The sequence below is a fragment of the Crotalus tigris genome, unplaced genomic scaffold (genome assembly GCF_016545835.1).
Source record: "Crotalus tigris isolate CLP2741 ecotype Arizona unplaced genomic scaffold, ASM1654583v1 scf7180000018183.1131761, whole genome shotgun sequence".
NCBI lineage: Eukaryota > Metazoa > Chordata > Lepidosauria > Squamata > Viperidae > Crotalus > Crotalus tigris.
In genome coordinates, this window is record NW_024096870.1 from 11,902 (window position 1) to 300,259 (window position 288,358).

The following is a 288,358-nucleotide window of genomic DNA, read 5'->3' on the forward strand; positions in this document are numbered from 1 at the left end:
GCAACTCCCAAATTGAATGTTCTGTCTAAGCACAAGCTTGTTGAAAAATTACTTGGATGACAGGAAAACAGGGCGTGTGTGTTACTGACTCATCCCAAAATACGACATTTTAATAGAGTACAAATTAATGTTCTTAGAGCAAATCAGAGAGGCGTGTTATTTGAAAAATTCAAAACTTGAGTAAGCATGTTCCATGGTTCAGTCATAACACTAACTAAAATTAGTGGTATCACTAAATTAAAGCAGCCAATGGCAAATTGGTTGGTAGCAGGCAATCCTTTAGCAGCAATGCGAAGAATAAAGGAAAGAAGAGACATAAAAGCAAGGACAGATGCTCTGATAGTTTCCTTTCCATCAGAAAGATGACCAGTCCTATGGCATTCTTGCTTTCAAACTTACATGAGAAAAACAAGGGAGGGCAAGTGATAAACATAAAATTTCACAATGCAAACTCTACCCCAATAGACTTATGTGCCTTGTTGCAATTCAAGTATAAAAGGGTGGAGTTTCTGTCATGATGTCCCTGGCATATTTTGTCATCAATGTGACTATCTATGTCCTTTACCAAGTATGTTGCATAGCTCTTTGGGAGAAAACAGGTATAGGGAGAAAACATGTGTTCCCTTGAAGAGTATCTATCTGAACATACACATACCCTTTTGGTCAGTAAAAATGTGATTTAAAAGAGGAAATGGGAAAAATGATTGGGCCCAAAATAAATGACAACCACTGAAAAATAATAATCTGGCATGTATATAGCATAAACATGTTTGTATAAAGTAGGCTAAGTACTCTGACTTCATACTATGGAAGCTGGTAAAAGACAGAATTGCCCTAACTGCCAGCCCATGGGCTGGATGGGTCACAGGGAAGCTGTGCCCACCCCATTGCCGGCAATGGCAAAACCGGCCCAATATGTTGCACGACGTCACGTGATGTCACAAGTTTGACATGCCTGGTCTACAGATTAAGATGGACAGTGATTAACATTTATATGTATTTATATGTAAAGGTGTAGATATATACATATGCTGTATATAGCATGTTTATACGTGTGTTATGTATGTGTACATTATTGAGGACAACAGAATTTCATTTTTAATGTGTGTCAGTGTGCCCACAGTAAAAAATGACAATAAAGGTTATCTTATCTTAATAAATTGCCAGAGCTATTGTAGAGCTAAGTGCAGAAAAGGACTATGTATCATGTAATTTATTATTATTACCTTACTACAGTCATACATGTACTCTATCAGGAGAACTCTTTGTGTTTCAAGATTTTTCTTCTATGTAAAATGAAGAAAATAGCATTTTATTCTCCACTCTTGACACTGAATTCATTAAGACTTACAGAACTTATTTCAGCTCTGCAAATGGAAGGCAGCATTGAAGTGCAAATTATATTATCTGAATAAAAGATGCCATCATTAGAATAATAGAAGCTAAAATGAAAACCAGACTTTTTTTTATTCCTCAGCATGTTGAAATTAGTCTAATGCCTATGTCAAAGCAAGAGAAACAATAATAAATAATGAAAGGTGGGTGATACTAATTGTTAGAGAGAAAGAATAGCAAAATCAGCAGCACAGAAAAACAGATTTAAAAGTTGGCAATTGCTCATTTGTGTTATATTAAAACAAATTAAATTCAGACTAATGCTACTATTGTAATATGCTATTTGCTAAATAATTTTGGGCAAAAAATCAAGAGAAAAGAAAGAAATATTGGCTTCAGAATTTTTCTATTCTGTTCTGAGCATTTTTGCTATTTACATCATTAGCATAAGATGCTTCATTCTGAGCCAGATAATGTTATTTATATCAATAAACAATGTTCTGGAAATATAGAGGTTTTCTTTTAGAGAATCAAACTATTGCCTCCTAGTCCAGCTTCTGATGGTTTGAGGATGGAGTAGACTTTGCACAGGATGTAAAAAGACATACTTCAAAAGTAGATGGGAGCAGGAGAATGATGGAAACTGTATATTTTAAGAGATGTTGATTTATTGGTTAAATACCATCAGGTTGTTGTCAACTTTAGCAAGCACGCATACAGATTTTCTCCATGGCGATTTGCCACTAACATTTCAAGTCTTCCAATGGTAGACTCATTGTTGCTGTAACTTAAGTCTATCAATCTTGCTGTTGGCCATCCACTTTCTTTCCTTTTATCTTTCCCAGCATTAAAGTCTTCTTGAGAGCTAGGTCTTTGCATAATATGTTCAAAGTAGGTTAATTTGAACCTGGTCATTTGTATATTGAATGAGAACTCTGGATTGATTTATTCTGTCATCATTTTCTTTTTCTTGGTATCCTCTTAAGTAACCCTGCTGTGAATACATACTCTTAGCATACACTCCTGAAGTTCTTCACTCATCCTTCCCAGGAACATACCTCTTCCACATAGAACACCACACAGGACTCGGAGAAGAGGAGGGGAGTTAAAGAATGAAATGGGCATCTTACATTTATGCAAAACTTTATTTTGTTCTTAAAACCTCACACAGATTTGCCCCAATATATAAAAATGGTGATGGTAAGGATGTAAGAGATTTTCAAAAACAGATGTATGCAGTGGTTTTTATACATCTGATCTAACCCATTAGCAGCAGTTCTCTATAGTAAGAGATGCCAGAATTCTGCATGCAATACATCTGTTCTCATCCCGGCACTTGTTATACTGATTACAATTGCATTCTCACAATATTATCAAACAGCGTCATGACTTGCAATTTCAGAAATCTTAATATTATTAGATATGGTTTTATGTGAAATAAATACACTTAAAATAAAAATACACAGAACAAGTGACTTAAGTAAAATGAATTCTAAAGAATAAACTAATTTACTGCAGAAAAAAAATTACCTCACTTGGGTTCATGAAATGATGAATTGGAAACACAGTTCCTATCTGGAAGAAAATGAAATTTTGGGGTAGGAAGAATGACTGTGTTCCAAAGCTAACCTTCATGTATTAAGTTAGTGAAGCATTATCTTGAAGCAATTATCTTAAGATTGAAAGGATGGGACTTCCGGTTCCAGTTCGCGGCATCTCTAGTCACACAGGGAGACTCGTCTCCTCGTTGGCTAGTCTTCCCTCCGCTGGTAGACCCTTATGCGGGTCGAAAGTTGCCCTGGAGGGTGAGACTTCTGTCAAGGAGGCTTTGCTCAGCTGCAAATGAACGGTGGCTCCTCCAGATGTCCGAGCTATCTCTGAGGGCTGATGGAGAAGAAGATTGGCCAGTAAAATGGCTGATCACCCTGCCGCTTCAAACCACAAGTCAAAGAACATCTAAGCTGTAAGAACCCCCATGGTGAATCCGGGTGAGACTTTTCCTTGCTACTCTCTCTACTCTACTTTGTTTTTTGTGCCTGTAAGAGCTTTGTTGGAATTATTTCTCTGGCTTGAAAAAGCAGCTTCTACATGTTTGGGAAGAAAGGCGTTGTATAAAAATAGAACAAAATTTTAAAGACTATATTTTATTTCCATATGTTTGGGGGGTACAGAAATTTTTTTTCTCTTTCTAAGAACTGTACTATCATGCTGGAAGATTAATACTTTTTCACATTATACTTTAAAAGATAGAAAAAAGGAAATGGTGTCTGGAAAAGATCTTTTTTTTTAACCTCCTGAGGACATCTAGTGGTAAAAACCTAATACTTCTGGTTACTCTTTGAAGATAGAATACACCTGATCTTTAAATTATTTTTGAAGAGAAAAGATAAGCTGTGCAGCTGTGAGAATTATGGGGGTGGACACTGCCTAACTTTTATTAAATATAGCCTCCACAAAAAAGAAAAAAGAGACTCTTTTTAATTACTATCAAAATGGAGAAACCTCAGTTACAATTAAACTGTAAACTTATATTGGAAAAGATTTATGAGGCTACTATAGAAATATGTGCTACAATGAAAGAGTTTATTACAGAATTAAGATCTAGAAATCTCACTTCAAAGATACAAACTGATGTCCAGACTACATCTGACTATTCTATAAATCAAAACATACTAGAGGAGGAATCAACAGAGATAAAAGAGGAACTTATTATATCTTATAAACTTTCCATCTGTAACTTTGAGGAACAGAAGAAGCAAAGACTGAGATTTGAAACTATAAAGCAACGATCCTTTAAGGATGAGAGAAATAGATGCCTAATGCAGAGGATGGAATTCCTATCCTTTCAAAGGCCATTGCAAGCAACAAAAATAGATCTACTGGCTGAAAGGGAAGCTTGGTTACAGAAACCTGCCTGTCACAGAAAAAAAGCCAGAATCAGACTGAAAAAAGAAATTTAAAATTGTGTAATGGATTAAAAGGCAATGTTGGATTTATGGACTGTTTTAACGATTAAGATTTAGAGTTAGAAGTAAGGAAAAAAATATAGGAGGGTGATTATTAAAATAGATATTTTAAATAGATTAAGAATGTATCTATTTTTGAATAATAGATTTATTTTGATGAAAATTATTATGTATTGGAATTGAAAAAATGTTGACTTTTAGATTTGGATAGTTTCAATAATTAACTGAGTGTTTTAAATTACTAAAATGACCTTTCTGTATGATAACATAGATGTGATAAGGCATGATAATCAATTGGATGAAATTTGAATTTTGTTTAATGAATTGAAATGATTTAAGGTTTAATATTATTTTGTTATCTTAAAGAGATTGATCGATTGTGGGATTATATATGTATAGGGTAGATTAATTTTTTATTTTAATTAGAATATCTATTGTGTAGTGGAAGAAGATATAAATGAGATTGGTGATAAAACGAGGGATGTGAGAGATTAAGAATTAGAAGATATCTGGAAGGGATACCTGAATTGATAACTTGTTGATTTAAAGTTAAATTTGATTATGGTAATTGTAAACTGACAAAGTTTTAAAACAGGTTTAGTAGTAATAGAAATTTAAACTAGAAATGGAATATTTTAAATGTATTATGCTATTTGAGAGAAATAGAGATAGGACAGTGAATGTATTGAATTGAGTTGTTTATATATTTCACTTTTGAATGTTTGATTACCCAAACAACACAGTGTGTCCTGAGTACCTTTTCTTAAGAATTAAAAAAAACGATAAAATGTGTTTCAAAAAAAAAAAAAAAGATTGAAAGGATAGATCTGCTCTATTGTTTAGATTCCAAATTCAAATATTACAGGTAGCAAGATGTACAGATGTAAATATATCCATGCATAAGTGCTCAGTTTGTGATCCTTTAACTATTAGTGAACCATAGCTCCAAGCAACACCAAACAGTCATGACCCATATTTCATTTTTTAAAACATAAACACACATACAATATTACAATTTCAATATTTGAATCTCTTTTTCAGAACATGTTTTGGGTAAGAGTCATCTATGTTTACCATGACTGTTGATTCACAATGGATTACTAGATCTTCTGTGGCTATCAATTTTATTAGCAACTGGAAATGACCATAACACCCCAACTAGGCAACAAAAAGTGTAAATATTTTAGTATAAAGTTTATGATTTAAGCAATTGTTTTTATAGTAGCAAGGACAAAAGAAACACAAGAGCTATTTTTTTCCTGCAATAAGTCATCTTTAAGTCTACATAAACCAGTCCAACTTGATATTCAACCAGTCTTTGTACCAATCTTGTCTAACATCAAATTTCTGTCTCATGGTTTGTATGATGTTTTGTGTCTCAATTTTCTGTTAAAAGTTAAACACCTATTGCAAACATTGAAGTGACATGGATACCCATGATGAAAATCTGATGTGAACTCAGATAATAATACTGTCTTCATGCAATGTGTTTTAAAAGGTTATGCTTAAGCCTTGCTGATTCATTGTTTGAATTAGGCTAATAGTTTCATTCAAGTTTACCTATTTTGTTTTAGTTACACGGTTCTTATATCCATACATGTATACCTGTAAAAGTATGTGGGAATGACCTTGGAACAAAGGGAGAAGAGACCAGTTCAAATTTTTAAATATTGAGAAATGATAATACTGTAGTTGTTCAAACAGGTAGCCAATGTGTCAGAGAATTAAGATTTTTAGTTTAGTATCTCTCTAATACAATGTAATAATTGTGGAAGCAATGCAGTTTAGAAGTTTTGGTGCTGAGAAACTGTGAATTTCCAAAGCAAAAGCATTTACAGAAACTAAAGCATCTAAAACAGTGGTTCTCAACCTTTCTAATGCTGCGACTCCATAATACAGTTCCCCATGATGTGATGACCCCCAACCACTTATACATCACCGGGTGCCAGGGACGTGGCCAAAGAAAAGGGGAAAAAAATGGCGGACAGCCTTGTTCGGCGACCCCCGTGAAATGGTCGTTCGACCCCAAATGAGGTCCCGACCCACAGGTTGAGAACCACTGATCTAAAATGTCTTCAGTAAATTAATCTGCTGCATATTTTCTACCTTCACAGCAGAATCTATATTACAAACCCCAGTAACAGCGCAAAACTACTAATAAGATATATGAATTCATCACTTCATTAATTTGTAATGCAAGTTTAAGTTTTATTTAGATTTTAAATAAAAATATATAAATAACAAAAAGATATAATATTGTATCTGCTCCTCAAAAGTTGTATGTGTGCTTCTGTACATAGTATTTCAAGAGATGAGGCCATAATTATATGCATATTCAACAGCTATGGGTTACAATCACAATTATAGTGTGAAAAACAGTATTAAAATAATTTTATATATAGTTTTTTATTAACATACATCTGATTTTAAGCAAGTTATATTAGTTTTCTTGGGTTTACATGATGGAAGAGTGCTTAAGATTATGGGTACCACCAGGCATTATCTTTGAATCGGGTCACAATAGAGATGTATAATTTTATTAAGTGCCTAGTAATTCTTTGTATTGTTAGTGAGATGCCATTTAGCTCAGCTCTTGAAAAACCTGTTGTACCTTTTTGCTTTATTTTATTTATTTATGGGCTTAATATGACTATCCAATTTGAGCATTGAGACTCAGGAAGCTAACAACAAAGCAAAAAATAAAATAAAATAAAATAAAAATCAATTCTAGCGAAGATATTTTATTTATGGAGAACTTTATAATCAGCGTGAACTTTTTATGAAGGTTATTCCGCATAGCATTTTTATACCCAGAAGAAACTGTCTATTTTGCTGACAAAGCTCAACAAGATGTACAGTTAGTCTTTGATTTATGACCATAATGCAGCCCCAAATTTCTGTTGCTAAACAAGACAATTGTTGAGTTTTGTTGCCAATATTCATGTAATTTTAATTTATGATACATATTGTTCTTTATCCTTTATTTTAGAGGTAGAATAAATTGTGTCAATATGAGATTTTCATTATCAAGTACATTGGATTTTTTGCAGCTTGTCCATTAGATCTTGCAGAAAAGGCATGCTCTAGATCATGTGCATTGCTGTGTGTTATTTGGTGTGACTCAAGAAGAGATCCTTTTCTATTGTGATGCCCATCCTCTGGAATATTATCCCCGAGATTAGATTTGCTGCAATCCTGAGGCATTTCATAAGGTCTTGAAGACATGGTCTTGTTAACAAGTTTGGGCCCCAAGTATATGATTGAACCCTTATCATGGTTAATTGTTAATTGTTGTTGGTTTTTATCTCAGTTGCTGAATATATTATTAGTTTGTGTCTTTATCTTATAAGTAAGCATTCTGGGTCTCCGATGTCATGTACTGGAAATAGATAACTGTTTAAATTGAATGAATAAATAAATGTTTGCTTGAAAGTAACTTGTTAGGTGGTTGCCTCTTATCCTTTTTTAAAGAAAAGCTCTCTAGTATTTAATTGGGATATGTAAAAAGGAACTGGTAGATTATAACAACTTTTTTATTTTTTAAAACCATCAAAAACAAATGTAAAGTCATTCGAGGCTCTCTGTTCTTCTGTATAGGATGGCTATGCCCTTGACACATATGAACTACTAAATAGATTATTACAGAAACATCCATGTTTTTAAAATAAAAGGCAAGGCAATGAATAATGTAACAAAAAGACAGAAAAGGCACTTTCAATAGCACATAACAATTATTCTAAGGCAGTGGTTCTCAACCTTTTTAATGCCACGACCCCCAACCGGTCGTAAGTCGAGGACTACTCAACCGGTCATAAGTCGAGGACTACTCAACTGGTGCGGCACCGTTTGAAGAATGGGACTTTTGGCAGGCTCAGCAGGGCAGAGACAGCCTGGACAATTCCTATTGGCTTTTGAAAGCCAATAGAATTAGACTCTATTCAAGAGAGTCTATTCTATTGGCTTTCAAAAGCCAATAGAATAAAAGGGAGTAGCACAGCTAAGGAAAAGGGGGAAAAAATGGCAGACTGTGTTGTTTGGCGACCTCCCGTGAAATGGTCGTTCGACCCCAAATGGGGTCCCGACCCACAGGTTGAGAACCACTGTTCTAAGGGCTTGCCAAAAAACATATCCAAGTCCAACAGCCTCCCAAAATGAGGGAAACAAAGAGGGGCAACTAATTTACCAGAATGTTCCTTGATACTTTTTAGTTCCAGATTTCACTCTTATTCTAAAAGGTCAGTGGGTCTAAGTAGATAGTTAAGATTCTGAAGATCAAACAACACTTTCTATTGCAGTCCTCCCCTCTCCTCAAGAAATGATCAACACAACAATTTACTTAATTTGGTCTTTCATTTTGCAGGCTTGAAAGACAACCTAGAATCCTGAGTTACCAGAGTAAAATCTGACCAAGAGAGGACAACTAGGACACTCATGTCCAGAAGTGATTACAATTCCTTTTAGAATTATCTTTTGGGGCTTATTTGTTTAAATAATTCCACACTCGGCATTTCGTTTTCTGAGGCAGAATGCCCTTGAGCTGCTACCCTAAGAACTACGGCTAACCATTAGCTGCTCCTTTCTTTCGGTAACATTCACTTTCCTCCCCTCATCCTTTACCCAAATAACCTCCTAGGGTATTATTTTTAACCTGTGTAGTAATGCTTGAGAACCACCGACATCAAGAATCCTTTTTATGATGTAGTTCTCGGGCACACCGTTTGTTTTTGATCGAATTGGCAAATGTGCTAATCCTTCTTCCCACCTCACCAAGAGCTGGGAGGAAGTCCGGTATTTACCCAACTTTTGTCAGGTTTACAGTTGCAAATCCACCTCCTTAAGGCGACGTGTCAAAGGAAAAAAAAGGGGGATAGAAGGCAACCTTGAGTTTTCTAGTGTCAATCCAAATCAAGCCCGCGGGCTCTAAAGAGCCACGTGGAGCCTTTGCTCTGGAGGTAACTTCCTGCTTAGCTTCAACAAGCTGGCCGAAAAATTAGCAAGGAAAGCAGAAAGAATGAGACATACAGAATATTCAAAGAGAACCGAGGGGTGTGTGTGAGGGGGGGGGGGAACAGGCACAGGGTATTAGGGAAGAAGAGCAAAAAAAAGTTTGTGATTTTACAGGGAGGGAGCGGGCGCACAACAAGAGGCCGAGAAGGAGAGGCGGTAACAATTGGAGAAAATTGAGGAAGGCCGAGGGAGGAGGAGGAGGAAGAAGAGGAGGAGGAGAAACGAAGCTGCAGGGGAGGCGAGCGAGAGCAAAGCGGGGCTCGGCGCCAGGCGCCTGCCTGTGAGGCAAAAGAGGCAGCAGCGAAAGGAGAAGGAAGGGGAACCACGCAAAGCTCGGCGCGCAAGTGAAGAGCAGCAACAGCAGTCGCCGGGAGGGGGGCGAGAGCGGGATCCCGGTGGTAGTGAAGATGCGGCTGAAGCTGGGCTTCCTCTTGCGCGCCGTCGTCCTGGTCGGTTCCTTCCTGGGGCTGCTGCTGCTCTGGTCTTCGCTTTCCCCCCGGGCCGAAGAGCCCAGCTCGGGGGAGAAGATTCGGGTAAGTGGCTACCGCGAAAGGGATGGGGGGGGTGCCTGCGCTGAGAAAGGTGGTATGCAGCTCCGCGCACCGGCCGACGGCCCACTCCCGCCGGTTACCTGGGTGCCGGGCCGAAGCTCTCTTTCGATATGGGTCCGGCCGAGAGGGGGCGGTAGCGGTGGCGGTTTTGGTTGGTGGTCGTTCTGTTGCCCAGGCTGCGGCCTGTAGCGTTGGCGAGGCCTGCGAAAGGACAGTGGTGGCTTTGGAGTGCTCTACTACGAGCTGGGAGCTCCCCTTTGCATGGGGCGGTGGTGGACAAGGAGCCGCCCAGCAGTGGCAGCAGGCGGGCGGCTTTCTTGAGGCAGCCGGATATTGCCAGTTAAATGCTTTTACTGATGTTGTATGAAGCGGGACTTTGCCCTTAGCAACCCTCTAATGTGTGCGGAAAAGGCTGTGGAAAAGCCATAATATTGTAGTTTGAAGGGCAGGTGTAGGATGCCTCTTACCCCAGATTGTGGGAATAAGCGGCATGCTTTAACACGGGATCTTCTGTCAGGTGCTTCTGTCTGAAACAATGACATATGGAGATTCATAAAAGATTTTCTTTTAGTATTTCTAAATATATCCCTATAGGAAGATATATGCAGTTTAATAATTGCTATCCTTTGGAGATTATTTTTGATCCGTGGGAATGTGGGAATGTGCTAGAAATATAATGGGATGCTTCTATTTTTAGCAGTTTGTTAAGGTGTTATGAATTTTAATATTTCCTCCCCTATTATCTCCACCCCAAATCATGTAGTTAGGTTGGGCTGTGAATTAGTGACTGCAAAATCATCACTTGATTTTCTGTGGCTAAAGATGGACTTGAATCTGAGCCTCCCATTTCAACACAGAATAAAAATTAAAATGTGGGCAGAAAAGAAAATCTTACCCAGAGGGCTTTGCATTGTATCTTACTTAAACCAGTCAACCTGCTTCCTTACCATGCATACCAGGAACTTGTAGTCCAGCAGGTGGTGCATTTGTGTGCTGCCTTGCACGCTTGTAGTCCAGTGCTATACTTTTGAGTTTATCAAAACTTATTTCTAAAAAAACTACATGGAGATATTTAAGCTTCAGAAATAAATTGTGTGAAACTAACAATCAATGTCAGAGTGTTTGCTTTTTTGTTTACTTAGTCCTGCTTCTTTGAGTCCTGCAAAAATTTTCAGGTGTATATTTGTAAAATATTTTTCCAAACCAAAACAACCTTACTAATAATATTTTTGATTGCTGGTAAAGGTAAAAGATAGGGCTTTTAATTTTGGTACCAGTTATATGGTACCAAGTCCATATGAAACCTGGCAAATTTGGTGATTTGTCCATGTATTGTAGTTGAATAAAATCTCACTTGTGCCTTTTTGAACTAAAATAGTGTATACTTACCTTTTTGCATTTCTTTAACAAAAAACTGTTTTTGTTTATTAGGTAGTCTTTTTTAATTATAATGGCAAAGCTTTGACTGAAATATATGCACCCAGCATAATTAACACATTTAATTTCTAATGGTACATATATTGATCTATGTTCCATCAATCTTAGGGTTGCTTTCAGCATTGATCTTAATTTAAAACATTTATATACCCATCCATCTTATATTGAACTTTGAATGCTTCCCAGTGAATAATTAAAACAATATCAATATCAATAATAAAACAATATATTAATAAATATATTAAAACCAGAAACATAAAAAAATCCCTGGCACCAAAGTTAAGCTTCCAACATACAATCCCTTATAAAATCCTCTTACCCATCTCGCCCTATCCCAGTGCTTGGGGGAAAAGCTAGTTTTTTAGTGCTCTTTGGAAGGCTAGGAGAGTGAAGAAGCCTGCTGAATTTAAAAGGGAAGATATTCCAAGGGTAAATTGATTATTTTCAGAATTCTATCTATAATGAATACAAAGATACAGGTTTGCAGTAGAATGGTATGGTAGGTAGTTGTTGTTTAATGATCATTCATTTAGCAACAATTGAAAGTATGGGTGATGTTCAACAAATGGTGCTTACGTGCAGTTGTTGCAGCAATCCCACTGTCCTGTGATCAAAATTTGGGGTTTTGTAACCCACACTTAAAACTGCAGAATACTTTAAGTCCCCTCACCCACCTATCTTCCCCATTTCTGTTTTGATTGCCCTGCACAGCTCCTCTGCAGCAGCCCTGGGGCTGAAGTAGGTGCACAGGGATGATTGGCTGACACTGCTGAAGGCCCAGTCCTCTACTTTAGTGCAAGTGTCACTGTGGCCAAGAGTTATATTGTACAGAGGAATCAAAAAGACAGAGATGGGGGAGATAGGTGGGTGGGTGGGGTTGAAAAGGAGGCAGTTCCTTACCTTAAGGAGGCTTGGGGTTGGAAGGGAGCAAGCTGGGAATGACATGGATCAGGTTGGGTCCTGGCCTAGTGACTGATGGGGTTTGATTAAGAACAAAAGGATTGCTATCGCTATGCAATGTAGTCACATGATGTCAGACTTGAGATCACCTGTAACAATTTATTTGTTTTTTTCCAGTTGAGTCCTTGGTAATTCTATTTAAGAAGTAATTAAAATTTATATATTCCCTTGCTTTAAATTAGTCTGATGTCAAAACTGTAACAAATATAGTATGGGTAAAATGTTTCTTACTGAGAACCTTCTAAAATGGTAGTGTTAGCCAAAATACTAAAGCAGTTTGTGTCTAAATTATGTACATATTAAAAAAAACATTTTAATGAAAATGCAGAATGATAACTTCAACACTATTATATATAAACCAGAATCCTTGATAATATTTTGTGAGGCATGTTATTTTTAGTCAGGAGTTGTACTTGAAATACCAGGAGCAATTAATTCCTTTTCACCAAACACTCTAGCTCAGTGGTTCTCAACCTTTTTAATGCCGCGACCCCCAACCGGTCGTAAGTCGAGGACTACTCAACTGATCGTAAGTCGAGGACTACTCAACTGGTGCAGCCCCGTTTGCAGAATGGGACTTTTGGCGGGCTTAGCAGGGCAGAGACAGCCTGGACAATTCCTATTGGCTTTTGAAAGCCAATAGAATTAGATTCTATTCAAGAGAGTCTATTCTATTGGCTTTCAAAAGCCAATAGAATAAAAGGGAGTAACACAGCTAAGGAAAAGGGGGAAAAAATGGCGGACTGCGTTGTTTGGCGACCCCCGTGAAATGGTCGTTCGACCCCAAATGGGGTCCCGACCCACAGGTTGAGAACCACTGCTCTAGCTGTTTAGGATGATAAAAATGTATAGATGTGCTCCCATATTATTATAAGGCAGCTTTGCTCTGAAATGAGATTCTAATAAGATTGAAAACAAGTTACAGCATATATTGGAATTCTTAAAGAATGCCCTTTGACTTTAAATAATTTTAAAGAGATTGAATTCATATTTAAACTTACAATAATGACACACAGTAATGACAATAATGTGCTCCACAAACTTACATTTTTAAAAATCTAAAATATTTGAATAGTAGATATTAATAACCTGCAAATTCCAAAGCCATGAGAAGAACATGTGTCAATACAATTTATCTCCAAATTAAAAACAAAAGGAAGGAGATAGGTGCATATAATAAATTATCTGTTGATATTAATTATGCATATACATTCTTATTTTGTTGTATGAATGCTGCTTGTGTAGGTACTGCTCCTAGAGTGTGTTTTATGAAAAGCTACTTCTTCAGTCACAAACAGCTTGGAGGACAGTGTTAAATATATTTTCATATCACACATCTTAAACACAAACTTAGAAAAAAAGGCTCAATTTGTATATGAAGACTATATAAATAAAAAACATTAATAACTTACTTTATACTAATTCAGGACATAAGTCTATCCAGCAAGTGCTGACTAACTTGCTTGTCCAAGTGTGTTTGTTTCTTGCTTTATTTTTAAATGTATCAAATTTATGGCAAGTGTACATTCATTCCTATCACCTGGTACTTGATCCTTTTTAATTTGAAGAACAAGTGACCTACTCTGAAATCTGCATGTAAAACATGCTGAATCTCAACAAAATCTCTTTAAAATAATCAAAATAATATCTTTCAATTGCCCCTAAATAAGCAATAGTCTGTACTCTTAATGTTTTGCTTGTAGCTTCATCTATGGTTTGTCACTGATGTTTTCTTTTCCTGAAGGATAGTATAAATGAGGTGTAAGTAGAACTTCATGAATTTTCAATCCCAAAATAGCATGTACATCAATTTCTAGAGAAGATCACAAATAGTGTTAGATATTCTAGGCCATTGTGCTTTTTGTCCTCTTTTGTACTATGGTAATTTGGCCAGTAAAAGTAATTGGAACATTTATCATTTGAAAAGTGTCACAACACTTTAATGGAACTAATGGTATAAAAGAAAAAGGTAAGATTCTGAGGAAAAAAATTACATCTGTTTTTATGAAAATCAAACATCGTGGGCTGGACCTCGTAGATATTACAGATAGTGTGATTTGGGGTGATATTTTATTCTGTCTTCATTATGCAATGAAACAAATAGTGGAGATCAAAGCTTGAATTGCTATAATGCACCATAGTCTTCTGCTTTGTCTAATTTATGGTGCTAACCCTCTCCTCCATTAATCATGAGCTTTCTAAAACACACTGTTTAATGATGCTACAGAAAAACGGATTTTTTTGGATTGTTTTTCGGTAATCACAGCTGTAGTACCAAGAAAAAGAATATAGCTAGACACTGTGTTTAAATAAGCATTCAGTACAATGCTGTTTTCTAAAAGTAATTATTTAACAGTGAACTATCTGCTTTTGGGGAAGTGTGCCATCACATTAGTTAATGAGTAGTTCACTGAAAAAGTAACATCCTCACCAACTGTGTTGAACATTGATTGTGATACATGAGAGGTTCAATTTCAGCTCTCTGGGGGATAATTTCTGTTGATATAAATAATATAAAGCAAGAGTAGTCTTCAAAAAGGTCACAAATCACAGCTTTTCAACACTAAAGAGCTTATGAAATTCTGGAACAATGAGTATTTTGATTGCAAAAGTCCTTCCTAAATTTGTGTTGGCAGAATCTCACTCTATGGAACCAGGCCAAGGAAACGTGCATGTTTAACAATTGTGTAAACTTTTATATTACATCTTTTAACTGTATTTAGAATCTGTATAAAACCATTCCAAATGAACTGTGTAACTGTCCATTATGACCAGTTTTTGTATGATCTGAATCATGAATATGCAATTCAAAAGAGTATTGTTAAGAAAGCAAACAAAAGTACTTTATCCATAAAGAAGTTGCTAATATATGATATGAGGAAATTTTGGGAGAGAAAAGATTGGTGGAAAAATAATCCCAGGCTATCCTACAGTAGTAGTAGTAGTAGTAGTAGTAGTAGTAATAATAATAATAATAATAATAATAATAATAATAATAATAATAACAACAACAACAACAACAACAACAACAACAACAACAACAACAAAGTAGCAACAATGGTGCATTGGAAGATCTGCAAAAAATATCATTTGCCTGTAAGCAAAAACTGGTGGGATCATAAAATAGAGAAAGTTATAGAAAATGATCAAATTAAACTGCTCGGGGATTCAAACAGACAAGCACTTGCAACATAACACCCCGGACTTAACAACTGTCGATAACAAAGACAAAAAAGTCTGGATAGTGGACGTGGTGGTGCCTGGAGACAGCAGAATAGATGAGAAACAACTGGAGAAGCTAACAAAATACAAAGACCTACAAATAGAAATAGAAAGACTGTGGCAAAAGCAAGCAAGGGTAGTACAAATAGTAATAGGCTTCTTGGGTGCAATCCCGAAACAACTGGAGCACCACTTGAACACCATTGGCATTGACAAATTCGCTATTAGTCAATTGCAAAAGGCAGCCTTACTAGGAACTGCTTCCATCTTGCGACGATATCTGTAATACCATCAAACATCCACATCTGCCTATCCCAGGTCTGGGGTAAGGACTTGATAGGTAGGCAAAATGCCAAATCCAGTCTGAACATCTGGCTGACTGTGCGATGATCCATAATAATAATAATAATAATAATAATAATAATAATAATAATAATAATAATTAATAAATAATAATAATAATAAAGTTGGAAGGGACCTTGAAGGTCATCGAGTCCAACCCCCTGCTCAGGCAGGAACCCTACACTATTTCAGACAAATGGCTTCCAGTCTCTTCTTAAAAACTTCCGGTGTTGGAGCATTCACCGCTTCTGGAGGCAGGTTGTTCCATTGGTTAATTGTTCTAACTGTCAGGAAGTTTCTCTTTAGTTCTAAGTTGCTTCTTTTCTTGATCAGTTTCCATCCGTTGCTTCTCGTCCTGCCTTCAGGCGCCTTGGAGAATAGCTTGACTCCCTCTTCTTTGTGGCAGCCCCTGAGATATTGGAACACTGCTATCATGTCCCCCCTCGTCCTTCTCTTCGTTAAACTAGGCATATCCAATTACAGCATATATAGCTGCCCATTTCACATACCTTATTTCCTTTGTGTAAAAATATATTTATGTACCACAGCCAGAAGTACTTTACAATACTTTACAGTAGTAAAATTGCATTTTGCATTAGCTAAAATATCATCTCAACTGAAGCTTATGAGATTTATTACATTTGTTCAGGCTTCCATGTAACAGAGAAAGATAATTTGTTTTTGGATTGGGGGCCAATCTAGCTTTGACAGATGTCTAGTTGATGCCTGTCTAGGCTGATAAATCCCTTTTCCCTCACAATTTCATATGTACATTATTCCTCCCAAAGTTGTGCACTCAGGGCAAGTCATAACTATCCCAGATAGAAAGAATGAATCTTCTTTGGTCAAGAATTTGCTCTTGTGACATTAAGTTAAGTATATATTTCTGAAGGACAGCTTTGATGAAGGCAGTAAAAGTAAGCCTGCATATTTATAGAAGAATTGTATTCTTATAATACCTTGCACCTTTTTCTAGTACAGAAACAGCTTTATAGATGCCTTTTTATCTTTGGTACATTAATCTTTTTGCCTCAACTTTTTCTTGTCTTCTCCATATTCTTTCAGCCTTCACTAACTGGGAGCAGGGCTTAGGAATATAATATTAACATAATTCTTCCTCACTTTTCTTTTACCATATTTGTTATTGAAAACTTGAAAGAAATTGGCTATTACCAAATCATTATTCCTAGTATATAGCATCTAGTTTTATCCTCATCTGACTGTGGCAATGAATCAAAACAGTGTTTTCTTGGCAACAATACATATAATATATTTTCTTCTATTGAGATGTTTATTTATTTATACTTTGAATATTAAACTCTTGCCTTTGCAGGTTATGTTTTAAGTATTAATTAGATTAACTCAAGATTAGCTTCTTTTGAGATCAGCCAGTTGCTTTTAGTTGCTATCACCTGCTACGCTGCCTAGGATTTAACTTGTACTAGGCAATCCATGCCTTCTTGGAACATCATTTCAGAGATATTTTTTTACCTAAACAGAGAAACAGAATGACCACAGGTGGGCAAAAAAGCAATGGCACTGGGAGTAATTTCCAACCTTCCTGCCATCTTCATATTGGGGTGCATATTAGGGAATGCATAAGAGGTGCCACATGAGTTGGGAATAGTAGTGGTGTGTACCAGAGATATCACATGGGTCAGGCAGGGCATACAGGTTGGTGGCATAAGTCGGGAATGGTGCATGAGAGGTGTTGTCTGGGCAATGCACAAATTAAGAAAGATCCATGAAAGCCAATGGAGTGTAATAAGTAGATGATGGTATGGGTCAAGAAGAATGCATGGGGATCTCAGGGCTGTGTGAGAGATGGGCCAGTCATGGGTGGCATGGGTTGGGAAAGATGCTGGCAGTGTGCAAGAGGTGCTATGCAGTTCAGGTTAAGTCTCTGAAGTTGAAGAGGGTTGGAATGATGTGTGGGAGTGCATAATGAGCCAGGAATATGGGTCAGGAAAGGTACATAGGGTATTGTAATGGCCCAATTGGTTTCTGACTCAGAGAAGGAGGATGAACCAGAACCAGGGCCATTAGACATGGAGATCCAGGGTCCCCAGGAATGCCCAGAGAGCCTGGGGTTGAAGGGGAACATAATCCTGGGTCCTTCAGGCATCAGGGGCACGATCAACCAGATTGTCGGCTGCCCATGTATGGTAAGAAGAGGAAGGAGAAGCACTACTGTTGCAGGTTAATTATATCAGTAACAGGGATGACCTCTGTATCTTCCACTGGGACTGGGTGGTCCTTCGATTGGATCTCACATTCATCCCCAAGGTCAACTCTCTTTTTCATAGGGCCCAGGAGATTGTTTTGCCAGACTTTTGTCCCAATCCTTCCCATGACTTGGAGTGGCAGTAGCACACACTGGACGTCCGCAGGGCACTATGCTGATACATCAAGCGAACGGTGTCTTTCCGCAGGTCCGAGGCCTTCTTCGTTTCCTTTTACCCAGCCTCTCTGGGACAGAAGGTGTCTGCCTCCACTATAGGCAGGTGCTTGCATTGCGGAGGCATACCAGTCATTTTCCCTGCCAGCTCCAAGTTGTATCATGGCTCATTCCACTTGCAGCGCTGCGACCTCTGCAGCATGGGCCACTCAGACGTCCATCGAGGAGATTTGCAGGGCTGCGACATGGTCTTCGCCCTCCCCATTTGTTTAGCATTACAAAATTGACCGTTTTGCTTCTGCAGATGCCTCCTTTGGTCGGAGGGTTCTTCAGCAGATGGTGTCTGGGGATGCGGACTCAGCCTTTTCTGTTTCCCTCCCATTGGGACTGTAAGGCTTTGGTATGTCCCATTGGTGGATTCTCCATCTCCTGTGCTGGAGAAGGGGTGTTGTCTTACCTGAACACCTTTTCTCAGCACGGAGATGATGAATCCACTCCCACCCTTATTAGATCCGCTAGGGCAGGATTAGGGTTGTGAGAGCCAACACCTCTTCAGCTGCTTTCGTCCTCGTCAGGACTGGGTCCCAGCCCAGCAAGCGGCGTGGCAAGTTTGGCTGACTTGGTCTCAAGAGCAGGAAGACAGAGCAAACCTATTGGTGGATTCTTCATCTCTGTGCTGAGAAAAGGCATTCAAGTAAGACAACACTCCTTCCAGTGTATTCAAGATCCTCCGCATATTGGACTTCCGATGGTTCCAGCGATGACGAATGGCGGCGTTTTACAAAGCCGCCCGTTCCTGGTGCGTGTAAAAGCCGCGGGACTTTGACAATCAGCTGTCCCGCGGCTTGAATCTCCTCCCTGGGAAAAAGGGAGGAGGAGAGCTCTCAGGTAGAGGTAAGAGCTCCCCTGGATCCCTGTTATTTTGGGGATCGGAGGGTAGAGCTCCCTCAGAGCCTGAGCAACTCCGCGTTCCAGGGAGACTTCATTCCGAAGCTTTTGGGATGAAGCAAGTTGCCGCTTCCACATCTGCTTTTTTTTCCAGCTGCTTGTGAGTATTTGAAAGCAGACGGAGCAGACCAGGAGAGACTGTGCTCAAGTTTGATGGTGCCTTTAACTTCAGCAAGTTTCCTCTTCCTTTTCTTTTGTTCACTTTCCCTTTAGAAGAAAGGGAAAGTGAAAAGTAAAATGGCGATCGTCTTTCTTGCCTGATTTGCATTACAGAGTAAAACCTGGATACAGATTAACTCTTTAAATACAGAAGTAAGAATTTGGCTTTTATTCTTTCGTCTTTTTTTTCTCTATTTTTTTTCTCTCTTTTTTTTAAGAATACTTAAAAGAACTGTGCCCTTTTTTTTTTTAATAAGAATCTTTCTTCTTAGAACTTAAGAAAATGGCTTCAAAACGTCTGCCTCCTGCCCCTAAGGTTCCTATTTCTTCTCCAATGCCTCAGCCTGCATCTCAGAAACCAAAATCACCTCCACCTTCTCCTCCTCCTCCTGCAATTTCTCTTAATGATTTACAAGATGCTTTAAAACAGCATGCCTTGGATATTAAGGAGGAGGTAAAAGATCTTATAATTGCAGAGAGGGCTAATACAGAAGAATTATTGGAGAAAAAGAATAAACAAGTAAGAGACCATATCCTTCTGGCCTTTCAGGGCTTAGCCCTGCACATAGAAAGGATTGATGACCAGATGGAAAAGATTACTGAAAATGCATCAAGGATGGAATTTAGAATGCAGGAGGTAGAGAACAAGATAGAAATTACACAGGATGAACAAATCATTTCACAATATAGGGAGATGGAACACGCATTGCGTATCAGAGGCCTGAGGGATAACCCTCAGGAAGACTTAAAGATGCTTATTGTGAAAGATATTGCTCCTAATATTGGCTGGCGGCCTGAAATAATTGAGAATGAGATAGAAAAATTTTTTAGAGTTAATTCACAGGTTGCTAGACAGAGAAATCTACCAAGAGATGTGGTTATTTATTTTTCTAGAAGATCTATCCGTAATGAAATTATACAGGCCTTTTACAAACAAAAGTTTCAAATTGCTGATCAAGACGTGATAATTTTAAAAGAGATACCTCCAAAAATTTTAAGAGCCAGAAAAGATTTTACTTTCTTGTCTGATGAGTTGAAACATCGTCAAATTCAGTTCAGATGGGAGATTCCAAGAGGAATAATAGTAAATTATGAAGGGATACGTCACAGATTAACTACTGTTTCCAAAGCAAGAGATTTTTATCAGTCTATCTTAAAAGCAAGATTGTCACCACCTCCACAAATAAGGATGACGGAAGAGTCTCATCAATGATGGTTATGGAACAAGCTGCACCGAATTCTGACATAAAAGAGCAAAGGATGACACGAGCTGCCCATAAACGTAAAGAAAAAGAGCAGTTGCAGAAGAGTGGTGAAAGTTTGGTTGTTACAGAGCCTGTGGGAGGGGCAAGACCAAAAAGATCTTCGACAGCAGATCTGCAGGCCATGCTCCAGAGGCTCCAGGCCGGTGGAGATGGTCAGGTTCCTGACCTGGAATGTTAATGGCTTAAACGTGCCCCAGAAACGAAGAAAGATTTTCCATTATTTGAAACAACATAATAATGATTTGATATGTTTGCAGGAGACTCATATAACTTTAAAGGATTCTAAATTCTTGATGAATTCCCGTCTGGGCACACATTTTACTGCTCCAGCCCCTGGGAAAAAAGGGGGAGTGGTAATTTATGTGAAGAAAACTTTTTCAGCTAAACTAATTGAGGCTGATTCTGAAGGAAGATATCTTTTTGTGGAATTATTATTACAAGGCCGAAAGGTTCTTATTGTTGGACTATATGCTCCCAATCAACAACAGAAACAATTTTATAAGTTGCTGCATGGCAAGATATCTCAGTTGGATTATAAATCGGTAATTTTGATGGGTGACTGGAATGGGGTTTTAGACCCAACTATAGACAAAAGAAGTTCCTCTAAAACTTTTATTCAAACTAAACTACCTAAGACTTTCTTTGATTTGAAGGAAGAACTGGAGCTTATTGATATTTGGCGAGAAAGGAATACAAGTGATAGAGACTTTACCTTTTATTCTGATAGACACCAGTCATTTTCAAGGATTGATTTTTTTTTGATTACTAGTGACTTCCTCCCTAGAGTGAGGAAGGTGAAAATTTTTCCTAGAACATTGTCAGATCATAGTCCCGTGTGGATGGAGTTATATTCGGAAGACGGGAATAGAAGATCCTGGAGATTGAATGAGAACTTATTTAATCGGGAGGAGTTCGTACAAAAGTGTAAAGAACATTTAAAGGACTTTTTTACTATAAATATGAATAAGGGAACATCGATGTCTATGGTGTGGGACGCTAGTAAAGCATATATGAGGGGAATTTTGATTCAATTGAATAAAGTTTTTAGGGAAAAAGGGTCACAAAGACGTAGAGAAATAGAAGAAGAGATCAAATCAAAAGAACAAGAGTTGGTTCTTAACCCTACTGATAATAATTTAAAGGTATCTATAAAGATGCTTAAGGAACAATTTAACATGTTGATGGCAGATCAGGTGGCTACCAATCTGTCGTATATGAGACATAATACTTTTTGCAATGCGAATAAGCCTGGGAGGTGGTTGGCTTATCAGTTACGAAAGAAACAGAAAGCTAGAATTATAGAGAAAGTAAAATATAAAGGTACTGAGGTTTTTCAGCAAGATTTGATTAGAAAAAGCTTTTTGGACTTTTACACAAAATTATATTCAAGTGATAATATAAGGGGTTTGGATATAGATAAATATTTACAATCAGTACATTTTCCTAGACTTTCAGAGGAACAACAAAATGGGATGAATAGTTTAATTACTGTGGAGGAAATTGGTTTAGCTATTAAGCAGTTAAAGGTTGGAAAGTCTCCTGGAACAGATGGACTGACTTCTAGGTATTATAAGATCTTATCTGAAGAAATGATAGAGCCATTAAAGGAACTCTTTAATAGTATTTTGTTGGGTATGCAAGTTCCTCCTTCTTGGAAAAGAGCCTTTATATCACTGATTCCGAAGGAAGATCAGGATCTTACAGAGCCTAAGAATTATAGGCCAATTTCATTATTGAATGTTGATTATAAGATCTTTACAAAAATTTTGGCAAATAGATTAATGCAGGTTATGAAAGACTTGATTCATAGTGATCAAGCAGGATTTATAACAGGGAGATATATGAAACATAATGTTAGACAAATTATTAACTTAATTGAGTACTTGGATAAGAATAATCAGATTCCTGTGGCTTTTATCTTTTTGGACGCTGAAAAAGCTTTTGATCAATTGGACTGGCAATTTTTATTTTCTTTGGTAGAGAAAATGAATTTTGGGGACAATTTTTTACATGCACTTAAAGCTATATATCAGCAGCAATCTGCACAAATTGTTGTAAATGGGGGATTGACTGAGAATTTTAATATTCAAAAAGGGACAAGACAAGGATGTCCATTATCCCCATTGTTATTTGTTTTAACATTGGAAATTTTACTGATTCAGATTCGGGAATCGAAGTTAATTAAGGGTGTAAAGATAAGGAAGAATGAGTATAAATTGCGGGCATTTGTGGATGATTTGGTTTTAATTTTGGAACAGCCGAATCAGACGATTGATGGTTTATTAGAACTTATAACACAGTATGGGAATGTTTCTGGTTTTAAAGTTAATAATTATAAGACTAAGATATTATCTAAGAATATGTCAGTTAAAGAAAGGGAAAGTTTGATTAAAGCCACAGGTTTTCAGATGGTAAAAAAGGTTAAATACTTGGGAGTATATCTAACTGCTTCAAATGGAAAATTGTATAAGAACAATTACGAACCACTATGGTCAAAAGTCCAAAAGGATTTAAGAGATTGGAAAAAATTGCAATTGTCATTGTTGGGGAGAATTTCAGCTGTAAAAATGAATGTTCTACCAAAGTTTCTTTTTTTGTTTCAGATGATACCTATTCTTAAAAAAGAGGCAAATTTGGAGGAATGGCAAAAGGGTATCAATAATTTTATATGGGCCGGGAAGAAACCAAGGGTTAAATTTAAGATATTACAGGATGCTCGAGAAAGAGGGGGACTTAAGGCACCTAATTTGAAATTATATTATGATGCAGCCGCCCTAACTTGGTTAAGTGATTGGCTTAACTTAACAAATATGGATATTCTTTTTTTGGAAGGTTGGGATTTAATATACGGTTGGCATGCATATTTAATTTTTAATAAGAAAGTTGATCGGACTTTTAAATCACATATTTTGAGGAATGCCTTACTTCGTGTTTGGAAGAAGTATTATTATAGATTAAATTATAAAATACCTATCTGGGGGATTCCCAGACATGCAATTGAGGGAACCTCTAAGGGGACAAATTTTGATAAAATTTCATACAAAGAATTGTTAATTTGTTCTGGTTCGAATTGGCATTTGAAATCCCTAGATGTATTAAGGCAGCAAAATATTCTACAGTCATGGTTTCAATATTTACAAATAATGGATAGATGGACTGTAGACAAGAAAGAGGGAATAACACTAGAAGATAGACAATTGGTTATTCAGATTAAAAACCAAGGTCCGGCTCATATAAAAAGAATATATAATGTTTTATTAGAGTTAGATTCGGAAACAGAATTGGTTAAAGATTGTATGATTAAATGGGCTCAGAATATACAGGAGCCGATCTCATTGGATTTATGGGAGATAATTTGGATAAGAAATGTTAAATTTACACAAGCTCAAAATTTGAGAGAAAATTTTTATAAAATGTTTTATAGATGGCATTTAGATCCTAAAAAATTATCTTGTATGTATTCCAACATACAGCCCAAATGTTGGAGATGTGGCAATAATGATGCGACATACTTTCATATTTGGTGGAATTGTAAAAAAGTAAAGGCTTTTTGGATTATGATTTGGTGGAACATTCAAAAGATTTTTAGAAAAAAGATAAAGTTTACTCCTCAACTATTTTTACTTGGTATTTTTGTTGACTTAAATGAAAAAGAAACTACTTTGATGTTGAATTTATTAACTGCAGCAAGGTTACTAGTAGGTTTATATTGGAAGAAAGATTCTTTGCCTACTTTAGAAGAATGGATATTTAAAGTATCTAGTTTTGCAGAAATGGCAAAAATTTCTGCTTATTTAAAGGATCATACACAAGAAAGATATATTACTGTATGGGGAAGGTGGATAGATTATATTCAGAAAAAGTATGGAATTAAAAAGTTTTATTTATTTTATGAATGAATATCAAATATTATAGAGAATTGTTTTATAGGTTATGGAGTTAAAGGTTAATTATGATATTTTTTTTTCTTTCTCTCTTTTTTTTTTCTTTTTTCTTAATCATTATAATTTTCTTTTTTTTTCTAACCCTGTATTCTGCTCTGGGAAGTGAAGGGAGGGGGGGTGGGGGTGGGAGGGAGGGTAAGGGGGGGTTCTCTATTCTAAAATTTTATTGTATTTTTATAAATGATTGTATGTTTTAAAAAATAAAAATTTTCAATTAAAAAAAAAAAGATCCTCCGCATATTATTTTTAATTTGCCTCTTAGGTAGAAATCCATTTTGATCTACGTGTATAAAGTCGTTTAAGAACCTTTTCAATTGCTCTGCTATTATTGAAGCATAGATTTTGTAATCTGCATTTAACAATGATACTGGCTTATAGTTTTTTATTTGTAGTGAATCAGTCTTCTTTAGGTATCAGTGTTATATTTGCTTACATCCATGTTTTAGGTATCTTTGCTTCTGACAATGCTTCATTATAGACTTCGAGCATAATGAGCCTAATGTATCTTGTAGATGTTTATAAAATTCTACCGGTAAACCATCTGGCCCAGGTGTTATTTTTTTGTCTCCTAATTGCTTCTGTTAGCTCCATCATTGTTATTCTTTCATTCAGCATGATCTTCACTTCTTCAGACACTTTTGGCAATTTAGCTTTTTCCAGATATTATTTTATTTTATCTTCTAATATTTCTTCTTAGCTATATAATTTTCCATAGAATTCCTTTATTATTTTTTTGTTAGCTTCATTTTGGTATTGAATAGTACCAATCTCATCTCTCAATCTTTGTATCAATTTTTTTTCTTTCTCTTTTTTAAGTCTGTATGTAAGCCATCTTCCTGGCTTGTGTGCATTTAAAAAAAAAATCTGTTTTGCTGCTTTGATTTTTTGTGCCAATTCCTCTTTCTCTAATATATTTAATTTATGTTTTACTAATTCCATTTGATTTTTAAGATTTAGTTTTTGTGGTTCTCTCTAGTTCTAGTTCTAATTTTCTATATTCTTCTTCCAACCCATTTTGTTTTTGCTTTTGTTTTTCCTCGCTATATAAGAGATGGCTAATCCTCTAAAATACGTTTTAGCAGTGTCCCATACATTTTGCAAGGATGTTTCTCCATTTTTATTCTCTTTAAAAAAGAAATCCATTTCTTTCTCTATTCTTTGTATAAACTCCTTGTCTTTTAATATTGACTGCTTTAATGTCCATCTTGGTTTTCTTATTTGTGTTTTCCATTTAAATTTTTTTGGGTTATGGTCTGCCCAGCTATTCGGCTCCAGTTCTACTTCTTGTATGGGGGGCGTGGCTAGTGCCAAGGCAACACAACAAGCCTTCACAGGGCTCCATGAAAATCGCCAAAATCCTCTTGCCCAGGGGTCCGGAGAGACCCTACCCGACCCTTTAGGGATGAAGAAAAGAGGACACTTTGTGGATCGCAGGGACATCACAATTTCCTGTGGGAGCAGAGAAGCTCTCAAACCGGCGAGGAGTGATAGACGGCCATTGTGTGCCTGTCAGAAGCCGTGGCAGCCTGACCGGAAAGATACAAGAAGATTGAAGAATGGGTGAGATTTTTCTGATCTCTGCTAAGAAAAGATTTTGTTCTCCCTTAACATTTGGACTTGGCTGAGAGTGGGACTAAAAAATAAAGAGGTGGGACTTTAAATCTTCCACCTCTAGACATAGCTGCGATTAGGCTGTAAAGTCATTAACAGGTTGGAAATATGTAGAAAGATTTATTCCTCCTCTTTAAGTAAAATCAGAAAACAGGGAGAAGAGACTAATTAATGGGATTGAATTTTTGTTTTTCTTTTTTCAGTAACAGTTGGAATAAGAATGGGAAGCTGGACAATTTATATTTTATAAAAGCTCAAAACTTTAAAGCTAAATAAGAAGAGACTAAAATAGAGGAAAATAGAACAAGTCCACCATCTACTGGCCCTTACTGGCAGAGAAAGATAATAAGAGGTGAAAGTGGCTGATCTTGAACATGAAATGTGGATTAGAGTGGAAGCTGTAAACCAGTGGTTCTCAACCTGTGGGTCGGGACCCCATTTGGGGTCGAACCACCATTTCCTGGGGGTCGCCAAACAACGCAGTCTGCCATTTTTTCCCCCTTTTCCTTAGCTATGCTACTCCCTTTTATTCTATTGGCTTTTGAAAGCCAATAGAATAGACTCTCTTGAATAGAGTCTAATTCTATTGGTTTTCAAAAGCCAATCGGAATTGTCCAGGCTGTCTCTGCCCTGCTGAGCCCACCAAAAGTCCCATTGTGCAAACGGTGCTGCATCAGTTGAGTAGTCCTCGACTTACGACTGGTTGGGGGTCGCGGCATTAAAAAGGTTGAGAACCACTGCTGTAAACAATAATTAACTTTGGCACCTGCAAATTGTTTAGTCTGGAAAACTGGAACAGAGGGTGGAAGTAGTATGATTGTGTAAACCTAGCAGTTCTCTGGCTTTAACAGATAATAAACAAGCAGGCTGAAGCTGAGAAACAGCAGGAATTTACCTTCAGTTTGAATGGAAGAATCCCCTTGCCAGATTTTGATGGATTATAAATAACTTTGATGGATTACAGGTAATTTTTGATGTGATGTTTGCTAAAGAGGAAGAGAAGAAGAAACTAGAACAGTCATAGAAAAACTCTTGGATTATTTTGTGAAATATTGTTGGGGATACAGCTGGGCCTTTGTGGATTAGAAATAAATTTTGATACAATATTCATCATGAAGGACACTTTGGTCTATTTTACAAAAGATATTCAGAGACATAGTTGGGACTTTGTGGACTACAAATAATTTCATATAATATTTTTACATAATATTATAAAGAAGAGAAGTGTGTAGAACTATATTGAACAGAATTTTTGGATTAATATACTATAGTTTCTCTGGACAGAGGTAGTAATAAGAGCGAAAGAGGGATCTGATAGTGAGATTGTGGATATAAGGAATTTAATTGAACCTATTGAATTTATTGAAGCTGGGAGGCAATTGGGTGGGGGACTAGCTGGGAATGTGTTGTGAAATTCAAAGATGAAGAAAACTACTTCAGCCCCCTCAGCAGTATAGGCAGCAGCTTCAAAGATCTTTGGATAGTATGTTGCAACAGGAAAGAATAAACGTGATGCAAGCGGAAAGAAAAATGATGTTCCAATCAATTCAGGAATCAATAACCAAACTATATGAAGAGATGAAGGAAAGAATACAAAAAGTGGATGACAAAGTAGAAAATATTCAACAAATAATGATTAAAAATGAGGAAAGAATCAAGAAGATAGAAGGAAAATCAGAACAAACTGAGAAAAGGATATAGGAAATGGATCAGAGACTGACTCAGGCAGATAGGAGCCTTTAGGGAATAGTAATATCCTTAGAAATGGAGAAGGCTGAATACTTCCTGAGAAAGGGGAAAATCTTGCCGACAAAATGGGAGGGTTGCTGGCTGAAGTGTTGGAGATGAGCAAACCGAAGGTATTATCTGAGATGGATGAAACTTTTTGAGTTCACACAAGTTATGCAAGAAGGAACAAAATTCCAAGAGAAGTACATGTTAGATTTTTGAAGAAGACAATTAGAATGGAAATACGTCAAAGAGTAAAAGGAAAGCCAATGGTTTACAAAGAGAAAGAAATAGTTATCTTAAAACAGATACCTAAAAGAATGAGAGATATAAGGAGACAATATCAATTTCTGACAAGAAAATTGATCAAATATGATATAAACTTTAGATGGTGATGTCTGAAGGATTATTGGTGACTTGGCATGAGAAAAGGTATAGGCTAGATTCAATAGACAAAGCAATAGAATTTTATGACCATTATTTTGGTATGGAGGAAGAAAGGAGAGAAAATGGATGATAAGGGACAAGAAGAACCGATTGGAGAGGGAACTTTACAGTTAAAAGAAAGTGAAGTAGAATCAAAAGAAAGAGCAGAATGGGAAGGAACCAGAGCAAAGGAACAGAGAGAAATAAGAACCACCAAGACCACTAGACCTATTTATAAGTGAAACGGTGGAAGAAGAAATTACTATTAGTGAAGGTTAATGGACTGAACTCCGCAGTGAAAAGGATTTTTTTAATAAATTGAATTTAGATTTGATTTGCCTTCAAGAAGCACATGTTAAAGATGAACAATACAAATTACTGGAAAACCCCCAAATTGGGAAATTATATGCTTCCCTAGCACAACTGAAAAAAAAGGTGGTTCTGTACATTAAAGAAACAATAAAATCAAAACAAATCTATAAAGATTTTGATGGTGGAAGCAAATGGACATTATTAATAGCAATATATGCACCAAACAGTAAACAAGAAGTCTTTTATGAGCAATTACACAAGAAAATTTTAGAAATGGAATATGATAATATTTGTATTGTGGGAGACTTCAGTGCAATTGATGATGTAAAATTGGACTATAAAAGTAAAGTAAATAAATCAAAAAGGAGAACTTTACCAAAGACCTTTTTTAAAATGGTGGAAGAAATAGGAATACAAGATGTATGGAGAGGATTAGAACCGGAGAAAAAAAGAGTATACCTTCTACTCTAATAGGCACAAATCATGGTCGAGAATTGACATGATATGGATGTCATCGGAGCTACAAGAAAATTGTATATTTATTAATAACAATAAGAATTGTATTTGTTTAATGTAGGAAAACAGGTACTATTGGAAGAAGAGAGGAAATATTTGATGGTGTAATATTGGATCTAGATTGAAGAAGTTAATATATACCACTGAATTTTTAATGGACCCAGACAACATGTTGTATATTAAGTATTTGACTATAACACTAGAAAATTAATAAAATATTTATTAAAAAAGACACCTGTCCACAGAAGCAATCAATCAATCAGATTCTAAACTCTCCACCATGACCAAGTTTAAAGAGCTGTCCAAGCTGTCCAAGACTGGAATGGGCTAAAAAACTATCGCCAAGCAGCTTAGTGAGAAGGTGACAACAATTGGTGCAATAATTTGCAAATGGAAGAAACACAAAATAACTGAGTCTCTCTCGGTCTGAGATCCATGCAAGATCTCACCTTGTAGAGTTTCAATGATCATGAGAAAGGTGAGGAATCAGCCCTGAACTACACGGGCAGCTGAGACCATAGTCACCAAGAAAACAATTGGTAACACACTATGCTGTGAAGGACTGAAATCTTGCAGTGCCCGCAAGGTCCCCCTGCTCAAGAAAGCACATGTACAGCCCCGTCTGAAGTTTTCCAATGAACATCTGAATTATTCAGAGGAGAACTGGGTGAAAGTGTTGTGATCAGATGAGACCAAAATCGAGCTCTTTGGCATAAACTCACCTTGCCGTATTTGGAGGAGGAGGAGGAATGCTGCCTATGACCCCTATGAACACCATCCCACCGTCAAGCATAGAGGTGGAAACATTATGCTTTGGGGGTGTTTTTCTGCTAAGGCAGCGTTTCTCAACGTTTGTGTGATGGCGACCCCGTCACACGAACGTGCCGCGCATGCGCGGCGCGAATGCGCAGCACCACCCCCATACGCGGTGCGCATGCACGGTGCCGCCCCCTGAGGGGGGGAAATGGCGGATCGCATTGTTTGGCGACCCCCGTAAAATGGTCGTTTGACCACAAATGGGGTTGCGACCCATAGGTTGAGAACCGCTGTGCTAAGGAGACAGGACAACTTCACCACATCAAAGGGACGATGGACAGAGCCATATACCGTCAAATTTTGGGTGAGAACCTCCTTCCCTCAGCCAGGGCATTGAAAATGGGTCATGAATAGGTATTCCAGCATGCCAATGAGCCAAAACACAGGGCCAAAGCAATAAAGGAGTGGCTCAAGAAGAAGCACATTAAGGTCCTGGAGTGGCCTAGCCTGTCTCCAGACTTTAACCCCATAGAAAATCTTTGGAGGGAGCTGAAGATTTGAACTGCCAAACATCAGCCTCAAAACTTTAATGACTTGGAGAAGATCTGCAAAGAGAAGTGGGACAAAATCCTTCCTGAGATGTGTGCAAACCTGGTGACCAACTATAAGAAACGTCTGACCTCTGAGTGCCAACAAGGGTTTTGCCACCAAGTACTAAGTAATGTTTTGCAAAGGGGTCAAATACTTATTTCACTCATTAAAATGCAAATCAATTTATAACTTTTTTGAAATGCGTTTTTCTGGATTTTTTTGTTGTTATTCTGTTTCTCACTGTTAAAGTAAACCTACCATTACAATTACAGACTGATCATTTCTTTGTCAGAGGGCAAACGTACAAAATCAGCAGGAGATCAGATAATTTTTTTCCTTACTGTACATGGTAAGTGCCTCATATAAAGTATTTTTTTATTAAATTAAAATTATTCAACAAATAATGACATTCCCTTTCATGGAAAAATAGCCCTTGGCTCCAAGCCTATACTGAAACAGCCACAATTTTGCCAACTTTTAACCTCATGAGAGTTATAATTTTTGAATTTTGAATACGTTCTGTCCATCTGTTGCCCTGTGATCCACCATTTTTGCCCAATTGAAGGTTACAAAATATCAAATAGACACTAGTTTTAACAGAACACAGATTTTATGATAGCAAGGTGGCCAGAGCCAGATGCCGCAAAGTAGCCTTATAACACGTCCACTACCATGCTTTACAGTTTGGATCAGTTTTGTTCTGGCAAAATGCTATCTTTCTTTTTCACAAAATCTATCTTCTAGTACCATGGCCAAATAGATCTATATTTTCCTTGTCCACAGGACATATTCAAAAAGTCCTGGTGTTTGCCTTGGTCGTCATGAGCAAACTGTAGCCTTGCCCTGGACATATTTCTTCCATGTAGATCAGTGGTTCTCAACCTTTCTAATGCTGCGACCCCTTAATACGGTTCTTCATGTTGTGGTGACCTCCAACCATAAAATTATTTTCGTTGCTACTTCATAACTGTAATTTTGCTACTGTTATGAATATTAATGTAAGTATCTGATATGCAGGGTGTATTTTCATTGTTACGAAGTGAACATAATTAAAGCATAGTGATTAATCACAAAAACAATATAGCAATGCTTGCTGGAGAAGCTTACTCTTCCTTGCTCAAAAATGTTGGGAGGGAGGGAAGGAAGGAAGATTGAAGGGGAAAGGAAGGAGATTGAAGGGGAAAGGAAGGAAGATTGAAGGGGAAAGGAAGGAGATGGAGAAGGAAGGAGATTGAAGGGGAAAGGAAGGAAGGAAGATTGGAGGGGAAAGGAAGGAGATTGAAGGGGAAAAGAAGGAAGGAAGATTGAAGGGGAAAGGAAGGAGATTGAAGAGGGAAGGAAGGAAGGAAGGAAGGAAGGAAGGAAGGAAGGAAGGAAGGAAGGAAGGAAGGAAGGAAGGAGAAAGATTGAAGGGGAAGGGATGGAGATGGAGATGGAAGGAAGATTGAAGGGGAAAGGAAGGAGATGGAGAAGGAAGGAGAGAGATTGAAGGGGAAGGGATGGAGATGGAGATGGAAGGAAGGAAGATTGAAGAGGAAGGAAGGAAGGAAGGAAGGAAGGAAGGAAGGAAGAAGATTGAAGGGAAAGGGATGGAGATGGAAGGAAGGAAGGAAGGAAGATTGAAGGGGAAAGGAAGGAAGGAAGGAGAGATTGAAGGAGAAGGGAAGGAAGGAAAGAATGAAGATTGAAGGGGAAAGGAAGGAGAGGGAGAAGGAAGGAGATTGAGGGAGGAAGGAAGGAAGGAAGGAAGGAAGGAAGGAAGGAAGGAAGGAAGGAAGGAAGGAAGGAGAGATTGAAGGGGAAGGGAAGGAGATGGATGGAAGGAAGGAAGGATTGATTGATCTTTGGAGAGTCATGTTTTTCCAGATGGTGATGAACTGCAACTCCCAGCATTCTCCACTCTTCCACAGTGCTTTTTAGGGCTGCTGGGGATGGTAGTCCAGTAAGGTCTGGAGACACATACAGATGCCCTCCGACGGCGAGGGAGGCAGCCTGGCGGCACAGGGGAGGCTCCGGCACGGCACGGAGGGCGGCCAGGGAGGAGAATGGCTGGGCAACCAGGAGACATGGGGATCAGCTCAGCGCCGCAGCTCAGCTCAGCCAGCAGCAGCAGCAGTGCATTGCCCAAGCAGGGCGGGAAGAGAGGAGGTGTTGGTGGCAAATCATGAAAGCAGCGTCCACACATTCAGAGTGCAAACGCCTTGGACTGTTTGGCTCCCCCACCCCTTTATTTACTGATCTGCCACAAGCTCGTGCAAACAAGCCCCAAGGAGTTCTGAACGAGCAGTCGTTTAAAAAAAAAGCTTTCAGCAACGAGGCAGAAAGGGGAACTCACTCACGGCTCTTTTTTTTCCCTTTCTCAGTGACTGGGAAGGCAGTCTCTTTCCTCTCTCTTTCTCTCTTTCCTCTTTCTTTTCCTCTGTTTCTCTTTCCTCTCTCTCTTTCTCTCTCTTACGGCAGTATTGTTGGGGGTCCCCACTGCCCCTGGCCTTTGCGCGTCCTCAGCCAAATGGGCGGGGAGGGAGAGCAGGACAGGAGGCAGCGGCTCCAATGGCAGCGACAGCGACAGGGCAGCATCGTCAGGGTCCCTGCCGCCCCCAGCCCGGCTGCTGCCCCCGCTGGGACTCTACGCTGCCCGGCCTCACCCTCCGCCCATCTATGGAGCTGCGGTGGAGGCAGCGTCCACCCAAGCCGCCTGGGGGGGCAGCAGGAGGAAGGAGAGGAGGAGGGCGAGGAAGCAGTCGCCCTAGCTAGGACTCCGCGCTGCCCTGCCTTGCCCTTTGCCCATCCAATGGAGCCGCGGTGGGGGCTGGTGCCGCACAGCCCCTGCCAGCCCCTTGTCCAGCCTGGCTGCTCCCCCCCAGATACCCCTCTTGCCCCGGTGCCTGCCCGAGCTGCCTTGGGGGCAGTAGGAGGAAGAAGGGGAGGAGGAAGAGGATGGCAAGGAAGCTGCCGCCAGGGCTGGGCCCCAGAAGGCGACTCTCCTACCTTTGCTGAATCTCCTTCTTCCTTCCCGGCAGCCTGGACTCTGGTGCGCCTTCCTGGCCAGCGGGGCCAATGGTCGGGATGGCTGGGGATCACAGGGGCCCGTCTCCCTTGGGCCGTGGCTTGCGGGAGGGCTGGCCCGCTCAGCAGAGCCTCCAGTGGGCCGCTCCCAGCAGGGATCCCGGGGCTTCTCCAAGCCACAAGGCCCTGGCTGCGCTTCTCCCAGTGGGTGGGGTACCCGGGTGCAGGGCCAATCAGGAGCCCTGCAGGAGGTAAGTCCGCATGAGAGAGACAGAGAGAGAGAAGGGAAGCGAAAGTGCCTCTCTGTCTCTCTGCAAATGTCGGAGGAGGCCATGCGGAGACAGATGCGGAGCGGTGTCTCTGTTCCTAAGACCATTGGAAATATGTGTTTTCCGATGGTCTTAGGCGATCCCTGTGAAACGGTTGTTCGACCCCAAAAGGGGTCGCGACCCACCGGTTGAGAACCGCTGATGTAGATCTACGGTCTGTAACTTGTTTTTTATGGTAGATTCATGCATTTTGAGATCAGTAATGGGGAGAGCTACCTGTTGGTCATGATGAAATTTTGGGCTTCTCAGAACTTCTTTCAGCATCCTGCATCTGCTGTTGGGCTGAATTTGCATGGAACAGCCTGGCCCAGGATGGGTGGCAGTGGTTTGAAATGTCCACTTGTAGATGGTCTTCTGGACAACGGTATGATGAATGTCTATCTGTTTAACTGTCTTTTAAAATCTCTTCCCAGTCTTTCAGAAGACCTTAGAAAGCTCTTTTGATTTAGGCATAGTGATACCACACTCTCAGCAACAAAGAATAAATCAAATTAAATGCCTGAGGCTTCTACGTGACAGGTTCCTTTCAGATGCTCTCTAACAATGCTCATAATTTTAATCTTATCTGGTGCACCTGATTTTAATTTTAGATTTGTGAGGTAGTGATAAATCTACTTATTTTTTCCAGATGCAAAATTTACACGTATGTTTATTTAAATTACACAATAAATTTCAAAATATAAATGTTATATTGCATTTGTTATATATCCTTTAACAGTTTTATTCAAATGAAGATCAAATATATCTATGTTGAAATATGCTAAAAGTTTTAAAAATGTCAGTAGTATTTATTTTTTAACATAACTGTACATGTTCCCTTCTTCCCACTCCATGTTTTTTATCTATTAACCTTGGCCCTATTATATAGTAAGTTAATGATATTGATCAATAAACAAATTATTTGATCTGCCCTGACAATGAGGAGGTCAATAGGGCTAAAGAAATAAATGAGAATAGGGCAAAAATTAAATTTGATATCAATATAGCAAATAGTAATCCCACTGACTTGTACAAACATTATGAACCACATTGTATGAGAAACTTCAAGAAATAACCCATAATTGTAAAACTTTTAATTAAAAAAAAAAGAAATAACCCATAATTGTGAAAATTTTGTCAGTTTTTTCAGGGTGGGAATTATTTTATACCAAGATCAAAACATTTCCCAAATAATCAAGATAATAATTTAGAGTTGAAATGGAATGTTCTGTACAAGATATACTTGAAACTGTTCAAAACCAAAGCAATCTGCACATCTATGTTCCCTATATATTTAATAAATACATCTTCTCTGACATAAAACGTTCATAGAGTCATTTGATCCAGATCTAAGTCTTTGTGGAATATATTCAACTCTGAGTTCTCAGGTTATATAAGTCCTCCTGGTGTATTGTATCTCTCATGCTTTGTTGCTGAACTTTGCATTGACAATATTTGATCCTTTTTATAAATTTAGTTGTTTCCAAACTATGAGAAAACTTTTTATTGAAAAGGTAACAAACGTGTCTTGTGGCACTTATATTCACTGTGTTCACTGAAGCATATGTCCTTGCAGTAAAGGCTAAGTTTAATTATTTTTTTATTTTCCTACACATCATCTATTTTTATATAGAATTAAAATCCTTAGGACATTTGGTTAAATACAGCACATCTAACATTACATTTTTGATATTGTCTATATACTTGAAGAAAAATGTTATTAAGTTCTTCAGTATATACCTGAAACTCTTCTCACCATATATTACCATTCCAAAAGACAGCTGTTAGAATCTGCACCTTAATATTTCCTTTCAACAGAACCATGTTTTCCAGTCCATGTTTTGCAATTTATTTCAGTGAATATCATCCATAACAATCCATTTGTTATCATGAGGCTGAAGAAAATTGTGCTGAATCTCAAAGTGGTATATATTCAAAAGGGTTACCATTTAGTAAATGTATTCATGCAGGTTTTAAAGCAGACTGAATGTCAACACCTTAGGTATGAAACTGAAAGCCACCAACTTTGTACATCAAAACCCATGTTGCCTCTTGCTTTCTATGGATTTCATTCCTTCTAATTTTGCTTTTCAGTGTAAGATGACAAATTAGATTTGTTCACTTCCTTTTTCCCTCAGCTTTCTCCTCTTCCTTCTCTCTTTTCTTTCTTTTCTCTCTTCTCTCACCTCTTCTCTTCTCCTTTGTCCTTTGTCCCTTGTCCCTTTTCTTCTCCCCTTCCCTTCCCATCCTCCCCTCTTCCTTCTTCCCATTCCTTCTTTTTTCTTCCCTTCCCTGATCCAGACAGGCCTGTCAAATGTAATGCATTTTCTAGAATTTTGGTAGACAGTGAAATGACCAGTCACCCCTGCTTTTCCCAGTGCATTTGTTAAACAAATGTACAGAACATTAAGTGGAGCTTGGGGATGGGGAAAACCCTGGAGGCCTAGTGCAGGCACAAGTGCACCTGCTTCAGACCTCTCAAGCCTCTCCCACTCCAAGATATGCCATACTCCGCTACCTACTCCTTGAGTGCCTCACATGCCAGCCCACCGCATAGCTGACTGTCTTGTGAGAAACAATGGGGAAGGATACACTAAGCATGCCTGCCTTTCCTAACTTTCCCCAGTCCTTCCTCCTGCCCAAGGTGTCCCAACTTTCTGGGCAAAAATAAAATGAGCTGGCCATCAGGAGACAAGAAAACTTACCTAACTCCTGCTACAAGCAAGCCCCTGCATAAATGGCAGCAGCTTCAGGTTGAGCGTCCCAAAACCTTTCCTTTGCTTAACCTCTCCCTCCCTCTCCCAGAAAACCACATTTATTTAATAAACAAAATAAAAGAAAAGCTGTGAGGAACAGACTTACTGATCTCTCACCCACCCCAATTATGTACTAAAACTAAACTTTGCTTTCCAGTCTCCATTCCTTTTAAAAACCTTATCTCTAGGCTGAAGAAGAGGGCAATGAAGCAAGCAAGGAAAGAATTTTTTTATGCAGCCTTTTCCCTTGAAGTGGAGAAAAAAATGTTAATCTCCTTGCAGGATGCTGGGTCTCTGCAAGCTTTAGATGTCCTTTTGACTGACTGCTAGGACTTAGAGGCTAGATTGTAACTTCCTCTATAGGCAGTCAAACAGCAAAACTTGCTAAGCTTTTATGCAGGGGGCAGCTTCCCAAAACCTAGCAAGCCTCCCAGTGGCCAGCTGATCAGCGCAGAAAACTGGAACTAACATTCCACAAGGTTTTGTTGGGATTCCAGAAATGGTGACTGCTTTCAGGAGGCATGGAAAGCAGGCCTGAGAACTGTGGGTCCTGCCAGGAGATGATGGGTGAGAAGAGAGGCAGGGACACTACTGCATCCCAGTGGTCTGTCGTAAGGATATGGCAGATATCTTAACTTTGAAACATGGTTGTAAGTATTTTTGGGGGTGTCAGTCGTAACATTTTACCATCGTTAAGTGGCCTGTCATTTCTCAAGGACTACCTTTATTGTAACATGATAACTTGAATGGGATACAGTTGGAGGAATGTTTAATTACCAAAGCCGTTATTTACATTACCAGGCATAGCCCCAGTTTGATTTCTATAACCTGAAGTTGAAGTGGTTCCCATCGTCAAAAAAAGAGGGAAAAAAAACAGACTCTGGAAACTACAGGCCAATCAGCCTAACATCAATACCTGAGAAGATACTGGAAACGATAATCAAAAAAACATATAGAAACAAATAAAGTTATAATTAAAAGCCAGCATGGTTTTGTTAAAAACAGATCATGCCAAACCAATCTTATTTCATTCTTTGATAAAGTAACTAAATTAGTAGACCAGCGAAATGCTCTGGACATAGTATACTTAGATTTCAGCAAGGCATTTGACAAAAGTAGACCACAACCTATTTCTTGGTAAGCTAGAAAAATGTGGGATAGACAGCATCACCACCAGATGGATTTGTAACTGGCTGATATACTCAACAAGTAGTAACCATACTCAACAAGTAGTCTTTAATGGTATTACATCTACATGCAGTAAAGTAAGCAGTAGGGTAACACGAGGTTCCGTCTTAGGCCCAATACTCTTCAATATCTCCATAAATGAATTAGATGAGGGAATAGAAGAGAAACTCATCAAATTTGCAGATGGCACTAAGCTGGCAGGAATAGCCAACACCCCAGAAGACAAGCTCGGGATCCAAAAAGATATTGACAGACTTCAACAATGAGTCCTATCCAATAATGTGAAATTTAATGTGGAGAAATGTAGTACTGCTTTATGTGGAGAAAAGTAGTACCACTTTATAAAACCTTAGTAAGGCATCTAGAATACTGCATCAAGTTTTGGTCACCACATTAAAAAAAAGATGTTGCGATTTTAGAGAAATGCAATGAAGAGCAACTAAGATGATTAAAGGCCTGGAGACTAAAACACATGAAGAATGGCTGCAGAATTTGGGTTTGGCTAGTTGAGGAAAAAAAGGACTGGGGGTGGGACATGATAGTAGTATTCCAGTATTTGAGAGGCTGCCAAAGCACTAGAGGGCAGGACAAGAAACAATGGATGGAAACTTATCAAGAAGAGAAGCAACCTGGAATTAGGGAGGAACTTCTTAACAGCAAGGACAATTAACCAGTAGAACAGCTTGCCTTCAGAAGTTGTGGGTGCTTCATCACTGGGGTTTTTAAAGAAGGGACTGGACAGTCACTTGTCTAAAATAGGCTCCTGACAAAGCTTCTCTTTAGTTTGGTGGGAGACTGAATTATGTCTGGAGAGCAGATACCTGCATTAACAATTCAGGCAGAATAGGTACTCACAAGCATTTGTTACAAGATGTCTGTGCAACATGATGGGGAGAGAAAGGAAGAAATAAGGTACAAAACCAATTACATGACACCCTGCCATACATCAAAAAATATTTCAGAAACAGGATGCAGCTTTCAAGATCTGCAAGTGGGCATCGCACACCACCTAGAGGCTACCATACAATGACCAATTATGCATTGCAAAGATTGCTTGGAGGTGGGAGAGATACTTCCAATATAATCTACTGGATCACCTGCATGGAGTGCCCCTGTGACTATGTAGGACAGATTGCAAAACACAAGCCAGCGGTAAGATGAGGAAATGTGAACTCATTAGTAGCCTCACAGTGCAGTGTACAAGGACAGACTTTCAATTTTGTAGCTACCAAGACTGTTGGATGTTCAGGCTGATCAGGCACAAAAACAGCCAGGGAAGTGATTGAAGCCTGGGAAAGAAGTCCCTCCTCAGTCAATAGGAGTGCTGATTTACCATCAGCTTATCAAGTACTTAAGAGGTGAGGGCTTGGCAGCACACGGAAATATCAACCAATGATGTAATAGCCTGCCATCAACATTCCAATCAGCTATTAAAAAGCCTGACACAACCAGGCCCCATATAACGGAATATTACACAGAATAGCACACAAAGAGAATAGCCCAAAGCATACACTCTGCTAGAGAGGAATTCCCGGAAGCATGAGTCTGAAAGATTGGAAGAAGTAAACCTCTGGTCTTGGTGACCGACCCAGACTGGTTTCTTTAACATTATCCTGGGACATGTATATTTGCCTTTATTTGTAATATAAACACGACTTTGAGAAAGTAATTTCTGTAATTGCTTGCCTGTAATATAGATTGATCTTAACAATTTGTATAAATATTCATATTGATAAATTGAAAATGAAAAGAATGTGGAAAAATGAAATTGGAGTTTCCATGTAACTATTCATTTTGTTTAATTTTTTTTTTTTTTTTTTTTGTGTGTGTGTAGGACTACAAAGAAGCCATCAATCTAATGCCAAACAACAGAGATAATGGTCTAATTCCTGGAAATGACAAATTTAAGCCAGTGTTACCCTGGCCTCATGTTGAAGGGGTGGAAGTAGACTTGGAATCAATTCGACGAAGGAATAAGGCCAAAAATGAGAGATTTCCTCATGCTGGTGGAAAGAATGATCAGCAAAATATTATGCAGAGACAGTATCTTACTTTTAAGCCACAGACACATATCCACCATGACCCTATATTGCGACCTGGAATTCTTGGTAATTTTGAACCCAAAGAACCTGAATCCCATGGAGTTGTAGGTGGTCCTGGTGAGGAAGCCAAGCCATTTGTTTTAGGACCAGAATATAAAGAATCTATTCAAGCCAGCATTAAAGAATTTGGATTCAACATGGTAGCAAGTGATATGATCTCATTAGATCGGAGCATTAATGATTTACGTCAAGAAGAGTAAGTTTTAGTTCTGTCTCTATTTTATACTTATTCAAGAGTAATATAATTTCAGTAAAATTGATGACACCATTCTTATATTTACTGTGATAAAAATGTAAGAGTTTTTGCAAGGCATCCTCCCCCCCCCCAAAAAAAAAAATTAGAAAAAAAATAGAGAACTAAATATTTGCTACCACTTCTACTAATAATAATGATGATTTTTAAAACTAGTACACTCCTGGCTCTTAACAAATCTGGTAATTTCACAGCCACCAAAGAAATAATAAAAGAAATAAAAGAAAAATATAAAAGATGGCAAGCATAGCTGAACAAAAGAAATGAAGTGAGGGCTCATTTTTCTTCATGAAAAGTCTGGTGAAGAGCCAGCTTTTCATGACTCTTTTAAACAATAGAAGTGGGGGCCATCTGGATCTTAAATAATACACGGTGCTACGTAGATGAGATAGGTGTCACATAAATTTAATAAAATGAAAGTGATAAAGAGAAATTATACAAAACATCTGTTTTTAGAATACTCACATTAAATTATAAAATAGACTTGTGAAAGAATTCAGAAACTTGCCTCAGTGTAGACAAAATTCAAAGTTCAGAAGCATATGCAGTAATAAAATGATAAAAGCATATAAGAAAAAAAATACTGTTAAATAGAACCTTCAGTTCAAAACCTGAAGTTGACTAGAAGCTGTATAATTTGAAAACACTTAAAAAAACTCAAACTATTTTCTGAATAAACTATATTTTACATTTTATACAAACATCCTTTTATAAGTAAACAAAGGAATATATAATGACAACATTCTTTGCAAAACCTACACAACCATATGTTTTGAGTGACTTTGAATTCCTACACTGAGCAGAGAGTAGGTCTAAATAATCCCTTCAAACTTTATGATTTTATGAAGTAACAAAGTGCATGTAAATAATATTTTAAAAATAAAGATGACCTGTACATTATTTTTTCCCAAATTTTCATTTTTTTATTGAAAAAAATAAAACAAAATCTTCAAAATCCCTGGACATTATAGAGTTTTAGTTAGAATTTCAGAATTTATCTTTTATCTCTTCTATGTAATATATTTCATGTCTTAAAACATATAATTTGATAATCTGTCTTTCACGAGATTTTGCTGTAATAATTTTTTTTCTTTATCTGATGTAGATATATGCCTAAGTTTTTATCATATTCAATACTTTTTTATGTTGCTTTATTTTTGGCTTAATAAGAAGCTAAAAATATAATTTGGTGATGGCAGGTATACAAAGTAGCCTCGCAAAAATACATTTCCAAAATGTTATTTAAAAGTCATGTGGGTCACAGTACTACATACAGTAATGGCAAAAATTGTGGAAACCTTTTGGGAAAAGTGTACAGTAGAAATGTCACCTCTGGTTAAGTTTCCACCAATTTTTCTTCTATTTTCTTTATAACTGTAGCCTTGTTCACTTAATAATACTATTTTACATCGCTTTCTGTCAACTCTTTGCACCATTACTTTAATTTTATTATGTTTTACAAGCTCACTAAATGAAAGAACACAAAAAACCCCAACCAACTTGATAGCAATCACATAACAAACTGACAAATATCCTCCTCTCAGCTTCAATACATGACATCAATAACTGAATCCTACTGTGATCTGATTGGCTCATTGCTAAAACAAGATGACACCTGATTGGCTCTCTAAACACTCATGCTCATTGGCTACAATCAGATGAAGGAAAACTGCCAGATATCAACCTAAGCAAGTTGTGCTTCCTTTTTTTGGTTATTTGGCTATAACTTTTCATAGAATATAGTACAGATAATTGAACAAACTTTGTTGCATTACATTCTTGATTAAATTATCTTTCCATTGATGTATAATTTTATGGTACTACTCCTCCCAAAAAGTGATGTTACTAGCCATCAAACCTTAAAAATACACTTTTCCCAAAAGGTTTCCACAATTTTGGCCACTACTGTACATAATTGTAGTTCTAATTTCGGTAAAAATAATAATCTATTCATAGTTCAATATTTACAAAGCTAGTATTTTATTAAAAAATGTATAATCATATGTTAAAATTACGCGATTTAAAATAGCAGTAGCCAGTTTGATCAGGTGGTTAAGGTGCTGACCTAGAAAACAGGAACATATGAGTTCTAATCGTGCCTTAGACATGAAAGCTGGCTGGGTGACTTTGGACAAGTTACTCTCTACCAGCCCAATCCACCATATTGTTATTGTGGAGAAAAGAGTATTAGGTATGTTTGCCACCTTAGGTTACTTATTAAGTAATAAAGGCAGGATAAAAATCTAATGAAGTAATACACATGCTAGCTTTCAAATGATGGTAAAGAGCATTAGATGGGTATAGAGGAGTACAACAAAGTTAATGTATGGACGATTATGACTATCAAGTTGCAAAGCATCCTAATATGGCGAACAGGATACTTGTTAAATTTGAGGGTCAGCCTTCAAGGGTCTTTGGGATCTGCTAATTTGTGTTGTATAAGGATCTTTAATAGCCATCTTGTTTTGGTATGTTTTCAGTCTGAAATAGTGGCTTCTTTTCATCTTAGTAGCTGTGTCAGAATCCAACTATATTTCATCTCTAGTTATCAATTATAAAAAACCCCATTTCTGCCTTCTATGGATTCTGCCATACGATGAAGGGGAGGGGGTGAACAAAGGGGCTTTATGGCCCTCACTTCCTTCGGTACACTTCAAAGGAACTGATTGTGTGTATTGCCAAAAGAGCTAACCATAAGAATGGAGCTGTTACCTTTCGTGTAGTTTTCTTTAAAGTCTCCATCCAGCCGGCAGAAAGGGAAAGGGGGTGGGATTGTAATCCCTGAAACTGTCGCTGGAAGAGGGGGGTGATTTGGTGGGACTACTGGGGAACCACTTAAAACCTTGAATGGGAGAGCTTGGACCTCAAGTCCTGTCTAGAACGCCTGCAACCATTTTCTCCAGCAGAATGTCTGTAGAATCCACCAGATGGGTTATTAACAGCCTTCCTGCTCAGCAGACTAGGTCAGAACTTTGGCCACGCCCCTCCTTTGGGAGTGACTCCAGTTTTGACTTAGTCTTGAGCTCGTAGCACATGATTATTTTTGCTCCGGATAGATAGGTTTCTTTAACATTGATTTCATTGACATAGTTTCAATTAGTTAGCATAAATTTGTTCTTTAATTGGCCTCATTTAAATTGAATACTCAAATTGATAAATTTAAATTTTTGGAGGCTGTAGGCATTCAGGCCAGCTGGCTGCATGCCCAGTTTTTCTGGCCGATCAGTCGGCTCGCCTTTGGAGCCTCGATCGGCTCCTTGCAGACTCAGAGCTTCAATCAGCCGGCTTTCCTTTGGAGCATTAGATCGGCTCCTTGCAGGATCAGAGCTTCAGTTAGCCGGCTTTTCCTTGGAGTTCGATCGTCTCCTTGCAGACTGGCTCCTTGCAGGATCAGAGCTTCAATCAGCCGGCTTTCCTTTGGAGCGTTCGATCTGCTCCTTGCAGGCTCAGAGCTTCAATTAGTCAGTTTTTTTCCTTGGAGCGTTGGATCGGCTCCGTTACAGGCTCAGCTTTGGCTCGTCAGTACCTTTCTTCAGGACACCTGATTCAGATTTGGATCTAAGGCGACCAGGAAACGCAAGTTGCTCAGGGTTTTCCCTGTTTACTGAGAATCTCTCTCTTTGTCTTTGTTCCTTTCCTGGTTTCTTATTATTGCTCCAACATTTTTTACTAACAGAGAGTGCGGCCGCCATCTTGGCCACATGTCTTCACTGGGGGCGGCCATATTGAAGGTGTGTTTTGTCTCCTTCAGGACGCCATCTTGAGTGTGTCCTTAGGCCCTCACCATATTGGGTGGACAATTTGCACGGAGATTTTTTCCTGGTATTATTAAGAGTTGATTAGCCCTCAGAGGGGGCTTATACTACTTTTTGGGAGTCTGATTTCAGCCCCATATTGGGGGGGGGAGAAGAAAAAAAACAAAAAAGACAAAAAACAAAAACAAGACAATCGCAGCTCCTAGAGGAGAAGCAATATCTGAGTACTGATACTCTACCTCACTAATACCTGGTGAAGGAGCGAGAAGAGTGAACTTTATCCCAACTGTTCTATTAGTGTGCATTGTCACAGGCTTATCAAGGTGTTTTAGCAAATCACTTGACTGTCCAGCCATTGCAGTTGTACAGAGCGAGGATTGAGTCTTTCCATCTCTGTCAATTGATCTGCGTACCTGGGTGCTCCCCCCCCCACAGGTATTTCCTACTCGGTATATCTGTGCGCAATGGCAGACAGTGTCTCGCCTTCAGCTTCGCAGGGCTCCTCTATGCCTCCCCCACAACAACAAAAACGCAGATCCACTGAATCAGAGTTGGGGGGGAAGAAAAAGGCCAAAACATTTAACACAGAAGGAGCCCTCAAAAACGGCTGAGCGAGAGGCCTCGAGGAGACATTTGGCATTAGAAAAACAATTTTCCAGAGCACAAAGACTTAGGGCCAATGAGGCTGACATGGTTTCCCCCGGCCCATTGGAATTACCCACACCCGAGTCTGCATTTGTTCCACATCAGGAAGTTCTCAGGACCTGGTCTCCTCGGGGGGAAACTGAGCATATTGGTTCTCCTCGCTCCTCATCATCTGCATCATCAGATCATGGTCCAGTCACAGTGGGCCATAGTAACAGGTCTCAGGAAGATATTTGGTCTGCTCAATTTCAGGCCTTTATGCAGAATGCATTTAACCAGTTTATGTCTTCCAAGAGTCAATTGCCTTGTCAATCTTCCTCCCATAGAGGGAGGGCTACAGTTTCCGCCACAGAGGTTTCAGAAACCTCCTCTCAGTTAGGTGAGGCTGAGTCGGTTGACCTTGACGTAGCTGATATTCCCTTGTTGGACGATGAGGAGACTGTCCCTGAACAGACTCAGACTGCAGGTGTCTTTGACCCTTCTCTTCTTAAATCTCTATTAATCAAGGCAATTTCCACTGTTAATCTCACTTCTGTACAGGAGGAGAGACCTTCTACCAGTCAGGAGTCCAATCCTCTGTTCGCAAAGAAGGTAACAGGGGACAAATATATTCCTTGCCCAGAAGCCTTCCGTACCTCCGTGGAGGAACAATGGTTCTCTTTCGCTGCTCCACCTGCGCCTAACAGCGTAGAGAAGAAACTGTTTAATGTCTCCCCATCATTTTCCTCTCTGTTAGAGGTTCCTACTGTGGATAGTCCTCTGATTTCTCTATTCTCTACATCCGCTATTCCAGGGGACATGGCAGAGGCTTTGAAGGCCGAGGATAAGAAATTTGAGCACTCTCTGTGTCGGGCTCACCAGGCTTCGGCATGGGCGGCCAAGGCGGCATCCTCTTTCTCCTTCGCCAGGGCCTGTATCATGTGGCTACGCGAACTGCAGACCAGCGTACCACCAGATCAGGTTAGAACACATCAAACTTTGGCTAAGATTTTGGCTGCTTCACAATACATAGCAGACGCCACATTGCACTCCACTAAATATTCCGCAAGATCAATAGATGCCACAGTTGCCTCTCATAGGCTCCTATGGCTGAAGCATTGGAGGACAGACTTGAAAGCCAAGTGGCGTCTGTCCACGTCCAAATACACTGGGACACATTTGTTTGGTTCCATTTTGGATCCACACGTTAGTAAGGGCAAGGACAAGCGCAAGGTCCTAGTGCATCCCTCTAAGAAAGTAGACAGAAGGATATCTCAGAACTTCCGAAAACAAGCCTTTCGTACCAGCGGTCCCTGGGAGTGGAGGCAGCCCTTTAGATCAGGGCAATCCTGGGACTGGTCGAGAGGCTCGCGATCCTTCTATCCCAGACAGGATCATTTCCAGGATCGCCAAAACACTGGAGCCAGAGGCCAGTTTCAGACTAAGCGTCCATTCAGGGGAGCAGGAGGCCGCGCTTACAGGCGGTCTAAGTGATGCCAGGGAGGACTCTCCCATTGGGGGCAGACTACAAAGGTTCAGCGACGTCTGGGAAAGCACTACCTCAGACGTTTGGGTGGTAGAGACCATCAAGTACGGTCTCACCTTAGAATTTTACTCCCTTCCTCCAAACCGCTTCATAAGTTGCCCTCTCTCCCGAAACAGGTCAAGACAGACCTGATGACTTCGGCCATATCTCATCTGCTCGAAATTCAGCCTATAGAACCAGTACCAAAGGAGCAGGAGAGAATGGGATTTTACTCCATTCTGTTTCTGGTTCCCAAGTCCTCAGGGGGATGGAGGGCGATACTGGATTTAAAGGAATTAAATTATTTTGTGACCTACAGAAGGTTCAAGATGCAGTCCCTAAAATCCATATTAGCCAGCATCAGGAAGGGAGATTATCTCTCTTCAATAAACCTCACAGAGGCGTATCTGCATATTCCCATCCATCCTCAGTATCGCAAGTTCCTCAGGTTTTGCTACGCGCACCGGCATTACCAATACAGGGCCCTACCATTCGGCCTGTCCTCAGCCCCAAGAGTCTTCACGAAGGTTTTAGTGGTCATAGCAGCCTGCCTCAGGCTGAGGCCGGTGCGCGTGCAATGTTACCTGGACGATATCCTAGTCCAGTCCAGCTCTTTTCAGGCAGCAAAACGGGATGTTCAAACTACAATACTCATTCTGCAGAATCACGGGTTCTCCGTGAACTTCAAGAAGAGCCACATCACTCCAACAAGGAGATTACAACACCTGGGAGCGATAATAGACGCGTCCCATTGCAGGGTATATCTTTCTCAGGAGAGGCGGACCAGCATCAGGAAACTTGTTCATCTGGTTCGCAAGGACAAGAGAGTGCCTCTGGCACAGCTGTCAAAGCTCCTCGGAAAGATGATCTCTTGCATGGGCGTTGTGCCATGGGTCAGGCTCCACTCCAGACTCCTACAGTGGTTTCTTCTTCCTTACCAAAAGCGAAATCTCAGTGCTTCCAACAGGAAGGTCACAGTCCCACACCACACATTGCGATCCCTTCTTTGGTGGACAACATCTGCGATGACCAAGGGAGTTATATTCAGGGAACCGAACCGGGTCATCCTCACAACAGACGCGAGTCTGTTCGGTTGGGGAGCTCACCTGGGCACCCACCTGACCCAGGGACAGTGGTCCCACTCGGATCTCGCCCAAAATATCAACTGGCTCGAACTTCGGGCCATTCACCTGGCACTCCTTCAGTTCTCTTCCCTAGTCAAGGGGAAGCATGTCCTCGTTAGGACAGACAACGTGGCGGCCAAAGCACACGTCAACAAAGAAGGAGGGACCAGGTCCTGGGACCTGATGCAAGAGGCATCGACCCTGGGCATCTGGGCAGAGTCAAACCTGGCCTCCATAAGGGCAGAACACATATCGGGGGAGGCAAATCAACAGGCAGACTCCCTGAGCACAGTCAAGTTAGACCATGCGGAGTGGCAACTGGATCCGGCTCTGTTTCAGAAGATCACATTGAGGTTTGGCCGACCCCACCTGGATCTGTTTGCCACCCCGACAAATGCACAGATTCCCAGGTTCTTCTCCAGATTTCAGACACAAGGAGCAGAGGGAATGGATGCCCTTCGCTGTTGGTGGCCGGCGCAACTATTGTATGCCTTCCCGCCTCTCCCCCTGATTCCGGTGACCATACACAAGTTGATCCTGGAAGGAGCAGAGGTAATCTTGATTGCTCCACATTGGCCACGGTGTCCGTGGTTTGCCGACCTGGTGGATCTTTCGGTATCTCCTCTGTGGAGGATTCCTCCGGACCGAGTGGTTCTCAGCCAGGGCAACCTTTTGCATCCAGATCCGCAGTGGCTCCAACTAGCCACTTGGCATTTGAGCGGGAAAGTTTAGCCAGGCAGTCTTATTCATCTGAGGTGATCTCGTTGATACGGGCCTCTAGACGCCCTTCAACAAACAGGATCTATGACGCCACATGGAGGGGTTTCTGCAAGTGGTGCCTTGTGCATGCATTGGACCCACTCTCGGTTTCTATACCAAACATTCTGGACTATCTATTGGAGGGTCTGAACAAAGGTCTATCGCCCAATACTATCCGCAGGCAACTAGCGGCCCTTTCCTCTATTCTTTCCTGCGACAATTCCAGCCCTTTGTCGAAACATCCGGCAGTCAGCGCTTTCTTAAAAGGGGAGGTCAATACCAGACCTCCCATTGTACATCGATATCCTTGGGACCTGACCAAAGTGTTGAAGGCCCTGACTTCAACTCCATTTGAACCTCTCAGTTCATGTTCTTTACATTTTTTGTCCTTGAAGGTAGCCTTTCTGGTGGCTATTACCTCAACCAGAAGGATATCGGAATTAGCGGCCCTTTCAGTGAGGGAGGAGTTATGCACCTTCTTCGATGACAGAGTGGTCCTTAGGCTGGATCCCACCTTCATCCCAAAGGTAAACACTATTTTTCACAGATCTCAGGAACTTATTCTTCCCAACTTCTGTCCTAATCCCAGGCACAGGTTGGAACGCGAGTGGCACAAGCTAGACGTATGCAGGGCTCTGCATTATTACGTGAAGCATACTTCTTCCTTCCGTAAATCGGAGGCTCTATTTGTATCTTTTCAACCTTCAGCAATGGGGAAGAAAGTTTCTTCTTCTATCATAGGTAGGTGGATTAGGGCCTGTATAACTCAGGCCTATTCTTCCTTGTCTCTTCCTGTTCCTTCACATGTCACGGCTCATTCGACACGCAATGCCGCTGCGTCAGCCGCGTGGTCCACGCAAGGAGGAGATTTGCAGAGATTTGCAGAGCCGCAACGTAGTCTTCTCCTTCGGCATTTGTCAGACATTACCGGGTGGATGCCTTTGCGGCGGCTGACGCTGCGTTTGGCAGGCGTGTACTTCAACAGGTTGTTTCTTCTCATGATTCTAGATCCTAGACTTTTCCCTCCCGAGGGGACATGAGGGCTTTGGTATGTCCCATCCGGTGGATTCTACAGACATCCTGCTGGAAAAGGGGCGTTGTCTTACCTGAACGCCTTTTCTCAGCAGGATGATGTAGAATTCACACCCTCCCGCACAAATAGTCTAGGCAGGTGTATCACAATTGGAGCTATTGAGTTGAGATTCATCAGAGCTGCTTCGCCTCGTCAAAACTGGAGTCACTCCCAAAGGAGGGGCGTGGCCAAAGTTCTGACCTAGTCTGCTGAGCAGGAAGGCTGTTAATAACCCATCCGGTGGATTCTACATCATCCTGCTGAGAAAAGGCGTTCAGGTAAGACAACGCCCCTTCTCTTAATAAAGGATGCCTGTTGGAAGAATTATTCCAAGAGTTCTGTCTTCTTAAGATGCAAAGTGGGGTGGGTCCTTACAAGCTGGGAGCTTTAATACAAGAGTTTCTTCATATATATCACGAAACCAAAGACAGATAGGCTGAACTTAGTATTGTCCTCTTGTAGTGGAAGTTCCTTATGTCCATATAAAGTTTTCAGTCCATTTGCTTTTCCACTGTCATAACAATAAAAGATTCTTTCACTATTCAGCCACCTGCAATTGGAATTGAAAACTGCAAAGGAAAAATGCAGTCAGCAGAACAGAGGAACTGGTAAAGCTCTGTTCCTTTCATGTTGGCCATAATTTTCAGACAATTGAAGAAGAGTATATTCTGGTGTTCATTGTCAGGGATAGAAAGTTGCATCTTTTTTCTCCTACAGAGATATTGTGGCATGAAGGAAACCAATTTGGTCATTTGCATTAACCAGAGAATGATCAGCTTAAAGCAGTGGTTCTTAACCCTTTTGAACGAATCGCCCCCTTGAGCCAATGAGGAAGTTGTCATCACCCCCCACCCCAACATAACCTCTCAATCACAACATAGGAAATAATTCTTCAATTTATGCAACTTTTTTTGTTTTCTTTAAAATTGTCATCAGGACATACGATGCAAATAATTTATTTCCAGTCTTTTTCCCATATCTCAACTGTGTGAAAAAGTTTGGTGCCATCCGTCACTTTATTCCCAAACTTTGTGATACATGTATTTCATTATTATTTTATTTATTCAAGACATTTAAATGTAATGACCACTGAAAACAAAACACTGAGAGCCGCAAAACCCTTTTGACATCTAAAATGAAGATAATACTGAAGATATCCTTTTTTACCTTTATTATATATATATATCTTCAGTGCTATCTTCATTTTAGATGTCAAAAGGGTCTCTCTCTCTTTCTCTCTCTCCCTCCCTCCCTCTCCCTCTTTCTGCCCTTGGTCTGCCAATCCTCTTCCTCCAATCAGTGTGTGTGTGTGTGTGAGTGTGTGTGAGAGAGGGAGAGGCACTTGCACTTCCTCTCTCTCTTTCCTCTCTCTTTTTCTCTTTCCCTTCTCCCTCTCTCTTTCTCTCTTTCCTCTCCCTCCCTCCCCCCATCTTTCTCCAGGTGAGGAGAGAGAGAACAAAAGGCAGAGGGCGCCGAAGGGGTGGGGAAGGGGGCAGGAGGCAGTGGAAGAACCCGTCACAGCTGAAGGCACCCATCTCTGCTGCCCGCCGGGCCTGCAGGGAGACCCCAGCTCACGGTCACATTGGCAGGCCATCCCATATGCCACTGGCATTCCCGGGCTCAATTCAGGGCCACAGGTCATCTGTGGAATGCCCGTCGGCTGCATCGCCAAGCCTCCCCTTGTGCCACCGGTGCCCCCGGGCTTAAGTCACCAGGCATCCACGGAACACCCCCCCCTCAGCTGCGTCGCCAAACCTTCTCCGGTGCCACCGGTGTCCTCGGTCGGAACTGCAGCAATGATCCGCCTACCGCCAGGACCAATGCTGGAGCCTCCCGTGCTGCCGGTAGTTCTGTCATGCTGGAGGAGTTGGGGCCACTCTGCACTGCGCAGCACTCACAGCAATACACGACCCACCAGCATTGCCCAGGGAGCAATGCCCCCACCAGCCACCGCCCCAGCCCGGACTGCCACCCGGGGGGGCAGTAGGAGGAAGAAGGGGAGGAGGAGGGCAAGGAAGTCGGCGCCGGGCCCCAGGCTCTCAGGGCCACAGCTTGCGGGAAGACTTCTCGTTCCATTGCCCCCTTTTCATTCCTTCGCCCCCGCATCGCCCTTTTTCGTTCCATTGCCCCCCTGAAAAATGAAATCGCCCCCTGAGAGGCAATATCGCCCAGGTTAAGAACCACTGAGCTAAAGGATCTTGCTTAAACTTTTCTATTAAGCACACTTGTTAGAAGTAAGTCAGAGTTACCAGCTAAATGTTTTTCATTTTCTCTATTTAACAGATTTATTTCTCTATAATACTTTATTTTTGCATTGTGACAATTGAATTGTGAAGGCCTATCTTGTCCTGTAGTTAAATTGTTAAAAATATTAGATAGTTCATTAGTATTGTAAATAAAAGTGGCTTTAGAGGATATTACTGCTGGGAGGAGAAAATAAGTAGAATTCATAGGACATATTAACAAAAAAAGGGTAAGACTATATATTGTTACTATATATGTTTTGTTGATGATAATTTTATGACATGTGCTATTTTATTACTTTGAGATTGTTTAGGAATAATCAGCTTAAATATTTAACAAATTTTTACAAACTTTTTCTATAAAGCTTTCATAGTTACAGTATTCATGCAACGTATTAATGCAAGAATGACATCAGCATTGCATTTTCATAGAGAAAATTGTATTGTCATTTTCTCTCTAAGTAGATAAAACAATATTTTTTATCCTTTCATCAAATATTTAATTAATATAAAGCATTTGTCAACTTCCTGATTATACTTTTGTTAGCAAGCTAAATTCTTTTCTGCAGTGTACTTTTTATTATGGCTCTGCAATGTTTTACATTCAAAGACAAAAATGTGCTTTTGAAGTGAGGAGCAGATAGTATAGTGCAGGGATGTCAAACTCAATTTCATTGAGGGCCGCATCAGCATTGCAGTTGCCCTCAGGGGGCTGGGTGGGTGTGGCCAGGGTGGGTGTGGCCTACTGGATGAGCGTGGATGGAGTGGGTGTGGCCTACTGTTTGGGTATGGCCAGCTCTACATCGTTCGCGTCAAGAGTGCCTTTGGGAGCCTGGGCAGGAGTGGAATAGATCTGAGGGTCTCTGGCAGAAGGGGTGGGACCAGGACAAGTGCCAAGACATGGTCCACTGGAGGGGCCTCACTGTTCCTCTCAGGCCATGCCGGGGGAGGGGCTTATGGAGCTAAGACTGAATGTGTTTCAGCATAGATGGCCACCACAAAATTGTACATTGGCTCCCAGCTGGCCTGGGCCAGGGCCAAGACAGAAGGGGCCATTCCCTCACTGTTTCCAGGATGGCTTCGTGGGCCACACGAAACCACTTTGCGGACTGCATCTGGCCCCCGGGCCTTGTGTTTGACATGTCTGATATAGTGCCTGTTTGTAGTTCCTTAAAGAAGCCAAATGATCTTGGCAAAAAATGTTCTACTGAGCATATAACAATGCTGTGTCTTATTTTGTTACAAGATTAACTTTACAAGTAACTTTTTTCTTTTTCCTCTTTCTTTTTCTTAGAATACAGTATAGAAGTCTTTAAAACTTGGCCTTTTTCTGGGATTCAGTCTGGTTTGGAATGCCATACCTGTTATAATACATACATCTAACATAATAAACATAAATAATGAGAAACATTTCAAATTTTTCTACTGCCCACAAATTCATAAATAGACATTCAGAGAACATGGATTCAATCCTGAAATAGACTTGTGAGAAATTCTGAAATTGCAGAGACCCATGATGGACAGTATTGTATTAGATAAGCAAATATTTTAATTCAATAAATGCTATCTAGGACAGAAATGTATTTTACTGTTATGCAAATTAGCTTCACTGTTGATGAGCTTGACAAATACTATAGTATAGAGCTTTTATCATCTGTCAGTAAAAAAACTATTTTTTTTTTTAAAAAAACCCTACATTAGGATTGAATATTGTATAGGTGAAAGCATTTGGAATTCTCCCTGTGGCAAGTCAGTGTGGTATGTAACAAAAAGGCACATAAATAGAGCATGTGATATACACAATTTTCTGGCTTAAAAATGCCTCCAAATATTCAAACATGGAATGAAGATAAGATTATTTGTAAAAAAGAGACAGAGACAGAGACATGATACAAACAAACTAACAAACAAACAAACAAATAAATAAATAAATAAAATTGAATAACACAGAAGTCTGCAACCTTCCTTGGTTGGCAGACCAGAGGGAAAGGGACAGGGAAGCATTTTATGTGCACACATGTGCGCACACAATCAGGGCGTTGCTAGCCGCCCACATGACACTTGCTAGCTCTGCCCAGTTTTTGCTGCGCTGGCGCTAACACTGCCCTGTTTTTGTCATGCAGCGCCCTGTTTTCACTACACAGCGCCCCGTTTGTGTTGCAGCAGAGGCACTAGCGTGAGTGAGGGTGAGCACATGCACACATGTGCACACAGTGGTCAGTCTATTCCGTGGCCAGTGGGCCATGGCCCAGTAGTGGGCCAGGGCCCACAGGTTGGGGATCCTTGGAATAACACACCCACTGCTTTTGTTGTAGTAACTAAAGTACTGTTAAAATAGAATCTTTGTTCTCATAAAATATTTAATACTAGGTGGCAGAATGATTCTAGGTTTAATACAAAACATGCACGGAAGTGCGATTTATATCATAACTACCAATATTAGTATTCAGTCTTAAATGTGAAATAGTTGCTATCTACCCTTGCTCATTTTAGTGTATTATTCATAAAATGATAATTGGCAATGACATTGTGGCTTTATATAAATATATTTGTAGATATGGTGATGGAAAGTACAATAACATGCTTTTTGATGGTAGTTTACTTGCCACTAGATGTCACTGTGAAATAGTAGTTGGGGTTTTTACTATATTAAACTCTAAACTGCTTGAGAACTTGTTTTAATAGTAGCAGACATCTCAGTTTATCAACCAGATTTTTTTTAGAAAGGTATGCTTATGATTTATTTAAAAGAAAATACTTGCCTGATATAGATGTTAATCTTAATTCTTTTGCTTTTAATACCTCATTTTTAAAATTCTGGATATTGTGAATAATGGAAAAGAGAAAAATCAGAATATAGAATAACAGAGTTTGAAGGGACCTTGAGATCTTCTAGTCCAACCTCGGCTGAAGTAGAAGACCCTATACCATTTCAGACAAATAGTTGTCCATTCCCTTCTTAAAAACCTCCAGGGATGATAATTAATTGTTCCCATTGTCAGGAAATTTCTCCTTAATTCTAGGTTAGATCTCTCTTTGATAAGTTTTCGTCAGTTACTTCTTGTCCTGGCCTCGGATGCTTTGGAGGATAGGCCGACTCTTCTCTATGCCCCTGAAATACTGGAAGACTGCTACCATCTCACCCATAGTTCTTTTCTTCGTTAGAGTATACATAACCAGTTTCAGTATTGCAATAAATATTTGTTTGCGTTGTGTTCAATATTAAAAATAAATACTTTGTTAATAGAATGTAAAAAATATATAAAACAGTAGAATATTCACCCTGAATAATAAGCTTGAACTTTCAGACTTTTGAATTTAAAATTCAGTCATCAGTTGAAAGGAAGAATGCATATTTCTTTGTTTATAAAAAGGGTATTCATAAAGAATATACAGACACAGCAAATTTGGGTTTCTGTAGCACATTTGCTTATGTTAAAACTACAGATTTTTTGAATAATAGCCTAGAAGTCAAGTCATTATTTGAATGTACCAATTTCATGTCAAGATGCAGAAGTTGATAGAATTGTTGTTTTTAGTAGCATTTCTGAATTGAATTAGAGATAGAAATATATTAGCATGGAACTAAAACAGTGATAGCTTTAGGTCAGTAAAACAAAAGCAAAGCTGAACTAATTTGAAGTCCTTGATAATATTTTTGGAAACTTCTGTTGGATCTTGTCTTGGCTTAGAACAGGGGTAGGCAACTTTGGCTCTTTTATGATTCGTGGACTTCAACTCCCAGGATTCCTGAGCCAGTCATGCTGGTTCAGGAATTCTGGGAGTTGGTCCACGAGTCATAAAAGAGCCAAAGTTGCCTATCCCTGGCTCAGAAGGTAATGTCAGACCTAATCAGTACTTAGTCACCAGAGAATACCATGGCTGCAGGACATACTGGAAAGGCAATTGCAAATCATTCTATATTATTGCCATATACTTACCAGTGGAAATTGGAAGAAGACATGGGCTGCTTTTTGAAATTTCAGTTGATTCACAATATGGTGGTTACATTAACTGGTGTATAATTTTATGCTGTAAATAAAAACAGATTTTTCTCTTAATGGATAACTGCTTCAAGGGGGAAAAATGGAGCTTTGATCTATTTAATAGATCATATGCAAGAAACATGAATAAGACTTCCAACTGATGGATGCTAATTTTTTTCTGAATTTGTATTTCTATTCATATATTCTTTATTGAAATTAGTTTTATTGAAATTAATATTGGAAACCTTGGTCATAAATATTCATAAAAAATAAGTAACAAAATTGTATGTTGCAGGTGCAAATACTGGCACTACGATGAAAACCTTCTCACCTCCAGCGTTATCATTGTCTTCCATAATGAAGGGTGGTCTACACTCATGCGGACAGTTCATAGTGTCATTAAAAGAACTCCAAGAAAATATCTGGCTGAAATTGTTTTAATTGATGATTTTAGTAATAAAGGTAAATGCATTTAACATCAGTATGAAACCAAGGTTGGATCTAGCAAACTTGAGGTAGCAGAAATACTGAGCTGATATCCAGCTCTTTCTGTTCCTATTTAGAAAGCAACTTGAGGAATATTGGGCTCTTAATCTATAGACATCATAGAATGCTTGTCACTGTAACTGTATGAATTTGTGTACTTTGTATTGCCCATAAATATCATTTAGATGAAATAAGTTAAATACTAGGTCTTTATAAATATATCATTATTCAGTTCATTTAGCACTGCATTATATGTTGCTACTATGTGAACTTTTAGATAAGGTTTTAATTTGATAAATAATGAGATAATTAGGTATTTTGAAATGTATTGTGTGACTGAATTGAATTGAAGACCTTGAATTGGATAAGGAGCATGGTTAATGGATTAGTAATAGTGGATTCAGTGGATAGCCTAAATCAAAGTTAATAAACTTTTCAGGAAGAGTTAATACAAGTAATCCTTGACTTACAACCACAATTGAACCCAAAATTTATGTTGCTAAGTGAAACAGTTGTTGTGAATTTTGCCCATTTGATGACCTGTCTTATCACAGTTGTTATGTGAATCACTGTAGTTTTTAAGTTAGTAACATAGTTGTTAAGTGAATCCACCTTTCCCATTGATCACATGACCCCAGCACCCTGTAATCCTCATAAATATGAACCAGTTGCCAAGTATGAAAATTTTGATCATGTGACAATGGGAATGCTGTAATGATCATAAGTATAAAAACCGGTCATAAGTGACTTTTTCAGTGCTTTTGTAACTTCAAACAGTCACTAAATGAATGATTGTAAATTGAGAACTACCTGTAGATAGCCGTATGTACAGACATATTTCATTAGATTTTTTAAAGCTATAGTATGAAGAATTTGGGAAGATTACTGCAATTAAACCATGTAGATAACTAAAGTAAATATGGCTGTAGCAATTTAAATAATACCATATATATTTCAGTCATTGCCTTTTCTTGCTGAAATAGTGCCTATTACATTTGGGAAGATATGCTTATCTTTTTCAAAATCACAATTCGTAATTCCTTGTAAGGAGTCTATGCAGAATTGTGAATGACTATTTTAATATAGTACAGGTAGTCCTCGAAGTATGAACCTAATGGAGTCTAGGTTCACAAGTCAAAAAATTCATCAAATGAATCAGATTCAACTTTACAAATTTTTAAAATCAAATTCATTGATTAAATCAAATGGATCGTTAAATGAACAAAGATCTGACTTATTATTTCCTCTGCTTTGTTAATTGATCTATGCTTGAACTGAGAGGCCTTCCTACTGCTGACGGCCACCCATCACCTGTTTGCTCAGGAACTAAATGCCTGCAAGCAGGCTTCATCTCCTTTTGCAAAGATTTTTGCAGTTGCCACTAATTAGCTTAAGTCTCCAGCCAGGCACTCAGAGGGAGATGACTTGCAACAGTAACAGAGATGGAAGGGACCTTGAGATCATCTAATCCAGGGGTCCCCAACCTGAGAGTCATGGCCCACTACCGGACTGTAACCTGCTAGCCAGCAGTATGCGGAACAGGCAGACCAGTGTGCGCATGTGTGTGCACACGCTCACCCCAACCTGTGCTAGAGCAGGGCTTTTCAACCGGTGGTACGTGTACCACGTGTGGTACATTAACAAGTGGCAGGTGAACGCAGCCCTGCCTAGCCAAGTGTAGTGGGGGAGGGAAAGAGCCAGCACAGGCAAGGACTTATTGTGAGAGAGTCCTCTGCAGCAGCAGAGTTGCTGGGGCAAGGCAAAGGCCCAGGCTCACTTCTTGCTCACCCTCCCCCATGAGAGAGGAGGAGGAGGAGGGGGATGGAGACAGGAGAGGCTATAAAAGGAGGCAGTTTGGGTGGGAGAGGGAGAGAAAAAAAGCAGCAGCCTTGGGAGGAGGCAGAATCAGCTCTAGCTGCACTGAAGGGAAAGAAGAAGAAGAAGGAGGAGGAGGAGGAGGAGGAGGAGGAGGAGGGTGGGGGGAGAGGAGAGGAGATCAAGCAGGCTGGCCATGAGCTGATCTACAACTGCTGTGGCAGCCACCTGTGCTGGCAGCAGCAAACAAGCAAGAAATGCAGTGCGGGAGGGGTTGCCCTCCAAGAGGAGTGAAAAAAAGGCAGCAATGGCTGGAGGTGAGGCAGGAAGATGGAGAGTGGAAGGATTCTTATGTGCTTTTGTGACTTTGAAGTGCTGGGATTTGTGCAATGTGGGCTTTCTGTTCTTAAGGAGTGTTTGGTGATTTCTATTTGGCTGATGGCTCCTGTTAGCTTCTATTGCTCTGCTATTGTTAGCTGTAAGTTTTGTTGCAAGGGATTTTGAAGTATTTTTCTCCTGAATGGATTTTGCCTGTAGCATTCCTTTACTTAAGAATGGAGCCATTTGGCAGGGCTGCCTTAGCCAGCTGCCAGTACTTACTACATTTTTTTTTCTTCCTTAAGTGCCAGCTGCTTAACTTTCCTTTCTAGCCAGTAGCTAATTCTTAAAGGGAAATGTGCCTTTTTAAGCATGTTCACTCAGCAGTTTGTCTTTTCTGTCTCTGAGGGCTTTTCCTTGTTTGATAAATATATGGAAGAGAGAAAATATGGGGGGGGTTCAAATTCTTCCTTCAGAAGGAGATGGGAATGAGAAAGAGGCAGAGAGGGAAGTCCTGCCTTAGCACTTGGCCACCTGACTGCTTGTCAAAAGGTTGCAAAAGGGGATCACATGACCCTGGAACACTGTGATCATCATAAATATGAATCAGTTGCCAAGCATACAAATATAAATGACATGACCCTGGGCATGCTGCAATGGTCATAAATGTGAAAAAATGGTCATAAGTCTTTTCACTGCAGTTGCAACTTTCAACAGGTTTTTTGGGGGGGGGGGTTGGTCATCAAGTTTTTGACACCTTGCTAGATGGTACTCAAATACTGCCATATCCTAAAAGTGATACAATTGGTGAAAAGGCTGAAAAGCCCTGCGTTAGAGCTGCTGCCACTACACAATCAGGGCGCCACATGGCAAAAACGGGGCAGTGCTAGTGCCCGCGCAGCAAAATCTGGGTGGTACTAGCAAGTCACGCAGGTGCTAGCACTGCCTCATTTGCATCATGCATACTCATGGCTCCATTTGTGCGTGCATACGCACATGCGTAAATGCTTCCCCCTTCCTTTCCTTCCAGTCCGCCAACTGAGAAAGGTTGGAGACCTCTGATCTAGTCTAACCCACTGCTCTCACATGAGAGTACTGTATTTCTGATAAATGCCTATCCAGTCTCTTCTTAAAAGTTTTCAGTAATGAGCCCCACAACTTCTGGAGGCAGTAATATATGCTAATCTCCAAAATAAAAGCAAGAAAACACAACCTTATAGAATGCTTTTTGAGGAGGCTGGTTAGCATTTCTACAAGTACTGTAATTACAAACACAATAGTAAGTACATAAAAAGAAGAGCAGTTTCCAAAGTGCTTGCAAACTGTTTCTTACTTACTTACTTTCTAGATTAACAACAACAAAATTTAAAATACTTATAGAAGCAGTTCTAATCCTGAAACCCAAGTAGCAGTAGATTCTCCACCTGCACCAACATAAAAAAACTCAGCGCCAGCTCAGCCCTGCCTTTGGTCCATGGTCACATAGCCAAACAAGAGCCAGTGCCAAGTTTTTTTGTTGGTGCTGGTGGAGAATCTGCTGCTGCTTGGGTTTCAGGACTAGAACTGCTTCTATAAGTATTTTAAATTTTTTTGTTGCCCAGGCAAGTCACAGAGTTCAAAATGGCCACAGCTGCAGAAGGGATTGAATTCAAGTCACATGGCTACACAGGCCTCTTTTTGCTCACAGTTTTGAATTTTCTAACGTAAGTACCCTTTCTGAATTAATTAAGAAACTTTCATACCTGGAGGATTACCTGTTTTTTAAACATAGCATTCCAGTAAAAGTAGTAATCAGTGCAAATATTTTCCTGTATTTTTGATTATCCTGTATTTTTGTATATCAAAGAGACATACCCTTGCGACCTTTACATCCCATGTAAAGTTTTGTTTTTCTTGTTTATTATATTTATTTAATAACAATAACAACAATAATAACAAAGTTGGAAGTGACCTTGGAGGTCATCTAGTCCAACCCCCTGCTCAGGCAGGAAACCCTATACCATTTCAGACAAATGGCTGTCCAGTTTCTTCTTAAAAACTTCCAGTGTTGGAGCATTCACTGCTTCTGGAGGCAGGTTGTTCCACTGGTTAATTGTCCTAACTGTCAGGAAGTTTCTCCTTAGTTCTAGGTTGCTTCTCTCTTTGATTAGTTTCCACCTGTTGCTTCTTGTCCTACCTTTAGGTGCTTTGGAGAATAGCTTGACTCCCTCTTTTTTGTGGCAACCCCTGAGATATTGGAACACTGCTATCATGTCCCCCCTCATCCTTCTCTTCGTTAAACTAGACATGTCCCCCCTTGTCCTTCTCTTCATTAGACTAGACATTCCCAATTCTAGCAACCGTTCCTTGTATGTTTTTGCCTCCAGTCCCCTAATCATCTTTGTTGCTCTTCTCTGTACTCTTTCTAGAATCTCAACACCTTTTTTACATTGTGGTGACCAAAACTGGATGCAGTATTCCAAGTGTGGCCTTACCAAGGCATTGTAAAGTGGTATTAACAATTCACATGAACTTGATTTTATCCCTCTGTTAATGCAGCCTAGCACTGTGTTAGCTTTTTTGGCAGCTGCAGCATACTGCTGGCTCATATTTAAATGATTGTCCACTAGAACTCCGAGATCCCTCTCACAGTTGCTACTGTTGAGCAAGATACCACCTATACTATACCTGTGCATTTGGTGTTTCTTGCCTAAATGTTGAACCTTACTTTTTTCACCATTGAATTTCATTTTGTTAGACAGCGCCCAATGTTCAAGTCTGTCAAGATCCTTCTGTATCTTAAGCCTATCTTCTGGAGTTTTGGCTATTCCTGCCAGCTTGGTATCATCTGCAAATTTGATGAGTTCCCCATCTATCCCCTCATCCAAATTGTTGATGAAGATCTTCAAGAGCACTGGGCCCAGAACAGAGCCCTGGGGCACCCCACTACACACTTCCCTCCATGTAGGTGCAGTTCCATTGAGGACCACACACTGAGTACGGCTGGTCAGCCAGCTATGAATCCATCTGGTGGTGATGCTGTCTAACCCACATTTTTCTATCTTATCAAGTAGTAGGTTGTGGTCTACTTTGTCAAATGCCTTACTGAAGTCCAAGTAAATTATATCCACAACATTCCTCTGGTCCACTAATTTTGTCACCTGGTCAAAGAATGCAATAAGATTTGTTTGGCATGATCTGTTTTTGACAAACCCATGTTGGCTTTTGATAATGACTTTGTTTGCCTCTAGGTGTTTGCTTGATTATCTTTTCTAGACTCTTCCCAGGTATTGAGGTCAGGCTGTAGTTTCCTGGATCCATTTTTTTTTTCCTTTTTTGAAGATGGGAACTACATCAGCTCATTTCCAGTCCTCTAGTAGTTCCCCAGTGCTCCAAGATCTTTGAAAGATATAGTTCAGAGGTTCTGAGATCACATCTGCCAGTTCCTTCAGAACCGTGCGGTGTAGTCCATCTGGTCCTGGTGATTTGAACTCATCTAGGGTAGACAGGTGCTCACTTACCATTTTCTTGCCTATCTTAACTTGTTTTTCTAATCTGTTTTTTACAGTACTGTTTTTGATAGGTTGGACTGTTTTTTCCCTTTGTGTAAATACGGATGCAAAAACCGAGATGAGTAGTTCTGCTTTCTCCCTGTTGCTTGTCACCTTCTTTCCACTTTCTCCCACTAATGGACCAATCATTTCCTTTACTTTTTTCTTGTTTTTTACATGTTGAAAGAAACTTTTTTGTTATTTTTTTTACTTTTGTTGCAAGTTCATTTTGAGCCTTAGCTTTCCTCACTTCATCTTTGCAGGCTCGGGCTATTTGGTGATATTCTGCCTTAGTTATGTGCCCCTCTTTCCACTTTTTATACTTGTCCTTTTTGTCTTTCAATTTATCAGAGAGTTCTTTATGCAACCATGCTGGTTTCTTTTGAGAGCTATTATTTTTCTTCTTTGTTGATATTGAGCTAGACTGGGCTTTTATTATCTCACTTTTCAAAATTTCCCAAGCTTCTTGAGTTGTTTTCCCTTTGAGGATTCTCATCCATTGAATCCTTCCCAAGCTCTAAGTTTGTTGAAATTAGCTCTCTTAAAGTCCAAGACTCTAGTTTGACTGATTTCTATTGCTTGTGCTTGCATAATGGTGAATTCCAATATTGCATGGTACTCACCCCCAAGGTCCTGTGGTTTCAACACCTTCTATCATTTCATCTCTGATAGTGAGAATTAAATCCAATATGGATGATCCCCTAGTTCCCTTTACTTTTGGGGAGACAAAGTTGTCTGCTAAGTTTGTCAGGTATCTGTTTGAGCTTCCACTTGGTGCAGAATTTGTCTCCCAGTTGATGTTAGGGTAATTAAAGTCCCCCATTACTATTGTGATGTGCTTCCTACATACCTTAGTTAACTGGCTAGCAAAAAGTTCATCTATTACCTCTGTTTGGTTTGGTGGCCTGTAGTATACACCTATGGCATTGTCATTTCCCTCCTTTTATAGTGACTCAAATGCATTCAAGACAGTTTTCATGATTGTTCTGCTCTATTTCTATAGAGATGTAGTTATTTCTTATATAGAGAGCAACTCCACCTCCTCTTTTATTTGGTCTGTTTCTTTTAAATAATTTAAATCCCTCTAACTGTGTGTTCCATTAGTAGGTTTCATCCCACCAAGTTTCCGTAATGGCAGCAATAGCATATCTGCCCTCATTTACTGAATTTCTAATTCACCCTGTTAGTTACACATGCTCTGTGTGTTGGTGTATAGACATTTGAGTCCTTTATGACTAACCCTGTGTTTACTTTCTACATAACCTTTGTGGTGCCTGAGTTCCCCTATTTTCTTACTGCCTGTTTGATTAGTGCACTTTGTGTGGCACTCGCTATTAAAAGCTTGATTTTGCTTCACAGCAAGGTTGATATTCTTGTCCACACACACATCTGTTACATGCACTGATAACCCTATAATTTTTAGATTGCAGGGGACAGGAATGTTCTGTATCAATTAACTCACTGTCCCCGTTCAGTTTAAATATTTCTCCAAAAAATCAGTGAATTTATTGCCAGGTAACTCAGTCCTTTTCTTTGATGGATGCAAATCATCTCTTTTTCATTGGATCAACTGGAGACATTGTGACTAATATAACCAAAGCCTTCCCCTTTACATCCTTTAGCCACATATTGAATTCTGCTATATGCTGACCTTTTCCATTTTGCTCCTTATACACTGGTAAAACCTCTGAAAAAGTAAGGCTACAGTCTATCCTGCTAAGTTCCTGCCCCAAGCTCTGGAAATCATTCTACACAGAGAGTGCATCTTTTTGGGACAGATCGTTAGTGCCGAGATGTGCAACAGCATCCACATCACACTCCTTGCTGGCATTTTTGACTATCTTATTTAACAAGTTTATATTGCTGCCCATCTCATAAAAAGTATTATGGGGGTTTTAAAGCAAAATACCAAATTATATCACAATGTAAAAAACCTCAGAAATAAAGAACAACAAAATTAAAAAACAACATAAAGGAGTAAAACATAAACGGATCTCAGGATAGCTGGAGAACAATCATAATTTAGCCTTATTGAAGCACTTTGCAAAAGCACCATGGGATTCTCAGGGTGATGGAAGAACCAGGTTTTCAAGGCTTTCTGGAAGGTGAACCTTATCACAGAGGAAATGATAGCTGAAACGTCCTGGGTCCCACCAGATAGAAATCCTTTGCACAGGATTCAGCTCTTCTGCTGATGGGTTGGATACTATTATCAAGTAAATACAAATAACCTAGCACTCAGAAGCAAACTGGCAATCAATGCAGCCCATGGAAGAGATACACATAACTGTTCACACAGCCATATTCATTGTTAGCTGAAGCTTCCAGATGCTCTTCAATGTCAGAGACTGGTAGACAGTTACAAGAAATACCTATTTTTGGTAGTTTCTGAGGAAGGAGAATACCAAGTATTAGAACCAATAATATGCTTACTTTTCCATAGAAATAGATTATCTGATTATTATTTGGAATATTTTTTTGCAAAATCAGTTTTCATAGTGCCTTTATTCAATTACAGTAAAACCTCCATAGTTGACCACCTCCCTACATTTACCACTCCCTAAGTTGTTTTCGTAGACCGGACATACACTATATGTACACAATAGAAAGCCAACCTCTCTATATTGACCACCTCTGTTAGTTGTATCTTGACCACCTGGACCTTGACACGTGTTAATTTATATAACTTGACCAGTTGAGTCCAGTCTGCACAATGGCCAGAAAAGTGAAATGAATTCCTTTCAAAAAGAATATAAAAGAATGCAATATTTTTGACTTTGATTCAGCAGTAAAGATGATATCTTTAACACTGACAAGTATTGACTCTTTTTCAAGGTGATACCTGGCAGTAGCCTCGTTATAAGGGGTGACAAATATAAGAATGGAAAACTTTCTAAAGAACATTTCACAGTTCTGTTGTGTGCTAGCTTAATCAGAGAGAAGCTAAAACTTTTGGTGATTGGTAAATCAGCAAAGCCATGCTTATTCAAGAACTTGCAGCACAAAGACCTTCCCATCACCTGGAAATCTAAGAAATCTGCATGGATGACTGGTACCCTATTTGAGGAGTGGGTAACAGGTATTGACTGAGAAATGAAGAAGAAGAAACAGTCCATTCTCCTTGTAGTGGACAATTGTGAATCATCTTACAAATGTGAAACCAATTTTTTTGCCTCCCAATATTACATAAAAAATTCAACCTCTCGATCAAGGCATAATCAAAACATTCAAAAGGCACTACTGAGCCCAGGTTCTGCAATTGGTCATTGCTAAAATGCAAAGCTATGGTCCATCTGGAGAAGAAAAAACCTAACCCTAACTATAACTTAAGTGAATTAAGTGAGGAGGACAGAGAAATTGCAGATATTCCAAAAGAGGATGTCAGTCATTTGATAATGCAGTTAGTCATTTGCCATGGAAAATGTCTAGATATACTGAGTGATATAGCCAGTATTGAGAGTAATTTCTCTGCTTACCTTCATAAAAAGAATAAGAAACAGACTAAAATTGACTCTTTTTTTCAGAAAGAATGATCAAACCAAGAAAAAACAGTACATAAATGTATTGATTTTGTATGATACAGTATTGTATGAATGATTTTCCTGTATATTCACTACATGGGTTTCTATATGACATTCTCTAATAAATGTACAATAAAATTAGGCACATGTACATATCAGTACAGTTGGTTCATATGTTGACCACTTTTGTTCAGTCCCTTGAGTGGTCAGCTTTCAGAGTTTTACTGTATGTCACTTTTATCTTTGAATTTAAAAATAATCTTCTGACAGATAGTCTGCCATTATGTTCAAGCATCCTCTGGTACAATGAAGAATTTATAGTTGATTCTGTGGTGTGAATGCCCAGGCTATGATGCAGCAAAGCAGCTCCAAAGCATAATATTTCCATCACCATGCTTTACAGTTGTATCAATTTCTTGTACTGGAGTATTGTCTTTGTTTTTCACCAATTGATGTCTAGTTGTTTGGTAATCTTTTAAAATCCTTTCCTAGACTCATAGGGATCTATAATCTTTTTGAAGATATTAGAGAAACTTCAGCAACAAAAAACAAATGAAACTAAATGTCTGAGGTTTTAGGTTCCTGCAAATCCTCTCTAACACTGTTCTAATCATTTATACCTCATCTGGTGCACTTGATTCTAATTTTAGGTATTTGAGGTAGTGATGAATATTTTTACTTTGTAAAGTATACTTTTCCTCATGCAAGGTGTACTTACTTTTTCCACATGCAAATAGTTAAGTGACACATACACATTATGTAAATGGTGCATTACATTTGTTATATCCCTTTATCAATATAATTGAAATAAGGATCAAATATCTATATGTTGAAAGAAGTGAAAATGTTAATGATGTCTTCTTAGTTTTTTACATGTCTCTATGTATTAAAGATATTTTAAAGATCTTAGAATCTTTTGTTTTCAGGGTCAGGTGTACTAATGAATACACATATCCTCTAATCACATCTTGATTGCTAGTAAATGAAGCATTTTATTTTGTGAGTTAAAGTCTTGATGATTTGAGAGGAGTGGTGTATGTCAAAGAGCAGCTGTAGTATTTTATCACTCTTCTGCTGTTGATTGAGTCTATTACACTGGTAAGAAGCCTAATTTAAAAAATGAAATCCCCTAAAATCATTGTTTTAAAATGGCATATATTCATTTGGGACATGGTTGGAGAATTGGTTAATATTTCTTTTGCCTTTCTGTTGGCAAAAGAGTTTAAAATATAAAGATATTATCTATGCCCATGATATATTACAGGTTAATTGTTGAATTGTTTCTGTTTTGTTTTATGCTTGTGAAATAATCAAGAAATAATTCTTAAGTGAGCTTGCAGCTATACCAAATTTATATAATGAATTTGACATCGATAACTTTGGAGAATAATCAAGAAATCTTAAATAAGTGTGCACTTATCAGTAAATATGCCTAAATTACACATTGAATCTAACATCCTTGATTTTTGGAGAATGTACATATTTAATCAAATATATGTCTGTTCTTAATATAGATTTAGTTTGTATTGTCAGCTCAACCTTAAATATTTATAACATACATGGATACCTCTTTTTATTATTTGATAGAACACTTAAAAGAAAGACTAGAGGATTATATTAAGCAGTGGAATGGCCTTGTAAAGATTTTTCGAAATGAAAGGAGAGAAGGTTTAATTCAAGCTAGAAGCATTGGAGCCCAGAAGGCTAAACTTGGAAAGGTAGAATACTGTTTGCTAAATAAAATCCTTCTTTCCATATAATCTCAATTTTATTTTTAATAGATCCTAAACCACATTATTGTAACCACGGTTCTTTAATTGCAAAATTACATTTTAAAAAATAAACTCAACATGTATTTTTATAAGAAAATAAAAACTAAATTGAAATCTCCTTTCCTCTTTGTTTTTTAAAGGTTTTAATTTACCTTGATGCCCACTGTGAGGTGGCAGTAAACTGGTATGCGCCACTAATAGCTCCTATATCTAAAGACAGGTAATAATTTGCTTATTTCTATCCCTCAGGAATCCTTTAAACATTGTAATTTTGTAGTATCCAAAATAGATAATCATTTTTTTAATAGGTAATTTTCTAACACATTTTTTCAGCTACCCAAATAGGAGTTTGCAGGTTGGCTGATAAAACTCTTGTTTTCTCTACAAAACCAATTTAGGAAAAAAATACTTACATTAACAGTTTTTATCTGAAGAATACCTAGCACTGTAAATAGTTGAAGTTCTGTTACTACCTAAAGACATTAATTGCATAATTGATTTCACTTGTGATGCAAACAGTTGGCAAGTTAATATCCATATTTACACAAATGAAAGCTACATTAAAATGAATAAAAATCTGAGAAAGTAGTCCTCAACGTGCAAAGCAGAATTGCATATGAATAGTCAGAAATAAAAGATATTATTTTAAATTGTTTCCCTTCTCCTTTCTTTTAAATAATGAGTTTGGGTAATTACATCAGAACACTAGTTTTGGTTTCAAAGTGTTCCAGTATTCATAAATGGACCTGTTAAAATAGTATATTTGCTAGGTTTAAATCAGACCTAAAGTTTAAAAAAAAATCTATGACATGTTTAAAAATGTATCTATTAAAATAATATATTTGCAAGCTTTACATTGTTTTTTTAAAAAATTGATGACATGTTTAAAAAACTGGCAAAACCACTTGACAGCCCCTCTGCCTCATGAAACCAAACAAGACAAATGCATTTAACAGCAGAATGCTACATTGTCCAAATGCAGAACATGCAATTTACATCATTCCCTTTCACAATTAATTTTCAAGAATCTATGCAGGAAAAGATAAATATATTTTCAACATTAATTTGAATTCATTCTATTAATTCATAATCTCTGTTCCTCAGTTTTATTTTATAGGAAAAGTAGTGTATATCTGTGTACTGTCTTTATTGAAACTATATTTGGATAAGGCATTAAAGATAGCGGGTAATCTATTAGATTAGACAGCTTAACCTTGTCTCTTCCCCTTCCATAAATATTTCAGAACTACATGCACTGTGCCTCTAATAGATTACATAGATGGAAATGACTATTCCATTGAACCACAGCAAGGCGGGGATGAAGATGGCTTTGCCAGAGGGGCCTGGGACTGGAGCTTGCTATGGAAACGTATTCCATTAAGCCACAAGGAAAAGGCAAAAAGAAAATATAAAACTGAGCCATATCGGTAAAGAACACTGTTTTGTAATACTGATCTTTATTAATTCATGCTTACCTAAATCCTTTCATTTTTTCCCACTCTTTTCCATGAACCATGGTTCGTTTAAATGTACCATATGCCTTCCTTCATCCTCACCATCATCATCCAAAATCCTGCAGAACCGCATGTACTGTGCCGCTTATAGATGTCATAGATGGCAACACTTATAATATTGTACCCCAAGGGGGTGGTGACGAAGATGGGTTTGCTAGAGGAGCATGGGATTGGAGCATGCTCTGGAAGAGGGTTCCCCTGACCAAACGTGAGAAGGCAATGAGAAAGACAAAAACTGAGCCGTATCGGTAATCACTAAGTGGCTTAAATGTTTTTCTTTTTCTTAATGATGTACTGACCTATTAAATACTTGCATGATATTCTGTTCTTAAAAATAATGCTTTAAAATAAGCCCTATCTTTTTTTCACTAACCTGTGATTAAGCGTTTCTTATATAACTAAATTAACTTTTGCAACTTGTCTATAGTATGCTTATTTACTCTATTTTCTAAGCAAAATATATAATAATTGCTGCTTTACAAATTGCTTTGAATGGATGTTGCAATTTGCACATCCTTCAGATTATTAATGTCTGCTATTTCAGTGCATGGTTATTCTTGTTCACTAGAAAAGTAATGATCAAAATGGGAAATAGCAGAGCATGTTGATATCAGTGTAAACTTGCTGCCCTTCTGGCATCTTGGGACCATTTCCAGTGTATTGAATTGCCTTATATATTATTTTATTTTGTGTTGTATCTTTTAACACACTTGAATGGCACTGAGATTAGCTTCAATTACTTAGTAGTGTGATAAAAAATATAATGTTATGCTATGCTGAAAGGGAAACATAACAGAAAATTTTAAATGCTTGCAGGTATTGCCCAGTTTTTCTATTCAGTGTTGGGCCTACCCCAAAAGAAAATAAACAAAACTTTCAGGGCCAAGAGTTTTGACAAAGTTAAAATTGACCTGACAAATTATTAACACTGTATTATTAACACTGATGACAACAAAATACATGATACATTAGGGGTAAATATTTTGATTTTATTGATTTTTACAATTCTCTTTAATTTGTTTTCACCAATAAAATGAATGTTCAAAAAGAAAATACACCTACCTGGAAAGGAATAAGGAATGTCCCTTTTTCCTGTCCTGTATTAATAGGCCTGTAGTTCTGCTTTAATTCAATTATTCTTCACTAACGGTGCAACCAGGCTTATTTTCAAAGATTCTTTTCCTTTAGCTAAATAATGTTTTTAAATCATTTCCGCAGTTTTAAAAAATGGATGTGTTTTTTTTACTTCGTGATTTATTAAGTTTGAAATATTTTATTGAAATTATGAAGCTTTGATAAATTAATTAAACATTTTTGTTCTCTAGCAGAAAAATGTTTTGGCCCATTCTCAAATCCCGGTATTTTCAATAGTTTATAGCAAAAACTTCAGTAGCTAAGCATTCTAGTCACTTGGCCTACTAAGAGCTTTTTTTAACCTTTACATGTTGCAATCTATTTTGAATTGATACAACTATTGGCATTGTGAATAATGCCTCCTTATGTAAAAAATAAAGCAAACTATAATACTTTTTTTCCTTTTAAACTTGGAAAAGGAACTTTTCCATTCTAGCATTTCCCCCATATGTTACTGTTTAAAATTCTTGAAAGAAAGAATTAAACATTTAATCTGTTTCAGTATTCCTAAATTCTAATGATCTTATTGTGACTTCATAATCAATGCTTTATAATTTCTGCATGTCTAAATTATTCCTTGTTTCTTAATAAAATAATCATTTATGCCATGCTGCATACAAACCATTTTTGTTTATCTTCTAGATCGCCTGCGATGGCTGGTGGATTATTTGCCATTGAACGTGATTTCTTTTTTGAGTTAGGTCTCTATGATCCAGGTCTACAAATCTGGGGTGGTGAAAATTTTGAAATATCCTACAAGGTAAATAGTCATTCCAGAGAGTCTATTACCATTGTTCAAGTAAATGTGTGGTCACTTTTCAGGCTACTTTTCATGTTCACCTTCATTGATAAAGGAAGTAAATGCCATCTCCTTTCTAGCAACTTGCTTCTAGTTAAGGTTATATAGACAGTTATGTAATACTCTTTCACTTATGTTATTCACACTTCATTGTGAATAATCTTAAATTTATTTTTGTTTTGTTTTATAGTGTCAAGCAAGTGTTTTGGGGGTTTTGGGGGGTCTCTAAGCCAAGTGTAGCTGTTTTTCTATAAGAGTTTTTAAAATAGTATATTTAGTGATCTTGAATTTGTGCCTTATTTGCCTAATATTTTGGGAGATTCACTTAAAAGGAAATTTGCATAAGTATCAGACCCTCAACCTATCTGTTTATTTCATTTTTTCGGGTACTGACATTCTGTTAGGAGGGGGGAGGTTTCGCTCTTTGGGGAGAGGAAAGCTCTGTGGGTTCTGGGATGTATATCCTTTGTTTTGTTCTTTTCACCTTTGATGCATCTCTCTGGGTGTGAAAGAGAGGAGGAATGTGCCTGGGTCCACCTGTCTTATCTCTACGCTGCTGGGAAGAGACCAGGAAGAAAATGAAACGCCTGTGAACTGCAGTTTATTACTCCGGTTCTCATAACAACTTCGCACCTGTGGATTGGCTAAAATGAAACTGGACAATTTGGTACTGGAGAGGAGTTTGAAAGGAGAGTTTTAATGTACCATTTTGCATGGGAATTATTCAGACCTTGCCTTACTATCCTGCTATCACTATCTCTCATTAAAAGTTCCTTTTGAAACAGTGCCAGTTTTAGGAGTTCTGCTTCCTTGGGAGTGCTAGCTGAGGCAGGACCTTACATTAGGCAATATCTGCAAAGTGGTCAACCCGGAGAGGCATCTGACTTACCATGGGGACTGTGCACACTATGTCCATGGCAGTGAGCAGGACAACACTGAATGGTGAGAAGAGTCCACACCAAGACTCACCCTGAAGAGATGGATGGAAGAGACAGCTGCCATGGAGGAATCTACAAGGCTGAGGTGGTCAGTTGGTTTGGGAAAAAGGGAAGACTGAGACAGAAGGACCCAATGGGTAACTTTCACCTGAGGTAGCCAAAAGCAGGGCTGGAGGTGCGAAATGGAACTGCTCTGTGACGACAAGGAGACCGAGGGAAAGCAGAACTGAACTGACCAGATCCTGAAACAAGCAATACACCTCATGGTGGAAGCTTTTCAGGACCTGAAAGTGAAATCTGGGCAGCGCAGAGGGAGAAGTGAGGAACAACTTGAAGAAGCAACGGGTGAGAAGAGCAGGTCTGTGGCTATTGAAACCGCAGTGGCTCTACCGAGACAGCAGTAACCACCCCAGCCACCCCGCAGCAAGCTGGCCCCTAGGGGTGAATGTCCCACAAGCAGCCAGGGAAAGAGCCCCGCACTCGTGAGCCAAAATTGATCCCCCTTGGTATGAAATTTGACGGGGATCCCCAGGTATTGGAATTCTTCCTTGCTCATGTTCTGGAGCCTTGGCCTGCCTACATGATAGGTACATCCTGGCCGAAGAAGTGGAGATCAATCAGAATCGCAACAAGTACAGGTCAGGCAGGGTTTGGAAGCGATCTCCACTGGCAGCTCAACTGCGTTTAATTCGTTGCTTCAAATGTGGCAAGGAAAGCCATTGCACTTCAGAGTGCCTCACGAAAACCCCTGCCAAGAGAGACCAACTATCTGGAGGGAAGCCGATGAAAACTACAAAAGGACATGGCCCTGAAGAGCGCGGAGTTCGTAGAGTTCTACCCAACCCCAAAATTAGGAGGGGGACTCTGAGCCTGCCAGAGGATGGACTGGGGACACTCGAAAGCAACTACAATGATGATCCCTTGGTAAGTGGGACAATGCCCATAGAACTGTTAATCCCGGATAAGGAAGAAAAGGTGGCCCTAAATGTCCTACTTGGATTGCACCAGGTGCCTAATCAGCCCAACCTTGGTAGGAAAATTACATTTGCCAACTTGATGGGTCCATCGCAGGGAGCATCCCAGTGAATTTTGCCACAACCCCCCTTGGACTAGTCATGGGAGGCCACTCAGAGACTCTAACCTTCATAGTGGCACCTGGCATGGAATGGCCTCTCATCTTGAGGTTGACCTGGCTGAAGAAATAGAACCCGCTAGTGGATTGGAGAGAAAGATGCTTGAAATTCCCTAAAGGGAAAAAATCCCTTACCAAATAAGCACAACCGCCCAAAGAAGGAACCAGCCTGAGAAGTAGTGGCTGCGTTGAGCGGTGAAACCTTAGAAAACATATCTAGAGTGTATACGAGCTAGTTGAGGTTTTCAGTGAGAGGAGTAGGGACGCGCCCCCCCCAACCCACAGACTGTGCCATTCAAATCATCCTAGAACTAAACTGCCAAAACCAAAGCTATATTCGATGACTCCCAGGGAATTAGATGAACTGCACCGGTTCATAGATAAAAATCTGGCCTGTGACTTCATCCAGCCAGCCAGATCCCAGATGGCTGCAACCATATTGTTTCAAGAGAAGAAAGATGGGTCTCTTCATCTCTGCATGGATTATAGGGGTTTAAACATGATGTGCATGGAAAATGTATATCCCTTACCCTTCATGAAAGATATGCTGGCCAACCTCTCTAAGGGAAGAATATTTTCTAAATTAGACCTGCAAGAAGCGTACTACTGGGTCAGAATCAAGGAAGGGGATGAGTGGAAAACTGCTTTCAACTGCCCTCTCGGTTGCTTCCAATTTAAGGTTCTCCTATTTGGTCTACAGCTCCTCTTCCCCGCTGTATTCATGCAACTGATTAATGAAGTGCTTCATGAGCACCTGTATAAGGGAGTTTTGATGTACCTGGATGATATATTAATTTGCACCGAAATGAAAACTGAGCATGTGAAACCAGTCAGGGTAGTCCTGAACAAACTTCCGTGTAGCTAAGTTATATGCAAAATTGTCAAAGTGCGGTTCCACAAGAAAAAAATCAACTACCTAGGCTACCAGATCTTACACAAGGGGGTAGAAATGGATCTGAAAGAAGTGCAGGCCGTCTTGGAGTGGGTTACCCCCTGCACCAGAAAGCAATTACAGAGCTTCCTGGGCTTTGTGAATTTCTATTGGCAATTTATCCCCTCCTTAACAGAGATTGTGCTCCCTATCACAAATCTATTAAAGACTAAGGGAGTGGATAAGCCAAAGCCCAGCCAACCGCTGAAATGTACTATGGAATGCCAAGCTGCCTTTGAAAAGCTAAAGTGGAGCCAGTGCTAAGACATCCAATCTAGAGAAACCATTCATAATTTAGACCAATGCCAGCGATGTAGCTGTGGGTGCAGTACTTATCCAAGAGAATGTAAAGGGCCAATTACAGCCCTGCACTTACACTTCAAAAAAGTTGTCAGAGACTGAACAATGCTGGGCGGTCTGGGAGAAGGAAGCTTACGCAGTGCAGTGGGCTTTCCTCACCTGGAGGCACTTCCTGGAAGGGAGCAAAATCCCTTTCCAAGTTTGAACTGATCATAAAAACTTAGAGGCTCCTAAGACCCCCAGAAAATTGTCTCCCAAACAAGCAAGGTGGGCCCAACAATTTTACTCTCCACTACTTGCTATTAGGAAAATACTTTCTGGCTGATGCTTTATCAAGGATGCCACAATATAACAGTATAAAAGCAGAGGTAATTAAGCCTCTACTCTCTCCACAATTAGCATCCCCAATAATTACAAGGGCACAGGCAAAAGACAGCCCATTGCTAGACAATGCCACTATGATGGCGCTTAAACAAGCCCTAGAAAAAGACGAGTGGTCCCTAAGCCATAAAAAACTTCTGCTCAATGCGGGATGGACTAGCATAGATAAGGGGGAAGCTGTACATTCCCACCGCCGAAAGACTGAAAACAATGCAAGTCTCCCATGGTTCAAAACTTGAGAGACACTTTGGATTTGTAAAACCCCTACATTTATTGAGGAGGCAATTCTGGTGGCCATCTTTTAAATAAGACATCGAAAGCTATGTGGCCAGCAGCAAAACAAAGACAACGAAAAACGCCTGGCCTTTTGCAGTCGGTAGCAAACCCTTCAGCACTCTGGAGAGAGATCTCTATAGATTTCATCGTAGAACTGCCAGAAAGAGCAGGAAACACTGTCATTTGGGTAGTGACTCACTTGTTTTCAAAGCAGGTCCACTTTATCCTGTACCAGAAGATCCCAACTTCCAAAACTCTAGTAAAACTGTTCCTCCAACATACCTATCGATTGCATGGGGCCCCTCACAATATAATTTCACATAGAGGGGTCCAATTCACCTCAGATTTCTGGAAGGCATTCTTGGACCTCTTAGGCATGGAACAGGGCTTGAGTTCTAGTCACCATCCTCGAATGGAGAGACAGAACGAACGAACTCAGTCCTGGAACAGTACTTAAGATGTTTCATTAACTACCATCAAGACAATTGGACTGACCTCTTGCCATTTGCTGAAGTGGCATATAACAGTGCTGTATACTTTAGCACGGGATACACCCTTTTTAAGTGGCCAATGCCTGAACTGCCAGGCAATGAACCCACCATCCCTTCCCTTAAGGAATGGATGAATCAACTGCAGAACAGGAAGGTCAGAAAGGCTCTCAGTGAGGCCAGAGAAGCCTATAAGGCTCAGGCAGATAAAAAGAGAATGGAACCTAAACCTTTCCACGCTGGGAACAGGGTATACTTGTCTACTAGATTCCTGCAGTCATTACAACCCTCCAAAAGGTTAGGATCAAAATTTATGAGTCCCTACCCCATCAAATGCATCATAAACCCAGTTACAGCAGAACTGGAACTTCCCAAGGCATTAAGGCAGTTTGCTAAAACCTGAGATAACTTTGCCTCTATGTGCCACCACCACAACCCATTATGGTAGAAGGTGAGCAACATTTTGAAAACACCATGGAGCCCTAGTATCTGGTGGCTTGGAAAGATCTCCTAGCACCCCAGAATGAGTAGGTCTATAAAAAGCATGTTAGAGCCCCAAGATTGCTCAAACACTTTCATGCGTGTTATCCGGGACAAGCCTGATTCACTTCTCATTTCTTTTTCTCCCCATTTTATTGTTTTCTATTTTTCCAGGTGGACCTCTCCTTTTAAGGAGGGTTATTTTTGGGGTACTGCCATTCTGTTGGGAGGAGGGAGGTTTCGCTCTTTGGGGAGGGGAAGCTCTGTGGGCTCTGGGATGTATTTCCTTTGTTTTGTTCTTTTCACCTTTGATGCATCTCTCTGGGTGTGAAAGAGAAGAGGAATGTGCCTGGGCCATCTGTCTTAACTCTATTCCGCTGGGAAGAGACCGGGAAGAAAATGAAACGCCTGTGAACTGCAGTTTATCACTCCGGTTCTCATAACAACTTTGTACCTGTGGATTGGCTGAAATCAAACTGGACAGTTGGGCACTGGAGAGGGGTTTGAAAGGAGAGTTTTAATGTATCATTTTGCACTGGAATTATTCAGATCTTGTCTTACTATTCTGCTATCATTACCTTAATAAAATCTTTTTGAAATGATGCCAGTTTCAGGAGTTCTGCTTCCTTGGGAGTGCTAGCTGAGGCAGGACCTTACAGTAGGTGAAGTTGGAAAACTCATATATAATAAGAAACTTAAAATATGACACTTTTTTCAATAACCACTTTGTAATTTTGAAGTTTGAACAAGGTCAGGTTGAATAATGTTGTGCATTGTATATATATTTGATTTAATCAAATCAGGAGTCAAATAGAACCACTTCTGTAGCCCTGGGGCTTGTATCTGGATTTTTACAAAGTGAATTACTGCAAATTGTTTGCTAGATAGAAGGCTTTCAATTTCAACACACCTGTTGTAGTTTGTTATTAGGTAATCTTTTTGATGAAATAATACAAAATGCATAAAAGCAGAAATCTATATATGAAGTGGAACAATTTCTGAGTAAGCCTACACAGATACAAAAATATTTAAAATATAAAATTTTCTATTCTATTAAGCTATTCAGAATAATATCAAGATTTTAGTAACAAAAACTGTATTGATATAGTATCTTCCAAGTCTCTAGCCACATCTGGGTTTATTTCAGTTAAAGAACGCAACAAAATCCTACTAATAAAATCACAAATTGTGGGTTGACTTCCGGTGGTCAGCGTCGATGATGGCGGCTACATTGTAGTCGTCCTCCTGGGAAGGCGTCAGAACCGCGGAGCACAGCGTATACCAGCTGTCCCGCGGCTCGAAATCCCCCTCCCGGGCGAAGGGAGAGGGTAGAGAAGTACACGAATAGAGGTAGAGCCTCTTAAACCCCCCAGGACTTTTCTTTTTGGGGGGTGAAAAGAGAGCTCCCTCGGAGTTCGTGTTATCTCCGCCTCCCAGCTGTTTTTGCTTCTTCGGAAGCAAAGCGAAACGCCGCTACCATCTCCGCACCTAAAACGATCGGGTGAGTGACTTTTAAAGCAGACAGAGCCGGATAAAGGATTTTACTTACTGAGTTTTATTTGCTTTTTAGTTTATGTTGATTTCTTTTTCTTTTGTTCTTTGTCGGTTTGGAGAGTGAAAGTAAAATGGCAATTTGAAAGTGCCCTTTTTTTTTTTTCCGGAAAGAAGCAAGTTAAACGGAATGTAATGGACTATATAGCTCTTTCTCTTTTAAACTTTCTAAACTTTTTTTTGAAAATGGTTTTGTGGTTTTAAAGTTTCTTTTGGACTCTCCTTTGCTCCTTTTTAATTTTTGAGGATTCTAGTATTTTTTTTTTCAAGAAGGAAGAAAGAGGGAATAAGATCCTTTTAAAAAAATGGCTTCAAAGAGGCAAGCAGTCCCTACAGTTCCTAAGGTGCCTTCTTCTCCTGCAATCTTACCAGTACAACAACCTAAAGCTACACCACCATCTTCTCCTCCTTTGCCAGTATTATCTGTACAAGATATGAAAGATATAATGGGAAATGCTGTATCCCAAATCAGAGAGGAAATGAAGGAGCTTCTAGATCAGAACAAATCTGAAACTAAAGGGGAAATGAAGGAGCTTTTTGATCAGAACAAAATTCAAATTAGAGGAGAAATGAAGAACCTCTTAGAGCAGAATAATACTATTTTGAGGCAAGATATAGTTACAGCTCTATCAGGATTGGCCTCTGTGGTTGAGAAGCTTGATTCTAGAGTGGAAGAGGTCGCAGACAAAGTTGATATCCTGGAAGATAAATTTGAAGGTATGGAAAAAAAGATGGAAATTTCACAAGATGATATTGTTATGTCTCAGTATAGGGAAATGGAATATGCCCTAAGAATCAGGGGTTTGAAAGAGGATATGAATCAAGATTTGATAGAGATTGTGGTTAATGACCTTGCCATCGTTTTGAATAGGGAGAAAGATGGACTACGTAGAGAAGTGGAAAAAATTTACAGAGTTAACTCCTGGGTCGCAAAACAGAAGAACTTACCAAGAGATGTTGTGATTTATTTTGCAAAGAGATCTCTGCGCAATGAAATCATACAAGCTTTTTATAATAAGAGGTTCCAGATTGCTGCTCAAGATGTTATCATTTTAAAGGAGATCCCATCTAAAATTTTAAGAAATAGAAAAGACTTTTCTTTTTTAGCCAATGAACTTAAAACAAGAATGATGCCATTCAGATGGGAGATTCCGATGGGTATTGTTTTGAGCCATGCGGGGACGCGTTACAGACTTAACACAGTCGCTAAAGCAAAGGAGTTTTATACTTCGGTCCTGGGAGCAGGCTCATCGTCATCTATGATGCAGAAAGTTCTGGATGCTAAAGAGGCGGAACAGCAGTCTGAAGGATTAGGTGTGATGGTTGCTGGAAAGTTACAGACGGAATGGTTGCGACAAACAGAGATCAAAGAGCAAAGAATGACCCGTGCAGCACATAGACGCAAGGAAAAGGAACAACAAAAGAAAGAAGTTAAAGAATCTCTCCAAGAAAGTGTTTTGTTGCCGGTGGGAGGAGCAAGACCCAAGAGTTCTGCAACACATTCTTCAATGGCAGACCTTCAGGCAGTCTTCTCCAGGCTTCTGGTTAAGGGAGATGGTAAAGCTCCTGACTTGGAATGCTAACGGCCTTAACTCCCCGAATAAGAGAAAGAAAATCTTTCACTACTTAAAGCAACATAATAATGATATTATTTGTTTGCAGGAAACACATATTTTACTTAAAGATCAAAAATATTTAGTCAATTCTCGTTTGGGATCTCATTTTGTATCTTCAGCTCCTGGGAAAAAAGCGGCTGTAGTTATTTATGTTAAGCAAAACTTATCAGCCTGTTTGGTAGAATCTGATCCTCAAGGGAGATATGTTATGATTGAAGTTGGTTTATATGGTAAGAAAATACTTATAGTGGGACTGTATGCACCAAACCAACAAGAGGAACAATTTTATAGATTGTTGCATCAGAAATTAACTTTGTTGGATTATAGATCTGTGATATTAATGGGAGACTGGAATGGTGTCTTAGATATACAAAGAGATAAAAAAGGATCTTCCACTTTTTTTAAACAGGCTAAACTACCCAAAGCTTTTTTTGACTTGAAAGAGGACTGGGAGCTGCGAGACTACTGGCGTGAACGCAACCAGGAGGAGAGAGACTTTACTTTCTTTTCAGATAGACATCAATCCTTTTCAAGAATTGACTTTTTTTTTATTACAACTGATTTATATTTTAGGGTAAAGAATGTAAAAAATTTTCCTAGGACGTTGACAGATCACAGTCCAGTCTGGATGGAGTTGGTTGATGAAAAAGAGGAGAGGAGATCGTGGAGGGTGAATGAGAATTTATTTAGACAAGAAAAGAGTATTCAAAAATTAAAAGAACATCTAAAGGACTATTTTGTTGTAAATATGCATAAAGGAACTTCAATGTCAATGGTATGGGATGCAGGTAAAGCCTTCATGCGTGGGATTTTGATACAAATGAATAGTGCTCAGAGACAAAAGCAGATTCAGAAACGTAAGGATTTGGAAGATGAGATTAAATTAAAAGAAAAATCTCTGATTCTAAATCCCACAGACGAAAAGGTTAAAGAATCTATAAAATTGCTCAAAACACAATTTAATATGTTGATGGCTGATCAAACCGCAACTAACTTATTGTATATGAAACAAAATACATTTTGTAATGCCAACAAACCAGGGAGATGGTTGGCTTATCAATTGAGAAAGAAACAGAGACAGAGAATTATAGATAAAATAAATTATAAAGGTAAATTGGTGTACCAGAAGGAGTTGATCAAGAAATCTTTTTTAGATTATTATCAAAAACTATATAAGAGTACTAATGTACAAATTTTAGATATAAATAATTATTTAAGTGAAGCCAACTTTCCCAAATTAACAGAAGATCAGAAACAAGAAATTAATGGTTTAATTACCACTGAGGAAATTGTGACAGTGATTAAGGAATTAAAATTAGGTAAAGCACCGGGTACGGATGGCTTGACATCTATTTATTACAAAACTTTGTTAGAAGAGATGATTCAACCTTTATGTGAGCTTTTTAATAATATATTACAGGGTTTAGAAATTCCTCCGTCATGGGGCAGAGCTTTCATATCTTTAATTCCAAAAGAAGATCAAGATCTTACTTTACCAAAGAATTATAGACCTATATCTCTTTTAAATGTAGATTATAAGATTTTTGCAAAAATCTTAGCCGATAGGCTTATGAGGGTTTTCCACCAGCTTATACATAAGGACCAAACGGGTTTTATAACTGGCAGGTATATGAAGAATAACGTTAGACAAATTATTAACTTACTAGAATATTTAGATAAGAATAACCAAGTTTCCGCAGGACTGATATTTTTAGACGCTGAAAAAGCCTTTGACCAATTGAATTGGCAGTTTATGTTAAGATTAATTGAGGATATGAATTTTGGAGAAAAAATTTTACAAGCTCTTGGTGCTATATATCAAAAACAAACGGCACAACTTATAGTTAACGGGGGCTTGTCAGAGGTTTTCACAATAGAAAAAGGGACAAGACAGGGATGTCCATTGTCACCACTACTGTTTGTTTTAACTTTGGAAATTCTGCTAATTAAAGTTCGAGAATCCCAGGAAATAAAAGGAATAGAAGTTAATAAAAAAGAATATAAACTAAGAGCTTTTGCAGATGACTTGGTGGTTACCTTGTCTCAACCTACCTATTCTGTAGTAGAGTTGTTACAATTGATTTACCAATATGGACGGGTTTCGTGATTTAAAATTAATAATAATAAGACTAAAATATTACCCAAAAATATGACTAATTTGGATAAGCAGACTTTGGTTAACTTGACAGATTTTGAAGTTGTTGATAAGATAAAATATTTGGGGGTCACTTTATCTGTTTCTAACGCAAAGTTGTATAAAAATAATTATGAAAGGTTGTGGGTCAGGGTACAAAGAGACTTGAAAAATTGGGAGAAGTTGCAATTATCCCTTATGGGAAGAATTGCGGTGATTAAAATGAATGTCCTGCCAAAGTTTCTCTTTTTATTTCAAATGATACCTATCCTAAAGAATGAGGTTAACTTAAATGAATGGCAGAAAGGTATCAATAAATTTATTTGGGCAGGGAAAAAACCAAGAGTAAAGCTTAAAATTATGCAAGATATTCGTGAGAGAGGTGGACTCAAGGTACCGAATTTGAAATTGTATTATGATGCTGTGGCTTTAACATTACTTAGTGACTGGGTTAATTTAACAAATGTAGAAATACTCCACTTGGAGGGTTGGGATTTACTTTTTGGATGGCATGCCTATTTAATTTTTAATAAAAAAGCTGACCGGGTTTTTAAATCTCATAAGGATTTCTTTACTTCGGGTTTGGAGGAAATATTATAAAAGTGATTTTAAAATACCATTATGGGCTATACCTTGGCATGCGATAGAAGGGATAAGGAGAGGAGTTAAGATGGATAGTGTTTCTTATGCACAATTACTCAGATGGGATGGTAAAAATTGGCACTTAAAATCTTTGGAAGATTTAGCACATGAAAATATTACATATTCATTGTCTATACTGTTTCAGTATAGACAAATAGTGGATAGATGGAAGATAGATCGTAATATGGGTTTGCTTAGAGAAAATGAAAATCTTTTTAAACAAGTAAAAGACCAAAGACGAACTCATATTAAGAGAATCTATGGGGTGCTAGTAGAACTGGATTCAGAACCAGAACTAATTAAAGAATGTATGATTAAATGGGCACAAAATTTTGGTGAACCAGTTCTACTAGACACTTGGGAAACCATCTGGGTGAGGAATGTTAAATTTACACAAGCCCAGAACTTAAGGGAGAATTTTTACAAAATGTTTTATAGATGGCACCTTGATCCACAAAAAATGTCTCGTATGTATCCTGACTTACAGCCTAAATGTTGGAGATGTGGTTGTTTGGATGCTACTTATTATCATATTTGGTGGTCGTGTAAAAATATAAAAGCTTTTTGGATTAAGATATGGTGGAATATTCAAAGAATTTTTAGAAGAAGGGTAAAATTTACCCCACAATTGTTTTTGTTGGGTATTGTTATAACCAGGAGGTTATACTGATGTTAAATTTAATCACAGCTGCAAGGTTGTTAGTAGGGCAATACTGGAAGAAGGAATCTTTGCCTACCTTGCAAGAATGGTTTTTTAAAGTTTCTTATTTGGCGGAAATGGCAAAGATTTTGGCTTTTTTAAAGGATCAATCGCAAGAGAAGTTTTTTGCGGTATGGGAAAAATGGATAGATTTTATACAACATAAGTTGGATATAAAAAAATATTACTTAGTTTTTCAATAACCTATATATAAATTTTAATATTTTATAGATTGTATTTTTTTTTCTTCTCTTTCCTTATATTTTTTATTTTTATCTCATCTTATTTTACTTCTTTTTATATATATATATATATATATCTTTTCTTCTTTCTTTTCTCTTTTATTCTCTTTCTTTTTAAGTAATTTTTTTCTCTTTTTTTTAATACCTATGTTTTGTTTTGTTTTTTACATATATATTATTGTTAATTATCTTATAAGCTTAGGTAATGTATTTAGATATATTAATGGTTTATATATTTTTAATTTTTTTAAAGATTTTTAGAAATTTTAATCAAGCCTATATTCAGCTCTGGGAAGGTGGGGGGGATGGACTGGGAGGGTTGGGGTGGTTGGGTAGGGTTGTTTTTTGTTTTTTATTTTTTTTCTCTCCTTATTTGTAAAAACTTTTAAAAATTTTCAATTAAAAAAAAATCACAAATTGTGTTTCTTTAGTATGCTAAAATTTAATACATCAATTTGGAACCTAATGAGCATTTTACTATGGTCTGAAAAAATAATATGGTTCAGATTTACATTACAGTTTTTGGTTTTAATATAAGACTACAAAATGAAATGAGTCTCTAAAATAACTTGCAGATATTACTTCATAATTTGGCATAAATCCTGTTGTTATAGTATTGACTATTTTATTAATATTGAACACTACTTATATTTTTTTCTTCCAGATAAAATGTAACTGCTTGTTAGATTTAACTAGGGAAGACATATTTCTTTGGTCATTTTGGTAGTAATGCTGAAAGTGCAGTTCAATTAAATTCTTTATATATAATGTTGACTTGGTAAAATCTCCTTGTATATTCAGATTTGGCAGTGTGGAGGACAGCTACTATTTGTGCCTTGTTCTCGTGTTGGGCACATATATCGTCTCCAGGGATGGCAAGGGAATCCACCTCCAGCTTATGTTGGATCATCTCCTACTTTAAAGGTAATGCTTATGTCCCTAAAATATTAATAAATGTAAATCTTTTATATCATTTCATATTAATGATTGAATTAAATTAAAGCTGTATAGGTTCCCATTAGATTTATTTACTTATTTAATGTATGGCATATAATGTCAGGGAAATTGACACATGCTAGACACACAGTGCAGTCCTGACAGTCTAGACTGCTAGTTGATTCTGTTTAGCACTTGCGGGTCTATCCTTGGTGTACCGCTGGGGGCTTTACACCAATTAGTTAGCAGTACATGGGTTGATAGCTTTTCCAGGCTCCTCTGCCAGTCTTGCCTCAGGTCGCAATGCCTTACATCTGGCCAGGTCCAGCACTGGCTTCCACTCTCTACACACATGAACTTGCCTAAGTTTTTCCCAAGTAGATAAATTCCCACCATTTATCTACTTGCAATATTGCATGTTTTGAACTGCTCGGTGGGCAGGAACTAGGGACCAAGTGACAGGAGCTCATTCCATCTCACAGAGCCGGGCTCAAACCACCAGAGTGGAGACCACGCACTGCATCCCCTCCACACCAGAAATGAATAGGAATGCAGAAATTCCTATTCAACTATTCAGATATATTGCTAACATATCTAGATTGACTAGACAGCCTCTGACCGTAAGATCAAATTAAATTAAACCTAATTTGAATCCTGCAATTGGACAATTTTGCACATCCTTATCAATGTTTTCTAATTATCTATCCCTATTTAGTTAATAGATGAGCATTCAGTGATCCCAGGCAATTTTTTTTTTTTTTTTTTTGCATTCTCTGGAAAGCCACCTAAATTTTACTGCTGACACTTGACAGTGAAGTTCTAAATGCAGTCTTTAAACTGTAAAAAACTTCGCCAACCCTAGTTTATTAAACAGAGATACATAAAAAGTTTTCAATATAATTCCTTACTAATCGTCCTGTAAATTGATAATAGGACAATATTTTTTTGGTCCCAACTTTTACATTGTTACAGTAGACGTGACTGGGATTAAACCTTCTTTATACCAGTCTTAAGTTTATAGAGTGAACTACTTTAAATCCACTTTGAGCCATTGAAGATGTAGATTGACATTCCTTTCATTCATAATATCTTTACCAGAATGAGAGAATAGAATAAAATCATTCAAGAAAGATACAACCACAATTGAGCCCAAAATTTCTGTTGCTAAGTTAGACATTTTTAAAGTGAATTTTCCTCCGTTTTACTACTTTTCTTGCCACAGTTAAATGAATCACTACAGAGTGTTAAATTAGTAACACGGTTGTTAAGAGAATCCAACTCCCCTATTGACTTTACTTGTCAGAAGTGGCAAAAGGGGATTTACATGAACCCAGGAGACACTGCAACTGTCATAAATATGAGTCAGTTGCCAAGTGTCTGAATTTTGATGACATGACCATGGGGATGCTGCAATGGTCATAAGTGTGAAAAATGGCCATAAGTCTTTTTTATCAGTGCTGTTGTAACTTCAAATGAACAGTTTGCTAAATGAACTGTTGTACGTTGAGGACTATCTGTAGTTGCTTTCCATTTTTTTAAATGTATGCATTAATTTTATATGTTTTACAGAACTATGTCCGTGTTGTTGAGGTCTGGTGGGATGAATTCAAAGATTATTTCTATGCTAGTCGTCCTGAAACAAAAGCACTAGCTTATGGAGACATATCAGACCTGAAGAATTTTCGTGAAGATCACAAATGCAAAAGCTTTAAATGGTTTATGGAAGAAATAGCCTATGATATAACTTCTCATTATCCTCTGCCACCTAGAAATGTGGAGTGGGGAGAGGTAACTGTTTTTTCATCTAAGTCAGTATTTGAATAATCTCCTGAGCTAATGCTAGCCTTGTCTATCTAAGAATGTATATTGGATTAGGAGCATAGGGGAATCTCTGAAGAAATAGGTGTCTTATATGTAAAAAGTATTTAAACTGTTGGAACCATTAGATCACATATTAAACCATATTTAATTAAATTCAGGCCTTCTGAACAAAACTAGTTTGTCACAAAATAGTGCTGATTTTCCAGGTAGTAGTTGCCAACCAACTAGCGATACATATGCCATATTGTTGTCTGAGCTGAAACTGAAAATTTAGATTTTTTTGTAAACCTTTGCAAAAAGTAGCAGATAATTCATATATTAACATCAGATTTTAGGCATTATGGCCTGAAAGAGAATCAAAATGTTAGTATTAATTATATGAATAGAAAATTGTTTCCTAGGGTTAGGCATTATAAAAATGAAAACTAATTGTGGATAGAATGGTCCTTGTGCTTTTTTCAAAGAAGAGTTTTGTGATCAACAAAATTGTAATAAATAAGCCAACGGGAGTTAAAATAAGTGTTGTCTTTATGAAATTGAATTTAGATGGCAAAGAGAAGGGTACGTAAAAAAGTGATTTATTCATAATGATATTCATTTATGAGATTGATAAAGATTGAGACAAATAGAGCAAAATGTTGTTTCTTAAAAAAGTAGGAAAAAACAAGATAAAAATCTGGAAGATTTTAAAATAAAGCTTGCAGTTATTGCCAAGGCTATTTTGCCATTCACTGCCATTCAAATAATTGGCCACTGACAACTGCCAAGTATAGAAAATTAAATAAAAGTAATAGTTACTGAAAATGATTCAGGGGAATTACATTTTTGTTTTACTTAAGTAGTATATCACACATCATTAACATATTGCCTGTACATTACTTATTTGAAAAAAAAAACTCCTTGTTCTTTGCCTCTAATAAAAAGAATTCTTATTCTCATGCAACAGATATTTTCAATATATTTCATTACATTTTATTCATTATTGTGGTTGCTGTTGTGAAATAATCTTTAATATATAATACAGTTTGTGGCAATGGTAGAGAATATTAGAACAGTTTCATTTATGTGTCCCATTTATTGGGAAATCATGCTTTAAACGAGCAGTGGAATTCATAAAGGGAAGGTTCTCTGTGCTGATAATTGAGTTGAAAACAAGATTAGGTATATGCACAAATTCTCTTGGTTTTTCATTTTAGTGTTCCACAATCCAGGGCTAAAGAACTTGTCATCTCTAGATGTTGGTGAACTACAGTTCAGCGGCTTCTACTGCCCCGCAAAGGAAAAATGTGGCTATAGTTCACCAATATCTGGAGATCCTTAAGTTCCTTATAGCTGAAGTTCCTTTGAGAGTGAACACAACATGCATTAATTATAAGAAGATTTATAGGGTTTACTTTGAATCTTTTGTTATTTGCTATGCTATTTACCTTTATATATGCATGAGTTATATGAAGCTGTTTTGTTGTGGATTACAAATAATAGTTTTCCATATTATTTCTATTATTAATTTACTATATTGTAATAGTAATACAAATCGTAAATGTGTTTCAGATTAGAGGTTTTGAAGCAGCATACTGCATAGATAGTATGGGTCATACCAATGGAGGCTTTGTGGAACTTGGTCCATGCCATAGAATGGGAGGAAATCAAGTAAGTAGACTCAGATAATGTTTTCAGTTGTGAGCTAAAATATTAAATAAATTGCTTACAATTTTTAGATTGGAAGCTGCCTTCCTTCCCAATCCAAGAGACATTTTTGTGATATATACATATCACACATTTATTTTCTTATTTTTGTGTGTATGTGTATATCATAAAAGTTATTACTCTCCCATATGCCTTGCCTCAATAAATACTATGTATACTGTAATCTCTTTTATTGATTTATTTGAAATTGTTTCTTTAAAAAAAAAATCTGCTTTGAATGTAATATATACAGGGGAGCTATCTATATGTACAGGGATTATGGCTGTAATTTTGCTTCAGTTTATATGATTTTGACAAATAAACTAAAGCAGTTGCTACTTTTATTTTCATGCCATGTAAACAGGAATAATATTCTCACTCTATATTTGGGTGCACTTAAGACTTAACAGTTCAGTTTCTATGTACCCTTCTCTTATTTTAGTCTTTCAAATAAATTTTCGTTCTGAAAGTTTCTGAATGCAGAAGCTGAAATGCAGAACTTGCAGTTTAATATTCAGAAGAATGCAAATATTAATAAAATGTTGATCCATAAAATATGTTGATCTATGCATATCCAAGTTATTTCAAGTGTGTGTGTCAAATTATAGATTCTAAGTATTGCAATTGTGCTTGTTTCATGCATTCTTAATAGATTTGGTATGTGTGGTATAGTAGTTAAGGTTCTTAGGTAGGAATAGATACATACACTTTCAAATCTATCCTCAAATGGTAATATTTAGCATATAGCTTTCTAAATTTTTTGTCATAATTATTTTTGCCAGTACATATTTAAGAATGCCTCTTTAATTATATTTATAAGCTGATTTCAGTCTTACTTGTATGCAACAATATGCTTTATATGGTAACATTTTTTAGTTATTAGAACAAAATATGCATTGTTTTTAATATTTATTTTTAGCTCTTCAGAATTAATGAAGCTAACCAACTCATGCAGTATGACCAATGCTTGATTAAAGGACCTGATGGATCAAAAGTTATGATTACACATTGCAATTTAAATGAATACAAGGAGTGGCAATACTTCAAGGTATCTGATTGGTGCTGAGAATCCCATTAGGATAACAATGATTAATTCTTTTTGAATTTTAGATAGATTTAAATAATAGCATAAAACAGGTTGAACTAGACATGAATATTATCTTCTTATGGTTTCTTCTGTGTAACTCCCTTTGTCTGTCATAGAAATCATTACTGTTTATGAACAAGATTTAATGAATTTATCCACCATATTTTAATATCTATGCATGTATATGCATGTATGTATTATTTTGTGATATAAAAGGCAAGTAGGAAGGGTAAAGAACTTGCAGGCACACTAGTAGTGTGATGTCTTCAATTACTTATTTACTTACTTTCTTACTTATTTCTTTATAAGATTTTTTACTACCTGAAATCTTAACTGCCCTCTACATGGCTTACTGAGCTTCCATTATACAATGCAATGCAAAATCACTATAATAATTAAATAATGCAATTAGCAATTAAGCAGTAGAAGTAATAATACCACATTCATAGTGGTTGCATTTAAGTCTCCAAAGGGATTGGAAAGCCTTGAAGGTTGGGATGATCCTCATTTCCAGGACCAGCTACTTCAGAGGAAGGAAACTGTGACAGAGGATGCTCACTCTGCTATATGTACTGGTAAATGGATCTTATGGATCTTTTAGCAAGGGCTTCCTAATTGGATAAGAGAGCAAAAATCCTGTTTTAATATCATTCCTGAGCTCAGCTGCCTATACTGCCAAGGCTCTAGATAATCTTCATCTTCTAGAATTTTTTACAATTTCACTTCAGTTCAGTAGCCTACCCAAAAAGAAAGGTTAAACATAGAGAGGAAGTTGTTTAAGTCTGAGGTACCAGACTTGGCCTCTTGAGTCAGCAAACTAGTGCCTTGTTAAGGACCTCTGCCATTTCCTCTCAAAAAGGTATTGATGACAACTCATAGTCCTTTCCATAGTCCAGTTCAGTCTGCAAGTGGTAGAATCAAGAATATAAAGGACTTTGTGCGCTTTCTCTTTTGAGTAGAGGGGAGAGTTGATCATGAGCCGAGGTGGCACAGCAGTTAGAGTGCAGTACTGCAGGCCACTTTAGCTGACTGTGTTCAGCAGGTCAGCGGTTCAAATCTCACCAGCTCAAGGTTGACTCAGCCTTCCATCCTTCTGAGGTAGGTAAAATGAGGACCCAGATTGTTGGGGGCAATGTAAATATATATATACATTGCTTACTGGTGTACACCGCTTAGAGAGTGCTTGTACTTAAAGCGGTATATAAGTCTCATAAATAAATAAATAAATCTCACAGGGTTGAATCAGTATGTGGATTGTGTGGATGAATAAAATGGGCAAGGTTGTTTTGTTAGTGTTTACTGCTTTGTTTATCTTGCTATATATGTTATGTATTGTGTATCTAGAATTAGGAAGAGGAGTAATTATTAATTAAAAATAATCTTCAACTTAATGACTGTTGGAAGTTTCAGTAGACTTCCCCAGTGTTACTTGCAACATGTAATGACCTTGTAATGACCCACACACACAGATAAAAACGCTGTGGTCATGTTTTGGGCTTTTGATAGCCAACTCACTTTTACTGTTTGTAATGTCCCACAGTCACATAACTGTCATTTGTGACATTTTTAGCTGGTTTCCGCATTTACTTCTGGTTTCTAGCAAAAAACCCTTTAGAGAAAATGAATTCACTTAACAATTGCTATGTTAGCTTATTGACTGCCACATTACATTAATGATGTCATAAAAAAACAGTCATGACTTTGAGTCCAGTCACATGATGCCTCAACTTACAATTATAATTTCAGGATTAATTGCAGTCATAAGACTACCTGTATTGGCTTGACTATGATTCACAGAGCCTCTCAGGGATGGGGGATTTGATTGCAGATGAGTAAAAATAGAGGGAGTAACAGTAGTGATGGGCAGCATAAAATTGGCACACGAGATACCAAAGGCTGTCCCAGCCACAGCCTTCACTTACTGATCTGGCAGAAACGTTGATTCCAAAAGCCCCAAATTATGAGCCAACTCCATTTGGTAAGTGTGACCTTCTAGAGTTAAAGATTAAATATTCCAGATTGAATAGGCTTTTGGAATTATAGAAGTTTTTCTTGCTAGGATTCATACTGAGCCTATTTTTCTTCAAGTTACTATGTCAGGACTTCCACTATATTACATATTTATTTATTAAATTTTATTTGCCACCCATCTCATTTTGCAATAACTCTAGGCGCCTTCTGTCATTCAATCAGAAGTGGACATGTATAATTGAGTATGACTTGCATATTGGTGATACATTACCTATGCCTACTTATGACCTTTCTGAAAATGTACATTTAGAAACTGAATAGTGGGACAAAAGGCTGGCTCCTGCAGGACTCACATTAGAGCTCCTACATACCTGATACCTCAGCCTCCACCATGGTCATTTGAGATCAGCCCCTATGGAAGGTAAAATACCATTATAAAATTGAGCTTTATGCTTCTAGCCTTCAGACCTGGTCCAGCTGTGGTAGATGGCATCAAAAGTCATTTGAGGACCAGGAGGGTCGCACTATTCCTAACCAAATCTTCCAACAGACAACTCTTACTTAGGTGCTCACATACACAGGTCCCAAAGTTTTAGTCACAGAATTTTATTTTGTTGCTCAAAAAGGAATATTTTTATTGAGTCTGTTTTTTCTTTTGTGTATATATTGCTACTACAATATATTCCTTTGTATATTTTTTCTTGTAAATCTAATAGTAAATAGCAGATGTCTGTGAAAAATTGAAGATCCTTAGAATTGTCAGACGTAGGCAGGTTGATCTAACAAATAGTTCCTAACCTATATTCCTACTCTGCTATTGAGAAGTTAAAGAAAAAATAAATTAGTTTTGTTGTTTTTAATTGGAAACTAATACGTTATTGCTTTTGCTTTTCAGAATCTTTATAGATTTACTCACATTTCATCAGGGAAATGTTTGGACCGTTCAGAGGTTCTACATCAAGTATTTATTTCAGATTGTGACTCAAATAAAGCATCACAAAAATGGGAAATGAACAATATCCTAAGTGTGTAAACAAAATAGCTGCATCTACCTACTGACAAATGTAATTTGTAAAGAACTGAAAATAACCTGAAAACTGCTGCAACTGTTAACTTGTATAGCTGGGAGCCTGGAATGTCCTGATCTGGATGAAGGATTTAGATGAACTGTGATAGATTTCTCATCTGCAGTTAATGTTTACAAAATCTGCTCTTACCTTAAATGTCAATAGATGTTTACATCTCTTTGCTTTCTTTTAGGGTGTTGTTTTAAGATGCTCTGGCTTATCATTTAAAGTGCTTTGACTTGTTTCACTGGAACAAAGTTAGAAGCACAAGCTTGGATCCAAAGTAGTAGGAGATTGTTTCTACATGGGTCATTCCTTTTCCTCTTATGGTGACAACCCTATCCCAAGAGCCCTCCTTAAGGATCTTCTGTAAACTTTCTGTATGGTGTAAAGGGCTGAAAATGGGCAACTTCCCAGGTGTGTATAAGTGCCTTTCACTTGGGCACAAGCGAAAGAATTGGATCTAAGTATTTGTTGTCTTCTTTGGGATTACACTCAGGGGTTTGCAGGCAGTTTTTTTTTTAAATTCCAACATTCACACTTGAAAAAACTTGGAGTATAATATGGGGATTATTGACTTGTAATATTTTGTTTTGTTTTTACATTTTACCAAGCACTGCCACAGGTTTATAGCCAAGGTGGCCTTCTTTCACAGTCATGCTGCTTTTTTGAAAAAGGAATCCTCAGTATATTTAGTGCCTCCTTAATTTTTCTTCCTTAACTAATCAGAGAAAATTTGTTATAGCATGAATATATTGAAGTCTTTCTTTTCTTGCTAGCAACAGGAAAAATTTGCAATGCACTCATTATGTTTAAATAATGTTCTAATTTTACTAGTATATTCTTCATTCCTAATTAGTACATTAAATAATTGGTGCATAAAGCATACCAATAATGCGACATGAGTGTCCAAAATAGTAATGTTAAAACATCTTGAACATTTTGAAGGATTAAATTGGTGTAAAGGGTAGCACTTAAATCTATGAAGCATTTGTATGAAATAGCATTATAACAGATTAAGTCTTCTCTAATTTGATGCCTCAAGTGGAATTTGTTGCACTGAATTGCATAAAGATACAAACACTGAATTTCCCTGCTATATTATCCCTTACATAACAAGATATGTCAGAAATGAAAAATGTGTCTACATCTGCCTAATATGGAATAGCAAAATTTACCTAGTTCAGTTTATAAAGTTGAATCCAATTTCTTAACAATTTCTGAATTATTTTATAGGAAGTATTTGGTAAGAAATCTATCCATGTATAGTAGAATTGGGGAGTGGGTCTTTGTTTCTTTGGTACGTAACTTGAGAATTTCATTCTTCCAAATAAATAGTTTAAGAGATGTTTTGAACAATTGGATTTGATATATCATGAAAACAAAATCAAACATAGAAAATTAAATATACAGCACATTAGGATTGTGCTGTGACTGTTTCAGTTTCAAAAATGTACTTGAGAGAATTCAGTGATATAAACATATCTGTCTTCATTTTTTTAAGGCATTTCTTTTCCTGAGGGAAAAAGTTGTAGAGGAAGCTGTGCTATCTAAAACTGCTTTAGAGTTGCATGTAGGTTCTATAACCACACTCCTGTACTTCCTGAATCACCTTTTCCAAACTATTTTGGAAGCACTGCTCAGCCCTAACTAAATAAAAAGTAAAGAATATTTTTTAAAAAATATGTGGTTAATAAAATGCATTTTTGGGGAAAATAAAAAAATGTCCAAATTAAATATTCAGTCTTAAAGAGTGATTTCAATAATTACATTGTGGGTCTAGTGTGAAGTAGTGCACACTTATATTCTACTGAAATACTTTATGCATAGAATCAATGAATTCAGATTCATTTTAAAATTAATTTTTTAAATGGTTTTCTTGAATTACAAAATAAGTGGCCTAGTGGTAAAGACGCTTATCTCCCATTCGGAAGGTTGAGAGTTCAATCCTAGGTAGCGGCAGATGTTTCCTACAGCGCAAAGAAAAAAATATCTGCTGCAAACTCCAAGTAGTGTCAGGAAGGGCATCCTGCCAGTAAATGCTCAGTTCCATCCAGTCACCCCGATCCTAATTCAAATTAAAGGATTACAGGGTCGTAAAAAGGGAGTTTATTGAATTACAAAAATAATTTCAATAGTGGAAATCTTTGGCACTGATTTTATCTACCCCTAAAAGAGAGTGATGGAGATTCTTTATTTAAAAGGATAAATGCTGACCTTAAGACCAGATACATATAATTTAGTTTTAGGGTGATTTTATGTCTTTTGGATATTCCATTAAAAAAGTGTTAATAACTTGTAGAAGAAGTGGAAGAAGATGGGAAAAGGGAAATAAAATTTCTGGGCACATTTAATATTTCTTTGAATGAGAGTATTTCATTCTTTTTGGAATATATATTAATCATATTACTATGCATAAGTGAGATTGCACATTGTGCAAGTGTGTATGTGCTAAATGGGTATTGTGTGCAATCCATTTAAAATATTGTGAGAATGGATCTGTATTTTTAAACATAATTCTTATAAGCTGTTATTCCTAATGACTTTTCATACTGTAACCTGCTTTTTAAGTAGATCCCATATCCTTGCTCTGTAAGTTGATCACTATGCATTTCTACGCATTTTATAAATTTGATTTATGGAGATTTTGATAACACTGTATGTTTCTGTAAAGATTGTATAAATCTTCAAAAGTTTTACAGGGAATAATCTGGGGATTTTTCTGTATATCTTCTGGGTTGCTTATTTTTTAGGTGAAGAAATAAATTTTAACTTGTGGGTTTATAATATATTTGCACCAGTAATTGATTTTCCCTTAATCATGTTCATCATTCATCAAAATACTTTGAGCAAGTATATATATTTAATGTATATATGAAAGTATTCATAGATGAATGGATAGATTGTTGTGCTGCCTCATTATGGTGGTGGATGTTGTTTCTGGATGGGATGAACAAACAATAACAGGAATGTGTGCCAAAAGTATATATTTCCAACATGGTTACCCAACTCATGAAGGTCATCCTAGCTGCTGAGTTAAAACAAGTTGATACTTAAATCTTGGCCATAAGCAATATAGGAAGAAACTAAAAGATTATCATATTAACGGCATCAATTCACATTACACATGAAAAGTCAATGATCAACCACTCTGTATTTTTACCAAGAAAAGTACATAATGTCAGCGATATAGATGAAGTGAAAAATGAGTTTTGGCCTATGGCTAGAAATAAAACATTATGCCTTAGAATTTGGCTGGGCCAATCTAGGTGGAGCTGGTAGTTACTCCAGGGGTCAACCCAGGCCCAGCTAATGCAAAGTTCAAATAATCCAGGTTTCAATTAAATTTGGAACAATATTACATGCAAATAGGGCATTGCTGGGACACTTCTGCTTTCCTTTTGCTTGTGGTTTGTATAGCATCCTGCCCACTGATTTTTCTCTGTCCTCTGCACTGGATACCTATGCTGCCTATCTTCCCAGCACCTTGTTTCCCCATAACTTCTACTTACAGCACTTCCACTCTATATTTTTACCCTCACCATCCTGCATTTCCTCCCCATGCCTTTCTATCACCACTGGCATTTTCCTTGGTATTCCCATCCTGGAATGCCTTTGGCAAAATAGCCAGCTCTGAACCAACAAAGCACACAAGCTTTGATCCATGCAGAAGTTTCCTTATAATATCTGATCCATACATGGACTAGTTTGTTTATTTCTAAGACAAGAATATTAAAGTAGAATTAAAAATGTCCAGGCATAGCATCAAATCTTATTCTGAAAGTCAATAAAAGTTTATTGTATGAAGGCAAATCTTCCATCAATTTGCACTTGAAATAGTTGCTATTTGTACTGGTATGCACACTAAAACGTGTGTTAGTAGAAGAGAATTCATAACTTTTAAGTATTCACCTGTTTTAAAAAGTAGTAAGGTATTAAGAGTCAATGTGATTTTGAGACTTGCTACACTATAAAAGGGAAGTGTTAAAAACTTAAGAATTGCATTTCCCAATCTAGCCATTGTGAAGATGACTCAAATATAAATATTCTTGAATAAGAGTGGATGGAATGAAAATTTTCCATCATTTTTTTAATTTCATTTCTATAAAAATAACTAGGTCTTGATCAAAAAGCAAACATAACTGTTAATTTAATAACTTATTTTCATTGGTGGACATAAAGTAACAATTTGTGGACATTTAGCATATCCATTCTCTTCTCAAAGTTGAGGCGTTTATCTTAGAAGCAGATGTTCAAAATGAAGTTTTCTATCATATTCCTTATCCATCTATCACAATTAGAAAGTATATATTAAACTGAATTTGCTACCAATCTTATCCGCATACATGCAATAATTAATAAAATCACCACAATGACTATCTCCTACTAATATACTATAAAAAGAATATAGTAAATCTAGAAATAGAATGTGGGGAAAAGAAATGAAAGAAAAGTACTAAGGAAATCGGGGATGGCTTGCCAATAGAATATGTTGCCATGATTTCTGCTGAAACTATCACAGTAAAGAAAGAGCATATAGCACACACCAAAGAAAAGTAGCATCAGGAAAACACATAGTCTGACCCTGCTTGCTCCATTGTCATCCCTTCAGGTTTTTTAGTTGGTTAAAACTCAAAAGCATTTTGAGTCTTGGTTCTGCTGAAATGCTGCCACATTTAATGGTTCACAGAATTTCTTGAACTTGAAAGAGGGAGCTGCAAATTGGGAAAAACTGAAAATAGCTATATTTTCCATGTGGAAATAGGAATATTTTATATGAACTTGCATTCTATTAATGTGACATGTTGAAATTCTTTTAAGCAAGTTCTAGCATAGGGTCTACTATTGTAGCAAAATATCAAATTCAGCTATTGTAGTTATGTTTCAAATATAGAAGATAAGGAACTTACTGGTATGATTTTATTTTTCTTTCACAGTAGTTGTACAATTTAAAGGTTTTATTAATGTATTATAAGAATCTTGTAATCTAATCATTACTGGTGAGAGCTGATTTATATGAAAGGAGGCAAAATTACAGCTAGCAGGCCTTAGTCAAGAAAACTAATCTGCCTGAGATCTGTTACATTTATGAAATAAACTGCAGAAATTAGCTTTAAAAATGCCCTGATGAATCTGACAAAAAATGTTTTTAGTACTGCCATGACAAATTGAAGCTCGTATCACATTTTACCATGTGCAAGTCATTAGAGAATACACTTACATTGCATTTATTTCTAACTGTTCCTTCATTATAAAGAGTACCTTTTATTTTCTATTTCTGGTTATCGTGCATCTTGTGCCTATAGCTTCTTCAAGCACTGAGATTTTCAGAACTCAGCTTTTCGTCCTATTCACCACTAGAATATCCATATGAATTGATGATGAGTTAACTAGTACTAGAACAGGGGTCTTCAAACTTGACCCTTTTATGACTTGTGGACTTCAACTCCCAGAATTCATCAGCCAGGCACACCGGCTGAGGAATTCTGGGAGCTGAAGTCCACAAGTCACAAAAGGCCAAATTTGAAGACCCCTGTGTTAGAGCATTAGTTGGGAGTATCCTTTCTCAACACTATGGGTCATGGAGCTACAAATTTCTGTTACATACTTTTAAAGTTTAGAGTCTTAGCATATACATATCCTTGCAAACACTATTAGAAACAGACAGATGTAGAGGTTTAGAAACATAAACATATATATAAAAGATTCATTTTTATCACATCCCCTTCCATCAAACATACATCCCCAAATCTAAAATAAGCAGCCACATCATGCAGTACACTGTATAAATTTAGACACAATTCAGAACTGTTTATAGTTATGAAGATCATTCAAAGTCTAGAGTAGTTTCTCTACTCAAAGTACCAATAAAATGGTTATAAAAATATATGCAAATTGTAAATTGCCTTTCACTGAAAACTAGCACATTGTATTTTCATTTAAAAAATTCTAAAAGATTAAAGGCAGATAATAGGATATTTGCAATTGAGCATTAGAAGACAATCTGAACTTGAAATACATATAATTAACAGGTAATTCTAATATAAATTTTTATTAAAATTTGAAACAGAACAAGTGAAAACTTAGGATAAAATAGGCTAAGAACTTTGGAAACAGTGGGAAAATACTTAGTGAAAATGTTTTAAATATACATTGGTTAACTTAATTTTTTTTTTAATGAGAGAGCATTGGTATAGGAATCTAGAAAAAATGCCTAGAATGAATAAAGATAACTTTATGTTGGAAACAGGGAAAACATGAAGGGTCATTTTATCATGCTGGGTGGACTTGTAAAACAGCCAGAAATTTCTGGGTTTAAATATATATGTTGCAAAAAAAAATAAAAATAACATTCAACTGAAATCAGAATTTTTCTTCCTGGAATTAATGCACATATGATACAAGTTCTCCCTGCTGTGAGAATATCATATGCGCAAAAATGAAACTCTGAAATACCCACAATAGAGAAATGGTTGAAGATGACATATCCAGCAGATGGCAAAATTATCCGGATTAGGGAAAAGATAAACAACTAAATTAGAGACTGAAAATGCCTTATGGACTTTCTGTTGAAAAGAGAAAAATGAACGTGATTTATGGTTTGAAGATAACTTACAGAAAGGAAATTACAATGCAACTTTAGAGGAGGCAAAGTAAAAATGTATAACTTATCAAAAAGATTGGAAATTGCTTCTTCATCTTTTATCTTTTCCTTTTCTATTTTCTTTTTTCACTATTACCTTTCTCTTATGGGTTTTACTGTTAAAAATTTAATAAAAATTATATAAAAAGTTCTGACATTGGCTTAATGAGGATAAATCCTGAATTTGATGCATTTTGGATTTCACTGAAATGGAGAAATAATGTTTACATAATACAGTGAAAGTTATTTAATCAATCCTTCTGACTTCGTGTTAATACAGTGGTTCTCAACCTTTTTAATGCCGTGACCCCCAACCGGTCGTAAGTCGAGGACTACCCAACTGGTTGTAAGTCGAGGACTTTCCCTGCCCAGGAGCACCACGCATGCGCGGTGCTGCCCCCTGCGCCGGCTGAGGTGTAGCTGGCAAGCGGCAGAGACGGAGCAGGCTGACCACTGGCTGGGCCACCAGCTGGCCCAGCCCAAGAGAGGTAAAAATTAGACTCTATTCAAGAGAGAATAGAGACTCTATTCAAGAGAGTCTATTCTATTGGCTTTCAAAAGCCAATAGAATAAAAGGGAGTAGCACAGCTAAGGAAAAGGGGGAAAAAATTGCAGACTGCATTGTTTAGCGATCCCCATGAAATGGTCGTTCGACCCCAAATGGGGTCCCAACCCACAGATTGAGAACCGCTGTGAATACATCATTTACTAACAAAACAAACTAAATTTGTACAATATGCAAAACTAAAGTGTAAAAATACTGAGCTAACAGCCTATTAAAAGAATTCAAAGCAAACCAAGAACTTAGACTGAGTTGAGCTTACATATTTCAAACTATGGAAATCCAATTCTCACCTCTTCATCAAGACAAATTATTCCAGAGCTAACTTCTAGAAAGCATATATTTAGTGTTACTCCCTGTACTTCTTTAATAATTGATCAATAGACAGAAAATGCATATTGAGCAATCAGGACTTAGAATTAAAATAACTTATCTAGTCTATCCTACTAAAGTTGCATACCAGCATTAGTGTGCTAGCACAAAAAGCAAATCACACATCAGAAGAAAAGACAATTATTTTATTTGGAATCAAAATTTCTTATGAACACTCAAACATTTATTGATATTTACAGAATGCAAGTTTTAACCTTTCATTGGTGTCCTACTGTTCTAGAGAAAGAACAAAGGTTGTTTAGATTAGCAGCTCCTGTAAAAACCACTCATAAAAGTATCAAAGAAATAAGGAACCATTCAATGCATAGCTAAAGAACTTAAATTTTTATTTCTATCATAACTAGAATTTTCATAAATTATGCAGTTCCGGTATGATAGCTTGCATTTTTCAGTAATTATATATGCTATAGGACAGTGGTGGCAAACCTATGGCACGGGTGCCACAGGCGGCACTCAGAGCCCTCTCTGTGGGCACATGCGCCATCGCCCCAGTCCTAGGCCTTCAGCTGGGTTTTATAAAACCTTTTCGCTTTAGGCCTCCGCCACCGTGTACAAAAAAAAAAAAGTTCAATCAATCAATTTCAACTTCTCGCGGGAAAAAAAAGATCTTGCAAAGTTGGAATTGATTGAACTTTTTAGTCCCACTCAGTCTGCTGTTACCATCGCAGCCACGCCCACCCAATGGGCCATGCCCACCCGGCACCCGACGATGCCTAAGTGGGTTTTGGGTTGCAGTTTGGGCACTCAGTCTCTAAAAGGTTCGCCATCACTGCTATAGGAAGTTCTCATACATGCCATGCATTCCCCATAAAAATGCAACGAATTGATCAATAAATCAGTTGATCACATCATTCTACCAAGAGAGCAAAAAACATTTTTGAAATTTTGCAGGCATCTTGGAGAATAGTGGGTACCTGAGGAATCTCAGTGGATTTAACACACTGATTCTAAACTGAATTGTGCAGCTATATTCTATTGTATCCTACTCAATTGTGTCTGCAAAACTGAAAGAAAAAGGCATACATGTTCCAGATATGATTTTTAAGTTATAATGAATTCTATTATGGCATAGAGAACACCATCCACACTATTAGGTGGCTATAAACAATGACAATCTCTTTTAACTTTTATCTCTAGGCATTAATTCTACATTCACAACTAAGTCGTACCTGGTTTTCCAGAAAGCCAGATTCTTACTGAAGCTGCATTTATAGTTCTTAGTAAACATAGTAGACTTTTGCAGAACTCCTTCCAGAATTTTTCCCAACCTTACGCCTACACGTACTCAATTTTATGACAAAGAGTTTCAGTACATTATTAGTCAATTATGTACCTGCAGTATATGAATTCAAACAGTACTTGAAAGTTTTGTTTTCTGCCAAGTAGCAAAATGGTTACTCTACATTGCAAATATTCTATATATGGGTTACAATATGTTCATTTATAAATTGTTTTAACATTTTAACATTACAGTACAATAACAATGTGCTTCATTTTATTATAAACTTGTTAAAAATACAATGCAATATATGCAAGAAAAGGTTGAGTATGTAACTGTTTACTTTGCTCAAAATTAAGAACCATAAAATATACCAGAACATATAACAATATCTGCTTTCAAGAAAAATCCAACAGTAGTGGCCTTTTTGTTACTACTTACACATTAGAATATAGATCCCTTCGCAGAAAATCACCTTATCTACACATATTTCTATGCAGTTTTTAATACTGACAGCCAACATCAAGTTGCACTCAACTTCACTTTCTCAGCAAAATCTAAAATGTAGTTGACCGAGGAGTCCGGATGTTTTTTCTTATGTTCTTCACGATACGTTTGCACGAAATACATGTACAAGGACATGTTGCCCCGAGGCTTCTTGGGGTCGCCTTCACCCATATCAGCGGCAAGACTACCTAAGAAAGGAGGGAGCAGAGAGAGGAGGGTGAGAAGAGGCCTAACAACCAAAAACAATTCGTCACCTAACCATTAGCGTATCCCAGTTCACTCCCATGCCTGCTAAGTCCTTATAAACTCCGTCCGCTTACAACGGAGTTGTAAGTTCCGGGTGCTGTACAAGCCTTCAGCCCTCTCCCCAGGGAGAACCCGTGGGGACGCTACTTAGCCTCTTGCCTGATGGCAATGAAGAGAACTGAGGCAGCAAACTAACCATTTCTCCTTTCTTGATTCCACATAGACGAATGAACCCACTGGAACGCTATTTAGCCCACATAGTGCCTGGGAGGACCCGCCCCTAAAGCCTTCTGGTTGGTGGCTAAATAGATTTGAACCTGACAACCCCGCCCCCATTACTTTTGGACTCCACGACTGGTTAAGAGTTGAAGAGATGTGTCCAACAGCTTGCTGTTCGGACAAGGAAAGGGCGGGGAGAAGCACGGATTCTGCTGCACTTGATACCTGTTGAAACTGGTTAAGGAGTATGAAGAAAGTGGCATTAAAGTGTGTCTCCGGTCCGAGATGGGGTGGATGTTTGGGTGGAAACAAAAATAGACGATTTGTCATTACGCAAAGAAAACTCTAGCTGCTGCCATTGGTCCGCGGGAAATGAATTACAGTAGCGTGGTTTAAAAACCCAAAGACCAAGGAAGACAAACAAATTTCATTTTTAATGTGTGCCATTGTGCCCACAGCAAAAAAATGACAAAGGTCAGTCAGTCGGTCTCATCTATCATTTCCTATTGAAGTTTTCTCTTGATTAAGGTTTAAATGAAGTGGTAGTCCCTATAAAAAAGTGGGGCTGCTTTTTCAAAATTATATTTTGGTGGCAGATTTTAAGAAACAGAATGGATGCCTAAAGCTTTGCCAGGGTGTCAAACTATTCTCCAAAGCACCTGAGGCAAGGCAAGAAACAATGGTTGGAAACTGACCAAAGAGAGAAGCAACCTGGAATTGAGGAGAAACTTCCTAACAGTGAGGACAATTAACCAGTGGAATAGCTTGCCCCCAGCAATCGTGGGCGCTCCATCCCTGAAGATTTTTAAGAAGAGACTTGTCTGAAATGATATAGATTCTCCTGCTCGAGAAGGGGGCTGGACTAGAAAACCTCCAAGGTCCCTTCCAGATTCTATTCTATTCTATTCTATTCTATATATTGCTAGAGAAGATACGGTGAATAATAACACAGCTAAATACTTCAAAACAGGATTTTCCTGACACTGTGTTACTGTTAGGCTTAAAAGCTGTTGAATTGCCCTATAATCAGTTTGAAGGCTAGGTTTTCCATTTCCCATTGCTGTTTAAAATTGCTTTTCATCCTGTTATGTCCTGGGCCAGCAGGCACAGGCTGCAGCGATTGGCCCAGGCAGACAATGTGGAATAATTAGCAGTTAACGTGGCTTCACCCCAATACAATCTGCTCAGACCAGAATCCTCCAGCAGTGAGTCTTTCATGGTCTGCAAGAATCCATTCCGTCTTTCAGTCATGCCATTCTCAGCTGCTGTGTATGGATTTGTGTGTCTATGTTGTATTCCTAATTGTCCCAACCACTGTTGAAAACTTGCTGACATGAATTCTGAACCCTTGTCAGTTTGCAGCTTGCAAACCTATTGCCTATATCTTCTTTCTGCGAAGCACACCCATCGCTTGAACTTCTGCAGCACCTCTATTTTTCTCTTAAGCAAATCTGCTATGGTCATCTACAATGACCAGCGCATACCTGGCTCCTCCCAAGCTGGCTTGCATTGGTCTTACTAAATCTTCATGTACCAGCTCTAGAACCCTTGTTGTCTGCCTTGTGCTCTTCTTGCTTACTGGGAACACCTTGGATTTCAATGATTTACATACTGCACAGTCTTAGTATGCCTTACACCAGTGGTGGCGAACCTATGGCACGGGTGCCAGAGGCGGCACTCAGAGTCCTCTCTGTGGGCACGCACGGCATTGCCCCACTCCTAGGCCTTTAGCTGGGTTTTATAAAACCTTTTTGCTTTAGGCCTCCGCTGCCATGTACAAAAAAAAAAAAGGTTTAATCAATCAGTCAATTTCAATTTCTTATGGGAAAAAAAAAGATCTTGCAAAGTTGGGATTGATTGAACTTTTTAGTCCCACCCAGTCTGCTGTTACCACTGCAGTCACGCCCAGCCAATGGGCCACACCCAGCCAATGGGCCACATCCACCCGGCACCCGACGATGCATAAGTGGGTTTTGGGTTGCAGTTTGGGCACTCGGTCTCTAAAAGGTTCGCCATCACTGCCTTACACCCTTTCAAGGTTAATTCCTCTGCAAACTTTGGCATCCTATGCAACACTGAAGCTGGCATGGTCAAGCTTTCTGTGCAAGAGATGAATGCATGAATCATGTTGTGCCACATTACCAAATGTTTGGGCACATTGAGCCTTTTGTGCCTGCAACACATAAAGATTATCCTGTTTTATGCCGTGTGCACATACATTCCCATTTCTTTTTATGAGACATCTCCCATCCACAAATGTGGTCTCAAACCCTTGTTTGTCAAGACTGGAATTACTCAGTAAATTATGCTCCATTTGAGGCACACATAATACATTAAACCTTTCCTTCAGACATGGAGTCATCACACTGCCTTTCCCCATGACTTTTGCCTTCTGGCCATTTGCTAAGGCCACTGCATCTTCTGCAGTTGAATCCAATCTGGAAAACAACTTAGAATTATTAACAATTGTTTGACTAGCCCCACCATCTATTAACCATTTCTCTCTGCTATTACAATAGCTAACTTTTGCAACAGCAGCTTGTCCATTTGCTATTGTTCTTTCTTGTAAACAGTCTCTCTTGAAATGAGTTTCAGCCCCACAAATGAAGCATTTCTTTTTCTCCTGTTCTTTATTCTTGGTAATTCTCTGCTGAGATGTAATCCGATCTCTGCAGACAGTGGGTCTGCTGCTTTGCTCTCTCTCTCCTTGGACCCCTACCTCAGGAATTTCTCCTCGAGGCTTCTTCTAAAATGGCATTTCTGTTATTCAGAAGTCAAACAGGCTTTAAGTCCTTCCATACTTAATTCCTGTTCTGGTCTGCATTCAAAAACAGCTGAAACGATGGCCCCACATTTAGTACCAACAGCACCTTCTGAGATTCAGAAATCTGCATTCCTCACTGTTCTAATTCAACAAACAGTTTCTGCATGTGGAACAAATGCTCTTCTATGCTCTCTTGTGGCAGCAGCTGATTCTGTATAATTGCCTCGATAATTGCACTATATTGCATGCTGACTCACTTCAGAGAAGAGCAACTAAGATGATCAAAGGCCTTCATAAAACATATGAAGAAAAGCTGTGGGACTTGGGTTTGGCTAGTCTAAAGAAAAGAAGAAATAGAGGAGACATGATAGCAGCGTTTCAGTATTTGAGGGGCTGCCACAAGGCAGAAGGGGTCAAGTTGTTCACCAGAGCACCAGAGGGAAGGACAAGAAACAATGGTTGGAAACGGATCAAGGAGAGAAGCAACCTGGATTTAAGGAGAAACTTCCTGACAGTGAGGACAATCAACCAATGGAACAGTTTACTCCCCAGAAATCACTGGAGATCTTTAAGAAACGACTAGACAATCACCTGTCTGAGATGGTGTAGGTCAATGATGGTGAACCTTTTAGACACCGAGTGCCCAAAAACTGCCCCCACCCCTGCTCTGCCTCCCACCCTGCCTACTCTGCCCCACCCACCCCTTGCCCTGCCCAGCCGCAGGGCCACACACTGCTCCATGGCCCGCCACAGATCGCCCAGGCAGCCCTGCAGCACCATGGCAGCCATGCCCTCCGCCCACAACCCGCAGCATCATCTGCACACTATGGGGCGCAAGGGCAGAGTCTTGTCCCTGCTGCCTGGCTATGTCCTTGGCTGCACTGCGTGTGAGCCATGCCCGGTAGCGAGTCTCCTCCAGGAGGGCTGCTGGTGAGGAGGGGCCCACAGGGGAAGGCAGGGCTGGGGTGACAGCATGCGTGCCCACAGAGAGGGCTCTGAGTGCTGCCTCTGGCACGCGTGCCATAGGTTCGCCACCACTGGTATAGGTTCTCCTGCTCAAGCGGGGGGCTGGACTAGAAAACCTCCAAGGTTCCTTCCAGCTCTATTCTATTCGATTCTATTCTATTCCATTCCATTCCATTCCATATATCATTCTGATAACTGAGCAGCAAGTAATAGAAAAGAAAAACTTGTGTCAGATTCTCTTTTCTGTTTTTTACATTTTTAATGTTAACAACAGGACAGGGGTCCTTTTATTTTCACAATATTTTTATTTAGAACATTAAAATGCAAACTCCAACAAAATGTACAAAACACATACAACTAAAGAAGACTATACAAAAGAGTGTATGAAATAAAAAACAAAAGATATATAGTCCTGCCACTTGAATACTGGTATACTTCAAAGATAATAACAAAGATAAAGCAGGCATACAACTTACAAATTTCTAGAACAATATTTACCCTACCCAGTTAGTCTGACATCTATCTACTATATCAGGCATGTCAAACTCGCGACGTCATATCGAGCCCAGAGAACTTGGTGTTCTTTCTCAATCAAATCTGGACCCACCTCTATTAGTACAAAAATGATTATCCCAAAGACGTGGCCCAAGTGGATGCTATCGTGGCCAACCTCAAAAAGGAGGGTGGGTGACCACTCTCCATGATGAGGGTGCCCCTAAGCTGACAGATCCAGACATATTTCTCTACGGACTGAGCCCAGTTTGGATACCCCACGCAGATGCAACAAGCAGAGCTAGAAATCCGAAAGCTTAGGCAAGGAACTAGACCCATGGTTGAGTACATTCAAGAAGGATCACTGGGAGACTGAGGCACTGGCTGGAGCAGCTCTTGACCCAATACTTTCAAGAAGGGCTGAGCCGCAACCTCTTTCAGCTGTGTCTGGCCCAAGGGATCTCAAACCAACTTAGTGATTGGTACCAACAAGTCACCACCGTAGAGTTAGACCTGGCAGCTTACAAGGGCAGTGTCGGCGTCAGCCCATGGCTGAAGAAAAGCCAGGAGAGGCACACCTTGGGGAGAAAACAGCCGGCGACCACATCCCTAGGCCCTGCCAAGCCACCTGAGTGCACACCATCATGTGCTTGCTATGTGGTCAAGGCCACCAAGCTATGATGTGCCCAGCCCCAATCCCCTGTATGACTCCAGTGACCCTGACTCCTTCAAAGCCACACAAGAAGGGAAAGGAGAAATCCCAGGTGGCGACCCAGGTTGTTGAGGACTCCCCTCCCAAAAGTGGGGGATGGAACTCCAACCGAAGAGAAACTGCCAATGGTCCTTTACAACAACAAGAGAGAGGGAGAGGACGATCCGATGGTGAGTGGACCCGTCAACCACCTTAAGGTTAAAGTAAGCATCCAGGTGCTCTATTCAGGACTGAGGGGAATGGTGAAGGTCCTTGTAGACTCTGTTTGCTCTCACTGACTAATAAATCAGGCCATAGTGTGAACATTAGGGTTACATGTGAGAAAACCTAAGAGACCTGTGAAATTTGAGCAAGTTGATGGCTCACTGATAGGAGGCAGGAGGAAGTAGAGGAGAGGCAGTCTGTACCAAGACCTCATGGAGACATTCAGTGAAAAAGAATGTGATGTTCTGCCCCCTCACCACCTCATGGACTGCGCCATTGAGATCCTTCCTGGGGCAAAACTTCCCAAGCCAAAAATGTATTCCATGATCCCAAAGGAGAGGAAGAAACTGAGGGAGTACACTGACAAGAACTTGATGAGGGGTTTTATTGAAGCCGCAAAATCTCAGCCCCAGTTCTGTTAAAAAAAGATGAGTCATTTAGATTATGTGTAGATTTTTGCGGGATTAACAGGGTGTGTGTGGAAAATATGTACTCCCTTCCCCTCGTGAAAGATATGCTGGGCCACTTGGCCAAGGGAAAGATATTAACAAAGCTGGACCTGAGGGAGGCGAACTACTGAGTGAAAATTAAGGAGGGTAATGAGTGAAAGACTGCCTTCAATTGCACCCTGGATAGCTACCAGTTTAAGATGATGCCATTTGGCCTGCAAGGAGCCCCTGCTGTGTTCAGGCAGCTCATAAATGAGGTGATGCATGACCACCTTTACAAAGGGATTTTAGTGTACCTTGATGACATTCTCATTTACACTGAGACCAGCAGTTTATCCCCTCCTTCACCAAGATTTCCTCTTCCCATCACCAAGTTGCTAAGGACCAGTAAAGGAAGGGGAGAAGCCCCAGCTGAATCAACCTTTGAACTGGACAATGGAATGTCAAGCAGCATTTGAGAAATTGAAGGGGCTGTTTGCTGCCAAGCCCGTGTTAAAACACCCAAACCCTGAAGAACCTTTTGTGATCCAGGCGGATGCAAGCAATGTGGCCGTGGGAGCTATCCTCCAATGGAATGTCAAAGGAGATTTACAGCTATGTGCATAATTCCTGCAAATTGTATGAAACAGAACGGGGATGGGTAGTGTTGGAGAAAGAGGCTTTTGCAGTATGATGGGCGTTGTTGACTTGGAGACAGTTCCTGGAAGGAGGTAATGTCCGCTTTTAAGTTTGAAGTGATCACAAAAACGTATAGGCTTTGAAAAAAACCCCTGCAAGCTGATTTGTTTAGCTTCCCCTAAACAAGTCAGATGTTCCCCTAAACAAGTACTTCAAGAGATTTGATTTTGAGCTGAAGTACATCCTGGGGAGGGGACTTCCTAGCTGATGCCCTGTCCCATATACCCTAGTACAAAAACACCTGTTGCTTTTTTTTTCAGGCTTTAATTTCCCATCAATATTCAAATTAACATTATTATTTATAATTTCCAAATATTTTATATTTAGGTGACCAAAGTTTCCCTTATCTCAACTTCTCCCTTTTTCCCTTTTCATAGCAAAGACTAATATTCTAGTTACACATCTTATCTATTTGATTATAGTCTTGCTTTGTTTTCTAAAAATTATCTATTTTCCATCATATTAAACCATCTAATTAATAATACAGTATTCCCTCCAATAAGTCAAAACCATTATATGTGTTGTCTGGGTAACCAATAGTTCAGGAATATACATACATTTTTAGTTTAGGTCTAATATTAGAAGCTGAAATATTCCATCTTTCAAGTAATATCTGTTATCTCATATTGGGCAAACAGAACTCTTATTTTCAACTAAGTAAAAACATCCTTGTTAGATTTATCAATACTTTTTAGCCTATATACAAACTTTAATTTCCCATCAATATTCAGAAAACCCCAAACCCACTATTATTTATGATTTCCAAATATTTTGTTTAGGTGATCAAAAGTTTCCCTTATCTCAATTTCTCCCTTTCTCCCTTTTCATACCAAAGTCTAATAGTCTAGTTACAGATCTTACCTATTCAGTTATAATGTTACTCTATTTTCTAAAAATTATCTAATATATAATTATAATTATCTATTTTCCACCATATTCAACCATCTAATCAATCAATCCCCTCTAGTCAATCAAAGCCATTATTTTCTTCAGCCTTTTTCTGGCTTTTTTCCTTTGCCAGCTAACCTTCCATGTCAGTGCCTTTGAATCATCAAATAGTTCTCCCTCTATTTTTATATATATTATTTGGAATAAGAAAGACCATTTAGTTGAAGTTTTTTGGGGAAGAAGGAGCCCATTGGTATTCATTAAATCGCCTCCCTATTACTCCAATTTCCCACAATTGTCCTGATAGGTTTATCTTCCATTCAGTCTGTTCTTCTTCGTTTTCCTCAAATTTATTCTGATTTCTTAATTTGTAAAAAGTCTTCTCCATTTTTCAGTTGGCTGGGTCTGTTAGTCAATTGGGTCCACAGTCTTAGTGTTTAGTTGTTCCAATTTTCCTTTTGTTTTCTGCATTGTTAGTTCTTTGGTTGTAGTCAAGATCTGGGTTTGTATATTTAAGTTAGCACCTTGTTCCTTTGTATTGCTTGTTATTTTGTCACAAGCTGAAAGGATGGTTTTGTGTATTGATTTCAACATGGAAAGGATTTTTTTCCTGATCTTCATCCATATTCTCTTGATAGTATGTTAAGTTGAAGACTTTAGAATCAAACATTAAAAATATTTTTTTGTTTTTTCTAGCTGGGCATGGGACATCTATTTCATGTTCTGTAGGTGGTCTTTATAGTAGAAATTGTTTATCAAGTAAGAGTTTATAATCCAAGGTGTTCCATCATCTCGTGTAATAACATATGCTTCTCGTGCAGGAAAATAGGAAAGCGATTCCCCAAATATAACTCTGAAAGTCAGTAAAAGTTTACATTCATAGTTCAAGCAAGCCAGATAAGCTGCCCAGAAGTTCCTTCTTTGCAGCTGGATTTTTCAAACGTGGTAACTGTCAATGTCAAACAAATTTTATCTGAAGTCTGAGCTTCAAGCCAAGTCTCTTTTTGGCAATAACAAGTTGTAATTCCATACTTCGCCACAAGATGTCACCAACACTGTTTTAAGCTTTTCAAGTCCAAAATTTATATGGTGGTTTTTCAAATCTTGTTTTTTTTTTAAATAAGAAAACAAAAGTCTCCAATAAGAAAAAGAACAGTTTTAGTCCCCAGATTTCAAAAGAATATACATCCAATTAAATTAAAATTATTCTTATAGTTACTCTGTTTCCCCTGGGTAGTTAGTCACTGCTTTTCTTAAAGGGTGGGGTAAAAAATCCCTTCCCTCTCTCCTCACAGGGGGAAAAATGCTTTGGGCAGCCTTTACAGAAAAGAAAACTTAGAATCTTAAAGAGAGGATCAGGTCTCACCCAGTTTCATCCACATTGCTTGAAAGTTGCTTGGTAGTATTTTTTACTTCGGCTGTCAGCAGCTTAGTGACCAGCCATATTGGTCATTCCTCTGCCAGTTTGGAGGGCTTCCCTAGATCAAACAGAAGGGCTACCGCCCACCCCTGATTAAATTGGGGTCCCCTCCTTGCTCATCGCCTCTACAGAGCGACTTTCGACCCTTTCCAGGGTCCCTCAGAGGAACGAATCCAGGCGTGAAAGATGGACCCCATCTTCCTGCGTCCGCAGCACTGCGATGCCAAGCCAGAAGTCAGAGATTAGCAAGTTTTGATATGTATTCTTTTGTTTCCTAGGTTTCCTTTCCTCCCTGGGGGGGGGGCGACATGTCAAGCTATGAACCCTACTGCCTTTAGGACCACTGCTTGGTGGTGGTATTTCTAGCTTGCCAACAGAGTAGGGAGGAGACGGGGAGAGCTTTGGATCCACAGGTGTTCGTACCATCGTGAGAAAGCCAGAGCTATGGAAGACTTGTTTTGGTGAACCAAAGTTTCTTCTCATAACAATTACTGGGAGATATATTGGACAATGTGACTTGAACTGTCGAGAGAGAAGAGGAGGTGATTCATTCTTTTAATTACTTGTTTCCAGTTTTTTCTTTGAACTTACCGAAATGATTCTGCTCAATAAATATTACATTAGGGGACTTAATGGCTCTGGCATTTTTCTTAGTTGCACTTTTCAGCCAGAGGCTGACACACAGCTTGGGTTTTGGAAATCTATTTTCTGCTACCTCCTCAATGAGGGCATGGTCCCACCCCCAGAATTTGTAGGAAGGTATGCATGCATAGGCCTTAGTGCCACAGAGCAAGAACCAGCCTAGGAAGCTTTACATGGAGGTAGGTGAAGGGGATAGCCTGTGTGATTCTGAAAGGGGTGTGTGTGTGTGTGTGTGTGTGTGTGTGTGTGTGTGTGCAGCTACTTTTACAACACAGTAATACAAACGTCCTGGACAAATTTCCCTCCCACCAGAGAGAAGTTCAAGGTGTTCAGGACTTGCTGTGCCAACCACTCGCAGATGCCATCCCTTCATGAATCCATTTAACTGGCTAATTGTAACATAATGAGGCAAGAAAGAAATCCTTACAATGAGTTTCTGCCCTCCCCCTCCAGTCTTTCCAGTTGTCTTCTGAGGCCTTACATGGAGGCCAATGGATCCATAAGTCCTTCTTTTCTCTGTAGCTTTCACAGGCATCTAGGTGATGTAGGATCTGGGAAGATCTATTCCACTCTGGTTGTATGGTGACTTTCTAGTGGATGGCTGGATCCAAACCCAATTCCCTGGCTCAAATGAATGGTCTCTTCTGGAGGCAGCATCTGGGTTAGTGTGCTCTGCTTCCAAAGGTTGCGAAGTTATCTGTGTAGGGCTGAAAGATATGAGAACAGGGCCCCCTCCCCCATTTTTGGGTGACTCCCCCAGAAGAGGCATTGCTGGTCTGACATAGTAATGGAGAACAGAGGATAGCTTGCAGGCAGGAATTGAAAAGACATTAATACTGCAAAGAAATGGATAAACCAGTCACCACAAAATGGGAACAGCACAGATGAGGAAAAAGAGAAGCTGGATTCTGGTAAGAGAACAAAAAGATGGTCTCACTTCTGAAACTGAACAAATGCATGCTGGGCAGCTTGAGAATGCTGAAAGCTCCAAATAATTTTATACGCCTAATATTTTAATGTGTACAATTTGCCAGGGGCAGAGAGTCTACCTTTAACATTTGTTTTTTAAACATCTTGACAGCATTTGGCCCAGCTTTATCAATACAAACCTTAGATGAGAAGACCACATTATTTTAAAGATTGAAAAAATGTTTATATGTTCCAGGTTTCATTCTATAGTAACTTTACTGACTACAGATAGGATAAGAAAAGTAACTTAAGAAAGAGATTATTTCGCTACACAAGCAAACTTGAGAGGCTCTTGTGGAGGACACACCTCAGGTTTCAGGAAAAGAATAGAGAAATCCCATTTGCAACACATACAGAAAATGCACAAATAAAACTTTTCCTCTAAAATGAGCTTAAAACTTCCCTTCCAATAACCTTGGGCTGTTCTTAAAAATACAGAGGGAAGGAAAAAAGAAACAATTCTCTTCACCCTGTTTTGCTGGCCAGAAAAATTAGGGTGAAAGTATTTTTCTTTTAGTGGCTTATTTTAACATTTTTTTTCCTAGCAGAATTTAAAACTCTTGTCTCTTTGGATTAAGGCAGTGGTTCTCAACCTGTGGGTCGGGACCCCATTTGGGGTCAAACGATCATTTCACGGGGGTCGCCAAACAAAGCTGTCCGCCATTTTTTCCCCCTTTTCTTTGGCCACATCCCTGGCACCCGGTGATGTATAAGTGGTTGGGGATCACAACATGGGGAACTGTATTATGGGGTCACGGCTTTAGAAAGGTTGAGAACCACTGGATTACGGACATTTAAGTGTTACATTTACCTAACACACAAAGATTTGACACACATACACACACAAAGACAAGGGAAAGAAGAAAGTATACGTATGTATATATGTGTGTGTGTGTGTGTGTATGTGTGTGTGTGTGTGTGTATATATATATGTATATATATATATTCAATGATGCAATCTTCGATCTCCGGGAAGAGTATACTCCAGTTATTTATTGTTAAAACAACATTTAAAACAATAAAAACAGTTATATACAAGAATTAAAACAACTTAGCTTTCACTGGTCCTCTGCCAGCGTCCTCAGAGTGGGGCTTAGGGGGTGGGAAGTTCTTTTTATCCCCTTGCTGATCCAATTGCCTACTCATTGCCCTCGTGACAGGGCCACTCTTCCTGATTGCCTGTGACTGCCTTGCCTGTTCCGCCCTCTCTTTTTTGCACTCTAACATTGTATTTTCCTGCTTTGTCATCCTTGTGCTGTCTCCCCCTCCCTGCGCTGTTATCATTAACACACTCCCCAATCCCTCCTCCTTATCCAATGCAAGGTGCCTCCTCCGACTCGGTACTACACGAATCCTGTTGGGCTGCTGATCTGCCTGCCGTTTTTGCATACCATTGCCGGTTCCTATTTCAACTCCCTCCTCCAACCCTCCTCCTCTCCCAGCCTGCCGATTCATGCACCCTTTGTTATCCATTCCTGTCATCCTTCCCCCCCCTTCCTTCAACCCTCCCACCTGTTGATTAACATATTGCTCCTGCCTTTCATCGACCATTCTTATTGATGTTCTCTTCCTCAATATCTTTTCCTTCCTGATCCGCTGCTCTATCTGCTGTTCCTGTTTACCCTCCTCCCCCACTGTCCATCTTCCCCTCTCCAATGTCTTCCCCATCATCTGCTGACTTGCCTGTTGTTCATCCATTTCAGGTTGGAGGAGGGAGTTGAAATAGGTATAGGCACAGGTGAAGCAGGATCCAGCTGTGATTGGGAGAAGGGTCCTCTCACACACAGAGACACACACACATTTTCCTTGCTCCCCTAGTCTTTAAAAGTTAAAATTTAGAGGTACTCACCTTCTTTTCAAGCAGCCCTTGAGCTCAAACTCAAAACTCCCTTTACTACCCTTGCGCCAAATTGGCAGCTTCTGGGAAACTCACCCACAGACACAAGGGGTCTGCTGCCAGCAAGATGGAGGCTTACCCAGGCCCAGTCAATTGGTCAGGTCAGTTTGGAGTCCCATCTGGGGTGCCAAATTGTGGGAAGAAAAACCAGGTCTAGTTCCAAGCTGGGAATAAAAATGGAGGCTGCTTTTGAAGGAAAGTTCTTGTTTATTGTTTATTAACCAGTGGAACAGCTTGCCCTCAAAAACTGTGGGTGCTCCATCACTGGAGATTTTTAAGAAGAGATTAGACAGTCACTTGTCTGAAATGGTTTTTATTCTATTCTATTCTAGAACAGCATGCAGTTTTGGGACACCTGACCAATTGATTTGATGAAAACAAGGATTTTTATAATTTTACTGTATAGCGTTTTGTAATTTGGAGGCTTGTGTACTTTTGTTATTTGATTTGTTTAGTTTGTTTGCAAAGCTAGCAATGGGTTTAAAATACTGACTTCTTGGGTCCTAATTCTGTCAAACAAATGTAATTCATTTCTTTAGTCTATCAATTGCTTCCATTGAGCTCTCTTTGTAAATCAACAGGTCTGATTCAATATTTCTGCTTTTCGCAATAGCCAGGGAATTCATTAATGAAACATTGTTTCTGTATTTCTTTTCCTGAGCTTTATTCTATTAATTTGGGGGGGGGGGAAGCTAGTGAAAAGGATGGGGGGGGTGTTCTTACCACAGTAGAAAAGGTATCATTGCTATTTCCAATTTTAAATATTTTATCATCTAGAACTTGATAACTTATCTGACATTTTTGTTAGATATAGCAAGGTATGTGCTAACATACTAATTTCTAAAGTTAACTCCTGCCATGGTGGCCATTTTATTCAATTCCAGATGTGCTCACTATAGTAACGCAAAAATGTATAATCCTGCATTGTAACTGTAATTCTAACTCTACCATTAGCAAGTATTTTTTCCTCTTCCCCAATTTTTATTGGATTTTTAACTATCTTGTCAATGTAAGTTCTGTAGTTTTTAAGAACTTCAAAACTACCTTTTATCCAAAGGAATTTCCAGACCACGATGTCAATATGTTGCCTTTTAAAACTCAGGCATCCCAGTTGGCATGGAGCTGAAAAGAACTTAGTCCTGAAATCTACTCCCTTTGCTGTCATCAGTTAAAGTATTTGTATTTGTAATATAAATATAATATAAATATAAAAGTATTTGTAATATAAAAGGGGAAAAATGACATTGCCATAGGTGTATACTATAGGCCACCCAACTAGAGGAAATAGATTAACATCTTGCTAGTCAGTTAACTAAGGTATGTAGGAAGCACATCACAATAGTAATGGGGGACTTTAATTACCCTGACATCAACTGGGAGACAAACTTTGCATCAAGTGGAAGATCAAACAGATTCCTGACAAACCTAGCAGACAACTTTGTCTCCCAAAAAGTAGAGAAGGGAACCAGGGGATTAGCCATATTGGACCTAATTCTCACTAACAGGGATGAAATGACAGAAGGTGTTGAAGCCACAGGAACTTGGGTTGGGGGGAGTGATCATGCAATATTGAAATTCAACATTATGCAAGCATAAGCAATAGAACACAGTCAAACTAGAGTCTTGGACTTCAAGAGAGCTAATTTCAATAAGCCTAGGGAAAGCTTGAGAAGGATTCCATGGATGAGAATCCTCAAGGGGAAAACAACTCAAAAAGCTTGGGAAATTTTGAGAAGTGAGATAATAAAAGCCCAGTCTAGCACAATATCAACAAAGAAAAGCTCTCAAAAGAAACCAGCACGGCTGCATAAAGAACTCTCTGATAAATTGAAAGACAAAAAGGACAAGTATAACAAGTGGAAAGAGGGGCACATAACTAAGGCTGAATATCAGCAAATAGCCCAAGCGTGCAAAGATGAAGTGAGGAAAGCTAAGGTTCAAAATGAACTAAGGCTTGTGACAAAAGTCAAAAATAACAAAAAAAAAAAGCTTCTTTCAACATGTTAAAAAAAAGAAAAAAGTCAAGGAAATGATTGGCCCATTAGTGGGAGAAAGTGGCAAGAAGGTGACAAACAACAGGGAGAAAGCAGAACTATTCAACTCATTTTTTGCATCCATATTTACACAAAAGGAAAAAACAGCCCAACCTATTAAAAACAGTACCGTAAAAAACAGATTAGAAACACAAGTTAAGATAGGTAAGAAAATGGTAAATGAGCACTTGTCCAGCCTAGACAAGTTCAAATCACCAGGACTAGGTGGATTATACCCCAAGGTTCTCAAGGAACTGGCAGATGTGATCTCAGAACCACTGAACTATATCTTTCAAAGATCCTGGAAAACTGGGGAACTACCGGAGGACTGGAAAAGAGCTAATATAGTTCCCATCTTCAAAAAAGGAAAAAAATGGATCCAAGAAATTACAGACCTATCAGCCTGACCTCAATACCTGGGAAGATTCTGGAAAAGATAATCAAGCAAAGAATCAGTGAACACCTAGAGGCAAACAAAGTCATTACCAAAAGCCAACGTGGGTTTGTCAAAAACAGATCATGTCAGACAAATCTTATTGCATTCTTTGACCAAGTGACAAAATTAGTGGACCAGAGGAATGCTGTGGATATAATTTATTTGGACTTCAGTAAGGCATTTGATAAAGTAGATCACAAACTACTACTTGATAAGATAGAAAAATGTGGATTAGGCAGTATCACCACCAGATGGATTCGTAACTGGCTGATCGGCTGTACTCAGTGTGTAGTCCTCAATGGAACTGCATCTACATGGAGGGAAATGAGTAGTAGAGTGCCCCAGGGCTCAGTTCTGGGCCCAGTGCTCTTCAACATCTTCAATGATTTGGATGAGGGGATAGTTGGGGAACTCATCAAGTTTACAGACGACACCAAGCTGGCAGGAATAGCCAATACCCTCCAGAAGATAGGCTTAAGATACAGAAGGATCTTGACAGACTTGAACATTGGGCATTCATTTTCATTTCTAACAAAATGAAATTCAATGGTGAAAAAAGTAAGGTTCTATATTTAGGCAAGAAAAACCAAATGGACAGTATACTTTAGGAAGTACCTTGCTCAATAGTAGTAACTGTGAGAGGGATCTCGGAGTCCTAGTGGACAATCACTTAAATATGAGCCAGCAGTGTGCTGCAGCTGCCAAAAAAGCCAACACAGTGCTAGGCTGCATTAATAGAGGGATAGAATCAAGATCACGTGAAGTGTTAGTACCACTTTACAATGCCTTGATAAGACCACACTTGGAATACTGCATCCAGTTTTGGTCACCACGATGTAAAAAAGATGTTGGGACTCTAGAAAGAGTACAGAGAAGAGCAACAAAGATGATTAGGGGACTAGAGGCTAAAATATACAGGGAACAGTTGCTGGAATTGGGTATATCTAATTTAATGAAGAGAAGGACGAGGGGGGACATGATAGCAGTGTTCCAATATCTCAGGGGTTGCCACAAAGAAGAGGGAGTCAAACTATTCTCCAAAGCACCTGAAGGCAGCACACAAAGCAATGGATGGAAACTAACCAAAGAGAGAAGCAACCTAGAACTAAGGATAAACTTCCTGACAGTTAGAACAATTAATCAGTGGAACAACATGCCTCCAGAAGCTGTGAATGCTCCAACACTGGAAGTCTTTAAGAAGAGATTGGACAGCCATTTGTCTGAAATGGTATAGGGCAGTGGTTCTCAACCTTTTTAATGCCACGACCCCCAACCGGTCGTAAGTCGGGGACTACTCAACCAGTCATAAGTTGAGGACTACTCAACTGGTGCAGCACCGTTTGCAGAATGGGACTTTTGGCAGGCTCAGCAAGGCAGAGACAGCCTGGACAATTCCTATTGGCTTTTGAAAGCCAATAGAATTAGACTCTATTCAAAAGAGTCTATTCTATTGGCTTTCAAAAGCCAATAGAATAAAAGAGAGTAGCACAGCCAAGGAAAAGGGGGAAAAAAATGGCAGACTGCATTGTTTGGCGACCCTCGTGAAATGGTCATTCAACCTCAAATGGGGTCCCGACCCACAAGTTGAGAACCACTGGTACAGGTTTCCTGCCTGGGCAGGGGGTTGGACTAGATGACCTCCAAAATCCCTTCCAGCGTTATTATTATTTCAAGCAAAATTAAAGTTTATTAACAAGGCTCAAATCTAATAGGTATGCTCCCTATTGTTTAGTATCTGAAAAGACTAGTTTTTGCATGTACAAAAATAAATGTGTTGGCTAAAAAGAAAACAAGTTTTAAAAGAATTCATGGATGTCATGCTAAAATGCTAACATCACCTTATTGAAAAGCAGATAATGAAGCCTAAAGTTCCAGGTTACAAGTATTTCAAATTAACACTGTTAGGCAGCAATGGCCATGTTATATGAGGGAATTCACTGGAGAAATCAATTATGATTGGAAGAGTTAGCAATAAAAGGAAAGCAGGCCATCAGAGTACATGGTGTCTGGACATCGTCAAAGCTGCCACCAGCCAGAGAATAGAAAAACTCGAAGCAGTGCAACATCGTTAAATGTGGAGAGACTTGGCCTTTAGAATAGCCAAAAGTCACACAAGACTGAATAATAAGGCAGCAATAAGATTGTGTTTTAAGTTTTTCTTTTTTCATTCTACATACTTATTTCATGTCTTTAATATAGCTATTAAAATATATTTTAGAAAGTATGTACTGCACTATATTAAAATAAGTGTTAATAAAATTATTATTCAAATTTATGAACTACCTTTAAAGTTATTTAGTTGACTAATGATCTTATCCAAATGATTAGTATTTTGCCTGTACGGAGGAAATATTTTATTAAATTTGACTTTTGTTAAAATATTTTCTACAAGACTACCTTCTCTTGAACCGAGAAAAGGCTTCGCACAAAACTGTCTTAAGCGAAGTCTACACCAAGCTTAAAGAGCCACGCTTTTAAAGGTGCTTCAATGCAGCAAGTTGGAGATTTGCTCAGTCATAGAGAAAAGCAAAAGCAACTGCAACGTCCGCGCTTTATTGCTTCCAGGAGGCAGACTGCAGCAAAAGGCGACGAAGCAACCGCTCTATTCTCCCTCCCCAACTGGCAGTACAGATTTCAAAAATCAACTGCTGCACGAAGCACCGCCTCTTCTAACCAGGTGTCCTCTAACAAGCGTCAGTTGGATGGCACGTGGTAATGCACGTATTGCAGCGTAAGATCTTTTCATATCCATTCCAGTGTAATAAGTCTAATGAGATCTTGTTTTCTTGCTTCCGCCTCGTAAGTCGACAGGAGAAAAAAGAGCATTCGGCGCTTTTCCGAAGGCTATTCCCCACAACCAGTAAACTGGTTTGCGCACGCGCGTCCAAGCAAACACCGCTAAGCCGCCGGTTCGATCGCTTTGTAAATACAGTCCTGTTTAACACCAGAGATGCATTTTGGGATTTGTAGTCTGTACCCTCGTTCCTTTAATGGAATGCGAGACGGGAAAACTACTTTTCCCGTGAAGCCCCAGGAAGATGAGGAAAGGTGGAGGAGAAAAACAGCATTGGGGCAGGTTGTTGCTATTGCAATCTGGAAACAACCGAAAAGTATTCAGCACGTTGAAAAGAGTGCGGAAAGGAGCAAAGGGAGTTTGAGGTGTGCGCAGCTTTACTAAGGAAGGAGACGAATTTTGGTTACTTCGGAGAGGCAAGATTCTGGAGCCGCGGCTTTGCTTTTTACAGAGAGAAAGGAGGCGGGAGGGTGGCGTTTCTCGTTCTCCCCTCAGTGTCAGTCTTGGGAGCAAGAGCAGCGGGCATTTTTTACTACTCTCATCTACAGGACTCGGGGCTGTCGGACTCGGCTCCACTTTCCCACATTGCAGTGAAGCCCTTGCCGTTGCAGGAGGACTGCAAGAGGCCGAGCGGCCGTCTTCCGATCTCCTCCTGACAAAAGGAGACGGAGGCGGTGTCCGGTAGTGGGGCGGGGAGCGTCAGTAGCAGGAACGCCGCCCAATTGAATTACTTCACTTTAGCGGGTAGCCCTACCGGAGCTAGCCCGCAGCTTAAGCAGGCGGGCAATGAACGGCTTTGGCCCCGAGGAAGTGACCCGCGGCGGGGGAGAAGCCGCCGCCGTCCCGGCCGTTGTAGCTAACGCCACCGCCGCGGTGGAAGTCCTGCCGCCCCCGCCGCCCCTTCCGCAGCCGACGGCCGGGCTGGGAGCGACTTCGTCGGCTGCTGCCGCGACAGCCGCAGGCTCAGCCGGTCCCCTTGGGTCTGCAGGACCCGGTGCTGGGCAGTTATGCTGCTTACGGGAGGAGGGCGAGAGGTGTAGCCGAGCTGCGGGCAACGCTAGCTTCAGCAAGCGGATCCAGAAGAGCATCTCGCAGAAGAAGGTGAAGATCGAGCTGGACAAAAGTGTAAGTGTCTTTAATCTGCGCGGGGCTCCTGGCTTTGGTTGACCTGGGGTTATCCCTTGACCCCTTTAAAAGCCGCCATCGCCAGCCCCATATAACCCTCAGGAGTGGTGGTCACGGTAAAGGGCACAAAAGCGAACCGACTACAGGGAATGAATGGGAAAGATGCTTTTCCGGATAAGCCAAACGTTTTATGCTTTGCTGGTGTTCATTTCTAGTTTCTTTAATTTTAGCATGATTTGGCTGGTTTTCACTCTGGAAAAACAGCTTTATTGAATGAAGGAAAATTGTCCTTTTCTTACAGCCCATTCCAGCTTTTGTGGTACTTGTGTTTTGTCCATAATAGGGGTATGTATTAAGTATTTATTTGCACGTATAAGGGTTTAGACCTGGAAAAGACAGTGGCGATTTCTCTGGTTTTTGTCTTCCTCCTTGGAGATTTTTGAAGGGTTAGCTGTTGCAGAGCTTTTTGTTTCTGTTTTTGTTTGTTCTTGCTGTGTAGTTTGGCTGTGGGCTGAAGCTGCAAAAGCCGAGCCAAAGGCCAGGTACTGGCCTTTGTGAGTGGTTGGAAGTAGCTTCTCTTGTTGCTCTTTTATGCTTTTGTCTGTCTATATCTTCTTTTCCCCTTGAATATGGTGGTGGAATTTATCATAAAGTCGTGTAAACGGCTCTAGGCAAGAAATTGCAAGTATTGTTTGTCGCTGTTCCTATCGACTGTTGGTGTGCATATGTGTTTCATGGAGCACTGTATTTGTTTCCCCCTGGAGAGGACAGTACTTGACTGCTCCGCCTCGTGCTGCAGCGCTGCACGTCCCATTTTGCCATTCTGTCGTCTTCCTCTTGGCAGCCATCAAGCTCTTAGAAAACCTTTATTTTTTAAATACAAAATGCCCCAAAATATATTCGTCGCTTCTGCATATCTTGCTAAACAAAAGAACCAGAAAAATCCCTTAAGTGCAAGACATTCCTAAGCACGTAATCCAGACAGTAAACGTCTGTCAGCTTCTAGCTCCCTAATGTAGAGCGGATACTTGTGATTTTTTCACCGGAAAGAACAAGTCTGGGATATGTCTCGTTATCGGTACTGATGCAATTAAAGAGTATTGTTAAATGTTGGCAGTGTATGCAATGGTTAATTTGAGAAATCGCATGAAGATTCACATATTGAAAAGGGGGGGGGTGATCTTATTGCTTGTTAAGCATGCTACTTATTCCTAAACCAAAACAAATATAGTAGTAATAAACTCTTCCAGTGTGATTCGTGGTAGGTTAATAGCCCAACTAGAACATTTATTTTTACTAGAAAATTAGAATTGTTACTTTATTGTACACTGCTAAATACTTTCTTGATAGGAAGCATTGTTAGATTCCATACAACAAATAAATATAGTTAGATGTGTAATTCTTATCTGTTCTAGTACTTTATGGGGGCTTTCATACCGTACTGGGAGTGCTGTATGAAAATTAGTGCATTTTTCATGTTGCTTTGGATTAATCAGCATATCCATAGGCAAACTAACATGGTGTTGATCCACAATTAGGCGCACACTCTGGAAGAAATAAGTAAAGCCCAGGTCCTAAAACATAAATGACTGTCATATATACAGTAGCTATAAGACTCCAGGATGGTCTGCCTATTGTCATTCTGGTCTCCATCCGCTGCATTGTCCACTAAAAAAGGGAAAGGAAAATTGAGAAATGTGAGTGATAAATAATAATCCTGAAATGTATAGGAAAGCAAGCAAACTGAAATTGTCTGATGACTATTGAACAGAAGTAGATAACAAAAAACAAAATCAACTTATTGTCTTTTGCATGGAATGAAGGAAATCATATATTAAGGTGCTAATATCAATAGAAAGGGTGGGAACTTCCTTAGAAGAGCAAAACCTAAGAATCTGGGTCTTGTGAGGTCAACCCATGTTATCAGATTCTATATTCTTGCTATAAAGTCATGTTATTTAATCAGCTTTTGAAAGTCCTTTGTATTATTTCAGAGAATATATAAACTAATCTTGAGAGATTTGAGACACTTCAGTATTCTTTTGGTAAATATCCTATTGATCCCTATGCTTGTGAGTGCCAATAGAATATACTTTGTTGCATCTATTGCCAAACTCTTTAGTTCTTTACTGAAGTAGGCATTTTTTCCTGAAACAACTTGTTTCTGTGCTAAAAAAAAATCTAGTATTGTATATGCATCATTAAATTACCCATACATTTTTTTCTTAAGTGGCCATTACCACTTTATAACTTTTTTTTGTTACTCAGTTTTCAATCCAAAGTATCTATTTTGCATAGAATACAGTTAGAAATTTTATTTGCAATTTAATATTCTAAAACATATTAGAAGCAAAATAAAATTGCCAAGTTGTTTGAGAATTGAACATTTCTTTTTTTTTTTTGAACAATTGTCATTTTTCTGTCTATACATTTTGTATATACATAAACAGTATTCATTTTCTTTGCAGTTTACCTATTAAATTAGGGTTAAAAATCATTTGCTAAGCCATGATATACTGCAGTAATTAATGTACCAAATTTCCTCTACATGAACTAGTACAATCAGATGAGTTAGTGATTAATATCATTGCTTTGACTACTATATATTAATAAAATCATTTGCATGTGAATTATAACTACAGAAAATGTTACAGAGAGGCATGTTAAACTATCTCTTTAAACTTTCAGGCAAGACATCTTTATATTTGTGATTTCCACAAAAACTTAATTCAGAGTGTCAGAAACAGAAGAAAGAGAAAAGGCAGTGATGATGATGGTGATTCACCAGTGCAAGACATTGATACTCCAGAGGTAGATTCATATTTTTTCTCAGAATTAATATCTGCATAATTCATATGTGATACGAAAACAGTACTTGGTTCAAAAACCTAGTGGCTTGTATATTTGTTGCATCTCATTTAGTGCTAAATATCATGTATTATTAGTTTTATATAGCCATCCCAATTTTTGCCTAATTGTGATTCCAGACAGTCTATGTCAAATACTCCAAATATAAGGTTTACTTTTAAAAATGAAAGATTTGAGGTAAGAAAATATAAATGCCAGTAAAATATGAATTATGACTTTTGAGATGAACAGAGCTGTATTTCAATAATATCTAGAACATCATTTATCCATCTCAGATTATATGATAAAGAATTGTTAAAGAGTTTTGTATTTTAAGTTTTGGTCAGCATAGATGTTTTGCTGTACTTTAAGTTTCTGGAGAGAGAAATTGGGACCTTTCATTGGTGTAAAATATGTACCATCCTTAATCAAAGAGTTACAGTGGCACTATTTTGCTACACATTACAAAATGATGAGTACATAGCTCAAAATTTCATACAATATTTGCAAGATAAAATAGGTTGAGAATTAACTGTAGGTTAAAGAATCATGTTTCTTTCTAGGTTGATCTGTTTCAGCTACAAGTAAACACATTAAGAAGATACAAAAGGCACTTCAAATTACAGACCAGACCAGGACTTAATAAAGCACAACTTGTTGAAGTAAGTAGAACTTTATTTTTTCTTTTGAATACAAAAAATTAAACATGCCATAATACATAGTTTTTCTGAATTGTAGCTTTTAAATGTTTTAGTTCTGAAGGCTTCTTTTTATTTTGATGATTGCTTATATCTCTCCCCAAGTATATTTCTGCAAATCTTTGCTATTCTTTCATGTTGAGATCTACATGGTTTTCCAACAAAGTTGGAGACTAAAAACATCTGATCACTTAACAGGTTTACCTGGGCAGATTTGGGTGGGAGAAGAGTCTATTGTTTTGACGTATATTGGTTCCACATCTTCTTCCTCTGTAACTGCCCGGGTGTTGAAATCTGTAGAAGAGGCTCTCCTCTAAGTTTCCACTTTTGGAAGTTATGCATCATGTGCAGGTGCAAGGAAATGTCCTTTGGGTAAAATCCTCACTTATAATATAACTTTCCTTTGAACTTTAGAATGTAGTTCAAGACTGGCCATTTCAAAAGACCTTTAGTGTTGTTTTAAAGTTTAGTTTAGTTTAGTTTTAAATGAAGCTCAAATTAATATATAAGAAATAGTTTTATACATAAAATTGAATGAAATACTATGCAGATTATGAAGAACTTAAAAGGTGAATTCTAAGTTAAAAACATGTCTTCATAAAAGACTTGTAAAATTGCAAAATAAAAAGCATGGAGACAAGCAACTATAACTTGTCATAAATACATATCTGAATTGAATCTGAATTAAATCTGAATTGGATTTAACTCCTAGAAAGACAACTTGAAGACATAGTAAAAAAACTCCTTGATAAATGTTGGCTTACAATGTTACAATAGTGAAAAATGAGAATCGTAGAAACAGTGGAAAAGCAAACCTAGGCCTCGAAATTATCAGAAAAGAGATTTGAAAAAAAAAGCTGCAGATATTAGCCACTGACATTTGGAGAGTATTGAATTGGCTGTCCATTCTTAGATGCCTTAAAACCGAATTAAGGAGAAATAAAACAGAATTGGTCAAGCTTGCTTATATTATGTGTATATTGCCAATTATCTTTTGTTTAGTTTTTAAAAAATATTTTTATGCTGTTATCCACCTAGATATCATAATGGAGATATATATGGGTAGCTATGTAAATGGAAGATATAAATAAATAAAATAATGCATATATAGAATTGGTAGAAATAAAGATACTACAATAGGTTAATAGGTTAAGTAAATTAGTAGAATAGATTATATCACCAAATTTAACCAGGGGTATTATCAAAGACAGGACAGGAAGACCTGGAGGAACGTTGTCCATGGGGTCGCGATGGGTCAGACACGACTTCGCAATTAACAACATTATCAAAGAAACTACTAATTATTACTGTTGTTGTTTTGTTGTTATTATATATTATTATTATGTATTATTAGTATTTATTATTTATTATTATAGCCAGGAGACCACAGTACTATTACAGAGTAGTTTGGCTGCCAAGGTAACAGTTCTGTTGTAGGAAATACTTGTAATCTTCCCATGGTGTGCCACAAGAGGCAAACTGGCTTCATACTAAAAAGAAGGACAAGTGGTTCTTCGTGCAGTGTCATCAAGGCTTCCTCCCTCCCCGGAGCTGCCACACCAAAAGGCGCTGCAATTGGGAAGGTTCAGAGGGTGGAAATCTGACTGCCTGCATAGAGCACCAGCTCAATCCCTTACCAAAGTGGTACCTATTTTATCTACTCGCATAGAACATGCTTTCGAACTTTTAGGTGAACAGAAGCTGAAGTGAATGATAGAAGCTTACCCCATACGCGGTGCTAGGATTCAAACCACTGGTAGAGAATATCAACAGTGACATTAAGCCACTCAGCCACCATGCCTCTTAAGAAAACTGATAAATTGTAATATCAAATAGCACAGATGAGGCAGTACTTCTAATATGAAGCAGTACTTCTGGTTTTCATCAAGTAACAGTTGATTGAATCAAGCTCACTTTTTGTGTATCTTGAGGACATTTCAAAAATTTAGAAAACTTCTCCAGTTCTTCGTTCTGTTTATCATAAACTTGTCCTATAGGTATAAATTGAAAATTTGGTCACCTTATCAAAGTATAATTGTCCCAATATGGATCCTTGGAATTTCAGTGTATGTTTTTTTTTAATTTGTGTAAAAGAATAGTATATAATAAAGGTGGAATACAAATAAATTAATCAATATTAGATCCTTAACTACATAAAACTAAGAAAAGGGGTTTTTTTAACTAAAAAAAGATGGCATTTATGAGTAGTTGAATTCTCAGGTTTTCCAAAATATTATAGAGAAATCCATATTTGGTAATGTGTTAAGCTTATTTTTACAGATTACTTGGATAAGTCAGTTTTTAATATATTGCATCATTTCATTTAAGGTAGCCTAATGGTATCTTAGTTTTTTATTATTCCTTAATCAAAGCATGTTTTTAATTTTGAATGTACTTTTCAAGTAGACTGGTATCTTAATGCTTCCATTTTTGCATGAATTCCTTAAAATATTAATAAATTGTTCTTATTTTAATGGCTTACTTCTTAGACCCTTGTCAATATTTTTTTCAATATATAGACAAATCCTTTTTTTTCCCCTCCAGATAATTGGATGTCATTTTCGGACTATTCCAGTGAATGAAAAGGATACTTTAACCTATTTCATCTATTCAGTGAAGAATGACAAGAACAAATCTGATCTAAAAATGGATAGCAGTGTTCACTAAATAAACAAAATTAAGACTCACAAACCTAAACACTGGTTTGGATATGCTGAGCTTTCTTTGTATTAATATTCAGAGTATTCTGATGTTATTTTTCTTGGGAAAAATACTATTCTCATAAATTAGGTTTCCATGATGAAAGTATTTTAATTAAATACTGTTAATGTTCCTGTGCCTATATCTGAATAATATCTGACATTTGTGTAAGCTTTAATAGTAAATCTCCATTTCATTTATTGAAATCAGAATTATATCCAAAGAATATTTTAAGGCCTTTATGCATTAGAGCTCTTATATTTTCTCAGGTATATTTTTTAAAATCCTTAATAATTTCCTAAGCAAAATTTAAAGATTATGTAAGGCCACACTACCATTCTAGAGATTTGTCCCTTGACTAAATTAATACCTGTTTGTGTATAAGGCTGAGAAATATTGGTTTGCAAACCGTTTCATGCTAAGTAGTTTTGTATGATGTCTGAATTCATTGATTGTTGCAGCTGCATTGCAGCTGCAGAGGATTATCATTTTGGAAAGGAAGAACTTTGAACTAAATAATAGAAATACTTTTGTTTTTCTAAACACACTTCACTCATTTGAATGTTGCTCATGCTTTTTAAATACATACAGATTTTATAATGAAAGTGGTTGATCAAGAATAAGTACATTTAGCTATAATATTCCTTGATGTGTTTGTATGATTTTGAATATTTTATCTCAGATCTGAATGACCTCAGATGCTCTTGGTTGCACCATTTGTCCTTTATGTTGTATGATAAAGGTAATGATAAAGACAATACTTGTTTTTTCATCTGAATTTTCTTTTATTGTGTGTAAAGTCTGTATGCATTTAAAACTGATGTAGGCTTGTTTGAAAACTCCAAGCATGATTTGCCTTCTGTGCCATGCCTACTCTGAATCATGATTTAAATGACATTGTTGAGCCTTAATGCTCAGTTGTGGCATTAAGGAACCAACCTTTTTTTATTTTAAATAGATTCATTATTAGGGTATGCAGCTCCTTGGATGGGATGCAAAAAAGGTATTTTTGAGATGTGATCATACATTCTGAATCTGAGCATTTCTTAATGCTGCATTTGTTTTCTGAGCTTGTCCAGGGTCTACAAAGATTCAGAAAAAGAATCATATTTAACTAAGGAGGAAGTGGTATTGATAAGCATGGCTTTATACCTCAAAGACATATATATTTTCCTGAAATCAGGTGGCTGCTATGCAGTTTTTTTTTGAAGAAATAGCAAGAAGCATAATCATGCTTGGTATTTCTTCAATCATGCCAGCACCTTTACTTTTTACATCAAATGCTGGAAGTCTCTACTTACCTATTATATTACAGTCTATAATAACAAACCATTTGATTTTTGTGGTCAGAAACTAAACTATAATTTTACTGGGAACTCCTTGTATTGCTGTACTAACTGCTACACATTGTATAATTGATTTATTTTCTTCAGTAGCAGACAAGCAATATAGATAGTCCTTGACGTTCGACCACAATTGAGCTCAAAATTTCTGTTGCTAAGCAGAGAATAGACAATCAGAAATAAATAAGTGATTGCCACAACAGTTTGCCAGTTCACTTTTACATTGTCAAACATTGCAGGGCAATATATTTCAGGAATGTTCATCAGCTGGGACAAGATTTGTGTTTAGGGAATTAATTTCAAATATTAATTTTTATGACATGCATTTATAAGGCCACCCAATTCACATTATGTGATTCTGGGCTGCAACAAGAAAAGCAAAATAATATTTTAAAAAATTCCAATACATAAAATATAAGTGGCAAATGGCAAAGAAATAAAATAATTAAACAGTCAAAAGGAAAGTCCATTTGACCCATATGTTGGTAAAGAAGTCAGGGTATAGCAGTGGTACAGTTTGATAGACCATGGCCAGATGTGAAAAATACTTTGATCACCCATTTGTACCCTACCATATCTTCCTGCTAAGTTTAAACTTCTATTCCTAAAATCTCATGTATCTCACTGCACATTGTCTCCCAGTCTTGACTTGCCTTTACCTATAACTCTTCCAACATAAGTGGTAAAATGGAGCCAGTGAGGAGTGCTGAGTAATTATATTGTATCATTAAAATATTAAGTTTGACAAGTTGACAGATTAATATTGAAACTAATGATAAACAAAAATTTATATTTGAGTGGGCTAAACAGTTCTATTCATGTTTATGTCCCTTTGTTCAATACAGTTTGTTCTCAATACACTACATTTTTAATCTGAAATTCAATGTTTATAATTCTAACTTGGGTGTCAAACTCTCATCGTCACGTGACTTGTGGTGTATCATGACTTTTTTGCCATTGCCGGCAATGGGGTGGGCGCGGTTTTGCTATGATGCATCCAGCCCATGGGCCGGCAGTTTGACACCCCTGTTCTAACTTTTTCCCACTAATTCCAATTATTTTGGTGTTAAAATTGATACTGAGGTTTTTACAGGATTCTTTGCATTTTCTTAGGAGTAAACACTACTGAAACAAATGTTGCATAAGCTAAGAATTTGGATTATACAAATCTTGAGTAATATGTTTTGTTTTAATTATTGCATGTAGAGCCTTGGGAGCTCATGATAGGTCACTTCCTCATTTCTTTAACAGTCATATGAAAGTTGGCTGAAGAGTTACTGATCTTCAAAGTCAGGGATGTCAAACTGTTGACCTGCGGGCCGGATGCGTCATCCAGAAGCCGTGCCCACCCCAGTGCCGGCAATGGCAAAACCGTCCCGATATGTTGCGTGACATCACATGACGTCGCAAGTTTGACATGCCTGTTCAAAGTCAAGCTGAATCTTGAATCCAAGTTTCACAGGTCCTGGTTCCAATGTTATGACAGCCACACTTTATTATATCATGTATTTAGATATGGCATAATTTCTATACAGTAAATCATTCTGCAGTGTTTGCTATTTGGTATAATCTGCCTTAGTTAAGCATCAGTGGGATATAAAATGTACACAAACTTCCATAGGAAACTTTATGTTTACTCTTAGAATGATTCTAGACAAGAGACAGAACAATACTAGAAAAATACCTACTTAGCAGGGGAGAGTGGACTTTATTTACATTTATATAAAAACCAATAAAAGGCATTTTCAATCTGGCACCATGTAAATAGGATGGACTACAACTGGGTTTGTTTTGTTTGAGATTCCTGGCTTGATCACATTTAGAGGAGTCAGGCTAAGTAAAACTGATTCTGCCAATGGATCCTACTGAACCCAGTAGGACTTATTTTACATAAGCATGCATATGATTTCCCCAACAGTATGTTTTTAACAAGACAGCTGCCTATAGTAGCCTTCCTATTCCATGCTAAAAAGCCAAGCAGACTGCATGTTACATTCCTACTTGACTTAAAAACAAATACAATAAAAGCAGCTAAAATGATATAGTGAAGGAAAGCTGCTTTGCGTGAATATCTTCAACTGTCAAACTACTACTGTTAGAATTTGTCATGTTAGTCTCAAGGAAGATTTTTTTTATGGCAATAATTTTTGAAATCCTATTGAACAGAGAAATAACCTTGAAATATCAATAGGAATTTAGGATGTTCCATGTGGGCATTCAAAAGAAGAATTGAGCTCAAAATTTCTGTTATCATTGCAGCCTTCCTTCAGAGCTTTTCTACGTGCATGTAGAAATGATAATGTCTACTCCAGTGCATTCTTGCTTTCTGTTGCATGAATGTTCATTAGACCTACAATAGATGTAATATTTCAGATGAATTCAACTATACTGATGAACTAGTATCCAAACATAATCTATAGTGCTAGAACTAATGACTTCTATTTTGAAAAATGACTTCATAAAGCTTTTTAAAATACTTAAGATATTTTGTTTTTTCTCCTTATAAAACTATTTTTTCTCCAGAGTAAACATACATATTCAATTGTTCATACTGAAAATATTTAAGATTCTGTTGTTCCTCTAATCATGATGAGTGCTAATACAATAGGAATGGTCAGTTCTGACTTTGATAGGAGATTTGAGTATGAATCTACAGTATATGTCTTCAGAAGAAATAGAATTTCACAGAGGTTTACTTAAGATGTACAGGATGGCAATGTAAGCCATAATCTAATGTGTTGGATTGTTACAGTATTCAATATATGCAATAATTTGATTGCTACTGAGATTTTCATTAGTTTCTGTTACAATTGGCTTAACATAGTGAATAAATTAAAGTATGGCAGATCTTGACCTTAACCTCTCCACTTCCTAAAATAGAGCAGAACAGAATCAACACTGAATGAAACTATTAGATGCAATATCACTATTAAAGTGTTTTCAAAATAATGCTGCAAGCTGCATTGTACTTAAATGGATTATAGCGTTCATTTAATTGCATTTAGAAATGTTAATATAATGCTTTTATTCATGCTTTATAAATATTTTATTTAAATTCCAAGCAATTATTGAAATGTTATTTCAGTATAGAAACCTGATGCTTGTAAGCACTTCAGGGTTTAACCAAATTTTTTTTGTTCTGATCTTTAAGTGGGAATTAATGAAAAACAACAACAGCAAAAAGAACTATCCACAGGATCAACTACCACCATGACTAGTAAAAATTCATGCTTAGAATACAGAATAATATGTTTTGCAAAGAAGTATGTGATTAGAACATGGTACCGGTACTTGCAAATGCAGATTGTGATGTGCTCAGAAAAAAAATGGCTTCAAAGTAAACTTCAGTGTTATTCATAGACGTCCAATAGAAGCAGTGATGAGTCCTTCTTGCCATGATTCCCTCATACATAATTTTAATAATAAAATGTGATTTGCATAAATGAGTTATAAAAATTTAATTTGCATGATTCGTGATATTACTTGCCCTTGTGAGCACCCATGTATTTTTCCTACCCACTGCTCTAACTTTCCTTGGAAAACTAACTGTTCTTCATCCATTCAGTAAGCACCCTATTGATGTATTGGTTCACAATAATTGAATTAGAAACATTATACAAGCAAAAAAAATAACACATTGAACTTCGCAGCTCAGTCAAAAACTCAAATTCAAAAGTTAAATTACAAATGTCTAGTTAAATAATAGTCTTTATAAATCAATAAGATTTCTAGGGGTACCTTTGGGGGTCAGGTAGACCTTCCCAAATTCAGTGAGTGTTAGAAAAATAATTGAATCAGAATCAGAATAGAGCTAGAAGGGACCTTCAATGTCTTCTAGTCCAATGCATGCTCAACCAGGAAACTCTATACTATTTCAGACAAGTGACTGTCCAGTCTTAAAAACCTCCAGTGATGAAGCACCCACAACTTCTAACGGCAAGCTGTTCCAGTGTTTAATTGTTCTTGCTGTTGTGAAATTTCTCCTTATTTCCAGATTTCTTTTCTCCTTGATTAGTGTCCATCCATTGTTTCTTTTCCTGCCCTCTGGTGGTTTGGAAAATAAGTTGACCCTCTCCTCTTTATGGTAACCTCTGAAATACTGGTATCATGTCCCCCCTAACCCCCCCAGTCCTTCTTTTCTCTAGATTAGACAAATCCAAATCCTGAAACTGTTCTTCATATATTTTAATAATCTTAGTTGCTCTTCTTTGCACTTTTTCCAAAATATCAACATTTTTGTAATGTGGCCAAAATTGGATGCAGTATTCCAAATGTGGCCTTACCAAGTCATTATAAAGTAGCATTAACATTTCATGTGATCTGATTCTATCCCTCTGTTTATACAACCAAGGATTGTATTAGCTTTTTTGGCTGCTGCCACACACTGCTGGCTCATCTTTAAGTGATCGTCTACTAGAACTCCAAGGTCCCTCTCACAGAGTACTGGGCCTAAGATGGAACCTTGTGATACCCCACTGTTTACTTCTCTCTGTGTAGATGTAGTACCATTAAGGATGACACATTGAGTACGATTTGTCAACTAATTACAAATCTATCTGGTAGTGATGCTGTCTATTCCACATTTTTCTACCTTACAGAGAAGTAGGTTGCGGTCTACTTTGTCGAATGCCTTTCTGACATCTAAGTATACTATGTCCACAACATTTCGCTGGTCTACTAATCAAAGAATAAAATTGGCATGATCTAATTCTAACAAACCCATGCTGGCTTTTAGTTATAATTTTATTTGTTTCTAGGTATTTGCAGATCTGTTTTTTGATTATGTTTTTCAGGATCTTCCCAGGTATTGATGTTAGGCGGATTGGTCTTAGTTTCTTGGGCCTGTTTTTTTTTTTGTTGTTGTTGTTTTTTGAAGATGGGAACCACATCAGCTTTTTTCCAATCTTCAGATAATTCCTCCAGGTTCCAGAATCTTTGAAAGATACGGTACAATAGTTCTGAGATAACATCTGCCAGCTCCTTCAGAACTCTGGGATGTAATGTGTCAGGTCCCAGTGATTTATATTTGTCAAGATTAGATAGATGCTGCTGCGTTCATGTGTGTGAGAGGGATGAGAGGGGAGGAAGGAGTAGGGAGGAAGTAGGATGGTTAGTGGAGATGGGGAGGGGAAGAGAGTAGGAGGGGAGGAGAGAAAGAGGAGGGAAGTAGGGAAGGTTTAGAGAGGGTGGACGCAGCCTGGGGGGAATGGGCAGGCGGTACCAATGGTTAATTGTATTTTGTATGAATAAATGGAAAATAAAAACTTTTTAATAAAAAAAATTAAAAAAAAAAGATTAGATAGATGTTCTCTTACCATTTTCTTGCTTATTTTAATGTTTATTTCTACTCTGTCTTTTACAGTAGTTTTTTTATAGGTTGGACTATATTTCTTTTTGCATGAAGACTGATGCAGAGAATGGGTTAAGCAGTTCTGCTTTATCTCTGCTGCCTGTTACTTCCTTGCCTTCTTCTCTCTTAAGTGGACCTACTGTGTCCTTGACTTTTTTTTTTCTTATTTATATGTTGAAAGAAACTTTTCTTTAATTATCTTTGACTTTTGTTGCAAGACTTTGTCCATTCTGAGCCTTTGCTTTCCTGACTCCATCTTTGCAGATTCAGGCTACCTGCTGATTCTCTGCCTTAGTTATGTGTCCCTCTTTCCATTTTTTGTACTTATCCTTTTTGTTTTTCAGCTTACCAGAGAGATCTTTGTGGAACCAACCTTGTATCTTCTTGGATTTCTTGTTTTTTTCTGTTGGACTGGGCTTTTATGATCATATTTTTCAGAGTTTCCCATGCTTTGTGAGTTAGTAGTAGTAGTAGTAGTAGTAGTAGTAGTAGTAGTAGTAGCAGTAGTAAAATTGGAAGGGACCTTGGAGGTCATCTAGTCCAACCCCCTGCTCAGGCAGGAAACCCTATACCATTTCAGACAAATGGCTGTCCAGTCTCTTTTTAAAAACTTCCAGTGTTGGAGCATTCACTGCTTCTGGAGGCAGGTTGTTCCACTGGTTAATCGTTCTAACTGTCAGGAAGTTTCTCCTTAGTTCTAGGTTGCTTCTCTCCTTGATTAGTTTCCACCCATTGCTTCTTGTCCTGCCTTCAGGCACTTTGGAAAATAGCTTGACTCCCTTTTTTGTGGCAGCCCCTGAGATATTGGAACACTGCTATCATGTCCCCCCTTGTACTTCTCTTCATTAAACTAAACTAAACTAAACTAAATTAAAATTCCAGAAGCCGTACCTTATATGCTTTAGCCTCCAGTCCCCTAATCATCTTTGTTGCTCTTCTTTGTACTCTTTCTAGAGTCTCAACATCTTTTTTACATTGCGGTGACCAAAACTGGATGCAGTTGTTTTCCCCTTTAGGATTTTCATCCATGGAATTTTTCTTAGACTCTCTTGAGTTCATTAAAATCAGCTCTTTTGAAGTTTAAGACACTAGCTGAATTATGTTCTATTGCTTGCATTTGCATTATATTGAATTCCAGTATGACGTGGTCACTCTCATCCAAAGTTCTGGCAACTTCAACTCCCTCTATCACTTCTTCTCTATTGGTAAGAATTAGGTCCAAAATAGCTTTTCCTCTAGTTCCCTCCTCTATCTTTTGAATGACAAAAGTTGTCAGCTACCATAGGCTGGTTAGGAATTTGTTTGAGCTCCCAGTTGCTGCAGAGTTTGTCTTCCAGTTGATATCAGGGTAGTTAAACTCTCCCATTACTACTGTAGTATATTTCCTACATATATTTGTTAATTGTTTAGCAAAAAGTTCATCTATTTTTCTGCTTGGTTGAGTGGCCTGTAGTATATTCCTATAGCAATGTCATTCTCTTTTCATTTTATATTGACCCACATGGATTCTAAGAGGTTTTCATCCTTGGTTTTGTAGATTTCTGTAGAGATGTAGTGATCTTTTATATATAATGCAACTCCACCTCTTTGGTTAGGTATGCTTCTTTTGAATAGTTTGTATCCTTCCATCAGTACATCCCACCATGTTTCAGTAATGGCAACTATATCGTATTTACCTTAATGTACTAGTACTTCAAGTTCACCCTGTTTCCTAAACTTTGAGCATTTATATATAGCAGGGGTTCCCAACTGGGGGTGCAAGACGATGTTCCATGAGGTACGAAAACTTGGGTTTCCAAAATTATACTGTATGTGCACAATTGATTGCCGTTATTTTGAACTTTTGTAAGGGGTATGAGAATATATCAGAAGCGTTCTAGGGGTGCGGGGTATAGAAAAGGTTGGGAACTGCTGATATATAAGATTTGAGTCCTTTATGGGTTTTGGGTATGTTTCTTATATCTCCCACTTTGTATCTGGGTTTTCCATCCTTTCCATCACTACTACTACTACTACTACTACTACTACTACTACTACTACTACTACTACTACTACTACTACGTCTTCTCCTTCTCCTTCTTCTTCTTCTTCTTGCTATTTCTATATCTTTCAGTGGTATTTGGTCTACCAGTCAAACATATTGCAGTCTCCGATCATTTGTAATTCACAAAAGAGGGTAGAGTGATAATTACAGCCCAGGGCAACAATATTTATTATCAAGGCAATAAAGTTTATGATCTAGGCAGTAAAAGTTTAAATCTTACAGTGATAGTTGTAACAACTTTTAAAAATGATCACTCAGTTTTCTCAGAAACATCCAATTTATACAAAAAATTGTATTTAGACTGTAATCCTTATAAATTCTTATAAATATAAAGAAAAAAAGGAAAAAGAAAAAAAAAACAGATCTGTACCTAATTCATAGAAGACCACTTGTGCAAATAGATCTGTTTCTAATACATTTTGCAATTATGTCTGTAAGTATGCACTATTAATGGTAAAAAGAACTTCAGATCCTTTCCTCATTTAGTTTTCTTGCAGGCACTGGATCCTAAGTGTTATTTTTCCTATTCTCCTACATAAATTGGAGGGGATTTCTTTAAGTTATCCTGGAACCAAGCCAGATAGGATTTTATGTTCAAAAGCAGCACTATTAATAATGAAATAGTCATTATGAATAGGAATATCACCTACTAACATCTTGGCTGCTATGTTTTGTCCCAAAGGTATCTTAAGATCTTTTCCAGAGTCAGGCTTATACAGAGAGCATTACAGTATGCTCATCTAATTGCATAGTGATGAGTTCATTGGTTACTGTTGCCACAGTGCAGACATCTGTGCCCTTTCAATCTTAATGAATTACAATTCTCATGGAACCTCAGCAAGACCAAAGGTAAGAAGGAATGATGAAGTACCTGAAAAGTAACAGATTTCCTATTCCTGATGCAGTTTTCCTTGAGTAAAGCAGCCATTGGTCTTTATTATATGCATTTACATTCATTCAATCCCTACTTTTCATCAGCAACTTTTCTCTTCCAACAACCTGTTTCGAAAGGCAGGACCTTCAAGTCGTAGAATCATAGGGCTTTTCTCCATTTGACATAAATTTGCTCTGGATTGAATCCTGGAATCTTAAGCAAGAGATAGCCAAACTGAATCTATATCCACTTCTTCAGTGCCTATAAAACTAAATTGCAAACTCAACACTGAATTTACTAGTATGCTAAAACTATTCAAAGTTACTGGATGTACATGCAATGTAATTCTATGCTTTTGTTGGTTGAATGTAAATCCCATTGTATTCAATGAAATTTTAACATCTTTCTATTTTCATTCAGTTTGGTATCTTGTGTTATAGTACTTAGAATTTATGCTAGAAGTGTGAATTTTTTAAAAATATTAATGTATGTATTTTTTCACATGAGTTCTCATAGAAGTTGAGAACTTCTGAAGTCAGTAGTTAACATTTATTATTATTTGATTCAAATTCATTTGTGATTATCTGGGTTTTTATTTTTAATAGGAGCTTCCATTTGTTTGGTAAGCAAAACAAATCCTGATATTGGATAGAGCCCTACAATTAATTTGAAGGTACATTTTTAAAAACTGGCTAAAATGAATAAAACTTTAATTTCAAAGAGTATATCCTTCCTTAATATTTTATAAAGTATCTGAGTCATTAAATATACGGCACTACTAAGAATAGTAAACAAGTTTATTGATATTAAAAGAAGGGAATCTCTTGCAGAGCTGAAAGTGATAATAGATTCCTGGTTGAATGACTTTAATGCTTTCTCGGGGATTAACATGTTAGAAAAGAGTCTCAAGTGTTTTAAAAAAAATCCTCCTTGATATATTCCACAAAGAAGAACCTTTCAACATAAAAGAGAGAGAAGAGATATTCAGATGAAGTTTGAATGACTCATAATAAATTACTTTCCAGCAATGAAAATCCCTAGCAGAAATTCCCTTGCTTTGGTTTGCTTAAACTCAAATGTTTCAAATACTAGGAAGAAATATTTTTATGAAGTCCTCTTAATATTGTGAAATTAAAAGCTGTTAAAAATGAGGAGGAACAGCAACTAGAAAGTGGCGCAAATAGATTGTTTAGTTGGAAGAGGTATAATTTTGCTAAGCCAGGAATCATTAGTCAAGCAAAGTTTCAGACACAGCAATTAAAAAAAAATCACAATTGAAGTATATATATGCAAGCTCTTTCAAAGCAATCCAAACCTATGTGGAAGCTGATGTTGGTGTTTTTTCCCCCTTCAGCCATTACAGGTAGTCCTTGAGTTATGAGTGGAATGGAGCCTGCCCATTCGTAACTTGAAAACTTGTAGAGTGAATCTCATACCTCGAATGAGATCACTCCCTTGCTGGTTAAAACGCATGTGGCTCTTTAAGTGAACATGGGTTATCTCAGGGTACAGAAGGCCATGGAGGGCCTAGTAATGGAACAGGCCTCCAAGGCCTACCTGACTCACTAAAATACCTCATGCTTCCCCCTCCCTTCCTGCCGCACCGGACTCACCTGGAAAAGATCCGTCTCCTCTGCCGTGTTTCCTGCTGCTGCCTGGATTTGAGACTGGGATGCTTCCATACAGTAGCTCCCCTATGACCCAATCCAGGCTCCAGAGGCCTTTTCCAGGCTGCTGCTGCCCAGATCTGAGGTCAGGGAATGCTTTCACGGCCTATCAGATGTCCGATCCGGATGTCGGAGGCCTTTTCCAGGCCGTTGCTGCCCAGATCTGAAGCTGGGGAATGCTTCCACGGCCCCCCATTTCCAGACTGCTGCCTCCCAGAAATGGGCTGCCAGAGGGCCACATGAGTAAATGATAAGTGATTCCAATTTTGCATCCACAGAGATAGTGTTTGCTAATGCCTGCCAAGTTCCCTGCTTTTACTGTTTTAAAAATTGAAGTATGCTTCCAAATGAAGCATTATCTTGAAATATTATTGGACAAAAATCTGCAAGAGTCAACAATCTCTCTCAAGCCAAACAGGATAAAGGATGGTTTACAGTTCCTGGAGGGATAAGGGGTCATTTTGGGAGCAGAGGAAAATATGTAATAATCTTGTAATAAGGTCATGCTTTCAACACAAAAACACTGTTCATTTCTTGGTTAATTGTAACACACCGATGATCCTTATTTTGAGTGTTCAGATCCGATTTTAAGGTTATCTGGCTCCACCTGGTGTTTCTAGAAAGCAATGGATACTACCTACAGTACTTACAAAGTTTATCTTGCATATTTTTGTTGGACCATAACTTTTCTATACTTGAAAATATTAAAGGTTCCAGGCAAATAAAATTATTTCAGAAAGTTTATTACAGAAATTGTCTTCACAATCTTCTCATGGAATAAAATTTTCTAAGAGGTTTCTGATTTTATGAAATAATTATGATACTGTACTGGAAATGGTGCCAGTGGTAAGAAGCCAATATTACTTGATTTATCCAACTTTGCATTTATTTATGTCCTGTTACTCCCAAATCTGTTTCTGAAGATTAAAGACATTTTTCATTGGATTTTGTTATAACTGAGAAGGAAGAGGATCAGTGACATTTGCGTCTTTATCACTGTACATTGGCTAAGGGATTACTTGCCAATTAAGTTAAATATTTTCATGAGTAGAAAAAAAATGGAATCGCTTATTTCCACTGTGTATATTTTCAATAAATCCTGTCAATTATTCATTTTTAATTACTCTCTGATTACCCATTTTCAAGCATCTTAGAATATTAGTTCTATAAGTTCTATAAGTAAAGGTGCAGTTTTAGTTCACTGTTCTATTGTTTTAAAAAATAAATGCCTATTAAGAGGATGGCTGAAATTCATGTAGATGAACTGTTAAGTTACAAGAATTATGGGGTTGGAACTAGAGAAGAAATCTACTGTACATTCCAATCTGTTATCTTCAGTGAAATTCATTTAGTGATTGTTTTTTCAGTCTTATTGTTCAGGATTAGAATTTAAATTATCAGTTATTATATTTTTTCCTGCAGTGGGTACACATAATTGAACTCTAAACATACCCAATTCCTTTCTTTTTTTTCTTTTTTTTAATTTTTATTTATTCCTTTTTCACTATACAACAAAAATAAAAATGACAAATACATTTTTCCCTTAACAGAACTGTATTATACATCTCATATATATTATTTACAATTTATTTACATTAGTAATCATATATTTTTCTTTCTCTGTTCTAGCCAATCATAACATTTGTTCCATATTTCATAAAATTCTGTTGCCTCCTTGTCTTTTCATTCTAGCATAAGTTTGTTCATTTCCGCGCATTCTAGAATTTTGTATATAATCATATCGTTTGTACGTATGTTTTCACCCTTCCAACACTGGGCATATACTATGCGGGTTGCTGTTAATATATGTATAATGATGTATTGGAGTTGTTTTTCCATCTTTAAATTTATTATACCCAAAAGAAATAATTCAGGTTTGAGTTCAATTTGCACCTTAGTTATCTCCTGCATCCAGTTCCTTATCCGTTCCCAATAGGTCTTTGCTTTAAGGCACAACCACCACATGTGATAGAATGTTCCCTCCTTATTTTTACATTTCCAACATTCCGGATTCATATTTTTGTATATTTTGGCCAATCTCACCGGTGTTAAATGCCATCTATAGAACATTTTGTATTGATTTTCTCTATATGCAGTTGACAATGTCAGTTTACAATTTATGTTCCATAATCTTTCCCATTCTTCCAGTTTTATATTTCGGCCCACATTTCATGCCCATGCTATCATTGGCCCTTTCACTATTTCTTCCTCCAAATCTACCTCTAATAAATATTTATAGGTTTTTGTTAAAAATTTTCCTTCTTGTTAAAATTTTATCCAATTGATGTGGGGTCTGGCTTATTCTCTACTCTTCCATATCCTTACTATGTTTAGATTGGATCTGTAAGTATGGCTACCAATCTATGATTATTCCTTGTTCTTCTAATTCTTCTCTTGATTTGAGATTTCCTTGGTTATCTAATAGTTCTTTGTATCTAATCATCTTTTTTTATCCAAGGTGTTAGGGTGGATCATTGCCTCCATCGGTGAAATCCAATTCCTTTCTTTAGCAGCAGAGGATTAAGTAGAGGCATAATACTTAATGATTCTCTTGAATCTGAGCCAATCCCACCTGTTCTGATCCCACAGCTAACATCAATTTGTGACAGTTTCTTTTTAAACTTTATCCAATTTAATTTCCTCAAAAGGTCAATAAAACCCCTTAATTCTAGATAATTGGATGTTTAGATAACCATATAAGATGTGTTTTATTTTTGAAAAATGTGCAAGATACAAAATGAAACATACAAATCTATATGTGTGTGAGTTCTTTCTCTATTTTGAGTTCTTTCTCTATTAATACTATCTGTATATCACATTCTATTATTCTACAGTATATTCTACTTCTATGCAATAATATACTATTTTTACTAGTACTATACCATTACCATTGATACTATATTATTATTATTAATATACAATGGTGTTTTAACTCTTACAGACTTGGTCTGGCTTTCAAGTAGTGGGTCACATGTGGCCTTGGACAGCTAATAATACGGTTCCACAAGATCATAAACTTTTAACATTATGTGGGGTTTTTTTAGTGATATTTATATACATTAACTATATTATATATTTTGTTGTATATGTGGCTTGAGACAATTCCTCAATGAGGACCAGGAAAGCCAACAAGTTGGACAGTCATGTTTTAAACCCTCCCTCCATTTCTTTCTCTGGCATTTATTTTATTTTTTATTATCTTTATTAATTGGTAGGAAGTGAAACACTAGCTCCATCCCAACATTGTTCTTTGCTTTCTTGCACCAGTTCGCTTTTCTTCAGACTCTTTAGTCCCTGTGAAGTCCATGATTTTCTGGTCATTACCAAGGTCCTCAAATTGTTTCTGTCTGGTGAGAACAAAAATGCTGCAGGAAGTACAGAAAAATTGTGGAGATATTTAGGTAGTCATTTATGTAAAGAAATGGTTTTCAACATGTGGTCTGTATATCCCTATCAGCACAGGTGGTCCACAAAGGCTTGAAGAAATGTTATGATTTACATCTTGAGTTTAGTCTTAGGGTTCGTGGCATGGTCCATGGGCACAAAAGGTACTTAAAGGGTGAAGAAAAGACTGAGAACCATTAATGTAAAGCACAATGGAGAGAAGAGGCATATTAGATTGACTGAATGGCAGACCTCCCTTCAGATCAGTTTACACAATCTGACCATAACTGGTTGCCTTAATGACAGTGACTTGAAAAGTGTAGAGAGTTTTCCATTTATTTTATCTTCTTATTGCCAGTCACTTGTCTTTTAGTAGTTGTTTGACAATGTTTCATGAGTGATGTTTAAGAGGTTGACCAATTTAATGACTAATGTTTTTGTGGGAAAAAAATGACTTAATCTCTTATGCTTCTTTTTTATTTATTTTTTAATATATATTTTATTGATTTTTTTTTTAAAGTAACAATCTGGTGCTTAGTAAACAGCATGTTGTCTGGGTTCACATTTCACAACAATCAATAACAATCAATTTCTATTATATCATACTCTACATAACATCTTTCCTTGATTTTCTTCCCATATTGTTCTCTTTTGAAAATATTAGATTAATACAGTTCTTAGTATTTTAGTAACAAAAAGGTTAAATATAAACATTTTTCTAACATTTATCCAATTAGTAATAGCATCAATGTAGAACTTCTTTTCAAGTTGTAGATTTTTTGGTATGTCAGTAATCCATTTTGTCAGGCTTTTCTTCTTATCTTTGGCTTTGTTTTGTGATTCTGGGGTGTGGACTATCTCTTTCAGTTCTGGTGCTTCAGTCAGTTTTGTGTGTTTTCCTCCATTTGCGTTAAATCACAACCCTTCCATTGGTAGATTCTTTCTTATGCTTCTATCTCAACTCCTACCAATCGGTGGTTTCAGTCTGCTTTTGTGTTAACTGTGTTCAACGCAGCTTATGGCAAAACAGGATGTAGGAGATGCAACAGAAAGAGCCTAGTGATAATGGGAAGGATCCTGTAGCTAGACTAGCCCCCAGTTGGAGTTTGCTTTGCTTGTTCTTCATGCATAATCATGATATGCACAATTATACTCCACACAATTAATGCAAAATCAGGACAGTATAAGTTGACAGTGAGTCAAAAGAGAAGCAATAGAGGCAGAGCAGGGATAAACCACTGGGGTAGCTGTTTCATACTTGTATGGTTTACTGTTGTCTTCAAGGATGGGTAAAGTGGGGAAAGACTCTTCATTGTGTGGGGTAGAAAACGAAGTAATTGCTTATATCTGAATTGCATTCCACATATAGTAGAGTTTATTATATAGAAAGCCAATTTGGTGTAGTGGTTAAGGCATCAGGTTGAAACCTGGGAGATTATGAGTTCTAGTCCTATTTTAGGCATAAAGCCAGCTGGGTGACTTTGAGCTAGTCACTTTCTCTCAGCCCTAGGGAGGAAGTAATGGTAAACCACTTTCAAAAACTCTTGCCAAGAAAACTGCAGGAACTAGTCTGGATATATAAGACTAGCCATATCTATTTTAAAATGAGTGCAGCAGCATGTAATGAATCTGGCTTCTGGCATAGAATAGTTAATGCATATATAGATAGTTTGGTAGGATAAGGTGATAGCTGGAAACTTGCTATGTCTTATTATAGTGAGATACAAAATAACAGTTAACATTATAAAGCACATTTCCAGAGTTCAAACATATTATATGCATTGTCTTAATAATCCTTGCAATAAACATATGACACTATCTATCTAATTTTATTTTGGTCCTTGCTTAGTTTTTGCTTTAAAGAATGAGATGTTGGGGGGAAGGGCACTAATCTGGCTACAGCCAATGTAGTTCAAGTGCCAAAATTCCATTATGGATTAAAGTTATGTATTAGTTATTATATTTGTATGGACCATTATAAGACATTCATTTTGCAGAAAGCAAACTGATGGTCTTTTTCCTGACCAACCCCTCTAACCATCACCCGGAATGCTTCTTACTCCCCTCTCTAGCTTACTTAAGTCTCTTTTTCTGAACCAATGCGCACACACTTCTTAATAAGAGGCATTTTTGAAAATAATAGTGATGCTAGCTGCTGGGAACTAGCAGCCATTTTATTGTTACTTGTTTTTATCGTTATCTATTTATTCATTAGAATTATATCCCATATTTTCTCAGAAGTTCACATTGCCATGTATTGGATTTCTCTTTCCATCATGCCCCTGAATTACATGGGTACATTTGATCTATGAACTAAGGATAGAGGCCAATGAATTACTATCGCCATTTTATACAGCAGTTGTTTCTCACTGTTGGAATTCCACTTTGCTTACCCTGGCTTTCTAAACCCATCAACCTATTGCGCTATTAGATGAAGAGATAGTTATTTGGAAGAACGCTGAATGTTTACAGATCGTCCTTGACTTACAATCATTCATTTAGTGGCTGTTCAAAGTTACTGAAAAAAGTTATTTAAAACTGGTTCTCACACTTATGACTGTTGCAACATCTCTATAGTAATATGTTCAAAATTCAAGCATTTGGCAATATGTATTTACAATGGCTATAGTATCCTATGGTCATGATTCACCTACAGAATGTTCATATAATTAGTGCACCATAAAGAATAATATGAGTCCATCTAGGTCAGTGGTTCTCAACCTGTGGGTCGGGACCCCATTTGGGGTCGAACGACCATTTCATGGGGGTCGCCAAACAATGCAGTCCGCCATTTTTTCCCCTTTTCCTTAGCTATGCTACTCCCTTTTATTCTATTGGCTTTTGAAAGCCAATAGAATAGACTCTCTTAAATAGAGTCTAATTCTATTGGCTTTCAAAAGCCAATAGGAATTGTCCAGGCTGTCTCTGCCCTGCTGAGCCCACCAAAAGTCCCATTCTGCAAACGGTGCTGTAAGTTGTCTGCAGCGAAGGCAAGCTGTCTGGAAGCTTCTGAGCAACTTCTGACAACTTCTAAAAATGTAAGTAAAAGAGGGCCAGGGGTGGGAGGTGGGAGGCAGGCAGGTGCAGGGAGGGTTGCTGGCGTGCGTGGGGCCTGGCGGGTGCCTTACTTCCCTTGGGCTGGTCCAGCTGGTGGCCCAGCCGGTGGCCCAGCCGGTGGTCGGCCTGCACCGTCTCTGCCGCTTGCCAGCTACACCTTGGCCGGCGCAGGGGGCGGCACCACGCATGCGCAGCGCTCCCGGGCAGGGAAAGTCCTCGACGTACAACTGGTTGGGTAGTCCTCGACTTACGACCAGTTGGGTAGTCCTCGACTTACAACCGGTTGGAGGTCATGGCATTAAAAAGGTTGAGAACCACTGGTCTAGGGCTTTTCAACCTTTTCACCCATTGTACTCTTTTAGGATATTGCAATATCCGAGTACCACCAGTCGCCTAGCAAGATGTCAAAAACTTGATACCAAAAAAGGAAAAAAGGTGATAAAGTACAGGTAGTCCTCTACTTACAACAGTTTGCTTAATGACTGTTGGAAGTTACAATGGCACTGAAAAAAGTGCCCCCCAAGGCACAGCCGAGCAAGACGGCACTCTCATTCCCATCCCCCGCTACCACTTTTTAAGGATGGTCAGATACCACCTGCCAAGTGCCAATGTACCACAGATAGTACCTGTAGCACTGGTTGAAAAGCCCTGCTTTGGATTGCTGGACTAATGTTTGTTGGGACAGTTGACTGCCTTTTTCAATTTTTTTTATGAGGGGGTCTAAGACAGAGGTTGCCAACCTATGGGCTGTGGCCCACTGGGCCACGTGAATGGCTGGCCAGCATGAGCGCATATGTGCGCATGCTCACCTGGCCTTGCATTAGCACTAGCTGAGCTGCGAGCTTCGCTCTGGTACTAGCCGAGCTGCAAGCTGTGAGCCTTGCACCTGCGCTAGCCAAGCCGCAAGCCTTGCACCTGCGCTAGCCAAGCCACAAGCCTTGTACCAGTGCTTGCCAAACCATGAGCCTTGCGTCAGTGCTAGGAACCCCATTTGCGGAGCACGCATGCTCGCGGCCCTGTTCGTGCTCATGCATGCACAGCCACATTAGCATGTGTGTGCATGCACACATAAAAGTGCCTGCCCCTCCCTTTCCCACCGGGCCGCCAACCCAGAAAAGTTGAGGACCCCTGGTCTACACTACTGACTTAGTTCAGATTAAGTTCATTTCATACTAGTTCCATATTATATATATATTTCAAAATAGCATAGATCCTGTCTGAAATAACATGTAATATAAGTGAATAATATGAAACTTTTATTCACTTCAAATGCTCTACTATCATCCTGGGTCCTAAGAAACCCTCCAGTTGTAAGCTAAATTACTACTGATAGGTTGTTCTGACATGTGTAGTTATGAAAACCTTTGAAAGGTTAGTGCTGCCCCATCTGAAAACCATCAAGGATCCGCTGTTAGACCCTTGCAGTTTGTCTTCTGAGCAAATAGATCAGCAGATGATGCTGTCAACATGGTACTGCGCTACATCTTACAATATCTTGAATTCCTGGGACTTATGCACAGATCTTTTTTGTAGCCTTCAGCTCAGCATTCAATACCATCATCCCAGAAATTCTTCACTCTAAACTTATTCAGCTAGCTGTGCCTGTCCATACTTGTAGGTGAATTGTTAGTTTTTTTATAGATGGGATGCTGCTATAGTCACCACTAGGTGGAGTTGGGCAGCATATAAGATAAATAAATAAATAAATAAATAAATATTTAAAGTTTGCATTTATGTATTTGATTGAAAATCATAAATATAGCTTGTGTCACAGGTTTGGTGAAGCTGAGATTTTAGGTTTTCAAATTGTATATTTTGGCATTTCCTTTTATATGTAACTCATTTAAATTAGGGGAAGTTGATGGGATGAAATAGCTGAAAATACTGAAAAGCTCTGAATAGTTCATAAACCTTTTCATTAATTTATTTTCCTTTTTTGGCAATCAACTAAAAAGTGAAAAAAAGAATATTAAAAGCAAGACTATTCTCAGCAAAATCTAGAAAATGCTGAGAGAACTAGATGAAAATATAAAAAACCACCACGAATCCCTTCACCATTCTGTATTACAGTAGGCTTTATATACAATTTATTTTATATGCATTTATAAATCCTAGATACATTAATCCCCTCTCCCCACTCCCTTAACCATCTTAATGGGAAGAAAATATGTTGTTCTGATTTATGAACTTCAATTGTGCCAGAGTTCATTCTAAATGTGCACAGCTGCTGAGCACTAGTTTTACTTGGCAGATAGTAGTAAACCATTGGGTTGTGTCATTTATTTGTGCATTCATACACTGCATTCCTCATACAGGTTCTTCTGCAGGGCTTGCTTTGTCAGTTTGGAAAAGTGACCTGAAACAAGCCTGGGAGAATGACTCATGGTTTAGGCATTTGTTCCCAAATGAAACATTGAATATCAAGGAAGAGATACCTTGCTAACCTGTCAAAAAGAGCAGCAGATAAAATAATATACTAGACAATTTATCAGAAGGAACCTGGAATCTGGGTGGAGGGAAAATTCTCTCTGGATAGTACCTGAACTAGATGGAAAAGCTATATTCACACAAACATATACATTTGCAGGTACTAGTTCTTAAAGAATAATTAAAGACAACTAAACACTAAAAAGATAATCAAAACATTTCATATTGGAGATCAGATATCAAAAGTCTTATTTTATTAAGCTGAAATAAGAATGAACTTTGTGAGTATTTGCTTCATTTCATATATCTGGTCATTGGGCCATTCAAAACTTCTTGGATGACTGTTGATATGAATTTGGATCTCCTGGTTGCAAGTTCAGTATCAACAACAACAACAACAACAATAGTACAGTTGGAAGGGATCTTCTATACCAGGCAAACTGCCAGCCTGCGGGCTGGATGTGTCACTCTGAAACCGCGCCTACCCCATTGCCGGCAATGGGGAAAAAATCGTGATACATCACGTGATGTCATGTGATGTCACGAGTTTGATATGCCTGGTCTATACCATTTCAGACAAATGGTTGTCCAGTCTCTTCTTAAAAAATTCCAGTGTTAGAGCATTCACAACTTCTGGAGACAGGTTGTCCTTAATTAATTAATTGTTCTAACTGTCAAGAAAATTCTCCTTAGTTCTAGATTGCTTCTCTTTTTGATTAGTTTCCATCCATTGTTTCTTGTCCTGCTTTGGAGAATAGCTTGACTCCCTCTTCTTTGTGGCAACCCCTGAGATATTGGAACACTGTTATCATGTCACCCCTAATCCTTTTCTTTATTAAACTAGAATACCCAATTCCAGCAATCATTCCTTATATGTTTTAGCCTCCAGTCCCCTAATCATCTTTGTTGCTCTTCTTTGTACTCTCTGTAGTGTCTCAGCATCTTTTTTACATCATGGTGACCAAAACTGGATGGAATATTTCAAGTGTGGCCTTACCAAAACATTATAAAGTCATACTAACACTTCACGTGATCTTGATTCTATCTCTCTGTTAATGCAGCCTAGCACTGTGTTGGCTTTTTTGGCAGCTGCAGCACACTGCTGGCTCATATTTAAGTGATTGTTCACTAGGACTCTCACAGTTACCACTCTTGATCAAGGTACCACCTGTTCTATACCTGTGCATTTGGTTTTTCTTGCCTAAATGTAGAACCTTACTTTTTTCACCCTTTAATTTCATTTTGTTAGCTAGTGCCCAATGTTCAAATCTGTCAAGATACTTCTGTATCTTAAGCCTATCTTCTGGATTGTTGGCTATTCCTGCCAGCTTGTTGTCTTCTGCAAATTTGATGAGTTCCCTATCTATCCCCTCATTCAAATCATTGCTGAAGATGTTGAAGAGCACTGGGCACAGAACAGAGTCCCACTACACACTTCCTTTCTTAACTGTCTTAAAACAGGGCTGAACAGGTGATGTTGTTGAAGTGGCGTTGTGGAGCCTATTAGCATTTACTTGGGGAAAAACCAACCTTAGTTTAATGCCAGAAAGACTGAATGGTTTCAATTTTAGTAGCCATTTGTTTCTTGAAAAAATACATCTAGTTCTTACATGGTTATATTTGAGCAGATGGCAGGCCTGCACAGCTTCATCTTGCAAGCAGTTATGCATGCCTAAATCACCTCTTAATTCAGGGTTGTCAAACTGCCAGCCCGTGGGCCGGATGCATCATAGCAAAATCGTGCCCACTCCATTGCCGACAATGGCAAAAAAAGTCACGATACGTCGCGACACATCACATGATGTTGTTGCGAGTTTGACACTCCTGTCTTAATTGTTTATTGCAACATCTTCTACAGAAGGTGGCCCTTGAAGGGAATCTAGAAGTAACTCATCCCAAATGCACCTACTTAAGTAATTATCGCTGTATGCCAATTTGTCTAGATCACACTGTGGGAACTGCACTGATTGCAAGCTAACTTCCAGTACAACTTTATGTTGACACATTTTTATTCCATTTGCATTGTTATAGAATGTTATGTTTTTATTTTTGCTTTTTATATCACACTTTTTTGTCTGTGAACTGCCATGTATCTTTTTGATAACAGCGACAATAGAAATGTGTTTAATAAATAAATTCAAGGTGCTGATTAGCTCCTTTAAAAATCTTGATGAATCTGAATAGTTATAGAATTGCAGACTCCCAATAATATTTGTTAATTGAAAAAAATCAGGCAGAATGAAATCTAGCCATGTCCCTCATCATCTTCAGATATTTGCTTCTAAGCAGTAGCATTCCCTATTGCTACTGTAAATCTGGTGCTTTGTGCCTATTCTTGTTTTGCTATCATCAGTGCCCCAGTCTCTCTTTAGTCCAGTTCTTTCCAGCCACTGATAGGATTTTCCAATATCTGCCACTTCAGCTATATCAGTGGTTCTCAACCTTTTTAATGCCGCGATCCCCCAAATGGTCTACCCAACTGATCGTAAGTCGAGGATTTTCCCTGCCCGGGAGCGCCACACATGTGTGGTGCCGCCCCCTGCGCCAGCCGAGGCGTAGCTGGCAAGTGGAAGAGATGGCGCAGGCCAACCACTGGCTGGGCCACCAGCTGGCCCAGCCCAAGGGAGGTAAGGCACCTGCCAGGCCCCACGCGTGCCAGCAACCCTCCCTGCGCCCGCCGGCCTCCCACCTCCCATCCCTGGCCTTCTTTTACTTACATTTTTAGTAGTTGCTCAGCAGGGAGGGGTGAAAACTTCCAGACAGCTCGCCTTCGCTGCAGACAACTTGCAGCACCGTTTGCAGAATGGGACTTTTGGCGGGCTCAGCAGGGCAGAGACAGCCTGGACAATTCCTATTGGCTTTTGAAAGCCAAAAGAATTAGACTCTATTCAAGAGAGTCTATTCTATTGGCTTTCAAAAGCCAATAGAATAAAAGGGAATAGCACAGCTAAGGAAAAGGGGAAAAAATGGCGGACTGCGTTGTTTGGCGACCCCCATGAAATGGTTGTTTGACCCCAAATGGTGTCCCGACCCACAGGTTGAGAACCACTGAGTTATATGTTGATGGTGTTTCCCATGCAGGGTTTTCTCTTGCCAAATTAATTAGAAACTTCTAATTATTCTTTAGTTTGTTAGAATGTAAGTAAAAGAGTTATGACACTATGACTCAGTCTTGTTCTAGTAATCAGTTTTATTGTTAGGGTAGAGTTAACTCATAAGGACTGAATTGTTCATTCCTGGTTCTGTAATTCACTTTTGTCCCAGTCTTAATAATTAATTTTTCCTGGATAACTCAAGGATCTAATCATGTTTCAGGTCTGAATGTCATTGTATCATTTCTGTTTCTATTATTGGATGGGCCGTCCCACCTTATGCAGCTCTATTCCACTGAAACTAACATCCTGTGTCATCTCTTTTTCCTTAAGAAGCACTGGGCCTTTTTCTTATACCTTGTTCATCTGTCCTTTTCTCATCAGTTATTGCTCTCTTAATTGGCTCTTTATCTTCTTTTCCATTATTGCTTGCTCAGCTTCTGACTTAACATACTATACTGACATTTGAGTTTATGTTATGGGAAGCTGGAATATTTGCCTCAAGTGATCAGACCTATATAGAAAATGAAACCTTGAAGAAACTGTTTTCCTACATGTTTTTTAAAATAAGAACACAAAAAGAAAAATCATTCAGTTCATATATAATGTATAGTCTCTCAGGCTGATTTAAAAATTGATTTATAGATTTTAGCATCATAACAGAAGTCTGACAGTTACAGATTTCCTTGAAGCTGAATGTTCACAACAGATGTTCCAAATCAATATTAGACAAAGGTGATTTTATGTATAAACTAAGAAAAAAATCCCCAAAGTACAATCAACCATAGTTTTAAAAAGGAAATGAAGCTACAATAAGTTCTTTCTAAAAAGCCAAAATATTCGAAATAGTAAAGTTCATACAAACCATTAAAAACCCACTACACTGGGGAGTTTACATATGACAATTTTTCTCATTTCACTTTATTCCAACTTTAATATATTTTCATATGTGTCATATGTAAACAGATACATTCTATCTGAAATGTGCTTTAGTCCTCCACTCACATTTTTCCCATAGAGTTTGTTATCTAAGTTTTAATTTCTATCTCCCCTTGTAACTATTATTTCAAAGCTGAACCTTTTACAGTTTCCCTACTACAGATGTTCGTTTCTAATCTTGAAACTAACAAGATGTTGGACATAGTTGTTTCCATTCATTTCCTAAACTTCTACCACAGCTAATGAGAAAAGCTTTTGCATGTTTTATTTTCTTGCAAGAAAATTCTGATAGTATTATTATGGCTTTGCTACTTTTGTTCTTAGTATTAGAGATAATATCAGTATAATCAGTATAATTTTCTAAAAAATAAAATAAAATTAATTGAACTAAAACTGATTTTAATCAATCTTGCCAGTTTTCCTAGACACTTGGTGACACAGTGTTCAAAGAAACAATGACTGAGGACATTTATAAAATACCTATGAAACATCTCTGAAACTAATCAAATGGCAATTTTGGCCATCAACTGCTTGAGATGAAATTGTTTTTCCTACTTTAACAAGACGAGTGTCACAACATTCATTTATTTATTCATGTATTTATTTATAAGATTTGTATAGCCATCCTGCTCCTTGATCTTGAATGGACCTGACATGCATCTACCAAGCTCAGGTAATCCTTTTCTTGTTAACATTCTGAAAAACCATGTACAATGGACTTATTCCAGCAAGTCTTCAAGATGGAAGACTTAATTGGAGAGAACTGTTCAAGAGGACATGGATTTAATATTTGTATTTTTGTTTCCAGACTTGGTTTTATAATTTTTTATAAAAAAGAACTGAGCAAGATATTCTATTTTAATCTTTATCAGAAAAGTAATAGACTCATGTTTGAGAAGAAGGAGCAATATTATTTCAGGAGAACATTAGATTAGCATTCAGAGATGGCCTGACTGACAGATCATAACTTGGCAGTTGACTAAGCATTTGCCCATATTAGGCAGATATTAAGATCATGTTAGTGAGATGCTTGGTAGGAGGGGAAATGAAGTCAGAGAAATTCACCATTTATTATCATTAACTTGCTCTGTATTAAAACCTAAAGACAGTTAATGGAAAACTGTTTTTGCAGTCAGGGGTAGGACTATATATTTTATCTTGGAATACTCTTTTGCTGGCTGAGGGACTGGTAAATAACAGTTAATGAGATTGTCCAAAGTCCTAAAATATATTTTTGGGTGTTCAAAATCTGAATGGTTTTAGCTGCACAGTGTCTTTACAGAACATGGAAACATACTTTCCAGAAAATATTTACTGGAAGTATTCTGTGAGTTAAATTGTCAGATGCACATACTATATGTGTTGATAACACAACCTCGTAATGTCAAATGTGGAGGAGAAAATAAGGAAGGTTTAAAGCTGTAAGGTAAATTTGGTCAAGAAGCATTCCCATTTTACTTCAGTTTGGCCAGGGGTCATAGATCAGAGATGAATCACATGCTTTCAATATAGAAAGTTTTCAGTTTAAGTTTTAGGATCTCTGAGTTAAGCAGGGCCCCACTGATGAAATCATATAGGGTTAGTCAGTAAGTCAAAAACCTTCCCTAATCTATTGTGTGCCAGATATGTTGGGACTGATAATCCTTAAATTATAAATTAATGTTGGTATTCTGACAACTGGAGTTCCAGCATACCTAGAAGATTACAAGATAGGGAAGGCTGACTTCCGGTTCTGGGTTGCAGTGCAGCTGGCCAGTTTCCCTCCGCCAGTAGACCCTCAATAGGGTCGAAAAGTCGCCCTGGAGGGGCGACCACCATGAGGAGGTTCCTCGTCTGACTGCGGAAGGGCGGCAGTCCCTTAGGGCCGACGGAGAAAAGAACAGCTTAGAACAGCTAAGCGATAAAAACCACTGTGGAGGATCTGGGTGAGACTTTTCCTTCCCTCTCTTTGCCCTAACTATCTTTCCTGTAAAAAGCTTTTGAACTACTTTCCTGCCTTAAGAGAGCGGTGTCTATATACCTGGGAAAAAGAGCTTTGGAAACAAAAGAAATAAAATAGCTAACTTTTACTGACTATTTAATTTTTTGGATACCTATGGGTCCAAAAATAATGTTCCTATTATAGAAAATTATTACTACTTTACTTATGATGCTGGAGATACCTGCCTTTTTTCTATTCTCTATTTTCCTAATGAGATAAAATTTTATTAAAGTGGAAAAAAAGAAGATCCTACAGTCTACTGAGGACATCTTGTGGCAAACATTGTTATTGCAACTATATTTCCTCCTGGTGTTTGAAGATGGATTTGACCTTCAAATGATAATAAAAGGGAAATTGTGGAGGTGGATACTTGTTGACTTTTAGTAAATACAGTGTCCACCAAAAGTTTAAAAGACTATTCTACCACTGAAATGGAGGAAGTTTACCCACAGCTTGATTATGAGGTTATATTGGAAAAAAAATTGGAAGCCACAGAATACATGAAATCTTGGAGAAAAATTAAAGATGAAATTTCAGAATCACAAATTGAATCTCAAATTTTAACGGATCAATCTATAGGCCAAGGCACAATAGAGCAGGAACAGATCATGGAACCCACTGAACAAATCAACTTTAGAAAAACTCTTGCTCCAAAACTTCAAACTGATGTTTAGACTTCAATTGATTACTCTACAAGTCAAGAAACAACAGAAAAGGAAGAAATTAACATAGAAGAGGATATTATACAATCCCATACACAATCTATGGAGAATCTTGATGATCAAAGAATGATGTTAATTGAGATATCTGCAGTGCCAAAAACAACAGGAATTGATATCCAGACACAAGTTACTAACAACCGTGACAATGTGGATAATCAACTAGTAGCTACAACATGGAATATAATTGATTACACTACTCAGATGATACTGGAAAAGGGGGAAGAAAACTTTGAACAGACTGAAGTGTCGATAAATACTCCTATTCAAATATTGAGATTTAATGATAGAGATGCTTTACTATAGAAACCGGTTTGGCACAGAAAGAAAGCCAAAATTAGATTTAAAAATGTAACTTGAAATTTCACTTAATGGATTAAATGGCTGAAGAGACTCTGATTGATTTAATACTTAATGGAGTATGTGAATCCAATAAAAAGATACCTTTTGTAATAATATGTTTGTCTTAGATATGATAACTATTTGGAGGGGATTTAAACTCTACCTTATGGGTTAAAAAGATTTCTTATAGATATAGATTGATTGATAGAATACATATTTAGAATAGACTAGAAATGTATTTTTTGGAATAATATTTTTATTTAGGTAGGATGACTATTTCGTAATGGAAGAAGAATAAGAGGGATATGTGACAAGAGAAGAAATGGTATTAATAAATGACTTATTAGATTAAGAAATAAAATATATCTGGAAATTACAAGAATGTTATTGCTTGAATAATATATGCTTCTCAGATATAACTATTGTGTTAGGAAAAAAAGGAAACGAAGGGATACCCAAAGTGTTAATAATATGTTTATTTAAGACTAAATTGTAATATGGTAATAGTAAATTAGTAAAGCTTAAAACAGGATTTGGATCGTTATAGATGAAATGTTATTGATGACTGCTTTAATTGATTGAATTCTATTTAGAAATGTATTAATTTGAATATTATATTATACGAGGGAAATAGAGAGGGAACTTTTGATGTATATATGAGTTATATATGTATGATTTTGTTTTTGGATGTTTAATTCACCTACCACCACGTTGTTTCTTAAGCACCTTGATGTAAAAATTAAAAAAACCAATAAAACTTGTTTATAAAAAAAAAGATAGGGAAGGCTGACCTAGATGGAATAAGGAACTTGATATCTTCCTAAGATCTCTTTGTTGAATGGGTAATTGATATTATGATCATACAGAGAAGCAACAGAAGTCCTAGGCATAAGATCTCATGAAAGTCTGCATCATTTTGTTTTCCCAGAGGCCCTTCCTTTAAATTTCAGCAGAATTATTAGCAAAAGCTAGTGACACATTGACCCACCAATCTAGAATGGCAAATACATAACAATGGAACTTAAGAACTAAAATGTTAAAATTTTAGGGGTGACATGATAGCAGTGTTCCAATATATGAGAGGCTGCCACAAAAAAGAGGGAGTCGATCTATTTTCCAAAGCATCAGAAGGCAAGGTAAGAAACAATGGGTGGAAACTAATCAAGGAGAGAAGCAACCTAGAATTAAGGAGAAATTTCCTAACAGCAAGAGCAATTAACCACTGGAACAGCTTGCCTTCAGAAGTTGTGGGTGCTCCGTCACTGGAGGCTTTTAGGAAAATATTGGACAGCCAGTTGTCTGGAATAGTATACAATCTCCTGTTTGAACAGGGGGTTGGACTAGAAGACCTCCAAGATCCTTTTCAACTCTGTTATTCTGTTAAAATCCATACCTGTATAATATTTTTATTTATTATTACATTGGTATACCATCTGATTGATTGACTCTTAACTACTAATCTTGGATTAGTAATCCCAGTGAATTTGATGACATTTATTTCTGTGTAAACATACAACCCTGCAAAAGATAGAGGAAGATGTGCCAAATAAATGTATCTATCTTCTATTGTCTGCTATCCCACTCATTTAAACCAGTTTCTTACAGGATTTTATTCTTTAGATATTCTCATAGATGTGTTGCTTTAGCTTTTGTTTGTTTATTTGTTTTTAATGGAAACAAACAAAAATGTTCATGATCAAAATATGTTTTATGCTTAACCCAACAAGTTAACTACAAGAAGTAAAATATGGATTTAATTACATTGTGCAAATATTTGCATTTTATTTTCAGACTTGGCTTTATGATTTTTCATAAAAGTCTGTAGTTGCTTTCAAAAAGCAATAGATTTGTGTTTGAGAAGTAGCAACACTCTTTCACTATTTGCCTATAGTAGATGGTTCACTATGTTTTTATTCAGTTCCTCTTCAAAGTACTCCTCTGCAGGGCTTTTTTTGTCATAGAACGCCCAGAACGGAGTTCCAGCACCTTTTTTGGATGGAACCTTGTAGGGTAGGCAAGGCGGGTTGTATGACGTGTGTGAGTTCTGGCACTTTTTTTTTTTTTACAAAAAAAGCACTGCTCCTTTGCCATGATTGCATCTTCTTGATTAACTCTGTATATTAAAATGTGCAATTTGATGGAGACTCTGAAAATGACAAGTTCCAGCTGTGTTTGTTTGTGACAGAAAATACAGAAAAGAATTTATGCCACCTTAAAACCTAACAGATTTATTATAACAGAACTATTCACTCTCTCCATCAGGTGAAATAAATGCAAATCCAAAACTACTAAGTGCACCACAATAAATTTAATGGCCTGTCAAATGTCATAAGAGCCTTTTCAGGGTTTTCAAAGCAGTATCAGTGTAATATGGTGGTTAGATACTTAAGATAAGCTCAAAGATGCTGAGTTGTTATTCAACTACAAAGCAGAACAATTTGCTTTATTCGGTTGTTAACATAAAATGGGTGGAAGAAACATTAAACTGGTGCAAACTTTTCTCCAAATAAGAACAATATTCCCAAAAGGCCATCAGATTCCTCAAATGCAGAAATTCTCCCACTCCACTTTTTGGTCAATCCTTACCAGTATCCTGGTATTTCTGAGTATTTTTGAGATCCATATTTCAGGACATTGTAAAGGGCCAGTTGAAGGCAAAAGGGATATTTACATCTAAACATCAAAAGTTCATCTAGAATGTGTTTCACAAGTAGTAGAAGACAAGAAGACATTAACTAGTTAACAAAGGAGATTACTGGAAAAATAAATTTGTCTGTACATTTCTGTATAAAGTAAAGTGAGCTTTGAATGTTGAAACAAGCATTACATGAAAGCCTTTTGTTTCATTTTTTGTGCAGATAGTGTTTGACTAATGATGACAATGGAATTCAAAATATCTGTTGCTAAACAAGACAGTTGTTAAGTGTGTTGTGCCCTATTTTATGATATGTTGTTAGGCAAAGCACTACAGTTGCTAAGTTAAATCATGTTGGAAACTAGCCAAGGTTACAAATGGTGATGTCATGATCCTGGAACAGTGCAACTATCATAAATACATGCCAGTTGTCAAGTGCCCAAATTTTGTTCACAAGACCATGGGAATACTACACTCATAAATGTAAAAAATAGTCATAAGTCACTTTTTCCAGTGTAGTTGTAACTTTGGTCTATAAAAAAATGTTTATAAATCAAGGACAACCTGCATATGACAAAAGAAACCTTGATAAACTTTAAGCTATGGCCAAGGCTGTTCATAAGTGGGGGGAAATGATTTTTTTTGAAGAAGAGAATCATTATTTTGTTAACATCTGATTGTTTTTAAAGGTTTTGCCTCAGATTGTTATTTAGAATCAGATTGTCAAGCTTCATGTTAGTTTTCAACTATCTTTCAGATGTAAACATTACACAAAAGATGCTAACAGAATGTGCTACTTTTCATTCCATTCACTTAATAGAGAAAAAGAAATAGTCTGCGAGAAGAGAAGACAATTCCTGGAAGCAAAAGTTTATTTATTTATTTTAGATACAATATTCAGTGAGACAAATCCATATCATTAGGTACCTTTATACCTTTTTTGTGTTATACGGTGTGCAACATAAAGTTCTGCTTTACTCAGTAATTCTAAAACAAGGCCATGAACCAAATAGCTTCTGCATGTGAACTGAAATTGTGGAATGGCCACATGTCTTGAAAATTACAAGCTTGGCTTATTCCCTCCATTTTGATGTTATGGAAACTAGCCAGAATTTAACCTAATGTTCACACTAAACATTAGGTTAAAGGTTTTCATGACAGGATTCCAACATCTACAGAGTGCGAATATATTTTTTCCCAGCTCACTTCATAACTTAAAAGATTTCCATTGAATGCTTCCAGATGTGTTGTGGTGTCTAAAAGGTAAAATGAGTTTCATGAGATTATTTCCTATATATACAAGATATATTTTAAAACTATATATCCTGTGCTTTAAATGAAATATCAAATAGCCATGTGACAGCCAGAAGTGGTCTATTTTATTGTTACAGGTGAGTGAGGAAAAGTCACCTATGAATCCAGCATGCAATTTTCTTTGTAGCATAGATGAAGTGATCTGCTATTGGCCTTTTGATTTCCTGACTAAGCTATATCTCTGTTATCTCCTGGTGTTCTCCAGTCCAAATAATAGTTAGATAAAACCATGGTTAGCTTTTTGAGATCAGTTCAACCAAAATATTTCTTCTGTCCCATTCTTTAATTTCACTAGAATTTCACTTTCATAAAATGAAATAAAATGTTGCATTCAAACATATAGCTATACCTAACTTCCCTAATTTTAGACATAGAAATTGAATCAAATTTACTATTTTATTATTCACTTATTATTCCTAGGGTGAGGATACCTGTAGCCCTCAAGTTATTACTGTGTTATAATTCTCTGGAATCCTAGACAACATGGATTGGTAACAGTATGGGGAGGGTCATAGGTTCCTATTCATGTATTAAATACTTGCAATTGTGTGCTAATTGCAAATTTACAAAACATATAAAAGTACAGTGATATCTTAATATTCATCATTAATTGGTTCAAGGAGGCATGATGAGTACCAAAAATGATGGATACCAAACAATTTTTTCCTGTAAGTGAGTCATAAGGCAGCCAACATAGACAAGTTCTAGCTTGTGCGTTGATTATCAAACAAACAATGAGTAGTGGGACAATTTTTTGGCATCAAAATGCATTGAGTACCAAATTCAATGAGTTTCAAAGCAGTTGAGTACCAACTGTCTCATTATAACATAGCAATCTAATAAAATTAACTAATAAAATGAAGGCTATATAGATAATATGCAAAAATGTATTATGCAAATTTTATGTCTTCTTCTTGGAGTAACCTTTCTTAACTATAGCTGTTATACACCTAGATTAAGCAGCTCTGCTTTCCCCAGCAGAGGAAGTGGGAAAGAGTTTAATGGGAACCACAAAAGAGATGGACATTTTAATTTTTCTTTAATACTTACTGTAATTCTGCCCGGTTTCTTCTTCTTTTTTCCCACATGATGCTATTTCCTTCTTTGAAAACAAAGTATATCAGTTGCATTTATACAGGTCGTTCATGTTTTAGTTTGGTTACAGTAGATAAATATACACATTAATATAACAAAAATGCTAATGTAATCAGGGCAACTCCAAAGGTCTTCAGAAAAAAAATTGCTGTAGACATTCTCCATCATCCAGGTCATAGTTGTCTCAAAGGTGCTTTTTTCAAAAGGCAGCTGGACTGTTTTTTTCCTTGAGGAAGAAGAAGAAAATGTTTTGCTTCTCATCCAAGAACCTATGCTTCCATCCTCCTCCCCCATCCAGTCTCAACTATTAGTACCTATCTTTCCATCCCCCACCATCACAACTGATGAAACTCTTGGATGAAATGCAAAACTTTTTCTTCATCTTCCTCAAGGAAAAACAGTCCAGTTGCCTTTTGAAAAAGCACCTTTGAAATAATTGCTATAATAGATATGTGTTTTAGTGGCTCATTGGTGGAGTTTTCACTGGTTGCCATTGAGATGATTGATAAGGATAATGATGATAATCTCTGAGTGAGGCACTACCTTGATGTGGTTGTGGGCAGGTCTCATCAGAGGAGTCAGACAAAAACCGTTTCTTCCATAAAAAATATGGTGAGATGCAGGGCTTTTTTTCTCATAGAACACCCAGAATGGAGTTCTGGCACCTTTTTTGGATGGAACCTTGTAGGGTAGGCAAGGTGGGTTGTAGGACGTGTGTGAGTTGTAGCACCTTTAAAAAAAAAAAAGGACTGGTGAGATGTAAATTTTAGAAAGCCATACCGGTTCAGATGTTGTCTGAGTTAACAAGGTCCACGCTAGATGTTGGAGTTCCTGGATGAAAAATGGGTTACAGGACTCAGGACTGTTGGCTGAGCAACCAGGGCTAGCAGCTGCAGAACTACTGGAAGAAAAGGTGTTTATCCATTGCAAATATACAGTGATTGAAAACAAAGAAATAATGATCTGTTATTACAGATCAAGTCCAACAAGAAGAGGATATCTGAAATAAATGCATCAGTTCTGGAAAAAACAACATCCAGAATCAGAAATAACAGAACAGAGGCTAGCAAACCAACAATGATTTATAATACAAAATAAAGTGTTCACAGAAACAGAATTGGATGAACTGCAAAGGTTTACCTAGGGCAAAGAAATCAAAGCCTTGCCAGAAGTAATTCAGAATGTAGAGGCAAACCAGGGGGAGCTGGCAGTAGAGGAATCCAGCAGAGATATACAACTGTTTTTATTTGGAAACCAGGCACTTCTTCCTCAGGAAGAACAAAACCCTCTAACTAAAGAAATTTAAGAATTGAGACAAAGAATAACTGAGCATCTAGAACAGCACAAAAACAACAGAATAAGGCTCCTGCATTGAAGCTTGTTCCAAAGAAACAGCTAGCACAAGCATTAAAAAATGCAAATACTGCAATATCAAGTATAAGCACCAATTCACTGCAAGAAACAAACCAACTAATGTACAGTACAGCTGCAATTATAACTGAATACCTAGGATGAAAAATCAACAAAGAAGGGGGAAAACACCAGTGCACCACAAAAATGGAAGGTTAGACTGGAAAATAAGATCAGCAAGTTAAGATCAGATGCAAGCAAGCTAGAACAGATGAAAGAAAAGAAGACCAAAGAATACCTAATCAAGAAATAATACTCAGAAACAAGGAAGATCAAGGAAGCACTTGAAATAATAAAGCAGCAGATAACAGCTATAGCCAGGAAGATCAGTAGATACGAAGCTCGAATTGCAAATTATAGGCAGAAACTCCAATTTCAATCCAATCAGAAACATTTCTATCAATCCATCAATGGAGAAACTGCAGTGAATCAGTCAGTACCTGACAAGGAAGAAATAGTGCAGTTCTGGATGCAGATATGGAATAACCCAAAGAAATACAACAAGGACACAGCTTGGTTAAAAGAGGTGGTTAAAATAAAACAGAAGTTGAAATGAAAGAACTAGTAATAACAGCAGAAATGGTAGGAAAAAAGTGCAAGGAAGATCAAGAATTGGTCAGCACCAGGTGAAGATGAACTGCATGGGTTTTGGTTGAAACATTTAACTGTCATATAACCACTCATTGCTAAGCAGTTCAACAAAATACTAAAAGGAGGAGAAATTGAAAAGTGGCTAACAACTGGGAAAACTTACTTGATAATGAAAGATCCAGCAAAAGGGGCAGCATCAGGCAACTACAGGCCAATTACCTGCTTACCAACAGGTGTGGTAGCTGATGTCCAACAGCATCTAGTTGAAAACAATCTCTTTCCACCTGAGCAGAAACGAAACTGCCCCAATAGCAGAGGAACAAAAGATCAAGTCCCTGAAATTACAACTGTTTGAGAATTATGACAACTTTGATAATCAACTACCAATTATAAAATTGGATAATATCAAGTGTTTTATCCAGCAGACAGGAACCAGGCATCAAAAACAGAGGATGGGAGGTCTTTTACTGACCCAAATGATATTACAAGCAATAATGGGAGATCTATTTGCTGAAATAGAGGCTTTGTTATGGAAACCTGCTTGGCATAAAAAGAAAGCCAGAATAAGACTAAAAAGAGAAATTTAAAATTATATGTAATGGATTAAAAAGGTTTTGAGAAATATGGATTGATTTAAGGATTAAGATTTAGAGTTGAAAATTTGTGATTATTAGAATATATATGTTAAACAGAGTAAGAATGTATTTTTTGGAATTATATGTTTATTTGTATGAAAATTATTTTGTAATGGAATGAGAATAAGAATATGAAAGAGGTTTTTAGAAATTCAGATTGCTTTAACAACTAATTGAGTGTGTTAAGTTAGCAAGATGATGTTTTGTGTAATAATAGGTGTGTTCTTTTTTTTTAGATATGATAATTATTTGAATGAGATTTAAATGCTATTTGAAGTAATAAGAGAGATCTGTGATAAAATCAATGGTTTATGAGATTATGAATTAGAATATATCTGGATTAGTATTTTAAAAGGGATATCCGAAGAGATAATACATTTATCTAAGGTTAAATTGGACTATGGTAATTGTAAATTAATAAAGCTCAAAACAGGATTAGGATTTATAGATATGTAATGTAGAAATGGATTATGTTAAATAGGTTATATTATTTGAGGGAAATAGAGAGGGAACATTTAATGTATTTACTTGAGCTATTATATGATTTTGTTTTTGGATGATTGATCACCTAACCACCATGGTGTGTCTTGAGCATTTTGTTGTAACACAATAAAATTTGTTTTATATATATATATATATATATATATATATATATATATATATATATATATATATATATATATACATACACACACACATACAAAAAGGCATTCAATTCTCTGCCACATGACTGGATAATCAAGTGCCTAGAAATAACAGGAGAAACATCAGAAAATTTGTGTAAAGATCGATGGCACAATAGAAGACATAGTTGCAGGTCAATGATGAGAGACCGGGAGAGGTTAATATCAAAAGAGGAATATTTCAAGGAGATTCACTATCACCACTATTATTTGTTATTGCACTGTTTCATCTGTCAAAAATACTGAATAACTCAGGCCATGGCTATCAAACATCAAAAACATCTGCCAGACTGTCCCACTCCTTTACATGGATGACCTGAAGCTGTATGGGAAAACATTATCTGAAATAGAATCGCTGCTCAACACTGTCCGTATATATAGCCAAGATATTGCAACTGAGTTTGGCTTAGACAAATGTGCCACATTTACTATCAAACAAGGAAAAATAATAAAAAACTGGAAGAATCAAGATACCCCACGAAAATAACATTAAGAGTCTGGATGAGAAAGATTCCTACAAATACTTGGGTATCCTTCAAGCTGACAACATCAAGCACATTGAAGTCAAGAAAAAGATTAGAGGTGAATACATTAAGAGAGTGAAGAAGATCTTAAAGTCCAAACTCGATGGAGGAAATACCATGAAGGCAATCAACACCTGAGCAATTCTAATCATTAGATACACAGCTGGAATAGTGGACTGGACTGAAGCAGAACTAAAAGCAATGGATAGGAAGACCAGAAAAATAATGACAATGAATCATGCCCTTCATCCACGCAGTGACATTGACAGACTATTTATCAAAGCAAATAGGTGGGTGTGGAATGTTGCAGATACATCAGATGGTTGAAGAAGAAAAAGTGGCTTTGGAAGAATATCTGAAGGACAATGATGAAGATGCACTGAAGTTAGTATATCCGGAAGGCTTACTGACTACTGGGGAGACCAAACTGGCCTACAACAAAGACCAAAGGAAGAAAAGAATGGAGGCATGGGAAGACAAAGCACTACCAGTACATTTTAAAAAAAAATAGCTGGGAAAGCAGAAAACAACAAGACCTGGCAATGGCTAAGAGCAGGAAAATCGAAGAAAGAGACTGAGGGACTAATTCTGGCTGCACAAGACTAAGTCTTAAGGACAAATGCATATAAAGTCAAAATTGAGAAGGCAGCAACAGACAATAAGTGCCGCCTATGCAAAGAAGCTGAAGAAACAGTGGACCACCTGGTAAGCTGTTGCAAGAAGATTGCACAAACTGATTACAAGCAGCGGCATGACAAAGTAGCAACAATGGTGCATTGGAAGATCTGCAAAAAATATCATTTGCCTGTAAGCAAAAACTGGTGGGATCATAAAATAGAGAAAGTCATAGAAAATGATAAAATTAAACTGCTCTGGGACTTCAGAATTCAAACAGACAAGCACCTGCAACATAACACCCCAGACTTAACAATTGTCGATAAGAAAGACAAAAAAGTCTGGATAGTGGACGTGGCAGTGCCTGGAGACAGCAGAATAGAAGAGAAAGAACTGGAGAAGATAACAAAATACAAAGACCTACAAATAGAAATAGAAAGACTGTGGCAAAAGCAAGCAAGGGTAGTACCAATAGTGATAGGTTCCTTGGGTGCAATCCCGAAACAACTGGAGCACCACTTGAACACCATTGTCATTGACAAATTCGCTATTAGTCAATTGCAAAAGGCGGCCTTATTAGGAACTGCTTCCATCCTGCGACGATATCTGTAATACCATCAAACATCCACATCTGCGTATCCCAGGTCCTGGGTAAGGACTCAATAGGTAGACAAAATGCCAATCCAGTCTGAACATCTGGCTGACTATGCGATGATCGATAATAATAATAATAGAATTGGAAGGGAACTTGGAGGCCTTCCAGTCCAACCCCCTGCTCAGGCAGGAAACCCTATACCATTTCAGACAAATGGCTGTCCAGTCTCTTCTTAAAAACTTCCAGTGTTGCAGCATTCACAACTTTTGGGGGCAGGTTGTTCCACTGATTAATTGTTCTAACTGTCAGGAAATTTCTCCTTAGTTCTAGATTGCTTCTCTCTTTGGTCAATTTCCATCCATTGCTTCTTGTCCTGCCTTCAGGTGCTTTGGAGAATAGCCTGACTCCCTCTTCTTTGTGACAACCCCTGAGATATCATGCCATCCCTAGTCATTCTCTTCATTAAACTAAAGATACCCAATTCCAGCAACAATTCTTTATATGTTTTAGTCTCCAGTCCCCTAATCATCTTTGTTGCTCTTCTCTGTGCTCTTTCTAGAATCTCAATATCTTTTTTACAATGTGGTGACCAAAACTGAATGCGGTATTCCAAGTGTGGCCTTACGAAGGCATTATAAAGTGATATTAACACTTCACGTGATCTTGATTCTATCTCTCTATTAATGCAGCCTAGCACTGTGTTTGCTTTTTTGGCAGTTGCAGCACACTGCTGGCTCATATTTAAGTGATTGTCCACTAGGATTCCGAGATACCTCTCACAGTTATTACTCTTGAGCAAGGTACCACCTGTTCTGTACCCGTGCATTTGGTTTTTCTTGCCTAAATGTAGAATCTTACTTTTTTCACCATTGAATTTCATTTTGTTAGATAGTGTCCAATGTTCAAGTCTATCAAGATCCTTCTGTATCTTAAGCCTATCTTCTGGAGTGTTGGCTATTCCTGCCAGCTTGTTGTCTTCTGCAAATTTGATGACTTCTGCATCTATCCCCTCATCCAGATCATTGCTGAAGATGTTGAAGAGCACTGGGCCCAGAACAGAGCCCTGAGGCACCCCACTACACCATTCCCTCCATGTAGATGCAGTTCTGTTGAGGATCACATGCTGAGTACAGCCAGTCAGCCAGCTATGAATCCATCTGGTGGTGGTGTTCTGCTTTCTCCCTGTTTTTCCTGCTTTCTCCCTGTTTCTTGTCACCTTCTTGCCACTTTCTTCCACTAACGGACCAATCATTTCCTTAACTTTTTCTTGTTTTTACATGTTGAAAGAAGAGGGGGCGGTTTTTGTTATTTTTTACTTTTGTCTCAAGCCTTAGTTTATTTTGAGCCTTAGATTTCCTCACTTCATTTTTGCAGGCTCGGGTTATTTGCTGATATTCTGTTTTAGTTATGTGCCCCTCTTTCCACTTTTTATATTTGTCCTTTTTGTCTTTCAATTTATTAGAGAGTTCATTATGCATCTATGTTGGTTGCTTTTGAGAGCTGTTATTTTTTTTCTTCTTTGGTATTGTGCTAGACTGGGCTTTTATAATCTCACTTCTCAAAATTTCCCAAGCTTCTTGAATTGTTTTCCCCTTGAGGATTCTCATCCATGGAATCCTTCTCAAGCTCTCTCTAAGTTTATTGAAGTTAGCTCTCTTAATGTCCAAGACTCTAGTTTGACCATGTTCTATTGCTTGTGCTTGCATAATGTTGAATTCCAATATTGTATGATCATGCCCCCTGCCAGGTTCCTGTGGCTTTGAAACCTTCTACCATTTCATCTCTGTCAGTGAGAATTAAATCCAATATGGATGATCGCCTAGTTCCCTTTACTTTTTGGGAGACAAATTTGTCTATTAGGTCAGGAATCTGTTTTATCTTCCACTTAGTGCAGAGTTTGTCTCCCAGTTGATGTCAGGGTAATTAAAGTCCCCCATTACTATTGTGATGTGCTTCCTACATACCTTAGTTAACTGACTAGCAAAAAGTTCATCTATTTCCTCTGTTTGGTTGGGTGGCCTACAATATACAACTATGGCAATGTCATTCCCCCCCCCTCCTTTTATATTGACCCAAATGCATTCAAGACAGTATTCATCATTGTTGTGCTGTATTTCTGTAGAGATGTAGTTATTTCTTATATAGAGAGCAAGTCCACTTCATCTTTTATTTGGTCTGTTTCTTTTAAATAATTTAAATCCCTCTAACTGTGTGTTCCATTTATAGGTTTCATCTCACCAAGTTTCCATCCTGGCAACAATATCATATCTGCCACCATTTACCTGAATTTCTAATTCACCCTGTTTATTGCTCAAACTCTGTGCATAAGTGTATAGACATTTGACTCCTTTATGACTGTGTTTACTTTCTACATAACCTTTGTGGTGCCTGAGTTTCCCTATTTCCTTACCACCTGTTTGATTAGTATGGTAATGGCACTCAGTATTAAAAGCTTGATTTTGCTTGACAGCAAGGTTGATATTTTATCTGATCACTTCTGCTTCTGGCAGGACACATCTATGTAAATAGATTCAAAATCAGGACAAGAATTTCTTAAATATGGCAGCAGGAAGTCCAAAGTTGCTAGCGAAGGATAATTGCAATAGCAAAACAAACAAACAACCCTCCCCCAGTAACTACTTTTTCAAGTAATTCAATCAGGCTACTGCAAAAAGGCTGCATGCTGTTTTTTCCACAATTTGACTCTTTGCCTTATAACAAAAATTTGTGAATCCTTTTGATTTATCCATACAAAAGTATAAGAATCATGTGATCAACACTTTTCTGTAATATTAACTTTTGGAAGCTGTCAATATAACAAGGAATATCTTTCTGGAGTGCAATCCTTCTTTTCCCATAAGAAAGTTTTAAAAATGGTGCCAAGTACATTGCTTATAGTCTTTGGTTGTTGTTTTTTTAAAAAAAGAAATCACATTGGGATTGTCGATTCTAAATAAATACGATGTCCCATTCTAAAGATTTCCACTATGGAGAACAAATTGTATATCACAGTACCAGTACCATAATGGTATACAAGGAGACAATTCACATATACCAATAATTAAATGGCAAATCAATTGCCAGGCTGAATCACTATCCTTTTGCCTCCAGTTGAACTATTTGTCTTTAGAAATCTTGGCAGCAAACTTTCCAGGAAAGGCATACAGTTTATAGATGAAGATTTATGAGCCAAATATCAGTTTGTAATGACCTTGGCCTCCAACATTTTCATGACTCCTGCTGCCTTCATTAAAGAAAAAAAATCCAAAATTCCTTTGGAGACTTCCTTGTACACACTGTGTAAGGACCCACCTCAACTAACCACCCAAAAAAGCAGAACTCTTGAAACAGGCATTATCTCCAAAGGAATGTTTATTAGGAGTTAGTGACAGTAGGGAAGTCAAGACGAGATTTGGGAAAATCCCACTTAAACAGTATAGTTAAACTAGCAATCTTCCTTCTCCCCCCACCAAAGTCATAATGTCCATTGGAAATCCAGCCAATCCACAGGTGGCACTATGTTTGGGTAATTGGCACAGTTGGTGCACATCTCAAGGTCTTCTCCAGTTCCATTTCTCCATAACTGTATCCCTGATAAGGGAGACACATTCTTCTCTCAAGTGGATAGAGGTGGGAGAGGAAAAGTAGAAAGCGAAAGTTATCCCAAGCGAAAGCAAATCCCCCCTTCCCAGCAGAATGGCAGGCCCCAAACAAAAGCACATATGTAGGAAAAACAATAATGGTTTGGGGATCTGACATACGGTCTCCCTAGAAGAAATCTACCTGGAAAACAGAAAAGGAAGGGAAAAAGAAAGAATATAGACATATCAATGAGATTTATCAGGATATTTAGTATGAAAACATTTGAGAAGTCTAGGGTCCCTAACATGTTTGACGTACACCCATTCATTCTAGGTGGAAGGGAGATTCTTCCAAGCTACTAGGTACTGTGTTACCCCATGATTTGTACGAGAGTCTAAAATGTCTTTAATTTCAAAGTGTTGCTTATCCTCAACCATGATAGGCATGGGCACCTGAGGTGCAGGAGGCCTAAGGTTAGAAATAACCTCTGATCTGAGTAAGTTGCAGTGGAAACCAGGGTGGATTTTCCGTAGGTACTTTGGTAAGTCCAATTCAACTATCACAGGGCCTAATTAGGGCCTAATTTTTTTGAAGGCTGTAAAGATTGCAAATACTTAGTGGAGTGGTATACTCTGTCTCCAACTTTATATGGTTTTTGTTTCACCCTTCGTTTATCAGCTTGAGTTTTATAAGCCTCCCTAGCTTCATCTAGAGCTTTTACTGACCAGGTATCCTGTAACTGTTTAATCCATTCCTGCAGAGAGGGGATTTCAAGTTCTTTGGTAGGGAGTTCAGGTATGGCCATGAACGTTTGGCCATTAGTTATTGAAATGGAGTGAAACCTGTACTGAAGTGTACAGCATTATTATAAGCAACTTCAGCAAATGGCAACAAGTCTGACCAATTGTCCTGCAGATAATTAATAAAACAGCTCAGGTATTGTTCTAGAGCTGAGAATGGTGGGAAGATGACAACTCTTGACTAGAACCCATCAAGTCCAGAAAAGCTTTCCAAAACTTAGAGGTGAATTGAACCCCTCTGTCTGAGATTATGCGTTGTGGGGCCCCATGAAATCAGTATACATTTTGCACAAAGAGTTTAGCTAAAGTCTTTGCAGTTGGGATCTTGGGACATGGAATTAAGTGAACTTGTCTAGAAAACAAATCTATTATGACCCAAATTAAGATAAGATAGGTAAGGTAAGGTAAGGTAAGGTAAGGTGAGATGAGATGAGATGAGATGAGAAGATAAGATAAGATAAGATAAGATAAGATAAGATAAGATAAGATGATAAGATAAGATAAGATAAGATAAGATAAGATAAGATAAGATAAGATAACCTTTATTGTCATTTTTTACTGTGGGCACAATGGCACACATCAAAAATGAAATTTAGTTGCCCGCTCTCAAAATGAAACACATACATGACACAACACTTAAACATACTATGTCCGACATATGTATAGACCCACACCCCTACATACACATAACAAATAAATATTAAATACTGTCCAACTTGAATATATAATGGAAGGAGGAAGCTTGAGAGTTCACAAGTTTAATGCTATATGGAATGAAACTATGGCTGAATCTGGATGTTCTGCTACGGATACCATGAAGTCTCCTCCCAGAAGTTAACAAGGAAAACAGGTTCTGAAGAGGATGTGTAATGTTCCAGATGATCTTACAGACCCTGCTCAAGGAACGCTTCTGTGCTATGTCCTGGATGGGAGGGAGGAGACTGCCAATGATCTTTTCGGCCATCCTCACCACTCTCTGCACCGCCTTCCTGTCTGAAGCAGTGATGCTTCCAAACCAGACTGTGATGCTGTATGACAGGATGCTCTTGATCGTCCTGTCAGGATAGGGGAAAGAAGAAAGTGGTCAGGATAGGGGAAAGAAGATGTGCTTTTCTCATGCGGTACAGAAAATGCAGGCGCTGCTGTGCCTGCTTCACCAGTTTCTCACAGTTCAGTGACCAAGCTAGCCTACTCATTAGCTGCACACCCAGGAATTTGATGCTGGTAACCATCTCCACAGGTGAATCATTAATGCACAGAGAAGTGTGACTGTGCCTGCCTTTTCTGAAATTGACAATGATCTCTTTGGTTTTTCTGGTATTTAAAACTAGGCTGTTTTCCTTACACGAGTTCACCAACCCCTCAATCTCCTTGCAGTAAGCTTCCACCTTGTCATCCTAATAAGCCCACTACTATTGTATCATCTGCAAACTTCACAATATGGTTGGTGGAAAACCTAGCACAACAGTCATGGGTCAACAGGGTGAACAGCAGCAGTCTTAAGACGCAGGAGAACCTGTGCTCAAGAAAATGGTATTAGAAGTATTTGTTCCAACTTGCACATATTGGGGCCTGTTGGTGAGAAAATCAATAATCTAGTTGCACAAAGGAGTGTTTAAGCCAAAAAGGCCCAGTTTGTCTACTAGATACTGGGGGATGATTGTGTTAAATGCCAAACTGAAGTCGACAAACAACAAACGCACTTGAGTATTTCTTTCCTCTAAGTGCTTCAAGCTCAGATAGAGAATGGAAGAAATAGCATCCTCCGTAGAGCAATTTGGTCAGTAGGCAAACTGAAGCAGGTCAAATGCTGGTGGGAGGCTAGATACAATAATGTCCTTTATCAGCTTCTCAAAGCATTTCATAATGGTGGATGTCAGTGCAACCGGACGGTAATCATTGAGGCCTATAATTGTGGACTTTTTTGGCACTGGCAAGATGATGGCTGTCTTAAAACATGATGGGACCACTGCCTACTGCAATGAGAGGTTGAAAATATCTATGAGAACACAAGCCAGCTCCTCTGCGCATTCCCTGAGGATACATCCAGGGATGTTATCTGGGCCTGCTACTTTCTGAATGTTAACTGTCTGCAGTGTTTTCCAGACAGAGGTGACCTCAAAGCTTGGCACATGCTCATCAGGATGGGGCACAGCTTTCCTAGCAGGAGTGTAATTTGATGCCTCAAATCTACCAAAAAATGCATTCAGTTTGGTATAGTGTTTCCAGCACTTTCAGGCAGCTCCACAATAAAATCCATAGAGATCTGTCTCCGAGGTGCTGACGGATTTGCTACTGATTGAAGAAGTCCCAGAGATTTCCCTTGCTGCCATTTAGCTGTTGTGCATGTGGGGCAGCTGGCTACATAGCTTTCTATGTCCTTTTTCAATGCAGGCCACCAAAATTACCTCTTAATGAGATGTAAGGTTTTTACAAATCCAAAATGTCCAGCAGTTTTCGAGTCATGTCCTGCTTGCATTACTTTAAGTCTTAAGGTTGTTGGGACATAAAGTTTTTCTCCAATCCAGGCTAATCCATCTTTTACTACAAACAGGTTATTATGATTTTGAAACCATTCATTGGTTTCTAATGCATTTTAAAATCCTATAACAAAGTTTTTTCCACAGGGCCTGACTTGGCCCTGTTGGTTACCGGGGCTGCTAATTGATGAGGATGTAAAAATGGTTTAGTCACTTCTGTTTTCTTGCTGTTATATTTATGTCATTACCCCAGGGAGGTAATGGATAGTGAAATCAAAATAATGAAAATATTGGGACCACCTTACCTATTTGGGCGAGAGTTTCCTGGGAGTTTTCATTGCTTCAAGATTCTTCTGATCAGTCCATACTTGAAATGGTATTTTACTGCCTTCCAGGAAATGCCTCCAAGTGACGGGGGCCTATCTTACAACACAGGCCTCCTTCTCCCAAGCTGCCCACCTCTGCTCAGTTTCTGATAATTTCCTAGAGGTGTAAGCACAAGGTTGCAACTGTCCTTCTTTATTTCTCTGTAGTAAACTTGCTCCTACAGCCACATCACTGGCATCAGCTTGAATTATAAATGGTTGTTCTGGGTCAGGATGTTTCAAAACCAGTTCCACAGAAAAAAGTCTCTTTAGTTTTTCAAAAGCTGCTTGATACTCTCCTGTCCATTTTAATGGTTGACTGGGCTTTAGCTTATCCCCCCCTTTAACAATTTGGCTTATCCCCCCCCCTTTAACAAGTTTAAAACTTTAACAAACTGGCTTGGGCAGTTTTGCACCTGGAATGATTTCAATCGCACAGTCTGTGGGCCAGTGAAGGGGAAGTTTGTCTGCTCTCTGTTCACTGAACACCTCAGCCAAATCTTGGTATTCCATTGGGAGGCTTTGCAGGTCTAACTGAGGCAAAATCGCAGCATAATCTACATCTCCCACCATTTTCTTTAGAAATGGGCGGGGCTTCCCTCTGTGGGAATTTTAACCATCCTTCCCTTCAGTTGATCATGGGGTTCCACTTCTTTAGCCAAGACAGTCCCAAAACTAATGGCCACTCCATTCCTGGTGCCACAATAAATGCTAGAGTCTCTGTGTGGTCCCCCAGATCAATATGTAAGGGTCTGGTGGCAAAACTAGCAGGCACCCCACCTGCAACTGAGCCATCCAATTGACAAAAGGTAATTGGAGTTTTTAGCCTCTTGAGGGGTATCTCCATTTTCCCCATTAGTTCATGCATCGGGTGCACCCTGAGTCCAGTAAGACTGCTAATTTTACTGTCCTCCCAGTGCCAGCTATGGAAACTTCTAAGGGCATTGTTATGGGGTCAATTGACTCACTCACCAATGGGTCATTTTTGTAGTCACTCTCCATCCCTTCCAGGTCATTGTAGAATGGAGTCGGAGCTCAACCCTCTTGGTCATGGCCATAGGGGAGCTTCTTCAGATCTCATCGCAATCTCTCTGGGATGCAATGAGGCTCTCGGAGGTCTTCCAGCTGGTAGATGATCCCCTTTCTTGGCAGGTGTCTTGCTACGGCAATCTACAGCTCGAAGTCTCTCTTTACCACATTTGAAGCATGTAGTGGTGTAAGATAGAGCAGGTGAACCTTGTGCAGTTTCCCCCTCACTTCTTTGATTGTGATTTGAAGTTTGGTCTCATTGGGCAGTGTAGGTGCTTGCATTGATCGATCTCCACTTCCTCAGCTAGCAGGCACCAGTTGTACCACTGTCCTGGGGCTCCACGAGCTACAAAAGCATTATACAGCTCTTCATTGAGCCCATCCTGGAAACAGCTTACCAGGATGTCTTCTGGCCAGCGAAGACAACTGGCCAATGCTCTGAACTCTTCAGTATATTCAGCGACGGGTCTTCTTCCTTGCTTCACTGTCTTTATGCGCTCCCGGGCTTTCTTGTCTGTCAGCTGGTCTTCAAAACGTCTATGGAGAGCTACCATGAAATGGTTGAAATTCCTCAATTGGGTGTGTTGCAATTGTACAGGGTCATTATCTAGTCAGCTGCTCCACTACCCAAATCTAGGATAACTACCCGGACCTTTTCAATATCGGTAGGCAGTGTTCTCCCATAAATTTGCATATAGATGAACATCTGTGCCAGGAAATACCTCAATTGCTTCGGGTCTCCATAAAATTTCACTCCAATCAGAATTGGTTTCACCTCAGCTGATTGAGATGGTCTGCCTCTGCTTCTTTGAGAATGACAGCCTCACCAAGGCAGTGCCTCTTGGGCTCCAGCTGCTGCCATCTCTGGGACCTCCTTTTCTCCTTCCTCCAATTCACTCTCTGCCTCTTCCTCCAATTTGGGGCATTCTTTCGTTGAGGGAATTTTCCATGTACTTCATCACTGCTTCCATCGTCTCCAATTTTGATTCTTCCTTTTCTCCATCTTTATTAGGAGGGGCAGGTTCAGGATTTTTTTTCTTTGCCTTTTTCTTCCCTCCACTTTGAGTAAGGGTGATTTTCAGGACTTTCTCTTCCCATCCTTCTTTTTTCCCGACCTGAATGACCATTTGGCTCGATCTTCTTCACCAGAGGGTACAGCTTCTTCCAGGTCCCTGGAGAGGCTTTCATCTGGTTTCAAGCAGAGCAGTTCTTTGGCCCATTTCTCTGCCTGGAACTCCTTCATATGGAATTCAGTTGCAACTTCCCCGACAGAGCAGCAGCTTCTCCAGGTTGAGTACTATGCAGATCTCACCTTATGTAAGGACCCATCTCAGCTAATCACCCAAGAAAGTCGAACTCTTGAAACAGGCATTGTTTCAAAAGGAACTTTTATTAGGGATTAGTGACAATAGGGAAGTCAAGGTGAGATCTGGGGAAAATCTTGCTTAAACAGTATAATTAAACTAGCAATCTTCTTCCTCCCACCAAAGTCATAATGTCCACTTGAAATCCAGCCAATCCACAGGTGGCACGATGTTTGGGTAACTGGTACAGTTAGCGCGCATCTCAAGGTCTTCTCCAACTTTGTTTCTCCATAACTGTCTCCCTGATAAGCCCCCCCCAAAAACCCACATATGTAGGAAAAACAATAATGGTTTGGGGATCTGACACACTGCTTTGAAAAAATATTTGCTGGAAAAAAATATTCCAGTATGCCAATATTCCAAAGATCAATTTGCTCAATATTATTCCAGCATATTTCTCATCAATGCTAGATCTTTAATAAAATTTTAAAAAATACGTGATAGTATATGATAAAACATTCCTCCTCATAGTGATGGAATGGGTATATGGAGCTTTTTTCATTGCCAGTTGCCTATTCCTCAGGGTGGGTGGGTGCTATTTTTAAAATTTTTTTGCATAACAGTGATATAAAAATTGAGCAATATCCAAGATGTTATCATTTTTAAAAGAAATACCTTCAAAAATTCTTAGAAAAAGAAAGGATTTTGCCTTTTTGGCTGATGAGCTCAAAAAACGACAGGTCTGGTTCAGATGGGAGATACCGGCTGGAATAGTGGTGAATTATGCGGGGATATATCATAGACTTAATACAATTTCAAAGGCGAAAGATTTTTACACTTCTGTTTTGAAGGCGGGCTCTCCATCATCTTTACGACCTGAGATAATAGAAGAAAAGTTGGAAGAGCAGCCGGTTGAAGGTGCTATGTTATTGGATGTAGGAGACATACAGGCTGAACCTCTGCAGCAGTCTCTTCTGACAGAAGATTTTTTAAAGCAGTGTTCTCAATCTTTTTAATGCCGCGATCCCAACCGGTCGTAAGTTGAGGACTTTCTCTGCCTGGGAGCGCCGTGTATGCGTGGTGCCGCCCCCTGTGCCAGCCGAGGCGTAGCTGGCAAGCAGCAGAGACAGTGCAGGCCAACCACCGGCTGGGCCACCAGCTGGCCCAGCCCAAGGGAGGTAAGGCACCCGCCGGGCCCCACGCACGCCAGCAACCCTCCCTGCGCCCGCCGGCTTCCCACCTCCCACCCCTGGCCCTCTTTTACTTACATTTTTAGTAGTTGCTAAGCAGGGAGGGGTGGAAACTTCCAGACAGCTCGCCTTCGCTGCAGACAACTTGCAGCACCGTTTGCAGAATGGGACTTTTGGTGGGCTCAGCAGGGGAGAGACAGCCTGGACAATTCCTATTGGCTTTTGAAAGCCAATAGAATTAGACTCTATTCAAGAAAGTCTATTCTATTGGCTTTCAAAAGCCAATAGAATAAAAGAGAGTAGCACAGCTAAGGAAAAGGGGAACAAAATGGTGGACTGCGTTGTTTGGCGACCCCCGTGAAATGGTCGTTCGATCGCAAATGGGGTCCCGACCCACAGGTTGAGAACCACTGTTTTAAAGAAACCGAGAATGACTTGTGCAGCCTATAGACGTAAAGTAAAAGAACAGCAGAAGGCGGATGTTGGAATAAAGAAAAGGAAATGATGAACTTTTGTAGTAGTTTTTTGAAATAGAAGATGTTTTAAAGGAATAGTGAATGATTCGTGTAATATGTAGATGTAAAGAAAAAGAACAATAAATGTTAGTTTAGTTGGTAGTTTGATTTAGTATGTTTTAAAGGAATAGTGAATGATTTGTGTAGTAGGTAGATGTAAAGAAAAAGAATAATAGAAGGTGTCGATTTAGTGGAAAAGTTTAAATATTTGAAAGTATATATATTATAAATTTTTAATTTAAAGTGTATAAAAATAATTATGAGATATTATGGGTAAATGTGTAAAAGAATTTAAATTCTAATGATCTCTGTTGGTGAGAATTTTAGTGATTAAGATGAATGGTTTGCTGAAACTTCTTAAGTAGGAGGTTATTAATATATTTACTTAGGGGTGGGGAAAAAAGCAAATAGCCAAGTTTATCAAATGTAAGTTTGTTGGTTGGGTTATATTGGAGGGAAAATTTTGTGTTTATTATGGATGAATGGTTGTTTAAAAGAAATATACACCTCAGCGTGGAGAAGATGGATAAATTACATGTAGAGTAAATATGGGTTAGAGTTGATATGGGATTAAAAAGTATTATTTAGATTATGAATAATTTTTAGTTTTTAATTTGGAATTGCTTATATTGTTATTTTTTTTAATTTGCTTAAATTTGTTTTGTATTCGGGTTAAAGCATATTATTGATTTTGTTATTTGTATAGTTGGATAAGTTTATTTAGAATTTGCTTGTTTAATTTGTAACCCTGTAACCAGCTCTGGGAAGTGAGGGGGGGAGGGAGGAAGGGGGTTATTTTAGGGGGGAATATTGTTAAAAACTTGTATAAAACTTTTCAATAAAAAAAATTGAGCAATATAGGAGCCAGGCTACATCAGGAGAGGGTCATTTGATATATGACAATCAGTTAAATGAAGCAGGCATGGAATATCTTATTAAGTTGGTTTGAGGTTGGTTTCCTTAAAACATATCCAAAATCAGGCATCTCTGAAGTCTACAGAATAAGTGTTTGGCAGATTAGAACAGGTTGTGAATAGATCCACCCTTTATTGGATCTTTCAGTGTTGTTAAAGCAAGAGGGACAGTCAAGCATATCAAAACCATTCAATTCTCTAGACTCCATCTCATCACATGGTTGCATCACTGTTATGATTGGCAGATGATTTCCTTTCAGATGATGATATATTGAAAAGAGTTAAATGCAAAGCCAGAGAAATTCACCATCACTTTGCACAGGAAGAAGGATCTTCAATACTACCAGCAAATCAATGCCAATATTTTATACTCCTTCAAAAAGGGATAGAATTTTACCTCAGCACTGAGTATAGGCCCACAGTTAATAAGGGAGTCAATGGGTCAATTGTCATTCATGGTATAAAGCAATTTTATTTGGGGCTAGGATGTGAGGTGGTCTTGAAATCTACGATTCATTTGAAGCCATATGGAAGTCTGCCAAGATGCTATAACTTAAATGTGGCAAAGAGCTAAAAATGAAAGCACACTGTTTAAAAATCAAGTGTGTATTCTCTTCCTTGGAAGATTGTCTTTGAAATTTATAAGATCTGATACTCTCAACCTGAAAATCATCATAACATGTGCCTGTAACATAGCCTCTTCTCTTACTGTATGCTGCTGACTTTTGCATTCGACTTTTTTTTTCCTCTGTTCATTAAACAAATCCTTTTAATCTGTAGAATGTGTTCCCAATTTTATTTGCATACACATCAGTAATCTCTCTCAAATGTGTGTCCTGTTCTTCATCAGATATCAGTATATTGGGCTGAACTGTGGGAAGCCACCATTTTTTATGTTACTGATTTGAGTGTTCTTAATCTTTCTGAACATGCGTTGTCTACTTCAGAAAAAAACGTTTTCATGCTTATTACCACCCTGTTTTCAAAGGAATGGAAACTATTAAGAGCCCACTCACCCTATCCATCACTAAGTGGACCAGCAAACTGAAGACTGAAGATTTCAGTAAAAAACTAGATATAAATGTTTGGAAACAAAATCTGTCTGAATGTGGAATGTAAAATGATTGAGTTTATGCTAATTTGTATGTCCCAGGTATGTATTACTTTATGTCATGACGTACCATTGATCCAACTGGCTGTCTTTAGAAAATAAATATGGGGTATTGTGTAGTAATGGTGGAGAGAATATTGTCTGAACATTCATGCTCTACTTCCTACAAATTTTTTGGGGAGTCAAATGTAGTATTAACCAACCTGAGAGCATCCAGAAGAGGAAGAGGAAGAAGGTGCCTACTTATATGCGCAACCCAACTGGAGATCTCTTAGTCATAATACAAATTAGAGAATACACCTGATGAGCATTTCTGATAAATGTTTACCTTTTTATATTCTTTTGTCCCTTCAAGTGATGTGATGTGGTGCCACTCAAATTACAGCGACTTCATAAATACACCACATTTTAAGTGTAGATATTTTCAGGAGGAAATCCTTTGTACATATGACTGCATGCATTTTGATTGTTTGTAACCCAAAAGTGACAAAATTGAATATATGAACATGGGATGGTTTCAGTTTATTTTGCTTGCTTACCTGCAGCTATGCAGCCTAGTGCCTAACAGGCCACGGATCATTATCAGCCCATGGCTTGTACTAGAGCAGTGGTGGCGAATCTTTTAGAGACCAAGTGCCCAAACTGCAACCCAAAACCCACTTATGTATTGCCAGGTGCCGGGTGAGTTGGCCCGCTGGGTGGGCATGGCTATAGTGGTCATGGCAGACTGGGTGGGCATGGTCAGGATAGGTGTGGCCAGCTTGATGTTACTCCTAGGGAAGAATGCCTGTGGGGGTAGGGTTGGGGGAGATCCAGAGGGTTTCTGGCAGGTGGGGCAGTGGGCAATAGGGCATCTTGCTCAGCTGATGGCTTGGGGGGAAGGGGGCAGTTACACCCCCTCCCAAACGCTGCCATCTCCCCCCTCCAGGTTGGGACTGGTCAGATTCCTCCTATGGGCAGCACTGTGCCTGTCCCTGGCCAGCCCTCCTCCTCCATCTTCCTCTTCCTTCTGCGGGCAGACCGTAGCTTACCGAGCTGGGCAGCGCCTCTCCCTGCATGCATCCTCAGGTGGAGGAGCTGGACAGCCACGACTCTTGCTTCCCTGAAGCCTCCATCTGCCCGAGGCCCAAGCTCGTCATGCCCGGCTGGCCAGTGATGGACTGGAGAGTGTGGGACAGCGGCAGCTGCCCTGGGTTGAGGGGTGGGCACTCCTGATGTCCTCAGGGGAAGAAGTGGCATGGAGGCTCTGCGCCCAGTCCAGCCCAGCCCCGGCACGGTACAGAAAGCGAGGCAGCAGCTCCACATGCATGCAACCTAATCCTTGCAGAGTGCCATTCTCCCGCCGCCCTGATCCAACCCTCGCAGAGCCCTGACCTGGTTCCTTACCTCTGCCCAGCTTGTTCCGCGGACTCATGGCAGCGGTATTGGACAGGAGGCAGCAAACAGCCAGTTTTGGCATGACGCAGCTGTTTGCTGCCTCCTGTATTGTGCCCAATGCTGCTGCAATGTGGCTCAGTTAAAAGCAGCCATAGAACAAGTGGGGCAGGTTTCCCCCACCACCACATGGATCACACTGCCACCACTGCCACTTCCCCCCCACCCGCAGCACAGATCGCGCTGCTGCCGCTACTTGGAAAAGGCCTCTGCTGCCTGCAAAGCGAATTTGCATCCCCCCCACAGCCGATCCGGCAGGCAGAGGCCTTTTCTAAGCCTCTGGAGCTTGGATCAATGGCCCCGGGGCAATTTTGCGGTGCCTCAGCAGCCTGATCTGGGCTCCAGAGGCTGGAAAAGGCCTCTGCCACCCATGGGGTGTGTGTGAAATCGCTCTGTAGGTATAAACCTGGGTGGCAGAGGCCTTTTCCAGGCCTCCAAACCCGGATTGGGTCCCTAGGGCACCATGAAATTGTCCCGGGGCCATGGATCCGAGCTCCAGAGGCTTGGAAAAGGCCTCTGCCACCTGGATCGGCCGTGGGGAAGGGGGGCGCAAAATCGCCCTGCAAGCTTACCTGGACTCGTGCTGACAGCTGCCTCCACTATCCAGCCCAGATCCCCCCAGCTCTTACAGCTGCTCCGACTCACAATGCAGAGAGAGAACGAGAGCACTGGCATGCATGGAGAGGTAGAGGGGAGCAGCCTGGCCCTGCCTCCCACTGGGGCGATGGCGCGCATGCCCACAGGGATGGCTCCATGTGCCACCTGTGGCACACATGCCATAGGTTCACCACCATGGTACTAGAGTAAGCAAAATTGGGTAAATACAAGCATTCTTAGAAATATTTACTTTTACTTTTACATTTATCATAAACTTTTCCTATTTTTGTTTTAATGTTAACCTGAACAACAACAAAGCACTAGTTCAAACAGTGCAATGGAGAAAATCTGCATTTTTATTAAATTTGAAGGAGAAGCTGAAATTTTATTTCAAAAGAAAAGAGATATATTCATGGAAAGATTGTGCTGTTGTTGCACGTATTATTATTGCACTGAAGAGCTGTGATGGGACAGTTGTTAGAATGCAGTATTGCAGACTAATTCATTGCTCACTGCCAGGAGTTCAATCCTGACTGGCTCAAGGTTGACTCAGCCTTCCATCCTTCTGAGGTGGGTAAAATAAGGACCCAGATTGTTGGGAGCAGTATGCTGACTCTGTAAACTGCTCAGAGAGGGCTATAAATCACTGTGAAGTGGAATATAAGTCTAAATGGTATTACTATTGGTATTAGGAGATAGCCAAAGCTGTAAGAATTACTTATTTTTTGTTGTATATTTTTATCACCAGCAGTCTACAGCCTCCATAAACTCTTGACTTTTTAGTTAAAATCCAGGAAGTGAAATTGCCTTGTTAGGTTTGTTCACAGAATAGTACAGGGTAATCCTTTATTTATGACCATAATTGAGCCCCAGAAGTCATTGCAGTTGTTAAGCAAGCCACAATGGGCCCTGATTTGATTTTATGACCATTTTTATATTAGTTGTTAATTGAATCATATGGTTGCTAAGTGCACCATATGGTCATTAAGCAAATACAGCATATCCAATAAGTGCCTTTTGGCATTTTCTGTGGAAAACAGCAAAAACAATCATAAGATTGCAACCAATCATAAATGTGAGCTAGTTGCCAAGTGCATAAAATATGATCACATGACCATGGAGAGGCATGATAACTCTAAGGATGGGTCATAAGTAACTTTTTTTGAGTCTATCATAACTTTGAACAGTCATGAAGCAAGCAAACATTAAGCAAGAACTATCTTTATGAGTACCAAGGAATGAGGGAGTAATAGGTTATAGAAAACGATAACAGTGGCATTCCTCACTAATTTCAGGAATAAAGTGAACCATAGCAAGAGGAATTCAAATGTAATTCTCAGCTATTCTGAGAGTTATGTGCTGTCACAATGTAGGAAACCCTGAGAAACTCATGGCAGATTTGGCCACAGTATTAGCTTAAAGTGGCTAATCATTGCTTATCAGTTTCGCTTTGGAGGATTTCAAATTATTCATGTGATAAGTATTTCCAGTTGAAACCCCCAATTTTCTGTACAAAAGATTTTTTAAATCTGTCTTCAGTTACATCTATATTAATATTCCATTTTTTTCATGATTGCAAAACATCTATTCTCTCTTTTGATTTTTTATCATTTTTTCTCCATAAAAAATGCATGCAGAAACATACAACCACTTACAAAATTAAATTAGTGTATCTCTACTTTGCTGTCAAAGGTGCTGCTTACTCTCCCAAATGGTTCTTGGAGTTAACAAAGAAAAAGCTTCGAAGCCCATATGGCTAAGGTTACATTTGTCCATATTTCAAGAGCAATGAGTAGAAGTAAGCTTAAAGACTTCTAAACATATGTTATTGATCTTTAACATCCAGCAGAGTGAAGTAATAGTGCGTATGTTGTGAACCTCAGATGTCACTGGGAACTACACTTGATATTTATGTACAAATGTTTTTCCTTTTCCTCCTTTCTTTTGCTGTCACTCCTGCTTTTGAAGTTGAGTGTCTCAGCTTAGAGGCAGAATCATTTTCCTACAAATGCTGTTTTGTATACTGGTAGTACTTGCACAATGCATGTAAAATGTATTTATATTTAACATTTGCATGCTTCCCTTCTTTGATAAAGTGTTTTCAACATAGTTTACAAAGTATATCTATTAATTACACAAGTAGAGCAATCCTATCTTTTGCTTGTAGGAGATATTTGGTTTAGGAGCGTTTTGAAGTTTCCAATTTTCTTCTGAAGTATGTGGAGGAGGACAGCTTATTTCTATCTTTGTGACTCCTTTCTGCTCATTTTACTGCACTCTTCTTCAATTATATACAACAGAAAATAATAAATTTAGACCAAAATTTTAGCTGTGTTAAGAACACCACAGAAGGCTGTGAGCTCTGATGCTTTTTCAGATAATCTGATTCCTCAGACCAGGCACATCCAAATTTAGTAAAATGATTCTCTTAGTTTACTCCCACTAGCCTCAGAGAAAGAAAAACTCATCCATTTAATATTGCAACCCAAATATACTTATGTACAGGAATGAATCTTATGAAATTTACTCATGAACAAGTGAATCTTGCTGAATCTTTGACTTATGTTTTTCTCATTAGTGACTTTGTGACACATGCCATTAATGACATCTGTACTAAATTATTTCCATTAAAGTAATGAATTTTGCTTGAATGGAAAATGTGAATGATTGGAGAACAATTTTCCGCCAATTTTCAGTGGGAAGGTAATTAAACAAGAGTGTTAAACTTCTAATAGGGACAACATTTTATATTACTTACTTTCCTCTAATTTTAGTTCTATTAAATTACTTTGGATTTTAGAATACAGTATATACAGTCTATTTTAATATCTGTCATATGTTGAGTACAGCAACAAAGATGATGTATTTTTTAAAAAACTTTTTTAAAAATACTACTTTCAATCCTTACTTGCCTTTGTTGTTCGCGCTCCCTTCCTTTCTTTCTTGCTTTCTCTAGCTCTCTCTCATCTATCTATTCCTTTCAGATCTGAGATTCATACCAACTCATTTTTTAAGACAGCTTTCTGCTTTTTTTAAATGGGAAAGTTGGAACTGAAAGTTCTGCTTAGACTTCATTATTTTTCTTGCTGCTAAACAAAAACATAATGTTGTGTTTATGGCCTTGAGCTATTTTCCCTTGAGCTATTTTCTTTTTGTTGGGGGAAGGAGAGGGAGGGGAAAGAAAGCTAAAAAAACTAAGAATCACATTTTGGCCAGTAAGGATTTTAATTTCCGCCATATGCATTCCATATTGCAATTTATATAGTCTTTGATGTCCTGTATCCATCCCACCCCAGCTCTCCAATTGCATGTTAAGACTTGAAAGCTAAACTTATAGAAAAAATCATTTCCAAAGACCCATTTACCCCACATACCCCACTCCCTGGTCTTGGGGAAATATTAGCCCTAATTGTCTTAAACACCAGAGAAGTTTAAATACATGCTCCTCCAAGTGTTCACTTAGAGATGGTTTGACCTGTCTTTATGGGACTTACTCTTGTAAGTTTGCTTAGGGTCAAACTTTCTTTATTCCACTTCTGTCTGCCTTAAATTGTTTCCACACCCTCTTTTCATCCATCCCCTTCCATTTCTGTAACAGATTTGATAATGGGGTATGCAGGACATTGATTAATAGGATACTTACAGGAGACAAAGCCATTCAGCTGGTAAATACAGCTTATTTCTAATACTGGAGTACTCAGTATTAAAATTATAAACTGGCTTATCTCCTATAAGTAACCCATTGTCCTGGGATATAGCAAACAATACAGTCCCATCATCATTGTTGAAACAAGGTTCATCTGTTGATGTAGTCAATTTCTATATGTGGAACTGAAAGTGAAAGAAAAGTCCCAGTGCAAAATGTCTTGGATGTCCCATACTAATCCTATAGATGACCCAGGAGCAAATTTAATGAAACAAGAGATGGCTCATTTAATTGGCTATATTCCCTCATCCCAATGTATCCATTATTAATCAATAGAAAGGAAGGTACACCTTATAAGTCTTATACCTACATCTTCAACCTACAATTGGCTGCCAATGTAAGGATCCTTTCACTTATTTAAATGGTCTCAGTCCTTTTACCTATGTATGCATATCTTAGATCTGCAATTAAAAAGTTAGCATTACAAGAAAAATTGTCATCTCTAATTAGAATTTGATTGCTGTGGGATTATAAATAAACTGGTCTCATTGTTGCAGTCTCTTCCTTGAGGGGAAAAACTACTAGGTCTTGAGTATTCCTGTGTCAATTGCTCATTGCTGGGATGCAACATTTGAGGCTTCTTTGAAAGCTTTGTACACAATGAATATATTCCTACTTAGCTCGTAGAGTTTCCTAAATTCCATAAATGCAGATCATGTGCAGATATCACCATCATTCTTTCTTTAATGAAAGCCAAACATTACAACAGAAACTCATCAGGCTTCCATAAGGGTGTACCAAGGACATTTGAGAGGAATTAACGGCTAGATAATTAATCTGGGTTGACAGCACACACAGACTTAAGAATCTACAAGTCAATCTTCAGAGACCCTAGCAGAAACATTTTTATATCATTAGTATTACTATTTACAGTAATTCCAGCTGGTGGTTACTCCAGAGCAGATGATAGTAGTAAGAGGATACAATAGTGGAGAAGATGATGCTTGTAAGACTGTTGCAACAGAAATAACAAAAGTCTGTTTAGATATTATGAGTTGTACTTTATTAAGTACCTTCAGGTATTCTAAACATTTTGCATATGATTTGGTCAGCTTCAGATTTCTGAAAAGGCTATTCTCCTCTTTTACAGTAAGTTAGCTAAGACACACTACAGTAGTAATCAACTTCCCTTGACTGAACTCAGAAAAGTAAAGCAGTCCATTAAGTACTTGGAAGGAAGATTAGGAGGAAATCTCAGGACTTCAACCTAGACAAGAAAGTAAAAAAAAAATCTGTAAAAAGGGCAGTGAAAAAAAACCACTTCTTTACTGTTGTTAAGAAAGCTATGTTAACATATTCAGGTAGTCTACGGGTGTGTGTGTGTGTGTGTGAATCTTCACCTTATTCCTATCATAGAACTGGAGATAGAGTTGTAAATAGTGTATATAGAACTCCCAAATGGCTTTTTTCAACCTCTTCCACACACTTGGTTTGAGGTGCTCCACCTTCCAGTGGCATGGAAGGTGGAGAACCAATATTCTCATGACAATGAAGCTCTGAGCCAATTTATTTCAGACTTAGCTGTGGCATGGGAGGAATGCTGCAAACCATTAATGCTGAGATATGGGGAAAGCGGTTTCCCATTGGTGAGAATTAGGGTCTTATCCTGTCTCCTTGCTTCATCCCCTCTTCCCCTGAAAGTTAAGGGTTAAGGTCATGCCTTGTTACTACAGTAAGTCACCTTTTGTTTTTATTATTATTTAGCAGAGGGGCAATTTTGCAGTTCTCCCTCAAAAGGATTGGCTTTTTCTCTTTCTCAGTGACAGTGAACACAGTGAGATGGCAATGACTGATAACTATTACTTTGCTCTCTGCTGGTAAATGCCTAGGAAATATCAACATTAGAAGGAAGGCAACAGTGAGGACACTCATAGGGAGGCACAATGTTTAGACATTTATGCCACTCAGAGTCTTTATTGTCAGGCATTTCTTGAACAAGGCCAAACTAATATACAGTATAACATATAATAGGAATCTGCTCTTTCAAAATAATCCTGCACAGTTTACATTTATTTTTATTTATTTATCAAATTTATATGGACACTCATCTCGCACAAAACATACACTAAAAAATGAAACATTTCACAAAACCAAATTAAAATGATAAAACATAAATAAAAACAAGATAATAGGAGAGGAAAACATCAAGATGGAACACATGATGCAATCAGTACAAAGGCTCCCTGTCACCAGGGGAACCCCCAGGCCTGTGGAGAAAACCAGGCTTTAAGGGATTTCCAGAAGGCCACAATGGAGTCTCCTAAATCTTATCATATGGAACCCTTTAACCCAGCAGTCCCCAATCTTTTTGGCTCTGCAGACCAGGGGTGTGGCAGTGGGGGAGGGGAGGATGGTTTCATGTGTCCGTCTGCTGCTTGCACAAATGGAATTTGGCACACCTGCCTGCCGCTTGCACAGCCCAGTTCTCAGCAGATGGGGGGTTGGGATTCCTGCCTTAACAGATGGGATGCCCAATATGCCTCACTCCTGCCAGACCCAATAGAACAGGCAGATGTAATTAGGGACATACAATTTCTCAGATAACCTGGCCCATCTTGAATTGGACCTGAAATCAAGCTGGTAGCCAATGCAGCTCATGGATCAGAGGTATAACAACAATAGAGATAGGGTAAAATGCATAAACTTCCTTTAAAGATACATAATTTTGTAGTAAACGATGAGAGATAAAACACAGCACTAAACTACAGCTGGTGATAAAACAGAGTTATATTTATTTATTTATTTATTTTGCTTTTATTATGAATAACACAAAAATAAAAATGAAAAATATGCAAAATTATAAAGAAAGAAGTATTTTTTTAAATGCAAGACTTATATTCATGAGCTAATTTACATAGATAAGCATTTTGTATATTGCTATTAACATTAGCAATGTGGGGCACTGAATAGTTGGGGCAATAATGAAAAAGAAGTCTTTAAGCTTTTGGTAAGCTGTAAAAAAAACACTTCCTTGTCCCAATTTTCTAGGAATATAATTCAAAACAATATAAACTTCTAATTCTGGGAATACTGTTATGTTTATGTGAATGATGCAAAGAATATCACTTCCCAAATTTCTGATATTCAAGTTGTATGAATTGTTGCTTCTGTAGCTACATGATATACATACAAATGCATGAGACTATACATTTATAAAAATAAGTATTTTTATTCACACACCCATATATTTACACACCCATATATTAGATATCCAATGAGACATCCTATAATCCTGTCTTACTCCCTGTTTAACTGAGAAGGGAGCCAAGCATTCTTTTTATTAAGCGTTCTACTTATTATCATCATGTTTTACTTTCATCATGAACCACTTTTATTACCTTTACCAACCAATCTTTGACTCCATATTTGTGCCAAACATATTTCATTCTAGTCACTTTAACATATACTTTCAGAAAATAAAAAAACCACTAATAAATCTTATCATATTCATACATTTCTCAATGGTCTGTATAAATTCTGCCTGCATATAGAAAATTAAATATTAAGGTGATGGATAAGATTACAATACATGCTGGTGTTTATTTTTCTTTTTACTTATCACTAGACAATTCAGGACTCATTGAATCACCATTTCAGATATTTCCTTATCTAAACAAAGTAACAGAACAACAACAGGCAGGCAAAAAATCAGTAAGAGCAGGAGCGACTTCCAACTTTCTGCTGGCTTCCTCATTGACTTTCCTTGTAGGAAGCTGGCAGAGGAACATTGAAAATGACATTGACATGACTGCAGCTGACTATGGCACTGAAGCAGCCACAACTTTGCCAAAGATGAGTTCCATAGGAGTCATAGTCATAGATGCATTATGTAAGTTAGCGTACGTGAGAAATGTTGATGAAAACACTGTTGTTCTATGATGGCCTGTTTCTCCCAATTGAAGGTTACAATCAAATAGACATGAGAGTTTTAGTAGTAAATTGATAAATAAGACTAAAGTGGCAAAATAATATTCCCAAGTTCCTACCCTTATTATGTGTGGGATGATAATACGTGAACCTTGCAGCAGATTGAGGATAGCTGTGGTTGATCCCACTTACAAGTTTGTTGTTCAAACTGTTCTGTTTGTTCTATGCTAAGATGGAGTCTTCTAATAAAACATGTACATTTCATTAGATTTACACAAGGCTGGGCTCAAGCCTTTTTCTCACCAATCTTTTAATAAGCACTTCTGCTTTGTTTTGGATGAATCATAGTGGAAGCACATAATAAGATATGCTGCCTCCCAAATGAATCCCTATCTCTTGGTATTTGGGGCAGTTATATGATTTCTCCCCTTCTCTATTAGGACAATCTGTCAACAGCTTTGAAAACAGTTTATTTGTCTTCATTAGAGCTTCAGTGATATGACATTCCAAGGTTAGGAGAGAACCCAATTGGTTGGGATGATCTGAGAGCAGAGCACATTGCTGCTAACAGAAGGTTCTGTAGATGCAGGCAAGAGTGATGTGTGGGCCAGCCAACAAGATTATATGTGTCTCAATGGCCTCTCTACTCCCCAAGGAATCAATGACCTTTCATTATGTCACCTCTCAACCTCTCATTATCGCCTGATCCAGGTTCTAAAGTGAAGTGCTTATACTTCCAAAGGAGACTTGGACTGTATTATCCAAAGGTGCTTCTTAAAGGAACTGCCCTAAATGAGACTACTTCCAAACAAGTACATGTACTTAAGCTTTAAAAGGAACAAGTGTTTAATCTACATACACAGAGGATCTGCAACATCTCAAAGAATGGATCTTCATGTTCTCTGAGCTTGGTTGTTTTCTTGTAGATGTTTCATTATCCAAACTAGGTAACATCATCAGTGCTAGTAAGGAGTGAGGTTAGCTCTCAATTTATATTCTAGTGGCGCACCTTGTCAGTATTGGTGGGATGGTCTTGTGTAAGAATTCTATTTAAGCATAAACATCCTGCAGCAATTCTAAACAGCTGAAAAAGAAAACAGCTTCTATACAACATCTTCCAAGAAAATGGATATCAAACTTCATCAAAAAGTGCTTGACTACTCAACCAATATAGCACAATCAACATGTCATAAAAAAGATAACATTGCCATACATAAAAAACATCTCAGAAACCACCAACAGACTATTATAACCACATGGAATCAGCATAGCATACAAACCAACTAAAGCTCTCCAAAACATCCTAAGTAAACCAAAACACTCAGCAGCCTCAGAAGAAAAAAACAGGAGTCGTCTGCAACAGCCACTATGTAAAACAAACAAGCAGAAGACTAGCAGGAGGCATCCATGAACACCAATTAGCAGTCAGAAGACATGATGAAAACTCTTCAATTTCATAACATATGGACAAACTTAACCCTAGATTCAACTGAAAAACTGTGATCAACCTAAACCAATCCAAGTCCAAAAACACTAGAGAATTTCTAGAAGCCTGGCACTCTGACAAACTGGCCATCAATAAACAACGTCTACATTCTGTGTGCAAAAGAGAATCAGCAAGCCAAAAAGGCAACAAAAAGACCAAAACACCTCTCCACAATCAACACCCAGATAAGCATAGATTAACACCAAGATTAACATCAGACCAACAATCAAGAAGTAAACAATCCTGCAATCAAGGAACTGCCAAACAAGCTAACAGTAAACAGTCCAACCATAGAAACTCCAAGATCACTCCCATCAAAATTGGCAGGGCAAACATCTAGAATATAAACTGAGAGCAAACTCCACTCCTTGCTAGGACTGATGATGTTACCTAGCTTGGGTAATGAAACATCTGCAAGAAAATAACCAAACTCAGAGAGCATCAAAGACCTCTCCAGGCCATTATGTTACTCCTGAAGTGTATTTTGTTGAGTTAAAACATGCAAAAATGCAAGCAGACCCTACCATAGCACAGGAATAACACTAGGAAGAAGAAAACATGCAAAAATCAAGACTATATGTGGTTAATCTTTTATCTTAAAAGGGGGAGCAAAAGAGAAACAACAAATGTAGTGGGGACGATGGCAGTGGTGATGGTGAAAAGGAAGTGTAGCACTTTATAGACTCACACAATCTTCCCCAATCGCGGACTATTCAACTAGCAAATTTTTCAGCCAGTATGACCTTTGTGTTTTATTAATGTTGGCTGGGAATTCTGGGAATTTGTCCAACACATCTGGAAGGCACCAGTTTGCTGAAGATGGCTTGAGAGCTGATTTGCTGATCTGCATATGCTTCCTTTTCTATGGCCAGCTTCACTGATTGCATATTCTGTAGCCAAATGTAATGTCCATGACTATTTAGAAGAAAATTCCATAATTTCAATGTGGTTTACTCCCTAATAAGTAAATATATCATTACAGCACATGAAGGTGCCAAAAGATTCCAAACATGACTTAGGATTATGTAAAGAAAGCCTTTCTGTTGCATGTTGCTGTATTGAGAATGACAGTGTACCAGTAAATCAGTAAGGCTGCAACCTCTAACATATGTTAAGAAGTGTCTCAGTGAGTCTTTGTTCCAGATGAAAAACCACAAACAAATTGGGTTCCAATTCTCAGAATTCTCAGTCAACTCTTCTAGAAAGCACCTGACTGGGGGAAAAACCCTGATTTAAATTTTCCTTGTTCACTTTACATTCTAGTAAAGTTATTTTCAATTTTTTCTCCGTTTTTCATTTTGAGAAATGCTTTTCTTCATACTGGCAGTTATTTCCTGAGTCTAAACCTAATATTGACGCCAGACCAGAGGCAAACAGCAGCTTCCCCATTACCACCTTTACTGAGTTCCCGCCACTCCATCTGTGCCGACCAAGTATTTCAATGGGAATCCATTTTCCCACTGGAGAACTGGGATTGTACATTTGGCAGTCTGGGCCAAGCTAAGCAAAAATCCTTTTACAGGTAGTCCTCGGCTTACAAACACAACTGAGCCCAAAATTTCTGCTGTTAAGTAAGACATTTGTTAAGTGAATTTTGCCCCATTTTACTACCACAGTTGTTAAGCGAATCACTGCAGCTGATGAATTAATAATACACTTGTTAAGTGACTCTGGCTTCCCAATTGATTTTGCTTGTCAAAAGGTGATCATATGATCTTGGGACATAGCAACAATCATAAGTATGAATCAGTTGCCAAGCAATCTGAATTTTGATCACATGAGCATGGGGATGCTACAAAGGTTGTGAAAAATGATCACACTTAACAATCTTTTTTCAATGCCGTTGTAACTTTGAATGGTCACTAAATGAACTGTTATAAGTTGAAGACTACCTGTATTTCACAGAAGAAAAATGAGAGGTATGCTGGAAATTCCTCACATTATTTACCTGTCTGACACTGTGTCCTTCCAGGTGAGACTAAAAAAAAAAAAGCAAGATTGGTAAAAGTGAAATAAAATTGAAATAAAAGAAATAAATTAAAAAAATTAAAAAGGCTGCCTTCCATTAACCACTTTGAAAATTGTTTTTTAAATATGGGTGAAGTTTTGTTGATTGATTGTCTTTTTTACTCTTTTTCCTCCTTCAGTCTTGGGAACTAAAATAAGGTTTGCAGGCCAGGAAGGGACAGATACACTCAAAATAAACCCTGAATCAGTGCACATTGATTTAAGACATAAACATGAATTGCGGTGGAGAGGGAGGGTTACATGAATAGACTAAAGATGCCTTTCCTGGCAACTTCCACATGTTTTGGACTGGAAACCCCATAACTCCTCTCCCAGGGCGAGGGAGTTTGAAAGCTAGTAATCCAACTCATCTGCAATACAGATTGGAAAACCTTGAGATCTGCTGAAGAGAGGATTGCAAAAGAAACAAAGCCAAGAAGACATTCCTGCCCAGTTCTTTAGAGTAATCTGATAAAAGCAGTCTTGGAATTATGGCCTAATTTTGCCATAATAGGGAAAAATATTATTGATTGCTTGCCCTGTTTTTTTTTTTAAAAGTGTTATAGATGTACAAAACAAAGCAAATCCTAATGAATGCTGGATTTTATTTCCTTCTGGATTAGTGTTAGGGTACTTCAAAAGTACATATATACTCTCTTGACATCTCTTGTCATCTCTTAAATGCCTCCATTCTCAGTTTTCCAGCCATTGCTAGTTTTTCTGCACCTGTTCAAATGTCTTCTCCAAATGATTCTAAAAATGCTATGTTTCTAGCATTCTTCCACAATGATACCCTACAGCACTCCAGGTGAGATCTGACCAAAGCAGAATGAAGCAGAAAATTAGTTCCCTTAATTTGAAAATTACGCTTTGATTTACGCAACTAAAACTGCAAATACCATTTTAAATCAGGCAATACTTCTGGCTCCTATTTAGCATTAAATAAACTTACAATTCCAAAAACTTTGTTTCACAGGCATTGCTTATACATCAGTCATATCCTTCATTCTATGTTTATGATTGCATTTATTTTTAACTTCCTCTTAATATTGCACTCTATATATTGGATAAGAGTGTAGCCAACAGTACACACAGAATTTATGTCACAAAAAGTCTCTTTCAACCCTTAAAGGACCAGGTATTAGATTTCCAATCTGGGTAAATAAATCTAAATATTTTATGGATTGAGCAAAACTATATCTAGGGATATAAAAAGGGCTCAGATATCCAATGACTTTAGATGTTTCCAAATAATCTAGAATGACAGATTTAAATATTGGGTTTCAAAAGATCAACCATTTGTGAAACAGCATAAATTGTAAGATGTCAGCAGGAAACCTGAGGCTGTTTTGTTTTATTTGATTTCACACAATGAACTTCAAGAGACACCTTGTAGCCAATTCCAAAATTACCAGTATTAATATGCCATATCTTCCTACTTCTATTTTTGTTGTTTTTGTTGTTGTTGTTGAATTGTTATTCCATCATTTGATAGATTCAAATAATTGATTCTTTAGGCCAGCACAATCTTTAATCAGTTCACTGAAGTTACTTCAGACATGAAAGAACTTAGCATTTAACTAAATGTGTTTGCTCTTGTGAATAGTTTTAAATCCCAAGATTCAGTTAGCTGGAGGGTGAATTTTACAAGGAACTCTTTTTAGCCAACTTTGAATCAGGAATGTTTGTTTCATAAATTTCCACTAACTTTTTTTTTTTATTGAAAATTTTTAGATTTTACAAAACAATACAATTCCCTTCCCCGAACCCCCCCCAACCCTCCCCCGACCTTCCCAGAGCTGAATACAGGCTTAATTAAAAAATTTTCAAAAAGTCTTAAAACAAATATAAACCATAAACAAGTCTAAATACATTAATTAAACAAATTGTAAAATAGTTAGCAATAATATATGTATAAAAAAACAAAAATACAAGGAAATACAAGAAAATAGGAAGAAAGAAAAAGAAAAGAAATAAAAAGAAAAAAAGAGGAAAAAAAGTCTATAAAGTCTATAAAATATCTTACGTTTTAAATATAAGTTATTGAAAAGCTAAATAATATTTTTTTATATCCAACTTATATTGTATAAAGTCTATCCATTTTTTCCATACCAAAAAATACTTCTCTTGCGATTGGTCTTTCAAGAAAGCTGAAATCTTTGCCATTTCCGCCAAATAAGAAACTTTAAAAAACCACTCTTGCAAGGTAGGCAAAGATTCCTTCTTCCAACATTGCCCTACTAACAACCTTGCTGCTGTAATTAAATTTAACATCAATGTAGTCTCTTTAGTATTACAATCAGAAACAATACCTAACAAAAACAATTGTGGGGTAAATTTTACCCTTCTTCTGAAAATTCTTTGGATATTCCACCATATCTTAATCCAAAAAGCTTTTATATTTTTACATGACCACCAGATATGATAATAAGTAGCATCCAAACATCCACATCTCCAACATTTAGGCTGTAAGTCAGGATACATACGAGACATTTTTTGTGGATCAAGGTGCCATCTATAAAACATTTTATAAAAATTTTCCCTTAAATTTTGGGCTTGTGTAAATTTAACATTCCTCACCCAAATAATTTCCCAAATATCTAATAGAACTGGTTCTTCAAAATTTTGTGCCCATTTGACCATACATTCTTTGACTAATTCTGCTTCTGAATCCAATTCTACTAACACCCCATAAATTCTCTTAATATGGGTTCGTCTTTAATCTTTTATTTGTTTTAATAAATTCTCATCTTCTCTAAGTAAACCCACATTACGATCTATCTTCCACCTCTCCACTATTTGTCTATAATGAAACCATGAATAAATAATATTTTCATGTATTAAATCTTCCAAGGATTTTAATTGCCAATTTTTACCATCCCATCTAAGTAGTTGTGCATAAAAAACACTATCCATCTTGACTCCTCTCCTTATCCCTTCTATCGCATGCCCCGGTATAGCCCATAGTGGAATTTTAAAATCACTTCTATAATATTTCCTCCAGACCCGAAGTAAGGAAATCCTTATAATATGAGATTTAAAAACCCTATCAACCTTTTTATTAAAAATTAAATAGGCATGCCATCCAAAAAGTAAATCCCAACCCTCCAAGAGGAGTATTTCTACATTTGTTAAATTAATCCAATCACTTATTAATGTTAAAACCACAGCATCATAATACAATTTCAAATTCGGTACCTTGAGTCCACCTCTCTCACGAATATCCTGTATAATTTTAAGTTTTACTCTTGGTTTTTTCCCTGCCCAGATAAATTTGTTAATACCTTTCTGCCATTCATTTAAGTTAACCTCATTCTTTAAAATAGGTATCATTTGAAATAAAAAAAGAAACTTTGGCAAAACATTCATTTTGCTCTTGTGAATAGTTTTAAATCCCAAGATTCAGTTAGCTGGAGGGTGAATTTTACAAGGAACTCTTTTTAGCCAACTTTGAATCAGGAATGTTTGTTTCATAAATTTCCACTAACTTTGAATTCTTATTTTTTGATCAGAAAGCCACTCAAGTGTTTAGAGCAGTGGTTCTCAACATTTCTAATGCCGCGACCCCATAATACAGTTCCCCATGTTGTGGTGACCCCCAACCACTTATACATCACCAGGTGCCAGGGGCATGGCCAAAGAAAAGGAGGAAAAAATGGCGGACAGCCTTGTTTGGCGACCCCCGTGAAATGGTCGTTCGACCCCAAATGGGATCCCGACCCACAGGTTGAGAACCACTGGTTTAGAGAATGATTCACAATATATATATTGCATCTCTGTATTTTTAAATTCATTTCTTCATATACTTTATTTGAATTAGTGCTTTGCTTTATAATCTATTTTGACTGGTAGATCAAACACCTCTGGAAGGTATAGGAAGAAGAAGAAGAAGAAGAAGAAGAAGAAGAAGAAAGAAGAAGAAGAAGAAGAAGAAGAAGAAGAAGAAGAAGAAGAAGAAGAAGAAGAAGAAGAAGAAGAAGAAGAAGAAGAAGAAGAAGAAGAAGAAGAAGAAGCAGCAGCAGCTAGGGCATAAAGAAAGTAATTTATTCACCAGTTATGATCATTTGCCTCTATAATTGGTGCTAGGTAAAAATATGTCTATGAAACAGGGAAAGTATACTGCCTATTAGGTGAGCAGAGGTCATTAATTTTATCTCAGTTTCAGTAAAGGACAGATAGAAAAAGTTGGTCTAAAGACTAGGTAATAGTCTGGGGCAAATTCTTTGGAAATTCTAACTCTTGCAGCTGTTGTGCAGATTTTTTAGTTGATTTAAGAAATTATTACTTTCCCATCACCCTCAGATGATACTGGATTGCTTAGGGATAAGGAGCCAACAGAGCTGTGGAAATAAAATTAAGATTACTAAATATAAAATCAGTGTGATTGTCAGTTACAATAATGGCCCCAATGACCACACCTAAAAATCATTCTGATAAAATTTGCTAAGCAACATAATCTCATAAAGGGGGGAGTGGAAGAGAAAGAAGGGAGAGAAGTCTGAAGCACAGAATCCTTGGTGGAGTTTGCCAAAGGTAATTCCTTCTGATCCCTATAGGTGAAGCTCCAGTCCAAAGCAGACACAGTGGATGCAACAGTGCACTGGTCCCAAATCAGGCTGTATGTGCCGTGGATCTGATGGGGCTTCCTGTTTATTGAAGAAAAAAAAGTTATTTTGGAAATTAAGGTGTCAGGCTTTCTGGCTCTGCCAAAAATAAGAAAGCATTAAGCTTTCCAAAAGAATACATTAAGCCAGTGATGGCAAACCTTTTAGAGACCGAGTGCCCAAATTGCAACCCAAAACCCACTTATGCATCGTTGGATGCCAGGTGGGTGTGGCGCATTGGCTGGGCGTGGCTGTGGTGGTAACAGCAGATTGGGTGGGACTAAAAAGTTCAATCAATTAATTCCAACTTTACAAGATTTTTTTTCCCCACGAGAAGTTGAAATTGACTGATTGATTGAAACTTTTTTTTTTGTACACGGTGGCGGAGGCCTAAAGCGAAAAGGTTTTATAAAGCCCGGCTGAAGGCCTAGGACTGGGGCGACGGTGCACACACCCACAGAGAGGGCTCTGAGTGCCATAGGTTCGCCACCATTGCATTAAGATATTCATATATTCAGGAAAGGGGTTGATTTGGATATTCTTCCTTAGGGACTAAGACTGAATTTATTTATTTATTTGATTGATTTCTATAGCCACTCATCTGAGCTCATCTGAAGAAAGGGGTCAAAGCACTAAAAAACAAGGAACAATCAAGGACAGAAGCAACCTAGAGCTGAGGAGAAACTTCCTGACAGTGAGAACAATTAACCAGTAGAAGAGCTTGCCTTCAGAAGTTGTGGGTGCTTCATTACTGGAGTCTTTTAAGAAAAGCCACTTGCCTGAAATGGTATAGGGTCTCCTGCTTGAGCAGCAATTGGACTAGATGACCTTCAAGGTCCCTTCCAACTCTGGTATAGGGTCTCCTGCTTGAGCAGCAATTGGACTAGATGACCTTCAAGGTCCCTTCCAACTCTATTATTCTGTATAGTGACCCTGGACTGCATATATCATAAAGCAGGGGTCTTCAAACTTGGCCCTTTTATGACTTGTGGACTTCAACTCCCAGAATTCCTCAGCCAGCAACGCTGGCTGAGGAATTCTGGGAGTTGAAGTCCACAAGTCATAAAAGGGCCAAGTTTGAAAACCCCTGCCATAAAGCATATAAAAACAACTAAAAGAGTATACATAAAACTGTTACTATGGAATGTTAATATAGCCAGAAAATGGGGTCCTTCTCACACTTGGGGCCCAGGCCTGGCACACAACCAAGTGATGCTGAAATATTAATGTTAGGCGAGAGAGAGAGAGAGTTGACAATAAAGTAACCAAAAATATAAGGTACACTTACTCCTTGACTTACAACCATTTGCTTAGTGACCATCTGAAGTTACAACAGCACTGGAAAAAGTGACTTATGACCTATCCTTGACTTGCAATACTTGCTGAATCCCCATAGTTATGTGGTCAAAATTTGAGCACTTGACAACAGGTATGTATTTGTAATGGTTGCAGAGCCCGGGGGTGGGGGTGGGGAGTGTCACATGATTGCCATTTGTGACCTTCCCAGCCAGCTTCCATCAAGCAAATTCAATGGGATTTGCTTAATGAACACATGATTCACTTAACAACTGTGATGATTTGCTTAACAACCAAACAAATAAAAGGTTATAAAATCAGGTGTAACTCACTTAACAACTGCCTTGTATAGCAACAGAAATTCTGTTCCCAATTATAGTTATAAGTTGAGAACTATCATATAACCTAATTCCCTGTTCTTTATTGTCTAGGCCAGAGGTTGCAGACCTCTTGTGGACTTTAGCTCCCAGAATTCCTCAGCCAGCATAGCTGGGAGTTGAAGTCCACAAGTCTTAAAGTTGTCAAGGTTGCAGACCCCTGGTCTAGGCAATAGAAGTACTAAAAACTGCTGGTCATTAACTCTCACCACTGAGCACGCTGTTTGGGACTGCTGTAATATATCCATAGTTGGATGGCTGCAGGTCTCCCTGCTCACCATCCAATGAGGCTCCAACTCCATTTGGTCTTATTGGACACAAGTTGCTTTAAACAAATGGGCCCTGACCTCCATTAGGGATATTTAGGATATAGGAAAATTTCCAGAGACTTTCTCAACCATCACACACTGGAAGTGTTCTGTTTGCAATTGCAGTTGGGTAGAACCTTCTTTCAGGTGTAAGTGGTGAGAAACCAGAAGCTCTACCTTCCCTTCCTTCTGTCCCCTTCTGAAGCTGGTTCCTTCTTTGCCTGGCCCTGTTTCACAAGCCACCTGGAGGCTGGAGTGGCATAGTTTGGATTCCAGTTTAGAAGTTCAGCTAGGAATTTCAGAATTAAACCAAAAGGGGCAGCTGAATGTAACTTCCAACATTTAATTCTAAATTGGAGAGATTCTTGTTAAATGATTTTGGACGAGGTGAGATACATAATTTAGAAAGAAAAACATTTCATCCTTCCTCACCTCACTGCTACAAAACAGTGTCCTTTATGGTCTCTGTCTCTCAAATTCTCAACCTTTTTAAATACTTCCAAAAATATTTTTTACTCCACACATGGTAAGAAAATAAAATGTTCATTATTATATCTCCTATATCCCAACTTGGACTCATTCCGATCAATTCTTTACTATTTACAAAATATAGTAATCCTACTGATTTTTCAAAGAATATGTGCCAGAATAAGTTTTTTTTTAATAAACTCATAAAGTTTTAATGATTTCCTTTCAAATTAATTTAGTTCAGAGGTAATAAAAGGGAGGACTGTGTGAATCTTTCCTTGAGTTATACTAGATGGTTAGTTTTTTGATCAATGAAACCCCAAAGGTTTGTATAGTGATTCAGATCTCAACTGCATTTCCATTAATTCAACTCCTCCTAAGTCTGTATGGTATTTCTGAGTGTTTACGACTTAAGCATTTCACCGTCTTTGATTCATTGGCTTTCAGGTGTTTCTGGGATCTTCTTCCAATTCAATTTGTTTAATATTTCTACTTTGCCCTATATTGCATATCAAAATTAGGTTTTAAATCAAAGGATTGGTGAATAAAGGATGGTGTTGTTTTGTAGTTCTCCACAGTCCTAACAGAAGAAATGTTTTAAGGGGTTTGCTTCCTTATTTTAAATATCTTGCAAAAATCCACTTAAAACTAAATTATTTCAGCAGGTAGAGATTATTTGGAAGTTTTGGGAAAAGGCAAGATATTTACTTCAATAATTCTCCTTCACAGGATCTAAAAGAAACCTTCCAACAGGACCATCTTTGTCTCAATTGATCAGTTTTGATGGGTAAGTCTCATTCATGCCTTTAAATGATCTCTAAATAAACAGATAAATTTATATAGTAAAACAACAAGCCAACAATTTGAGAAAAGAAAAACTCAATGAATATCTGACTGGAAGTTCAAAAATAGCACTACAAAATAGTTTGCTTAAAAGAACTTAAAATCAGTTCTTTTATTTAGAAATAAAGACGTTTTATATAGACTGTGGTCGCCTTTTGATAACATCATGCACTATTTACTGAAACACCCTAAGGTAGCAATTGCAGACTTACCCCTCCTTTTGGAATTCAATCCCACTGCACTGTTACTGAGTCAGCCTGCATAGGATTGATTCTGCACATAGATTTCTGAATCGTTAATGAAATCTTCCACGCACAGCACCTCGTATAAATCAAGAACGGTACAGCTGAAATAACTTTGAAAAAGCGCAAGGCTTGCGGTGCGGTCTTTGCATATGCCAAACCCTCTTCCTTATCTATCCAAATGTTGCATGCAGCCGGGAAGCCCCAAAGACCACCAATGAGTAGAGAGTCTATGTAAAAGTCAACTATCTCTTTAATGGGAAGAGTATTTCTGAAATCTATGGGATTTCCAGCTCCCATAATCCCCAGCCGGGGCTGTGTCAAACCGTTTCAAAGACTCAAAAAAGAAAGTTGGGGAAGGACAAAAGGATAATCTCCTTTGATAATTTTGAGAAATTCGTCTGCTCTACGAAACTCACCCGTTTTTCTGCCTGGTTGCAGAGTGGAATTTATTTACAACCATCTGTAAAGCGGCTGGTAGGTTTCTTCGACTGAACTGGTCGAAAGAAACCATGAAAATTGCCAGAGGGTAAAGAGGGTTGAGAAAAATCCTTTTTCTTGCAAGCAAGACGGGACGATTAGCAGAATCCTTATTTCGGAAAGATGCTTGAACAGCACGGAAAGTGGATCCCAAGCCCGCCTTGAAATAATCCGACACCCTTTAAACCTCCCCTAGAGTTTGGACTAAATACCAGCAGAGCTTGAAGTTGAGGGGATTTCAAAGCACCTCTCCAGGCTCCAGGCTCCTCTTAGTGCTGTAGCCATTTGAATATAGAACTGCCTCCCGATTAGTCGCTCAACGCCCTTGGTAAGTTGAAGGTTACGGGAAGGTAGCTTCTGGTCTCAGGCCCTCAAACCCCGTGGCTGGCAGAGCCAAGGGACGGCAGGGTCGACAGCAGAGTCCTATCCTGTGTCCCGGAGCTCGATTACTCCGAAACCAGCCCAAACGAGTTCAGACGAATGTCTGGGCTGTTTGCAGTGGGGCCGTGTCATTCGCGGGCACGTTTCTTTCTGAAGGAAACAGCTTTGCTCGGTGCGTTCTTGGGCTGCCACAATAGCCGTGAATATCCCCGGGAGGAACTTATTGAGGTGACTCGTTCTGTACTTCTTCATCTGCTGAGTTAGCAGTCTCCTCATCCTGAAAATTCTCCATCTCAAAAAGCGGATTTGAAAGGAAATTTACCTGAAAGAGAAAGAAGGAAGGAAGAGCCTCGTTGAAGACGCGAGCCCTGGCCAAAAGCTTTCTCAAAAAGGAAATCTAGCAAAGAAAACTAGATGGTGGAGGGGAGACGAAAAGAAAAAGAAATGTTCACGTAGGTTACCAGCATTTGTTCAAACAGGCAATCCCTCAGCACGCCGTTCATGACGGGGCAGAGAAACCTAAACTGGCGAACTTTTCTGGAAAAGCGATCTCCCAAACGCGAGTTTGCAGAGGCGAGCTGAGAGGGGAAATCTCTCCACTGAGGATTGGTGGGCAGTGAGGAAGGCTCCACTTTGTTTACGCCTCTGCCCCCCCCCCCCGCGGCCACCGCGGAGCCCGTCGACGCCGGCTTCCAGCAACGAGATTTTAACGCTGTGCAGGGTCCCCCGTTCGTTGACGCTTGGGAGGTCCTGCCCAGCTAACGCAGCCACAACTAACTGCTCCCAACAGGAGACTTGGCGAACCAGCCCAGGGTCACAACTGAAAACAAGCACTCCTCAAAAAAAAAAAAAAAAAAAAGAAGCGGGGGAGGAAAAAGCCAAAGGCGGCCAGTTGTCTGATAAGAAATAAGCCTGGAAGCCTGGAAAAGCCAGAGCCCACCCAATTCCCAATCGCCAGGAGTTCAGGCTTGGTTCTGGATCTGTGTTTGCGTGTGTGTCCTTCTATTGCTCATTAAGCCTTCACTTCTATTTATCTGCTCTTTACAAGTAGCACGGGTCGAATTCTAGCATAAGAAAGGGCTATTCTTAACTTAGGCTCAAGATACCTTTGATTCTGTATGTCTTTTTCTTGCCTAAAACCACGCGCGGAAGGATCTGTCGGTAGAGGGGCCTGAAATCCCTCTAGAATTTGGAGCTTGATACAAGGATTGGTTAAACAATTTTGCAGAAGGAGGACAAGCCCCATGGACTTTCCTTCGACGACGCTGCTTTCTGCTGCTGCTATTAAGTGGGGGTAGCTGGGAATAGCAGCGTCTGGGGAGTTTTCTCATTTTTCTCGCAGGGACTAAAACACCCTGTTTCCACTGCTCCTCACTTTGCTACAGTCTCGAAAAGTTAGTTGTGTCGCAACACCCGAAATCCGTTCAATTGGCCTTCTCTGAAAACAAGGGGTGAAGGCTTGGCTTCTAACCTCCTCTACTTGTGCCTGTAGACCTCAGGACCCAGTTTAAAGCAGACTGCAGAAATAAAATCTCCCTGGGTTTTCTAAGGTGTTTAATTACCTGTTTGAAATTTCAGTTACTTTGCAATTCACCCAGTCAGAACACCTTCTAGGTAGACCTTCATTCGCAGACCAACAATGGGACTTGGGTTTAAGCACCAATATTATCAAAACAGACAAGCTTAATTATGGTTAGAATGCAAACAAGCTATTCAGGAGGAGGAGGAGGAGGCATTTGTATTGATTCTTGGCTCCTTTTATTCTAAACGAATCATGCGTGAAAAAGCAGTTTATGCTAGAGGAATGTGATATCTTTGAAAGGATTCCACCATAAATAAATAAATTTTATTTATTAAGATCTAGCACAATACAAATTGTTTCAGCAGACTGTTCTAGTTGTTGCTATTAATCATTCTCATCGTTGTTGTTGATGATGATGCATCTTTCCATCTGGATTTAAGTCAGCTCAGATAATTTCCCCTTGGAAGAAAGCTATTTAATATTGGGCTCAGTTTTCAGGTATGCAAACCAGAGAACTGACTGAGCAGAGACAGCATTCTGGGCAGGGAGGAATAGCCAAGTCAGGCCACATACCTAGATCAGTCTTTCCACAATGTGATGGTATCCAGTGCCTTGGGTGACAGAGCCCATTATCCCCTGTAACATGCTGAAGATGGTATTGACAATGAAATAAAATGGTAGGCCCTGCACTACATACCAACTGGGAAGCATCAGTTTGGTTTGAGAAACTGGCCATAGGGGGTTTATTGTAAAATATAAAAATACCCTTTTATTTAATTTTTACTCATTTATATTTCTTAGATTTATATGGCCATTCATCTCAACCAAATTTCTCTGTGTGGTTTACAACAATTAGATAATGTTTAAAAAATATATTAAAATTTAAAAGTAAACGGCAATCAGCATAGGCAGGAATGCATCTGGAAATTGTGGAGCTGCCTAGCTTTCCAAAATAAACACAGATATCGAAGAAAAGAAGGTGCAAAACCCATATTGCATGACTGTGTCTTGGATCTTTTATTCTAAGTAGGAATGGGAATATTCTTTATTGGATTCACACACACACACACAAACACACAAAATTAATTGTGTATATATTCAAAGTAGCAAATATTAGATTAACTTTGAATAAAAGTATAAAGGATCACACTGCATTCCTACCTGAACACAAGAAGCTCAGGGGACTCCAATTAGATTTTGAGAGATAGGAGATAATGTTTTTATGATTATGATTTAAAAATAAATATAAGTTTTTACTTGAAATGAATTGCATCACACTTATTGACTTTAAAAGAGCTGGATTGCATGATATAGAAATATTTCAAATAGAAATATACAGAATTGGTGTGCAATATATATATAAAGATTCTAAACAGATTCCTTGGAAAATGAGTCTATGAAGCTACAGCCTTTCAGATAAATAGCCTAATGCTTGCTGATATGAATTACAAATTACAAAACAACAAGCTAGGCAGGAACTTTCTTGCGGGTTTTCTCGCGCCCAGCGGTCTCCCATGGGTGTTGAAGAACAGACACGTACACGTGGTTTCCTCGGGATGGGAGCCTCGAACAAAGACGAAGCATCCCTTTTATTGTGTTATCAGAAGGCGGGTTTATAGGCACCTGGTGACCACCTTACACCAACCACATTTGTTATGACACAGCATATTAGCATATTACACGTGCCAACTTTGTTTTGCACACGCTACTATACAGCTGTTGCACACGGCACTAACAAACACCAAAACAACATTCCCTTGCACCGCACGGCACAAACTTGTTTACGCCAATCTATTTTCTCTTCTGACTTCCGCATACCTTGGCCTACTGCAGCTGATGACTCAGCCTAACAGGCCAGATAACCCAATAATTCCAACATCTCCTACTTTTCTGTTTTATTTAAAAAATAAGGAGGTTGCGCTTTATAGGAAGTCATCCTCAGTGTCGCTTGGCAAAGTGAAGGCTGGTTTGGTTAGCAAGGGTAACTGAACTGCAGTGATAGGTGTAGTTACTAAATTGACCTGTTGGTGGGTGACAGTTCCTGAAGATTACAGTTTATTGCAGAAAGATGGTTCTTCAGGAAATTGCATTATCATATCCTGCTTCCCAGGCGATGGGGCTGACTCTTAGAGTTTGGGTGGGGTATGCAGATCTTCTCTTTTGTCTTCTTGATTGCTCTGGCTCCAACTTTCTGATGGTGTTACATTTGCATCTGTATGGGCCTAGCTCTTGTTTGGGGCAGATAGATTTGGGGCCAGGTTTGGTTTTTAAAAAGTCCTTTTGAGGAAAAATATATTTTTCTGCCCTTTTTAATATTTCCTTCTGGGGGGGCTAACTTCCATCAATATCCCCACTTTGTGCCTTAAGTGTGTAAATATATGACATTAAAATTGATCTGGTCAGGGAGACTTGGTAGGCAAGCTTTTAAACTGTTAAGCAAAAAAAGAAAAAGACATTAATGGAGGCAGCAGAAAAGGATCCCTTTAGTGGCTCCCAAAAGGGGAGCTTGCAACCCATAAAGTTCTAAAAGTCAGGGCAAAATTTTGTTAGGTGGAAAAGAAATTTATAGTATCCAATATTCTGTGCCAATCATTTTCAAATGCTGGATGTCACCTTTAGCTTCCAGTCAGGTTTGTATACCTCCCAAAATTCTTCACAGCCATGGTTTTCCTTATTACATGACCACTGGCTGCCCAATTTCAAGGGTTGTTTCCTGCCTTAGCTCTTAATTCAGTGCATCCAGGTTTGTAATGTCCAATATGCCAGTCTATTAAATTTTCTTTAAATTGCACGTAATGAGTTCTAGGAATTCAAATCTGAGCTCAACAGTGCAAAATATTCAGGGCTGAAGTTTGGGATTTTCCCTGTTGCTTCCTTAGTCAGGGCATATGAATTGCAAATCACCTGAGGGGGCCTAGTTCCCTCCCCCTTGGAATCTGTTGGAAGTTGGTCCCACAAAGCTTTGGTGCAATAGAGCAAAAATCAGCCTGGGGGGAACTTTACTAAAGGTAGGTGGAGGGGAAAGACTCTGAATGGTGTGAATGGTGTGTGTGTGTGCATATGCAGCTATTTCTACAAAACAGGCAATACAAACATTCTGGAAAAGTTTTCCCTCCCACCAGATAGAAGTCCAAGATGTTCAGTATTTGTTCTGCCACATATTCCCATCTCTCCATTAATACATTCAACTGGCTTGTTACAATACAAATGGGGCAAGAAAGAAAAGTTTACAATGAGTTTCCACCCTCCCCCCACAGTCTTAGTTTTCTCTTCTGAGGCTTCACGTGGCACCACCTTCCTTCTGCAGCTCTCACAGGCAGCTGGGGAAATGGTAGGACTTGGGAAGATGCATGGTGGCTTTTTAGTGGATGGCTGGATTCAAACTCAATCCCATGGCTCAAATGGATGGAGGCAGCATCTGGGTCTGTGTGTTGTGCTTCCAAAGGCTTGGGAGAGGGTTTCATGGCTGAAAGATACAAGAACAAGGTCTCCCCCCCCTTTTCTGGACAGACTCTACCAGGAGAGGCAGACAAAAGGTTTGGAGAACAAAGAGCAGGAAAAGAATTGGAAGGGGGGTAGTTTGCAGGCAGTTTGAAAATGCTGAAAACTCCAAATAATTTTAAAAGCCTAAATTTTAAGGTGTGCAACTTGCCAAGGGTAGGAGAACATTTATTCTAAAATAGACCACATAGTTTTAGAGATTGAGAAATGATTATATATTTGGGATAAGAAAAGTTTCATAGTAGCATCACCAATAAGTGATAGGATACGAAAAGTAACTTTAAAAAGTAAATTTTAAGGTGTGCAACTTGCCAAGGGTAGGAGAACATTTATTCTAAAATAGACCACATAGTTTTAGAGATTGAGAAATGATTATATATTTGGGATAAGAAAAGTTTCATAGTAGCATCACCAATAAGTGATAGGATACGAAAAGTAACTTTAAAAAGTTATTTCCCCACACAAGCAGACTTGAGTTTCGAAAGGCTCTTGTAGATAGACACACAGAGAGAAGGAGGAATACAAACAAACAAACACAATTCTTTTTCTTCACTCTGTTTGTTGGCCAGACAAACAGAGTGAGGTTTTTCCTTTTTGTGGCTTATTTTAAGCAGAATTTCTAGCAGACTTTAAAATCCTTTTTCCTTTGGATTTGAAACAGTTAACAGTCACAGTTTTCCTAATTTAACCCACACAGACATTTTTAGGGATCCTCCTTCGGGCTATGCAAGGCAATTTAGATATACATATTTTAAGAGGAGGATCAAATCCCTTTTAGTGGGAAGCAGCAAATCTTTCCCATTGTTTTTCCTAATTTAATTATTGATGACTTGGTCAATTCCCTAAGTTCTGGGAGGTGCGCAACCTGAGGCTTAGAGAATTCTGTCCCCATACTCACGGTTTTGGGAGGGTGCTTCGTCTAGCTCTGACGACCGGCCCTGAGTTGCAGTGAGCTCTTCCGCTGAGTAAGTAAGAGGATACCAAGAGATGTAATATTTTGGGAGGGTGCTTCGTCTATCCTGACGACCGGCCCTGAGTTGCAGTTTTGGGAGGGTGCGTCTGACGACTGGCCCTGAGTTGCAGTTTTGGGAGGGTGCTTCGTCTAGCTGACGACCGGCCCTGAGTTGCAGTACCCAGAGACGTGCTCAGAAACTTGAATCACGTCGGGGTCACCATTTGCGGGTTTTCTCGCGCCCAGCGGTCTCCCATGGGTGTTGAAGAACAGACACGTACACGTGGTTTCCTCGGGATGGGAGCCTCGAACAAAGACGAAGCATCCCTTTTATTGTGTTATCAGAAGGCGGGTTTATAGGCACCTGGTGACCACCTTACACCAACCACATTTGTTATGACACAGCATATTAGCATATTACACGTGCTAACTTTGTTTTGCACACGCTACTATACAGCTGTTGCACACGGCACTAACAAACACCAAAACAACATTCCCTTGCACCGCACGGCACAAACTTGTTTACGCCAATCTATTTTCTCTTCTGACTTCCGCATACCTTGGCCTACTGCAGCTGATGACTCAGCCTAACAGGCCAGATAACCCAATAATTCCAACACTTTCTGTTTTCTAGAGACAATTTTGTGGGAGGAGGGAACGGAGGGAAAGGGGTCATCCAACACACTTCAATTATTATATGTTTGTTTTGGTGCTTTTGAATCAGTGTAGCTATAAATCTTAAACTTTACGGCACCTCATGAAAGCAAATATCGTATCCCAAGTTCTTCCAAATCTTAACTGAGCCTAATTCATTTAAGAATATCTACTTAACCCCAAATAATTCTTTTTCAATCAAATTTAATTCCAATAAACATCTGGAATCAAAGCACACCTGTTTCATAATTCTGACTTTCTATCCTTTGGGCCTGCATTTTAATAAGTTCTTGAAATACCAGCTGTTATAGACACATAGATTTGTGGATAAATTTATAGTGAAAATGTCTCTAGAACCATAGTATCAGGGATTGAAGGAAAAATGCTACGGGCAGCATGGAGACCATTTGTGTAAAGTTGGAGTAAGTTAGACTTTGCTGAAGTCTAGAGCTGAGGAAACAGACGATTGGACTGGTGATCTGCACCCAAGGATTCTGATTTAGTTAGCTAATTGTTAATTAAACTATGTCAGAACTAACCCAGTGCTAAATCTAATATAGTGTGCAGCTCGATTCTTTGCTGGGGGGCATCAATCAATCCAAATCCGACCCTACTATCTCTTTTCGAGACCTCAGATTCTGGGGGTGGGAATTTCCTGGGCCCGAGCCCCGCCCTACCCTTCTCCCTATGTAGCGGGGGTAGAATAGGCTGAATTCGAACTCAGCCTTCACTGGGACGCCGCGTTTTCCTCCTCTCCAGTTCGGAGCCAATGGGCCGAGAAATCTCCCCCGCCTCCGTCAGGGGCTCGTTTTCCTTTTTGCCCGAGCCCTTTCAACCTTCCCAGTGGAGATTCGGGGGTGGGGAATTTTCAGCGGGGAGCGGTGGGAAAGAGGAGGCTCTGCAGTACCCGCAACCCAAGGAACCCGCTCATGTCCTAGTCTGCGGCCGGTTACCTGCCATCTCCTTTCTCTGCCCGCCGATCGCTGAGAAAAGGACGTGGAACCGCAGAGAGGAAGTGGCGGGAGGCCGGGAGAGGCAAGCCCCTCTGGGCTGCTTACGGAACGCTCCTTGGCTTCGCCTTTCCCCTGCCGGGGTCTCCAAGTGAGTCCGCTACAGAATCTGTGGCAGATTGGACGGTTTTTTTCTTGGTTTCTTCGCTGTTGTTTTGGAAAGGCGTCGCTACTGAAGAAAGGAGGGCGGAGAGCGGCGGCGGCGGCGGCGGAAGGGCGCGAGGTTTCGCTTGAGAAACTCAATCTGCACCACAGTAGCGCCTGTCTCTGGGACCCATCACCGCTGACAGCCGCAGCCTGACCCGACGCGCGCGCCTGCGCACACCCGCCTGGAGGTCACCCTTCCACCTAGGGATCGCCCCTCTTCCCTTCGTGGAGGTGGGAGAGGCTGCTCAGAGCCTGTGGGGAGCGCCTGGCAACCGAGACTCCCCCCCGCCCCCGCTTTCCAGATCTCGAGGGCTGACCCATCCGAGCGGCTTCCATGAATAAACGTCGAACCCGCAAGAAAACAGCCCTTCCCAGCAGAGCCGTCCCGCCAAGAAGTGACACCGAAGGTTTTCTTCCCCCTCCAACGGGCTCCCTTCCTTCAAGTTATAGGGAGAGTGGTCCCCGGGTCGCTGCGGGGGTCTCCACAAAGAGACCGGCGCTCGTACAGCCAAATACACGCTGTCGGCAACGAAGTCGGCAGATAGATCAATGAAGAGAGGGGGGGGGGACGTCAAGAAAACTTGCAGAGCAGAATGGCTGGTTGCGAAAGTCTCTGCGACAGGATGTCTTTAAAAGCCTTTCAGTGCAGCGCGCGGCGGCGGCGGCGGCGGCGGGGGGGCGGGGGGCGGGGGCGGAGCAGACTTACCGTTCACTTAAGTCCCCTAACCTATCATGGAGGAGTCATTTCAATGGAAAACAGAGGACCCAGGTTGGCCCTTAAGTGCAACAGGCCAAATATTCCAATTCTATGCAGTATTTTTTTTTTTTCAGTCTGCAAGCAGTGGATGACATCTGCCAGCCCACCCAAGAATGGAGGAGGGAGCAATTTCTTTTAAACTTTTGTATAGGGATATTTTATGTGTTTTTCCAAAAGTTTGTAGAATGATTTTGATTGATGGACATCCCGTTGTACATTCCACTATTTAATTTCACTTAACCCATAGGTCAACAGGAGTGTTTATCCTTCTACTTACTCTGTTGTGCTTAAAATTAGGATAGCTGAGAATATTAAACAAAATTGAGAATATCTTCTTGTGCTTTCAAAATTTATCTATCGGGTCAGCTACAGAGGGTGATTTTAACTTGAAGGGAATATTAAAAGACTGAGGACTCATTCCCAAATTCTCCTAAGCATGAAAGAACATTATCTGGTAATTGTGTGGGTTTTTATTAATGTTATTTCCTCATGACCTTGCCTTTCTTTTATCCCCAATGCACAGCTGCAGCAGCTTAAGTCTTCTTTAGGTGTTAACACAGTTTTAATATAGTGTTTTCCCTTTTCTCCTGATGTTTTTGCCCTGAATGTGATCTAGCATACTTCACCTATGATGTGACTTACAACACAGTCAAGGTTGGTTTCTGCCCAGTTGCTAGTGCCCCTATGAGCTGCCTCCTATCCACTAGGCTTTCCCCATTATTATCCTTTGGGCCAAGAGGGGCCAAGGAACTGGCTTTCACAGAGGAATCTGCCTATATCAGGAGTCTTCAAACTTGGCCCTTTTATGACTTGTGGACTTCAACTCCCAGAATTCCTCAGCCAGGCACAGTTTGAAGACCCCTGGCCTATATAATACCTGATCAGAATCAGTTTTCCCCTGAGACAATGCAACTTCTGGGCTATAATGAAACTTGATTTAAACCAGGAAAGAGAGCTGATTTTGCCAGTCACCTATTGGCAATTCTTCACCAATGAATATATTATGAGTCTGAATGTGCTATTTTGCCTACTCCATAAACTACTTTTAGGTATTGCCAACTATGACCACACTCTGAGAACACTGCCATTCCCTTGCAGTAGTCTACAATAGAGCATTCATTGATATCTTCCTCCCGCTCACTTTATACCCATTCCTAGTGGAGAAATGGACGAAAACATCACAAATGCCCCTTGCAATCCCTTCTCTGCTCCTTTGTCAGAATGGCTATTCAGAACATAAATCTGATGGTTTTTTAAAGAAATGTGAAACCTTTATCTACATGTAGCCCAGCTAACTATACCTAACTCAATAAAGGTAGTCCTCGACTTACAATCAAAACTGAGCCCAAAATTTCTGTTGCTAAGCTAGAAGGTTAAGTGAATTTTGCCCATTTTATGACCTTTCTTGCCACAGTTGTTAAGTGAATTACTGCAGTTAATAACCTGGTTAAGTGAATCAAGGCTTCCCCATTAATTTTGCTTGTCAGAAAGTTGCAAAAAAGTGATCACATGATCCCAGGGCATTTCAACCATCATAAATATGAGTCAGTTGCCAAGATCTGAATTTTGATCACATGACCATGGTGATGCTGCGATGGTTGTAAGTTTGAAAAAAGGTCATCACTTTTTTCAGTGCTGTTGTGACTTTGAATGGTCACTAAGTGAACTGTTGTTAAGTCAAGGACTACCTGTATGCCAGAACAGCTCCCTCCCACTTCATCCTAACTCAATATAGTTTATTTCTGAATACAAATCTTGGGTTCTTTCTGAAATGCTCTAGACTCATGCTCAGAGATAGCCTGACTGACAGATGACAGGCATAAGAAATTTCTGAGCCCACAAACTTTTAATCAGACAAAAAAGAGCCATTGTAGCTCAGTGGTATGTATGTATGTTAGTATGTAGTATTGCAGACTAACTCACTGCTCACTGCCAGGAGTTCAGGTCTCACCAGCTCAAGGTTAACTCAGCCTTCCATCTTTCTGAGGAGGTTGGTAAAAGAGGACTCAGATTGTTGGGGGCAATATGCTGACTCTGTAAACTGCTTAGAGTGCTGTAAAGCACTATGAAGCAGTATATAAATCTAAATACTATTGCTATTTTTTTACTGATTTTGAAACATTTTTTCTCAAAAAGCCACCCAAGCAACAGTATCTATAGCAGGGGTATCAAACTTGATTTCTTTGAGGGCTGCATCAGGGTTGTGGTTCACCTTGAGGGGGGCGTGACCAGGGGAGCATAGCAGGTGGCTGTGGTCAGGGGGGACATGGCTAGCTCAATGTTGCTAGTATCAGGAGGCACCTGTGGCAGCCCGAGCAGGGCTGGGGGAATCCATTATGTCCAGCAGAGGAAGGCAAGACCAGAGCAAGCACCATACCCTTGTCCATCAGAGGAGCCTTGCTGTCCCTCTCAGGCTGAGGATCCCCAGTGATGCAGGCTGCCCGGAGCCCTTGGCAGTCATGGACAAGTGCCCAGTCCAGCCTTTCCCAAGGGGTGCCCAGCTGCGCTTACCTCCTTCTCAAGGCTGCTACTGATTGGCTTGTTCACCTTGTCCAAGTTGCTCAAGGGAAAGGAGGGCAAAATGTGTGGGTCAGAAGGAGGCCAATTCCCTCTCCCCATGAGGAGCTCCTACTTTGTAACCAAAGCATCCTCAGTGATAGGATGGGAGACCACCAGAAGGGGTCAGGAGGAGGGGACAAGGGGATGATGAAAGGGCAGCAGGGCTGCTTGTGGCCAAGTGCTAAGGCAGGACTTTCCTCAGACCCTTCCTCCCTCTCATTATAATCTTCCTTCCTTCCTTCCTTCCTTCCTTCCTTCCTTCCTTCCTTCCTTCCTTCCTTCCTTCCTCTTTTCTTCTTTTTCCCTTCGTCTTCATTCTCCTTTCCTTCTTCTTCCTTCTCCCCTTTCCTTCTTTTTGTTTGTCTTTCCTCTTTCCCTTTTTCCTTTCCTCTCCCTTTTTGGATGCTCAAATGCAAAAGGGGAAACATTTCTCGATGATGTCTTCTTGCTTTGTGATCAAATGCCACTTTTGCTAGTAGTTTGTGGCCACTTAAAAGATTGAGAAAAACCAGGCTCAGTTTATCCCATGCTTGCATTTATTGGGGGTGTCCACAGACAAGAGTACAGCAGAACTGTCAAAATGGTGGTTGTGATAGTTGATCAGAGCTCCTCTGTTTTTTATGTGCAACAGTTTTAACATTTAGGAACAGAGGTAAGTTAGTTGCTTTTCTATAAATACATAATCCTTAAAAGAGCTCTCCTGCAAGGACCCTGTCACGGTCTAATTCAGACTGGAAATATAGCAAAGGAAAATATTTTCCCCACTCTGCTTTGTCCTGTTTTTCCCACTAGAAATGGCTGTTTGCAACACACAAGGAGGGGATACTTTCCTAAGAATTCATAATTCAAGAATACCAGTGTTAACTTGGGTTGCCAATAAAGTCCTGTCTGTGACAAAAGAGAACACAAAATTGTTTTCTCCTTCCTTCCTTCCTTCCTTCCTTCCTTCCTTCCTTCCTTCCTTCCTTCCTTCCTTCCTTCCTTCCTTCCTTCCTTCCTTCCTTCCTTCTTTTTTTCCCTCCCTCCCACAATATATATATTGTGTATATGTGGGTTATGTATGTGCACGGATAGATATATACTCTTTTGAGAGCAGGCAGAATTTCATTTTTAATATGGGCCAGTGTGCCCATAGTAAAAAATGACAATAAAGGTGATCATCTTATCTTATATCTTGTCTTGCCTTGCCTTGCCTTACCTTATCCAATCTCACCTCACCTTTCTTTCTTTTCTTATATCTTTTCTTATCTGTACAAAACCTGTTGCAAGAAGCAATGGATGGAAACTAATCAAAGAGAGAAGCAACCTAGAATTAAGGAGAAATTTCCTGACAGTTAGAACAATTAATCAGTGGAACAACCTGCCTCCAGAAGCTGTGAATGCTCCAACACTGGAAGTTTTTAAGAAGTGACTGAACAGCCATTTGTTTGAAATGGTATAGGGTTTCCTGCCTGAACAGGAAAGAAGGCTTCCAAGGTCCCTTCCAATTATTATTATTATTATTATTATTATTATTATTATTATTATTATTATTATTATTTATTACTACTACTACTACTACTACTACTACTACTACTACTACTACTACTACTACTATCTATTAAACAAAATTTGGAGGCATGCATAAACAGTTGTTCCTTTGTTCTACAGCAATGATAGGCTGGACCTATTGGATGCATTTTCTTCCCAGCTGTTCTACCGTGGGGCCTAAGGCTAGGAAAACCAGATACTCCTTTCTGTCTTTCATTTGAATTTCCATGGCTTATTCTATGGGTTTGTGTCATACAGGGCTGCATTTTATTTTATAGCCACATAAAGAGAACAGGAAAGAAAGGAAGGAGTGAGCATATAATATAGGAGCTTCATCCTGTTTTCCAGGGCCAGATCCAATTTTTTCATTACAAGAACTGAAGTCCAGAATCCTGGAAGGAAGCATGTAACTCTATCAAGCATATAGAATAGATAGACCTTTCATTCTGTGAAAAACTGTGCCCATATAGCATGTGAAGCATTCAACCACTTTTCAGAATATGGGTGGCATTTAGATACCTATCTTCTGAGGTACTGCTGATAAAGGAAAATGAGTTTTCAAGCAGTATAATGGTTTATGAAATGTAACTCATCCATGTTCAATGATATGGATGGATTGCATGGTGCAACACACCATGTTTCTGCTGGGGAACACAACTATTTAATCTCTTGAGTCAAAAGCAATTTTTCTTACTCCCATTTTAGAGATAAGTGGCATGAACAAAGTGTGCCAAATGTCCATTTGAAATTCATGGAAGTTCAGAATATAACAAAGAGCTGTAAGCTCACACATTTGGTATTTAAATTCTTTAGTATTTAAATCCTTTTTTAAATATTAAACAAGGTGCTTCTAAGAAAAGCTGTATCTGGTTATATTTTATTCTATGGCAGGTCATTTGCAATTCATTGAAAGCAGGGAAAGAATTATTATGTAATGCTTTACAGTAAGGGCTCTGTCCTGAAAATTAGAACATACGGTTTCATGATACATCATACTAAAGTTTAGAGAGCTATTTTTGGGCTAAATGTGCTATGCAAAACTATTGTTACATCTATCAGTAATGTCTCTAGTAATCTATCTATCTATCTATCTATCTATCTATCTATCTATCTATCTATCATTATTTATTTGGTCCATGGTGCTCTCTGATCTTAATGATTTTCTTGCAAATGTTTCATTACCAAATTAGGCAACATAATCAATGCAAGGACTAGGACTAGCATTGATTATATTATCTAGTTTGGTAATGAAATGTCTGCAAGAAAACCACCAAGTTCAGAGAGCACCAAGGGCCTGCATTTCAATCCTGAGCTTTAAATATTCTTTTCTGTTGTTATCTATCTCTCTATCATTGCAGTTAAACTGTAGCCAAATCATCTGCAACCCAGATTTTAAAAAATCCTCTGATTGTTAAAACCTATGATCTGATCCAATCATTGTTGAGGTGCTAGGAATATGCAACTGCAAAACTATATTGACTTCATTTTTATTTACTTTTAGTAGTACATCAGAAGACCTGCATGGCTGCATGGCTGAAACTCTCTTTGTAATAGTGCAAAATAGTACCTAAGCAGGAAGCTGCATATTTATTTTAAATGAACAAGCATCACTATATCTTTACATTTACAACAAAGTTTAGAAATATCATCAGATGAATAGGTATTATTACAATTCTTAAAAAATGGGACACAAATTTTCTCTTTCTATATTTTAGGTATCACAGTGCCTAGAAAAGTTCCCATTACTGTCATTAATTAATTTTAATCAAATATTCTATCATATTCTGTCAGTCTGAAATTGGAATTGAATGGCCAATAGAGGTCATCATTTTAACAGCCTGAAAATATTCTTCTTGGTAAGAATGTTTTATAATCCTTCTTCCACTTTAATAAATAGATGACCACTTAACGTTTATTTATTTGTCTTTGAAGAGGAGGGACTCAAACTAATGCACATGGCAGACACTCCCTCCTCCCTAATATTAAACTGTTATCAACAATTATGTGTGGAAAGTGAGTCTAAGAGTCCAGCCCAGAGCCATTCAAGGAACTTTTTGTCATGCAGGACCAGAACCTAAATCTAGTCCAATTCCAGTTCCTCAATCATTGCATTACATTATATGTATTATAATCAAAAATGAATGTGAAGATATCAAAGATGGATACAAGCTACCTGAAAAGTATCATATATCAAATGTATTTTAAGTTACAAAAACTAAAATTGAAACAAAAAGCACCTTTAGAGGCCTTGTCTAACTTTGGATGGCAGCCCCACTCAATAACTTTCAGCCTGAAGAATATGTGTGTTCTAGGGGGAAATCTATTGTTATTGCTTCTATTAAAAGAGAGTCCTAAAGAATGGTTGAGCATGAGTTTGATTCTAACTATGTGCTACAATAGCAACAATGGTAGTAAATGTTTTGCTCAACTTTGACAAAACAAAAGATTTGGTGAATTGCAGGGTGGATGAAGATTCTGCCATGGCCAGGCATCTCCATCCCATTTCCCTGAGTTCCATTTCCTGATCTGTACTCTGCGCTACCAGAGTGAAACTTTTGCCTTTGTGTGCGGCAAAGATTTTCTGCCATCAATATTGAAATATGACTCAAACATCATTTATTTGAATTCAATAAATGAAGAATGAGAGATGATGTCTGTGCTTCAGATGGTAGCGTTGGAGGCCTGGATTGGGAAAGTTGTACATTGCAGTGACAAGGCCATTGCTGAAGCCATGCAACTTCTTTCACTCCTGGACATCATTCCATTAAGGCTTAATACCTTATCAAATAGGATTGTTGCTAACATTCTTTGTCAACTTGCTCCATTTCTAGGGCTATTTTTTTAATCTGTAGTGTACTATGAACAAAACTAGATGTTTCCATTCAGAAGAGGTGTCTGCCAAGTCTTTACTTTCCCCAAATTCCTTTTCTATCTTGTTATCTGTCAGCCACTTAAGGAATCTTTCTTGGCTTAAGAGAGATAAAAACGCTTCAATTACATCTATTTTGGACTTAGGTCTAATATAGGTTTTCCTAACTTAGTGCTCTTCATATGTGCCAAACTACAATTGCCATCAATTCATGCAATATGACTGCTGCCTAATAGATTATAGGAGTTGTAGTCAAAATGTCTGATTGGTATTACATTGGGAAGGATGACTTAAGAAACTTTTGGGTTCCTAGCCTAGAATTGTTTTTATAATCATGGTTTACTTATCATAGGATTTGTTTTGAACGTAAACATTATACTGTAATGCAAAACCAAAAACACAGAACATCATATTATTGTTTGGAATGAATTGTGAAAATTTGGCCCCAGGTAAGAACAGATTCATGACAAAATGCAGCCACTAGAAGGTATAGATGGTCCTTGTTCCTTTGCTTCTGTACCTGTGTTTTCAATAAATAAAAATAAATAAATAAATAAATAAATAAATAAGATACAAATAGCATTTTAAAAAAGTGAAATGTAATTGCAGCAAGCTGTAAAACCTGTAAGCAAAGGAGTGAACATGCAGAAAAGAAAAGAACAAAACAAAACAGAACAAGAAAAACTTCTCATTGCATCTGCATTCCAGCTGGTGATCTGGACTTCAGCTGGTGGGTGTTTGGAAAACAGCAGGGTGATTACACTCAGCTCTAGAGCAGGATGGCTCCTCACCGTCTGATATGACGTCAGAATGTCCATAGAGGCTTTCATTGCAAGATAGAGAGGGGAAGGTTAAGTATTAATCACTGCCAGATGTCCCCTTAATTATAAATATCAGGACATACAGTACATGTTGCCTAAGAATAAATTTGTAATCAATGGTTTACCAGATAACCATCAAAGCAATAACATCATATCAATACTTGCAGTGGGTGGATTGAGAGAAAGAGACACCACTCTGTTTTGGCAAAAATATGTTGCTCACAAAATCTCTTCTGAAAGTAGGTGCTTTCTTTCTCCCAAAACCCATTTTTGTTTCTGATGTTTCTCAGAATGTATATTAATATATAATTCAGATAACACTTTGCACTTTAATCTCCATTTAGTGGTAAAGGCTGAAACAGCTGGACCATAATTGGCCAATTAGAAATGGAAAAAAGCTGCTTTAGAAAATTGTCTATTTTTCATAGGATAGAAAGAAGAGAAGCAATAATAAACTTTAACTGTAAGAATAGAAGAGGCAGGAGGAAGTAGTTTTTTTTCTTAGTACGTTATGGCCATTTGCATAGACTGCAGTTAACATCAACCCTAGCATAATAGACTTGAATTGTAATCTTACATAATTAGAACTCCCAGGCTAGCCAAAGGATCTCAATGATTGATAGATGGCATTAAGGAAGGTTGGCTGGTTTGTGTTTTTTTTGGCTCCCATCTAATGATCATCTGGATTTTTACAATACAGACCCGATTTGGATACCAGTTCCTTTGTATCTACAGAATTGTTGGTGGATTCATGATTAAGGCTGACCCCTATACATACTATACTCTTATACATACTTGTCTGGAAGTAAACAGGAATGTTATGCTCAACTTTATTTGTTCTCACTAAAGGTTGTCTTGAAAATATTCAGATAGCTTTCCCCATTTTGTTTTAATCACTCAACCCTGTCCCCTTCCAAACATTTTGACTGGAGCCAGTCATCTTCTCTCAGCCAAGGAAGGAGGCAGTGATAAAGCACTTCTGAAAAATCTTGTCAAGAAAGGTACAGGGACTTGTCCAGGCAGGGACACAGTTGAACAGGAGGGGCAAAAAAAGTCCAGTTTAGCTAATCAAAACTTATTTCTGAGTAGGCAAAGGGACATGATGGCAACTTTCTTATGGTTGTAATTTATTTCAATGAAATGTACACTTGAGAGTAACCCAGGTATACTTAAAAACTGCTCAACAGCGCTGAGATCAAAGGCAGAAAAAGACAACTACTTTTCAATATATGCCTATTGGAAATAAGTCCTTTTCAGTGCAATGGAATTTAATTCCTGGTAAGTAAATTCAGACATTGAAGTGATCACTACCGAAAAAGTCAAATAATGGCTCCTCCTGGCATTAACTTTAACAAACAAATACGGTTAATCAGACTCTCCTTCTTAAAAAAAGTTTTTTTCATCAGGATAACCTGGAAAATTCACAAACTACTTACCAGGGCGAGAGAAAGATTGGAAAATGCCTTATTAATTTCCAAAGTTTAGCTTTTATGTTTCCACCATTAATGTTATCTGTTGTTTTTTACATAACAGAAAGAGAACTGAACTCAAAGATGCACTTTTCAGTCTAGTTGTCTAAAAAGATAAAATTTCTGATTTTATATATGAAATTTGGAATTTTCATCCTAGTGCAAATGCTAATTATTCACACACACACACACTTGTACAGAACCTGCCTTGAATTACTATACAAAGCTGGAAAAGAATGATGCCATCACAACCTCTCTAAAAACAAGTTGGATTTTGTTTTAAACTTTGGTGGATGGCCTTTGGGCATCAGATGAAAAAAAAAATTTCACTGTTTCCTGTTTAGTAATTAAAATAGATGTTATACTGTGAACATCTTAAATAGACTGCATTAAGTATATACTGATCCAGTCAGTAGTAGAGGTTGCTTGTTATTATTTTCAAGTAGTCATATTAAGAAGCAGACATAGATCACTTTGCCTGAGTACTTCCTTAGGTAAAGAGGAAATACTAAGTGTTGTTTTCAGGCATCTGCAAACAGGATTTTCTCCTCTCCATAATACCACCAAAGGGTACGTTTCCCATCTATCCCAGTAGTATTCACTTCCTAGAAAATAAGCTTAAGTTCCCAATTTACTGTAAATAAAAATACTTTGCAGCAGTACTCCTGCAAAGCTATAAAAGAATAGTCCATACAGAAGATATTATAGGTAAGTAAAGTCCCATTGAAATCAAAGAGATTTAATTGTAAGCAACTGTGTTTAGGATCAGAGTGCCAGGCTGCAACTGACAAAATTGGTTAACTCTTAAGTAGTGTAAACTGAAATTAAGCAAGTGAGAAGGAATTGCTCCACAAGTTTCTATTGGCCAGCAAGCCAACTCCACCTAGTCCAATAAGCATTCCATGCTTTGGAAAGACCCCAGCCTTTCTCAGTGTAGATCCCTTCTTATTAAGTCTGCTACTTTCACCGGTCATTCTTTAGAAGGTATAAAGCCTGTCTTGATTGTGGTGATATCATTAAGGGTGGTTGAATTACTCTGGAAGCCTTGGTTAGTAGAGAAAGGATGATTGGCAAATAGGTGAGAAGCAAGAACAACATCGTTCTGAAGATTAATTTTTTCTAAATACTTTAGAAAGTATTTAAGTATTTTTCTAAATCCTTAAATACTTTAGTTCATTGATAAATTTACCAGAAAGTAAGTCCCTCTAATCTCAAGCAAACTCAGGGACCAATAAACTCTTACAGAGTTGCAATGAGGGGTTGGCAGCAGAGTCCCATGCAACTATTATTTAGAAATAATTCCATCCAGTTCACTGAGACAAATATTTTTTTGTATTGCAGTTGTAATGTGCAGTATAGAATATCCAGAAAAACGGAGCAATGGATTTGCTTTTATTTTTTCTGCAACTAAGAATCTTGGTACAGCCTATAGAAGTTTGCATGCATGTTCAGCTTCAAGATACCACGAGACACACAGTATTGCTCTTTTTATAAGGGAAGAAAAAACATTAGATTTATCTCAATGTAAAGGGGATACAGTATTCTTACGAATTTTCTTTTGTATATTTTATGGTGTTTTTTTCAAATGTTGTGAGCTCCTTATGGTTTTTTTTGTTTTGTTTTGTTTTGTTTTTAGAAATTGTGGGCTTGCAATCCAGATTGATCCCTATTTAGAGTTTACCTCTAATCATCCATGGGATACGAACTGTCTCAAAACTGACTTGAGGCTAGTTGTCTTCCATGGGCTTAAGTAGACCCAATGGATGGTACAGAGCTCTCAGCCAGCTTGATTCCGGTTTCTAAGAAAGAGCAAAATAGCCCCAAAGCCCCGGGCAACCACCGACACCCAAGAAGCCGCGCAAGGGCAGGAGCGTTTTCGGACTGCATCCGCTTCCCTCCAAGCCCTGCGACTTTTCCGGGGGGGGGGGAGGCTTTTTAGTTTTAAAATAGTTGCACTAGCGTCTTTTTCACGAAGCTCTTTCGTTAATTTTCTCCTCCGATTACCTAAGAGACTTTCGCCACACCTTTTAAGCCATTTTTCGCCCAGCCTGAAGGTGAAAAAAGGAGCAAGTTTGGCGAGGCTCATCTCAGAGCAGTTCTGTCTCCAGCGGTCGATCTGCGCGCGCGCAAAAGGCGAGGGAGAAGAGCGTTCAAGCTTGACCTTCGCGGGAACTTTGCAGAGGAGGAGGAGGAGGAGGAGGAGGAGGGAAGGCGAGAGAGGGGGCTGTGCGAAGCCTCTTGCTTTCTGCCAGACCCGCCCTACGTCCCCGCCAGTCGCTGCCCGAAAGGGCCACGTACTCTGACCAGGACCTTATCAGGCCCGCCGCTCCATCCCAGCGATCTCGGGCCAGGGCTCCTGACATCCCAATCGGCCATCAATTCACCTTCCCACCGCCCCGCTTCCCCATTTAGCCTTTAACGTCAAAAGCTACATTTTTGTCGGCTCCGGCCTGTCTAGGGCTCTCGCGATTTAGCTCCAGGAATGATTGCTCCTGAGAAAACAGCAACAGGCCCATTAGCGAGCAATTTAAAAAGCCCTCCTTCCCTCCGCTTCCCTCTCTAGGCACTTCGCCGCCCGCCGTCGCCTTTTCCTGGGACCTCCAGCTGACCGAAAGGGACCATTTTAAGCCCAAAGTCTAGAGATCATTTTTGCTGCGAAGGAAGGAAAGCTTTCCAGTCACTGACGGATGTCTTCTATTATATTTATGCCCTCGATCTTGGGCTCCTGGGTTTGAAATCTCATTGCCTTCAATGAGCTTTGAAATCCACGACCGCTTACGAGCATATTGCGGTGTTGCCATCTGAGAAGGAAATGTTGGTTCTGGTTAGTGTAATCTACATATATTTTAACCATATGCTTTTGAACTCTGATTAACGAATCGGGCAGCTCAGGTAGTGCTGTCCAGCCCAGGCCTTTGCGATGAATTCCCCCAATAACCATATCCCAATAAACCTGAACTGAACGCACTTTGGAAAACCCCCGACTATGGGCGCTGGATCCTGCCTGCTCACTCGCAGCTTTCATTTCGCGTTGCCTGAATGCATGCGCGCTCGTTCGCTCCCAGAAAGATAGACGGTGAGTCCATAAGAGAGTACGGCCGAAAGGCCGCAATATTTATTGTTTCTCTGAGTTCTTGGAAATAACTTCTTCCTAATTGTCCTTCATGCTTCGTCTGAGCTGCGAATACTGGCGTGAGAAGAAGACTGCCTTCCTCAAATAACTTCTATAAAATAACCAGACGCAGATTAGAGTTCTCCCTACTGCCCGGGAATTAGAAGTGTTAAGAAATAAGCGTGATTCGGCGGAGACAATACCTTTCTTCCCTTAATTAAAGTGGGGAAGATTTTAAAAGAAAAATACCGGCGGCCCCAGAATTCGGGGCATCTGACTGACAGCAAGATCTGGGGTTTTTTTTAAGTCCAGTGTGAAAAATTGTGTTTAGAGGTTGTGAAATCATCGTTTATTGATTACAAGCGATTGTGCCGGGAGAGTAGAAATTCTCCAGGCCGGGAAGGGCTGACCCGAAATTTTGGTGACCTGAAAATTAACGCCCAGGACAAATCCTGGGAAGGATGCGGGTGGGGGGGGGGCAATGTGCAGTAGCAGTGGTTTTTTTTCTTCTTTTTTCTTTTTTAAAGGAGAAGGGCGTTTTCTCGAAAGCAAGTGCGCCAGCCAGTCCAAGGAGTCTGACCCCACTGCTAGAAGAGGGCACATCATTCTGGTCGGTTGTTCTAACCTCGCAACCTGTAGTCAGCGAGGCCTGGCCAACGAGGCAAAACAACTGCTGCTGATGATCTTTTGGGAGGGGGCATCGGACAGCCGCCGCTGGGCCTCGGGAACGTGAATGGGGCAAGCCATTGAAAAAGGAGAGGAGCAAGCAGTGGTCGAGGTACATTGGAAGCTTTCTTGGTATTTCTACTATAACTGACATATATGCCTTTCTCTTTGGATCTGGAGCAGAGACAACGCGCTTTGCCGAAGGGTACAGATGCAGAAAAAGAAGCAAGAGAAAAAGGAAAGCAAAAAGCTCCGGTCACTTAGTCCCTAACAAAAAGCGGTCAAGCAAGCGATCTTAATCCCCCGCTTCCGGATCGGTGGCTCTTAGATCTTATTGCCTCAACCTAAAATTTGTATATCGGTAGTTATTATGATTGCTGGATCGACAATGCGCATTTTCTCTGCTTGATATTCTGGCTTGACTTCTAGGTAATGCCTATTGCCCACAGAGGCCGGGGGAAAAAAAACGCGATTTCTTACGCCTCGACTTCCCAGTGCCCTCGCCCAAAGCAAAGACCAGGCCCTCGGTCGTTTTTTAAGGCGCGAGAGGAAGACGTGGCTGCCCAAGTCCGGCGCTTTTTTTCTCCGGTGTGGTTCCAAGTGCCACCAGCGCCCCGCATCGCAAGCCCCCCTCTCCCCTCCCTCTTCCTATGCAAACAAGCCAATTCTAATTCGCCAGCCTTTTGCCAGAGCATTTTTTCGTAGAGTTAAAATAAAAATAAAAAGGTCTTGGAAAATGTTCGCTCGGGGATATCGCAAGTAAGGAGAAAGTCATTCACATGGTAAATGGCACTCACACACATTTTCCAGATGCCTAAAGTGCTATGTAATCAGGCCAACCGACCGGCTAAACTCTGCGTTGGCCTCCCCCAGTCAAAGCCTCTCGGTGTTTTGCCGTCAGAAACCGCTTCAAACGACGCCTTGCAAGCTGGAAGGCCCACGCCAAGCAGCAAAGCCAGCGTGTGTGTGTGTGTGTGGGGGGGGGGGAGCCCTCATTCTGATAAGTGTGAGAGACAGACTCAGATTAGCTTCCGTCTTTGGTGTCCTCCCTCTTTCACAACAAACACCTTTCGAAGGCGGTGGTAAATTATTAGTCCATCAATAAAAATCACAGTACAAAAGGACACTATCCCTCTCTTCTTCCCCTAAAAGCAAAGGAAAACTGGGTACTGCCGTTCCTTTTTCCACATCGACTCTTACATAAATGAAAGGCTAAGAAGTCTTCTCTCTTTTGATCACAAAGGAATGTCCCTTTGAGAAAAACCTGCTCCGAGCCAGAATGTCAAAATCATAACAATTGAATAAACATGTCCCGCCTTTGGAATTTCTGTTGGCTCTTCAGTTTCCAAACCACCTATGTAACCTCCGTTCTTTTCCCAAATAAAAACAACTAGACAACTTGTTTAACCTTGTTTTTTAAAAAAACAACTAGACAAAACTGCAAACTGTTCTTAAGTACCTTTACTTGGCTGTGAAGGTTTTTATATATTGTCTTCATAATCGAATTGTATTTTTAGGTTTACTTTAACCTAAAGTAATTGGTTAACTTCTAGACATTTTTTTTAAAAGGATTTTGAGTTTGGTTTTAAAGCCTTTCAGGTTATAAAATGTAAGTCTTGTGTTTAACTTTTTAAAAAATACACTTAGGATCCAACGAATACTTACAACATTGGGGCCTCTCAATATTAATTATTCAACAGCACGGATTGTAGTTTGCTTAATTTTAATTTTTGCTTTGCTTCTTTTAGGACTGAAGTGCAGATTAACAAAGAACTGTTAGACACTCTTTTCTTCACTGGTGGGTGGAGGGGAAGGGAGGGGAGGGAGAACTCTTACAATCTGAAGTCCTACCTCGGGTAAGATAGGAAACCTGAGGAGGGGGGGGGAACCAGGGGAAGCAACTGCTTTGGATTAGAGTTATCCTCCACAATCATTCAAAACAGAGCAGGTATTAAAGGTATACACTTCATATTACACACTAATGCCTTCATTTTTGATTTTGATGTCTTTTTGTTCCCTGGGTATACAAACAAAGCAAGGGTAGCATTCATCACGATAGAAGGGGGAACCACCATTTGGACCGCGTGTTTCTTCTTACCACGCTTGAGTTTTCCTCTTCATTTACTTCATTGAAAGATGGATTGCTTTTCTTCCAGGATCCACATTTTGTTTTTAAGAAGAAAGACTAGGGGAGGGAAATTGCACATAAATAAACCATAGGATTCCAAAACAAGGGCAAGAAGGAAAAGTCCTCAGCTCAGCAACCTCGCTTGGAAGGTCCAGAGTCCCAGAAGGGACGAGTTCTCCACTCTTCACGCTCCGCTTTCACTGCTTGAGCTCCAGAGCCCAAACGTGCTGGGGCCAGCCAGTCCTTCCCTTGGTTTTCTTGTCGTTGCTGCTCACTGTGCTTTTCAAGATCTCGTTCTGTTTGAAAAAGGGGAGTGAAGAGGAGAGACAAAGCCATTATCCTCCCTTCCTCTCATTTCTGGATCACCACCTCCCATCCGTACCCTTTGGGGGTGTTCTGCGGGACTGACCGACCGACCTGGCTGCGGAACAGAAAACCTGAAAATCAGATTCAGTGTTTTTTATTTTTCACAGGCCGGTTTATTCACAGGCACTAGCGGTTCATAAAGTAATTAAGGCTGCAATCGTAGATGGTATCCACATGTTTGAAGCAAGCGCCAGTTTATTTCAACGGACGTTTACTTCTTTGCAGATTCGTGCTGGGGTTACTTTGCAAGCCAGCCGGCTGGATCTCAAAGCATCTCGGTGCAAAGCAAGGGAACTGCGGTAAAAGAAACCTTACTCTCCCTTCTGAATTTATGGGATGCCCATTCAGCTTTACGTCTTCCAGACCAGCCTGATCACAAATCAGAACAAAATACTGCAATGTAATCCATATTTTAACAATTTTGATATTCCTTTCTGGGTGAATCATGGGCACACACATACATACCTATTTAAAATCTTTATTTAAATCCCAAATAAAAAATTGCCTCTGATGATCATGGGGTCGTCTTAATTGCAAATGTATAGTCAAATAACCTGCGATTGTACTGATACGAAATGCAAAAGCTGTGTAGAATAAGCCTCTTAGTAAACTTGCTGTAAAACACACATGCACACATAGCCCAGTCCCCAAATTCATCATTTTGCCACTCAGCTATATATTGTCTGCACCATATCTGCAAGAAAAATTGATGTCTCTGATACACACATGCTAAAATCCAGCTTAATTGATTGTTAAATGGGCTATCTCAAATATTGATATAATCACAGTTAAAGGTTTTTTTTTACCCCCTTGGGAGGATAGCAAGTCCAGGGAAATATATTTCCACCAGAATCCACCCTATGCCAGTTAAAGAGCTAATATTAAACTGACCGGTATTTTTTATTCTAACTATAGCCCTACAAGAAGATTTGACACTGTTCAAAAAGGTTCCAGCCTTCAAAAATTAAAACATATATCTCCAAAATTGGATACATATTTTATATGGGAGATATTTCAATCAAAATGCCATTAATTTTTCCATTGAATTTTTTTAAGTGAATGTAAATTTTTGAGGCCCCAATCCACTGCATGCTCCAGCTGCTGTAAGTTTATATATGGATATATTCCATCAATTTCATGGATTAGCATGCCTGCTTGAAATGAAATTCCAATTTGGAATTTATTTATTTCTTTATCTTGACCCTCTCCCAAACTACAACTTCAAAATGACTGTCTGGCTTGTCAGTAACCTTAATTCTTCTGGTCTGGTTAGGGATGTATCTAATAGCTTTCATGCCCTAAAACCTGACAATGTTTATTTCCATAAATAGTATCTCAAATATGAAAGAAAATAATCAGAGATTGTCGACTGATCACATAGGGAAACCTGCTTACAGTCAAGCCTTTTCTGTTGCTTTTATCTTGAAAGAAATCAAGAAACATGGAAGTATTGATAGAAGAGGAAGTGCTTTCTATAAGCTACTATATAAGCTGTAGCTGGTTTAAAATAAAGTTGTGTGCCCATTCTAATTCTAAGCCCACCATTTAGTTTACTATACAAATGGAAGCAAAAATGCAGCCAGACTTGGATATTTTCTGAAAGAAATTGAGTAGAAAGCACCAAACAGTGTGAGCCAAGTGCAACTTTTGGAGATTTCAGTTAATGTCCAATTGTACATGTTTCCCCAGGATGGTGCCTGCCAGCTATATTGTGCCTTCTGCTGAGGATGATTAAATTTGGAGCTATCTGGAGCTTACCAGATTGAATAATAATAAATAATGCAATAATACATCACATATTTGCAGTTTGCATGTTTATGTAGTGACAAAGGATACTCACTGGCGCTTGTGGGGGTGGGGGTGGGTAAATCTGAAACTGCAATGCCTCCTGAAATTTAGAGTCAAACTATTCCACCTCCTCTGGGTTTGCCAGGCAGTTGTTATTGCAGGCATAACAACAGAGGGTGTCCCTCATCCTCTTCCTCTTCCCAAATTATATTCCTTCCCAGAGACATCTATAAATTCTAGGATAGAACTGGAGGGGGGGGGGAATGGTCTTGGGCCTTAATTAACAATTTAAAGTCAAAATGTTGATTGTGCCGGGAAACTTGTAACTGGGAGGGTTGCAAACTGAAGGTTTCATCCTCAAACTAAAATTAGCATCTTTTCCAAGCCAACCGACATCTAAGCAAAAACCAAAATATTTGGATTTTAACTAGAGTGGAAACTTTTCCAACATTGGAGAGCTAAAGCAAGACGAATGAGAGATATAGTCTTCTCCTAAAACCAGTGATTTTTTTTTAAAGGAGTTCTTGGTAGATTATCTGCATATCATTGCTGAGAACGTTCCGAAGAGTTTCATTCAGGGTCAGGATATTGGCTTCCAAGCCAGTTTCTACAAAATTCTTTAGCCAATTTGTGGATCCTTGCCTAATTTTGCAGGTCTGCAGTCCTAAAAAGCCTTGAGACTAGAAGCCAATACAGCTGAAAGGAACGAGATTTATTTTAAAGGGTGAGTTGCGGTGTTGTCTAGAGAAATATTTGTGTCCCCCCCCCCATGGACCTGTATTCGAGTTACACAGCAAATCCTTAAACCTGGTCAGAAGAGAAACAAAGGGGCTGCTCTCTGGACGCTCCCTGTCTTTCTCATTTTTAAAAAGTTTTCCTTAGGAATAAAGGAAGATGAATGTTTTATTATATATGAATGTATGGCTATTTGAGGACCATTTCCAATCAGCCACAGGAATGCAATTCACACCTGAGGTAGGCATGTTCTCCTATCCAGGGGCCTCTCATTTACCCAGCTCTGAACTCCAGAAAAAAATTATGCAATATTTATACAAAATTTGAAATACAAATGACTTCAAATTGAGAATATTTAATTTTGAAATCAACCCCAAATCATTGCCTCTGTCCCCTGCAGCCAGCCTTGACCCGGGTCAAATTCTTCCCTACTCGTTTCGGCTTCGCGAGCTTGGCTTGGGATCGGGGACGCTGGGGCCCGGCCCTCAAGCAAGCCTCGCAGCCCCATTCCAAACGCATTTCCTCCTGGGTCCACAGGGGAGGCCTTTCTAAAAAACGACGCGCGCTTTTGTTGTATTACCCGAAACTCAGTATCTTGTCCCCCGCCCTCCGGTTGGTCCCTAAATTTCCATCGATTAAGGGCGGACTTAGCCGGATGCGGCTAAGAAGCGCGATCCGCTAAGCTTCTGAGCAACGTCATTCAGCCGCCCTCCGAAGGGAAAGGGCTGGCCTAAGCAGAGAGGGTTCGGCGTGGCTGGCCTGTGAGCCTCGCCTTTCCCACCCCCTTCCCTCCCGGGCCCGCGGGGGACACTGACCAGCTCCTTCTTCCTCTTGTCCTCCTTGAGGTCGGTCTTCTTGATCTCAGCCTTGAAGGCCTCGGCCTCGCCATTGGCGTCGTCCTTGGCCAGGAGGTCCATGAGGTAGGCGATGTAGCTGGTGGCCAAACGCAGCGTCTTGATCTTGGAGAGCTTGGTGTCGGCCGGGACGTTGGGGATGCACTCGCGCAGCTCGGCGAAGGCGCTGTTGATGCTCTGAGTCCTGCGCCGCTCCTTGCGGTTGGCCGTGCCACGCCGTTTGACCGGTCGGGGGCCGCCCCCCAAGCCCGGCGGCCCGCCGCCACTACCAGGGGGAGCCACGCCGCCCACGTAGTGGTGCGGATGCTCCAGGCCTGGCGCTCCGTTGGCGTACTCGGGGCTGTAGGAGAGCGCCATGCTATAGTCGGGCGGAGACATCTCCGAAGGGTGGCTGCTGATCAACCAGCCGTGGAAGTAGGGGTTCTCCTCGTGGCTGCAGCGGCTGGCGGCGGCCGCGGCGGCCGCGGCGGCGAAGGGGTAGCCGTCATGGTGGACCACCGAGTGGTGTGGGAAGCCACCTACCAAACTCATCGCCACCGGCCTTCCGCGGCCGCCCGCCACCCCGGATCCGCTGCCCTGGATCTCCGCTCCCGTGAAGACCCCCGCCTTAGCACCGGCTCGTCGCCATCGGGCAGGCGCTGCTAAGTCCCCCGGGCGCCGACAGGGCAGGATCAGTCCCCACCGCCGCCCTCATACGGGGCGGGAGGGGGCTTAACCTTGGGAGCGCCCGCCCGCTGCAGAATAGGTAAGGAAAGCAGCCCCCCTCTCCAAATGGATTGGCGGTCCTCCCTTCCGAGTTGTTGTCGACCAAAACAGCAATAGAGCGGGCGGGTTTACTTACACCTGCATTTTGTTTTTCTAATTTCCCCACGTCTCCCTCCCCTCTGCCGCCCTGCTTCCCAGGCCCGCCGCCTGGATGGCAATCGCGTCTCCTTCGCTTAAAGGGTGAGCAGCCTTCTCCTCTTGGGTTTTAGTTCCTCTCCCTCAGCTCCCGGGAATACAAAACCCAGCCAGTCCGTCTTCGGGGGAGGGGAGGAAATCCGGCGGTCTTCCTGCTCCGACGTGGAACCCGCTGAGAAGAGTGATAAGGCTGGTCTCGAAAGAGGGAAGAAAGAGGGAGAGGAGGAAACAGAGCACAACGCTTAGGTAGCAGACTCGGAGCTGCGCAACGCACTGGTCGAGTTTCCCAGTTTGATCTCCGGGTACAGCTACATCTTTAGGGCAGTTCGGGTTAATATATGTCGTCAGAGGCTCTTTAGCCCAATCGCTGCAGACCGGGGCGGGGCATTTTCCTCTGAGCCATAAAACGTTTTTTTTTTTTTTTGATCTTCGCGCTGCTAATTGTTCAGGTTCTCTTTTAGGATTGGCTGCCGTTCCTATCCGTAATATAATTAAAACAAACCAGGAAAAGTCTCTGCCCATCCCCCCCTCAGAATTCAGAGATTAATGCAAGTGTTTAACAATGTTTTTCTGTAAGTATCTTCGTGCCTGCCCTGTCTTTTGGCGGAAAATCTTATCTATTAAAATGGATTGGCAGTAAAACTAAGAAGAGGTTTGATTGTCTCAGTTCAGATGTATTATATGATATAATGATGTAAGTATTTCTATATATTGCCAACCAATGAATAATATACCAGAATACAATAGTATTGTATGGTTGATATAAAAGTATATCTATAATTAAAACTGGTTAAATTATTATACAAATATTACATTTACAAAGATGAAGGAAGAATATTTGATGCTGAGGCAAGCCATTTACATTGCCATTTATTGTCACTTAAATGTAAAGCTTTCCACAGTTCAGAAAGAAAACAAGATCTGGAGTATAATGAGAAGGGATCCAGCTACAGGACCATAACAGCCTGAAAATTTTATTAATGAGTCTCTATTTGCAAGCCACATTGTTCCATTATATAGGTCTGCATAAGATTCCTTTGATATAAAATGATGCCTGCTTGTTCAGTGTTATTCATATATGTAAAAAAAGAAAATATCTTCCTCTCCAAAACAAGAGGAAAGAAGAAAGGAGATGGGGGAGGGGGGAAAGATAAAAGCAGGAATTGTATGTTCTAAAAAGGGGAGAACCGGGTCTGACATTAAGGAAACAGTCCAAAAGGCTGACCTGAGCCATGAATTAATGCCTTTCTTACCTAAAATGATTTTAATCTTATTGCTTTTTTCCTCAGGCTTTTTGGTCTGTCTGGTATCCCCACCTGAAATCAGCTGTCTCTTCATTTAGCCTGGGTAAGTAATTGAATCTTTTCAACAGCACTTCAAAGTCTTAATGTTTACATTTCTGCTAAAAAAAAATATTTCAACATATGCTTGTACTTTTTGTATTTAACAATACAAGGCACATCCAAACAACTACTTTATGACTGCTATTATTAGTGGGGCCAGTAAACATGAGGAAAACATGTTTGATCCAACAGTAGTGTTAGGCTAAAAAATGCATGCATTTTACTATTTTTACAAATAATTCAAGGCAGTAAACATATCTAACACACCTTCCTCCTCTTTTCCCCTCAACAACCATCCTGTGAGGTGGGTTGGGCTGAGAGAGAATGCACCCAGGTGACTTTCATGGCTTGAACTTTCTGAAGTATGATAGGTAACAAAGTCTTGATAAAAATTAATATACATATGTAATTTTTGTGCATATGAAATGTTGAACATGGGGGGGGGGAGTTCATTTCATGCACAAACTAGATATTTGAACCTAGGCAACATCTAGCTTGTCCCTAAGGCAGGATCAATATGTGGTAGAAAGATTTTTTTTTCCTCCCCTGCATTCTTGGGAAGAAGAGCAAGGTTGAAATAGTTTAGAACACAGTCCCTAACATAAAGGGAGCAATAGATCAAATAATCACACTTATCCGGAGAATTCTTGAATGAAAACTTTTTTTTTTGTTTCTGTTGCTCTACCCAGCATGTGAGCTTAATGCTTTCTGATCATAGTCATAGAACTATACAAGAATACAAGTTTCTTGATATCTGTTGCTTAGAGAAGAAATCCTGAAAGGAAAATTACAGCTTACATGTGACCTGAAAATGGGAAAGAAGTTGAGGAATACATAAAATAATTGTATAGGCTCTGGTCCATCAGAAGAGATCTTTGCACTCCAACCCTGGATTTTGCAATATGGGCACCCTGTTTTATTTCAAGATTGCTGCTTGATCTCACTGCTACCCACTCCTCAAGGGGCCACAGACAAAGGCTGAAGTGAGACAAAATGTGATAGCTGCAGACCTTAAAGTGGACTGTAGTAGGGCTCATGTTTAGCTGTGGGACTTACTCCCAAGTAAGCATTCTTAGAGGTGCTGAGTAAGCATTCTTAGAGTAATCTACACGTTTTCTGCCAGCAAGAGAAGCCTTGCTGTTAATTCAGGGTTAGATTAAGACTGCCACTCATTCACTAGATTCAAAATTAAACGAATGAAATTTAACTTCCGAATCTCATTCACAGAGAATTCACTGAATCGAGGTGGGAAAAAGTCCCATTCACTTCACTGATTCATTTTAAATGGTGGCTAAATCTAACTCCAAGTTTCCACTGCCACTAAAGCCTACACTGTAACCTTTGGCTCAATGGGAGAAAAGCAGTGTGTGTGTCAGGCCTTTGCTTCTCACTGCACAGGGATTCAACGGAAAGCCTTCCCATTTCTACTGAAATCCCAGAAGAGCAGCCTTACCCTATAACTGTCATTATCCCTTTTGGCCAAACAAGCCAATCTGAAATGAATGCCTTTTCACACGTGTGAATGCAGGGGAATCTTGCCAATGGGGAGTTTAATGAAAATAAACAACCAGCTATGGCAGCAAATGGGCAAATGCTAAATTTGCCCCATATAAAGACAGTCAATAGCACCCATAGCCTGGCCTGCAACATGCCCTGGTTTAAATCTGGAATGGCCCGATTTTAAGACTCATTAAGGAGGGAAAGGACGGTGAGTGCAATCTTAATTATTTACAGGCACCTGAGGACTTTGCCCTGGTTTCTGAGGGAGCTTGACTTGCCCTCAGTATGGCAGATGGCTGTCAGGAGAGCAGTAAACGCAAGGAAGCCATTTGGAGCCCCCACCGGCAATTCGCAATTCGGTTAAATCCAAGCATTTGGCTTGATCCCGATTTTCCGGTTGAGGCATTAAGTCAATTTACACCCGGATCCTAGCATGGTTCCTTGGAAGGAGAGCGGTCCTCTACACAGGAGTGTTTACCCGCAACGAATGTGTGCAGCCCCACTGCATTTAAGGAAAAGGCGGCGGGATTTCTTGCCATAACACCAGGTCAGGTTGTCGAGGAGGAGCCGGGATTCATTTCCTTTTAAATTAAACACCTTTACTTTAGGATTTGTATTGCTAATCGCTAAACTTTGGAACGACCTCTCTGATGCGAAAGGAATAAAGCAGCAGTTGGTTTCCATAACGTTGTGTTTAATCAGACGGCGGCAGTTAACCTGGCTATTAACGCTGCAATGCGGGTACAGGGACTTGCTTATTCCGCACTTCTTGGATCCCCCCAGCTTCGGCTCTGCCGAGGCAAACGCGGCTCTTGGGACATTTCCCCGGCAAACTGCTGCGGCTGCTGCTTCGGAGTTTCCGAGAAAAAGTCCGGGCCAGAAGACCATCAGACCCCCCGAGAGAGGAGAGGAGGAGCGGAAAAGAACCTCTCACTCGCCCGAGGCAGACCCAGCAAGCGAGCGACGTAGCTGCTGGATCTGAGCCCTTCGGCTTTCCGGAGTGACAGCTTGCCTGACTCTACACTGCAGGGCAATTCGGCCTTTACTTCCTCCCGTCGTCCTGAGCTTTCCTTACTTCTCCCATCAAGAGCCATCTAGGCAAATTCTTATTATTAACCCCTTATTAATCAAGAAGGACTTGAAAGATTCATAGAAATCAATAAAGCGCACGTCCCGTTTGAATGTAATGTGCAGGGTTGGAAGAAGAAGGAAAAGAGGTTATCCTCTGTTTTAAACGGTTGTTTTGGGCTCCTTCCACGCTCGTATAAATTAATGTTTTTTACGAAGTAAAAAAGAGACAGATGCTCCGTTCATTTATTTAGTAAATCGACATTAAATCGACGTCCCGCAGAGCTCAGGCACTTTCTTAGGGGTATATTGATTCTGTTCAGATCTGCTTGGAAGGAAAATCCCCTGAGCGGACCAAGAGCTTCCCCCGAGAGAAGCTGCGTTGTAGCTTCTCAGGGGTTCGAAGAAGTCGGCTGAAGGCGCGTACAGATTTCTTTTCCTGAGTTTGAGCTTCGCTTAAGTTGATTGAGAGGCATGACTGGCAATGACTGGGAATATATTGTAATAAATTTTGAGACCAATGGCGGGGGAGGTAGCTGTTTGAAAGAAGTGAAATGAAGAAACAGTACTTAAATGGATTAATGAGAAAGAAGAGAGAAGTCAGAGAGAGAAAGTTAAGAGGAAAACGATGAACGGCAATTCGATGGCCTGCACCCCGAACCCTCAGCGTTGCCTGTCTGATTTCTCTTCCGGGGCTCTTTGTTAAAGGTTTGGACAAATTACAATCTGGAGCGTGGAGGGCGCCGGGAGGTTTCGAAAGCAGCGGAGACAGACTTCAGGAGAACGCATTTCAGCCTGGTCCCTGAGCTGCGGCGGCTGGAGCAGAGATCAAACGGGGTTTGTGGGTGCCGCAGGGCCAGAGGCTCAGTGATGCCGTTAGGTGGCCAAGGCGCCGGACGCGTGGAACCGGCAGAATGGCGACTTCTGAACGGGTATCCAGACCACAAATATCTCCCACATGCAGAAGATTCGCCTTGGTTTCCACTTTTCTTGTATCTGTTCTTTTTCTTTCTGTCCTTGTCTAAGTTGACGAAATGTGTTCTCTTTTTCCTTTCTTCCTTTCTTCCTTTCTTCCTTTCTTCCTTCCTTCCTTCCTTCCTTCCTTCCTCCCTCCCTCCCTCCCTCCCTTAAAATGCATATGTGTTCGAGGACGAGAAAGAAAGAACTGTAAGCCTTGGTAAAACTCGCTTCCCACTGTCTTCTTTGAGCATGCAAATAAAAAACCAAAAGAACTACTCTAAGGTCAGAGGGACGTGCACAGTTTCTCTGGCTGTCCTTCCCTGCGAGCTTTCCTCCTTTCTTAGGTCCCATTAACAAGGAGGAAAAGGGATAGCATAGTTTAAATTTCCATTATTTACAAGCGGCAAACCTCGAGAGAGGAGGGCTCAACAAGGATTATTGTAGTTGGTATTTGGAGGGAGAATGCAAGCCAGTTTTTCCTCCACTCCGCCCTCGCCCCTACTTCTACAATGCACGCGGAGACTTTGGCGTGTTTTAAGGCGAAGACTCACTCCAGCTTTCGAGGGCTGGTGCTATTTCTTCGTGGCTTCCTTTTTTTGCCCCCCAATCATCACATGACCTTCTCCTCTCAAGTACATCTCAGCCATTAGACAATGTTGAATGAATGCAATTTATTCTTAGGAAAGCTCAACTCGACAGCTGCTAGGTATAAAAAGCCTTGGTTGTTTGGATTCTCACCGCAAGCAGAGAAATGACTAGGGAAGGAATGACCGTCCACCACTCAGACAGAAAGGAGCCTGGCTCTGCAATTTCCTCCGCCATCTGCGGTCCGGATTCTGGAAATTGCCCGCGAAGCCTTTGGCCCAAGGGAAACAGTTGCCCGGGAGAGTAACAAAAGCATCTCTCCCCTCCCCCCAGCACCACAGGGCAAGTACAGCGCCTTCTGCAAATTCTGTGTTGGGGCCACAGATCTAAGCAAGTCCATTCAGACCACCGGGCTTTCCCATTTGAATGGGCGGCGTTTGGGTTAAACGGACAGGTTTATCTAGCAGTAGGTCTCGCTTAAAAACACACACATACACACGTGTCTTTAAGGCATTCGTTTGCTTTCAGGACACCAAGTTAATGCAATGAATAGGAATTTATAAAGTGATACCCAAGAATGTCTTTGATATAAAAACATTCTGCTGTCTCTCATACACTTTAAGTTTTTTTTTTTTATCCATCTGCCAACATTATTTATTTATTTTTGATGCCATCTTGACTCATCCTTGCAGTGGATAAGTCAAAATGTATGGGAAAGAAAGATTTTTCTGTCTCTTCATCTCCTCCATCTAGCCTTTCACTATTTTGTGTATTATTTCCAGATTTCAATAATCTATATCGGTATTTTATCAAACGAATCTGACATTACCTCCTTCCTCCAATATATTATTTCTGGATAACAATTCCCTTAGTGAATGAGGAATGCAAGTCTTTACTATTGTGTCTTGTGTTCATAGCGTTATGTAGCTATGTCTCCTCTTTTAGATTTATTTCACTGATTTCAAAAATTCCATCTAAAGGAGTTCAGGTTTACTTAGGTTTATGGAATGGAGAGGAAAATCGTTGCTGTTCCCAATTGCTGGGTGATTGGGAGCATCAGATTCAGGCCGGTGAGTTCTTTGCTTCTTTGCGAGCCTCCTTAAATGTCTTATTCAGCTGAAAAACTTCCCTGAAATATGGTCTACTAATTCAGTGGGCTTTATCTCCCAGAAAATTGGGGTTTAGGCGATGGGGTTATAGTTTAACATGTTTATTCTTGAAGAATTCAGATCTTCTTTCATGCAACCATTCATCCAATTTCCTACCCTCATCCGATTATTGATTTATGAAGAAATGAGGAACCTTGAAGGAGAGTTGACATCTGGCTGGTTGCATTCACCTCTTCTCTATCTCCCATTGAGACGCCCCCCCCCATCCTCTCAAACATTCCAGTTACATATCCAGGAATAAAAATGGGGTGTGACTGGGTGAGCAGGGCCCTACATTCTTCTGCACTATCAAGGAGCCATAGCTGTTCTCAACTGTTAGTTGTTTCATCGATTTTATAATTTAAGATATGTGAGACCCCTCCCATTCGATCATTAATATCAAGAGGTCTTTGCTTGCCAGTCAATACTGATAGCAGCACACAATTTTTGAGTCCCTCGCCATGCTTTCCCAATCTGTGTCAACTCTGACCTACATCCCATAGAATTCAGAGGGTATTTTATTCCGGTACCGACTATAGGTTGTACCCTAAGAGACGTGGGTAAAGTATTATTTTAGTTTCTTCTTTTTCCTTGCCCATCATTTGTAAAAATTAAAATTATTTATTTATTTTTAAAATAAAATACTCTTTTAACATAATTATAGTTACATTATATAGTGTCCACAGATTCCTGTATTTTATAATAGTTTAGAATGTTATTTTTAGGGTTTTTTAAAAGCACAAAGTAAATACAATTTTGTGATTTTATATTGTTTAAATAATTAAGATTTAGGTAAAGAACTCTACAGTTATTTATTTGCAAAAAACAGCTTTCTGGTTTTCTAAGCATTGTACATGGCAATTGCATAGATTACTTTTAAACAACGATATAAATTAGGGCAAAGGCATATTAATTGAAATACATGAGAATTACTTTTTACGTGGGTCTAGGGATAATTCCCACAACCAAGTAAATTATATGTCAGAAGGGAGATTTCAACCGGATAAAATCTACCCTAGGTTTTCATAGGATAGGGAATCAGTTTATATATTGCAGGGTAATCAGCCTAAATTTATTTATTTTCCTGCGTTAAAATCCCTGTTCCGCTAATGGAATGCTGTGAAATTCTTTCCTACCTATTCAGCCTTGACTGGGCTGAATGCTGACCTTCATCTTGAAACCAACTCATCATTCAAGTAAGTATAATCCTGTTCTGCTTCCCCCCCCTCAAGGGATGGAGGTTTAATAGCAGCAGCAGCAGCAATAATAATTCTCATCATTTCCTTCCAATAAGCATCCTCGTTGGGGATAATGGAAATTGTAGTCAGACCTATCCAGAGGACTCCGATTGTTGGAAGGGGAGGCACAAGAAAATCCCAGTGTTTCCAGCCCAGACTGTGTCGGGAGCTGAACTGCTGCTGGAAAAAGAAAGATGACAGGCTGACGACTTCGGCTCAAGTTCCACAGCTCTCCCAAGTGATTCCTTGGCACGTTCTTTTGCACAAGCACCCCCAAAGATTCCTGGGATGCAGTGGACCCCTTATTCTAGCCCTGTTAAGACCAGGCTCGTTTTCTCAGCCATCTAAACTCACAGGTTGGATCCCCGCGTCCTTGAGCAAAGTCTGGATCTAGGGCCCTGGTGAAGGTAATGCATTGTAGTGGCAGAGGGAGATCTGGGCTTCAGTTTATCTAATCAAACGAAATCGTGTAATTAAGGTTAGTTACTCACATGAGCTGTGAAGAACGAGTGGCCCATACATTGAATACAAAGCGAGTGTATGGGGCATTGCCTAAGCGCGTCGTTTAGCAAAAGTCCTTCGAACTTATGGAAGCTCTGCTAAATACGAAACGTGAAGCGTCCTGATTATTTGGCCTTGGCAAGGATTTATTTGCATTTAGCTGTGGGAAGGAACGGAGCGGGTGGATCATCCTCCTGAACCGAGTCGCTTTAGCAGGAAGACGAATTTCCGCCCGTCTTTATATTCTTGCAACTGTAAGCTTTCCTGAAATCGAGACCCCCTTGCGGTTGTGTCCGCTTCTCCAGTCAGCTCCTACAGTTGGAGGGCCGCGAGAGAGGCAGAAAGCCGCCATCCAGAGGGGGCCTTGGGCTTCGGTCCTCCATGGACTGAAAAGAGGTGGGGACCGCGATGGTGGAGGTGAAATGCTGTGAATAGAAAAACTGTTATATACGGGGACGGGGGCTCTGGTAGCACTAAAGTAACTTTGGAGACGCGCCAAAGCCAGACCACCAGCATTTCCTGTAAATACCATTATTATGATTCTGCTGCTGCTGCGCTTACTTTGAGTTTTCGGCAAGACCTGCGCGTTCAAATGCGCGAGTACAGCTGACAGTTTCAATGCATTGCTTTGAAATCTTAGGACATTTCAAGTGTCACTCGCGAGTTCCGTGACCTTTGGGTTCAGGTAATCGTTTAGTAACTCAAAGAAGCGAGGCCTTTTGGCCAAAGACCTTTGCATTCACTCCCTTTCCTGAGTCACGAGAAACCAAGCAGCGTCTTCCAAGAATCTTTCCTTCTGTCCCAAGGGCTTAAATGAGAATACTCTTCACGGCTTCTCTCTTAGCGCTGATCCGGTCTTCGCAATAGACGCGAAACTTTCAAACATGAACGCGGCGGACCGGGCATATTTCTCCCAGCGCGACCGAATGAGTCCAGTTGGAGCTCAGCGGAGCTTCCTCCGAGGCAGCAAGAACTCAATCGCCGCCGCCGGACCCCTTCCTGCCATCTCCTTTGACAAAAGCATTTCAAATTTGCAAGAGTCGTGCAAAGCTCCACGTTCACACACACTTCTACAGAGGTGTCGGCGGGCTTATATTCCACCCCCCCCCCGCCATCCCGGTATCTCAGTGTAATTGATCTGGCTGAGTGAGGCCATTGTGGTAATTTGGATACAGCAAGTCTCCAGATAATGACATATAATCAGACGCAGGGTCACTTGGTAATTCTCTCATGACAAACTCCTTCGGCGCTCTGTGATCTCCTTTCAAACTAAATTTCACACAAACAAATAAAGCAAGACAGGGTAAAATTTTAAAACACCCCCATAAGGCCAGGACGGGAGAGCGAAGAAGAAAGAATAGAAAAGTCTGCTAATAGGAACAAGTAAACAGGCTGCCGCGGTAGGGGATGTAGGCGAGTTTAAGAAGAAGAACAGAACAGAGCTGGAAGAGACCTCGGAGGTTTTCTAGTCCAGCCCCCTGCTCGAGCAGGAGAACCTATACCATCTCAGACAAGTGACTGTCTAGCCTCTTCTTAGAAATCTCCGGTGATGGAGCGCCCAAGATTTGGAGGCAGGCTGTTCCACTAGCTCACGTTAAAAACGACATCAGTTAATTTTAAAAATAAGGACAAACTGAAACTGTCATAACATATACACGGGGGGGGGCTTGTCGGAGAGAACGGGTGGGCAGCAACGGGGCAGGTGGAGGGAAGTTCCGCCACCCCCTGCCCTTTGCAAGCCGGCAGCTCCCGTTCCCTTGAGGGTCTGTGGTGCACCACTAAAGCCGGCGATGAGGAGAAGGGTGGAAGTGAATCCCGGTCTAACCGAATCAGGTCTGGTTTTGTCCTTGGACACCAGGAAAAGAACCAGGATCAGCATCTTGTAGCCGGAAAGAAATATAGCAGCCGCCTGCAACCATTCGGTTTTTTTAGAAGTGTTGGGCAGTAACTCCCATCACCTTAGCCATGGGGGCCAACGAGAAATGATCCTTACCAAGACGCTTAAACCATCTGATGGAAGATCGCAGGAGTATCCAGAAAAAGCAGCAGTGCTCAAATTCTGCAGCCTTTTAAAGAACAGCGGTGCCCCAAGTCTATGTCTGCCTGCTCAGAAAAAAGTGTCCCTGAACTACTGGAACCACTTCACCCTTTCCCCATCTTGGAGAATATCTGTTCTGTTTAGTGCAACTTCATTCTGAATTTACACAGGAATGCTCTGCTTCCAAGGCAGGGGAAAGAACGTCTGGACATTCTCAATCATCCAGGTCATTTTCTTGTTTTTCTTTGAAGATGTTTCACTTCTCATCCAAGAAGCTTCTTCAATTCTGACTGGATGGTGAGGAATGGAAGGATTTATATTCCTTGCAGACAATTGGTCATTTGCTTTTTTTTAAGAAAGTCATTGAGGCCATCTGGAGGTTTATCTGTGTCCTCAGGGTCACCTGACTAGTGCAAATGGATGTGGAGTCTTCCTGGAACTGTTGAAAAGACCGTTTTGTAGACTGGAGATAGATGATGGTGTATCCCCCCCTCTGTTGAGAGAGGGCTATTGAATTTTGACATAGAATTTTGACCCCTCTTTCAAACCAGTGGTCCACTCTATCCAAACCCATTGCACAACATAGGAGAACAAACCCATCAGGACAAGATTCAGCAGTTCATCTGCATTTAAAAGACAAAGACCACTCTTTCAAAGACAGCAAAGTCCACATTTGCTGTCCCATGGTGGAATTTGAGGGAATAGATTTTGAAGATTTTGTTGCAATGGATGATGACAGTGTAGATCTGCAATGAACCTGACCCAGAAACCATTTTCCAATCAGCATTGACCAAGGTACAACCCAGCGGAAAAATGCTGGAAGCAACTGATGAAGCAGAAGAATTAAGTGAAGAATTAAGTTAGGAGGACACAGAAATTACAGATAGTCTGAAAAAGGAGGATGTCAGTTATTTAATAATCCAGTTAATGTCATTTGCCATGGAAAAATGCCCAGGTATGCTGAGTGATATAACCAACTCTGAGAGTGCTTTCTCTGTTTACTTTTCTAAAAAGAATAAGAAATAGACTAAAATTGACTCTTTTTTCCCAGAAATAATAAACAAATCATGAGAAAACAATACGTGTGCAAATGTATTGATTTTGTAAGATAAAGTATTGTATGAAATATTTTTATGTATTTCCTTCAGTCCCTTGGATGATCAACTTTCAGAAGTTTTACTATATTTTATTATTAGTATAGTTTTTGGATGACGGATTAAAAATTTGTACATTGAATTAGTTTAGTAATTTAAAATTTTTGGGACCTGTTTCACAAGTGCTGGGAAACTAATGTAATATAATAGAATTCAACTAGAGAGGAAAATATGTGCACATGTGTTAGTCTCTTATTTATGCACTTTCTTCTTTTTAATATTTTGCTGTGCTATTGTTTTTTCTTTTTCTTTTTTTTCTAAATATTTGGTGTTTTGCAGTTTAACTTTTTGTTTTGAATAAAATAGAAATAGTCTAAAAAAATATGAAAGTGTTTGGCCTGACCACTGAAAAGTTGAAAGCACTTTCTTGATGAGAGTGGAGTGTCCTTTCACCCTTGGACTTTGGAGAGAGATACAACTCGAGAGATTATTTGGTCAGGAGTTACATTGGGTGGCTATCTAACTCCACCCAGTTTCCTTAATAGGCTCCAAGATTTCCTGCTGGATTTTTTGAAATTTAGTGATTCTGTGTATTCCCATTTCTTACTTCGAGCTGCATCCAAGCTGTGTAAGAGATCATTGGCGATCTCTGAATCACCACTCTGTAACAGAGTCCTTCAGTCTCTTCATTCCATCCTTGGCTTCTAAATCCTGAAGTAAATGTCTTTTTGCTAAGGAGACCATTACCTTCATGAATCTATGTTAGTGCTGACTAATTGGTGATATCCATTGTAGAGTTTTATCAAGATTTTCAACAAATTTGGGCCAATTGGCTTTTTGAAAGTTCCATCTAGGTCATGGAGTAGAGCGAATTAGGAGAATTTGGATTTCAACTTCTAGCAAAATAGGATGGTGTTGGCTGGATGGGAATATATTCATTACTTTCCTTTTTATGGGGACTGGCTGCAAATTTGGGCCTTCTGTGATGAAACACAAATCTGGATTGGTTTTGCAGTTCCATGCCACCAATTTAAATGTATTTGCTGTGGCCCAATTGGACAATTGCTCACTGTTGTCATCAGTGGAACGGTATTTCCAATTAACATGATGGCTATTGAAGTTGCCTGCATAGATTGTTGTGTGGGGCTTGATGTTCAGGACATGTTGTGACCAGGCTGTGAGAAATGGTTTATAAATGTTCACTATTGTTACACTGCCTAGTTTGGAATCTACAGTATATTGTTGTTTGTAGAGACTGACAATAAGGAGGCATTCTCTCTCTATTCCTTGTAACATATGTAGCCCACCATAGAGTGTTGTATCCAGCTTTTCAGGGAGACTACAGCAACTTGGTGACAGAACAAACTGACTCAAGGGAGGGGAGGGAACATATCTGCATCAGCCTGAAGTGGCCTGTAAAGTTTTTTTTAAATTTCACTTTCTATCATCACTTGATCTCAACTCTGATGTAACTGATAGCAAAGGGCAACAGATTCTGCACCCTGGTAGCTGTCACTGAATGCATTGGACTTCTATTGGACAACACTACTTAATAGTGGCATAGGCACAATTGAAACCTGGTTTACTCATCAGCTGGGAAGAAGATGAAGACAATATCACAGCAAAAAGACAGAACAAAAATATTTTTAGGACATATTTATACAATGGTTAAATGTAACTGGGGACAAGTCCATAGATGAGGCAAGCATAAATGACCTCCTCCTGGCAACATATGACAGCCTTAATTGTGAGGAGAGAAGATGGGAAGAAATCCCATGTTTTTAGAAATCAAACATTCAAGGCTGGAATGTTAAGGGAGAAATGGAGGAATGAAATATTTCTGCATGGAAGATAATGCATGCTGAATGATACAGAAAGGCCAAGCAAAAGTATCCCATAGATATCAATAAAATAAAGGGAACAGAGGATGAAGACAGATCTTATTTCCTTAGCACTGTAACAAAATACAGTCACACTTTGACAATTTTTTTCATTGACCTCATAATAACTTCATACCTCTGTACTGTATGCAATCCATTAGTGCCATTGTTAACTGTGCAGTTTTAAAAGAGTATTTTCCCTCTTAAAATGCCTCTATGGCTTTAAGGTATGCAAAATCTCTAAAATACTTTAATTCATAATCCTGAATGCAAGGTGAGTGACCTGTCAAGAGTGTGTTTTAGGAATAGGAATAGCATGATGTATCATTGTTATTTGTCACTAGAGAAATTGTCTAGAATGTATAAGGTATTTTAAATCTTTGCTGACAATGTGAACAACATGAAGAGACATTTTATCGTGCCTGGTGGACATGTAAAAAAAGGTAAAAAAATTAGATACAAATACATTCATAAATTCAGAAGGTTTTAAAGGTTGGAGTACTATTGAAACCACAGACTTTTCTTTGGGAACTAAAGGATAAGCAATTAGAAAAAAAGTCATGAAACTTTATTTTAATATATGACCACTGCAACAGGACTATTATATGCTCAAAGGTAGAAAGGTTCAACACTACCAACCACGGAGGAGGAAGGGTTGGTGAAGTTGATTGATTTTGCAGAATTGGCTAAGAACTTCTTTGATTAGAGAAAACTCAATATATCTATGGTTGATTGGGACACCATGTAGGCTTTTTGAATAAATAGGAAAAATGAATTTATGATTTGTGATTTTAAAGATTAAAAAAAACTAATAGGAAAGAGAGCTTTTTTATTGTGAGAGTAATAGATAATTTCATAACTGTACTTAATTGCTGATGATCCAATTAGTTTCAATTCTCCTTTCTTTCAGAACTTAACTAATTGCATAATAAAGAGAAGGTCTGCCTCTGTGCCCTTGAGGATATTTTTATTCTGCTCTCTTCCCATACACTTTTTATTGCGTATTACTTTAATCTGGGAGATGTTCTAAAGGGGTGGTGGAAGAGGGGCAGACAAATCAACTTACAGAAGGTCAGAAGGAATTCTAAAGTCAGTTTGTACCCAAAATCAGACTCTGCAGTACCTTGATTGGTGGATGTTTTCTCTCTTGGCTGGTGATATGATAAAAGGGCAAAACAATAAAGGCAGAGGAGATAACAAATCATATTGTTTTTATCAGATGACAAACTCATAAATCAGGACAATATCATTTAGTAGTGACATGGAATAGAATTGAACTGGATTAGCAAATGGAACAATATTTTTATGCCAGCATTGTATTCACCAACTCAATGATGGGTAACTAGCACCTTAACCTGGTAGTTGGGAAAAGCCCAGAGTGAATCAGTTTTGTTGATGTACAAGATTAATCGATAGATTGAATCTCTACTGCAATTCACACTGAATTGATGGAGAATAACAGGATTGATCCATGCAAAGCATACAGTACTACCTGGCTGCCATAGTTTGTTTTGTTTTGTTTTTGTGCTTTTGGATCACTGTTGACTCCTGTCAACTATCCCCTGAAATTTTCTCAATAAGATTTCAGAATAGGCTTGCATTCTTATAGGGATGGGGGAGTGTTTTATCATGGTTGCTGAATGATAGAAGTTGGTAAAACTGGGAAGACTGGATTGAAGCCAGCTTAATTTTTCTTTCTTGAAAGATGATAGATGCCAAATGGCATTAGAGATTGTGATAAATGGCTTATAGATTGTTTTAGTTGCACCATTTTGGTGAAGTACTGGTACACTTGTGATAAAGGAGAAGAAGTGATCTTATGAAAGCCAATTTGCTGTGTCCTTTACCCCAGTAATGAAACAGTATTGTGGATGTTCTAGGTTGTGTTGTATTTACTAATGTTTTGTGAGTTGTTCTAGGTTGTGTTGTATTTACTAATGTTTCTTGTGTAGGAAGGCAAGAAAGCAGCAGATTGTTAGACAAATGACTGCACAGTGAAAGTGAGAATCACAACTCACAAGATACTAGTAAATACAACACAACCTAGAACATCCATAGTACTGTTTCATTATAACTATGGAGAAGCCTCTCACTTTCCTCCCTTCAAGATTTGGAAATGCGGGAAGCCAGAGAAAATAAAGAGCAATGGAAAAGAGATGTGATAGAAATGAAGAACATAATAGCTTTACTGTGTGAGAGCTCTAACAAGCCAGTAATCTCCAAAATATTTCCAAGATAATTTTGAGAAAATTCTCAAGCATTCAGAGAATAAGGTGGAAAAAAGAAACTTTTTTCAAAAAGTAAAAAAACTTGAGAAGATCCCAGTTCTACTAACTCCTATCATTCAGCCACCATGATAACACTCCCCCCTGCCTATAAGAATGCAAGCCTGTTCTGAAATCTTGCCAGGAAAATCTCAAGAAATAGTTGCCAGGAGAATAGTTGAGACATTAGGAAGTAGAGCATCTTAACATGTGAAAGCCTTTCTGCCTGTAAAGAGTTAAAGATTTTTCTCCACCCCTTCCATTTTCTTGTTCATTTTTTTCTAAGCCCCCACCTCTGGACATCACAACTTTCCTCTAGAGATCTCATTAGGGAAGTCCAGGCTGCTATTTTCAACATTTCCTCAATCAAATGCTGTTAAATATAGCTCCAAAAACAAGTGGGCAGTAAAGTAAAGCGAAGACCTTTGTCAATGGCAAGGCCAGTCAGAAACTTAATCTCTTGTGTAATTCTGATTTGACTGATGGCTACTTTGCCCTCTGTATTAGAGATATGTTTTATTTTTTTTCTCTGCTCGTGGGGAGAAAACTTTTGAAAGCATCCCTATGAAGGGTTTTCAATGCACCTAGCCTTATTGTGCCACTAAGGACATTATCTGCTGCAAGCTGACCTTGGATAAAGACATTATCTGCTGCAAGCTGACCTTGGGTGGATGGGTTACATTTCTGAGTAAACATTCATAGGATTGTGTTGTACAGAAAAGGCAATTAGAGATCAGCAAAAACAGATACTCCTGTTGCTGAGTGATCAATACCTTACTATATCTTGCTCATAATAGTTATTCATTTTTAAAATTCAATTTACATTCATCAAATTCTAATCCATTCTGGAACCTAACTCCACATAGTTCTTAAGCAACTCATTCACACTGTGCTCAGCTTTATATTTCTCCTGACATACCTAAATCTCATTTTTATATAACGAAGCAGGGAGAAACATGTTCATTCTTTAGCATTTTTTTAAAAGCTATCCTTTGACAAACAACATACTATCTTTATACTACCATTTCCCCATTTTAAAATTTCTCCATTCATTTCCCTATGCCTAATAAACCTCCTACTATGGTATACAAATTTGTCAACTTGCTTTTATATATTTTTTAAAAAAATTATGTGCAATTTACCACCCTATTTTGCCTGTCAAATATACATTACATTACATACCTTGGGCTTTGATCCATTAATAATAATCAGATCCACATTCATTGTTGTGTCATAAAATCTGTCCAAGATTTTCAGCATATCATTCCAATTCTCATGCAGCTGCATTGCATCATCTGCATATAACAGTGTATGCACTTTCACAACATATATCTAATACCATTGCAAACATCTCTTATGCATGTACCTTTCGATATATTAAGGAACTAGCATATTCCAAGAAACATCCTTGTTTTATTCTTTGCTCATCAGTGAAGCATTCACTAAGCATCAATTTATTCTCACAAATACTTTAATTCCACTGTATACCATTCTTAATCATATTTAACAAAAAACATTTTTCTCACATTCTTGCCAAATGTACAATAATTTATGCCTCTTCATTTTATGCTTTATCCAAATCAGCAAATGTACAGTAAACATTCTTTCTCACTTTATATATTTATCCTTGATTTGTTGAAGTACAGAAATCTCTTCACTCCCATCTAGCATAAAACCACATTTTACCTCCTAAGGGTTGCTCAATATCCCTTCTGTATTTTTACTCAAAAATTTTCCAACCATTTTGTCAGACATACCTAACAAATTAACAACACTGTAATTTTTTTTCACTCATTCTGGCTGTTTACTCCTTTATATAAAGGAACAATAGCTGCAGTCCTTCAACATGGATGCCGTTTTCATAAATGTGTTAAAGAAGTCATGCAGCAATAGCAGTCTGTACTCATATCTACACTTCCAAAATTACCATTTTTCAACAGGAAAATTACCATAATTCCCAGGAATTATGAAGCTTTGTTCATGGTCCCTTATGCCATGGTGACTTCTTACCTGGATTACTGCAATGTGTTCCATATACGTCTGCCCTTGAAGACTATCCAAGAAGTACAATTGGTCCAGAATGCCCCTAGGTTGACATACATTACCCTCCTGTTGTGTGACCTTCACTGGCTCTCAGTTTACTTTCAGGTGTGGTTCAAGGAGCTGGTTATTACTTTTAAAGCCTTACTTGGCACAGGACCAAGTTATTTGCAGGATTGCTTCTCCCTGAGGACACCTGCCCATCCCATCAGATTGGATAGGGTAGACATGCTCCAGATCCCTTCCCTTAATTGCTGGCATCTTACAGGGCCTAGGTAGCATGCTCTTTCCATGGTAGCCCTGCTCTGTGGAACACCCTTCCTTTGAGATCTGGCCTCTCCCTTTTAAACACTTAAGACCTGGCTTTTTGCTCAGGTCCTGGGACAGGGTGAGATTGGCATAGAAGGAATATGATATAGGCTGCATTGGAAAGGTTAGCTGTGGTGCCAGGTCTTTTTATTGCTTTTGTTTTATTACTTGTATATATTGTTTCCTTGGGTTTGAACGACCCAGAGTTTGGCTTAAGTTTTTTATATGCATACTTATGTACAACATAGATACATAGATACATACATACATACATACATACATACATACATACATACATACATATTCTTTTCTGGCATCTGAAACCAAAATGGCCATGTGGGACAGTTCCCAGAGACTGGAAAAAAGGAAGCATTTTCACAGAGCCAGTTTGGTGCAAAACAAAATCAAATTTAAGGTGGTGGCCTAGAAACCAGATGTTAGCCCTTTGTGTTAGAACAGAGTTTCCCACCTTTTCCAGGTTGGTGGCCAAGAGAGGGGAAGGGGAGAAAGAGGGGATGGTTTTGTGGGAGGGGCAGATGCATGTACACATGCCTGCATGTGCACAAGTACCCATTGCTCGTGTGAGTGGGGCCAAGAGTATCCATGACGTTCGCTTGATTGAGGCTCTGAGTTCTTGTGTGAGTGACTCCGAGTGCCTGCGATGTTCGTGTGAGTGGGGCTGCAAGCACCTGTGATGGTAGCGCAAGTGGGGCCATGAGCACCTGCAACCCTTGCATGAGTGAGGCCCCGAGCATCCACAATCCTCATGCAAGTGGGGCCGCAACCGCCCACGATGCTTGCTTGAATTGGGCTGTGTGTGTGCATGCGTGTGCACCAGCCTGCAACTCATGCAGCCTGGTTGTGAATAGGCCACAGACCAGTAGTGGGCCGTAGCTCACAGGTTAGGGACCACTGTGTTAGGAGACAATAATGGCTAAGTTCTATTTTTTATTCTAAGGTTACATTAATAGAATCTTGCAAGTCTGAAAATATTTCTCCCTCCCTCTCCTTTTATTCTCCAGAAGCTAGGAGGAGTCCCTTGTGAAAGCTTCCCATGTCTTCTATGCTTCTGTGGACTGAGATACCTTTTGCATGATAGTATTCTAGTCTGTAGCTTTTCGTCCCGTCTCTATTCATTTTTTACTACTTTTTCAACTTTATGATCCTGCCAAGTCATTCCCAAATACAATTATATCAAGATACTGGGATTTCTAGTCCTGCCTTAGGTGGATTCTTTCAGCAAGTCACTCTTTGTCAGCCCAATGCACCTCACAGGGTTGTTGTTGTGGAGGAAGTAGTATTATTGTGGGCATGAGTATTAGGTCTGTTCACTACATTGAATTATAAATATAAAAAGGTGGAATAAACACTAATAATAAACATACCATAATAAATACAGTCATTGACAAATATTGTAAGAATTTTTTTTAAACATAGATATAGCAATGGAATTTGGTTATAGTAATTTGCTACAGTAGCAAAATTACTACAGTAAATTACTACAGTAGAAAAATTAAATTGGGGCAAAATCGTGACTATAATGAATTGTAAGGCTGAATAGCCAAACTATCAGAAGTCATCAGGATGAAGCCTAGTAGTATCTGCACATTTTACAGCTAGATAACATCAACTATGGACAAGTTAAAAATGTGATTAGTAAAGAAAATATCTAAAGAGTGAGAAAAGCGCTAAGGACAACATTGAATGGCGGAAACACCATCAAGCCATCAACACCTGGATCAATCAATACCTGAGCCAATACCTGATATAATATACTACTGGAACTACTTACTGGACACAACCTGAACTGGGCCATTTGGACCAAAAAAAAAAAAAAAAAAGACAATGACTATTCTCTGTGCATTACTTTCCTTAGTGATATTGATTGATCACACCTGTCCTGCTTGTTTTACTTCAAGTCAAACAAACTGTCAAAGAAGAAAAGCATGCATTGGCTATTTACATAAAAGGCATCCCAAAACAAATTTTAAGGCAAGTTAACAATTGGAATTTACTCAATATGGAGGAAAAACAAACATGAATCTCAAAATAAAGTAATAAAAACACAAACAGAATGCTTGCAAGGAACAGGATTACATGATCAATTTCTACAAAAGACTGAGTTGTATAAAAATAAAATCTGGCAACTGGAACATTAAAAAAAAAAGAAACCGAAGACTTGATTTTGGCTGCTCAAGAGCAAGCTGTTTGAACTGATGCATTCAAGGCCAGAATTAAAAAAAAACACCAAATGATTCAAAGTGCAGATTGTGCCAAGAGGCAGAAATAAATAAAAAAAAAAAACAGGAGATCATGTATTCAGCTCATGCAGGAAGATCACACAGACTGATTATAATCAATGACAACAGTCATCAAAATGATTCAACTAAAAAATTATCACGTGTCTGTAAAGAAACTTGGTGGGATCATAACATTGAAAAAGTAGTAAAAAAAGAACAGGTTTGAGTATATTGTAGGTTTTCTGAAGACAAACTGATAACCTTTTGGTGCATAACACACCAGATTTAACTATGGTTGAAAAACAAAAAGTGTAGACAATTAATGTGTCAATACTAGGAGATAGTAGAAGACAAAGAATTGGAGCAGATCACAAAGTATCAAGATCTGAAAATAGAAGTTGAGAGTATTAACTGGCCTTGGTAATCTCAGTGCTTATTGGCATGCTGGGTGCCATACCCAAAAATCTTGGAATGAGCTTAGAAAATATGTGCACTGATATAATTTCCACCAGTGAACTACAAAGGCCACACAGCTTGGATCTCATATTGCTAAGAAATAAACTATGATAATACTATACATCTTGGCTTCTCAATGCATATGAAGGCCAGCACTAGTTTAAAAACCCATCAACTGTGAAGTTCAAGTGTAGGAGATGTCTGCAACCATTTGAGATGTCCTCCATATCATTTCTTTCTTTCACTCCAGACTCCTTCAGGATAGATAGATAAAATTTGATAGGATTTTATACATCAAACTGTTCTTCCGTTATTAAGGGGAACAGAAGAAGATGTTCAATTGGTTTTGAAAAGGTCTTGGTAGATTAATACCCTATGTTTATTCATTAAATATATGTCTTCTCTCTTAGAAATTCAGGATAGCCCGTATATACTCCAACCCAGCTATAGTATTCTGCTTTTTTACCAGCACAGTGAAATTAAAAGCAAAGAGATGATAACTGTCCAAAGGCTTTGAAAACAGCAAATAATATATATGAGATGTATAACACAGTACTGTTAAGAAAAAATGTATTTTTATTTTTGTTGTATAATGAAAAAGGAATAAATAAAAATAAAAACAAAAAACAAAAAAAACAGCTTTTCAATGAGGAAAAGTTTAAATGCACACACTTATGCACCCAAATCAAGCCCCATGGTTCTGATGTTCATGTAACAAAACCTAACATAGTTAAATCAGAGATCTTGAATGATTAGAACAATAGACCTTTTACCACAATGTGTCTATGAACTTGAGAGTACATTTTGAAACCCTTGTATCTTTTAATAAATCTGGCAGTAATATTACTTGGGATTAGATTAATTATCTTCTAATATGTTTTCTTTAATTTACCCATTAAAGCCCGTTCTTGTTTAAAATATATGTTAACATTTAGTCATTTCCCATGCGTTTTCCATCAAAATCAACAGACTTGAAAAATCTAAGGTAACAGAAATTATCTTTTGAGAACTGAGAAATATTACATATTGTTACATGAGGGACAGTTATAAGGTTTTTCTGCTAGTTTATTGTCATAGACAAAAAGTTAATGTAAGAGAGATATGGAGCACAGAAAGGTAGTTTGATATGTAAGTTGGAGTTAAATGGTTGCCATTATTTTATTTTTCTTAAACAATCTTTATATGGTCTGTATCACTATTATGTAATCTTTTTGGTCTGTGACTATTCAACAACCTTTTTTTTTTGTAAATAACGTGGGACCTGAATACATCCAATTGATTTCAGGGGCTTCTGGTTCTGGGCCCTGTGCCATATTCAGTATTCCCAGAAGGGCCCCAAGTGTTAGTTGGACTAAAGAATCTGCTACCCTGGTTTGCTTTCAGACTCCTTGGCAATCTCCAAGGAACATTTGGTTAATCCAAAGAAGGACACTGGCATGCTTAGAGCATTTTCTTTTCAGGAATGGAAGTTGGCCATGAGGGTTCCCCATTGTAGAAAAAAAAATGACAGGAAGCAAAGGCTGTATGTTGAAAGGGTTATATCTTGACCTTCAGAGAGAGAGAAAAAAACCTCTATGCATTCATCAATTCTATAGAGTTATGGTCTATAAGTGCAATCCATAAAACATTGTAAAATGGAGGATTATTTGTGGAATTTAGGAAATATATACTCAACTTAGAAAGTATATTTGGACATAGATGTAATTTTATGCATATTAATGAAATACTTTTATGCATATTAATTCTATCAGAGATAGAAAAATATTTACTGTACATCCAACCTGATTTGTCCCTACTTGTGCTCTTAGAGAATTTGTATAGCTTTTTCTGCCAGCTATTACAGAATTCTATGAGTCCTGGTCAGTGGAGAAAGACAAAAGTTATCTTTGCAGAGGATAGCACATAAGTCAGCACCAATGGATCTATTAAGATAATAGGTTTGAGTTTCATCTGGATATTATGGTACTATTAGCTGTTGGAAGCACCAATTAACAAAAGGCTACATACTCACTAGTGTGTTGCTTTTTAGGGTAGTAAAGATTTTTTTAGAGTTACTACAATGGACAAATATGACTATTTTTCTGAAAAAGCTTGGGCTCTCCTAAAAGAAAACTGCACAGATTATAAAACTGAAATAAAATGTGATTTGTAATTTTGCCCTTTGTCCTTTATGCTGCTTTGAAATTCTGTAGAGCTACTATAGTTTATAGCCAGTATACATAAGCACAAAAGTCATCATTTAAATTAAAAGCAACCTGATTCATCAAAGGTATACAGTACTTCCCTATATATTCCTTTAAAATATATTTGCTAATATGGAAGAATAATTAGCTTAAATTCAGAGATTCTAGTTCTTTTAGCTTTGTAAGAGATGATAGGATTTACAGATGGATGAGAATTGCAGATTGCTTTAATGACATTCTACAATCTAATTCTAAGTGGGTTTGATCCTAAATATGTGTAATTTTCTAATTAAGGAAAAGGGCTGAGCCTAGTGCTGAATCAGTAAATACATACATGTAACTCGTTGCTTCTACACAAATGAATGCTGAGTGTTGATTTCTCTTTAGGAGCTGTTAAAAACATAGATGGCATGATGGAATAAAATTAAGATCAGAATTAACCAGTTTTCAGTCTTAGATTTACTTCTACATGTTTTATTATGTTAAACTAATCAATGAAAAAAATGCAGATACATAGAACAGTAATACATATACCAGCATTAAAAGTTCAGTACAACTTCAAATTGATAATCATAGCAATTAAAACAGAACAGAATGTTGTATGTCTTTGCAACTGAAATTCATCAAAGCATCATGGCAATCTTTAATATACAAAAAGAAATCTGAGGGATATTTAATTGTTTGTTGCTTGTTTCATTTATTTCACAAACCAACTCATGCAACATATAATATGCTCATGTGAGAAAAAAAGATCTGTAACTGGGTTACTCCACTTTTAGCTCCACTAATAAAAATTAAACACTTCAGCTAATTGGTGATCCATCTCTTTGTGTGTGTCTTACATGTGTGAAAGTTCTGGCCCAATGGTGAACTGCTTCAAATCAACAACATTTCTAATGCTTCTGTCACAATGCAATTTAGATTTGGACTTCAGAACTTTGTTTTTATACATGATAATTGCAACAAGATTATTGTATGCACAAAGATAGAAAGATTTGGCACTACCTACAATGGAGGAATGGTTAGATCAGATGATGAGCTTGCTGAGATGATTAAATAGACTTCTTTGATCAGAGAAAAGACAATATCTATGTTTATTGTTCACTGGAAATCATTTGTGACATTTTGTAGAATCAGAAAAACATGAATATGGTTTATGGTTTTGATGATTAGACAGAATATAGAAGGAATGAAAGTTATGTTGTAACCATGAAATAACAGATACATTTATAATTGTACTTATAACTGCTGTAAAGAAAATTAGATGCTACCTTGATTCTCTGAATCAAGCCCTAGTTTTGGGGCAAGGTGCATGCCTAAAAATCAAGCTAGGGTGGGGGTGGAGCTTACCACTGCAGCCAGGCCTCCCATGGATTGCCTTGCTGGCCCTCTTCTTCTATGGCCGAAGGAGCAGCTTCGTTCTGCAGCTGAGAATAGAGCTCAGGCCATCAGAGGCCTTTCTGGAAGGTCTATGCAGCCAAGAACCGAGCTACGGAATCCATAGCTCAGTTCTCGGCTGCACAGGCCTTCCGGAAAGGCCCCTAACTGCAAAATGCAGGCCCGAGCTCCATTCTCAGCTGCAAAATGAAACTGCTTCTTCAGCCGCAGAAGTGGGATGGCTGGGCAGGGCTGTCAGTTCCACCACGGCAAGGTGGAAAAGACCCCTGAAAAAATAAGACCTGGTGCCTCTTTTGGAGGCAAAAATAATAATAATAAGACCAAGTCTTATTTGGGGGGAAACACAATACTTCTTTGTATTTTTTTTTCTATTTTTCATTACATTTTCTTCTTGCATCTTTAGCTTTTTCTTCTTTTTCTGGCCTTAAATTATTTTTTATTAGCTTTCAATCTTCTTTTTAAAAATATTTCATAAAACAAAACAAATGAGCCTTAATTGCTTAAGGCAGGGGTCCCCAATCCCCGGTCCATGGACTGGCACTGGGCCGCGGCATGCCAGAAACTGGTCCACGCAAACAAGCAAAGCCCCATCCGTGGGATGCAGGAAGTACATGAAACCACACCCCCTCCAGTTCTCAGAAAAACCTCTCTCCACAGAACTGGTTCCTGGGGACCTCTGGCTTAAGGAAATACAAACTAGTGGTAGTTACCTATTTAATCAAATTGTGTGATTATTTTTCATATTAACACATCAAACATCTTATTTTATGAAACAAGCACAAAACGTTGGTGTTATTTGTTAATTCAGATTCCCTTCATATAACTGTAGGACTTATTCAGTTACAAATATATGTCACTGACATTATAAACATCTCAGTAAGACTGATACTTTTTATAAATTACACATCCGGTTGAATTTAACAGGACCGATTTCTGTGCATAGGATTGAGCTGGGAAGGAACAAAACGACAAGGACAGTGTGAACACACTGACTTTTTGAACAATCATTTGTATGAGCCTTTTATCTATAAACATAGTCTCTTTACTGTTTTGTTTGTATATGTGGAAATTAAGCCAATGCGTTTTCAATTAACTATGGTTTTCAATTCTTCTGAATATTATTACCATACCAAATATTATTCTTACAATAAACAAGTTTTTAAAAAAGTTTTAAGGTAGCTTATTCTAAATCGAATAAGCCTAAATTTTACATACTGTGTAAGGAAAACACAGCATGTGTTATAAGAAAAGAGGCATGTAGTTACAGTATTTAATTGAGATACAATAATCTGATCCCCTAAAGTCAAATAGAATTGAAGCAGTTTAAATTGTTCATAAATCATGTTTTAATACAGATTTTTGTTTACAATCCATGACTGAGGTTAGTAACACTGAAGACAGCATGATATTCAAGACAGAGTATTTTGTGCTCACATAAATCTAATTATAATCAATCTGAAGCTTTTAAATGCACATGTACAATATTCTTTTGAAACTTCACAGTTATAAAGTGTTATTTGAAATTCATTTTTCTTTAATTATTGTATTATGGGCATTTGTTCCTAACTAACCTTGCTTTAGTAAAGGTAGGTCTATTTATTTCTCTCTCTCACACACAGAGATACATGCATACCTACAGTATGTGAATAATCTCCACAGCTAGGGTTTGTTTTTCCCAAGATTTGATTCTATAGAGACATCACATTTTTTTTGAAAACAGTAGCAAGGGAAATGATACAGCCCCCTTTAATGATTTAGTTGTCCAAATAACAATGGGAATTGGATAAATGCTTTCAGCTGGGATCATTTTACTAATACCTTTGGAAGTAATGGGATTCCTGAAGAGTGCGGTTCTGTGAATATCAGTCTGGTACTCTTGCCAAAGTGATATTACTGTACTAGAACAGGCAATATTAAAAACAGCAGCAGACTTGCAACGACAGTAGCTTTACCCTTTGTCAGTGTTGCCATTTTCTTGGGATCTGAAGAATAAAATTTCTGTTAAAAATTCTAAAAAGATGAACTCATGTACCTGTTTAATGCAGGAATGGAGTAAGTGATAGTCCCCCAAGTATTGTTGAACTTTGAATTCAAATAGTCATAGTTAGGAGAACCAGTAATGAACAAAATATGGGATGTGTGGTCTACTATCTGGAGTGCCACATGTTTCTCAATTCTGAATTAATTCAGGCATAGATACATTTAGAATTTGGAATTGTGAGAGCTTATCTTTGTTGCTATGGAGGGCTGTATTATTCACAAACAACTTCCATTCTAGATAGTCACCTGCAAAAGACACAAGAAGAGAAGGCAAAGTAGAGATAGGCAAGTTTGTGATAGGTAAAGCAATCTGGGTGAAATAGGGGATGAACTATCGGTAGAAATTTGTAAAGCCCAGGAAGCTTTGTAGCTTCTTTCTGGTGTGGGGAGGGGGGGCACCCAATCTAAGATGACGCATATTTTCTCTGGGTCCATCTCCACCCCGTCTTGCGAAATCCTGTAGCCTAGGTAGTCAATTTTCCCTTTGTGGAATTCACGCCTTGACAATTTCGCATAGAGCTTAGCTGCTCAGAGTTTATTTAGGACTGCTCTGATCAACTTCACGTGTTCCACCTTCATTAATATAAATTAATATATTGTCCAGGTACACCAAAACTCCCTTATACAAATGCTTACGGATCAGCTGCATGAACACAGCTGGGGCCCCTTGCAGACCAAAAGGGAGCACTCTAAATTGAAAACATCCGAGGGGGCAGTTGAAAGTGGTTTTCCACTCATCCCCTTCCTTAATCCTAACTCTATAATTTGCCTCCCACAGGTCCAATTTAGAAAATATTTTTCCTTTTGATAGGTGGGCCAACAGGTCTTTCATGAGAGGCAGGGGGTACGCATTTTCTATGCATACAGTATTCAGACCCATATAGTCCATGCAGAGATGAAGAGACCAGTCCTTCTTCTCCCTGAACAGCATGGGGGCAGCAACCCAGGGTCTGGCTGTTTATATGAACCCATGGGCCAGGTTTTTGCCAACAAATCTACGTAGTTTGCTCAATTCCCTGGGGGCCATCAAATACAGCTTTGGCTTTGGTAACTTCACCCCGGGAAAAATCTCGATAGCACAGTCTGTGGGCTGGTGGGGGCCCAGTTCTTCTGAACTTCTTTCACTGAAAACTTCAGCCAGATCCCGGAACTCCCTGGGTATGATTTGCATGGCCTCGCCGTTTAAAGTGGCCATTATCTCCCTAATCTGTTTCCTTCCCGGGTGGATTCGTTTGCTCGGTAAGGGTTTTTTCCCCCCTCTGGGGAATTTCAAATGTCCCTCTCTCCAGTCTATCAGTGGGTTCCATTTTTTCAGCCATGCCAACCCCAGGATGAGAGGCCACTCCATTCCAGGTGCCACAATGAAGGTTAAAGTAAATGAGTGGCTCCCTTTGTTTAACCCCAAGAGTTCTGTAGCTAGTGTAGCTGAGATGCCCCCTGTGATACACCCTCAAGTTGGCAGAAGGAGATGGGGTTTCTTAACCTCCTTAATTGGACCCCTAATTTCCCAACCAGGGCTGGGCTGACCAGGAATATGGTGCATCCTGAGTCTAAAAGGGCGATCAAGGTTACTTTTCCTTCTCTGCCTGGAATTAACAGTTCTATGGGCATGGTCATTGGTATGATCAGCCCAATAGGTCATCATCATAGTCACTTTCTGGTGGGGTCGGAGTTCCACTGCCTGGTTTTGGGGTTGGATGGAACTCCACGATCTCTGTGCTCCTCGGGACCATGTCTTTCTGGCGTTGGCTCGGCTTAGTCAGCTTTCCTCCAGATTACCGATTGCCTCTTTTGCTGTGGCATTCCATGGCACGACGATCCTCTTTTCCACATTTGAAGCAGGCTGTCAAGTGGTGTGTGTGTGTGTGTGTGTGTGTGTGTGTGCAGCCGAGATCTTTGCTGCTTCTCTCTTCTTCTCTGGTGGAGACAGTTTCCACATTTTCTCAGTGTGGTACGGGTTGCAGTGCTAGTCGATCTTCACCTCTTCGGCCAGAAGGCACCAGTCATGTAATCGAACCGAGGTACCCCTAGCCACATATGCATTGTACAGATCATCATTCAGCCCATCCTGGAAACAGCTGATTAAGATGTGGCATGCCAGGTCTCAGAACTCCTCAGTGTACTCAGCCACCAGTCAACATCCTTGCCTCACGGTCTTGATTCGATCTTAGGCCTTTTGATTATTCAGGCAGTCTTTGCGTCTCTTTCTCAGGGTGGTCAATGAAACAGTTAAAGTTTCAGAGCTTTAGCACATTGAGTTGTGCAGGGTAACCATCCACTGATCTGCAGTTCCTTCCAAGGTTAGGCTGATGACCCTGACTCTGACTTTCACACTGGGGAGGGTTCTCCCATACATTTGCATGTAGGTGAACATATGAGCCAGGAAGAAGCCCAGTTGCTGGGAATTTCATCAAATTTCACCCCTAGGGGAACCAGTTCTAATTCCTCCGGTGGACCTCTCCCTCTAGGGCTAGTGGAGCGTTCCCCACTCCAGGGGCTGCAGGTTGTTATATCGCGATAGTGGTGGCTTCCATTGTTTCCATAGATCCAGTTGCCCCTGCCATGTTTTCGGTTGCTTCTGACTCATCCCCCCTACACTTGGTTTCTTCCGGTTGATCCTTTCTTTTGCTCTGGAATTGTCTGGATTTTGTCTTTAGGTCCTGAAGACCTAAAGGACCTTTAGGTCCTCCTACCATGTATTGCATGGCTTGTTTCAGGAACTGGTTGGTCGACTCCTGCACTTCTTCGGATTTGCCCCCGTCATTGGAGAGCAGCTCCATCTCCCATTTCCATCTCTTCTTCCAGCTGCCTGTGGTGAATGTCACTCTTTCTCTGATTTTTACTTTGCCTCAACATAGTGTACATAGCATTTCCTGCTTCATTTCCCTCCCAACGAACTTCCCCATGAAGTAGCATTATCTGAATGATAAAGATTGGCCCAAACTCAGTTTGGATACTTGAGAATGAACTGGACAGAAAATACATGAGGTAATTCTTTTCCAGACTAAATTAGCTCTTTTCAAATTTAGTTTTACTGCTCTTTTACAAGTTTGTTATGCATGTTTTAAAAAGGTGTGCCATTCTTCCAGAAGACTGGAAAACCTATGGAAATATGGAACACATGTAATGCCTTTCTGAAGTGCAACTGAAATTCAGGGAGCAGATGCCTCTGTACAAGGTAGGTGTTTGGACTCATTTGCAGTACAAGCCAAAATTTATCCAAAGGGCAGTTTCTGATTCTTGAAGGAAAGAATTGTTTCTATTAGTAAAATCAGAAGGCCATCATTTCCCCAATTATAATCCATTTAAATGCCTTCAGAATTTTGTCTAAGAAAGCACCCTGTCCTCCCATAGCAGTTTTGGAATTTTTTTTTTTTTTTTTACAGAATTGATTTTATTAACTGAAAGACTACAGTAGATTTCATCCTGCAGTCTGGAATCAAATACTAAAGTCATTGTCATCCTCATCCTAATTCTCAAGCAAATTTAACTCCAATCAGATAAATATGCACCATGCAACTTTCCCCTCCTAAAGGAGATGAAGGTACTTTCAGACAGCACTGCAAATAGAATAGTATGAATAAGCCAGTACAAACATGTGGAGAAATAGCAAAATAAATAAATAAATAAATAAATCCTTCTCTTGTTTTATTTTGGAGTTTAGCACATTCAGTGCTGTTTATTCAAGGATAATCTTGTTTATATTTAAGTTATTGCTCTTCATAGACTCTCAATATATTTCATCTTTAATGATACAATGCGGCTGTTTTGTTGTACAACATTCCTGGGTTTGAGATAGTGAGATGTTTAATAAAATGTTTATAGCAGTTTATCAGATCTTAAGTAATGTCAGAATAATAAAACTTTTTGGACCTAAATGCCAAAGAGGTCAGTTTTAATTTACACCGCAATATTTTTGAGATTACTATATACAAGATGGCTGTCTAAAACGAAGTCCCCAAAGCCTGAAAATCATCTCTTAATTATTGAAGATCCCATTTTTATTGTCAATGATTTTAGTCCACTAGTCAGCAACTAGTTTCACAGTTTTCTCTCTCCAATCTCCCCAAGCATATCAAAAAGTGCCATTTTTCATGGTAACTTATTTTATTACTTCTGGTTTAGAATTAGTTGGCATTTTTTTAAAAGATAGATTATGTTTTGGATATCTCTAATGATATTTAGTTTTTATCACAAAAATACAGTAAAATGATAGTTTAGGAGATTTTGTTAAAGACCTCTTAATTTTTTTACATCACATACCAGTGAAATATTTCCATAGCCCCAATTATCCTTTTACTAAATATTAATGCTGTTTTTCGTTTCTTCCATTTTCCTCCTGGATTTTTAATCATATTTCTAATGGATTTCTTAGAAACACAGATGCTTGCAACCACCGTGTAAATATTTCCAGTTAAATTATTGGTTTTCTGTCTGTGATAAGCATGGCTGCTTTTTCTTTTTCAGGCTGTCACAGATATTAGATTTGTCTTGACACCCCTCTAAACACAGCATAATGAACATACTCCATTAACCATTTTTAATGATTCATCCTAATGATTTTGCATTTATTTCATTCCCATCGTGCAGCAGAGGCAGCAGAAAAAAAAGTCATATTTAGCCATTCCATTTTGAAGTGGTCCTTTTCTCCTTTCCCAAGATGATTTTTGCTGAGGCTATGATCTAGGACACTTTCTCAGCAATAGGGTTGTTCTGCCCAGCACTTATTGGCCCTTAGCTTTATCAGAGGCATCTAAATGATGCTTGACTGGTTTGTTCTGAAGCACTTCCTGAAGTACTTAACAGGTTTTATGTAATTCCTTTTATATAGAAAGTTTTTCTTGTGTCTTTTTATGAGTATGAGGCAACAACACAAAGCTGTCTTGAAGAGCTGTCAGTTTAAATCAGGAAAGAGAGCCAGATGCTGCCAAATGAGTTGTAGATTCTATCACCAATATTTGCTCTATGTACAGTAGGGAGACTGATTGGTGGTTGTTTCTCCCGGCTGTAATAGATGATATTATGTGGAAAAGGAAACAAAATCAGGACAATCCATCAATGGTTTTTCTTTATTTTCTTCTGCAATAAAAATATAAAGATAATACCACTAACCACCCTCATTTCTGAGGGATAATAAGGCTTGGTGGCCATAGAAGCATTATTTGTGCTGGAATGCATTTTTTATCAGCTGGATAGGATTGGATAATAGCTTGTGAACATGGTTGTCTGCCTGTGTCCATTGCTCAGCCATGAGTCGTGATTATGCTGGTTAGTCATGATTGTGGCCCCTTGAATTTAATCAAAGACATACCTTTCAATTAATTTAAATCTCTTCTTTCAATATTGATTTGTCACAACTGCATTAAGCTGGTGCTAATTGACCCCAATGCAAACATTGGCTATCTCTTATTTTTGTTATAATATGGATCAGGAAAATTATATACCAGCTCCTCCATTCCTACTTCAGATTCCTGAAATTTATTTATTTAGCCTGTCCTATGGCATCTACAGAGATCATGTTGTATATCACTGATATACAACACTAATAAACCACATTATACTTACAAACACAAAAATAACTTTAAATAAAGTATCAGCAAAACATTTACGTAAAGGGTATGGACAATAAGATTCCTGAAATAATTAACTTCTAGATTTAAGCTAATTTTTATTCAGTGTCTCTTGCAGTTTAATTTGCTATATTAATTTTATTTCATACTTATTGAAGAATGCACACAAACTCATAAATACCTATTGATGGGGCCACAGAATCCATTCATACACATTTTTGTTTGGATAGGATTACTGATACTAGGACAATGAGCATACTGGGTATATAACCAATGTTGGGGTAGTTAGCACAGTATTATTAATAGGCAAGACTATTTCTCAAACCTGGGGCAAAACAGTAATTGTTCTATTGTATTTCAGTCAAATCTTACTGTATTGATCATATCATTAGCTAGCATGAAGAAACCTAATTTTAAGTGTTATGATTAAATGGACATTTATACAAAAGCCTTTATTTCCTATCCTGGGGAGAAAAAAAAGTTTGAACAGGCTAAAAATTAAGCTATGTTTTATGGGGTTGAGTTAAGGTCAGTAGAAGAAAAAAAATCAATGGAAGAAAAAAAAATCAGTTGCAACTTTTGAGATGAAAACATTATCAAAGCTAAAAGGAAGTGTTTCAAAGTGGGCTTTAATAGCAGCTATCATATTGCCTCCAGTGCCTTGACATTTCTTATGCAGCTGTTTTATTTTAGAAAGATTCACCCCCACTGCACAGGCATCATCCTGCAGATTGACCTAAATACACACATCCAAGCACTTTGGTCATTCATGATCTATAAACCCTTCAATGAACTACTGGAAACCTAGTTCAAATGGAAAAGGTGAAATTCAATCTGGCATTTAACTAAGGCATTGATGAAGGGGTTAAGGCAAAAGAACAGGCAGTAAAGGAAGAGAAGGGGACAGGAGACAAATACATTAATTCATTTAAGTTACGGTTTTTACTTTTGTATTGTGTTGCTGACAGTATTTTTATATTGTTAGCTGCCCAGAATGACTATATTGAGATAGACAGTCAAATAAATAAAAAATAATAGAAAGAAAGAAAGAAAGAGAAAATGTGATTTTTTTTTGCTAGCACCTCTATTATAGTAAAGATAACATCAATTTGTGTCAACTATGATATAAGTTAATTTGAGCTGTAGGTGAGCAAAATCTGCTTGATTTTTGAACTTGCTTGATGAAGAGCTTGCACATTAAAATCTGGTTTGGTTTCCAAACAGTGAAGTGGAACAAATGTTGTGTGCTCTCACATTCCTTCTTTATCTGTATATTTGCCTTTCTTTAATTCTTCCTTTTCCTGTTCTCTTTTACAAATATAAATTTGCATTTTAATCTCAAGCCAAGAATTCAGGGCTTTAGTGAAGAATGATGTGGTGTAGAGTTGTAATTATATCATGAGACCTAAGATGAGTTTTTTGTGCAACTTGTGAAAGCTAACTTTTTCCCACAGTAGATTAAGTGGTCCTTTTTCAAGCATTTTATTTTCATAACAATTCTATAAAGATGATTAGGTTCAGCAAGAACCTTTTTCCTCTTGCATCTAACCATGGCATAAACAAGCCTTGGCAACATTTCTTTATCTTGCCCTGTGATAGTAGAAACAACCAACCTGCAGACCAACCAACCAACCAACCAACCAATCAGACAAATACATTTGTTTTCATCTTGTTTCCAGTCTATGACTGAGACAGGATTAAGTTGTTCTCAACTGTATTGATGCTAAACTAGTATTTTCCCTTTTATTCAAACATATACCTGTACAAGGACAACCTCAAGATGTGTGCAGTTTGTTAGGTTTTTTCATATATTACTTTGGAGAGAAATTGAGTGGAAACAGATGCAATAGAAATAGGACAGAGACCAGCAACAAAGGCAGACCATTTCCTGCAGTCACTTTTTTCTCCCATTCAAGAATGGATGAAGATCCCTTTCACTGAATAATAAGGAAAAACAATTCATCCCATAGTTTAAGTAAATCCTCTACTCTAGTTTTTACTAGTCCCCATTATTGTGGCAACCTGTAGTGTGATCTACTCGTCCTTCTGTTTCCCAAAGACGATTTATTCAGATCATATTTCATCCTGACATGAATTAGCTATTCACAGTCCATCTTAAATTTAAAATTGAAATGTTTATGGTATTCTGAATTGCTTGGAGAGCTGCAGTAAACCAGAGCAAGACTAGAGAGTGGTTAAGAATTTCCTGAAGCACGTGTAGAGAAAAGTTAGTATTCCTTTAATTAATATTCTTGGCAGCCAAAAGTTTCTGAAGGCACAAAAAGACATAATGAAGTCTAATGAGAAGCTGGAATATTTGTTATTTTATTTTTTATTTTTGATATGTGTCTGTGTGCATTAATCAATGGAACCTGTTGGCTGGATTAAGGTCCTTAAGTCTCCATGCACTTCTATATCATAGGCCTTTTGATGGATGCATTTGCATAGTCATATCAGTTTCAATAAGTATAATGGTAAATAAATCTAACCTGAATAATATTTTCACCGAACAAAACAGTATTTCTAATGTAACGGAGTTGGGGTGAGAATGGGGCCAGCTGAGAGGCTTTGCAGGAGCCCTGCTGATTAGGCAGGAAGATGAGGAGCTCCGGCAGCTGCCATGGGTCTGGCAGCATGGCGTGGCTCAGAGAAGGGAAGAAAAAGGAGGAAGCAGATAGAAGGGAGGAAGAGAGAAGGCTTGGTGGAGCTTGCTGTTCTGAGCCAGCTGATTGAAGAGAGAGTAAGAAGCTGAGGTTTTCACATTTGCTTTTTTTGCTTTCTTACAAGCAAGCTGTATGAAAAGAGGAGGGATAGAGGGAATGAGAGTAGTTTCTGGAGCCGTTTCCTGGAAGCAGGTCAGATAGAGAGAAAGAGGATGGGAATAGCTTGCCAGAGCTTGCTGTAGCAGGCCAGGCAGAAGAGAGAGAGAGAGAGAGAGAGAGAGAGAGAGAGAGAGAGAGAGAGAGAGAGAGAGAGAGAGAGAGAGAGAGAGAGAGAGAGAGAGGGGAGAGAGAAAGATGGAGTAAGTGGGGAAAGGTGAAGTTTTATTGTTTCTTTCTCTTTTGTTGTGGGCAGGCCAGACAAAGAGAGGGAGAGAGGGTAGTTTGGGGAGTTTTAATTCTTTTTCCTTGTTGGAGTAAGTTAGGCAGAGGGAGAGTTAGGGAAGAGTTTGACATACATCTTTTAGTGGGAGATAAAGGTTTTTTTTCTTATAGGATCAGTGGGGGAGATAAAAAGGGATTACATGGAGTGAGGTCAGAGAAGGGAGAGGAGAACGGACAAGGGAGATTGGTTGCCAGAGATTGGTTGCCATCTTTCTAGGCAAGTTGTTGTCATCAAAGATGTATTAACATCATTCTGGGCAAGTTGTTGCCACCAGAGACTGGCTGCCATTGTTTTAGGCAAGTTACTGTCACCAGAAACTGACTGCCATCATTCTAGGCAAGTTGTTGCCACCAGAGACTGGCTACCATTGTTTTAGGCAAGTTGCTGTCATCAGAGGCTGATTAACATTGTTCTGGGCAAGTTGTTGTCATTAGAGATTGACTACCATCTTCCCTATAAGTTCTTATTGCATGAGATCAACCACCATCATCCCAAGTGAGTCATTGTCGAGAGAGAATGACCATCACTTCCCCATGTGCATGGCTGCCTATTGTGACTGAATACCACTGTGTTACATGCCTGTTAGATATTGGTGGCCACTTGGAGAGGAGGTCGGGAGGGCCTGGACTTAAGCAGTCCCTCTGGGGGTGATGCTACACATGGTGGCTCATCCGGGATTCCCCTTGGAAAATGGAGACAGGTGGTCTCATGTAGGGTTATGAGCCAAGTGAGCAAAATGGACCCCACCACCATTACTAAGTGATGTGGGGACCAGAATAGTGAGGAAAAGTCAACTATAGTAATTGATGTCCCTGGTTATGTTTGGTCAGAAGAGCGAATTCTACAGACATTGAGGACTCTTGTCTTGGGCCAGAGGGTATATGTGGTGAACATAAGAGTCAACCGGGACACTGCCCACTTCTATACTCTGTTGGAGTGGAAGAAATGTGTCCAAGAGTGCTTTCAGGTTGAGAGCCTTCAATGGACTGAGGATATTAGGGCAGGGGTGATATTCTCGGATGTTTGGGCCACGTTCTTGGCTAAACCGTTGGGCCAGAAAAAGGAAACATGTGCTTTGTTTACTGTAGGGGCACCAGAGGCAGAGTTTGTGCAGGGTAGGGGAAGTCTGACCTCCATACAAAACTTGACTGGCAGTTATTGCGTGGGGGCTAGGTATAAGAAACGTACTTTCTCGGGGATGCAACCAGTACCAGAGGGGGAAGAAGAATATGAAACCTGGATGGAGCAGGCAGTACAAGCAGTCAAAAAGTGGGATATACCAGATGCGCAAAAAAAGCAGAGAGTCAGAGAAAGCTTAAACGGCCCCGTTGCAGAAGCTATTGGAAGTCTAACGTTGAGCTGAGGGCATTTTACTGTGCACGACTAACTCTCCCTATTGAATTTGGATCTGCCGAAACAGTTTCCAGCTTACTGTTTCACTTTGAGCATATGTATCAAAAGAGAGGTGAAAGGCTGTCTGAGTATATAAGATGATTGAACAAATTATTATATCAGGTTTTGGAAAGGGGGGAGCTGGGTCCAACTGAAGTGGAGCAAGCCCAGATGGAGTAACTTTTCCAGGCTGCTTTAGTCTCAGAACCAGTCAGAAATCAAATAAAGACCGAAGCCAAAGGGAGCATCTGGGGATATCATGAGCTCATAAGGAGAATTAGGGTGACAAAGGTGATAGAGGAGGCCAAAGAGGTCACAGCTGATTTATCATCAGGATGGTCCCCAGGCACAAGAGTGAGGAAGGGTGGAGAGGATGATGATCAGCTGACAACTATGCAAGCTCAGATATCGAACTTAATTAGAATGATGGCCTCATAGATGGCAATAGGCTGTCCGCCTCCGAATGGAGTTTGGGCTGGGCCAGCCAGTGGGGGGATGGGCTACCTCGGCTGATAATTCAGCAAGTTGGTGATTTGTTACAACTGTGGGGGTGTAGAACATTATTGCATACTTGTATAAAACCGTATAGAAGATCAGGAATTTTATTTATTTATTTATTTCTAAAATTTATATGCCGCCCAATCCCAAGGGACTCAGGGCGGCGTACAAAATTAAAACAATAATATGACAATAAAACAATAAAATAAATACATTCATACAGCGTGTCCAATCATATCCCGCCCCCCCCAGGGACATCAGCCCCAGGCCTGCCGGAACAGGAGAGTTTTAATGGCTTTCTTAAAGGCCGGCAGGGTGGGAGTAGTTCGAACCTCGGGGGGAAGTTGATTCCACCAGGTCGGAGCCACCACAGAAAAGGCCCTTCCCCGAGGGCCCACCAGCTGACATTGTCTGGCTGACGGGACCTGAAGGAGGCCCAATCTGTGGGACCTCACTGGTCTCTGGGAACTGTGCGGCAGTATGCGGTCCTGTAAGTAACCTGGCCCTATGCCATGAAGGGCTTTAAAGGTGATAACCAACACCTTGAATTGCGTCCGGAGACCCACAGGAAGCCAGTGCAGCTCGCCGAGGATAGGTGACATGTGGGCGTACCTTGGCACGCCCACAATCGCTTTCGCGGCTGCATTCTGAACCAACTGCAGCCTCCGAACGCTCTTCAAGGGTAGCCCCATGTAGAGCGCATTACAGTAATCCAGTCTTGAGGTGACAAGGGCATGAATGACTGTGAGTAAAGCCTCCCAGTCCAAATAAGGCCGCAACTGGTGCACCAGGCGAACCTGGGCAAAGGTCCCCCTGGCCACAGCTGATAAATGTTGTTCCAAATTTAGCTGTGAGTCTAGGAGGACGCCCAAGTTGCATGCCTGCACTGAGGGAGGTAAATTTACCCCCCCAGGACTAATGATGGACCATCCAGTTGACCTTTGGGAGGCAAGAGCCAGAGCCACTCGGTCTTGTCAGGGTTGAGCCTAAGCCTGTTCACCCCCATCCAGACCCTCACATCTTCCAGGCACCAGCACATCACATTGACTGCTTCACTGAAACGACATGGGGTGGAGATATACAATTGGGTATCATCTGCATACTGATGATACCTCACCCCATGTCGCCGAATGATCTCACCCAGAAGTTTCATGTAGATGTTAAAAAGGAGAGGGGACAGTACCGAGCCCCGAGGCACCCCATGATCGATGGCCTAGGTGTCGATCTCTGTCCGCCCGCCAACACCGACTGCGACCTGTCAGAGAGGTAGGAGGAGAACCACCGTAATACGGTGCCACCCACCCCCACCTCTCCGAGACGACGCAGAAGGATACCATGGTCGATGGTATCGAAAGCCGCTAAGAGGTCAAGAAGCACCAAGATAGAGGAATGACCCCTATCCCGGGCTCGCCAGAGGTCATCGGTCAGTGCAACCAAAGCAGTCTCAGTGCTGTAGCCGGGCCTGAAACCAGATTGAAAAGGATCCAGATAATTAGTTTCATCCAAGGATCGCAAGAGTTGGGACGCCACCACCTTCTCTACAACCTTCCCCACAAAGGGGAGGTTGGAGACAGGACGAAAGTTCTTCAAAACAGCTGGGTCCAGGGAAGGCTTCTTGAGGAGGGGCCTCACCACCGCTTCCTTTAAAGGTTGCGGGAAAGACCCCTCCATCAAGGAGGCATTGATTATCGCTAGAGCCAGCCTCGTGTCAGCTCCCTACTGGCAGAAACCAGCCAGGAGGGGCACGGGTCCAATAAACAGGTGGCGGCATTCATTGCCCTCACGGCCTTGTCCACTTCATCAGGGGTCACAGGCTCAAACTCGCTCCAGATAACATGACTAAGACCAGCCCCCGGCAACTCGGCTGGCACTGCCCAGTCGGAGTCCAGGTCTCTCTGAATCTGAGCGATTTTGTCCGAAAGAAACTGAACAAACTCCTCAGCTCTCCCCTGCAAGGGTTCCTCCGCCTCTTCCACTTTAAGAAGGGAGCGGGTCACCCTAAACAAGGCGGCCGGGTGAGATTCTGTGGATGCAATAAGTGCGGAAAAGTGAACATGCTTTGCCGCCCTTATCGCCACTAACTAAGTCCTAAGATAGGCTCTTAATAGTGATTCAGTTCAGCCAACTGGGTGCCCGGTAATATTAGCTAACTCCAATCAAAGGGGTGACCAAGGGCAGGTTCGGGTGCCAACTCTTGGGAGTGGGCTTCCTCTAAAGTCCCCATCAGTGATATGGGTGATGGGAGCATCATCCTTAGCAAGGGACCCCCATATCATAGAACCCTCTGAATTCAGAGTGACAGGGCCCCAGCAACAGTCTTTGGGGACTCAAGTACAGACTGTTGAACCAGATGCTGTGCCTCTCACTGCCAAAATTCCTAAACAGCTGATGGGCCCCTCCCCAATGATGTCAGTACAAGTGGAGGGCCCTCTTGGATTTGGGTGCACAAGTGACATTATTATATCGGGATTTTTATGATAGGCACCTGATGCATATACCCATACAGGAGTTAGGTGATTCGAAGATTTGGGGTATTGGAACTGAGAAGTTCCCGTATGATGGGTACCTGCCCATCCAGTTAACATTTGGGCCCTCTATTGCTAGGTATACAGAGAATTTTGACACCTTGGCCATTGTGTGTACTCATCCCCCAAGAGCTAGTCAGAGCTCATTGATTGTGGGAACAAATAACAATTTACTTAGGCATTTGCTCACCCCAATTGTTCCAATAGGGAATGACTCAGCCATAGGGGATGTGCACCCCGCACTGCAGACAGTATATCAACACTTGGTGCAGGAGCAACAAGCCCCAGCAGAGGGGGTGGGGCGATTGTGGAAATTAGATCAAACAAAGAGGATATTACAACCAGGTGAGGTGACGTGTTTGCAGACCTCAGTTAGATTAGACTGGGAACAGCCAGGCCCTTACCTCATCCTCAAATCCTATCCTAGAAGGCAGAATACTGGAGTGGAAGTAATTCCAGAGGTGGTATCTACAAAGGCTCTACGACAGGCCAAAGGATGGATTTCAGTTGGAGTCCGGAATATTACAAACCTCCCTGTGAGACTGAGAGATCAGATGCTGTTGGGGCAGGTGAGCCCAGCCACCCCAATTGTGCATCCTGATACTAGGGAAAAGACTGAGGGTGAGGTTTTAGTAGATCAGTTTTATTCTAAGAACATGCAGCTTCTCCAAGAGTGGCGAGAGAGGGCTAGAGACCAGCTTTGGAGGTGGCAACATCTACTCTCTAAAGATGAGTTTGATGTGGGTTGTGCTAAGAGTGCTCAACGTGTAATCCGTTTGCAGGAAGATAAGCCTTTTCGGGAGAGATCCTGATGGATCCCTTGAGTGATTTAGATGATCTTAGAGAGCATTTAGCGGAGTTGAAGAGGACTGAGGTCATCAGAGATGAAAAATGCCAATTCTATAAACCATCTTTTACATATTTGGGTCATGTTGTTTCTGCAGAAGGGGTATCAACTTCACCCAGCTAAGCTTGAGGCCATTGTTTCCTGGCCTAGACCCCAAAATGTGGCTGAACTGTGATTGTTTTTGGGGTTCTGCTCATAGTATTGAAGGTTTGTTGAAGGATTCACAAAAGTAGCTCATCCTCTTAATGATTTGTTAAAGAATGAAGAGGTAGAGGATGCCCCGGGTCCTCTGAATCAGGCACATCAAAATAAGGGACCCAGGAAGTCTCAAGAATCTATTCAGGCAGAGTGGACTGAGCAGTGTGAACAAGCCTTTGACCAGCTGAAATAGAGGCTTATAAATGCCCCTGTCTTGGCTTATGCAGATCCTAGCCGGCCATACAAACTGCATATTGATGCTAGTCAGGATGGTCTTGGGGGGGTACTGTATCAGGAGCATGACAGACATCTGAAACCAGTTGCATACATCAATAGGGGCCTAACTTTAGCCAAAGAGAACTACCCCACCCATAAGCTGGAATTTTTGGCACTTAAGTGGGCAATGGTAGATAAATTAAAGGACTATCTATATGGGGCAGAGTTCAGGGTTAAGACAGACAACAACCCACTTACGTATCTGCTCACAACTGCAAAACTCGATGCCATGGAGCATCGGTGGCTAGCAGCCCTTTCCGGATTTAGGTTTAGCCTGAGGTACTGCCCGGGGGTGAGGAACAGGGATGCAGATGCATCGAGGAGACCTCACGATCTGGGGTCACATGTTGGAAAATGGGTCCAATTGACCTCTGATGGTATCCAAGTGCTGTATCAGGGGGTTGAACATCAAGGTCAAGGAGCAATTGGGGTGGAAGCCATAGGGGTCACTATTGCAGGTGTTCCTAAATTATATTGTAACCCCATCCAAGTTAAGGGGGAGGGTATGTTTGTTCTGACTAAGAAAGATTTGAAAAGAGACCAGGCCTGTCTGAAAGAGCTTTAAGAAGTGGTCAGCGAGAGGTTCTACTCACCAACCTGTCAAGGGGAGCCCGGGTGTTGTATAAAGAGTGGAATTGCTTACAGCTTTGGAGTGGTGTGGTTTATCGAAAGGGCCCTTCTGATGGGCCTGAGGAGAAGTGGCAATTCTTGCTCCCAGAAAAACATAGGGAAGCAGTATTGATTGCGCTACATGATGAACATGGACATTTGGGGCCAGAGAAGACCTTTAAGTTAGTGAGGGACTGGTTTTACTGGCCTTCTATGAAGACAGAGGTTGGAGACTATTGTCGATCCTGCCTGCATTGTATCCAAAAAAAGACCTTACCTTCCAGGGTTGCACCGATGGGCCATCTGCTTAGTTATGGGCCCTTGGATCTAGTTTGTATCAACTGTCTCTGTCTGGAACCGGATACAAGTGGGCGAGGAAATGTATTGGTTGTGACTAATCATTTCACTCATTATGCACAAGCTTTCCCAACAAAGGACCAGCATGCCACTTCGGTAGCTAAAATACTTGTAGAAAAGTTTTTTGTACATTATGGGCTACTACAGCGCATACATTCTGACCAAAGTAGAGATTTTGAAAGCTGGCTTGTTAAATAACTATTGGACATACTGGGCATCTGGAAGTCACGCACCACCCCCTATCATCTACAAGGAGACCCATAGTCTGAGAGGTTTAATCGTACCCTTCTTGATATGCTGGGGACACTGACTGCAGAACAGAAGCAACATTGGATACAGCATATTTCCACCATTGTACATGCATATAACAGCACGCAAAATGATGCCACTGGGTACTCTCCATATAGATTGATGTTTGGTAGGGAGGCTTGACTGCCAGTAGATATAGCATTTGGCATTTCAATGGATCAGATCTCATTTAGGTCACACCACAATTATGTAGATAGAATGAGGAGGAACTTGAAGATGGCATATGAAAAGGCTTCAGTCATTGCAGGGGTCCAGGAGCAGAGAAATAAGAAGAACTATGACCTGAAGGTGAGGGTTCAGGATTTGCAACCTGGTGACTGGGTATTACTCAGGAATCCAGGCCTCCATGGGAAGCATAAACTGGCAGATCGATGGGGCTCTCAGATGTACATTGTCAGTGAGAAGTTACAGGGATTGCCAGTATATTGGCTTCAACCAGAGGGGAGCTCAGGGCCATTGAAAGTATGGCATTGAAACCATTTATTGCCTTTAAATGAGGTAACACGAGTCCCCCAGCCAGTTGTTGCAAAAGCAACTGAACCTTGCTCAATAGGGAGGAGACCAGAGACTCAAGCACAACCTGATCGACCCATGGAAGGAGAAGAGGAGGATTCTGAAGAAGAAGAGGGTTGCATGGGCTGACTGTGGTCATTGGAAGATATTGGAGTCACCCCCTGCATTAGATGTTGAGGTGGGGCTTGAACAGCTGAGACCAGATGCTCCTGAGGTGATACTTAAAGCTTGGGAATGGGGGGAAGCCCTTAGTGAATCTGAGGTGGATGAGCAGTCTGGGGAGCTGTTGGGACAGGAGGAAGTGCTGTTAGCTCCAGAGGCCCCAGGGCTAGAGGAGTCTACAGAGATAGGTCCAGTTATTCCACATGCTATACAACTGCCATAGTTAGATCATGGGCCCCCAGCCCCAGAGACCCTTGGAGGTGGAAATATGACCCTCATATTATCACCGAGCCCAAAGTACAGAGACCAAGATGGGTGATACACTCGGTTAAAAGATTAACATATGATGCCCTAGGCCAGAGCACAGAAGAGATACTCATCGCCAGGCAAAATTCTGACACCTCATATTCTCAGTAATTATATTTCTTATTCTTTGGGGGACCAAAGAATTTTTGGGTGGGGGAGTGTATAGTGGACTTGGGGTGAGAATGAGGCCAGCTGAGAAGCTTTGCAGGCCCTGACAATTTTGCAGGAAGATGAGAAGCTCCAGCAGCTGCCATGGGTCTGGCGGCAGGGCATGGCTTGGAGGAGGGAAGAAAAAGGAGGAGGAAGCAGATAGAAGGGAGGAAGAGAAAAGGCTTGGTGGAGCTTGCTATTTTAAGCCAGCTGATGGAAGAGAGAGTAAGAAGCTGGGGTTTTCGCATTTGCTTTTTTTGCTTCGTTACAGGCAAGCCAGATGAAAAGGGGAGGAATAGAGGGAGTGAGAGTAATTGCTGGAGCTGTTTGCTTAAAGCAGGCCAGGAAGGGAGGGATAGAGGGTGAGAGTAGTTGCTGGAGCTGTTTCCTGGATGCAGTCCAGGCAGAGAGAGGGGAGGGGAGGGAGTGGGAAAAAGTGAAGTTTTATTGTTTCTTTCTCTTTTGTTTTGGGCAGGCCAGATAAAGAGAGGGAGAGAGTGTAGTTTGCGGAGTTTTAATTCCTTTCCCTCATTGGAGTAAGTTAGGCAGAGGGAGAGTTAGGGAAGAGTTTGACATAAGTCTTTTAGTGGGAGGTTAGGGGTTGTTTTCTTTATAGGGGGATATAAAGGATTACATGGAGTGAGGTCAGAGAAGGGAGAGGAGAATGGACAAGGGAGGCCTCTGCCAGTGCCAGAGATTGGTTGCCATCTTTCTAGGCAAGTTGTTGTCATCAAAGATGGATTAACATCGTCCTGGGCAAGTTGTTGCCACCAGAGACTGGCTGCCATTATTTTAGGCAAGTTGCTGTCACCAGAGACTGACTGCCATCATTCTGGGCAAGTTGTTGCCACCAGAAACTGGCTACCATTGTTTTAGGCAAGTTGCTGTCACTAGAGACTGACCGCCATTGTTCTAGACAAGTTGCCATCACCAGAGGCTGATTAACATCATTCTGAACAAGTTGTTGTCATTAGAGATTGACTACCATCTTCCCTGTAAGTTCTTATTTCCTGAGATCAGCCACCATCATCCCAAGTGAGTCACCATTGAGAGAGGTGACCATCACCGCCCCATGTGCATGGCTGCCGATTGTGACTGAACACCACCGTGTTACGTGCCTTGTTAGGCAGAGATGCCAATGTGAGAAACCTCTTTGGGCTGGTGGCCACTTGGAGGGGAAGTCACGAGGGCCCGGACTTAAGTGGTCCCTATGGGGGTGGCACTACAATAATATGATGTTTGCCAAAGAATGTTATACTATGTTAGACACTAGCTCACCTGTCACCCTTTGTATGAATTATTCATATTACATCAGATAAATGAATCTTCTTCTTCTTGTTAGTTGTGAAGTCGTGTCGGACCCATCGCGACCCCATGGACGTTCCTCCTGTCTTCCTGTCCTCTACCATCTTCTGGAGTCCATTTAAGCTCACTCCTACTGCTTCAGTGACTCCATCCAGCCACCTCATTCTCTGTCATCTCATTCTTCTATTGCCCTCAATCTTTCCCAGCATTAGGCTCTTCTCCAGTGAGTCCTTCCTTCTCATTAGGTGGCCAAAGTATTTGAGTTTCAACTTCAGGATCTGGCTTTCTAAAGAGCAATCGGGGTTGATCTCTTCTAAGACTGACCGGTTTGAACGCCTTGCAGTCCAAGGGACTCGCAGGAGTTTTCTCTAGCACCATAGTTCAAAGGCCTCAATTCTTTGGCACTCAGCCTTTCTTATGGGCATTATTTATGGGCACACGCAATAAAGAGAATTTTTGCCCTGAACCTACAAATGTGATGATCAAAAATTATAGTATGTAACAAGCTATATCAGCAAATGTATTTGCTATCCTCGTTATATGTTCCTGTCTTCTATCTTTACAAAATAAAAATGTTTAAATTGGTGATATCTTTTTTTTAACCAACAAAACAAAACAAAGCAAAACATAACACACATACACACACAGTATATACTCCTCTCCCTTTTTTTTAACAGCAATTACGTAACGGTAATCTTCTATTATTTACATTTCCCCCCTTATTCTTCTTTAGAATATTTGTCCTTATTGCCCCGTTGTTTCTTATTTACATTTTTCTTCCTTCATATTCTACTTTTTACTAAGAATAATTCATATTATTATTATTATACATTATTATACACATATTTTCATTGGTGATATCTATTTGGTTCCCTTCCATGTGTCTATTAATAGTTATAAGACATAGAAAAAATTGCATTAAAATGTTGGAAATTCTGTTTACAAGACTTCTTATATGTATGGACTGCATGTACTAATAACTTAATTTCCTTTTTAAAATGATTAAGTAACATTATTGAAATGTTGATAATTTTATGACACAAAGAGATAGCTGGTTAGCATGCAAGAAATGAATGCTTTTATGGTCTCTCTCTCTCATTCTCTCTCTCTCTCTCTTTCTCTCTCTCTCTCTCTTTCTCTCTCTCTCTCTCTCTCTCTCTCTCTCTCTCTCTCTCACACACACACACACACACACACACACGTTCTAAGCAAAAGCTCTAATCTTGAGACTATCTACCATATGTTAACAATGTTTTCTTCATGGAAAAGCTGAATTTTGATTCAGGTTTCCTTTTATTCGTTGGCTTTTGAATGCTGTTTTTCTTTTAATAGGTAAAAAAACCCCAGCAATTTAAATTTTCTTTTTTTACTTCATAGTTTAATCTGAATTGTTACCCTTTCCCCATTCTACAAGATAATACTACTCTCATATTTTAAATATGTGCTCCTTTTTTCATTCTTTTTTCAGGTCTACTTTGTGACCATTAATGAATAATAGTTATAGCACCAGCAAAAGATTTCAAGACTTCTATTCCTTTTAATAAAAGTTTCCTGTTTGTAAAATAATCCTCTTTATTGCTTCCTGTTAAGTGTGACAATAGATTACTGATGAATAGCTTAAATGCCCTTGAATATCCTTCCTTTAATTACCTATTAATAACTATTCTTGTTTCCCTGTTTACATATTTTATTGATTTCATTTAATTTCCTTTTTCTTTTTTCAAACAGTAAAAAAAATAACTGTTTTCCATCCTTAATAGCAAGAACTAGAAAAAGCAAAACTAACCTGCATTGGAAAGCCAAATATAAATTTTACTGAAGTAAATATTGTTAACACTAATATTATACCTAGTTTAGCCTAAATAAAGGCTGCATGGCATTAACCCAGGTTACATTCAAGTAATCTCTAACTTTGCTAACATCAAGCTTTCTAAGATTAGATCAAAACCTGTTTTGTATTCCCATTTATAGACACATATATGAAATTCACACACATAACATGAATGTAGGTGAGATTTCTGTTTGTGTGAAAGCAAGACATGTAGTTATCATGCTAATAGTTATTTATAGCCTTAGCCTTCATTAAAGCCTCACTGATTGTCACTGGATAGTGCCTTCAAGATGCATTGGACATTCCCATAATTTCAAGGCATTCTAATTAAAATATATCCTTTTGAAATTCATAAATTTTATTTATTCAACTTATGTTTGATAGTATAAAATTCCTTGCTCTTAGATATTTCTTATGTTGCATAAAATTACTTCCATGTTTAAGACTGGCACTGGATAACAACACATAGCTTCAAGGGCCTGAAAGGGACTTCACACATGCACACAGATACACACACACAGTAGAATGTTAAAGTGGACTGTTAAAGGAGAATTAATCTGAACAGAATATGGCTCAAGAAGAGAAAATAGTTTGAAACTGATGGAGAAAATGTTACTAAGAGAGTTTTTTTTTAAAAAAAGAAAAGCAATTTAGTAAGTTTCCAGTATTTTGTTCCATCCAAAAGGAAGTAACTTGTGAAGCTGCTTACAGATTTTCCTTCCAGCTGTTATTCTTCTCAGTGTTGTGATATATGAAGCATCTTTTAATAAATGCTTTAAAAAGTATTTTTGTGGTTATTCACATGAATAATACATTTCACGTGTGCAATTTCGATAGCAATCTGTGTTTCTTAGCATATAAAAATAGTTATGGGGCTACATTTACCAAAGATGCATAAAAAAGATGACACAGATTGGAATGTTTTGTGTAAGATCAAAGAACAGAATTATGATACAGGAAACAACAGCTGAAAAGGAAACCTTTGAGGCCAAACAACCCATTTATTAATTTCAAGTCTCCCTTACTAACACCTGGTTCTCCCTGTTGGACTAATCAGCATTTTGAAGAGTTTCTTTGTCTTAGCAATAAGAATTCCCATTTTAAATAACATACAAGAGAAAGTAAGATTTATGGTCTCCTTTATTCATATACACTCACTGGATGCCTGTTTTTGTTTTCACATTTCTATGCAATCATTTTCTTCCATTTTATGTATTGGCACAGATAATGGGCTGGTGTTTGCAGCTGTGGTTTCTGAGACCCTTGCCAATAGCCAATGATGTAATGAAATTAGTTTGCAAAATCCTTAAATCTGTACAACTTTATGTTTGCAGAAATATTCATAAACATCTTTCCCTGACAATACTCTCCTATAGTCAGCATACCTATAAAATAATGCCATAATACAATATTTGAATTGTTAGAACTAAAAGTATTTGTTAGATTAAAAACTAATTGGAGAATTTAAAACTATCCTGAAGATGAAATGAAGCCCAGAGAGATCTTTAAATAGATCAAATTCATTGAAGACAATAGTAAGATAAAGAAGATTTAGTAAAACATTTTGTCTTTTTATTACTTTAATTTCAAATAAGAAGCTTAACTTCAAAGGATACTCAAGCTACCCTCCCTTTACTCAGTGAATAACTCCTCAAGCAGGAAAGATAATATGTAGTTGTAGTTTGGCTGAAGTTGCTGACTGATAGAAAGATCAATCATAGTCCCTCTTCTTGGAGCTGGGGATGCCATCAAATGAATGTTTTGCACAGACTCCTTTAATATGAATGGACAGCTTCATGCCAAAAAGCTATAGCTGAATACAGTGAAAACATCACATCTATTCCTTTAGAACCATTTGAAAGCTTCTGTGTCCATTTTCTCTAGTCATTGTGAATCTTTTCCTCTATCTTGTTTATTCATAGTAACAAGGCACCTAACAGTGATCTGCTATTTATTTAATGAAAAAACTGAAACAGAAAGGTTGGTGCCTCTTACTCCCTCATAAAAGAGCAATATTGGAAGTTTTTCTTAGTCCTCTGAAAACATGTTGCTTTCATATTCTTAACACCATGTTACCTATATTTGCTAATATCCAATTGTTTAACTGGTTAAAGTATCTCCTCTATCAAATGTGTGTACACTTATAAAAACACTTATGGAAATGATAAACAACACATGATGATGAAGATTAATTTGGTGAATAAATTACTTTAAATATAATGAAGAATGAAGCTGTTGTTTTAGACCTGATCATAAAGTAATTCTGACAAATGGGACTGGCACAATTATTTCTGCACAAAAGCCTACAATAACTTGAGCAGTCTCATCAGTCTCAAGCCCCTTTTCTCATCAAGGGGCCTGGTAAATGGAACATTGCAGGTTAGGTATTACATTGCTGGATTGAATTTTGTCATTGATTCTAAGATCTCTCCATTTGTACTGGAGAATCTCCAAGACTTGATATCCCCATTTAACAAAACAGAACAGAACAACAAAGTTGAAAGGGATCGTGGAGATGTTCTAATTCAAGTTCAAGTAGGAGACCCTTATGCCATCCCATACAAGTGGCTGTCCAGACTCTTTTTAAAAGCCTCCAGAAATGGAGCACCCACAACTTGGGGTGCTGAAGGCAAGCCATTCCACTGGTTAATTGTTCTCACTGTTAGGAAATTTCTTCTTAATTCCAGGTTTCTTATCTCCTTGATTTAGTTTCCATTGATTGTTTCTTGTCTTGCTTTCTGATGCCTTGGAAAATAGGTTGACCCCCTTTTCTTTAGACAGCCCCTCAAATATTGGAACATTGCTACCATATTACCTCTAGTCCTTCTTTTCACTAGACTAGACATACCCAGTTCTTGCAACTGTTCTTCATATGTTTTAGCTTCCAGCCCTCTAACCATCTTTGTTGCTCTTTTCTGTACTCTTTCCAGAATCTCAACATCTTTTTTATAATATGGTGATCAAAACTGGATGCATTATTCTAAGTGTGATCTTACTAAGGCTTTATAAAGTGGTTCTAATACTTCACGGGATTTTGATTCTACCCTTTTGTTAATACAGCCTAGGATTGCATTGGCTGCTACCACACAATGCTGACTCATATTTAAGTGATTTTCCACTAGGACTCACTACATGTTTCATCTTACAGTTACTGTTATTGAATCAGGTCTCACCTAATCTTTGAATTTTCTTGCCAAAGTGTAAAACCTTACTTTTCTATACATTGAATTTCATTTTGTTAGATAGGACCCAGTGTTTGAATATGTCAAGATCCATCTGGATTTTGAGCTTGTCTGCTGGGGTGTTGGCTATTCCTGCCAATTTAGTGTCATCTGCAAATCTGATGGGTTCCCCTTCTATTCCCTCATCTAAATCATTGATGAAGATGTTGAAGAGTACTGGGCCTAAAATGGAATCTTGGGGTACCCCACTTCTTACTTCCCTCCATATAGATGTAGTTCCATTAAGGACTGCATGTTGAATGTGGTTTGTCAGCCAGTTACAAATCCATCTGGTAGTGATGCAGTCTGACATTTTTTTTAGCTTATCAAGAGGCAGATTGTGGTCTACTTTCTCAAACACCTTACTGAAATCCAAGAACTGTATATTACGTCCACTGCATTTTACTGGTCCACTTTGTTGAAGAATGAAGTAAGATTTGTTTGGCATGATCTGTTTTTGACAAACCATTGTTGGCTTCTGGTTTTAACTTTGTTTGCTTCTAGGTATTTGCAGATCTGTTGCTTGATTATCTTTCTAGAATCTTTTGAGGTATTGATGTCATACTAATTGGTCTGTAGTTTCCTGGATCTTTTCCCCCATTTTTTTGAAGATGGGAACCACATAAGCTCTTTTCTAGTTCTCTGGTAGTTCCCCGATACTCCAGGATCTGGAGATATGAAAGATATGATTCAATGGTTCTGTCAACTCCTTCAGAACTCTGGGATCATATTTGATGATACAAAGTCACCACAAAAGGCATCTAAGGAATTTTAGTTCTTCTTTTTTGAGAAGGTGTTTAGAGAGATAACAAATGAAATCTGGTGAATCCTGACATCTATCTCTCCATACTTAGTATCATTAATGCCCATTCTATTTCTACTAATGATCAAAATGAAGTATGTATTTCTTTCACATTGTGTGATTAAACAAAATTTAATATTCTCAATTTATTTTTTCTTGAATCTCATATACATTTTACATATATTCCACATAGATGAATTGTAATTATCAAACTTAATTGCTTGGCAGCTGATTTATTTAAAAACACAAACTTCAATTAATAACAGGTCTTGTTTTTTCTTGGAATATTTGATAGTTAAGATGAAGTATAATTTGCGACCATCCTGAAAGAAAAAAATATTTCATTTTTCTACTGTTTTCATGCTAACTTGGAAGTTATAGTGAAATTCAGAGAAATATTTACACAAAATAAGGCAAGATTATGCCATATAAATGCAATGCTGTTCATGTATATAAATAGCTGTAACAATGTTTAACTGAAAATACAACATTAGTAAAATATAAATGTAACTTTTGTCCCAGTTACAGCTCTGATGACATGAACAGATTAATTGGTGGTGGAAATTATAGTTTTAAACATAACTTTATTTTATGTCTGGAAATATTTATTGTAACAATCCACATTGGCTTCAGATATAATTAACTCTGCTTAATTTAAAATATTGAGTGAGTCATTGTTTGTAAATAGATTATTCATAAACTTATTATTTTGAGCTTGAGCTTCATCTATTTTTTAGTTATTGCTCTGACTGATAATAATATCTTTTTCTGGTGCTTTGGCAAGCATAAACCTTCAGGTTGGCCACATGTTCCAACACCAGCATCCAATATCCGTATTTAGTAAGAAGATAATCCTTTCTGACTTCTGCTGAAAAAAAGGAAAGTTTGTTTGTTCTTGCTGAGATGCCAGCAGGAAGGAATAGATGTGTATGAAATCAGGAGACTTTGGCAGCTTTAGCAGATAAGGAGATAGAAATGGATGATAGGTACAATTCCTGTCCATGTCCATTGAAAAAAGAATAGCCAGATAGATGGCTTTATTGTGAAGGTAAGTGTGCTACAGTCGGGTGAATGTTATATATAGATAAACCAGAACAATTTTGTTGATACAAATAAGACAATTGTTATGAAAAATTGCCTGCTTTACTGAATGTTATGGAATACAAAGCATTCTACTATTATGCAGTTTAATCACTCCACAAAAATTTTTCCCAATTCAGATCTGGAGATCTAGTAAAAATAATGTAGAAACATTTGGTGCCAAAACCCATTATTGTTAGTGCGTTAGGTTTCATGAGTGCAAATAGAGGGAGAGTTAACTGCAGATACATAGCTGAATCTAAAAGAGATGTCTAAACATTGCACATTTGACAAGGAGCTAAATAGTGCCCTCTGAGATCAGACTGGTATGACATTCTGAAAGAAAACATTCAGAAACATCCTTCAGTGAGGCACATTTAACATTTAGAACATTTAACATGAAAACATTCCTAGAGATATGATAGTAAATACAATAACTTATAGCAGACAATGAAATGATTTATGCTATCATGGCAGAGGTTCACATACAGCTGGTCAATGCATATTTGAAGAAGAAATCTTCAGACAAGATTTCTTGTATGGACATATCAATAAAGTTTGTTCCTTTGATTAGAAACCTTTGCAAGTTCAAATTAAAAAACAACAACTTCAATTTGAGAGCAGATATCTCACTTTTATTTTTTGATCAATTTTCTTATTTTAATTTTGAGCTAGCTTAGATTCTTTAAGTTTGTTGTTTAAAGATACAAAATGTTTATTAGCTGGCTTAATATTGATAATAATAATAATAATAATAATAATAATAATAATAATAATAGTAGTAGTAGTAGTAAAGTTGGAAGGGACCTTGGAGGTCATCTAGTCCAACCCCCTGCTCGGGCAGGAAACCCTACACCATTTCGGACAAATGGCTGTCCAGTCTCTTCTTAAAAACTTCCAGTGTTGGAGCATTTACTGCTTCTGGAGGCAAGCTGTATATGTCTCATAAATAGGTTTAATTTACAAATGTTAAATAGCTGTTATAATGGTATGGGCAATATATTTTTTAGTCAACTCATAAATTATCTACCATGGAATATTTAACTTTTAGAGACCTTTCTCTATGGTTTAAATATTTTGACATAGTTCCCAGATCTCAATTTCTATTTTTTACATATGAATTTATGCAAGGCTCAGTCAGGTACATTCTATTTAAATTGTCAGGTAGTGATAGCTTTCACAGAGTTAGATGGAATAGCTCCCTTGTAAATGGGTTATCTCACTGGTTTCACTCTGAGGAAAGAAATATATACTTTTCAATCCTCTGCAGGTTTGGGGTACATTTAAATCCACCTGATACTCCCCTGATAGTAAAATATTTAATGTATCATGCTCCTGTGGCCAGTCTCCAATCTTTTGAAAGGAGGACAATGACCAGTTCAAACTGGAAGAGACTCCACTTAAAGATCTGATCTTTCAAAACTTGCATTGCTGCTAAAACATCACTATTAGAATCTTTCACTACTTTACTGCAGGCTGATTTACTAGTAAAATCTTGTGATGGACTGCAGTATAATTGCACATTTCCCCCTGAACTCATCATTGCCCTACCTGCTAGAAAGAAGAGACTAGAATCTTCATATAAATCTAAGTGCTATTGCTATTTATTCTTCTGCACTATTTTGGTAGAAGCAGCATAATTAGATTCTTAGACTAAGGTAAGTTCAGTGGAGAAAATATGATCATCCAATTCAATTTCCATCATAGAAGATGGGAAAAAAACGCTTCTACAAGGATTCAGTCATATAAGAAAACTCCTAGGATATTTAAAATATTGATCAGATATTTTAATGCTATTCCCTCGAATGATGACATTTAACAGAACTTCTTGAAAACACTATTCCTTTGTTTTAACAGAATTGATATGAAACCCATTTTCCCTATATGTTGAATATTTTCTCCTCATGACAGGCAGAATCAGAAATGACAGCTTTACTTTGCTTAAGAACAGGGTAGACTATTCAGAAAACTGATGTCCTTTTTGGTAATCATTATTTATCTTCTAGATATACTTCACAATAAAGAAATATGAATGGAAATTTTCCCCCCTAGTAATGTACTGGCCCTTTTTAAAAAGTTATTTCAATGTATCTGGTATTTCACTACCCCAACCCAACAGGCTAGTCTCTTAGGACAGGAGAGCAGAAAAAGAAGTAAGCTTGGGAAGAGTTCCTCAGGTTTGATATTTCTGTCAGTTTAAGGTCTGGCAAAATTCAAGCCTAACTGTCTTTCAGAATTACTGTAAGAGTATGTTCTAAACTGATTTGGAATAAATGCAGTCCTACTTTAGCCCCTTGTTTATTTCAAACTTAATTTGAAAAATATTTATATTAAGATAGCATATGGCTGTATCCAGAGGACAAGGGAGTCTCCTTTGGACCTGTTACATGTGATTCATTCATGTACACTCTCTGATCACCCAAATATGCTTTTCAAAGGAACAGGACTTTCTTAGTTTTTTCTTTTACCCATCTTCTTTGTTATGGAAGAGCTCCTACCAGATATTTTTCTGGATTTGATCATCTTATTTGATCAAATAAAAAAAGAACAACAAACAAAGCAACATTGTCATTCTATACATTGCAGGAATATCTGAAACGCTCAGGAGGATTTTCAACCAACACAACATACATGCATACACTAAGGCAGAAGCTTGTCCACCCCAAGGATAAAACACCCAGAAACAAACTGTACAATGTGATATATGAAGTACAAAGTAGTGACACATGTGCAGATCTGTACATTGAAGAAAGAAAACAACCATTTCAAAAACACATAGACAACATAGAAGAACATACCCATCAGGACAAGATTCAGTAGTCCATCTGCATTTGAAAGACAAAGGTCACTCTTTGGAAGACAGCAAAGTTCACATTCTGGACAAAGAGGACCATTGATTTGAAAGAGATATAAAAGAGGACATCTATGTTAAAATTGAACAGCCCTCTCTCAACAGAAGAGGAGTGTAAGGATCTGCCCCAGCTACAAAACTCCATCAAGGTTAATTAAAAGAACTTTTACTGAGAAATAGTGGAAACAGAAAAGCCAGGTGAAATCTGAATGCCCTTCATTAAGCACATAGCGATTCTTTTATTTTCCCCCAAACATAACCCCACTAACCAGTCCACCGCCAGCTAATATGATGCTGCGAAGACGTTATGAGAACATTGAGGTTTGATGCATGCTGTTTGGTTTGGTTAAAAGAGTGAGTGAACTTCCAGAATAAAAGGCTGCTCAATTTGGAAGGCCATGAATTAAGGTTTGGATAGCATGGTATTTACGGCACGATAAAGTTAAAGTAAATGTTGATTTTAATAATAATTTTATTAGGCGCACCATATTAAGAGTTTGGAATAAATATAAAACAAGGTTTTTACGAAATTGCCCCTATGGGTGTCCGTCCAGGAAGCTTTTTTTAGAAAAGAAATGGTGGTGAAGCTGGATTGGTGGACGTATGGTAAAATAGTATTTTTCAATTCTGGAGATCCCATCCTCAAGTCTAGGGAAAAATTAGAATTAGAAGGTCACGCAGTTACAGCAGAAGCAAAAGCATGCAAGGAATGCCAGAAACCTTCCTTCCTCCTCCCCACAACAGAAGGGCAGGATACTACATGGTGGACCTGATAGGGAGGAATATGACAACATCTATCTCCTGTTTACAGCACAGTCCTTTCAGCAACCCCAAGAAGGTTCCACATCCATTTTCATTCTGATTCAGATGACCCTGAGGGAACAGATAAAACTTCAAGTGGCTTCAATGACTCTCAGAGAGATAATGACCAATCTTCAGAATGCTAATGACCAGATAAAAATATAAATCTTCTATTCCCCACCATTCTGTCAGAACTGAAAAAGCTTCTAGGGTGAGAAGCTAAATATTTTCAAAAAAACAAACAAACAAACAAACAAAACCCTGAGAAAGTCCAGTTGCCTTTTGAAAAGCACCTTTTGACAACCATGACTTGGATGATCGAGAATCTCCATAGATAATCCCAGATCACATTTAAATATACAGAGATGGCACTATTGAAAATAGTTTTAACTTATTATTTATTTCATTATTTATAAAATGTAGATTTTATTTATATGTTCACAAAGCAGTATTCAATAGATGTTTTATGAATGCATAAAAACAATAAAAACTAACCACCATCTGCAAAAGTACAGCACAGAAAGCTATGGTGTTAAAAAGAAACTCCAGCTGTTTCAGCTGTTAAAATGAATGTTCTACCAAAGTTTCTTTTCTTGTTTCAAATGATACCCATTTTGAAAAAAGACACTAATTTGAATGAAGGGCAGAAGGGTATCAATAAATTTATCTGGGCAGGGAAAAAACCAAGAGTAAAGTTTAAGATTTTACAAGATGTTCAGGAAAGAGGAGGGCGCCTAACTTGAAATTATATTATGATGCGGCGGCCCTAACAGTGATTAGTGACTGGGTTAACTTAAGAAATAAAAATATACTATCTCTTGAGGGATGGGACTTATTATATGGATGGCATGCATATTTGATTTATAATAAAAAAGTAGATCAGGCTTTCAAATCCCATATCTTAAGAAGTGCCTTATTGCATGTCTGGAAGAAGTACTATTATAGGTTAAATTATAAAATACCAATTTGGAGGATTCCTGGACACACGATAGATGGGGTAACTAGAGGTGTGAATTTAGATAGGATGTCTTATAAGGAATTACTTTGACTGGTAGGGAGTGATTGGCAATTAAAATCTTTAGTTGAGCTAAAGCAAGAAAATATTATACAGTCTTGGTTTCAGTATAATCAATTAGTGGTTAGGTGGAGTTTAGATCAAAAGGTTGGTATGACTTTAGGGGATGAGAATTTGGTAAAACAGATTAAAGATCAAAATCGGGTCCATATAAAGAGAATTTATAATGTTTTAATAGAATTGGATTCTGAAATGGATCTAATTAAAGATTGTATGGTAACGTGGGCTCAAAATATTCAGGAACCGATCCCGTTGGATACATGGGAGATAATTTGGGTTAGAAATGTAAAATTCTCTCAAAATTTAAGAGAAAATTTTTATAAAATGTTTTACAGGTGACATTTAGATCCCACAAAGCTGTCTTGTATGTATTCTAATTTACAGCCCAAATGTTGGAGATGTGGTAGCTTGGATGCAACCTATTTTCATATTTGGTGGACTTGTAGAAATACTGTATAAAAGCTTTTTGGATTAAAATTTGGTGGAACATTCAAAAGATTTTTAAAAGAAAGATAAAGTTTACCCCTCAATTATTTTTGTTGGGTATTATTGTAGATTTTGATGTTAAAGAAACTAATTTGATTTGAAGTTAATAACAGCAGCACAGTTATTGGTAGGGCAATATTGGAAGAAAGAGTCCTTGCCTACTATAGAAGAATGGACGTTTAAGGTGTCAAATTTAGCAGAAATGGCAAAAATTTCTGCCTGTTTGAAGGATCATACAAGAAAGATATATTTCAGTTTGGAGAAGATGGATAGATTATATTCAGAATAAATATGGGATTAAAAAGTTTCATCTAGTTTATGAGTAAATTTCAGATTAGTATTAATAGTATAATAACTCATTTTAGATTTGGTATTACTATGGTTTAATTAATATTGACTTGTTTATATTATTCTTTTTGTTTTAATTTGCTTATATTTATCTTAAATGGGAGTTAAAGTATTTTATGGATTTGGTTACTAATATAGTTGGGTAATGTTAATTAGAATTTGATTACTAATTTGTAACCCTGTACTCAGCTCTGGGAAGTCGGGGGAAGGTTAGAGGTGGGTGGGTTTTGGGATATTGTATACTGTATAAAACTTTTCAATAAAGGAGGGCTTCCTGTGGCTGCGCCGTGCCAATGGCTGCTGTTTAACAGCTGCCCATCTCGGGAAATCGTAAAAGCTGGCAAAAACAGCAATGATCAGCTGTTTTGCGGCTTGAAACTTTCCTCCCGGGCAAAGGGAGGGAAGTGAGCCTTTGCCTGGATAGAGGTAGAACCTCACAACTTTCCCAGTTTTTTTTTTCTGGGAGATGAAATGAGAGCTCCCTCGGAGTCTGGGTATTGCTCCGTTTCCTTGGATGCCTTTGTTCTTTGAAGAGAACGAAGCTAGACACTGCCTCCACTGCTGCTATCTGATGGGAACAGTAAGTTAACTCAAAAGCAGACAGAGCGGTCAGGAAGAAAAGAATTGATGATTTTACTTTAAACCAAACTCATTTGAATTAACATCTACTCCTGTTACTATTCTAATTGGAGTGAAGAAATATGGCAGAGGAATCCTCCTTCTTTGTCACTTTCTTTGTTTGAGAACTTTCACTTTCTATTTTTTACTTACTATCTTTAAACTGGCAACAAAGTTTTAACAATGTAATAGACTTGGTTCATTTTAAAGGGGGAAAAATTCTTATTCCCTTTTTTTAAGGGGGAATTGCTTTTTCTTCTCCTTTGTTCTTATATTATTATTTTTTGGAAAAGGGAAGGGGGGGAAAAACCCCTCCCTTTTTTAAAAAATGGCTTCAAAACGTCCTGGACTTCCTTCTCTTTCTAAAACTTCAACTGCCTCTCCAGTAACTCAGACTGTACAACAACCCAAACTTAAACCTTCTCCACCTTCACCCCCACCTCAGGCACTTACACTTCAGGATTTACAAGATGCTTTAGATAAGACTTTGGAAAAATCACTAGAAAAAACAGCAGAGCTTCTGGCTCAAGAAAGTAATGAGCTCAGGAAAGATATTGTTTTGGCACTCAAAGGGCTTGCTGGCCTTGTGGAAAAGATTGACAACAGGGTGGATGAATGGTCGGTAATGTTGAAATATTACAAGATAGAGTTGAAAAAATAGAAGAAAATGTGGATGTTACACAGAATGAAATTATAATGTCACAATACAGAGAAATGGAATATGCTTTGAGAATAAGGGGACTGAAGGAAAATATTAAGGAGAATTTGAGAGAAGAAATTGCAGTAGAATTGACCTCTATTTTGGAAATTGATTCTGAAGAAATGTTGAAAGATATAGAAAAGATTTTTAGAATTAATTCGTGGGTTGCAAAACAGAGGAAATTACCAAGAGATGTGGTGGTCTATTTTGCGAGAAAATCACTTCGTAATGAAATTATACAGGCCTTCTATAAACAAAGATTTCAGATTGAAGCTCAGGATGTGATAGTTTTAAAGGAATACCTTCTAAAATTCTTAGAAAAAGAAAAGACTTTGCTTTTTTGGCTGAAGAACTTAAGAAGCGACAAATTCAATTTAGATGGGATATACCTGTGGGGATAGTGGTGACTTATGCTGGTACATGATACCGTCTTAATACAGTTTCAAAAGCAAGAGATTTTTATGTTACTATTTAAAAAGCAAGTCCACCACCATCTCCAAGATCAAAGAAAGATGAGAGCAAGGCAGAAGCGCAGTTGTCTGTAGGTTCAATGCCATCTTTGGGAGAAGAATTGTTGGTTGAAGTTATGCAACAGAATTTGCAAATAACAGAAGACCCAAGGGAACAGAGAATTACACGCGCTGCTTATAAACGTAGAGAAAGACAACAACAACAACAGCAACAACAAAAGGCAGATGATGGAAGTTTACTACAGTCTATTTTGGAGCTGGTGGGAGGAGAAAGGCCAAAGAGATTATCGACTGTAAATCTAGATGCTTTGTTCCAAAGGCTTTATCCTGCCAAGGATGGCAAAGCTTCTAACCTGGAATGTTAATGGGCTTAACTCACCACAGAAGAGAAAGAAAATCTTTCATTATTTGAAACAACACAGAAATTATATTATTTGTTTACAAGAGACTCATATTATTTCTAAAAATCAAAAATATTTGTTTAATCCCCAGTTGGGGATACATTTTATAGCTCCTGCTTTGCAGAAAAAAGGAGGAGTAGTTATCTATGTGAGAAAGGAGCTTTCACCGAAGTTAATTGATTTTGACTTACAAGGAAGATATGTTATGTTATTGATTTACTAATAAATGATAAGAGAACCCTTCTTGTTGGCTTATATGCTCCCAATCAACAACAAAAACGTTTTTATAAGTTGAATCATCAAAAATTAACTTCTTTGGATTATAAGTCAGTTATTATGATGGGAGATTGGAATGGTGTTTTAGACTCAAGTAAAGATAAGAAGGGTCCCTTTAAAGTTTCTAACCATGCAAGACTTCCTAAAGTTTTTTTTTTGACTTAAAGGATGATTTGGAACTTAGAGATATTTGGAGAGAACAGAATATTGAGGAAAAAGACTTTTTTTTCAGATAGACACCAATCTTATTCTAGAACTGATTTTTTTTTTAGGTTACTAGTGATTTCCTTTCTAGGGTGAAGAATATCAAGATATTTCCTAGAATAATTTCAGGCCACAGTCCGGTATGGTTGGAAATTTCATCGGAAGAAAGAACTAGAAGGTCTTGGAGGTTGAATGAGAATTTATTTAGATATGAAGAGAATATACAGGGATGTAAAGGTTATTTAAAGGAATTTTTTGCTTGGAATATGAATAAGGGTACTTCGATGCCAATGGTATGGGATTCTTGTAAAGCATATATGAGAGGCGTTTTGATTTCTATGAACAATGCTCACAGATGTAAACAGACCCAGAAATGTAAAGACCTTGAAGATGAGATTAAATGTAAGGAAAAGATTTTAATATCAAATCCAATGGACAATAAGTTAAAAGTTTCTATTACTTTGCTGAAGGAGCAATTTAATATGTTATTAGCAGATCAAATGGCAACTAATTTGAGGTATGTGAGACATAATACATTTTGTAATGCAAATAAACCTGGTAGATGGTTGGCTTATCAACTACGTAAGAAACAGAAATCGAGGATTATAGATAAAATAATTTATAAAGATAAAGATTTGATTAAAATTTGATTAAAAAGTCTTTTTTAGATTTTTATTTTAAATTATACGCTAGTGAAAGTATACAAACTTCAGATATAGAAAAATATTTACAAGGAGCACATTTTCCTAGACTCACGAGTGATCAATGTGATGGGATTAATGGTTTAATTACTTCTGAAGAGATTATTTTTGCAATTAAACAATTGAAGATTGGTAAGACCCCAGGTACTGATGGGTTACTAGTGATTTATTACAAGATGTTATCTGAAGAAATGATAGAACCATTAAAGATACTTTTTAATGATATTTTATCTGGAGCAGAATTACCTCCATCCTGGAGAACGGCCTTCATATCATTAATTCCAAAGGATGACCAGGATCTGTCCCAACCTAGAAATTATAGGCCTATATCTCTTCTAAATACAGATTATAAGATTTTTGCAAAGATACTGGCAAATAGATTAATGCAGGTTTTGAAACAATTGATTCATACTGGCCAATCTGGATTTATAATGGGGAGATATATGAAAAACAATGTAAGACAAATTGTTAATTTAATAGAGTATTTGGATAAGAACAACCAAATCCCTGCTGCTTTAATATTTATAGATGCTGAGAAAGCTTTTGATCAATTAGATTGGAATTTTCTATTGAAAGTTGTAGAGGAAATGAATTTTGGAGATAAATTCTTGTCTGCTCTCAAGGCCATTTATCAACAACAATCGGCACAAATTATAGTTAATGGGGGATTAACAGACGTATTTAAAATAGGAAAAGGTACAAGACAGGGTTGTCCTTTATCCCCCTTGCTATTTGTACTAACAATGGAGATTTTACTTATTAAAATTCGAGACTCATCTAGATTAAAAGGAATAAAGATAAGTAAGATTGATTATAGGCTGAGAGCTTTTGCTGATGATTTGGTTGTGACATTATCCCATCCAATAGATTTGGTCAAAGATTTGGTTGAAATTTTAGCACAGTATGGACAGGTCTCTGGTTTTAAGGTTAATAAGAATAAAACTAAAATATTATTGAAAAATATGTCTAGGAAGGGAAAAGATTTTATAGCTGAAACAACCGGTTATGAAATAGTTAATAAGGTTAAGTATTTAGCAATTTATATTACAACATCTAATGGAAAATTGTATAAGAATAATTATGAACGCTTATGGGTTAAAGTTCAAAAAGATTTAAATGACTGGCAAAAGCTACAACTCTCGTTATTGGGGAGAATTTCAGTAGTGAAGATGAATGTTCTACCAAAGTTTCTTTTTTTTGTTTCAGATGATACCCATTTTAAAGAAGGATGCTAATTTGGATGAGTGGCAGAAGGGTATTAATAAATTTATTTGGGGCGGGAAGAAATCAAGGGTAAAGTTTAAAATTTTACAAGATGCTTGAGAGAGACGTGGACTTAAAGCACCTAATTTGAAATTATATTATGATGCGGCCACTTTAACTTTAGTAAGTGACTGGCTTAATTTAACAAATAGAGATATTCTTGTTCTTGAAAGTGGGATTTATTATATGGTTGGCATGCATATTTAATTTTTGATAAGAAAGTAGATTCAGTCTTTAAGTCACATATTTTAAGATATGCTTTACTTCGAGTTTGGAAAAAATATTATTATAAGTTAAATTATAAAATACCTATTTGGGGGATCCCTGGACAAGCAATCCAGGGGGTTTCTAAGGGGGTGAATTTTGACAACATTTCGTATAAAGAGTTACTTATTTGGTCAGGCACTGATTGGCAATTAAAGTCTTCTGATGCGTTAAGGCAAGAAAACATTTTACAATCGTGGTTTCAATATTTGCAAATCATGCAGAGATGGACTTTGGATAAGAAAATGGGAATTACTTTAGTAGATGAAAATTTGGTAATCCAGATCAAGGATCAGAAATGTGCCCATATTAAAAGAATTTATAATGAGTAATAAAATTGGATTCAGAAACAGAGTTAGTTAAAGATTGTATGATTAAATGGGCCCAGAATATTCAAGAACCGATCTCGTTGGACTTATGGGAGGAAATTTGGACTAGAAATGTTAAATTTACGCAGGCCCAGAACTTGAGGGAAAATTTTTATAAAATGTTTTATAGATGGCATCTGGATCCTAAAAAGCTGTCCTGTATGTACCCGAACCTGCAACCTAAATGTTGGAGATGTGGTTCC

At 38.8% G+C, this 288,358-nt stretch overlaps 3 protein-coding genes and 2 long non-coding RNA genes across 8 annotated transcripts; 3 read left to right on the plus strand and 2 right to left on the minus strand.

The window, feature by feature from the left end:
• Window positions 1–9,381: 9,381 nt before the first annotated feature.
• Window positions 9,382–93,230, plus strand: GALNT7 (polypeptide N-acetylgalactosaminyltransferase 7). 2 transcript variants are annotated; one of them, XM_039348823.1, is made up of 12 exons: window positions 9,382–9,841; window positions 39,567–40,030; window positions 55,471–55,637; window positions 66,433–66,563; window positions 66,758–66,837; window positions 67,862–68,044; window positions 69,908–70,025; window positions 82,677–82,799; window positions 84,381–84,599; window positions 86,184–86,282; window positions 87,238–87,366; window positions 90,272–93,230. In XM_039348823.1, exons 1-12 carry the CDS (start codon window positions 9,716–9,718, stop codon window positions 90,407–90,409), a joined length of 1,977 nt encoding a protein of 658 aa, XP_039204757.1. In that variant the 5' UTR covers window positions 9,382–9,715; the 3' UTR covers window positions 90,410–93,230. The 2 variants fall into 2 exon arrangements, with proteins under 2 accessions (XP_039204757.1, XP_039204756.1); XM_039348822.1 differs by lacking the exon at window positions 67,862–68,044 and adding an exon at window positions 68,197–68,379 and having other exon boundaries at window positions 9,386–9,841.
• Window positions 93,231–117,796: 24,566 nt separating this feature from the next.
• SAP30 (Sin3A associated protein 30) lies at window positions 117,797–130,153 on the plus strand. The gene is made up of 4 exons (XM_039348824.1): window positions 117,797–118,701; window positions 121,390–121,512; window positions 122,112–122,210; window positions 124,791–130,153. Exons 1-4 carry the CDS (start codon window positions 118,363–118,365, stop codon window positions 124,911–124,913), a joined length of 684 nt encoding a protein of 227 aa, XP_039204758.1. The 5' UTR covers window positions 117,797–118,362; the 3' UTR covers window positions 124,914–130,153.
• A 52,116-nt stretch (window positions 130,154–182,269) lies between these two features.
• Window positions 182,270–199,111, minus strand: LOC120310434. 3 transcript variants are annotated; one of them, XR_005557355.1, is made up of 4 exons: window positions 198,110–199,108; window positions 197,207–197,970; window positions 188,591–188,620; window positions 182,270–182,496 (listed from the first exon to the last, which is right to left on the minus strand). It is a non-coding gene; the product is annotated as an uncharacterized LOC120310434 (long non-coding RNA). The 3 variants fall into 3 exon arrangements; XR_005557353.1 differs by lacking the exons at window positions 182,270–182,496; window positions 188,591–188,620 and adding an exon at window positions 192,332–193,295 and having other exon boundaries at window positions 196,758–197,970; window positions 198,110–199,111; XR_005557354.1 differs by lacking the exons at window positions 182,270–182,496; window positions 188,591–188,620 and adding an exon at window positions 192,332–193,295 and having other exon boundaries at window positions 198,110–199,107.
• A 21,812-nt stretch (window positions 199,112–220,923) lies between these two features.
• On the minus strand, window positions 220,924–226,306 carry HAND2 (heart and neural crest derivatives expressed 2). Its single transcript, XM_039348827.1, has 2 exons — window positions 225,050–226,306; window positions 220,924–221,641 (listed from the first exon to the last, which is right to left on the minus strand). The coding sequence occupies exons 1-2, from the start codon at window positions 225,617–225,619 to the stop codon at window positions 221,543–221,545; spliced, it is 669 nt and encodes a 222-aa protein (XP_039204761.1). The 5' UTR covers window positions 225,620–226,306; the 3' UTR covers window positions 220,924–221,542.
• Window positions 226,307–226,493: 187 nt separating this feature from the next.
• LOC120310436 lies at window positions 226,494–255,924 on the plus strand. Its single transcript, XR_005557356.1, has 4 exons — window positions 226,494–226,682; window positions 227,278–227,335; window positions 255,346–255,451; window positions 255,660–255,924. It is a non-coding gene; the product is annotated as an uncharacterized LOC120310436 (long non-coding RNA).
• The last annotated feature ends 32,434 nt before the right edge of the window (window positions 255,925–288,358 follow it).

Excerpts from the sequence above, each read along its gene's own strand:
- GALNT7 (XM_039348823.1), top strand. The coding sequence starts at position 9,716 with ATGCGGCTGAAGCTGGGCTTCCTCTTGCGCGCCGTCGTCCTGGTCGGT. Across the intron at positions 66,838-67,861 it reads GCTCCTATATCTAAAGACAG|AACTACATGCACTGTGCCTC; the intron begins GTAATAATTTGC and ends TAAATATTTCAG. Across the intron at positions 68,045-69,907 it reads TATAAAACTGAGCCATATCG|ATCGCCTGCGATGGCTGGTG; the intron begins GTAAAGAACACT and ends TTTATCTTCTAG.
- HAND2 (XM_039348827.1), bottom strand. The coding sequence starts at position 225,619 with ATGAGTTTGGTAGGTGGCTTCCCACACCACTCGGTGGTCCACCATGAC. Across the intron at positions 221,642-225,049 it reads ACAAGAGGAAGAAGGAGCTG|AACGAGATCTTGAAAAGCAC; the intron begins GTCAGTGTCCCC and ends TTTTTCAAACAG.
- SAP30 (XM_039348824.1), top strand. The coding sequence starts at position 118,363 with ATGAACGGCTTTGGCCCCGAGGAAGTGACCCGCGGCGGGGGAGAAGCC. Across the intron at positions 118,702-121,389 it reads AGATCGAGCTGGACAAAAGT|GCAAGACATCTTTATATTTG; the intron begins GTAAGTGTCTTT and ends TTAAACTTTCAG. Across the intron at positions 121,513-122,111 it reads AAGACATTGATACTCCAGAG|GTTGATCTGTTTCAGCTACA; the intron begins GTAGATTCATAT and ends GTTTCTTTCTAG.